The sequence below is a fragment of the Perissodus microlepis genome, chromosome 9 (assembly GCF_051167445.1).
Source record: "Perissodus microlepis isolate ML-2025 ecotype Zambia chromosome 9, ASM5116744v1, whole genome shotgun sequence".
Lineage (NCBI taxonomy): Eukaryota > Metazoa > Chordata > Actinopteri > Cichliformes > Cichlidae > Perissodus > Perissodus microlepis.
This window is the reverse complement of record NC_140469.1, coordinates 22,525,099-22,813,456: the sequence shown is the minus strand read 5'-3', so window position 1 is coordinate 22,813,456 and position 288,358 is coordinate 22,525,099. Positions and strand designations below refer to the sequence as shown.

General features: G+C 39.5%; 4 protein-coding genes across 6 annotated transcripts; 1 reads left to right on the top strand and 3 right to left on the bottom strand.

The window, feature by feature from the left end:
* Positions 1-27,775: 27,775 nt before the first annotated feature.
* LOC146380529 (uncharacterized) lies at positions 27,776-29,559 on the bottom strand. Its single transcript, XM_084939675.1, has one exon. It carries the CDS (start codon positions 29,336-29,338, stop codon positions 27,776-27,778), a length of 1,563 nt encoding a protein of 520 aa, XP_084795801.1. The 5' UTR covers positions 29,339-29,559.
* Positions 29,560-32,908: 3,349 nt separating this feature from the next.
* On the bottom strand, positions 32,909-39,638 carry LOC146380528 (carbonic anhydrase 1-like). The gene is made up of 7 exons (XM_084939672.1): positions 39,482-39,638; positions 38,967-39,164; positions 37,479-37,597; positions 36,653-36,745; positions 36,498-36,560; positions 36,245-36,400; positions 32,909-34,516 (listed from the first exon to the last, which is right to left on the bottom strand). Exons 1-7 carry the CDS (start codon positions 39,507-39,509, stop codon positions 34,397-34,399), a joined length of 777 nt encoding a protein of 258 aa, XP_084795798.1. The 5' UTR covers positions 39,510-39,638; the 3' UTR covers positions 32,909-34,396.
* Positions 38,747-44,856, top strand: rbis (ribosomal biogenesis factor). 2 transcript variants are annotated; one of them, XM_084939674.1, is made up of 5 exons: positions 38,747-38,875; positions 41,910-41,988; positions 43,929-44,044; positions 44,181-44,297; positions 44,392-44,856. In XM_084939674.1, exons 3-5 carry the CDS (start codon positions 43,934-43,936, stop codon positions 44,458-44,460), a joined length of 297 nt encoding a protein of 98 aa, XP_084795800.1. In that variant the 5' UTR covers positions 38,747-38,875; positions 41,910-41,988; positions 43,929-43,933; the 3' UTR covers positions 44,461-44,856. The 2 variants fall into 2 exon arrangements, with proteins under 2 accessions (XP_084795800.1, XP_084795799.1); XM_084939673.1 differs by lacking the exon at positions 38,747-38,875 and adding an exon at positions 39,912-40,002.
* A 38,098-nt stretch (positions 44,857-82,954) lies between these two features.
* On the bottom strand, positions 82,955-207,531 carry ralylb (RALY RNA binding protein like b). Of its 2 annotated transcripts, none has more exons than XM_084939669.1 (9): positions 206,390-207,531; positions 155,268-155,541; positions 108,845-108,920; positions 107,738-107,785; positions 105,830-106,011; positions 95,513-95,629; positions 92,937-93,106; positions 90,503-90,541; positions 82,955-87,759 (listed from the first exon to the last, which is right to left on the bottom strand). In XM_084939669.1, the coding sequence occupies exons 2-8, from the start codon at positions 155,521-155,523 to the stop codon at positions 90,509-90,511; spliced, it is 882 nt and encodes a 293-aa protein (XP_084795795.1). In that variant the 5' UTR covers positions 155,524-155,541; positions 206,390-207,531; the 3' UTR covers positions 82,955-87,759; positions 90,503-90,508. The 2 variants fall into 2 exon arrangements, with proteins under 2 accessions (XP_084795795.1, XP_084795796.1); XM_084939670.1 differs by having other exon boundaries at positions 207,162-207,531.
* Between the last annotated feature and the right edge of the window lie 80,827 nt (positions 207,532-288,358).

The following is a 288,358-nucleotide window of genomic DNA, read 5'->3' as shown; positions in this document are numbered from 1 at the left end:
AGTCACCTGAAGGATAAGACACATTTCTGAGGTCCTGTGTTGGGTCTTTGCTCAATTTTCTCTCAGGTAGATGACTTGCAGATATGGGCTGTGGTTAGTTTATTAGGTCGGCTACTTCATCTTTTTTTTCCTCCAATTGTCAAGTTTACTCAGATTTTTTAAAGAGTCTGCACACCATGCTGATATATGTCAAGTTTTCAGCTAAAATCTCTTTGGGAATTATACGGCCAAGGCAAAAACACTATTATATTCCTTTCTTTGGCATTTTTGTGGATTCACCTAAAGAAATGGGAACAAATGACATGCTTTTATTATTAGCAGCCTGTCACAAACTGCCATAGGATACAACTGAAACTGAAATGTCATGTAAATGTAAAGCACTGCGTTACAAGCTGAGATAAGAAGTAGCTGCAGAAGGATACAGTTTTTAGCTAACATTCAGGTTGGAGCTATAATTATACCAATTATACCTTTAATTAGCAATTTTTTTGCTTTGACTTAGAAGCTTATAAGACTAGTAAGTGTATTTCACGACACCACCGCTTTGCTATTACATGTACACGCTGACCAGGTTAAAAAATAAAGCTTGTTGTTCTAGTAAAATTATTTCTTTAAGTGACTACTTTGGTTTATCTTCTTACAGGCTATGTGAATTTTTGTTTGCTTACTAATCTGGCACATTTTAAAGACACTACAGTAAGTAAAACACACTAAGTAATCATAGCTAATAACAACTGCATCACATCACATATACAGTATAGCAATGGAAAGTACTTATTGTGCCTTTGGTTATTCTTTTTACAGAGGCAAGAAGGCTCACAAACACACACTTGGGCTTACGCCAGAACGTGATGAATGAGTGGGAGAAAGAAACATCTGAAGGGTAGAATAATAACAGTGCAGCTCCTTTCCACTAAAGCAAAAGAAAAAACCCCATTTGACCTCTTCTGTCCTCTTTGTGTGTCCAACAGGCTTGTCAAGCAGACTGGATCCAAAAATATACCAGGCGAGTCCAGATGACTCATTATGAGCAACTGGATTGAGGACACAGTTTTATGTAATTTCTGTGGGTTACTTTACAAGTGCACAAGATGACAAGGCACAGATCTGAGTTGCTCACTTGCTTTATTCTTTTGGGACATTTGAGACAAACCAATGAAATATAATTGCCAATGTTGGTTATTGATGATGTAAAGTTAAACAGTATGCAACGAATCGTTGGACTTCGATCAGCACTTCAAAAATTTCTAATGACGAATAATGTTGTGAATCACCAGTGTTTGGTTTTCTTTCTTGTATTCTGTTGTATATACTTCAGGAAACAATCTAGCAACTAGATATGTAGAAGATATACATCAAAGTATACAGCTGGTGAGCTGTGGCTGACAGCAGGTCAGGGTAAATAATGGTGGTGTTGCACAGATGTTACTTGAAACCCACTGTGAGACTCCCACTGTGGGTTAAGTAAAATTCCAATGTACTCTGCCAGGACATAGATTAGATTTTGTCTGTTTTCTTTTCAGGGATTACATTATGTAAGATCTCGCATAATCCAAATTTGAGTTTCAACTAGATTTCAGCACTGATCCCGTGGATTAAAAGAGCACACGGACACAGAGCCATAAACACAAATGAATTACTGAGTTACAGCACCCTAAATCAACTCTTTCTTCACAGGCAAGCGGACTCCTAAACACACAATAGCAAACACGTTTTTTCCTTCAATTTCCTCAACTTTTATGTCCATTCATTTTTTAAATAAAGGTTATGCTAAACACTGCACCACAATGCAAGTCATACAAGCAAATGATAATCATGCAAAGAGAGCAAAAAATCATCACACATAAATGTGTATAGAACATTTATGTATGTATGTATCGATTGTACTCCATCATGTGCCTCAGTGTTGCCATGCACAGCATGTATCCTCTGCACATTTTTGTCACTGTGAAAGGGAGAAGTGGTCCAGAGCAAAAGGAGGGAGGGGAGCTGTTTGGTAGTCACTGAACACATTCACAGAAAATGAGCTGCGGGGCCAGGGTGACACAAAAGTGGACTGAAAAGAAACTCAGTGGCCTGATATGCATCTGAATGAGAGTGTAACAAACAGGATTTCAGCAGGGATCCTTGGTGCTTCTTTTTTAATCCAGAGAGAGAAAAGGAGTGAAAAGTCTGACTAAAGGCCATTGATATTCCATTCATATCCCCAAGTCTGTGTCCTTGAAAACTACAGTATGGCTGCTATTTTTTCTTTGTCTTATAAAATCCTGCTCATACACATTTTGTCATAGAAATCCTGCATTTATTTGCTGTTGTACACAAATGTTATTACTGAAATTTCCAAAGCGCTTGTAAAAACACAAATATTTATTTTGGATCATGGCCAACTTTTTTGTGGCAATGTCAGATTCTCAGAAAAATCAAATGTTAAATAAATTCAATGCAGATAGAAAAACAAGGAAAATCCATGGAAGCACAGCAGAGGCTCTGTCATGGTTTTGGAGCACTGATTTTAATTACGAAAACAGAAAAGCACCATTAGATTTTTAACAACCATGCAATACCATGTCAAACGTGTGTGAATGGCAGCGCAATTTTCAGTATGAGAGGAATCCCAAACACACTGCCGATGCAGTAAAAGCATAACTGGAACAATATTAGTCATGGCCTCACCACGGCCGGACCTCAGCATTATTGAAGCAGATCAGAGCAAAAACTATATCCACAGAAGAACTTTGACTGTCCTTAAAGAAGCCTTGTGCGGATAGTTGAAATGCATTTATATGGTTCAGGATTTTTTGTTTTATTGCTGGTTTAGTCGACTCATATTTGGTGGCTAATGAACAGATGGAAGGTGATGATGAAGAGCTAAAAGGAAAAGGGGCTGAAATGATGAGGCCAGCTGACGACATGCACAGAGAAGGCTCTGGACTGCTATGTGCCATACTCATATCTTGTTATCAAACACAGCAAGCAGAGAGAAGCTGAGTGGACTGAGTGTCGCTGCAGGCGTCTTCTGTGCTTTCCTTTGCTAGGATGCACACAGTAGAGAGCTGGCCTTGTTTCTAAGCCTCACAGTTATATGCTGTACAGCACTGTTATTTGAGGGAAGACTTGGCATGTGCAATGTGTATGCTGAATCCCCCCAGAGAAGTTATTTCTGGCTTCCAGTTACACGTCTCTCCTCTTATGTGCTCCTTCAGCTGCAGCTCAGGTGGTAGAGTGGGTGGTCTACCAAGTGGAAGGTCAGTGGATTGGTCTCCTACAATACATTTGTACAAGTGTCAAGATGCTGAAACCTGAGTCGCCCTGAATTAGTGTGTGACTGCTAGCTAACAATTCTCAGGTTTAGGTAAAAAAGCACTGTATGAATGCTTGTGTGATTGGGTGAATGAGAAAGCATTGTAGTAAGCGTCTTGAGTGCTTAAACTGCGAAAGAGCACTATACCCACGATGCATTAATTTTTCAGGGACTGCTGATAAATGATAGTTTGAATAAATGAACAGAAAGGAAGAACATGGACCATCCCATTTTAGGATTTTCAGCTTATACAGTGATGGATTATCCCTTTGTTTGGATCCAGCTACTGTATTAAAATAGTCCCAATTTACATAATCAGCACAATGATCAGACTGCAATAATGATCTTATGATCATACAACTGCATCGTGGTTCATGATTTAAACCCTGAAATCATTCAAAAGCCATTAGAAAAAGCTTCACAGTCAGTGAAGTTTGGGTGGGATACGACTTTACCTGCAGACCAGTTTGTTTTGGCAATGACAAGAAAAGATAATGTAAAGCAAACCCAGATAAACATCCCATGCCTCTCAGGCTCTGCTTTTCCTAAGCATTAGTTTCCATGCTTACCATTTATTCTCTCTTTATTGCCTGCTTTCTCAGCCCTTACTGCTGCAGTGTTTTCATTTCCTGTCATAGACCAAAAACATTGCACCATATCTTATCTTCACTCGGCTTGGTTTTTACCTGCAACCAGCATCAGCATGATGTGGCAAAAGAGGCATTTTCCTGAATATAACCTGCTTGGTGAAACTATAATACATCAAACTGTTGCAAATACATAAGGTTGCTGCTGAACTTTGCATTGCTTTAATATGCTTATATATCCTTTTGATGTATTTAAAAACACTGCATTTAAGCTTCAACCTCATAGAGAGACCATGAGGCTGAAAGGGAGCAAATAAAATCCTGACATCGTATCCCAGCCACTGAAGTATAGACTATTGATTTAGCATTACTGTATTGCTAAATCAATACTGATTTAAATGACATTAAGGACTCATTATTGACAGTAACCCAAAAATGGAGGAAAAGTATCCTGGCAAATACATTACCTGCAACCCAAAATGTTTGTTGTTATTAGCCAGTAGCAGCTAATTTGGACTTCAGCTGCAAAACTTAAACAAACCTGAGAAGTGGCGTGTAAAGATCTGATATCTATTTGTCTCCACCTTGGGGTGGCTGTAGCTCAGGAGGTAGATCATGTCATCTACTAATCAGAAAGCTGGTGGTTCAACATGAACAGAAACAACAGAAACATAAACCAGTGGGAAAGAAATTTTTTTTTCAACTGGAAGAAACCTCCAGCAGAACCAGGCTCACGGTGGAGCGGCCATCTGCCATGAGCGGTTACGGATGAGGGGAGGAAGACAGGACAAAAGACACACTAATGAACAAGCAAAGATGAATACCAACTAATGATTAAATGCAAAGTGGTGTAAAAAAACACTGTGAGTGAAAAAGGTGAGTGAAGATGAAACACTCAGTGCATCATGGGAGGCGCCAGCAGGCTAGACCTATTAGAGCATAACTAAGGGAGGATTCAGGGTCACCTGATCCAACCCCAACTATATGATTTATCAAAAAGGAAAGTTTTAAGACTAATCTTAAAAGGAGATAGGGTGTCTGTGCCCTGAATCCTAACTGGAAGGTGGTTCCATAGAAAAGGTGCCTGAAAGCCTCTGCCTCTGTTTTTTTTTTACTTTTAAATACCCTAGCCTTCCTGTCACATTCTGGTCGACCACTGAACGACCCACTGAACTGAATTTGGTGGTGAAAAATGTTTGTTATGCTAATTTAAGAGCTGTTAAAACAGACCGGTCAATTTTGACTTGGAACGCTAAAGTAAGGGGTGGGAGGTGAACGTGAGAGCTAGGACCTACAAGTAAACCTGCAGTCTGAGAGTGAAGTTAGAATAACATGGTACTGTGAGGACATTAAGGTAAGATGGAACCTGATTATTGCAGACCTTGTATGTGAGGAGAAGGATTTTAAATTCAATTCTGGACTTAACAAGGAAACAATGAAAATCCAGTATGAAAGAAATATGATCTCTCCTTCTAGTTTCTGTCAGTATTCTTGCTGCAGCATTTTGGTTCATCTCAAAGCTTTTCAGGTAGTTTTTACAACATTCTGATAATAGCAAAATGCCTAGAAGTAATAAATGCATGAACTAGTTTTTCAGCATCATTCTGAGATGGGATGTTTCTAAATTTAGAGATGTTGTGCAAATACAGGAAGGCAGTACTTCAGATTTGTTTAATTTGCACATTGAAGGACATATCCTGGTCATAAACGACGCAGCATCACTGGAAGCCAAAGTAATGTCATCCAGAGTAAGCATTTGATTCAACATCGTGTTGTAGGTCAGAGTACAAAAAACTTAAACTTGTCTGAATTTAGAAGCAGGAAATTAAAGGTCAAATAGCCACACACTTACACATTCACACCTATGGCTTATTTAAAATAATCAGTTATAACCTCATTTGCATGTCTTTTGACTGTGGGAGGAAACCGGAGACCCAGAAAACCACACTGGCATGCAAAGCATGATTAAGTAATGTCTGTCCAGAGAGAGGCTTGATGAGAGAGGTCGTGGAAAACATAGTGTTCTGTCTGCAGACTCAAGCACATAGTAATAGGTGGAAAGTGAAATCTCATTAAACCAACCTGCACTGTTAAAAAAAACATCTTAAAAAAACGGTAATATTCCAGCAGCTGGGGCACCAAAATACTACCGTAAAATAACAGAAAATAACTTCTTCATAAAAATACGGTTATTTCCAGTAATGACAATACAGTTTGTTGCGCTAATTTTACATGGGATTCTGCCTTTTCCAAGTGCTTTTAGACATTAAATTAGGAACATTTTAACGTGATCAAACAATGAAATTACCTATAAACAAGGTCAATGAATGTGGCAATATCAATCATAATACGTAAATGTACAGAAATATACAGTTAACAGTTGGTTTAAATAATAATGGATTGCATGCCCTGGGACAGACTGACAGAGGTGAGGCTGCCATATCGCACCATCGGCTCCTCTGGCCATCACCAGTAGGTGAAGAGTCTTGACCACGGACACAATACCAAGAGCGTCCGAGCCGGGGATCGAACCGGCAACCTAGTGATCACAAGGCGAACTGCCAACTCTTGAGCCACGATCGCCCTAAATCGTAATGATAAGAATACTTATGTGATGTAACACAAGCTTATAGGAATCATGTTATATACTTTTCCATAGCATTACATTTGAATTCAACAGTTCGATCTTTCAAATAACGGACAGATATTTGTGAAATCATGATACATTTGTGAATGTATTTTAACAATCTAAATATGCATATGTACAGACAGATACATTTAATAATCATGACAATTATGTTTTATTACATTACAGTGATTTAACGTTAATTTACATTTGAAATATGAAATCAGTCTATTTACGTAACTTTAATGATATTCTAGAAGAACAGAACAAAACTGTAAAATATACAGTAAGATACTTTGACATTACTATTTTTTGGAACAGTGTGTGTCAGATGTTTATTGGTTAGTGAGTTGGCATCCTAATAATTACAATGTGTGTGTGTGTACTAGGGCTTTGGATTAACGTGGTTCTGCTCTATATTAAGATAACGAGATCTACATTCTGAGAATGGACATTTAAAATGACTTGAGGGTGGGATACTCACCATCACATCTTCTTATCACAGTTTATTTCATTGTTCCTTAACCTCCTAGGACCTGGCGTCCACATATGTGGACATCACATTTTGGGTTATTTAGACCAAAATACTCAATTTGGGTCTACAAGGGCCTGATATCCACTTACGAGGACATTATACTGCTACTGTTCTATCGAAATCTTAAACGAATATCCTCATATGTGGCTCTTATTTTTCTTAAAAACAAAAATCAGGTAAAAAAAAAATCTGGTAATTCTTTGTTTTTACATTCATCAGGTCCCAATCAGCCCAAATATCAAAGAGGAATTAAAAATGCATGCTGTGGAAGAGTTCGGGTCTTAGGAGGTTAAAGAAAGGAGTGCTGCAATGAATCAGAGCCATAACTAAGCCTCAGGTGTAAACCACCACTGAATTAACCCAATTTAAGCTGCCTTAATCATTGACAAATGCAAACCTTTGTTCGTTCATAATCGTCTTAAGAAAAATCCTGTTGTTTTCAGTGTAAGAATGTAATCACAGTAAACCCGAAACAAAGTTTTGTTTTGACTCAAAATATTAGCAGCTATTTAGCTTGTTAGGGGTAAAAACAAGTCCCTTATTTATTGCATGCGGATTATGTTTATGCATCTTTACTGACATGCTGAAGGAAATAAGAGTACAACAGTATATGTTGTTTGATATAAGATCATAAATTACAAGGCGCGGTTAAATGTAGAGAGAAAATATAATTTGCTATAATTAAATCTAAACACTGAATGGTTTTCAAGCTATTGAAAGGCTATTTGTAAATGTTTCTGCATCCCGTGAACTCTTATGTACAGACACACAGTTAGCCATCATCATTGAAAGCAGGCTTTTATTGATCTCTAATTTTAATTTACCATGTTTTTAATAAACCTGCTATTGCAAACCTGTTCATGCTTAAATTAATTCTGTGGGCAGATGTGTTTTAGAACAGAACGAGCTGAGATCAGGACTATCTGTAATTGACTGATTGATTGTAATGTACTGGGCTGCATGCCCATGTAGCAGACAGCCAATCTGTGAGAACCAGATTTCTGGCTGGGGATCAAATCCATATTACACTCAACGACATCCAAATCAATTTATAACTTTTATGTAACATGTTTTTGTTTTTTTAATTTTAGTTGATATTCTGTCTCTCCGTTCAAATAAACCTATGATAAAAATTAGAGACTGTTTACTTCTTCAGCCAGGGATCAAATAATTATTTTCCCCTCTGTATGTGGGTCAAAGAGAGATTATGATGACCCGATGACCTCTCTGATACTCATCCTGAAGCTCACTGTGGAAAAATTGGCCTACTCTGTCTGTTTTTATCACAACTATTAGTGTTTGCTTTGCCAACACAGAGACACAGTTAGCATCGGACTTTTGAGCTAGGTGATTTAGCCTGCTGCCGTAGCAGGTTTCAGAAATGTCACGCACAACTGCCCTCCAAACATATTACACAATGGCCAAGAGCAAATATGTAGTTAAGTAAGTTGCAACACTGCAGAAACAGAGCAGAGGTTTCTGGCAGTTCAGATGAATTTAATTCAACTCAGTTTGATTTTTTTGTTTTTAAATCTTGATCTTGAATTTTCTCGCTGTCTTAAGGTACTTTATATTGTAATGTAAAGACCCTTCACCTCAATTCTTCAGCTACAAAGGTGCACAGAGAAGAGGATATGATCTGGATTCTTTAAAACTTTTGGGATGTCTTCATCAGTAAATCTCAACCGGCTGTACCTGTTACAACACTGCTGCATGGCTGCAAAATAACCAGAGATTTTCTGCAACATTACAACCCTGAAGTTAATCTAAAGTTGGGGTAATGTTATTAGAATATAACTGCAGCATACTCTGAACAATATTTTGTAATATGTGGCCCTGATCTGATGCTTTTTTTTCACAATAGCATTATTTAATGACTGTTGCTCCATCCAAATTTATATCTATATGGCTTTACAAATACATCAAAAAGAAAACAACACCCCACCACCTGCCCCTAAAACCCTGTTTCCTGATGACTCTGTGTATTAATGTGGCAATTAGCTGCAATCAGCTTTATCTGTAAAGGCAACAAAGTATCAAAGCAGCAGGAGGGAAACACAGAGTTCCCCAGTTAGATAACTTTTGATGCCCCTAAAATCTTTTTTCTTTATGGCTAGAGAGAGTTTTCTGCACAGCCAATTTTGATTAAACGTGCCAAGCAATCATCATGCCGTAAAACATTACATTGCTTGTAAAAAACCCCTGAACAATGTTGAATATGAAGAATCAGAGAGCCTATAGTCTATGTAGCTGATGTATGTTTGACTCCTTAATATAGACGTGTATATAACGCTTAACACTAGCATGTTTTTACACCTAAACTTCAATGCAATCATACATAACTTTTTCTGTATAATTATGTGGTTTATTTAAAATCAGACAACGCTGCCTGTTCTGTCTTATAATAATCAAAGCCGAACTGTCAGTGTAATCACACAAATATATATATTTTTGCCATCTTGTCTGTGCCTTTTGATGCTGCATTGCTCTTGTCCACGTTCCTACATTTTGCTGACCTTTGAGTTTTTTATTACCATCATTGCATTTTATTTCATTAGAGATAAAATAGAACAGACTTTTCTATTTACTGATAAGATTTTGGCACTAAAATGCATAATATTGCATTTAAGACTGACAGCTTTGTATTGTATTTTCAACGTCTCTAATCGCTTCAATGCGTTACTCAACTGGGTCTCACCCCATTATGTGCTTCTCTCATTTGGGTCTGAATGCAAGTGTTGAGATGGCACACACTGTCACTGTTAACAGAAACTAACTATGGGACAAGACTGCATAATTCAAGGACACCATGAATGATCGGATAAAGAAAGATAGCAATTTGATAGTAGTATCTGTATCTTAAAATGAGCATTAGCATTTAGCAAACTGTTAAAAGCTCATTTGGAGACTGCACAACAGAGTTCAGCACTTGATGAATTTTCTAATAATATGTCAGGAATGAATCTAGAAATGTTATTAGCATCTCAGAGTAGAGGATTTACACGACACCCATTCAATGAGAGGCAGAGAGGTTATATCCATTTGGTGATAACAGCTGAATCTTATTGGAAGGATTCCATGAATACTTTGTGAGCAATCTTTGTTTACACATCTCTGCATCTCTGTTCACACTGTCATTCTCATTCACACACACACAAGCTAGCTAACATCAACATCCTGCGCAGTCGCAGCCCTGACCCCTGAGGTCTTCCCCGTGTTGTGCTATTTGTCAAATTTACAGTGATGCTGTCACTTCTTATAATCTTGTGCAGGGCCTGCAGGCCTGGGACTGTGGGAGACGACTCTTCAGCTGCGTTCAGTTTGTGCTGGACTGCACAGACATGCTGCAGTATCGCCACTAACACAGGGGAAATGTTTGGAGCATGATCGAGTGTGGATATTTGCTTCTCTTGTGAAGAATGTATTAAAATTGAGACATACTTGCAAAATCAGCAATAACGGTGATGGAATACGTATGCGTTCACTACAGCACTATTGAACGAGTGTAACACTACTTAATTACATTTAAATTGATCCATTATTTTGGAAGCTTTTGACTGTATCTCACAGTCTGGCCAGATGTGACAGAATTGCAGGTGTTAGAATTCCCATTAATTAAGACTCTCCTGCTTTAGCTTAAAATTTAAAGCACCAGAATTTCAATTAAATTCACTTTCATTTATGTGGCGCCAAATCACAACATCAATCGCCTCAAGGCGCTTTATATTGTAAGGTAGTCCCTACAATATTGCATACAGAAGATTTGCAAAAGGACTTTGTTCTCAGTGTATTTTGAAAAATGCTTCTTAGATTGTTTTAACCTCTTAAGCACCAACGCCCCTTGATACGGGGGCAAAAGGCAGGAGATCAGTTAGGCTTGCAGCTTAAGAGGTTAATTGTTTATGAGGTCCAAAGACCACAAGCCAGAGTAAAAGTCATGCAGCTCTGCTAATAGGACAATTTTCACGCCAATAAATAAAACAAAAAGTAAAGCAACTTGACCTTAAATATTTCATGTTTACATCCCTGTAGACATGGGCAGATATTTTTCCTGTTACAATCACCTCAAAATGAACAGAAAGTATGTTATTGGATTAACTGTATATTATCAGAGAATGGCCAATAAGGTGCCAGAAGTGTGGAATGAAAAAAGCAAACCACGCCTTCAGCTGTACCAGATACTGTGTGACGCAGCATGTACACAGCTTTGGAAGCAAACTGAAGGCTCTCTAGTTATAAATCTCAGTTTTTGATTAGAGGTCAAACTGTAGACGTTTTACATTTACTTATTAACTTTTTATCACTGTTATCAACACTGATAAGATGGTAAACCATTAACATGACTAAACAAAAGCATTAAGCAGGAAGTGATACATTGTATGCTCAGAACAGCAGTTGCATGCATGGATTTCTGAGCATATTCTGTCATATAGATTCGCTGTGAAGACATTAGGTAATAATAGTAGTGCAGCTACATTGGAGGCTTTCTGGTAGGTCTATTAGTGGGTGAAGATTTAGCAACTGGACAAGCTGTGGGAAAATGTCAGTGTAACTGTCAGTGTCATTGCATCTACAGCAAAATCTCTCTTTTGCACTTCTCAGAGTGAAACCTTCTGTGCCCACATGCCCACATGCCCACATGCCTGAGAAAACAAATGCTCAACTTCCTCATAGCTAGCGTCACTGAGCCACAAAGTGTCTGCCTGTAAGTTATTGCACTGGTACTGTGAATAAACAAAGATTTTGCAGTCCAGATAAATACATTCCGGCAGTGTTTTAGCAAAACAAAAAAACCCCAACCAAACAAAAAATCACCTATCAAAGATGACATTGATTACACGCTGTCTCTTACACTGATTTGATCTCAACCCCACACACTTCTGTGACAGTTTGTCTTGTTTGTCTCCTTTTATGTTAGCTTGCTTCTAGCAAATTGTATTTGAATTTGTTGTTAATTTTTAACCTTTTAATTGCTTTTAAGCAGGGAAATCTTATGTTAAACGGTGGTACAAACAGAATTACTGCGACCTTGCGCAGTTAACTTGTGATCTCATTGCTCTTGAAATGGCTGCTTTGAACATGGAAACCACGTCTTTGTTTTTGCTTTTTATGTACACAGTCACAGAACTTTAGAACTTCATTCATTATTTATTCAATCTTGTTTTTCTATTTGGTATGGATTTATTTGCAAGTTATGTATTCTGAAAATAGTACAACAAGTTGCTATTGTTACAATGACAAATGGCAACTTTTAGTGTTGCAGTTTCGCAGAAGTTCTTGAGCAGTGTCAATAATCGTGATAATGGCTAATACATAGCTAGCATTAACGCTTTGCCATCCCCAGCCCCATGAAAGCTGATGCAGGCCAGCGCTGCAGCTCTTAATCACTTCAGGACACATTTCCTTAGTAGAGTTATTTAGGATCCGTGGGGAGTGATCAGGACATTTCTGTTTACACTGGAGGAATTTCCTCTTATATATGTATGGCGCCAGAAGGCTGGTGGCAGATGGACTTTTTTAAATAACAAGCAATCTTCAGAAATATAAAGTTCTGTGAAAATGTTGTGTCACACTGGTAGTATGATTACAGATTTTCTATGCTGTTTGATTAGTGTTAATCTTGTTTGTACTTGATTATCTCTTTTTCGCCACCAAATTGTGAAACAACAGATCTACTTTAAAGTTGGTAAATCAATCAGTTTTTACTATTTTAATAATAAAATGCCACCAACATTTTTTCACCATCGTGTGCTGATTAGTCTCAAATAAAATTGTACTTTTAAGCAGATGATATTGGAATGAGGAATATGTTGAACAGAAATGTTAATTTACATCAAATTGTTTCAAATAAATATTTAAATTGTGATTGAAAAGAAATAAATTACTTTTGTGTCAATATTGTACATGGAGTCAAAGTATATCTCCGTTACAGGTCAGTAAATGCTTTACAAAGATAAAAGAATTGTTACTAAATTATGGACTGTAGTGATCTACTGATAGTTAGTGCAATTCACTCCTTAATGGCCTACATAATCTAACTACCACGCCTTTAATGTCCCAACCTGATGAATTTTATTACCATTTATTAGAAAAATCTGTCAATGGGACCTAGTGACAAGGAAGACTCAAACACAGGACTCCAAGTCGAAGACAGTACATCTATAGTGAAAAGGTTAAAAACAGCAGTAACAGCTCCTGTCTCCTCAAAGGCTTTCCACAGACTTCAAACTGTATCCAGTCCTCTCCCTTATTCCACTCAGCGTCAGCTCACCATTCCTTGTTAGGATGTTTTTCCCAGGCAAACCTGAGCTCAAAGAGTTCAAACTTGTTGGCAACGTTGGACATTTTGGACAGTTTCTTTCCACTTGTCAGAATGAGACAAGCTACACACTGAAAATGCCCTTAAACCTCAAAAACTGTCCAATACATGAAAAAAGATGGTTTTGCCAGGCTCTCTTGCCCTTAAAATAACTCTCATGGAAGAAAATACTTTCTCTTTTAATCTATGTATTGAAAAACTTTTCTTTACATGAGTACATAAACAACAGACCCACTGCTGCCCTTTTCTGCCATTACATGCTCAAGCAAACAGGTGGTAATATGATAGACTTGAGCTTTGGCAGTTGTACGAGAAACCTTATTCCCATGGGTAATACTAGCCAGCGAACCACCGACACAGAGTACAGAAGCATGGACAGAAATCCGGTCCATACCTAAATTAATTTGACTGTGGTCAGGAGTGATGCAGAGCAAAGTAGTGTAAAACATTGGTAAATAACAACAACATGGGGACAATATTTTTTTAAGCTGAGTGCTCTGGAAAGGAACAAAGAGGAGCACGAAAATAAGAAACTGAATGAATGGGGACTGTTGTTATCTGTTCAGGCAAAACTTCTCTCCACCTGAAGGAGTCAGCCTTCTTAAACATGTGAGAGATCGTAGCAGACAAAAAGTGAAAGAAAGCAAGTCAAATCATGAAGAAGAAAGGACAAAGAAATGGCTGGCTTTGGTACAGGTTTGGCACACTCACTAAGCAAATTTCCAGCCTGATAACTTCATTCATTCATTTATCAGCTTGGCCAGTCAAACAAGAGGAGGAGGTGGAGGCACTGAGGGAGGTTCGGAGTAGGTGGCCTAGATAAGGCCATTGCTGTGCTGTATGAGAGCAGTGGAGTGGACTACAAAGGTGATACACCCGTTAATATCAAACCTCCTTCTCACGGTTATCAGTGAATACTGACACGTAAATCCGGAGACATCAGCACGGAAACATAGGGCTAAAAACAGACCATAATCAATACTGCAGGTTACGTAAGGTGGCTTTTGCATGGTTTATTTCTGCTGCTATGTTATAATCCCACACTAAAATCCTGAATACGCAGCACAACAAGGACATTTGCATTCCCAGAACGTCACCATGTTTCACGCAAGTGACAACAGTTGCACTAGGGAGGCAACAACTAAACATCTTTTTCAGAAAACCTAATTAGTGCAACTGGGAGTGCCTGAGCACGCTCCCGGAGCATTTGACAGCTGACTCTCTTGGTTTTTCTCCATCCACCCAGCATCAGTTGACTTTGGCCTGCTTATTTTAGGTTTAGCTCCTTTGTGTGAGGAGAAACAAGAGGAACACTACCTCTAATATTTCATATGTGGCCAGTGTGTACACAGGATCATGAAGGCAATGATGTTCCTGACCGGTTGTCACGTTCTCGAGATCTGAGTCCAATAACCTCTGGGATGTTACACATAGGTGCTACACACTAATTCCTCCAGTTTTTTGGAGTTCACTATTAAGCTCCCAACCAGTGATTTCAATATTTTACTATGAGCTTTGGTGCGACTTTAAATCCACTCATAAAACATTTCATAGCTTTAGTTTCTACTGACTGCTGTTTCGTCATTTTGTTCTCATGAAATAACACATCTAGATCTGACGTGTCAATTAAGCGAGCAGTCTATATTTCACACCCTGCAGGGCACCACTCGTGGCATACTGAGCAAACAAGAAAAACCGTCAAAGCCAGTTGCATTCGATTTCAAGATAATCATTGCAAAATGTTCTTTGCAGTTTTCTTAGAATATTTACCAACTGCCAAAAAGAGGATTGACTCAAAAAGTGTAAAGTGCATGCACATGAGTGGCTTCCCTCGGCGCTTTGTATACTAGAGTGCACGGCTGTATGCTTATAACAATCATCGACCTATCTAGCGTCAATAATGAATTTACATTACGCTCAAAGAGAACATTTTTTTGTGGCATGCATTCATAAATTTAAAGACAGAAATTTTTTCTCAATCATTTTGTTTTATTTTGTTCAAACTGTAAAAACTGCATCTACAAACATTTGTCATTTCACTTCCCTGTTGCTAAAGGTATACCAAACTTTCAGGCCTCTTTTTCTCTGGCGTGAGCAATACAAATATTTTGTAACTTGTTCAGACAATGTGTCACTATTTACCCCGTAGCCGCCACTAGACATAAAATGTCATTTCAGAGAAGCTGATATTCTCAGAAAATGTCAGGCTAACTCTTCCCTTACAAGTTTGAACTAGATGCTTGTGTACCCGCATACTATATTATCCAAAGTTAAAAAACAAAACAAAAACAACAACCACAAAACAGTTGAATCACATATAGTACTAGGCAAAAGTCTAGATTGTTACTCAAAGGTTTATAGTACTTTTATGTTGTAGATTATTGCAGAAGGCACAAAACCTTTTAGAGTGCATGTATAATACTGTAATAGGGAAAAAAAAGAGGTGTTTCAAATTTTAGATTCCTTTTTTATGGCCTCAAAACCAAAATTATTTGGAGCTTTTAAATGGTTTTGAAGGAGATCCCACAAATTCTGTGCACCTATTGTTTGCCTTCACAAAGCCTCATTCATCTCCAGTGGGTTTCACATAAGGGACTATTGTCCATTCAGATAGTTCTTACTGGTCTCAGTAGCGGAGTTACAACTACAAAGGCCTGATTCACACAGTCTCCTCTTGAGCAGTTGATGCTGAGGTGTGTCTGCTACTTAAACAGAAAAGCATTGATTTTATTGCAAGGAACAAGTTTATATACCCAGGATATCATTTCCTTATCGGGCTTCACTTATCGTAACGCCACTCAAATATCCATTAAATTAATGTGCTGCTACATGTTTTCCACATAATGCCAAAAGTAAGAGTCAGGTGGTGGCGTGGGACATCTACCAATCACAGGCTTCTCCAGTCTACATGTCAAGGTATCCTTGGGAACTCTGGGATACCCACCAGGAGTTGCCCCCGATGCATCATCATTATTATTATTATTGCATTATTATTGCAAAGTGTATTTAAAAGTTATTGTCACATCAACCATCTGAATGTCCTCCTTCACGACATCCTCCTCCTCATGCAGCCCTGCTGCTGATGGACAGCTCAAGTTGAGGAGTTTGGAGACAAAGTCAGAGATGCAGGTCTTAGATGGTTTTGACATGTCAAGAGGAGGGACAGTGGACGAAATGGATAAAGGATTTTAAATATAGAGCTTCCAAGGAGCAGGAAGTGCAGAAAACCACATGGAAAGTTCATGTATGTGGTGAAAGATAACATGAAGGAGGTTGATGTGACAGTACAGGAAGCGGAGGGTGAGATTGAGGCAAATGATCTGCAGTGGTGACACCTAAAGGGAGCAGCTGAAAGAAGAATTATTTTATTTTCTCATTAATTTTTAAGTGTAATGGACATATTACAAAGATAGAGTAATTCTTAAAATATCTAAATTTTGGGTAGACAAATGTTTCTACAAACTAGCAACTCAGGTGAGATAATCCGTTTAAATCAAAATGAATAAGCATCCTGTGGATTACTGTTTCACCACAGACCCATTACAGATGCAGTGAGTACACACCAAGTGCACCATCATCGTTATTCAGCCTGACCATGACGGGAATAGTTAGCTAATGAAATGTAAACAGCTGTGTGTGAGTGGATGGTTTTAACGTCACAACAGTTTGTAATGAACTGCAGTGTAATCACTGGAGATAGTTTGGCTCAGCAGGAGCCTGACCCTGCATTTAACCAGCATTATCCCATGATCTCATTAAAGATAGAGCTGCTGTACGTGGACGTCTCACACACTATCAAACGTTTTCATAATTCCTCGATTACTGGGGGAGGCCCTAGTACAGCATGGAATTCCCAGGCTCCCCAATAAAAAACAATAACAATTGTTTTGACCATTTTTCAAGTTTTATTTAGCTTTTAACTTCAAAAAGCAGGATTTGGGTATTTCCAGTTAACTTCAGGGTTCATCTACATGCTAATGTGTGCTATTGACTTATTGTGATCTGGAGAAGGTTATGTATGAGATAAGAGATTGAAAGGTATGAAATCACCACCTAATAACCAATCACCAAATAGCATCATTGATCCTTGAATATCCCTCACGGATTTTCTAGTCTAAACTCCTTCTTCAGCCAGGGAAAGACTCCAATCAGGTGCACTGGAAGGTTTTGGAAAATGTGAAGGAGGGCATGAATTTTGGTCTTTTAACTGTGTTCTCATAAGTTTCATAACTTTTTTTTACTGATAACGACTTTCCCCGTGACTACTCATACTATGCCATATTGATTAAGTAATAGATTAATTAACTGAATTTTTTATTTATTTATTTTTTTACAATCAACTACTGAAATATCCGATTTTTTCACACGGGTCCACAGTAAAAAAGACAAAAGCTGTCTACGTCATAATTACACCCCGGTCTGAGTATTGAACTACCAGAGTCTTTTTTTTTTGTAATTTTCCACAATTATTTCTCACGATTTAAGCCCAAATAGTTGTGAAATAGCACTTCTTTTTCTTATTTTAAGACATCCATCAAATTAAATGTGTATTTAAACTTTCTTTAGACTGAGAGAAATGGGAGTTTCACTTGTCCTGTCCACTTGAGCTCAAAATGAGGTGTGTGTGACCCTCAGTGTAAAATGAATGTGACATCCCTGATCTGATCTTTGACGTTAATACAATATCAATTCTCCAATGTCTTAATTACACGTATTATAATGTAATACTGATAAAATTAAATTATTTTATCTTCCTGTGTAAGATCATCCGCTTTGCTCCCTGTAGACCTGCCATTGTGTGTGATTGGTCAGATTCCACCCTTTTCATATGACCACACTCATAGCTGCATTGACCCCTGGGTTGACTTATCAAGTTGATAACGACCTTCATGTGACAGCTTATCATGATTGCTAATCTTAGAGTAAGGTAAGGCAAATAACAGAATTATACCCTGGGGCACAGGACTGAATAAAAATTGTTGGTAAAAAAATTAAGTTTACATCACACAGAACTAGTTGGAGACAGGTTTGCTTGCTGGCTGGAGATGCAACAACAAACCCCTGCGGAAGCTGGTGGGAAGCATACCTTTAACTGCTTGTTTGGTGGTTGAAGTCAGTCAGGCCCACAGGAGAGACCATATGTTCAGCTTCATTTTAAGATTCAGTTTGTGTTTATTTGCTTTTCCTCATGAGAAACTAAAGACAGACGTTCCACTTCACAAATATTTGTATTTTCTCCCTTTTGTTTATTGGCAGTGAGCATGTTTTCTGGTCCCCATGGATTAACATGTGAAAACACTGCCGCTGATGTAGGAGGCAAATATCTTGTTGTCCCAGCTTGTTTTGGATGCAGCTCGAGCAGCAAATGTTCTATTTATAGGATCTATTTGTGATTATGTTATTAAATTTTCTTAATAATTCACAATATCAACAATACATGGCACTTTGTTTAAAAAAAGTTTCATTTCATATTAATGAATGAATTACACACTCACTCAGTGCATGGGGAGATTTCAGATCACACAAGGCATGTGTGTTTGCTAATAGTAACACCCTTTATTACTTAGTAATAAAGTAAACATATGTGCTTTACTCAGTGCTTAACTATTGAGATGTGATGTGACACATTTGTTTCAATTATAAATTGCGCTGCCTGACAATTTATAGCATTTTACTGGAAAATTATTTTCATTTAGGTTCAACTTACTGAGTAAATTTCACTCTCATGCTTTCTCCAATGACATTTCACGTCATTTGCAGGGTGAGTGTTTTCTAATAATTACACTTGGCATGTCTTAGAACTGAAGTAAACACGTGTGCTTTGCACAGTCGCTTAGGGACTGAGATGTGACGCATTTATTTATATTAGAAATTGCACTGCCCGGCTAAAGGTCGAAGTGCTGAAATATTTATTTCTGGTCAAACAATATGGCTTCTTGTCACCATGGAATCCAGATAAATTGATACAATCCTTTATTAAATTACATGATCTCAGTGAGATTGAGGGTTTTTTTTCTTAAGAAAGACGCACAACGATATATAAACTGAGACAGCCACATTTTAAAAGGCACTCTATCCATGATCACTAATTTAAAGAAAAACAAACAAAAAACATGTGCAAGGGTAGTCGCAGACTATTACACCATACAACGCTGCGCTTGCTGGGAGGACGGCCCTACTTTCTCATATAAGAGGCAACGTGAGCAAGAAAAGAATCACCATGTAATCTGGTAAATCGGTGCGCACTCTAATACACAGGATCCAGAAGCTTCAAGGTGGATGAAGAAACAGGCACATATCATCGATATCCCAAAAATCAAATGTAGACAAAACTGTGCACTGTACATTGATCTTACAACTTCTGAATGAGAAACAAGATTTTTTTTCTATATAATACTCCAGTCTTTGTCTCTTGATAGGTATTCTACATGGTTTTCAAAAGTGAGTCTAGCATCCAATAGTCCTAACTATTTACACACTATCCAAAAAGTAACTTGTTCCACGTTTTGTCATGTTATAACCTTACTCCACATGGATTCAAAATTCTACACAAAATACCCCATAATGATAACGCGAAAAAAAAGTTAGCTTGAAATTTAAACATTTATATTTTTAATAAATTTGCAGGGATGTCAAGATAACCTTTTTCACTTTGTCATTATGGGGTGGTGGGGTAAATAAAAAACAAAAATATGAAACATTATAAAATATGTCATGACCGTTCAGGTGCTTTGTGTTTCCAAAGATGATCTTGCAGATGTTTCTACAACTTGATTGGAGTCAGAGTGTGGTAAATTCAGTTTATTTGTCATGCTGAACAAATTATGTTTTTATTTTAATACATTTAATACATTTAGAAGAATTTCAAAATGTGGAACAAGTGAAGCACCGTGGATACTTTTCAGATGCACTGTACAGTTATAGATGCTAATTAGCCAAACTCAGATCCTTTAAACAGGAAAAAAAAATCCGGATATGTCAGAGAAGTGCATATCTTGAAAAGTGGCTGTTTATATAAAACAACACTGAAGACTGCAGGCAGGAAATTGCAGAGGAAATTAGCTGCTGGAATGTTTAGACTCCGTCATTGTTATTGACACTTTAAAAAAATGCTAAGCTAAGTGTATAGCTTCCTAAAGGCTGTCTGTGAACTGATGGCATCCAGATTCTCCACAGACACGTGAAGGCAATTCATTAAAATGTGTAAAATAGTTTAGTTTCGAGAACAACGCTACACTATGACTTCAATTTTTATACATCTAACAAACCTCTTAATCCTGATTTGAGGGAATCTTAGGATGTCAAACATGCATTTTCATGTGGCTTGCTGTGAAACTTGGTCTTGATTAAAATTGAAATAAATTGAATTGTGGTGTTCATAAAAATAAATAACGCACTTGAAAAACACTAAAACAACGAGTATTTCCTGAACTCATGACTTAATTGCTCAAAACACAAACAGCTTTCAACACTAACCATGTTGTAAGGACTTTCATTTTGAAACTTTCCTTTCTTCTCTCCCTTCTACACTTGCACTACAATAGAGAGCACACAATGAAAAAACTAACTATAACCTTTCCTTAAACCTAAACAAGTTATCTGACCTAATCCAATTTTCATTGTAGTGACAATACATCGCATTAATCTAGCTAAGTGTAAATAGCAGTAAATACTAAATATTGAATGTTGTTGTGCAGCACGCAGGACCGACAGCGCACAATGTGCTTTGAAGTCACAGCCAATAAAGGTGTAGTTTATGTCTATCAACAGTGAACACCCGTGTGCACACCTGTGTGGATCAGCACGCTTGTATTCAAAAGGTTTCCCCATGTAACGGTCTGCTAGAGGGTGTAGAGAGCCATAGCCATGTCCCCCAGGGCATGAAGCAGGCATGGAGGAGATCCGGGCTCCAGACATCCAGAGGCCCCAGAGTGCGAGAGCCCAAGGAGGACCACCGGAGGGGCATCCGTGCCACCCTCCTGGGAAGAGCTGGGGAGAGCCCCAGACGAGATATTGTCTCTGAACACTGAGGACTTCATAAAGGAAAACTATTCACCCATCACAACTTCAAGAGATAAAACTTGCTGCAGACACCTTAATATGAAGGAATTGCTAGAATTTTAAATAAATTCCTAAAGATGTGCCTTTATGCCAGGGATTTGAATGACTGTAACCTCAGGACTGTGCTCCCAAAGTTTCATCAGCTTTCCGACAAGGAATAACAACATCCTGGAACACATCTACAGCAATGTAAGGGGCGCATACAAGGCATTGCCCCACCCCCATTTTGGACAGTCTGACCACATTTCTGTGTTCCTCTATCCAGCATGCAGGCAGTTCGTCAAACATTCCTTCCCAGTTAGAAGAATTATTAAAGTTTCAAGTGAAGAAAATGATTCAGTGCTTCCTTTGATGCTACAAACTGGGGTGTGTTTTAGACTGCTGCCTTGAGAGATGACTGCTCTGTGGATTTAGAGGAATATGCATCAGTGGTTACCAGTTACATCAGCACCTGCATTGACAATATTGTCCCCACCAAGTCCAATAAAACATATCCAAATCAGAAACCATGGTTGAACTGTGAGGTACGTTCCATGCTGCATGCACGCTCCACTGCATTTGCCTCTGGTGATGCAGAGTACTACAAAAAGCAAGATTTGACCTACGTAGATCCATCAGGGAAGCCAAGAGGCAGCACAGATTGAAACTGGAAGGATACTACAACAACTCAGATTCTCAATGCATGTGGCAAGGCTTGCAACACATCACTGATTTCCAGCAGATTAGCAGCAGGGTAACAGTCAGCTGCAACGCGCTACCAGACGAGCTGAATGAGTTCTACGCTAGCTTTGACAACCTCAACACCAACCAACACAGAGGGATTCTACCAGCACAGGCAGCACGGAGTTCTTCACTCACTGTGACGTCAACTGAGGTATGCAAGGGTCTGAGGAGGACTAACCCCGAAAAGCAGCCGGCCCTGACAACATCCCCGGCCGTGCTTTGAGAGTCCGCTCTTCAGAGCTGGCTGAGTTGTTTACAGACAGACATTTTCAAGTTGTTAAATTTGGATTAACCTCCAAACTGCTCAGCATCTTTTACAGATGCACAGTGGAGAATATTCTGACAAACTCCATCAGAGTGTGGTAGGGGAAAAGCACCCCTCAGGATAGGAAGGCTATCCAGCGTGTCATTAAAACAGCACAATTCATCTGCGGAGTACCCTTCCCACCACTACAGGACATTTACAACACTCCTGCCATCTGGCAGATGCTATAGGACTGTGAAAGCAAGGACAACCAGATTAAATTAAACCAGAAATGGTTGGGTCTTGTTTACGACCCCTGACTGAATAAAATCAAGTGAAATTGAAATGACAATCACGCAGAAGTGCTACGTCGGATCTACTAACTTGACTGCAGTATTGTTCATTTAGAGATCTTTCTCCTTGGAAGCTCTTATCCTCTCTTCTCAGAGATTATGCATGACTATTTATATCCTGCGTACTTAATGTATGTCACCCGCCTGCTATACTTGATTATGCAACAACCTGCACCACTTGTCAGAAACCTGGAAGGGAAAAGAGTGACATGCTGACAGTGGCATGTGCCAAATCTACGGTATTCACTGACCATAAAGAATTAGCCTTAATTTGTTTTTCCCCACCTTACAAATTCAATAAAATCTATTTAAACCCCAGTACGCTATCATGGTCTCATCCATTTAACAGTGCTCAAGCCAGTGTAAGTAATGGAAATCTGTTATGACATTGGAGTTTCTGACCTTCACAGCCACTCATGTTGCACACTCAGTGATCAGGCCTTGTGTTCAAGTCTCATCAGTTTATGAAGGCATGCGTTGAAGGAGGCAAACAAATAAGTGTGGTAACATCTGTATTGCATGATGGCACACAGCAGGACTTTTCCTCTCGCCCAGCTGTCACAATACTAAGTGAGATGAAAAGAAGCAACACAAAAGAAGAGCTGGTGGAGGAACAAGGAAATAGCTGTAAAGAAAGAGAAACAGAGGATTGAGGTGATCGTGCAAATTATTTATATATAGCAAGACGGATGGAAATACTCTAGTTCTATTCATAGAATGGGTTCGGATATTTTGTGGGGTGTAGCTCAAAAGATAATTAAGCTTTGATAATATGGTTTTCGTAGTGATTTTAACAGGTTAAGCTTTCTAAAAGTGTGAGCCACATGAGTCTAAAGAAAGACACATTTTCTAGCATGTATGGCTTTCCTGCTAGTACAGGAGAGCCATACACATAGAGTTATCAGCTATATTAACCTTTACAGTTTGCTGGTCTGATGCATTCAGGTGTGTTTTAACACAATGGCACAATCTTCCCAGGAGAGGGGGTGTTTTAGCAAGTTTGCCCCCAAGGTCAAAAAATGCAAGGTTTTACATGCCTCAGTAAGCACGTTAAATGTTAAAGCTCATTACTGTACAATTAGAAGAAGACTGAACAAGTAGGTCTCATTTGGAAGGGTTGCCAGGAGAAAGGCTATTTTCTCTAAAATGAAAATGATACATGAGTTATGTCTTGATACATGCTCAATCATCCAAGTAAGGAAATCCCAAAAAGTTGATTGTGTTCATCTGGACGTAGCGTTTTCAGTGGGGGAAATGTTTTGTCACTTATCCAAGGGACTTCTTGAGTCTCAGCTGACTGCAGGTTTAAACAACCTTATAAACAGTGCATTTGCACAATGAGTGAAACTAGCACCACTGGCGAACAACGGGCTGTCAGGTCAGTTACTGAAGAAGTCAGCTGGATGAGTGATGAAAGGTTTCTCCCACTGAAAACACTACATCCAGATGAACAGAACCAAATCTGAACAAACCACAAGGCTTCTGGAACAATGTCTAGATAACCAAAGTATTCTGGAGTCAAATGTGAGTCCAGTCAAAGTTAATAGATTTTCATAGGGCTATAAGTACGGCTGTAAAACTTTCATTCTGACATGACTGTATTTGTTTTTAGGTTTATGGTTTGTGTTGGTGGTTGAAACCAGTGAAAACACACAGTTTGCAGCAGTTAACATTAGTTGAGTAAGAAAACAGCTAAGTGGAGAATTTGTAGTGTTTATCTGATCCTTTATGCAGTTTGTGTGTCTTTTTATTTATTTATTTATTTTTATTTTAAATTTATTTTTTAATATTAAAAATTTCCTGCTGCTAGCTAAACTAGCTAGCTAGCTATTGTTGGGAAAAACAACTGAAAAATGTAAAGAGAAATATATTATCAGCAAAATTACTAGTTAATTAATTTGTATTGTTGCTTTACCTATTTCTATTAGAAGAGGAATAGCTGTTTTAAAAATGACTTTGAATTACAACCTTTTGTTTGACAGGTTGTCTAATCATGGGAACACACGTCAGCAAACACCCAATTCCAGGAAAAAAAAATCACAATACAAGAGAATAAAAAGAACATGGCAGTACAAGTTAGCTTTGCAAAACTGCATCTGAACACACCACAAAACTTCTCAAACATTTTCTTTGGACAGAACAGACACCTCATGCCAGTTCATTCATTGTGTCAATCATGAACTCCTCTGTATAACAAACTCAAATGTGAAGCCATCTGACAGCTAAAGCTAAGTCATGCAACTCTAGGACAGTGATCAGAAGCACAGCCGCAAATCTACAACAGAATGGCTGAAAAACAAATCATCCCAAAAGCCCTGTCAATGTCCAGACCTCAGTGATGATGTGAGGGACTGTTAAAGTCATAAAGAAAACGTTTACTTTGATGTATTGCTGCTAAAGGTGGTTCTGCGAGTTACTGAATCATGGTGTGAACCTAGTTTTTCACAGGACTGTAAACATAATTGGTAACCAGAATTGTAATGATGCATTATCCAACCTTTTTTTAGAAAATGAATTGCTGTTTTAAATGACTTTACAACCATCACTTTTAAAAACCCTTCTTGACGGGTGCAATAACAATGGGAACAGAAGTAGACACCCAGTACCAGGAAAAAAAGCCAAAATCCAAGAGAACCTATGGCAGCTCCACATACCTCACAATCATGGCATAACAAAACAGACATGCTGTTCACTGCTTCAAGATAAAAACTTGAATCCGATTATCTCTGGATATCACTCACTGAACTAGAATATCACTCCTGCAGATGACAGCGTATAAAAGTTTTCACTCATGGTCCTAAAGATACTTTACAATTTAGGTTTGTGCCAAAGATTTGTTTTGTTATTCCATGATTTATCATTCAGTCTATGTGTGTATTAGTAAGACAGACGTTTCAGCAGTCAGTCTTTTAAATTGATTTTTATGGCAGACACATGCTACACTGGGGTCACAGAACATACTGTGGACTGCACGTATAATGTTTACAAGTCCAGCTCTATGCAAAACTCTGTGTGGTCAAGCTCATTTTTTTTCTGTACATGGTACACAGGCTTACTTTTTCCCGGAGCCTCAAGAAGAGCTGAGAAAGGCTTGGCAGAAGAGCTCGGCTCACAGTAGTCTGTCACATTTTCCTGCTGAGGGTTTGTAAGAGCTGTGAGGAGGTAGGAGTTTCTCACATTTCCACAGAGGGTGAAATTCCAGTACTGATTGAAACAGTGCACTGCAGCGTGGAAGCTGACCAACACTTATGGACAACAGACAGGCTACTGTCGTGGTTTTAAGATAAGATAAGATAAGATAAAACTTTATTAATCCCTCGGGTGGGTTCCTCTGGGAAATTCGGTTCCAAATAAGCACAGCACCGACAGAAGTTATAGAGTTACAGAATATTATATATATATATATATATATATATATATATATACACACACATATATAAATACAAAGACATATATAGATAAAAATATACAAAGGGGATAAATAGAATAAATAGGAATAAAATAAAAATAAAAATACAAGTGGATTGCACATTTCAAGTATGGAGTCTATTGCACCGTTGACTATTAACAAAAAGTATTGCACAAAGGTAATTGCACAGTGAGGTGCAGAGGCACTACAGCTTAGTTGTTCCCCCCTCCTTTGTCCTCCTGTTTCCCCTCCCTCTCCCCTCCAGAGAGGAGTTAAACAGTCTGATGGCGTGTGGGACAAAGGAGTTTTTAAGTCTGTTGGTTCTTGTCTTGGGGAGAAGCAACCTGTCACTGAACAGGCTCTTCTGGTTGTTTATGGCCGTGTGCAGAGGATGCCCAGCATTGTCCATAATGTCCAGCAGTTTCTTTAGTGTCCTTTTCTCTGCCACTGTCACCAGAGTGTCCAGCTTCATGCCGACCACAGAGCCAGCCTTCCTGATCAGTTTTTCCAGCCTGGATGAGTCCTTCTTTGCTGTGCTGCTCCCCCAGCACACCACAGCATAGAAAAGTACTCCAGCAACCACCGACTGGTAAAACATCCTCAGGAGCTTCCTGCAGATGTTAAAAGACCTCAGCCTCCTGAGGAAGTACAGTCGGCTTTGGGCTTTTTTATACAGGTGCTCTGTGTTGCATGACCAGTCCAGTTTGTTGTCCACCCACAGCCCGAGGTACTTGTACTTGTTGACCACCTCCACCTCCTCCCCCTCTATCTGAACCGGCAGTGGACCTGCTCTGGACCTCCCAAAGTCCACAACCAGTTCCTTAGTCTTTGAGGTGTTGAGTTGCAGGTGGTTTGTGTGACTCCATGCGACAAAGTTCCTCACCAGACTTCTATACTCCTCTTCCTGATCATCCCAGATACACCCCATGATGGCTGTGTCGTCTGCAAACTTCTGAATGTGGCATAATTCAGAGTTGTAGCAGAAGTCAGAGGTGTACAGGGTGAAGAGAAGTGGGGACAGCACAGTTCCCTGTGGTGCTCCTGTGCTGCTGACCACAGTGTCAGACGTGATGTCCTTCAGCCTGACGTACTGTGGCCTGTCGGTGAGGTAGTCGGAGATCCAAGCGACCAGGCAGGGGTCCACCTCCATCCTGTTCAGTTTTTCCTGAAGCAGACAGGGCCGGATGGTATTAAAGGCACTGGAAAAGTCAAGAAACAGGATCCTGACCGTGCCTTTTCCCCCATCCAGGTGTGAGTGGGCTCTATGCAGGAGGTACAGGATGGCATCCTCCACTCCGACACCCGCCTTGTAGGTGAACTGTAGTGGGTCCTGGGCATGTTGTACCTGTGGTCGGAGGAGGTTGAGGAAGAGCCGCTCTAGAGTCTTCATAAGATGTGACGTCAGTGCCACCGGTCGGAAGTCATTCAGCTCATTGGGCCGGTTCCTTTTGGGGACCGGGACGATGCAGGATGTCTTCCATAGGGCGGGCACTCTCCCCAGTCGCAGACTGAGATTGAAGACTCGTTGTAGTGGCTCCCCAAGTTCAGCAGCACACGCCTTTAGCATCCTCGGACACACCTTGTCTGGACCTGCTGCCTTTCTGGGGCGAAGCTTCCTCAGTTGTCTCCTGACCTGATCCACTGTGACACTGGGAGATGATTGGAAGGAGGGGGGGGAGATGTCTTGCTGTTGAGAGAGGGATTGGAGGAGGGGGGTGTCATCATAGTGTCAGGAAGGGGGGGGAGCGAGGGAGGAAGGAGAGTGGGGAGAGGGCTCTGTAGTAAAGGTGAGGGTGAGGGTGGGGGGGTTGTGGGCTGGTCAAACCTGTTGAAGAAGTTGTTGAGTTCGTTTGCCTTCTCCACAGTCCCCCCCACTGTGCTTTTCTTGGTGTTGTGGCCTGTGATGGTTTTCACACCATTCCAGACCTCCCTCATATTGTTCCTCTCCAACTTCTGCTCCACCTTCCTCCTGTAGGTGTCCTTTGCTTCCCTCAGGCAGCGTTTCACCTCCCGCTGTGCTGCTTTCATCTCCTCCTTCACTTTGCTCCTGAAAGCCTTCTTCTTCATGTTGAGGACAGCTTTGACTTCCTGTGTTACCCACGGTTTGTTATTAGGGTAACACCGTACCGTCTTAGCAGGGGCGACCGTGTCCACACAAAAGTTGAGGTAGTCTGTAAGACAGTGTGTCGCCCCCTCTATGTCCTCACCATGTGGGCTCAGAAGCACATCCCAGTCTGTGGTGTCATAGCAGTCTCTCAGAGCATCCTCCTTTTCTGGGGTCCATCTCCTGATGGAGCGTGTTGTGACAGGCTGCCTTTGGACGAGGGGTGTGTATTGTGGCTGTAGGTAAACCAGGTTGTGGTCTGACTTCCCTAGTGGGGGGAGGGGGGTGGCTCTGTATGCATCTCTCACATTGGCATACAGTAGGTCAATTGTCCTGTTGCTCCTTGTGGGACAATTCACAAACTGGTGAAAAGCAGCCAGAGTAGAATCCAGTGTGGCATGATTAAAGTCTCCAGATATAATGATGAAAGCCTCTGGGTTTTGTGTCTGAAGTCTTGCTGTAACTGTGTGTATTTGCTCACAGGCAGCTGTTGCGTCGGCCCTCGGAGGGATGTAAACACACACACAGATCGCGTGACTGAACTCCCGAGGTAGATAATATGGCCGCAAGCTAACAGCTAGCAGCTCCAGGTCCGGACGGCATACCGAAACTTTAACGGAGACGTGGCCGGGGTTGCAGTATCTGTTGTTAACGTAGACAATGAGTCCCCCACCCCTGCTTTTTCCGCTGGCCTGCGTGTCCCTATCGGCTCTCACAGATGTGAAACCGCATAGGTCTACGTTAGCCTGTGGCGTTAGCTCGGTTAGCCACGTCTCCGTGAAGATAAACAAACTGCACTCACGGTATAGTCGGTGGTTGTTCAGAGCACACAGTTCGTCCATTTTATTCGGTAGCGAGTTCACGTTGCCCATTATCACTGTCGGGATTGATGGTTTGAATCGCCTCCGGTGATCCGCTCTCCTCGCTCCAGCTTTGCATCCTCTGTAGCTCCTCTTTATCTCAGCCGGGATGTTGTGTCGCATGCCGGTCTGTCCCTTTGTTCTTAGTGCCAGCAGCTCCGCTCTCGAATAGATGAAGGAGCTGGTTCCAGAAGTTTTAAAAAGTGCATTATCCATCTTGTATTGCTATATCTAAGAGGTATAAGTACAGTAACTAGAGGAAGGTGAAATAAAGTTTGAAAGCCTAGTCTAAAAAAGTTAAAAGTTAAGAAAAAGTGCGGCGTTGCAGAGCTACTTGGAAAGGCTGCCGTCACTCCAGCGCCATCTTGGAAAGACAAGGATTAGGCAAGGATTCAAGCGACACCTTGTAGAGCACTCAAACTCCGACCTTTATTGTTTACTTCCTGTTTCAGAACCCCGTTTCACAATAAAACAGGTTATACTCAAACAGATTACACCACAGCTACTGGTTTTCTTTTCTTCAATCCGGTCGTTAAGTGCTGACGTGACGAATCCTACTTCCGGGCCTAAAGTAGTCTGCGTTTAAATTGGCTTTTGTGTTGTTAACATGTTTTGTATTTTCTTCTATTTAATCTCAAAAAGCTCCTAAAACAGTCAGTGATCACTGTTGACCTCCTTCGGCTTTTATTACCGCTAATCATTTATTTAAGCTCAGTTTTTAAAACCTTAGGATGTAACTACAGCCCAGCCCATGCAGCAGTATATGAATGACTAACCTCGTATTGTGGATGGATTATCTCAGTTGTTCTCCTGGCTGAAGTTTGGTCCTTTTACAGCATCCTGCCATGCGATTACATTTGTTCCTGACCACCGAGAACACTCACGTTAACTTTTATCGAGTGGAAAAAAAGTTAGCTTGTTTATATTATGCTAACATAGCTGTGTCGCTAGTGGTCACGTAGCACATCATTATATACCAGCTAGCCAAACTTCAGTAACCCTACAAACGTCACTGCTGTTTAGTTTTCTGTCTTCATTTATGTTGGAAGTGATAACAGAGCTGTACGTTTTAATTTGTTTCCAAAACCCCGCAGTCAGGACATGCTATATTGTATTTAGATAGAAGCTAGCGAGCTAACTTCCTGCTAACTTCTAACTCTGTTAAATGTCATAAATTCCGTTTTCATGGATGCCTGGATGTTAAACTCAATTGTTACACCTGGTAGAGCAGAACGCTGATCATTTTATTAAAGATGAAAGACTTTAGACAGTTTTTCAACTCTCAGTAATGCCATAGTGATCGTTTGATATATGGACCTGCAGCGGAGTTTAGGCCCAGACACGGCTAGTGACGTCAGACTTAACGACCGGATAGAGATTGAAAATGTGACGTCATTCAGGGGCAAAACCGCAAAGGATTCTGGGAACGAGTGGCAAATGGTACTAGCGTACGCAGGCTTTCACATGAAAACAGTCACACGGCGATAAAAAGAAACACAAAAAATGGCAAGAAGCTGTTGTATTATTAACTGCAGTAGCTGGTCGCATGACAGCCACAGGAAGCCTACGGATAAAGAGATCGGTTGTTATCGGATTACGTCGTGGAGGAGAAATCGTTTAAGCCATGTTTCCGAAGTAACAAAGAGCCGACGGATGGCCTGGATTGCAGCCATTCCAAGACCAAATATAACGTTCCAGAACACACCAGCTTACATGTTAGTCTGCTCCAAACATTTCCACAAAGTCTTCTTTTGTAGTTATTACGTAATTTATCATAACATAATTGTTGATGTAGGTTACAAATAAGTCTTATATTGATTTGAATTGAATTCGGTGTGCTATGCTGCTTTGTTCACTGTGGCTTTGTGAGCTAATGTTTGTTGTGTTTTGTAGGAAAACCAGCCTACAAAATGCTGGAATGCGATCCAGACTGGGCACTCTCTACCAACCTGGGTCATACCGAGTGTAAAGCTGCTACCACAGCGAGATTTGATCGGTTCTACTACACTAAGCCAGCAGTCCTGGCCTCTCTACCACACCCTCTCTGGTTCTCTTTGTAACATTAGCTCATAAGATATGGTTGGATAATGCAAGATAATGTTCCACTGCATAAATAAATTGTATACAAAGGTCTAAACTCTGAAGTGGCCAACCGATGTGTAAAACGAAACTCCATGAACCACTCTTTCACAGTCTGAGTGCAATGAATAACAGCATTGTCACCCTGGAACATACCCATGCTGACGAAAAAAGATCAGTAAATTCAGGTTGACTCTAGATTACAAAATGAGTTCTTCATACTCACGGTACTGTTCCATTATTTGGATTCACTCTGACATTGGCAAAGATAAATGCTCACACAAACCTGGTTATAAACTCGCGAAGTTAACGTGGGGTCTCCCCTCATGTGACCAACTACAAACACGGAGAGATCCTCTTCTAACAAAGCGACCGATTTTAGAAAAAAAGAGAAAATGTAATATTAGGAAAATACAAAGAAGTTAAACAGAATCCAGACGGCTGCGGACAAAGCAGCAACATGAATGCATGTGAAAGGAATAAGTGCTGTGCAGTAGTTTAGTATTAAAAGACTGACATTTTGTGGCTTTGGCCCAAAGTCTTGTGGTTTAAACAGATGCAACTTTGCAAACCTATGTTCCTTTTAGAAAGAAGAAGCGTTCTCCTGGAAGCCCTACCAAACAGGACATACTTGTTCAGCCTTTTTCTAACTGTAGGGTCATAACCCTAACATTTAATTTCTCTGAGCATTGCACGGGTTGGTGTGAATTTGCTGGGAGTCCACAGATGGGAAGGCTGACTGCAGTCTTGAATGCTTTTCACTTGTGAATAAACTTTTTCACTGTAGAATGATGGATTTCAGATGGATTTACAGGCAGCAGCAACTGCTTCTGTAAGATCATTGCAGACGTCTTTCCTCTTTCGCGTTGTGCTGACACAACTGACTGCTCCACACCAGCAAAATGACACAATGTCTGCTTTTATCGACAAGCTCACATTTGCTAACCATTTAATTAAGTTAATCAATGCTTTTGATTTGCAGCAGCTGACTTCTCTTTACTCTTTTAATTAAGAATTCTTATTTCTAGTGGAAGCAATTTGCATTTTGGCTTAATGTTCATTAAATTCACAGTGTCATACATCATATACTATAGCTCATCTGGTACAGGACCAATGACTTTTTATTATGTCATGATACATAAACCCTCAAAAGTAAAGAGGGTGTACCTTTGACTGACTACATATATATATATAATTTCTCATTATTTAGTATGATGTGGTTCTTTGTTGGGTTTTTAAGTCTTGATTTAAAAAAACAGGCAGTATCTGGTGTAAAAACAGAACAAAGGTAGGAAAATATAGCATATCAAATTTTAGCAGATCTGCAGGGAAGAATTTGTAGGTCTGAGAGTAAACAGTAGTTTGATGATTTTGTATTTCAAATGTCTTTCAAGAGTCTCCTGTTCATGAAAACCCCTGTTCTTTTTTTGGGGATCATAGTTTTGCTGCTGTTACTGAATAAATTTGGTGATTTTTCTTCAGGTAGGATTTTAGCCTGAAGCTTGATGTGTTAGATAGAATACTTAATTTAACACTTGCACACACACATTGCTTTCCATTTGTATAAACAGCAAAGTTCACTAAAGCTGCATGCTCACAATTATGATATTAGCTGTCATGTTGCTAGCCTATGCTGCATGAGTGAATAAGAAGAGACATTAACATTAATAATGATGAAATAAATAAACACACAAATCAAAAAGCACATTTAAGTTGTAAATATACATTTATTTCACTATTAAAATATCCACTTCCAAAATAGAATGGCAATAGCACAAACTTCCAGGAAGGCCCTACAAATTATTGGCATAAGGCTTGTTTTCCTACAGTAATTACAATCTTTCTGGCATCTCTTTTCTGGCTTAGTCAAACATCTGCAGTGCTTCAGAAATGTACACTGGTCTAAAGGAGGCTTTTGAGAATAAATACCCTATTGCTAGTTGTTCTCCTACACAGGGCTTGACCCCCAGGCTGACACTATAGTCTTGTCTGTTGGCAGGTTCTCCTCTTTCTTGGCTTTAGGATAATTTCTTCCTTGGCGTTGTGCGTTTGCCACTGTGACATCGCCCACAGGACGACCGAACATTACTGTGCGTTTTAAGCATTAGCACTCTACACAATGAGAATTGAAGGAATAAAATAAAATAAAAAAGAATGAAAAATACACACAAGGGGATTTCATTTCATTTTTAAAAGAAGCACTGTATTTGTCTACCGCTGTGTTATGAGGGCATCAAGAGGAAAGCGGCTTTTTGGTTATAAATATAACTTTAGGAATCAGTAAAGACTCATTTTGCATAAGCTTTCAGGCTCAAAAAACTCACACATCTTGGGATGACATAGACATGAAAGACTTGCAGAGCTGGATGTAAAAGCAGAGAAATAAATCACTGCTATGGTGTTCAATTTAGCCGACCCTAGCAGCTTTGTGCTGTCGTGCCCTTTGTTGTTGCATGCTGTTCTGCAATTCAGATTGATAAGCAGGTCAGAGTTATGGGCATCATGTCTGCAGAGACTGCGTCAGTGATGTGTGTGTATTTGTGCCAGAGGGGGATTTTTCTGAGTCAATAGGATGTGATGGAGGAGGCTGCATCGTCACACTAAGCTGCTGTGATGCAGAGGCTGGCAGTCTGTCAGAGATTACAGACAGACCAGGAGCAGCACGGTCCTGTGTGCCGGGGTGCAGGTCTTGTATGTGCACCTCATGCTCCTCACATTTCCTCCCTTTGCCATGCTGAAACTAGCTTGTTCTTTCTGCTTCCTGCTAGAGGAAGAGCACCATTTCGATAGTAATTCATCTTCATTTTTCACCCTTGTGGCTTTCTGAGGGTAAAATAAAAAGAGACCTGCACATTCTTGTGTAATGCTTCTAAAAAACAGCAAGAGCAAATGCAGAAGCCTTGTAAATATGTTGCAACCACTGTTAAATGTTTGTCCTTTAAAATCAATTATGCTTGCTTGTTATGCATATAGAAACAGAGATGCAAATCCTTCTAGTGCTCCATTTCACAGTTAGACTGTCGAGCACGGAAAGCCATGGGCCACAGAAATTTAACATCCTTCTGAAACTGGATGGAGAGAGATATGTGTGCTTCGTGGCTTACTACAAGAGAGGTAATCCTGGGTGTCAGGCTGAAGGGGAGGGGAAGGGAAAGGGCAAGAGGACAGAAAAGGTCACAAGAGGGGGAGGGGTTACTACTTGAAGGAAGCACGGACGGTGCGACCCTTGAGTGGCTGGGGTGGGCGGTAGTTGTCCACCATGCAGTCCTGAGCCGCCCCATCAGCGGAGAAGAGCAGGGTGCGGAATTTGGCCATCTGTGAAAAAGGAGACGACGGTCGTAGCGTTAATCATTCCTGCTGTGACTGTCACTCACACAACACTGGCTTCCCCCTGCTCAGTCACTGAGAGCTTTTCACTGGGGAATTGCGCTTAGCAGTTATGTTATTGTTGACAGTTCTTATATGCTTATTTACTTCCTTGCTCCTAGTTACATGACATGAGAAACTTTATAGCATTCCCATGTCTGAAAGTATAAATGTGATGCTACAGCCAGCTATTGTCAGCTTGGCTTAGCATAGAGCAGAAGCCTGAGGTAACACATACAACACAAATTCCCCATTTGAGCACATGAGATGCTTAAAAATTAAAATGTTTGGTGGGTTTTTCATAAAAGAGGGGTCAATGCTACAGCATCTTGTCTTTGTACTAAGCATATATTAGTTGCTACCTGGTCAAGTCAAGCCAGCAAAAACACATTGTAAAGAAAGAGCAGCATGTCAGTTTTCAGTAATGTCTTTCAAAATAAATATTGGCTACCAGAATAAAATATAAAGTAGGCATGAATATAAATACATCTTTTGCACCCCTTGGTAAAAAGAAGTGATTTTGGCTATTGTGTAAAAGGTTGAATGGTCAACTTGACTGGTGGAGCCTGGGCTTGCTTGTGCCATTTTCCCAAAGGGCCACATGAGAAACTGGGACAGTTGTGGACGGCTGCACAAATGAGCTTATAAAGTGATTAAACTAATACTGAGCAGAACTGAATTCAGCTTTTTGGTTCAACCCTTCACAACAGTCCCAGTTTCTCAAGTGGTCCCATGGAAAAATCGATTGCCAATACTTGGTCTAAGCTAAGGTAAAAGCTACAGGCATTAGCTTTCATGCAGTACATATGTGAGAGGGGCATAATCAATCTCAGCTCTTGGCTAAAATATTTTGTATGAACATGAAACTAAAAAAACAAAACAAGTGAGTGGCTACGTCATAGTAACATATGATTGCTTTTGATTTATTAACATAGGATAATGAACACAGTGTGTTTCTTCACTACTAAGACAAACCATTTCATCTGGTGGGTGTACCCTCTTATAATTAGCTGATAAATAATAAGTTGTGTTATTATCTGCAGAACCAGCTATATATAACCCTTCATATGAAGGTTATATCCACACAACTCATATGTTTACCCCTGAGATACATTCTCACCACCATGAAATAATCACGTGACCACGAAGACTTAACCTTCACATGGGCTCAAGGCTCCATTCACTGGGACAAACCAGCCGGGGAGCTGTTAGTTTAGAGGAATGGGTGGTTAAGAGGCAAATACTCATTTCAGTGATAGCATCAGCTGTAATTTTACAAATAAGCATAAATCTAGGTAAGATGTGTTTAGGTAGCTGAAATTACAAACACAACACAGTCACAGTGTTTCACCTACAAAATGTGCTGCATTTGCGGGATGAATATTTCCTGTTGACTGCCCACATGGTGACTGATAACGCTGTGGTAAAGCGCCCAGTATCTGTGTGAACTCTTGTTCTCACTCATTGCCCCAGTTGGCCAAGTGTCTGCTGTATTGCATTTCTGTCTGCTACAGAGGTTTCTTCTTCTTGTTTCACCCCACAGTTAATCTGAACAATTAAGCCCTTTATTTAGATTGTAGTACAAGAGAGGATTTGCAGACAGAGCTATTCTAGACCGTGGGCATAAAGCCAATCCTTCTGCTGTAGCTGAATGGGCTCTGTTTGCAGCAAACATACCTGTGCAGAGCTGGTGCTGATTGGTTCTTTGCAGACAATCCAGGTAACGCTCTCGTACAGAGGGGGTGTGGTCAGAGAGCCATCATAAGTCCAGTAGTCTAGGCAACCAGGGAGCAAAGTAGAGGGGTCGAAATTTTCAAAAGAGGTCTGCTTGCCCTTTAAAAAACACAGGGAGAGAAGAACATTGTAAGAAAACTATCAGGAAACAAATCTAAAAAAAAAAAAAACATCTCTTATTTTTACAGAAACACACTTTGGACTTGATGGTGTCAAAGGCATCAAGAAGCTTCTGGAGATTTGGATTTTCACCACCAATCTGAAAAAGAACAAATGATGCACCGCAGTTAAATGTTTATCATGTTTTGATGTAATACTGCATATAACGATACTTTAACCATTTCTGCTCACCTTCAGGAAAACTCCAACCACAGCGAGTCCATCGGGCTTGCTAGCAGCCTCGCTGAAACTTGTATATTTGGTGTTCCAATGCACCAGATGAAGCTAGAAATAAAATTATATTTACATTTTAAAAAATCCTTACAGGAAACTTTATGCCTAAACTGTAGATGAAACAATAGTATAATTATTTCTATTTTTGATAACGTAAAGCAGATGTTGGGAAAATTAAGGCAATAATACTCCAGATGAGGTCCAGTGACCCCAAGAGGTCTGCAAGGAAAGTAGTAAACTAATAATAATCTTGCGTTACATCATTAAAAAGTACATCTATACTATTTATTTCTTCGCCAACAAACACGGATACTTACAAAAAACATCACGTCACTCTGCCATAAAGGGATTCACTTTTCTCAACAGCCTCCTTCCGCTGCATAGCTTAGCCAGCTAACTAGTGTCCATGGATAGTATTTGACCAACGCAATTAAAGTTCTGTTTAGGGAGTGCTTCTCTGAGGTTAAGCAATGGCTGGGTGAGCAAACAGTAGATAAGGAAAAGGCAACTATTTGTGGCAAAACACATCAAATTGCAACCACACATGCTGCCAAGCATGATGGGAAAAGAGGCCAGCTCCCTAATTGCTCATATTTTCCTCCCAGGCGGCCTTTCTTCTTCGATCCATTATAATTCAACCAATGAGATTTCTGTTTTAGACAAGATTTGCCACTGACAAATTTTAATGGCCTCTAATTTGCCCCCCGCCCCAGTCTCTTTGTTGCTGTACATCAACATTAATCAGCCATCTCGGTATTATCATAATGATCCAGATATTCCCTACCTCAGCGGGATATTTGGTCCCAGCCACAGTATGTTCAGAGCCCTTGTTATCAGAAGCTCCCCAGTGGAAATGAAACTGCTTGAGTCTGTATAACCCTGAGATCGGTCCATCCGTTAAACCTGCAGAAAGAGAGAAAAATGGCAGAATGTGGATAAAAGTGCTTCACTGTTCAGCACTGACATAAAAAGATCTGACCTGCAAGAAAACACTTCAAAAGCGCTGTATTTGCGAACAAAAGGAAATGGAATAAGATGTGATACACACATGTAGACACTGTGACTGTGACACACTTCCATGGAAGCAGTCTCAGTTCCTGTTGTGTAAACCCAGCTAGAGATATGGCTACATTCAGTTCAAAGTAATGTCCAGGTATTGTAAACACCAGACCTCTTTCCACTGTTGTGTAATGTATCTATTTAAAGAATACAAAGTAGTTCAAACAGCAGCAATTAATCCTGTATATTGTTCTATTTCTGGTGCAACATCATATGGAGCCTCCCAAAACAGGATATTTATTTGGCAGCTGTTGGCCTTGAATGATAAAAAAGTAATCTGTGTCTACATGAAAAATGAAGAATTAGTGGAGTATAACATGAATGTGTTACACGGACACCTTTCTTAGAAGTGCCGGGCCTAAAACAGGTACAGTAAGATTCTAAGAAAACATAAGAAACCACTTTGTGTGAGCATTAGAGATTTTATCCCTGTGACTAAGTTGATTATGCAATCATAGTCTCGATTATCCCCTATCAGAGCTACTAAAGAAAAACAAAAGAAAACACTCATCACTCTGAAATCCTAAGGAATCCTAAACAAAAGTGGAGGACATGTCATTTTTTATGTTTTGTTTATCTTTTAAAAGTTTTAATATCACCAGAATGGAAACACACATAAAATAAATAAACAAATAAATAATATTTTACTGAAAGAGAACGATATTAGCATTAATTTCATAGTAACTGTTTCTGTGCACACATGGGGACATTAATAATTAACAAAGCTCGTGTATGAGTAACCTTCCCTTTTTTTGTGCTTTTGACCTCACTGTTAGCAGAGCTGGCGTGGGAAAGGTTTACCAAGGGTTAGATTACCAGTTCAATCGCGCTTTGTGCTTGCCTTTTCAACGAGACCTCTGCACCTTAAGCAAATGTATTCATTGTAAAAACGACACATTTCATTTTTCAAAAACAACATAAAATCTGTGCCATCGCTAATGGCGTGGTGTTAAGGAATCTGGGGCGCATCTATATTATAAGCACAGTATTAATGTCTTTCTAGTCTAAAGCTTGAGTCTGTGGCAGCTGTGGAGATGACTGCATTGTATAAATCATCCTCAGGAGCCTGATTTTTATTGTCCGCAAACCTGGATCCAAGAATCTTATAGCTTCTCGGTTACTGTGAGTAATATGAATGTAAGAGAATGTGTTTTCTCCGAGAAATCTGAATCAGTATCTGGACGGTTGTACATTTATGAGTATTAACACTCACGTGAGCTGTCGGTGTCGTCCGCGAAGGTCACTTGGACGGAATGCCCGTTGTTGAGAATATCGAGGCAGGTGGACGGGTCGTACTTCAGGGTGAGCGGCTTCAGCCCCGCGTCATATGATGCTTGGCCCGGTACGATGTCAATAGGAGACTGACGGACTCCATCGGCAATAGGGAAATTTTCAACCCATTTCTGAGGTCCTGGAAATTACATAATAATAATAACATTGTATTTAATATCAATCTATAAATATATTCTTTTAAAATTTTAATTATCTGCGCATTTGGGAGCTGAAGGTGTGAGTGCGTCTCCAAATATGCATAGTAGGCAAAATAAATCAATGTAAAAAAAAAAATAAAAAAATCTCCGCAGTGATCCGTGAATGCACTGTCCTTCGTTCATTTAGCAGCCCGCTTGCTGATAGGACTGGTAATATATATATATATATATATATATATATATATATATATATATATATATATATATATATATATATGTAGTGCAATCAGCGGCTCACCATTGTTTGGTTTGTATCCCCAAGACATGGTGACAGTTTGGATGTATGAGCGAGCAGGCAGAGCTGTAATCCCCTAAAGCTAAAGCGACACGTCCCCCAGTGCAGAGCAGCTAGTGTCCTCCACCTGACAGCTGCAGAGCTTATATAGGGTCCCAGTGTGCGGCGTGTCCGTCCGGCAGCCCGGGAGGAGTTTAGATGCACCGCAACGCTGCAACACGTCGGATCAATGGATCTCTCTCTCTCTCTCTCTCTCTCTCTCTCTGTCTTTCTCTCTCTCACTGAATCTGCGGTGGTTTAAACGTTTCATCTGCCAGCAGCGACGAAGCTTTAATATCTCTCGAGCGCGACGAGCGCGTGCTCACCTTTCATCTAACGGATTTTACGCGTCTGTCGTGTGAGGAAGTGAAGAAGACACGTAGCCCAGTGACACATTCAGACGGACAGTTAAACGGGCTACAGTCGTGACAGTGGAAATATTGCGGCAGTAACGCGCAAAACAATCACCAGATATCGATAGAGAGGTAGATGGATTTCGAATAATTACACAAAAAGTTGTCGCAAACACCAGTTAGTACAAATGTCTGCAAACGCACAAAGCAAGCGTGTGAAATATGGGTGGGGGGGTCTGGAATATGAACTTTAGAGCTTGTCTGATAAGATTTTCATAAAAAATAAAGTAAAAACTAATAGGCCAATTTGCTGCATGATTTGCATGATGGCTGTCAGTGATGCAATAAAACCTACACAATTGGCCAGTGTCACATGAGCCAGTGTTCACTGATAAAGACAAGGTGCAAATGACTGTCACAAATTTCATTAACACATTTTTTAAATTAAAAAAAGGAAATGGCCGCGAAGCAAAAAGCACGAGTGTACTTCGAATGTGTCAAGAGGACAAAATAGTAAAATGGTACGCTAGAAATAAATGTGATTTACTTGGGGTATTGGGGGCGGGCGGGTATTACGTCTTCCTCCAAATACGTCTTCCTTCATAATCTTCAATAAACGCTTGCTTTCCTGTTGCAACTCAGAGTACAATGACATAATAAGGTTTTTCAGAAAAAAACAACAAAAAAAAACAAAAAACACGCAGGTAACGATAAGCGCTGTGGTGGAATTATGATGCCACCTGCTGTTGCTTCTCAGGCAGCACAGCAACGTGTTGCCGGTACAGGGACCTGATCCGTGAAGCTTTAAAATGAACTGATGAGTTTGCTCAGTGGTTGGGGCGACTGGCTTAACCTCTGCTTCACTGATTATCTCGCTCCTTCTGCCTCAGGAGCAAGAAATGATAGGACATATATCTGATATGCGCAGTTCATCGAGGCACAAAACAGAAACTGAAGGCCAGTTTGTTCTATTATTATTTCAGACTATAATACATATAAATATTTAGCCTACAAATCAAAGTCAAATGAGGCAGTATTCACCGATAATGAACAGGTGCGTATGAATTGGTCCAAAGGAAAAAACGAAAACGCGACTGTGCAAGAGGACATAATAATAGACTGCACAAACCAAAATAAAAAATGGTCACTGCACAAGAGACGTGAAGAAGGGAGTGCAGGCGGGATGAAACGGTTGGAGACGAGGGTCATGGGTAATTTGTGACAGCAGTATAGCACCAAGAGTGAAGGGAAGATTTACAAGATGGTAGTGAGACCTGCTATGATGTATGGTTTGGAGATGGCGGGACTAACAAAAAGACAGGAGGCGGAAATTAAGATGTTAAAAGTTTCATTGGGAAAGACCAGAATGGGAAATGAGTACATCAGAGGGTAAAAAAAAGGCAAGGCTGGGATGTTTTTTTTTGTGTTTTTTAAAAAAAATCAGAATACGGATATATTGAATAAAAGATGTTGAAAATGGAGCTACCAGCAGGAGGAAAAGAGGAAGATCTTAGAGAAGACATGTAGAACATGGAGTGGGTTGGTGTGACGGGGCATGCTGTTTTCTGCTGTGGAGTTCCTAAAAGCGAGCAAAAAAGAAAAAATGCATCTCAGGCAAAAGCAAGTTATGGTGGTGTGAGATGATAGTATGCTGCCACCAGCTGTTCATTGAGACCACAACGCATTAGGTAAAAAACCCTGTCGTGATTTTTTTTTAGTCCCGACGTACAATAAGAGGGTAAACAGACTCACTCATCGAGAACTAAATGATTTTTAATTCAACTTTAATGTATTTTAAATTATCACGAGATTTGAAAAGGTGCCCCAAACCGTATTGTATCCCCAAAGAACTTTAAAACTGTTCTAACGATTTTAAAAATAGCCTAAATATATAAGTTTAGTTTCTGTGAATTAGTTATCTAATTCACAGTACAATACAAATAAATTAAATAATCGTTTATCTCATTTGTCCTAGAAAGAAAGTCAGCTACTCTCTCCAAACAGGTGACTGGGGCGTTAACGTTACGTTTCTGTCGCAGGCAAATGACGTCACTTAGAAGGCACGGTGGTGTTTTCAAGTAGCACGAGGATTTTAACGCCACTCTTCGAGGAAGTTCGGTAAGTGGCGTATAAACATCTTACAGCCGTACACTTACGAACTGTTATACCAACATAAATAACGTCAAATAAGTCGCTTAGTTTCATCGTCGTTATGTGTACTATAACACAGGCTAACATGTGAGGCACTCAGCTAACTAGCTGGTAACCGTACTGGATTTCAGTTTGCCTGAAATATTATTACATGTCGTTAAAGACCGTAATACATATTATTATTATTATTATTATTATTATTATTATATTTCTGATGGTGTTCTCCTTGGCTGTTTGTCTTAACTCTTTTCTATGCACTGCTGTATGTGTATCAGGTATTTACAATGTCTCCCTCTCACGTTGTCTATTTGCTGTCCTTCCGTGTAAATGCAACACACTGATGATAAATTTTAGTCTTTAAGCTTTACAGTTTCTTTGGAAATTCCTATAACGTTACCACAGGTCACAGACTAGTGCATTCCTAGTGCCAGTCCCGAGCCCAGCTAAATGGAAGCGTTTTTATGTTCCTGAGCAAGATCTTTGTTTTTTCCCTGGCTGGTCTCAGACGTGCTAGTTTGTGCCCATGTACACAAGATAAAGATTTTACATACTTACAGCATGAAAAGTTCCATATTTCCACCAGAGACCCAGATAATAGGTTGATTAAAGTGATTCCGGCATCTGACTTGGATACCTCCTGGATGCCTCCTAGGCGAGATGTTTTGGACATGGGGGAGACCCAGGACTCACTGGGGAGGCTGTAGCTGTCACCTGGCTTGGGAGGGACTAAGTGTCCCCCTAGAATGAGCTGGAAGAGGTGGCCGGGTGAGGGAAGCTTGGGCTGCCCCCGTGACTCAAACCCAGATAAGCTGTATATCCATCCATAAGTGCAGGCAATAAAAAGGATGAGGTTGGAGCGACTGGGTAATGTAGTGGTTAGCTCTGTAGCCTCACAGCATAAAGCTGGTTCCCCTCTCCTTAGCATGTGCCTGCAGGTTTACTTCAGGTATTCTGGCTGCCTCCCAGAGTCTGAATATATGAAGAGATGGTTTGAGCAGGTGATACAAATGCTGAAATGCTACTGTGGGGGCCCATGCTCAAGTCGATACCACCGCCCTACTCTACTGTCCTGTCAAAAATGAAGGCTAAATATGCTACCAGAAAAGAAAAACAAAAAAGAAAACAAATAAATAAAACACATATAATATCAGCATAGGCCTTTAGCTACAAATATGCTTGTTTTTTTTTTCACCCAGCTCTTCACCCACATTATGACTCCTTATCCACTTTGATTCCAGTTTTCACCAGACCATGAAATCTGCATGTACAGACTCACCAGTTAAATTGGGTGAAATCATTGTCCCCAAATAAGGTTAAAAAAAAAAATGTAAATGACAAAGCAATATATTTTCCCCCCTGGAGGTTATACTTTTGCTGTTGTCTTTACCTTTTGCAGATTTCAGTTGTGCCATGTTTATTGCTTATTATGCCTCTTGCAGAATCTGCAGTTGTGTGTGTCACCTTCACTGGGCAGGAAGAATTTGTGAATTTATGTAGTTTATAAATCAAACTCCAACATCAGCCCTCTGTGTACTGAGAGGGCTTTTTTTTGTTTTTTGAGCAGGTTGTGCAGGAAAATGTTAATATAAAAAGTTATAACACTATAAAACTTGACTGAATTAGTGCATTTTCATTTGACTTACAGCCTTTTCTGACATCATCTACACCTTTTTGACCACTGTTTTAAGGCCCATGGCCGTAACTGAGCTTTTTGGGGTAAAAAGAGGTGTTGATAATCAGGTGGCTTTCCAGGCACGTCTAGAATCAGGAGCAATCTATGAATCTGTGAGTGTGTGATCAGCACAGAGACTGCAGGCAAACACAGGGAATCACTGGAGGAAGAACATGGTAGAGAAAGTAAATAATTTCCACAAACGCATCCATGCTGATTGCCGTTCTTTCCACAGGTAAAATGGCAAAGAATAAACAAAAGGGGAAAAAACAGAAGAACGTCTTTCAAGTGGCAAACAAGCACTTGAAGAACAAGACCAAAGCGAAACCCGTCACAACAACACTCAAACATGTAAGATCTCTTTCATCTCTTACTCCCGGTTTTGTTTTCTTTGGCTTATTGGGTTTTGTCTTTGTACATGTATTATGTATCCTCCCTTGTTCGTGGTGTTTGTTGCATCTGCTCTAACATGATTGCGGTATCACAGATCAATACAGTGAAAAAGGAGAAAGTGGAGAGTCTAAATCAAATCTTCACAGAAGTCCAGAGGGATGTTAAGAGCATTTCAAAGTCAGTCGCTCCTGAACCAAAGAAACAAATACAGGTAAAGGAGGAAATCATGGACTTTTAACATTCTTTTAGCTGTGTTTTTAAAACAATTTTATTTCTTTCAACATATATACTTTTAAATTTCTTAGGTTGTCAGAGAGCCACCAAAGGAATCTGTAAATATCGACAATGCCGCTCAACTCTTCTCTCAGCTATAATGGTATAAAAATAAGTGATTACCACGAACAAAGATGATGGACTGAATATGCTCTCACAGCATTTTGTCATTTCTCTTCGAAGTGAGGACTACAGATGAGCTGCCAAGAACCTGCTGCATTAATATGGGAGTGAAATCTCAAGTGCAACTCAAGGTTTTTGCGTATTATGTGCACAAAGAAATCAAATCCAATTACAGACTTGAACACTGTAAATTGTAACGTTCTTTCAGATTATGCACCTTTGTGTATTTTATTAATATCTTTTAGACTTTGAATACACGTTATTGTCATTATTGATTCTCAGAAAATGCTTACGTTAGAGCAGATTCAAACTGTAATGTTATATATGGCACGAACAATAAGTTAAATGAAACAAAATAAAGTGTTGATATGTCAGATGACTCATCTTTTCATTAACCGATTCTCTTTAAAACTCTTTGTGTGCCTTGTAGTCATTTTTCAATAAACTTTTCAAAAGAATTCTCCCAACTACACGAATTTCATCCTACCCTCTTTGATTTTTGTTTTTCTTTGTAGTTCAAGGTTTCAACCCCCTTTGACATGTTTTGGTGTCTCTCATTTAGCACAAATGAAGACACAGAGGAGATCACTGTGACTTCTATTTGTGAAGATGGAAATGCTCGCCTCTGAGTTTCGGTACGAGTGGTTCTTATATAAAATGTGACCTGCCAAATTTAGTGCTCCAGTGTGAGTAAGGCCTATGTGTTTTTATTCGTTTAGAATGACCTAAAAATAAGAATATTTGTGCTTTTGCTGCCCTTGAAAAACATTTTTATATCTTATATCAAATTAGATGAAAAACTGAAAAATCCAATTCTAAAGTTTTATTGTTCACACATTCTCACGTTGGAAGGTGAGAGTGATATACATTATCAAAACTCGCATTCCCTATAGACCTTTAGTTTTAATTTTCAAACTTTTAAGAAATACAGTACTGTGGAAGACTCTGGAGACTTTTCTGATTATTTCTTTATGTTTTGGTTCTAGGCAGCCAGACTTTCTTGTAACTGTTTGTTAAATGGTCTTGAGCAGTACTCCAGGGATTCTGAACGTCTTTCAAAGTTTTTGCTTTGGAGCTTGGACCTCACCATCATTGAAGCAGTGTGGGATCATCTTGACAGAACAGAACAAAAGGCAGCCAACATTCAAAGAATCTTGGATTGTCCTTCAAAAATCCCAAAGAACTATTCCTGAAGATTACTTCAAGAAATTACAGAAAAGCTTGCCTTAAAAGAGTTCAGGCTTTGTTGGAGAATAAAGGTTACCAAACCAAATATCAACTTTTAAGTTTGTTTGAACTACAAACTCTATTTTTCCCTTATATACTGTATTCCCATGTGTGCTTGCAGGTATTTCAGTAACTTCCAACTCCTACCAGTACTTGATTAAATTTATATTAGCATGACAACTTGTTGACTTCTATTGATTTGACTTTCATATGGACCAAACTATACTTATAAAAATGAAATGGTAGCATTACGTATGCTTTTGATATATTAAAACGTCTTAGTGATTTCATGCGTGACCCTGAATGTGATCTCGGCTTCCAGCTGCCACTCTTCATAAGACTGAGTTTGACACCCCTGCTCTAGAGATGGCTTCTCATGTTTTGTTTGTTTTTTAATGTGTTGCTTGTGTGAAGCCAGTTATAGTGCCATTAGAATTTATAACCTAATGTTACTGAGTGGAAATTATTGCTCAACTTCTGGAAACCCATAGTGGTTCTGATGCTGTGTTGGCACCAGCACCAGATATTTTTAGGTGGAAAAACATGAAATTGATTCTAGATTAGGAACTGGCAGAACATCGGTGGTAAAGCGGTATTACTGGCAACCTAGGTACACACCTGGAGAGAATCAGTCAGCTGCAACTGCAATCTCATTGCTACATGCCACTAAGGCAAACACACCAGTCCATTACTTATTTTACAAACGTTCTGCAGTGAAAGAATACAGTGATATTTTTGTCAAGTCGTATCAAGATGGGTTTTGCTGTTTCTGTGGACTGCATTATGTTGTTTGGTGTCTGCGATTTCATCAGCTAATAATGTACAAACTCTATTTGTTGGCCTCACACCGTCATTTCTATCAGAAGGGCAGCTGAAAATGAATTATAGATTTTTTGCCTCCACCTGCAAGCAGAGAGCCGTTATCAGTATGCTGCTGCTGCATCCCGCTGTAGCAACTTGACATCAGAGGTCACGGGTGTACGAGCACCAAGCTGATTGCTTGTCTCGGTGGCAACCTCTGACTGAGTTAGTTGGTCAATAAATCTGGGGTGAGGTAAGAGCACAAGTGAGGCTGGTAAACAAATCTGCACTTGGCTGTGTTGACATAAATAACCTGGCAGATTAGATTTTCAAGGTGAAGATGACATGATAGAAATACTGGCCTGAGTGATGGCTTTCACTACCTATGATGAAGTTGGGTAGCTCCATAACCCTCAGCCTGTGGCAGGAGATGGCTGCCCCTCCACGAGCCTGGTTCTGCCAAAGGTTTCTTCCTATTAAAAAGGAGTTTTTTCTTCCCACTGTCACAAAGTCCTTGCCCAAAGAAGGTTGTGTGATTGTTGTTTTGTCATTGTAATATTGTAGGGGTTTTATAAAGTGCCTTGACTGCTTTTGTGATTTGATTTAAAAACCAAAATGAATAAAATAGAATTGAGTTGAACTGAATAGATAAGAGTGGAAGTATTTGGAAAAGGTTGCAATGAGATTTTTGGCCACATGGGGGCAACAGAAAGAAGCTGTAAATACTGACCTCGCTTCTTGAGTTGATATGGCAAGGTTTTGAACAACGACTTGTTCTTGTTTTCACATGGAAATGACAATAACATTACAATTCACTGGTTTTAATGCTTGGTTTGGTCTCTACTGGGTAAAATATGTCTTTTTAGCAACTTCAGTCTTCACTGTTTTCATAGCTAGTTGTTTGATATGATATAGGCCTCTGATCAATACAGCTACCTCCCTAAAAGCAAGACTGGTCACAGTGAACGAAATGATAAGAATTGGCACCATGATTGACCCCTTTCATATTATGCAAATTATTTTGATCCACTTTCTATCTAGAAGTATTGATCAAGGTCAGCTTTAAAGAATTATATTTGTAAAACTGAGTATAAGCAGGAAGTCTTCTCCCTTTTTTCTTCAACTGAAGTAAAGTGACAGCAAAATCTGGGGAAAAGCTTAACAAGTAGGACACATTTACTCTGAAATCCATTCACTTGATGCCTTTTGGGGGAAAACATTTATTCCTAATACAGAGGAAAAGGTTTTCAGGTGGAAATGATTGGCGAGGGGAGCATAGCAGATGCAGTGTTAAAGTGTTAGCCTGCGAGCAGGTGCTTCCCACTGTGATCCAGATGGCTGCACCAGAGCACAGGCAGTGGGGTTTGCGCCGCTACACACCCTGGGAACAGAGATCATGGGAGCGCACACATACGTACACTCATTGGATTTTTTTTTAATTTACATGCACTGGTGGGGGGTAGCTGGATCTGTGGGTGAGAGGACCAGAGCTCTGTTTGTCATGGCACAGTGTGTTGTTAGTCACGTTTAGTGCTGCTAGTCATGCAAAAAGTCCTGCAGAGTTCTGCTCTTGCTTGAAAACTTATTCCTTTGATGCAACTTTAAAACTTTAAAACCATCTATTTATGTAAGACCTCGTCTCAGTCTGTCTCGGTGAACCCTGTGAAAGACAGTGCTGATGATGGTATGTGTTAAAGTTAAAATTAAACAAGCTTTTGCTTTTCTTGAGGTACTCCTATTGTGCCATTAAAGAAAGAGCACCCGGAGACATTTGATTGAAGCTGATTAGTCAGTTGCTTAATTGAATGTAATCAAAAGGGACGTTTTAGACAACCACCAGAGTTGGAGATGTCCACAAGATGGTGCTCTGGATGGGCTTATCATTATGCACGGTGACAAGCGGGGAAGTGGATCTGTAGGTGTGTGTGTGAGAGAGAGAGGAGAGTCGGGGACACAGAGATCGAGAAAGAGAAAAAGAGAAGTGTTGGGCTCGCTGAATGCCAATAAGAAGCTGAAGGCCTATTTGCAGTATGTCATTCCCAGCACACAGCTGGGTTTTTCACTCTGACAGGACTAGCAGCAAAAGGTTACAGCACCTGGACTTCTCCCTGTGAGAGAAATACGAATCATCGTGTTTGTCTGTTCAAGAGAGAGACAGACTCGGTGTGTGTGTGTGTCTGTGTTCTCTGCTTGTGTTTGCCTATGCAGATTTGCTTTTCACAGCCATTTTCGGATCGCAGCGGTTGCCACAACCCAGGCATCAGTCTTCCAAAGCCATGATGGCGGATACACTTTGCTTTTAATTTCTTTCTAATTCCACTTTTAAAAAGAATAAATGCATCAAGGATGTGCTGCACATTGTAAGCTTTGATGGCCATATGAAATATGCTTTTAAAATAATTGGACTGATTTGGTCTCTTTAAAGAGAACACAGCGAGCTATTTAAAGCAAAGCAATCAACTCTGAAATATGAAACAGGAACAATTATGTTACTCGAAAGGTCAAAATGCCAGTCAAATTAAAACATTAGTCACGATGAAATTATAAAAATATATATCTGACACGTCTATTAGGCCAATGTAATGAGCCACACTTTTTCTAAAATGTATATTTACCCAAGAAATTTCCATTAATGAAGAGCAGTTTGTCATTGACTACCCTTCAGAAACTAATCCCTTTACTCGGTTGTTTGAATCTCCCTTTAATGTCTTTAGCGGCATTTTGCCAGCAAGTTCGACAGCCAAGATTCACATAATGATTAAAGTTTGCTATTCAGACCAGGGCAGAGCAATGTCTCTACTGTGTCCTCACAGTAACTAAATATTCCCATCATGCACTCGTGCTTGCAGACTTATCTCATATGAATCTGTATATTTTGCCTCGTTTTTCAGTGTTGAAGTCAGGGATTTGGGGCTGCTGCTGTGCCCTCAGTGTGATTTGCTGTTTGATCGAGAGTCTGTGCCTCCAAAGGAAAGATTAAACCTATGCCGCAGATACACCACTACCATCACTGACAGATATGATAAAGATAGAGCCGGTACTGTGATTTCATTCATGTTGGATCTTTCATTAATCAATAAAGAGAAGAAAAGGAAAGATACGTTTAATTAATGGACAAATGCCTTTGCCGTGTTTTAACTTGAGTATCCGACTAACGTTGTCTTGGGGATGCTGAATTTAGCTTGTATTCGATTTCTTCAAGGACCGAAGAAGGCTTTGCAAAAACTTCATGGAACAGTTGTGATTTAAATTCCTCGTGTTTTCTGTATTGCCTTGGGTATATTTGAAGTCTTTATTAAAAGGATTTCTCACTGTGTTAATCAAAGTATTTAAGTTTTAGCTGTGACTAAATTAATGGTCTTAATTTTCTTTTAGGAAAGTCCATTTAGCCTGCTGTTTTGTACCACCTCCTTAAAACTTAGACACACAGAAATAAATTGGCATTCTGCAGTTCCTTCTGTAGAAATATATATAAAGAACAAAGCCTTTGCATCAAGGTCAGGGAAGAAAGGGAATTTTTAACACTATACAGATCCAAGCCCACTTCCTGACAGGTCATTGCCTTTATAAAACAAGAGAAAAAGTTCATAGATGGAAGATGTACTGTTTTATGTATGCTGATGCTGATTTGGACTGGTTATATGTTAGCAATCTCTAGTTTTGATTGTTGTGCAGATTTGAAGAATCAATTTATGAAAATCATCCATCAATTTTCTTAGCTGCTTATTGATCCTAGGCTGTTAGGTTACCATGTACGGTTGATTTAGGATTAGCAATTAAGCTAATGAGCATGTATTTGGACTGTGGGGAAAAAGCTGGAACAACCCACGCATGCACTGGGAAAGGATGCAAACTCCATGTAGAGAGTCTGCAGCCACCGGATTAAAACCTTCTTGATGTTCCAGTTCTAACCCTTACATCATTGAGCTAACGTCATTAAATAATTCTCTTTAATTCCTGCCACACGGTTTAAACATTTAAACATTTTAAATTATTATTTCTGATAGCCAGTTCTGTCTGAATCTTTTCATTATATATGAAGCACATTGATGATTGTTGTACTACCTGGTCATTAACAGATAGAACAATAATCAATACAACAGAATCACTTTTGAAGACAGCCATATTTTGATTAAAATCGCCTTTAGAGATCTGAGATTTGTAAACATGGTATTTTTGTTTTCTATATAGGGTTGCATTGCCCTGCCAAAGGACTGTCAGTGGGATTGGTACTGGCGCCATCACTAAAAGAAATTGTGACGTTTGTCACAGGTGAAACTACTTTTGAACAAATTGTGCTGTCACTAAAGGGAAATAAATATTGGAATAACTTCTCATTTCTTTTAAGGCAAAGGAAATAGAGTTATTATGGTAAATCCTCTGTATACATCATTGTAATTGTATTTTATTATGTGTCCTGTTGTATATACTCTCAGTTGTGCTTTGTATAATTTTATGTTACCTGTTCGAATGGAAAAGAAATAGTAAAAACTTATAAAAGACTTGCATACGATGTGGCCTACTTCATATAGTGAATCATATAAGACTCATATGATTTACTCATGAAAGTGGCCACTTTCTCATTACATATATTGTTTTAGTAAGTATCCAAAACATACAAGTTTCATTTATATAATTTTTTTAAGGGATCTTATATCTGTTTTCACTCTTCTATGCTTTTCATACAATTTTCACACAAGACAGATACAAACTTTATAAGATTTATATATATCTTTTCCATATGGGTGACTTTTGTTAGAATCTGGCTATTTGCATCATATATTATAGTCTCATATCCATTAATATTGACTGGCCCTGATAAATAAACAAATAGGATTTTTTTTTTTTAAAAGATTAATTTTATGAGAAAAGTGATGTAGCAGTGGGAGAGCATTAATTGTAATTGTTAATTGTAGCAATGACAGGGAACAAACAAGTAGCCCACTTACATGAATCTGAACTTTGAGGCAAGCAGCTGAGGCAACAACCAGTTGGAGGAATTGGTAGATGTTGAGTTACTGCTGACTGAAACGTGATGGAGTGGGAAACCAGAACTTGGCGTGTTTACAGCAGCAGTTGCCGATTATTTTATCATCTATATGCGGACAGGGTCTCACTCTGCATCCCACATTCATGTACTGGTCAGATAGTCCCATTCCAGAAGCTGCGAAGTTATTCAGAATGTGAGAATAACAGATAGATCCATTGATGGTTTAATTGCAACCCAATACCAAACTGGAAATGAAGTGGGGGTTTTTAATAGGAAAATGCAGTACATGAATTTGCACTGTTAAGCAAAACTTCATTCAGATAAATGTTTACCTTCAGCTCTTGTTTTTTGTTTTGTGTGTGTCAAGAGTACTTTTGAACCAAAAGTTTCATTGACTTTCTGGGCAGTTTTGTTCAAATGACTTTTCCAAAATACAAACAAAGTGTGATTATCAAAGAGCATTTAAATACACAATAAAACCCAAAGCTGTCCAAAATTGGATCAGTACAGCTGAAAGACTCCAAGGCCAAAATATGCAACCTTTGATTCTCAGTTGTGAGCCATTTGGGAGAATTTGGAAATGCAGAAACAAAGTTTTGCCAGAGTAAGCTTTAAAATTTTTTAAAACTGCATAAATTACTCCTAAATTTATAAAATCTTTAAAAAAAAATACTGTTTAATATGGTCTTGTTTTGATTTTTTTAGTAAAACTCTTAAATTTGGTCTGTCCAAAGTTTGGGCGTGTCCACAAACAGCTTATAGGGTGCAAAGCCTTGGTTCTTAGCCAAGTCAACTCCATGCCACAAACTGTGTCTCGATCACAACCAAATGGCAAAAACAAACAAGCCCAGGCTTCTGCAGTTCTATTTTCCATCTGCAACAAACCACCAGAGCGTCAAGCGACTGCAAGCTGTTTGGCTCGTAGGGAATGAAATAGGCTTTACACTTGAGAGAACACAGCGCACTGAGTTGCTTTTTTTAATAGGATGCCAGGCACGTTGCTCAAGTCACCAGTGAGGTCCCACCTGCAGGTACTGTGGGCCAGTCTGTGTCTGAGGGACAGGAAAGGAAGGAGAGAGGAGTACGGCTCAGAGGAGATCTGGAAAAAGGAACGCAAGCTTTGCTTGTCAGGAGAGGGGAGAGAGCTTTCTGGTACACCTGTCAGACGCATGAGCAAAGTACATCTGTTCATCCCCTCCTCCTTCGTCAGATGTCACAGTCTAAAAACAGGGCTTTCTGAAAACACAGCACACTTATTTCTGCCAGCCTCTGTCACACTGTCTCTTTGTTTTTTCACACAAATATGAGCGCACACACATACATACACAGACAAAGAGCAAGAGATGCAAATGGGTTTAGAGCAGAAATGCCACAATGCAAACACAGCCTGTAAAATACAACACCAGCATTACAGATTTTAGCTATCGCTGTCCAAATCCCTCCCTCATCCCTCTCAGCTGCTGTTCTGAGGGATATATGTGTGTATATATATATATATATATATATATATATATATATATATGGTGTGCTAGTGAAATCAGAGGGTGTAGCTGCAGGAGTAGGAGTATAGAATGAGAAGCTGAATTTTCTGTTTAATATAGGTATTTAATCCACAGTTTCAGTTTTTAAATCTTTTATGATGAACATATGTTTGCATACAGATCATTGGATGAATACTTTTAGGTGACCTTGCAAATACCATGTACTTAATTGTATCAGAGTTTAAAACAAGCCAACAACAACACCAATGCATCAAGAACGGCAACGGATATAAAAAATCTGTTAGATCAAGCATGCGGCGCTACCTGCTGTGGCGACCCCTTGTGAATAAGTGAGCAGCCGAAAGTCTCTTTTATTCTGAAATGTAACTAAAGAACACTGAAATTTGCAATGGCCAGATCAATGGAACAGCCAATGGGATATAAAGTATTGTAATCTGCATAAAAATGCAAAGATGATATTTACTTTTATTGGGGAATTAAAAGAGGTCCAAGAATGGATCCCTGAGGAACACGTACTGATGGCAAAGAGACTTGACCTGAAAGCTTTGGAGAGTCCTGTCTAAATTCTATTTGCAACACTGTGCAAAGTGTAAAGTGATATTCAGAATTACTGAGGGCTTTTATAATATTAAAGACAAATTGCTGCTGATGTTGCGCTGATGCATGATCTAAATCCTGACTGCTCTGACTGTAAAATGTTATTTGACTCAAGACACAGTGTCAGTGGAACGTTTACTAGGCACTTTAAGGTTTTTGCAAGACAATTTTGAGATGGGATGGTAATTATTTAATTCACCTGGGTGACCAGCTTTATGCTGTGGGAGAACCTGCGCAGCCTTCCAGATTTTTGAAATTTTACCTGAAGCAAGTTATAAATTAAAAATATGAGTTGCAGAAGCAACGATTTGATCAGCACTCAGGAATAGGAGGGAGGAATCTAAATTGTCTTCACCCTCAGATTTGTTTGGGTTTAAAATGTCCAATTTACTGTTTACTGTAAACCTCCCTACAACTTGTTAGTGAAAAAAGAGAATTTGTTGTCAGAGTTTGAAATACAGTACTTGCTTGAGAATATAGAAGTTTAGGGTACATACAGAATTATATATCCAATTTATAGTCCCATTTACAACTGGTGAAAAACAGTGTTGTTTTGTGTAATTGGATCATTTTACCAGTTTTCCTCTTGATGTTCTTTGCAATGTGCTGAGTCGCAGTCCCCCAGTTTGTCCTTATGAGTGTGTGTGATAAATAGTACACATAATATGTAAATGTGGGTTATAGTATAAAAGCTGCTTTTGGAGGTCTATAAGACAAGAAAATCACTGGAAAAATACCAGTTCATTTTCTGTTTCACTATGTGAATACAGGCAGAGCCCTCATTTAATTAAAATGATTGCATTCATTATTGAATAAATATTGACGGATGAAATGAGGGAGGAGTCTCTGTGGACTGTGATATTTGCAGATAACACTGAACTGTGGTGAGAGTAGTAGTAGCAGGTCTAAGAGAGCCTGGAACGGTGGAGGTATGCACTATAGAGAAAACGAATGAAAGTCAGTGGAAGCAACACAGATTATGTGTTTGACTGAGTGGAAGACAGGTGGAAAAGTGAAGAGTAGGCGAGGAGTACAAGTAGTAAACCATTTAAAGCAATAGATAGAAAAGAGAGATAAAGAAGACATTGAAGGCAGGGTGGGGTGGGTGGACACAGGTGTGACAGAAGAATAGCAGCAAGAGTGAAAGGAAGGGTTTACAAGGTGGTACTGAGCTGTGCTGTGTAAGGTTTAGAAAGGGTGACACTGACAAAAAGATGTGTTCAGTGGGAGTGACCAGGATGGATAAGATTAGAAATGAATATATCAGATGCACAGCACAAGTTTAGTGGTTTGGAGTCAAAGTTAGAAAAGCAAGGCTGATGGTTTGAACATGTGCAGAGGAGAGATAGTGGCTATATTAGGCATAGGATGCTAAATATGGCATTGTCAGTCCAGAGGAACACCTTAGAGGAGGGTCATGGATTTAGTAAAGAAGGACATTCAGAGGGTTGGTGTAAAAGAAGAGGATGCTAGCGCAACCTGTAGCATCTTCTTTTGAGAGAAGAAGATGAACATTTAACTTAAAAGATCTTAAATTATACTGATTTATTAAAGCTCTACTTTTTGCCAACATGCTGAGGAGCATGGTTGTATATACATGTATCATTTATTAATATGTACAGAATAGTCCACAAGGACTTCAGTGACTAGTAATGTTTAATTAAAATTCGCCGTTAAGGTTTAGCTTTTAGCAGGTCACCATGTCTGAGCCTTGTGTAGCAATTAAGGACTCCCAGTAAGTGTTTATGTTCTCAGTTGTTAATACAACTGGTGTTCCTCCAACTGTGTTGTGTATGGGGCACAAAAACTGAGATCTCTGAGAACTCTTATCATATAACGTAACTGTTTTCTAAAAATGCTTAAACTGCTTTACCACACACTCAAAATAAAGAGGTTATTGTAACTTAAGTTGCACAATTTTTGCACCAATTCATCACATTTCATAGTTCAGTGTATTTTTACTTTGTAGTTTTTAAAAGCTTAACTTCATTTGTATGCGTCTAAAGGGTGCTACAAATGTACAAGCAGCTTTCACCTATAGTTTCGAGAGCAAAATGTTCATGGTCCTTCAGCATTGCTTTTGAAATTCTCAAAAAAAATAAAAATAAACAAAAAATCTCGTTTGGAGTTTGAAATTTTTCATTTAAGCGCCCTGAAAACACACAAGGTCACACAGTCTTCAACCAAAAAATACAATTTTTTTAGGATGTCTTTGCAGCTCTGTGCTTGTCCTTGCTTCGTGTCGCCTCAGTTGTGAACCAAATCTGGCTAAACCGCTGCCGCATCATCGGTTTTAATCAGCTAATAAAATGACCCCCCACCCCCGACTCCTCCCTTCCCCACCTGAAAACTTAAACTTTTAGTGAAATGTTTTGTTTTTTTTATCTAAAAAGATTTTCTGTTTGTTACTATTCATAAACAAGTCATAGTCAGTTTGCTCAGTTTTTGGAAGGGAGGAAATCAAACTGGCAAATGTCATGAAAGTTGGAGCTGGCAGATCTTTTCACTGGCAGTCAGCAGCTAGCACCCTGGGCAATATACAAATACAACATAAGCATGTGAATGTGAACATGCTGAAGACGAGTGTTCACACAAAAAGTCCTTCTGATTTTTAAAATTCTTTTTATCAGTTTCTGATACACTATTCAAAAACAATCACTCTCATACTATCTGCTATCTTTTTGCAGGGTATTTTGAAGCAGATATTTGAAGTCAGACTTGAAATTCCAAACAAAATTCCAAACAGGCCGGAGGTGCTTACAAACTCCTTAACTTCATATTTCAAGTTGCAGATAAAAGCACAATTAGTCAATTGTAGTTATAGGATGATTAAGAATTTATGATAAGAGCAATGATAAGCAACATCCTAATGATACATTTCTGTAACAGGGAAGAAACAAGATTCAGCCCAGCAGGCGAGGGTGACTGGAAGTCAGCAGCAGAGAAAAAGACAGATTTGAAGTTCTTGTTTATGAGAGGAGGTCTGAGTTCTAGGCAGGCGTTAAGGTGGGATTTAGCAGGTAGGGTCACACTAAGATCAACATGGGCAAAGTAATTACTTAGAAAGAAGTCACACAGTGATCTGCTTTGTGAGGTCCAGCTGATTTTTCTCCTTTGTACAAGCAGCGATGACCCGACCTTTGCTGCTTCTCCAGTATTCACTGCTCTTTGTGGGTTTAAGGCTCCAAATTAACTCAGCAAGATATAATGTCTCATAAGCTATACAGCTGATTTCCTCTGGACTGTATAAAGCTAACATAAAAGGTAGAATTAGGTGAGTGAATCTAATTAAAATCATTGCCTCAATTAATTGATGTAACCTAACAGTGACCATGAATAGCCTGCTCTGTACCAGCCCAGCATAATGAATCACTGTGAACTTCACCACAGCATTGTGATCTAACCAGTGTAGCCTGCACTGAACAGCCTGGTATGTTAACCTTAAAATAATACAAAATTAGTATAATTCAGTTTGTTTTGCAAACGTATTCAGCTACACATCATGTATAGCGCCAACATCTGATTTAAAACCTCTCAAACGAGGATGTTACATGTAAGATTTAAAATTCCAGTTTAGCCAATTTCACTTGCAGAGCACTCCTTGCCTTTGAAAATCATCTTTCATCTTCCTCTTCTGTCCTCTCTTACCTACATCTTTCTCATTTCTGATTTTGTCACATTCATTTTTTTCTCTCTCTCTGAGAAATAGACTAACTTTACATTGAGCTCACACACTCATTTTGTGCTAAACTGAGCAGATTCAATCAAAATGACCTGGCTCTGAAAAAAAACCCTTTACTCAGCTTACGCTTGCTCCTTTTATGTGACGCTAGCTAAATGCTGAAGTACTGCGAGCCATTTTATTTGCATCTGCACCATGAATGCATCACAGGGATGAGAAGAAAAAAAGGGTGTGAGTGGGCTGTAGGATGTTTTCATTAGTTTCTTGTTACTGAGCAAGTATCTCCATGCTGTCATTGGAAGTAACTGCCAGGCTGCAGCAGGCAAAAACGTAACTAATTTGACAGTAATATGCGTTAATCTGCTTATCATATTTAAATGCTCATTAAGAGAAGGTTCTGGATTGTTCTGGCCCACTTTAAACTCTGCTGGTAGGAGGGGACACCCTGCTGTCAGGATTGGGGTGAGCAGATCAGTGGATGGATCATACTGGATGGAAGGTGCAGGAGCTGAGGCTCTTTAGGATCCGTGGGGATGACAAGCAGCAACAAACCTGGGCTGTAGCCAGCAGGTGATGCGGTGCTGCTTTAAGCTTTTAAACTGTACTGATTTATTTTATGTTGCCTTTTTGCTCATATTCCAATATCCTGAACAATGAGGTGGAAATATGAAGATAAGGGAATATGGACTCACTGACATTTTTGCAGCATTTGCTGAATCATTCAGTTTCTAAGAGACATTTTTTTCAGGAAAGCATTCTTCTCTCCTTTTTTGAAAATGGCAGGTGCAGAAGCTAGATGTTTAAACTTTATGTAAATTCTAACTGGTAACAAACTTTATTGGCTTTTCTAAGTTTGTACTATTTTAAATATTTTCTTGGATCTTAGTGCAGAACAACGAATATGTTGTACTGCTTGAAAACAAAACAATAGAATATATATTAACCCTTTAAGACCTACCATAGAACCAAGTCCGCCAGAGCTTATCTTTATATTTTTACATGCTGTAGTCCCATTTTTGGGAGCATTTCAAGTTGCTATACATCAATACAACCATTATAGCCCAAATTTTAATAATATGTATGCATTAAGTGCATAGTAATTACATAAATTGCAAAAAAGTGCAATAAACTACAAAAAAGTTGAAAATCGTTTTTGTTTTTTTTAACATATATTTCTAGTTAGAGAAATTTAAGAGGCTTATCCCTCAAAACTGTAAATACAAAAAAGTTGCACAAAATAGTTTCCCATCACAGGAAATTTATTTTGAGCGTCTTCATAGTTTTATTTTGTAAATACACCAATTTTTATATACTGCAGGAAAAACGAAAATAAATATTATAATGCAAATTTGCAAAAAAACAGCATGTGCATCAAAAGAAACTATTTCCAGCAGTGCAATTTGACTTCTAAGCATCCCAGAAACGACACAAAAAGTCATAAAGTCAAACATAACCTTTAAAAACACCAGTATATGCTTGTATAGGCCCGGAAGGTAAAAAACTACATTTCCGCGAAATGACGTCACTTCCTGTTTTGGGCAGGTAATGGCGGACATGCGATAGATCGCGCTGACGTCTATTCCAACTAGGAAGTGTTAGGAACAGCTGAACGGATCGGCAAAGTGTGTTTCTGGAATATTGTGTTTTTGTTGCTGCAAGCGCTTTTTATGCAGTTTTTGCTATATGTGGAAGGAAACTGTGACCTAGGACAAGCTGATGGCATAAGCTGTAAGTACAACTCCTGTGGTTTCATATGCAAAAATAATTATTGCGCTAGCTTATGTGGTTGCAGTGCTACGGGATTTAAAAATAGTTACGCAAAACAGAGCGTGCCCGCTCTGACCGGCTCTAAAGGGTTAAAAAAAAGAAAGGCTACGAGTTAATCAAAATCTTTGTTGAATTAGCATACAGCTTCTTGGCATAACCATGTGTACTTGTGGTATTTCAGGAGTGTCTTTGAGAGCATTTTGTTCCAAGGCTGAACAGAGGTAATAGAAAATGAGGAAAGAGAGGTGAAATAATGTTCAACAAAATTCTCCAGTTGGCATCAAACCAAGAATGTCTTGCACACAGGTTGCTTTTCAACCGCCAGGCCACATAGGTTCCCCACAAGGAGATAAGATTGGATCACTGTAGTTGTCCTCAATTTCTTTTTTTTTTTTTTTTTTTTACCTTCAAATAAATTGGTAGCCACACTGAAAAAAAAATCAGAGGTTGTCCAGATCCAAACACATCATTAAAGTTCATCTGAAGCTCATATTTGTTAAACCTCTTACATCTGTTAGGTAACAAACTTTGGTGGCACAGTGCTCAAGTTTATTTAGTGCAGTGTTACTGAAATGAAGGCCAGCGCTTTGAACATAAAACAATGTCTGCAAGAAACTGCTGGTTTTAAAGGGAAGTTATTTCGCTAATTTTCAGCTCAGTGTTTTTATTCTTGGCCTCTACTAGAATAGTTTTGCATTATTCAATTCAATTTTATTTATATAGCACTAAATCCCAACAACAGTGGCCTCAAGGTGTTTTTATTATAAGGTAAAGATCCTGGCAATAATACAGTTTTATGATGATTCATAGTTGACTGTGAATGCCTTCTGATGGCTGCTCCTTGTACAGACGGTTTGAACAGCAAACAGAAGGAAGATTCCATGTTGACAGTCTAAGCTGTGTGCCTGTGATGACCATATACAGTCATTTTTCATATTTTTGCACATTACCAAATACACCTACCATTTCTACAGGAATGACAAGGGTCTCTCATTATACATTTTGAACCCTCAGAGAGTGCACTGCTAAAGGGAACAACAAAAAAACTATATCTCAGATTCTACAGGACTTAGGTCAAAAAACTTTAAATGTCAAAGTTCATGACAGTAAAATTAGAAATAGACTGAACTTGTATGGTTTGTGTGGAAGGGCTTCCAGGACAAAGGCTCTTCTTTCTAAAAAGAACATGGCAGCATGATTTAGGTTTGCAAAGTTGCATCTGAACAAACCACAAGACTTCTGGAACAATGTCCTTTGGACAAACAAGACCGGAGTCTTGTTTGTTTGGTCATAATGCCCAGCACCACATTTGAAGAAAGCCAAACACAGCATATCAGCACAAACACATCATACCAACTGTCAGCACGGTAGCAGAGGGGTGATGATTTTGGGTTGTTTTGCAGCCACAGGACATGGATTGCTTGCAGTCATTGAGCTAGACATTAACTCCTCTGTATACCAAAGTATTTTAAAATTAAATGTGAGGCAAATTGACCTCAAATGGGTTACATAACAGGGTAATGTTCCCAATATGGCTGAAAAAGAAAAGACTAAAAGTGTTGCAATTAAAATCCTGTGCTGGGTCCTTAGGAGAGCTGTACAAAATAGCAAATACCTCAGTGAACTGAAGCAACATTGTAAAGAATTGGCCACAATTACTCCACAATGATGTGAGACACTGATAAAGTCATACAGAGAACAGTTACTTCCACTTATTGTGACTGTAAAGGTTACGAGATCTCACTGACATCAAACAGTCAACACAACAATCTGTTGCTATGAACATCACACCACTCTCTTGGCAGTATTGCTGCTCATAGCAAGAATACATATGCTAGCATCAATATCTGAAACGTTGGCTTTGTTTAATACGAGAATCCACCATCACAGCAGTATAAACACGACAGAAAATAAGGAAAATAAAAATATCTTTATCTTTAATAAGCCACAGCAGTTTGTGAATTGCTTGATTGAAATTATTTAGCTGTAAAAAAAAAAAATCCTTGCTTTCCACAAGAATAACAATTTCCCCAAAAGATAAGTAACCAGCCAATGTGAAGAAACTGCATTACATGTATAACAAACCCCCAAACTTTAATTTTGCACTAAATGAAAAATGCCATTGTAAACTAATCTCATTTGGGAATAGTGCTAAACGTTGTTCTTGAAATAAAAATCTATCATATTTTTGATTAATAAATCTTTGGACAGAGCTTGTCTGCTAGAGGCACTACATGAAAGCCTTCATATTTACTGCTGGAGAGATCTTTTCTGTTTAAAAAGGAAAAAAAAAACACCCTCCTGGCTCACAGAAAGAATTTCTTTTTATGTTATCAGAGGCAGAAGCATTGTTTATATGGAATAAATGGAAGAGAAGCACGAGCAGTCATAGCAACCTAAAAAATCGTTGAGTGACAGACAAACTCAGGGAAGATTGCAAAGCATTGCACACACCATTTGACTGACAGGCAATACCTGAAAATGGATTACTTGGCTGCTTTGAGACCAAGTTGTCACCAAAATAAATGTTATAAATAGGAATCTCCTGTCTTAAAGGCTTTAGGCTTGTAACTGGCATGATTTTTAGCACATATGTTGCTACCACTGTTTTACAGGGCTGCCAGATGAAGGCAGACACTTGTACACCGAGTGGTAAATCTGTGTTGGATGAATGCCTCAATGAGTGCGATTTAAAATCCCATCTTTCTGCCTGGTGTTTAGGCCTCTTCAGACCCTGCCGATAAGAGAGGGAAGTTTTCAGCCGCATTACAAGTAGAGAGAGGATGATGACAGCAGGGCTCACCTCACCCCAGGGAGGTGAGTAGCCCAGAGGTGTTGTGAAGAAATGGATTTTAGGAACACGGCTGTGCACCGAGAGGACCAAAATGGAGGGAAGCGAAGGCACACAGTGGTAAACACTGCAAGACAAAATGGGAGGCACAGGTGGAGAAAGTCTAAAGATCAATACTGGTTGTCAGCAGAGAGAAGAAGAATAGAGGTATTGAACGATGAAAATAGGAGATAAACATTTAGGTTGAACATAGAATATAAAGCAATAAAGTGTCATATTTATACATAAAAATGCAACAACCCTGAGCGCACAGGTATTGTTGCATTCATCTTTATGATAATTCAAATATATGGAAATTAAATATTTAATTTCATCCTTTTAAACTATGTGTGCGCCTCAAAGTGTAGTGGTTTACACGTTTACTTGGCAAGCCAAAGGTAGCTGGTTTAGTTTCAGTAAGATTCACAAATCCCTCTTGGATGCAAGAGGCCATCTGATGTAAAACTGCCAAGTCAAATGTGCAGGACGCTCTGCTGCTGATGACTCCTCGGGACAAAGGAGCAGCTGAAAGTAGCTTCATCTATCCTTTTAAACTCTGTTCTTCTCCTCGACGAGCTCTTGAGAGCGATATCCATTATTTGGTGCTCAGCAGGTGCTGTGCAGAGTGTATTATTCAAGGTTATTTTGTTGGAAACAATTTCCTGCTGTGATCAAATAGTGTATGTATTGTAAATGGTTTCCACCATATAAGACTAGCTTGATAATTTCCACTGACCGTTACAGAGCTCCTACACAAAAGTACGATGTAAACTTTCAACTTCTTTTGAAAACTAACATGATTCCAGTTGTTTATTTACTGCTTACATACACAGTGGTAATATTTCCCCGAGGTTATCAATGATAATGTAAAACAACATTTACATAATTTTTACCATGTCTGAATTATTTGTATATATTTTTTCCTCCTCACTTCCAAGACTCTGAAGAATGTACGGAGTGTTGCACATAGGATGGGAATTAAGAACTGGTACTTATAGTTACCTGGTTTCCAGTTGTTCAGTTCCTGCCATCACAACTTTGGCTCTTCGAAAGCAGCTGCACAAACAGCATGCTAACTTTGCTACGGTGCATGCTAACATTAAGCTAGCTAAGAATCCAGAGTGATGTTAGAGCTGAGTGAATAGTAACAAACCGATGAAAAGTTAGGTTGGAGCCTCCATTTCTACCTGTTCATGTTTCTACAGTAAACTCACAGCGACGATCACTTTAAAGGTTTTCATCTTTGTCAGCATTGTGTTCTTACTTAAAAACTAAGAGAAAGCTCATATCTGTGTCTTCATTAGGATAGGGACTTGTGTTAGTGTGTGGGACTGTAATCTGTTTTTTTTATCCTTAGATGCTAATTATGAGACAATACATTTTCAGGTCATTTTACGGAGAAACGCGAAAGTAATGTAACGAGTAGTATAATAAATTACTTTTTTCTGGTCATAATTAAGTAAACAGCTACAATACTTTAAGGAAAGTGTTCTGTGTAATGTGTGTAATAATGACTTCTTTTAAGTATCGACCCCAACACTAATCACAACAAAGTTGGGAAACACGTCCAAATGGCACCACCATTTGGCCACACAGCGTACAATTTATTTCCACGAATGTAATGTCTTTGTTATGCTGCTTAGCGATGGTGGTGGCCAATTAACTCAATCAGAATCGATAAGAGAAATGATTGGGAATCAAATCGATGTGTGATATTAATCATTTACACTTTTAAGTATCAAGGAAATTGAACATCAGAACTGCCCCCACTCAAGCCAAACAAGATAATAAAATAGCATCTCAAATTAATGAGATGCATTACTGATTAGCTAAATGTACACCATACATCCAGCCATTAGCTTTAAATGGACAAAGAAAGCAAGCATGGTGGTGCACTGAGCTCTGCCGCTTCACAGCAAGACGGTTCTGGGCTTCAATCCACATGCTGACTGTGGCCTTTCAGTGTAAGGTTTGCATGTTCTCTTCATGTACTCTGTTTTCCTCTCACAGTCCAAAACATATATAGAATCTGTGGTTCTAAATCAGTGTTGGTATGAATGAAAAACCAAAAACCAAAACAACGACTTAAACAAAACCTTATTAATGGTCCTTTTGGAAGTAAGTCTTAGTTCTTGGCATCCCTTATGCAGCCATTCTGGGCTAAAAACACATTCCCCAGCCTAAGTAAATTGGGAGAAAGCCATAACCTACTCAGTGGTCACTGGGGCACAAGATAGCACACAGAGTTGATAAAAGCATTCATATAAAAGTTTGGTGACTTTGTCTCCAAATGCACTTTAATAAGACTTTTCCTCCAAAGTTAGGTTTGTACTCACCGAGCGCAGTTTTATGACATTATGGCTTTATTTATGACTCAAACCAGAGTGCCAGTCAAAGGAAGTATTCTACAGCAGTAAAGGCAGATAAATATTTATTTTGTAAAGTGCACTCACTCTTTGGTTGAAGGACAGTGCTTCATTTTACATCAGAAGACCCTTTTATCCATTTAACAAGCTCATAATGTAAACTAATGGTTTTGGCTGTAGGAGAACCAGAGAGACATTTTGCTATTGAAGGAAGTTCCTCACTGAGTGAAATGAGTAAATCTTTAAATGCTGAGGAAATACACTCTAGTGGGTTCCTTTTCATTCCTTTAGCAGATACGTTGGGCCATCCTTTAAGAAGGAAAAGGAGAAAATGTCATCCTATAACACGCTGGAGGCGCAACATTCAAAGTCGATGCACAGCTCAGCTAAGTGTAACTATTATTTACTGCAAACTTTATAGTCAGTGATTGATGAGTAGACTTGAGGTTGATCTTCCAGGTGAAGCATATAAACGGTAGAGATATTAAAACACAGAAAACAGCAGACCTGATATTGATGAGATACATCATCATAATCAGAGTAGAGGACTTCTCTAAGCGATGCTGTTTTATTTTCTTTGGACTCTGCTCTTTTCCTCCTGCCATGCAGCTCAGTGCTCAATATTGTTTGGCCAGTATATCCACTATCCCTCCTCTGCACATGCTCAAACCCCTCAAGCTGAGCTCTTCCCTCTGATATACTCATTTAAAGAGTGGTGCCACAAAATTGCTGGTGTAAAAGCTGAAACACTGATGTCATTGCCACAGCTTTTAATTGCAGATCACATGATTTATTTCCCCTTTGAAATTGAACCCACATTTAACTACTTTAAGTTAAATACGAAAACAACAACAACAAGCAACACATGTAGGCTGGTTCTCAACTGGCTGGACCAGGTGTATGACCGCAGACTCCAACCGGATGTTTTTTTTCTGATCCATTTATTCAAACAGCAGCTGGAGAATAACAGACTTCATTTACAAAGAACATGAATTGCAGTGTCATGTAATTTGTACATAAAATATTTGAATAAATAAAAAAAAAAAAAAAAGACAAGTAAAGCCAGGCTCAGTAGTACTCTTTACTTCAATTCAGGGTCAGAGCTGTAACGCGATGATTCCTGTGACTTACATTTTGATAAAAAGGAAACGTCTGGGAATAAAATGTGTGTGACGAGTGAAATAGAACTCAATTCAGTTTGCTGTTTAATGTCTTATGAATGGCAGCTTCTCACTCAGAAGAAATGTGAATCTTCTTAAAGCTGATGTTCAACAGTTCAGTTCTGAATGAGCAGTTCAGTTTTCAAAAACAAATGTGCTTAGTTAGTGTGTAAGTTGCACTCATATGTAAATGGACACTGATCATTAGGTAACAGAAGATAATTTGTTACATGCAGTATAAGTGTGAAAGCGTTAATGTGCTTGACTTTACCTTCTCCCTGCAAAGGATGATACAAAACTTAGATCCCCACTGAAGAGACTGAAGTGTCCACCTAATTTTCAACATTATCCAAGAAATTTAAACATGCTGTGATAAATTAATTTTCTTTTTATTCTGTAAAGGGAAGTTTGCACTAATTATAAAAATTGGTAGTTTTGTGAGAAGCTCTTGATACTAAAAGCTTTACTCTATGATATTTTCTGTATTTTAGACTATTTTCCGTTATGTGGCACTCTCTGTTCAGTATTGGTGTCATACCTGCATTTATCTTAACCTTTTTCTAGCAATTTCCTCTGCCACACCAACCCTCTGCATGTCCTCCTTCATTAAATCCATGAACGTTTTCAGCATCCTTTCCTGTCTCCTCAGATGTACTTAATTCTAATCATGGCCATTCTGGTCAGTACCAGTGAAAATCATCAGTATCTACAGCTCCTCTTATTCGCTACCTTTACTTCAATTCTTGCATCTTCAGTTTTGTCTCCCTGTGATTCGGACAGATGTATTCTGTGTTGCTTTTGCTAACTTTCATTCCTTTTCTCTCCAGACCATACCTCCACCTCTCCAGGCTCTCTTCCACCTGGCCACTACACTGACTACAAATTAGTGTTGTCTGCAAATATCATAGACCTCTGCCTGACTTCATCTCTTAACCTGTCCATCACCCCTGTGAGCTCAGAGCAGATCTTTTGGGGTCAACCCAACCCTGCAGTGTTGGAGCATGCTTGTGTACTCCTGGTTCTGGTCCCAGTACTAGATAAATGGGAGAGTTGCATCAGGAGGGGGTATGTGGGGCAAAATCCTTTCCAAATAAAACAAGCAGCTCAAGAATAATATGTTATGTAATATATTAATTATTTGTATTTTTCAAACTCTGAAATTCACAAATGCTGACGTTGAAATCATTGCATTACAATGCATACTGTAATGCGTTTTTGATTTTCGGTATAAATGCTATATACAGTAGTTACTGATCAACACTCCAAGGATCAGTGGGATATCTAATATAGAATCACAGCAAACATAACTCATTTCTTTAACCATGTAAATTAATCTATGAACATGCAACAATAAGAAAAAGAACCTCTACATTACACTGCCTCTCAACCCCATCTGTGGTCCTCAGAGCCACAGCAGAAGGTAGTTTCTTTCGGCCGTACAGTACAAGTTTCATCAATGCACGCAGACTGTATTTCCACAATTCTGCTCTCAGAAGGCAATCTAAGTAATGAACTGTGTGAAAACCCATCTGTATTCCATTTTCAATTTGGCGCATCTGCAGTGCTATTAATGATCTTGCAGACATGTTTGTATGCAATGTGATTTGCTTTGTTGCATCTTTCCGCAGCAGCACACACAACTTATCGATGTGTTGAATCACGAGATTGGATTTGGAATAAAGTTGAGTGCGGCGTAATATCTTCATAACAGGACATTTAGAAGCCATTTTTCACACACAATGAAAAGACTGAAAAACAATGAAATCATTAGTTCTTAAAGCAAAAATGTGTTTTAAATAGCTACATTTCCCAGCAGAAAAAAAAATGAGGTTTTCAAGACGATATCGTCAAAAAATAAAAGATCCAAGGCGTAAAATTATTTTCAGAAATGATGCCTTTTTGTAGGGGTGGCAAAACTGTTTTATTTGTTTGTTTTTTATAGCAGTGTGGTATTAGCAGCTATAGTTACAACCACAGCTTGTAAAGTAAACAGTGCTTCATAAAGAAACTCAATTCTAAAAGAAACTAAAACATGGCTGTGGGTATGTTAGTGAAGCACGCTAAATATGTTGAGGCTGCTGAAAATTATCCAGAGTCGACTGCTTGTTATTGATCTGTTTATCTTCAACTGGATCGAGTGAGGTGATACAGTTAAATTTGATCTTTAATGAAGGCAGATAATCAATTTTTCATGCAAAGAAGAAAAAACATAATTAAGATTTTGTGTATCTCAAACTAAGCGCCCAGAGCTGTTATAGGATAATTATTTTTGTTGAAGAAATGACAAAATAAATTTAAATTACTCAAAATATAATAGAAATATAATTGGCAAAAAGCAGTGTTTGTTTGTTTTTTAAACTGTGTATTGAGGCAGAAAAAACATAAACACTTATAAAATTGTCATGTTATTTTTTTTCTCTATTTTTTTTTTTTTCAAACATCTGACACAAACAAAAGAACATAACCATTTATTTGGTGTAGTGTTTTCTTCCACTCAATGAAGATAACTCCAGTTTTCAGTATTTGATTTTAGCATTTGATTTGAGAAAGCTCAAACTTCACTGTCTGCCATCTGTCTGGCAACATTTGGTGCTTTGCAGACAGTGAAATGTACATTTCACTCAGCTATTTGATAAACCAGAAACAGACTGATGCTTTAAATATGTGTTTAGCATGTTAGCATTGTCTACAAACCCCCACAAACAAACCAAACAAACAAACAAAAATGAGCTTTAAGATTCAAGAACACTACTGTATACAGAGACTGCAGATTTAGGTGATAACAGCTTTTAACTAGCTAACAAACATTTGGACAATGAATGACCATTGCTGTGACATTCATTCAAGCCATGTTTGAAAAAATATCTTGTGCCAATGTCCAAGATGTGGGAGAAATGTTTTGTCACTAGTCCAATTTAAGATTTCTATACCTGGATGATTGTGCATGCAGAAAGTTCTAGAGCTGTGCTTTCCTTAAATCCAGCATCACAATAGTGGCTTTCCATTTATTTGGCTAGATCACCATGGTAATTACTACTTAAGTTGAAAGATTCAGAGCTCATTTTTAGAATAAATTGTATCTAAATCGTGCTTTTCTACTTGATTTGACCACTTAAAGTGCTTTTCTAAGCCTCATTCACATACACATTCATACATGTATTCACACACTCACACCCCAATAGATGGATCAGGGCCAACTAGGGGTTCAGGGATACTTTGACAAGTAACATCTGTTATCTCTGACTGTCTTTAAGCCAGCTGATTCAAGGAACACCTGGATATATTGAACTTGCTTTGCAGTACACCTACATCAGGAAGGTAGTTTACCATTGAAGATAGGATAAGCTTTTGTTACAGCAATGACGATAATGATATACAGCAAGTAAAACTGAATATTTCGAAATCAACAAAGCAGAATTTTTCAAATTAAAGAGCTTATGAGGCTCTGCCAAGCGGCTCCATTGTGTTGCAAAGAATCACTGCATGTGTTATGAAAGCTTTCCTATATCTGTCCTTGTGCTAGCAGAGCTGAATCACTCTGTTATAGAAAGTGTTGCGTGGATATTGGAGAGAAAAATACAAAACTTGTAAATTTGAGTTATATCATAAGGTGGGATCACACTCAAAAAATCCTTTTCATAGCACTACATTTCATCCTACTGAACTAATCAGCCATCATGCTTAAAATTAATATTTTAAGTGAAAGGGACAATAGGACAGAGGACATAAAAGCTTACGCTAAAACTTTAAAAATTGTTTTACAAAACACAAAAGAAAAAAAGTAAATTGAATTATTATTTTTTGTTATTAAGATGGCAAATTATAGTTATTTACTATAACAGAAACTGAACAGAAAATATCGTTTACTGGTTGGAAACTATTCTTGATGAATTTCTGGCTTCTCAGAGAAGTTCGGTGTGTCAGCTCAAATTTGGGGATAAAAATGTTTAAAATTCAGTTTGTTATTTGCCTAATAAAAAGCAAAAATAATATTTATGGTTTCAAACAGACTTTTTACATTTTAGGATTGGTGGTCTATTAAATTTGTAAAGCACTGTCTCTGAATGTCGTAGCCATGTTTTGTTTTTGTGTTTTTTTTTTTTTGTGTTTTTTTTTTTTTAAATGTTCATTGTCTTTTTCTTACATAAAGCTGATATGTGATCTGTACTTTTTGGTTTGTACTTTTGGACCACTAATTGGAAAGCAAAACAGCATCCTCTCTGGCTGTCCTTCTTATAACCACAACAGCTTCAGCTGTTGTCACTATCACCTCAGTGTTGACTAGTTATGAGTGACTCCTTTTCCATTAGCAATACAGAATTTATCCATACCAATGTTTAGTGTTCAGTGTAGCTTTAAAGCAGCTGTCATATAATATATATATACAAAATAAGCCTAAGCCCACCTTCATTTTGGAGAAATCCATGATTTGTTTTTTAATGAGAGATCATCTCACTTTAGAACCAACCTCATCAATTGATTTTTTCCACTAGGTGTTTTGCAAACACGGCACCGCAGAGATGGAAGTTGAAAACAAACCTCATTATGCCCCGTGACACTGCAAAGCGACTGCAGGTGTGTTTGTTTTCGTGAGATGGGGAGGGTAATGTGAGGATTTGACCTGCAGTATTCAGTAATTCCAGCTACACAGTCTTAATCTCATCTCATTTAAAGCTCCTCTTTTCCATCAAAACAAAAGAAGCCATCTCACATGGAGCCCAAATTGATTATACCACATCCCCTAATTCAAAAAAGTTATTAAATCAGACCAGTATTCTAGTCATTCTCATAAAGCTGTAGGCCATCTCATGGATGCCTTCTCCTCCGCTGCTGGATTCTCCGGAGCTCACTCCATCACCTTCCCACAAAGTCCTCCACATTACCCTGAGAAGCTGTTTGGGAAAATCAAATTATGCACAGAGATATCATTTAAATTCAGCAGCCACCATCACTGTTACCCGTGATTTATTGATACCTAGGAGCAGGCATTAATATTGTAGTTGTGATTAAGACTCATCTGACTCGGTTTATGATCTGCACCCATTTTGATGTCTTTATTATATGCCCTTCAGTCTGCAGGGAGGTTAATCTTGTGTTGGAACCAAACTGTTTGTCAGACATTTGGGGGGTTGTACAGTAGGGCTTCCCTTGTTATGCCTAACCTTTCAAAAGGTTGCAGTGTTTCATTTGACATTTCAGAAACAGACCATTTGCCTTGACAGGCACGCCATCACCAAATGACAGAATTAATTTTCTCTGAACTACTGCTAAACCTAAAACCCCAAACATTATGTGGTTCGTTGGTTTTCCATGACAGTTAAGTCATTTAATGATATTTCATGACTAACGTTCTTTATAAATTAAATAAAATAGTGCAAGAATTTACTAGGAGGGTAGCCAGTCAATGAAGTAGTATTACTTGTTAGTAAGGCTACACCTATAATTTCTTAATAACATGTTTTCTTTTGAAAACACTTTTGGACAACCCAATAAAAAATGGAAAGTAAAGAATTAAACTAATTCTGTCTTCTAAATATGTAAGAATATGCAAAGGTATCCTTAATATGGTCAGGAAACCCAGTAGCAGCATATTAGAAGTTGGCTGTAAATGGGGGGTTTCTTAAAGGGGGAAGAGCAGAAATGGTTTAACCAAAGAGCTGCACTGAGTCCCAGTATAAGAAAAAGAAGGATTATTATTGAACAAATGAATCATGCAAAGCTACCACAGTGGTAGTAGTACAAACATATGGTGATTTAATTGAACATAATAGACCCACTTTAATTTCCATTTCACTCTCACCTGCATTGTTTCCAGCAGCAGAGACAAGCATGCTGCATACTATCTGCACACCACATGCATAGTTGTGGTGAGAAGTTTACATACACTCATCATGGCCATGAATGTCATGACAATTTTGGGCTTTTTTTTTTAAACTGTCAGTTGTAGTCAATCAAGATCACCATTTAAAATGCAACTCTGGTTTATCTCCTGGAAAGGAGAAGTCACACAAAACAATGTGCAAACAAAGTTATGAAATATGATTCAATAAACAAGTTTGTGGTTGAAATAGTAAAAAAATATAACTTTTTCTGCAAGGATTTTATGTTTTTTGGCTGATTTTAGATCAATTGCGTTAATACAGTATGTCAAAATGAAAACATAACTGTAAATTCAAACACGTGAGGTTGTGCTGAAAAGAATGATACCAAACAAGGCAAATAAATAGTTTTTAAAGGCGAAATGCAGAGGACAAATCAAAAGTAGTCAAAAATGGCTAATTATACCCTGGACCCCAGAGGGTTAAACATTTTTTTTTAAAGTAACGCAATAGTTACTTTTCAAGTAATTAATTACTTTTAGAATCTTGTAACTCAGCTAATATTTTATATTTATTATTATCAATTATGTTTCCTAATGCGATTTGTATCATTTGGGTTTAAAGTATCAGAACATAATACAAAAGCATATAGCCTTTAAATGTAAGATGAACAGTAACATGTGACATCACATTGTGTCATTATTTAACCAAAGATAAGTCAAAATGCAGAAGCAGAATGTAAACAACTAAGTACATCTTTAATGCTTAAAAAGAATTTAAATGGAAGGCACCTGCCAGGTGCCGCTAATAAAACCTCTATAAAAGCAGAAGTTTTGACAGTTTGTAGGTCTGGGGCATTCAGGTGTTTGTTAACGCAATGCTGATGAGGAAAGACTGCAGAAGTCTTCGACAAAGAACTCTTGGTGCTCATTGCTCTTCATAAGGTAATTTCCAAATCATTTCAAATCCATCATTTTAATCAAAAATGTAACATTTAAAGGCCCCACTTATCATGTCAAATGTTAATGTCAGTGAAGTGATTCATACCAACTGTCAAGCACAGTGGTGGGGGGGGGGTTATGATTTGGGTTTATTTTAGAGCCAGAGGACCTGGGCACCTTGTAGTCAATGAGTCAGTCATGAACTCCTCTGTATACCGAAGTTTTCTAGAGTCAGAAGTAATACGATCTGTCACAGCCAAAGCTTGTCTGAAACTGGGTTATTAAATAGGACAATGATCTCAAGCAAATATACAGCAGAATGGATAAGTGAGCCTTTTTCAAAGTCTAGACTTCAACCACGTTGAAAAGCTTTTGCAAAATCTTAAGAGAGCTGTGGGTAAATGAGTACATTCAAACCTCAATGACCTCAAGTCATTAAAGTCATTGAAATAAAGAAGACCAGACAAAAATTGCTCTAAAATGATGTAAGAGACTCGAGAAATAAAATAAAAAGCATGTCAGGATTTTACTTGAAACAATGTGTCTGGTTAGTCACATTCCCAAATAGATTTTCCATAACAGACTTAATAATCGAGTAATGTTGCATTAACCAAAAACATAAAACAAAAACCATATCACATTTTAAGTTAAATTGAGATCTGATGTTGTTATTCAACATCATTAGGCATATCGTAGAAACATGAGCTAATTTCATTTGATGGTTTTATATTTGAGAATTTAGTAAGTCATCAGTCGCATGAGATGAGATTATTTTTCTTCTCATTACTGCTTAGATTGAAGTAACTCAAAAAAATTGTTTAACTGCAGGGCAAAAACCTTATCTGGCTAAAATGTTTTAATCCCATTATATCTCTTGGCACACCCAGCTTCCTTGGTGGGCGTGCTTTGCAGTTACCGATCACCAAATCCAAAAAGCAGTGCGATACAAGGTCCTGGAAGACACCTGCATGTCAAAACTCAGATAAAAATGCAGGTCTTGTGTGAAATAGCTTTAAGTTCAGAGGGATTTTGAAATCAATCACCTCTTATTCAAACCAGTGAAAGCCACAAGGCACAGATGAAGAGTTTTCAAAGAAAAGAGCAATCATAGTGACTGTTGGTCTCTTACTGACTCACAGTGGGGGATTTTCTTTTCTTCTGCCTCCTTATACAATACCACAGCCTAAGTCCTTGCACTGCCTTAGTCACTGCGCCATCATTCCACTCTGGCACTATTGATTGCATCAAATCCCTCCAAAAGAATGAATGGAATAACCTTCCTCTCTGTATCCATTTCCTTTAAACTGATGGCAGAAACACAGAGGGTGTGGGGAACGCTGGGCCAAGGAAACTAGGCAAAAGGATTGGTCTGTGTGGATTCCCGCTCTACTGATCATGTGCATTGAGTGCCAGGCTGACAGTAACCGCAGACAATCATCCTCATCCCCTCTCCCATCAACCTCATCCCCTCTCCCATCAACCTTGGTTTGGCTCGGCCAGCCACAGCCTGCACAGAATCAATCAGCACTGACATATGGGCAGCCGTCACGGTGGTGACCAATTTTGGCATGCAAGGCTTTCCCTTAATCGACAAAGAGACGGAGATCAATAGCCAATTTGGCCTTGGAATGAGGCTGGACTGGATCAAGGAAAATTCATTTTCTTATCCCCTTTTTATTCTGGAGAAGTCGGGTAAAATATGACGAATATTCACGACCTGTACAGTAAAGAAGTGAATCATTCATCTGTTTGAGTACAGATAACCTTGAAAGCAAAGTCAAGACTGAATTTTTGATCTGAGGTTTTTGTATGTGGCATATATAATGTGCCAAGAAAATGACAAGGATTTTAATACATAGAGTATGTTTCTTCTGTTTTCTTTTGTTGCCTTCACTGAATCGAGATCTGCTCATTTTCACCAAAAGCAATGCAAAAGTTAAGCCTGGAAAGTAACTGAATACATTTACTCAAGTAGTGTATTTAATGTTATTTTTTGAGCTTACTTGAAAAAAATTCATTTTGCAATTTTATAAAATCACACTCTTTTTCCAGCTGAAACAAACCTTTGTGATCTCATTTTTTTTAGTTTACATTTATTATTTTCCATCTTCTTCAGGTTCATCTCTGGCATGGACTTCCAACTTTATATAGACCCTACAATATTAAAAGAAAACCCCAACAAGGAGAATGAAAAGAGAGCAAATGAGTTTCCATAGAAACATAAGGCACAGCTGGTGGTAGCGTATTGGCTTTAATGTGCCAGTAGAACACAAAACAAGAAGAGCACCCTTTACTTTTTTACTTAATATAATTAGCTATTATCATTCCAATGACAAGCTAAGCTAATAGGTGTATGCTAATCGATAACTCGGCATGGTGGCGTCCAGCAGGCCTATCAGCGTCTCATTGGTCAAATCAGTAGCTGGCTTCACGAGGGATATAGCCTCATCCAGCTTATCAATAGTATAATTTTTGTCCATGATCTTGTGCCATAATGTAAAACTGGTTGATACACACAGGGACAGCATGTAATGGTTGTTTCGAGGATCAGAAATTTTCAGCTCTCTCAAGCTATCAGGTTTCTCCTGAAGGACATAATTCAGGCAGAAATTGTAACAGTTGTCGTAAATGAATAAAGAGCTTGAGAGATGGGTGTAAATCTTGCATACAGCATTGCCTCCATACAGCTGGCCAAGCCGATAACAGCATGTTCAATTCTACGTTTTTTTCTTTCTCTCAGCCCAAAAGAGTTAAAAGTAGCCAATGTTTCATATAAAGAAACAGCAACTAATACAGATTCTTGTTCCCAGAACTCATTAATGCTCTCAGATGACTCGGGTTTCTCTTTTCCCCCCTTTCACTTCTAATACTTTACATACATTTTACTGGAAACAGTTGTGCTTTCTTCCCTAAGTAAGAATTTTAATGCAGTTCTTTAACACTGGTATTGATTTTCCCTTCTATATACAAACAAATAATTATGTGTTCAGTCCACATTTCTCGCTCTCTTTGGAAACACCATCACTGCCTGTCTCATCCTATTTTAAAGTTTTGTCACAATGTGAATTATAATTATAGCAGTTGGGACTAAAATGACAATAATTTGTGGTTGTGCATGAATGGACAGCAGCCTCTCGAGAATGTAATTGGAGCAGGAGCGGATTCAGTCACGAAACCTGAAGGGTTCCTTTTCTACCCATTCACTGCTCATAATTATAATGTGACAATTCTCTCTACTATGTTATAATTTTCCCATTGAGATGCATATTAACTTGTTTCCATTAGGAGCCTGTCTCCGTGGAGAGTTATCTGGGGGTGATATTGCTCATATACAGAGTTATCAGTGGTGAGAAAACCATGGCCTGCAGGCGTTTGAGGTGTTCACGTCTTCCTCCTCAGGCTGTCCTCGAGCCTCCTCGGCCTCGCCACAGAACAAAAGGATGGATTCAATTATGAAGTGACACCTTGAGGCATGTAACAAAAGCATGCTGCTTCGAGGGAGATCACTTAAAATGTATCCTCCCTCTTTATCTCCTGTCTGTCTTCCTGTCTCACCCCTGTCTCTCTCAAGTCAGTGATTCCTATAGAATAAAAAAAGGAGGAAAAAACACGTGTCTCATCTCTCAGACGCAAAGGGCTCCCAAGGTCATCGTACCCTGAATGTGACAGGGAACCTTTCCTTTGGATTAAACAGTTTTATTGATTCAGAGCAATTAGTGCAGAACCGAAGGGATAACTCAGCCCACACAGCTGCATAGGTAATGAGGATTACTCCCTTCTTGTTTCCAGCAGTCAGATATGTTCACTGCATTGAGAGATGTGTTTTAGCCTTTTTTCCACTCTCTACACTGGCTGGTTGCCATTTTTTCACTTTTTATCGCTTGTTTTACTTATTTAGTATTCTGCATTGAATTTACATACTGGCATCAACTACTTAAAACATAGAAACATAGAGTAACAAAATTAATGTTGCCATTCTTTGTTTAGATGTATAAATGGTATTTACACTGACTAAATGCATATAGCGATGTTTATAATGGCAAAGTCACATGGGGTAATACCTGAGCCTGCAGTTCCCCTTTTAGAGTCTTTCAGCTAATTCTGTTTGCTTTTAAAACCCATATTTTCACTGCTTTTTACACTCTTACTATACCTCAAGCAAAAGGTTATAAACGAAGAAGATATTTTTCTGTGTTGGCTGAGTGCATAAATAGATGCAAAAACACTAACTTTACACAGAGATGAGTGGGTACAAACAGTTGATGTGGGAACAGTGATGTTTTAAAAAACAAACAAAATATAGAGTAAAGTGTAACCTAACAGCAACAACTCCCATCAAGTGTTAGCGATAACTTGTAATGAGTCTTTTACGGCACAGTGGAGGAATTCTGGCCCCTTTGCAGAATTGTTGTAATTCAGCCACATTGGAGGGTTTTTGAGATGGAGATGCCCGAACCAGTTCACTGGCTCCTTTCGATGTGGAAGACCAACAGTGCTACTCTGAGCGTCTCTTTGATGGCTGAACTCTTCAGAAAAAGCTAGTTTCCACCGATTGCATCTGCAATGTCATTCTTTTTGTCACTACCCAGACCAGAAAAGGGTGGGGTGCCTACTCTGGGTTAGGGATGACCTCATGCCGCAAGAGTTTAACTATCTTGGGGTCTTTTTTATGAGTGAGAGGAGAAGGGAGCGGGAGATTGACAGACGGACTGGGGCTGTGGCTGCTTTGATGCGGGTGCTGCATTAGTCTGTTGTGTTAGAGAGAAAGAGAGAGCTGAAAATAACATGTGTGCCCAAAATTGCTGAAGGCTTTATTAGACTGAGCACAGTCATCACATTAAACACAACAGCAAGCAAACTCCTGCAACCAATTGTCAACCGGGGCAGAAATATATACATTTCCCTGGTGACTGGTGGAACCAAGGATCACTCAACAATCTCAGGGACTGCATGATTTCACTGACTTCACATTGACACATCATTGCTCTCATTTTTTCCTATTTTTCCCTAGCAATGGGTGGTTATCAGGCAGTTGCCAAATGCTCTTCTGTGGCTCTTCTGCTCTTCTGTGGCCAGTTGTGTAACAGGTGTCTTAGACAGAAAAAAATCATAACAACAAAACCAACCAACATAAATATGATAAGAAAGAAAAAGAAATGACAAAAGCCACAAAGATAGATGTGATTCATAACAGTACATACTCGAGTAGTTAGCAGTTTGAGAAAGTTTAATAGGGATGTTTTGTTAAAAGGGTCTCTCACACAGGTGCATTGTAGGCCAGACAGTCTCAGTGATATTGTGTGCAATTCACATCAGTTGCTAATTTTTTATGCCCTTCTGTTGGTCTACATTTAGCGGTGATAGCACCATCAACAGCAGAGAAAAAGAGGCCTGCCACTAAGTAAACAGAAACAGATACAATACAAACATCTTAAATATTAAAATAACTTGGCTTATAAATTTTAATGAGAAAATAAATGCATTTTAGCGAGGAACACAGAGCGTAAACACAACTTTTGTTTGTTTACAGGATAATACCTTGGGGCACCTTTTAAGCTCACAGGGTATAAACTTCAAGCCTGCAGCCTCAAAAATAGTAAAGGTGCACAATTAACATCAAATCAACATCAAAACTCTTCTCAACAATCTCCTTCGATATAACCCTTTTAGCGCATATCTACAAACTATGTGAATGCGTTCTGACTTATATTGACTTCTACCTCAAGTCTCCTGTTTTATATTCCTAAATAAATATTTCTCCTTTCTAGAATAAGGTTTTGCCAATAACTATTATAGTTATGTCCATTAATTATCTTCCATGTTTTTCATCGGCCTTGGCTCACTTTCTGTGAAGAACATGACAAAAACACATTTTCAATGAATGCACACTGTAGCCACCCACTCTCCTAAATATTTACATTACATGTGTGGTGTTTGGGTCCACTCGGGGTAATAAGTGTGGAAATTGTAGTACTGTTTACATTCACTCTACCCTGTTCTACCTTGGCCTGTTGTTAGTGTGTGTGTGTGTGTGTGTGTGTGTGTGTGTGTTGGTTTGCACATGTGTGCACGTGTTTTGTCTTTCTGCTCCTGCTATTCCTGCAGAAATCTGCAGCATTATTACATTTCAAGCACCTGCACCTGTCACATTACCACATGTTTTACCCTCTATCTTGCAAGAACCATTCCATAGTTTCCTCACACTCTATCTCAGCTGCATATTGCAGAGAAATACATATTGATGCCAGCAATGGTCTTCTTGCCAAGGAAGACAGTTCAAAGAAATAAACATCATTTATGGTGAAAAACTTTAATTTCTATTTGTTCAAGGTAAAAAAGATTTTCCATCCATGTCATATGATTTTAATGACAAAAAACAAATTGCAGTTTATTCATAAAATGTGATCTAACAGAAATAAAGTCCAAATATGAATGATATATGTTGTCTATATCACTGAAGTAAATCACAAATCTACAAAGCATTTTTACATAAATTGTTATGTCTGTGTTGATTCAAATGAGCTTTTTATTTCATCTTTGACTTCCTGTTCTCATGCAACAATTTTGTCTGCCGAAACTGCAACTCCAGCCTAGACATGAAGTGCATTCTCTAACACGGCTGTCTTACCCTGACCATTACAATTCAACTTGCTCTGCAATATTCTCTCACAATGCATCACCTTGTCATGTTTTCTGTCTTAAATTACTCCGTGATTGATTTCATCTAAAGAACTTGATGACTTTTCCGTTCAGGGCTGGGAGGAATGATTGGTGTTCTTTGTTATTGAATCAATGTAATTTCATCCAATAGGCTTAAAATTGCAATGGTAATAAAACAGTTTGGAAAGGTATAGTGTAGCCCTGAAATGCTTCTAATCTTGACAGCGGTGCTACATCTACATGTGGTAAATGTCTGTTCACACATAAGGGAAGTAGAATTGCTTGGCAACCATTAAAAAATGGTTGGCTTTGATGAATCAGCTAGGAGGAAAGGGCTAATTGTGTACACTGTCAAAATGGCAGACATTAATCCCCCGCTCAGGCTGGCCTGGTTATCTTTCTACCCTCTAACTGAACCTAATGACTTTGCAACACCTCATCTGTCACTGCTGTCATAACTTTTACTGATTTCATTAAAGCCCCTGCAGAGATTAAAACTGGGACTCTTCATTCTGCCTTTGCAGCCTGACACATTATTGGCAACGCATGCAGATTAATTTAAATGTTTTCTGAATCAAAAAGTGAAAATATGCTCATCATTCCCCCCTCTAAGCTAACATAATATAAATGTTAATTGAGATTTGTGCAGTGAGCTGAGAAAATGGATATTTGCAATAAAGCAAATGCTCTCCAACTTTTGAAATGCAATACAGTATTGGCTTCTTCTGTGCTGTACGTTTACAGTACACTAACTGAGAAAACACATTTAGACAAATGAAAATATATAGTTAGGATGGAGCGCGAGTTATCAGTGAAGTGCTGCTTCTAAAAAGGCCCTTCTTCCAATGCAGTAATCACTTTGGCGGCTGAGATAATTTAAAGATTGAATTTTATACTGAAGTGAGCTGGTCAGCTGCTTGTTTGAACAAGTGAAATTAATCTGTCGGCAGCTATGAATACACGTGAGCTGATGGTTAAACCGGACTCGGTAACAGATTTGTTTAAATGAAAAATATATATGCACGTACCACACACACACACACACACATTTCCAGAGCTGCCTAACAGGCAACTCTCCAGCAGCAGCAACACCACCACCACCATTAATTTTAATCTATTTTTTATTTCCCCAGCTGTGAAAATAAAAAATTCAATATTGCAGAAGCTTAACAGCTCCACTGGAATTAAAACTGTGTAGTCAGTTTTATCCGAAGGCTCACTATCATAGCTGAATATCGCCTTTCTCTCCACGGCAGACACTGCTGTCGTTTGTGTATAAATGAATAAACTCTAGTGCATTAAGCAGGGGTGAAAAGTTTTCCCATATATAGGTTAAACAGAAACAGCTGTGTGTATTCATGCCAACCGCTGGTGATGTAGACTTGGTACAGCGGGGTAATTGTGTGTGGCATTGAAGCTGGCCCTCATTAACCTTACTGCATTACCTTTTACTGTGGATAAATGGAGGGCTTTAAATCAGCCATCTGTTGCTGCCCAGCTACCTCGCCAGAGTGGAAGTGACATACCCGAACCTTTCAAGGACATTAGTGTTGTAGACTAACAAGGAAGGGAGCTTTAATCAGACACAACAACCCTGCAGAGCTCAAGCTGGTTGATTCTTAACATCTTTTATCTCACATTGCTCCCTCATGGAAGAATTTGCTTTTATTGCAGCAGATGTTGATTTTTTACTAATTGCAAGGCTTATTTTTAGAGAGACGCCCCTTGTGAGGTGATGAATGCAGCATGACTGTTGCTGGTTTGATTTGAGCAACACAAGGGATAGGAAAAAATGATTTGGGGGAGTAGGCACAATCAAAGAAGAAACTCCATATGGACTAAAAACCTTATTCAACTGTGAAAAGGTTGTCTTGCGGAACCTATAGATTTTAGTAGACGCTGCTGTTTCCTCCAAAGAAAAATAAGAAAAAATAAGAAAGTGTATTCCGGCTATGACTTTTCACAGTTGGAGGATGAGCAATGTGATAATGTCAGCCAGTTTTCTGTTTTGCCCTGCTGAGTTCTGCAGTCACACAGTGTTGACTCTTGTTAAAAACAAGGCCAAATCAGGGTCATAATCAGCCTTGGAATCACGTTGTATGTTCCCAAGTGAACCCCAAGAACTGGACTGTTTATTAATCTGAGTGAGGGCAAGTGTAATGAGTTTGGAGACTGCTGCTCGACCGCAGGACACAAGTTTAAGTCTCGTATGCCCAGCTGAAGTGTCCTTGAGATTGGATGGGATTTTTCAGCACCCCTAGAAACCCTTTTTTCTGTTTCCCTGAACTCTGAGCTAAAAACATTTTCCTAAACAAAGACATATATTCCCTATCTCATAAATTCATCCTTTACTTTACAGATCCTGAATACATCTCCATCATTTCCCAAATGTCAGATAACTTTTTAGTTCTTTTTTAAAAAAAAAACAAAAAAAACCTCCCCATTTTAGTTACCCATCCATGTCCAAGTATCAAAATCAGCAAGCATCAATATGTAACATATGTATGGTTTTTATTCAGCTATGAGTAGGTGTTTTTTTTTTCACACCCATATACAGTTATGTGGAAAAAAAGAGTTTCCTCAGGACCCTTTGGTAGCTCGCTGAACCACATTTAGCAGCAATAACGTGAAGTAATCATTTTCTGTTTTAGTCACTGAAAGAATTTTGCCCCACTCTCCTTTATAACATTGTTTCAGTTCACTGAGCTTGGCCAAGTTTGACTCGGCCATTACAACATCTTGTAATTCTTTTCATGTTTAGTCATTCTGTTGCAGATTTGCTTCTGTGCTCAAGATCATTGACCTGTTGCTTGGCCCAACTTGGGCCAAGCTTTTTCTGCCAGACAGAGAGCCTCAGATTTGACTCTAGAATATTTTTGGTATATGGGGGAGTTGATGGTTGTCTTGATGCTCTAGTCCTGTGGCTGCAAAACAAGCCAAAACCATCACTACTCCACTATTGTGCTTCAGAGTTGGCAATTGTGCTGATATATTTGATTTAGTTTTTACCTGATATTTTCTTCCACATTGTGTCAAAACATCTCAACTTTGGTCTCATCTGCCTTGTTCCATAAGTCATAAGTTCAGATGCAACTTTGCAAACTTAATGTAAGCTGTGCCGTTCTTTGTAGAGAAAAGATGTTTTCTCCTTGCAACCCTTCCAAACAAGCCATACTTGTTCAGTCTTTTTCTAATTGTGCCATTTAACGTGCTAACTGAGGCTTGTTTAGTAGAAGATGCAGTTTGTGGATTTTTTGTATTTTCTCTGTGCATTGCATGTCCAGACTTTGGGGTGAATTTGCTTGAATGCCAGTCTATGCAGGCTCAGGAAGACTGCGCCAGTAGGGCCACAGTCTTCCTGCAAAGAGTCCTATAAAAAAACACATTTTCGTTCACATGCCTGTAGTACATGCTTCATCACCATTCATTTTTACCAGTTCTATACTAATGCAACTGCATTTGGCATTTTGGAAACCTGCCTGTGAGACATCTCTAGAGTTAGGGAATGCAAAACATAGTTCAGTTTAAATGTGAATCAAGTTTATATTTAATTCTGAACTAAAATTTTAGATCGGAAATTAATTTGACACGGGTCTTACACCCTTATCGTCACCTGTTTTTAAACCCTCTGCGCCAGAATTCAAGGAACATGGAACATGGAGCCACAGTTAAATTGTATTTGTAAAAAGCTCCCAGTTGAAGGCACAGAGTAATTTCAACTGGCAGCCAGCAAGACCGGTGCCATTAGTGAAATACATGATGACAAACTGCCATAATAGTGTCCAGTTTTCTGTTGACTGACATTAATTTGACATGCATTCAAACAGTGTGCTGTATGACTTGTTAAAATGTCATTGTGGTGACAAGTGTGGCACATACGCTGCATAATCAACCACAAATCATGATTAAATGAGAAGTCTGAAATGGAGAAGGACACGGTAATGAACGCAGAGAAGGAGTATGAAAGAGACACATCTTAATGATGCACCAAATATTTACAGACATCTGTAAACCATCTGCAAGTAATTATCACATCTGTTTACAGTAAACGCAAAAGCTTTCTTTTTCCTTAAGTTCATATTTATTTGTAAAAGGAAACAGGTGCTCATTGAAACATTTGACTAGTTAAATGACACAAACAGTTTTTTTTATTGTTTGATAACACAAATTTTTTATCTACAATGACAATGAAGTTTCTATTCATACAACAGTTATAATATAACGTTTTATACATGAACTGAAAATACAAAGTTACAGTAAACATGCCTTTTGATAAAAATATTTTTACAAAAAAATGTACATTTCTATACAACAGTTATCAGTTACACATCTCTACAAGTCCCACGATTCTGGTTTAAACCTGCAATTACTCCAACAAACTGTCAGTGTATTATTTTTTTTATTATTTTTAACTTTTAAAATTCATCTAGCCTTTTTGAAATAAACATAAGGGCTATTTACAGCGGAAAGAAAAGCGAGTTGAGCCAAAAGTGTTCTAAAGTGACCCAGATAAATTACGACAGTTAAAAGCAATGAGGGTTTTTTTCTGTGTTTTTGCAGAATATTTGACACGTCACCATACTGTCCATCAAAAAACAGGCTACCAACAAAAAAAGAACCCAGACAAAAACCCCTCCCCCAAAACAAACAAACCAAAAAAGATAAACATGTTGCAAAGCCATTTCCTTTAAACATGTTCGGGATACAAAAATAGTGCTAAATATTACACATTATCATCATTCACCAGATGCTTATTTTGAATGAGCTTCAGGATAATCTTTTTTTGATTTTATGCATGTTTTTCCCCAAGTAGCCCTGCCAGGACTGAGTAGTGTATTTATAATATTGTGCAAAGTGACTTTCCATTTTCGAAATCTTCTGCTGAAGGGAGTTTATTCAACCAAATCACAAAGAAAAAATTGCTTACCTACTCTTGGTGGCATGGAATTTTGATAGCCTTGGTTTGGTACTTTCAAGCTACAATAATTTTTGTTTATGGTTTTCAAATCACTGAACAATTAGAACTGATTCGAATACAACCAACACATTAACTGGTATTCATAGTTTTTGAGAACAATTATTTTCTCCACAGTCAAAAAACAATTAAAAAAACACCACAGATGAGTGTATTTTTTAGATCAATTACAACACTGTTTTTCAAAAGAATGCTCAGTGATGAATTTATATTTTATCTTGGTTACACCAGGGTGGATCAAACCTTTAGCAATTCAAGGAACACCAACTTAAAAACAGGGTCTCAGCTTTATCAGGAAATTATTGAGAAAGTCTTTTGTATTATTAACAATATGAATTATGTAGAACCAGTTTCTAATTTGGTATTTTGAGTGAAACAACCTGTGAAACTTTTATCAAGACTGAATCACATAATTAAAAATGTCTTATATAGCCTTCTTATGTATCCAGGATGCACCTTTTTAGTAGCGTTACTCCAAACAATAATCCTTCTTCATTAAGGAACCTTTAAACTATGCTAATAGCTTTAAAAGAATACATACCAGCTGATTACTTTGTTGCATCAATCAGCTGATGGAGCTAGCTACATGGCATTGTTAGTTATTATAGTTCAACTACTAATAAGAACTTCAACAATCTCAAATAGGGCTGGGCTATATCATACCGTTCACGGTAATACCGGTGTAATTTTGGGCAATAGGAAAATGAAATATCGCGATAGAACATGGGTAAAACGCGCATGCGCAGTGCCTTTGTTTACATACGCACATGGCGGCGACGCAGAATGAGAAGAGCAAAAGGGGATCGTTAAATGAAACGGATGAACCAGAATTGGTTTGTAAAAATGCTGCAACTTCAGTGGTGTGGAACTGGTTTAGCTTTCGTCCGTCAGATACACAACACAGCACTATTTTTGGTAGAGCGTGCTAGCAGGCCGTCGTTATTACCGTGTTGTTTGGAAAATACGGCACACTTAAAATCAATCCTTTGATTTTTCTGAAAATCGACAGTGCCCCTTATAATCCCGTGTGCCTTATGTATGAATTCTGGTTGTGTTTACTGACCTCGAAACGATTTTATGTACACGGCGCTCGAAAATCTGTCAAATGTTTTAGTACGACTTTGCTAAGCTACGAAGCCGCACCGCTTGATGGATTGTCGGAGCATTACGGCTATTGTAGGCAGGAGCCTCGCGGAGTGATACGTACTGTGCTTCAACATAATATTACCGTATTGTGTGTGTATAACCTCTTTTTAAGTTTTGTGGATATTATACGTGGTTATGCTGAGGATATGTCGGCCAATTTCCACTGGAAATGCCTTTTGGTTAAACTGTCAGCAAGGAATTTACATTTGCACTGTTAATTTTTTATATAACTTTAATGCACTTAAAAAAGCTGCTTGTTTAAGTGAAAATACATTGTTTTTGTTTTTTTTGCACTAATAAAGTTCAGGAGTCTAGTGTCAATTATATCGTCAGTTATATCGTTATCGCAAATTTTCAAATGTATATCGTGATAAATATTTTTGGTCATATCGCCCTGCTCTGATCTCAAATATGTATATAACATACCATTTAATATAAATACAGGGGGCTGAAACTGGCCTGTTTCCTTCTTACTAACATTAACTATATCATAAACATATCTAAGAATGGGGAAGTTCTTATTAATACCTTAGATAATTCAGAGGTTCAGCACCAATCAGACGGTTTAATTCTGGGTTTTTAAACGTATTTTACATTGCGGGCCACAAACACCTGATTTGGGCTGGACCAGTGAAACCACATTATAAATGTATAAAATTACAGAAGAGGTTCTGGCAGTTCACTGCCCATGCTGTCCTGTAATTCTAAAAAAAACAAAGTTTTCATTAACTCACAAAAAATTGTCCTTTTAATTCAGGGACTCAACAAGGACTGTTAATTGTGTCTGCTAGCAAAAAGACTGCAAAATAAAAACTCCTGTGGGTCGGATATCCTCCCAGCATGCAAAATGTCCCACAAAGTTTTTATAAGATGAAAACTAAACCTTAATGAGAAAAAATAGGGACGCCAACAATACAACATGAGGAAGAAGAATGGAAAGATTGTGTTATCCCATCATTCTATTGTTTGTGTTGCGACGCGTAACAAGAACTTGTCGGTATCCAAATTCCAGTTTAAGGCTTTTATATTTTTATAATTTAAACTACAGTATTTTGAAACCTGGAGTCAGGGTGTGATTTATGAAACCAAACAGAGGTGTGGGAGTTGTTTTCTTTCCCCATGAAAATAATGAATGTATCACAGTGGTCCTATATACTCTGAGGCCAGTTAGAATATTTAGTACTGCTGTCAAGGTAATGTTCATAGAATAACGACAATCATCCATTTAAAACACGACATTTACGAGAATATTAATGGTAAAATTAATATGTGTAATATTCTCTGTCTCATGTTTTCCCCTTCAGACACAGGTAATCGACTCAAATGCAAGAACACAAATGGTGAAACTTTTCAGTCAAACACTAAAACACTGAAAATTTTTACTGTAACGAAGGCGTGAACAGAATTTTAGCCGATATGCATCTTCATCAATGCTACACAGCGATGAGCTGAGACACCTGGGTCCCAACAACAACCTCCTCTCAGCAGGCTTGGAACAGCATCAGCTTCTTATTGTTTGAATTAACACTGCGGTGGTTAAATTTGAATGGTGGAAAAATACCAGAGTAAATTTGATTTGAATAACGAACACGTTGAACGCGCTGACATCCATTCACTTGCGACGTAATTCAATTTGCAGCAATTTATGTATAATCAGGTAAATTATAATTGCGCAGCTAAAGCTGAAACTATATGTAGATTGTTATGCAATCCACATAAACAGTTGAAGAAATTCCAATGTTTTCTTTTTTACTGTTCGTAAGCTGCACCGAGTGAATGGTCAAATGATCTCAGTGCCTAGTGAAGTTGCTTTAATGGAGCACTACGCTTTATTTCAAGTTCGATTATTTCAGAAATTTCGGGGTTCTGAATCAAAGATCTCATCCTGAGATAGTATCAAAGCCTGCCAATGTTTAATTTAAAATCATAAGTTCCACCATTTCAAAAAACCTTACTTTGCTGGCTCGACTAGATAAAATGGAATCAATGCAGGATGCAGAAGGAGAGGGTGAAGGAGAAAGGCGCTGGCTCCTGAACAGCAGCAGTCCATGTTGGGATGCACAAGCTGAGCGGGGAGGAGTGCACTGAGACGTTAGGGCACTGCTCCCTGGCAGGAGGCCTGTGCCAGTGTTGGCTCTCTACCACAGGAAGCCCTTTCTGCTTCTGAAACTTGGCAGGAGTTGGAATATATGATGGAACAGCCCCACAGGGCATTTGTGTGATAAATGGATAAAGCTGGATAAAGTTATGCTCACAGCTATTGGCTTATGTATGAGTCAAATCCGAAGCAGGCGGCAGCGATGTTTCATTCTTTTGCTGAATTTCCTACCACGGTCACAGATTGTTCTGTCATTTATTCATTTGATATTTGAGCATAAACAAAAATTCTTTGAAAAACAGAAATTACAGCACAAGGACATTTCAGAAGAGCAGTAACAATAGATCAAAAAACATTTCCATCTTTGAACATAATTTCATTTAGAAATCCAAATAAATCCTTTTATTCCTTTGACTTCGGTTTGATTTTTTTCAGTTTCAGGATAAGAGTGCGAGTTCTTCCAATGAAATATAAGTTGCACATGAAGTAAACTCGGGCCACTGAATTAAAATGGGTCTTGAATATATTTTCTTTAGAGATCATCACATCACATTTTGTTTGAGCTGCACAGTCAGGCATCTAAATGTGATTCGGCATCTCTCATACACAACTTACAGTCCTGAATGGGTGTCTTGATCCCTTACAGATCATTTCCTGTCTCTTCAAGGTGATGATGAATTCTAATACCACCGACCAGGAGCGTCTGCTTCCTCACCCTGAAGAGATAAAGGAGAAAACTTATGAAAATACATTACAGAACTGCGTCTCCTCCTCAAATATGGTGAATGCTTATAATGCTGTAAATCTGATGAGGATTAAGCTGAATTTTAAGGCTTGTCCATTCTGAATGGCCTCAGAAATATCTCGGGAAGTGCAGAAATATTTCCTGGTAGCTGGAGCTGCCTCGCTAATCCTTCTGGACATGACTTATTGAGGTTCTGCTCACTGTGATTTTCAATCCTTGGTGGGCCTGCGAGCTACACATTCATATATTCTCTCGATCCTCGAGTGGGATTTTCAGGTTTTTAAATGTATGTGCTGTGAGGGGGTTCGGTGAATTGGCCACTGATGGAATTTCAAAAAGGCAGACATATGGAAAGAAAATGGAAAACTCAAGTGTAACATGGTTTCATAAGAGGTGGAGGGGGGAATAAGCTGTTGCCTAAACTGAACATTTTTGCCTGTACATTAAGAAACTGTAGCTACATAGCAACCACATAGCATATGCTCATTTTGTACAAAATCCCACTAGAAATCAAAAAAAAAAATGCAAAAGCACACAAATGATTAGCTTAATTGAGCATAAAGATGGGAGGGAAATAGCTAGTCTTGTCATAAATGGCAATGAGAGGAATCAAGGGGCCTTTATTGGCAAATAATATAAGCTCATGTAAACACAAAGTCCGGAAAGGTAAAAAGTAGTGCTCTCAGCATTAATCTTGTTAAAATGACGTTGACGCCATAACCGCTGCACGCCGTCAACGCGTTAGCGCGGTTAGCTCGTTAATGCATTAGCTCCGTGCAGCCACACGCACGGGGCGATCCGCACTAGCTCGCTAACGGAGATTTGCCGCGTTAATGCGGTTATGGCGTTAACGTCATCTTAACGAGATTAACGCTGACAGCACTAATAAAAAGTTAGAAAACCAGGAACACATGCAGCATAACAACAGGGAATATAAACAGGTATCTCATAGAGGAGGCGGGCTATGAATACAGTGGGAGCTAATTAAACAATGGCAGATATAAGTGAATAAGGTAAAAAGAGTCAATGGCAGGTGAAGACAACAAGCGAGAAGAAAAACACCGGTGAGACTAAAATAACAACAGAATCACAAACAGCAACCAGAGCACTGTGCTACACAGCAAGTCCAGCGTATGCGGCATGTCCCTCTGTTATCTGGTTTCATCTACCCTAACATCAGCAATCATGCTAAGCGGTCACACAAAAGTGGCTATCAGCTCAACCGGAGGTTTAACAATCTAGCTATGAGCTAGTTTACATGAAAGCTGAAGCTTTGGCAGCATGTGACCATCAGAAACATGGACAGGTCCTCTGTCAAAAACCTCAGCTATGTTAGAGTAACAGGGTATCAGTGCTCTGTCATTAAGACATGGACGAATCACACCATCTATTATTCCACTAAATTAATATTTAAATGTTCATAAGACCGTTGTAGTTTATATTCTTTAAGCTGCAGCCCTTGGTAGTGGTAGCTGGGATTACTCTAAAGATTAAATCGAAAAGCGGAATTCAAATGTAGGCTTATGCTACGTACAAAATGATATAATTTTACAACGAATAAATCAAAATTGGGTACAAAAATCAACAGAGCTCTGCAGCCTCTAATGAAGTGAGTTTGCCTTAAGTCATCCAACACCAACAGAAGACAAACAGAGTTTAACTCAGTGCTACGCAGTGTTGCCAACTCCTCAGTAAGGAAAATCGCTATTGGCTGTCCTAGAAGTCGCTAAATGACGTCATCGCCTAATTTGCATAATTGGTCATGCTAATCTAATTGTAACCTATGTTGTTGGAGAGAGAAATAACATCGTGGAAGAGACATAAAGTGAGTAAAAAACGTCCTAAATGCATTTAGAGTTTATTTAGAACTACAAATTAAATTTCTTTTAGCAATTATTGTTTTGTCACAATTCCAACCCTGCTCCTTTACCCGGGCTTGGACCGGCAAAAGTGACCCGAAATAGGCACTCTGGTGGAGTTACTTTGTGTGTGTGTGTGTGTTTATAAGTAGTTTTAAACCTTGTGATCCACAAAACAGCATAAGAGTAAAAGAGTAAAAGAAGAACTGACTGCGTTACAGCACCTGCTGCTTGTTGAGAGTAAAAGCGATACGCGCTTTCACGTCTTTTTTTAGCAACTTTTTTTTCTAAAAAAAGTCGCTAAGGGGTCTGAAAACTCGCTAAATATAGCGACAAAGTCGCTAAGTTGGCAACACTGGTGCTACGTCCTCACTGAGCTACTCGTAAACACTGCCGCGCACCCATGCTGTGAAGAGCTAGCTAGCACCAAGCCAACTGATGATGTGGCTGCATCATTACCCACACCCTGAGAGGCGAGAAGCAGGGAACTCTTTACCTTAGGCCTCACCATTCATATCCCCTTTCACAAAATTCAATTAGATGAATGTTGTTTATGGGCAGTTCTGGCCCATTGGAATGTCATTATTGCTCCGTCTGTCGAATTCGGTATTAGATGCCCTTCAGTGAAGCTGGTCTTCCAAATGTCACGGAGCTTATGACTTAGGAGATGATTAACGAATGTTTAGAGAAGCTCAGGACACAGTTCAGCAGCTACGGTTTCTAATGAGGACTGGATGTAAGGTCTTTAATGAGGGCAGGCTGCAAGACCCCCCCAGAACCTTTTGCAGTCTTTTATTACGACTTCACAGCCGCTATAATGGATGCTTAGATCAAATACAAATCTAAAGCTCTTACCTGATCTCAGTTGTCAATATCCGATACGTGGTTTTCTATCTGTAAAGGAGAGCACATAAAGGAGGTTAACGTCACAGACAAGATACAGCCTTTTTAACTGAACACAGAGGTTGTATTTAATCTTTTCTAAAGGTCACTGGTGATATACGCTCAACAAGAGCAGCCATGCCAACCCGCAGAACAGTCTTTGTAGCACATTATCACAAAGTGTGATCAATGTGACCTTCAGGAAACAAATAAATCTCTTCCACCATGCCTCTGAAAAATAATCTCTTCCATTAGTGAGGACACGGAGCTTTCATCTAGGATAGCATGGCCATGTTCACCTGCTGGGTAATGGCTAATAAATAAAGCAGAGTAAAGAAAACAAGGCCAGTGAAATACAGATAAAACCAGTATCAATTGTTTCCATGTCACTACTTGAACTTGACGATTGTGAAATGGAAAACATATTTAAAACGTTCAAGTATTGAGGATGTTTTGAATAGGTGAAGCCAACATGCATTTTGGATTTGTTCCCCGGGACCTTCACCATACATCAGTCTCTTTTACTTAACAGCAGTCTATTTTTCAGCTGAAATCACTGGCGTAATAAATGTGCGTCTAAGCCACAGCTGACTGAGATCAACTGGCTGAGTGAATACAATCAATATAAGCATTGTGGGAACTATCCCGTCAGCGGTAAGACTGATTAGTTTCAGTTTTAGATTTTCCTTGATTGGAAATAGTAATCTTTTTGAATTGTTGGTAGTTTGAAACGTAAACATATAAATGCCTTCCTTACTTTCCACCACCTTCCTCACTGGTTCTAGGGGTTTTGACCAGTTATGGTGTTTTTATGATATTTTAATGAAAAGACTGCTGTAACTACACAAAAGATGTACTGTATCGTTTCATTAAGTAATCCTTCTGTTAGGCTGATAACTAAATTACGCCGTCACTGGCTAATGTCAAGTATTTAAGCAGTGCATTAAAATGAAGGTGAAAATAATTTTGCTCAACAGACTACATATGTCTACGTCTAGGTTCGATTTGTTGTACATTCAGAGATGCTCTTCTTCATACCTTGGTTTTCAAAGTGGTTATCTGTTACTGTCGGCTTCCTATCAGCTTGAAGCAGTCTTGCATCAACAAGTTATTTTCACCAAGAGAACTGACGCTCTGCTGATATTTTCTATTTTTCAGATCATTCTCTGTAAACCCTAGTGATGGTTGTGTGGGAAAATCCCAGTAGATAAACAGTGTACAATACTCAAAAGTCTGGCAACAACAACCATATCACATTCAGACTCAGTAACATCACTTTTAGTGAACTGCCGATACCAACATCGATACTGACACTTTAAACTTATAAAGGCAGTTTATGTAGAGGAGAACAGTGTGCGATGACTTCTGAGATTAATCGTCATCAATCTGAAAATCACACATTTGAATGACCTCCAAATCACTGTGATTTTTGTTCTCTACAATAATTAATACACGGTACACTGTACATTAGAGAACATAGACAACAAAACACACCTTTCAGCTTTTCACCTATTTTGAAATGATTTTTTGAGACCTAAAATGTCTCTAATGGACTTTGGGACAGCTTCTGTTGTTTAAATGGGCTACATACTGAACTACGAGGATAGAAACAAAGGATTGATCCATTACTGATACCAATGCTGGTGTCAATACTATTGGTATTTGGACTGATCTGCCCACCTCTAATCACCTTTCTTTCCCAATTTTGACTTTCGGTCTTCACTTCAGCAGGTGGTCTTGACTATTTCTACATGCCTGAATGCACTGATTATTGGCTGTTTTACTGTGTTAACAAGCAGAAATCTATGTACATCTATATAGTATAACACATAGTGTAATATATAATTATACAAAACTGATAAAAGTAATAAGTTCTCTTTAGTCAAATAAATTCATGTTTTTATATGAACCCAGCTGAGAATTTGACATTTTCCACTAAATTATTATTATTTTTAAATAATCCTAATAATTGAATCTCTTTGAGGGATCATCTTTTGTTGGCCGCTTCTACTGACCTTGTGAAAGAAAACCTCTGAACTGAACCTTCACTTCACGGTTGGACCCACACCACTTCATGTCAAGTCTGTCTTAAAAGCTCTCCTATGTGTATTGAACCCACTGCTTTAATTATAGCCTGCAAGCATGTGTATGTGTGTGAGCCTGTGCCTGTGTGTGGGCCTGAGAAGAGGCTTACTTCCACTGTTTCAGCCAGGGTCGACAGGGAGAAACTGTCAGTCCGGACGCCCTCACCATTCACTCATGTGAAGCAACCACTCTCTTAGATCTGTGGCCATGAATAATTCTGGAAAATTAACTTTCAGAAGGCGAAGACTGTCTGCCCACTTGAGATGTCCCAAAGTGCCTTGCTTTCTTCCCCCCTGTCAGGCCTGTCAACCGCTTCTCTTACCAGATGGTGGCTACCCTCCTCGTCATAGTCATCCTCGCCTCCATCGGTCATCTCTCCTGCCTCTACGTCCAGCGCCCCCTCGCCGGCCTCCTCTCCAGAGTTTTCTGCGGTCTCGGACACAGACTCCTCATGCAGGGAGTCACAGTTGTCCTCATATTTTCTCTGAGCCTCTGAGAGAGAGAAATGAGGCCACAGTGAATGAAGTGAGAGTGTAAGCAGGGCCTGTATTTTTCTTTGATAATAATAGTAGTAGGCTGCTTTTTTGCTGTTTTCCCAGTTGTGCAGAAACAGGCCATGGTTCTCCTTACACTCAACTGGAGTGAAGTAGTTTGTCCTCAGCAAGCAACTGGGTGACTAACACTACTTTTTTTATTTGAAGTAGCAACTTACTTACTTATTTTTTTACAAGCATGACATGTTTCACTTTTTTCCCCCCAATTAACACACGTGTGTACAGTTCTTAGCAAATTTACGAGACCGCCTGTTACATAAAAAAAAAAGCAGGAATGCACGTATGTTTTGACAACAAATTTTTCAAAAACTGTTAAAAAATTATATCACTTTTATCATTTTTAACAGCAAATTGAATTCACATTTCTATTTTAACACTGGACTTCTCTGAGAAGTCAGAAATGAATCAAGAGTAACGTTAAACCACTCAAATTATATCTGCTCAGGAATGTAAATCATTTCAAAACTTAAAAAAAACAAAAACTTTACAAGTGCTTTTTTTTTTTTTTTACTAAATTGGAAAAATTAATGAATCTAAAAATAATAATATAATTTTAACATTAAAAAATATTATTTTGAGTAAAGATCTCACATATACACGTGGATTAATGATTACAGAGACAAATGAGTTTTGGTAATTACAGAAACTGTTAATTTAGAACAACTGTGAGATATCCCTTAAACTGGGTGATGTTACAATTAATCTGTTTAGTACTCTACATGCTGAAAGGCACTGCTGGTAACATGTTTTTATTGTGCAAGGGTTCAGACAAGGTGTTGGTACTCCATAAATAGCTTCTTAAAGAGATCATATTAAATTTAAGGGATGTAACTGCACTGAGACAGCACACCTGATTTGCATTTAGATGGAAAAGGATTTAGATTTAAATTTTGTATAGTTTGCGTTATTTAAAACAAGCTCAAATATACAAAATCCATTTTTGCTAGCTAGTTACCAACAGATGTGTCAACCCCTGGATTTGCATATAGCTTAGGCTTCCTACTATTTGCCTCCATTTTCATCTTTTCTTTATTTATGAAGCCAGTTCATTTAAAGCTCCGCTATATGTGCATATTTAGGTTACAGTGTCACATGTCTGCATTAAATTATCCAGGCCACTTAACATTAGGATTATTTATTACACAAATTGTATTTTTTTTTCAAGATGTATCTGTGAAAACACATTTTATATCTTATTTTGATTTATTTTTATGTTAAAACATCATAATGGCTCTTTAGTGTAGTGGTTAACACTTTTCCTGAACAAATCAGAGATCCCTGGTTTGATCCTGGGAGGAGACACAGATCACTTTGGGATTAAGTCAGGAAGCACATCCAGTGCAAAGAGTTTGCCAGATCCAACATGCAGAGCTGCCCGCTGTGAGTAAGCGGCCCTTTATGAATAAGGGATCAATCCGAAGTAGCTTTATTTATGTACGCTGCTTTATACTGAATAGCCAAAATGTCTGTGCAGCCTAGTTTAAAACGTTTTACACAAATGTTTTAAGACCACAGCCCCAATATTCTCCTCATATCACAGTTTATTATGCTTTATGACTTTTAATCTTGATGTTAACTGCAGAACTTTATTCCTGGAGAGCACAGAGAAATCAACATCCGTGTCTTGTCTCTGACTGCAGCCAGTTTTTTGTCACCTTAAGAAAAAGAACTTCAAAGATTAAACACCTGGCGAGCCGTGACTTCTTGATATCCGTTTTAAGACTGGCTACCTGTTGCTTTTTGAATTCATTATAAAATATTTTAAAACCTTAATTGAGGCAGTCTGAACTTCTATTCAAAAACAGAACAAGTGAGACAGACAAAAGATGATCTGTAATAAAAAATTAAGGACATTTTATAGGAAAAAAGATGGGTACATTTTGTAGTAAATTGCCTCCGGTTTTTCATTTATCCGCATTAATTTTTCATTCTCACTGCTAACAAGCTCCACAGCAGTTTGCCTAGAACACAGCCGGGAGCCGGGTTGATTTACTCGGTCTTCAAGTGCCGTGGAAGTATAAGAGAGAAGTTGAAAAAAAGCCACACATGGTGACAAATGTGCAACATGCACTTTATGGCATGTAATTTAAATGACCTTCACACTGGGCTGCACTCTGAGGCTGTCCTGTAGTGAAGGGCACTGGTGAAGACCTCTCATATAAACTGAGTCAGCATGGTGTTGACGCCTGTCTGCGGTTATGACAGAGAGCTCCGCTGCTCTTATCTCCCACAATGTCACTAAGACTTATGACCAGTCTATGCTCTTAATTTCCCTCCCTTAGTGGGTGGTGTCCTTTTTCCCTTTTGTTCCCGTCTAGCTCAGATTCTGCCGTCTGCTTCTCACCGGTTTCAGCTCTCTGCTGCTTCTCAATCTTCTCCAGGCGTCCCAGCAAAGAGTCAATCTTCATCTTGATCTGAGTGAGCTCTCGTTTAATGGTCTGAAGTTGGTCCGTTTTCACTACTGAGGCACAGAAATACAAAAATGATTTAATTTGCATAGTCATTGTAATGATACACAGATTGCCTGCCTCCATCATATTAATACTCTTAGTCTCGAGTTTTGGATGTCATAACATCATCTGACTCACACTTTCCTCTGGGAAGAACATCTCAATCTGGCCAACTGAAAGCTACCCTGCTAAGACTATGGACCTGCTGCTTTCAATTTGAAGATTAGTGCACGGCTTACGCCCACCATGCTGTGCAGTGCTGCTCGAGTATTACTCAGCAGTGCCAATATCTGAACAAACTGTGTGCGATCGCTCAGTAGATATTAGATCATGTTATTGAGCATGGAGATGGCGTGCACCTTAGGGTAGTACCTGCTTGGCTGAGTGCATATTGTACATTTGGTTAGTGATATTGAAAATGCATCATTTCCTGCTGTTTGAAATGGCTTAAGTGTTCACAGCATGAAGCAGCCAAATGGGCTGTATTTGTATCTATGCTGTTAGCATAGACTGTAAATGAAAGATGGACACTACCAGTACCAACCAGGCTGTTTTGCAGCCATGACAACTAGAAGTCTTGTCACAAAGAAATAGATCCATCCGTCCATCCATCCATCCAATTAGCATGTCTTTTGACTGTGGTAGTCATGGTATTTGGTCTTTGACCCAGTGTTTTATGTTCTGGGCTTGTGATTCCTGTTTGCTTATTATTATTTTGATCATGAATAGTGGGTTATGTTTCCTGCTTTAGTTTTCTTGTGCTTATGTGTTTCTGATTATGTTGTTTATCCCTGGTGATTCAGGTTTATTTTAAGTTGATGAGTTTCCTTCAGCTTTTCCTTCTCTATCTTGTCCTCAGTTTTTTGTCTGTACCCCCCTGTGTCGCTCCCCCTCTCTCCACGTCTCACTCTCTCTGTGTCCCTCTTTCTCTTTGTGTCTCTCTGTTTCTCTTAGTCATGTCTCTGTGTTTTGTCTCCCTCACCTGTTCCCATGTTCCTCTCTGTGTTTTATTCACATCTCCCCAATCCCCAAACCCGGTTCTTGTTGAGAACCAGTTCCCACTGTTTCAATTCCTTGGAATTGTTTGCCATTTTTGCAAACGATTCCCTTATCGATTCCAGTCGCCCCGAATGATGTCACCACGTTGCGGAGCGTCATTTACCTGGCAGGAAACACGGCGCCTAAGCGGCTCAAACGCTCAAAAGTTTGGTTATACTTTACGAGAACGGATGACAACAGGGCAACTTGCAATACTTGCAAAGTAGATATTTCATTTAAGGGAGGAAACACTACGAATATGTAAAAGCATTTGCTCACAAAACACACGATAACCTTAAATGAATGTCGTGTTTTTAATTCCGCTCCGGACTCAACCCAGCAGCAGCAGTAACGTTTGCACGTCCTCTCCCGTTAATGCAGCAGGTAAATAATCAACTAACAGTGCATATTATGTTAGCGCGATCTGCCTTATTACAAAACCTGCCATTACTGTGCATTTAGGTGACCATGATGAGAGAGACAGACAGAGTCTGGCTCAGATGCTGGCAGTTCTCGCTGCAGTCTACCAGTAGCGTCTCCTTTCAGGCCAGGATAGACGAATGTCACCGAGCAGTGACTAAGTTTGTGGTAAAAGGCTTGAACCCATTTGCCACAGCAGATGCCCCGATTTTCGGTAAGTGAATGTGTTTAATTGTAGGCAGGGATATTACTGGATATTCTTGTGTAATTGCTACAGAATAATTTGTGTTATACTTTGTTATTGCTACAGAAGAATATTTATTTTATTATTTTACATTTACAATTTTTTTTTCCTGGGGGCCCTGTGACACCCCATTGAAGAGCCGTAGGCTGTAGATCTCTTAAGATCTCACTGTTGGGTTTGTAAGGCCATGTTACTCCTAAATTTCTATCTTGTTCAAAGAGAAGATATAAAACAAAGTTCTAAGCGAATCGACCTTAGTGTTCTCCTTTTTTAAAAAAAATCGATAAAGAATCGAATCGTTAAACAGAATCGAAAATGGAATCGGAATCGTGAAAATCTTATCAATACCCATCCCTAGACATATTGATACCATAAACTCTTAAGGAAAATGATTACTGAGGATCAAGCGAAGTAATTTTCTCATACAAGGATTGGACCCCTCATGGCAATCAAAGACACATTTCCATTCTTGTACTTGAGGAGCTTTGGTGTTGATGACCTGGCTAGTGCTTTTGGCCACTGCTAAAGTTTTTGCTGTCACTGTGATTGGTTTGTGTTTGTTAGCCTGATGATGGCCTCCTTCACTTTGACTGACAACCCTTTGTACCTCATATTGAGAGCTCCAGTGAACAGCTACCAAAAGCAAATTCAGCACTTTGAATAAACTCTAGGTTGTTTATCAGCCTATTTTTATTGCTGAATGACAAGGGAACAGACCTCACCTGGCAATAAAGCCGCTTGTCAGTCTACTGTCAAATTACTTTTGAGCCTGAGAAAAAAGTTAATGTAATACTTTTATTAAACCCTTTGAATTGAAGCTAAAAGTTTGCATTTCTTGACTCTTTGAGTTTCATCCACTCTGGTGGTGTAACAGACGTGAAATCACAAAAATCAAGTAATTGCCCAAACATTTGGAGGAGCTGACTGCATGTCTATAACAGATAGACTAATTGCTTTTCAAAGAGTGAGAAAAATTCGGAGACAAAAAAGGAGCCATCAACGACCCCGATGAAGGCCACGAGCTGAGACGCATCGCACTGTTTCTACAACAACTCTTAGACATCCATTAGCAGCTAAGCGTGTCAAAAAGCCATCTCTAGACCCAGCAGTCTTAGCTAATTATAGGCCAATCTCCAACCTTCCTTTCATATCAAAAATCCTTGAAAGAGTAGTTGTCAAACAGCTAACAGATCATCTGCAGAGGAATGGTTTATTTGAAGAGTTTCAGTCAGGTTTCAGAGCTCATCACAGCACAGAAACAGCTTTAGTGAAGGTTACAAATGATCTTCTTATGGCCTCTGACAGTGGACTCATCTCTGTGCTTGTCCTGCTAGACCTCAGTGCAGCGTTCGATACTGTTGACCATAATATCCTATTAGAGCGATTAGAACATGCTGTAGGTATTACAGGTACTGCACTGCAGTGGTTTGTATCATATCTATCTAATAGACTCCAATTTGTGCATGTAAATGGAGAGTCCTCTTCACACACTGAGGTTAATTATGGAGTTCCACAGGGTTCAGTGCTAGGACCAATTCTGTTTACATTATACATGCTTCCCTTAGGCAGCATCATTAGAAGACATAGCATAAATTTTCACTGCTATGCAGATGACACCCAGCTCTATCTGTCCATGAAGCCAGATAACACACACCAATTAGTTAAACTGCAGGAATGTCTTAAAGACATAAAGACCTGGATGGCCGCTAACTTTCTGCTTCTTAATTCAGATAAAACTGAGGTTATTGTACTCGGCCCTGAAAATCTTAGAAATATGGTATCTAACCAGATTCATACTCTGGATGGCATTACCTTGGCCTCCAGTAACGCTGTGAGGAACCTTGGAGTCATTTTTGACCAGGACATGTCCTTCAACGCACATATTAAACAAATATGTAAGACTGCTTTCTTCCATTTGCGCAACATCTCTAAAATTAGAAATATCCTGTCTCAGAGTGACGCTGAAAAACTAGTTCATGCATTTATTACTTCCAGGCTGGACTACTGTAATTCATTATTATCAGGATGTCCAAAAAACTCACTGAAAAGCCTTCAGCTAATCCAAAATGCTGCAGCAAGAGTACTGACAGGGACTAGAAGGAGAGAGCATATTTCTCCTGTTTTGGCTTCCCTTCATTGGCTTCCTGTTAAGTCCAGAATTGAATTCAAAATCCTGCTCCTCACATACAAGGTCTTAAATAATCAGGCCCCATCTTATCTTAATGACCTTGTAGTACCATATCACCCTATTAGAGCACTTCGCTCTCGCTCTGCAGGCCTACTTGTTGTTCCTAGAGTATTTAAAAGTAGAATGGGAGGCAGAGCCTTCAGTTTTCAGGCCCGTCTTCTGTGGAACCAGCTTCCAGTTTGGATTCGGGAGACAGAAACTATCTCTACTTTTAAGATTAGGCTTAAAACTTTCCTTTTTGCTAAAGCATATAGTTAGGGCTGGACCAGGTGACCCTGAATCCTCCCTTAGTTATGCTGCAATAGACGTAGGCTGCCGGGGGATTCCCAAGATGCATTGAGTTTTTCCTTTCCAGTCACCTTTCTCACTCACTATGTATTAATAGACCTCTCTGCATTGAATCATATCTGTTATTAACCTCTGTCTCTCTTCCACAGCATGTCTTTTATCCTGTCTTCCTTCTCTCACCCCAACCGGTCGCAGCAGATGGCCGCCCCTCCCTGAGCCTGGTTCTGCCGGAGGTTTCTTCCTGTTAAAAGGGAGTTTTTCCTTCCCACTGTCGCCAAAGTGCTTGCTCATAGGGGGTCATATGATTGTTGGGTTTTTCTCTGTATCTATGAAGCGCCTTGAGGCGACTTTTGTTGTGATTTGGCGCTATATAAATAAAATTGAATTGAATTGAATTGAAGAATGCCAAGATTAAAGTTTCTAAATATTAATCACATTTAATTAAATTCTCTGTCGCTCTTTCCAGGAAAGTACTGAAAATCGACAGTTCTTATAAATTCAACAAATCTAACGCAACCCAATCAACTGAGACTTTGTACCTCATTCACATTAAGCATTAACAGCTTCCAACAGAGGAATAGAGAATACGTGAAAAGAAAAAGATTTTACCTTCCCAGTAAAAATGTAGCTTAGAGTTGTGTAAAATGATCTTGAATAATTTCATTCATGTATTTTATCTTACTACAGATTCATTAGTAAAACTGCAACTTATTCACAGTTGAATCCATACAAGTTTAGTTTATGCATGCGCACAACTTCACATTATTTCATAAACAGTCAGAGGCCTGTGTCATAACACGAAACTGTACTTTTGAATGATTAAGTAGGCTAAAATGAATACTTCTGCTCATAAGGTAAACAAACAAAAAAGCCTTCAAACGATATCAGTGTGTTTCAAAGCCACTTTTGCATTTCACACACTCACAGTTGCGTGATCGTTGCTTCACTTATAGAGGCGCATGAGAAACAGGCGGCACAATTTTCCCTCCCACAGCTTCTGTTTACTGCCTTATAAATAATTGCTCTCCCCTACCTGCTTCGCCCGGGGTCTAAGTGTTCGCTCCACAATACACAGCTGACGTTGGAGTAAATGAAGTGTAACTCTATCATGTCAAAGTTTGAGTCTCAACCTTGATATGTCATATGGAAATAACAACTGCCGAATAAAAATAAATAAATAAAAACTCAACGTCATAACCAATTCAATCTGGTCCGTCTCACGGCTGCTGAAATGAGGGTGTACTCCTCAGCAGCTTGAACTGAGCAGATTAAAGAATTTAGACCAAACAGTAATAAGATAATCTCATTCCTTACCCCTCTGAAGCTGAAATGTGTCATCTTTTGAGAGGAGGGGGGGGGAAAAAAACAGACACCAGAAGTTGAGAAGAAAACATAAAATTCTTTTTGACACCTATCAGATTCTGTCAGGGCTGGAAAGAGGACGGCTGAGCGCTCTGTAAACACACCCACGAATTCCTGTAAAGCTTCAGCTGGAAAAACCAGAGACAGGAGAGGCACGCTAAATCAAAAAGTAACTTGTCTGGTTATCATTGTCTGCATGTGGCTCTTTAAGTTGGCTCCTGTGATGTACATTTACGCCCACATGCCATCACAACGCGAAGCCCATCCAGTCTACGAGCTACTTTGAACGATCTGAACTAATGCATAAAACATAAACACCTACACTTAGAGAAGATGTCAGTGCGTGATAATAACAAAAAATACAAATCCTGACATATTACCTCGTGGTAAACTAGATTCCCCCCAAAAAAGACTTTTTAATCTGTCACCAGAATTCGTCCTGAAAAACAAACACTACAACTCTCCCTCCAGTAGGATCCAATTCACACTACACAATATTTGTCATTGTGTGCTTTCTTTGAATCGATTAATGTGTCCATGAAAAAGAGTGAGAGCCCATGGTGACACATTGGAGGCATTAAATAAGTAATGTGTCAGGAAATCCCAACACCTACTCTCATCTTGTTTTGTAAAGCAACCTAAAATCTGTGAAAGAGCAGAAAATTGATCTTTCTGAAGGTAAAAAAAAAGGGGGAACAGTAGATACGCAATCATATCTCTACAGGGCACAAACTGAGGTATCGCTATCTCCTTCTAGGCTTTACCCCCTTCCATTTGTGCAAACCAACATCGATGACTAGACACACATATGCCACCCACTTCCCTATTCCAACATTATCTGAGCTCACTCTGGGCAGCTTCCTCGTCGTCCTTTGATGATAAGAAAATGTGGAACAGTTTCTAATTTATCGCGGCCTCCAGGCCTTTTTTCCTTTTGTGCTATCAGGCGCATAAGCTGCAGAGAGAAAACATGCCCGTCCTAATCCAACATTGTATCATCAGCGCAGCATCTTTAGATAGCTGGAGTTAAAGGAAAAGGCTGGGGAAAAAAGCCATTGTTATTTAATAAGCATCAGGAAAGATTTAGGGAATGAGTAATGGGTCTAATTTTAGGACCTCATGATGAACGGCAGACGTTTTATCTTGGGGATAGTGAGACTCTCTTGAATCACTGGTCTATGAAGATTAAACTGGACAAAGAGTTTTAGGGCTGGTGATGCTGATGTCATTTACTGGGTTTTAGGACATAATCCGTTAGTTTTAATACTGGAAAACAGTGATTTTTCTGGAACACATGTACCTCTTTTTAACCACATATTTGTAAGTATTCAGTAAAACTGAAGTAAGCTCACTAGTGTACATTCCCACATGGACTTGGTGCTTGGTTTGTTTAATTATTTAGGATGGTATCCAGTTAAATCCTCACCTAAAGTGTTCAGTTTGAAAGTGTCACAATTTTGGCTGTGCTCGGCAGTGTAAGTTCCCACTGTCACTCTTAGACTAGCTGTTTTTTTAACCTTAGTTTTACATGCAAAATAGAACACAAAGAAGAATTAATTAAAAACCCTGATACTAGAAACCGCGGCGACATTCTGAAATGTCTTGCTCAGGCAGAACGACAGTCTAAAACCCAAAGATTTTTAGTGTGTTATTATAAAAGGGTAGGAAAACCTGAAATTATTCCCATTGGAGGAGCTGGATTCAGTGAAAGAAAGAGTGGCTTTAGAAGAGAGGGCTGAGAGTGGAAGATGAACACAGTACAGAATCCAAAAGCTTCATTCATTCAAGTTGTCGCCAGCACAGCCAATCAAGCCTTAATCCTTCAAATGTCTGTGCCTATTAAATATTATAAATATCTTCTTAACGCAGACAACACACACTACATGACAACATAAGGTTTATTTTAGTGATTACACGATTTCCTCCAGTGACAGCAGCTCCAGTTTCTTTCTAAAAATGAAACAGCAGGAATATAGTTTAAAATGTTAGATTATTTGGTTCATGTGTCTATGGGATGTTAGAAAAATCTGCAATGTGCTCTCGCAATGTAATGCAATGATAATGTGACTTGTAGTGAAAAGGAATGCTGAAGTTTTTGTATCGATTACATTGTTGCTGTACTGGCCTGCTTTGATCAGTACACTCCAAACACTTAACAACAAGGTTATTTTTGTAACATTTGGTTTTTGTATCATTGCTATTGAGTTTTTTTTATCTGTGGTGCATCTGAGTTTTGTTATCTAGATTTATTGTTCATGGTTTCTTGTCTGATCATGTTAATTTTGATTGTTTGTTTCCAGTCTGTATTCCTCATCAGGGTGTGTAATCTTTAGTTAGCATCATTTGTGTTTCCTTTCTGTCTCCTCAGTCAGTGTTTAATGTCTCCATGTTTATCTCCTGTCACTGTGTCAAGTCCCCATGTCTTAGTCCTGGTCTGAGTGTTTGTTACTTCCTGTTTTATTTTGATAGTCCTTCATCTCTTGTCTCTTGTGTTAAGTTTTGCTTCTCCTCGTCTCGTTAGTCTGATTCCATTCATCTGTGTTCCCCGGTGTTTCCCATCTCTCTAATTACCTGGTGCGTACACACTGTCGGAGTCTCCTTTTGTTCTTTGTTGTGTCGTCTCTTGTGGTTGTGTCCCTCACTGAAACAAATGTTTGATTTTCCTAGTTTTGGTATTCTTGTATTTCGTACTTTGTTTTAGTTTAATAAAACCACCTTTTAGTATACCCCGTCGAGTTTGGGTCGTACTTCTGCCAGCCACACAGCCTACTGTGTGACAGCTATAAGTGATTCTTTACATCCTTTAACTGTAAAATTGAAGAGCATATACACAGAATTTAATTCCAGATGCTTTAATATTTATCTCACCTCATGCCTTATCCTCTTATGCCTCAGTCATACAGGTCTATAGACCAGGTGAGTAGTTTCTGAAGGTTGCTGACTGTCAATAGGTAAAATTGTAAGATTGTTTTGGTCACTAGCAGATTCTCATGGTTATCTGTAGTTTGAAAGGTGTTGGTTGCAAACGAAAGACACAACTTTTACTGTGAAGTTGAACACTTTCCGTTTTAAATTTCACTTTGCTAACAGGGTAATTAGCTAGTGTTTGTAGAGAAGTTGGCATCTTCTGTGCAAACTACGGGCGACCGTGGAAATCTGTCAATCACAAAAGCAATCGCAAGGTTTTCAGGGCAGCGCCGTGCCTTTTGTGGTCATTTTCACTCATCCAACAGTCCAACACTGTTTTGCTGAACCTTGTGGCAGTGGTGAACATGGCTGTATACAAATAAAGGGCTTGATTTGAGCTTTCCCAGCTTCAAATCCAAAAAGTAGAAAAGTCAAAATCATGGTATTCACCACTCTCTTGATCTTTGGTATACTTGATTGAAATTTGAAGCTTACTATTTTTTTCAGTTACTATTTTAAAAGCTACCAGGCTGCTACATGTTTTTTATTATCAGGATTTGCAAATTTCATTTTGATTTATTTGCACAAACTAGGATTATTATTATTATACATAAATAAACTCTATACCACTACCCAGAAAAATAATCAATACCATTTTCAATACGAAAAATAACAAAAAAATTAAATGGATTAAATGTTTTTTAATAAATACTAGAAAAATATCAATAATTAAATGGTTACTAAAGTATGAAATACAAAATATTTTAAAGCTAAACTTTTCACTTGAGATTGCGATTTCTGTTATGGAATTAGTGAACCCAAAAGTGTGAAAAAAAAAAACTCCCTAAAACACATGTATCCTCATGATCCAGTCATCTGATGACTGTCTCCCACCCCAACCCACCCCGAGTAAATTACTGCTTGTGTAGCCCAAGTGGTTCAAGCTGCCCACACTAGCCCGCCCTTTTGCCTGGACAGCCTAACCTTATTTTTCTGTCCAATCTATCTGGGCCACAATCAATACAAACAGTGATTTTTCATGGTCCTGGCAGGGGCAAATTAGTCTCCCAAACATACAGCACCACTGCTTAGACAGAGAAGAGAATTCATTGACTCTGTCCAAAAAGAGGATGGGAGATGCTCTTTTTTTGCTCTTCTCTGTAATACCAACTGCAGCTGGGTCCTCCTGACAGGCCTTACCAAGCTGCTCTCGCTGATAACACTGGCTAGACAGGCAACAATGAAACAAACACTGTAACCAATTACACAGGCTGCGGATAGAGACAAACGTTTAGAGAAACACAGCTGACCACAGCTCCACAGAGATGGCCCCAATCTCACTTTAATTACATTTAGGACGTTATAGTGCATCACCAGTTAATCAGAGCACCAAACAGGATCCAGATGGATGCTGGGTGACAGGAATAGCACTGTTTGCTGAATGGGTACTGCTTGGAAAGCTGGGATTATATTTGCGTTTTGCTCTACATTGCAGCGTGGTTCGCTCTGAGCTGCTAGAGTGAAATTAAATAGCTGTTTATAGAGGCGCTTCGCAAGGAGCACAGCTGAATTATGCCACTGCTCTTTATTCTCTGAGCCGTGGTTTTGAGATGTGCATTAAGCCGTCAGATTCAGAAGGGACAGAATACCATTAGCGTAATTAGGCTGTGCTCTGTAAAAAAAAAAAAAAAAAAAAAATTAAAGTAAAATCTGTCGGGTCCAGTGCAAACACAAGACGAGCAATAAAGCACCTTTGTTACGTACATTTCACTCCGGCGGAGGAGGATGATGTGGGAGGTCTGGAGGATGAAGACGAGGAAGAGGAGGATGTTTTGATGGGGAAGGAGGTCTTCCCACGGCGGGAGGAGGGAGCGAGCACCCTGGAGCGTTTCAGCGGGATCACAGCTCTGGGTGGGGGGGCCACTCTGCCATGGTAGTCAAAAAGCCTCAAGAGAAGAAAAACCTATAATATTACACTTGACTTCTTACGCATTTTCCATAGGCCCTATAGCAGTCAGAAAATGTTCATCTAAAGGGTTATTTGATTTATTTCACCACTGCTTCTTTCCAAAGCCCTCTCGCTATTTCCAGTATTGAATCAGAAGGCAGATTTGCTATGGATTACTCGAGTTCCTTCTCTCAAACAGCACAGGTAAAACAAAAGACAGATGTTCCAGTTCAATTTTCCTGAGATCCCCATTTCTGTTCCACTAAAGGGTGTGTTGCATGCATGGAAATAATCCCTTCACATATATAAGAGGATGAAATTGAGAGGGGTGCTTAATGTCAAATAAAAGTGTCAGCTTTGACTGTTCCTGGTGACACCAGATTGTCACAGCTCTCAATGTGAAGTTTGACATTTAGAAAATAGAAACTGTCTCTGCAGATAAGCACTCTGATCATTGGTGGATAAATGTGAGACAAAACAAGTGTTTCTTCATCAGCATGTTGATCTGTTCAGTCTGCACGACAAGTCGACTATTTCAGTGTACCTGTATGGGAACGTGAATAGAATTTAATAGGCAGGACAAGTGTCTCAAAGTCTGTTTTACTACCCATTTGCTAAGACCGAGAAGAGATGTGAATAGTAATTATTATCACAGAAAAACAGCTCTGCAAAGCTTTGAATTCTACACATTTATATGGTCATAAACAATACCCAAGTAGGCTGTGGCATTTAAGTGATGCTCAGGCCTAAAGTATGATGAGAAAGGCAGGATGGACTCATGGGTTGAACATTGTTCATGCCAGATTCTAACCCTACCATTCAAATGTTGCAGCAGAAATCAAGACATCAGACCAGGCAACAACTTTCCAATCTTCTACAACCCAGTTTTTGCGGGTGTGTTAGAACCGTATCCTCAGTTTCCTGATCTTAGGAGCGGCACCCAGTGTGGTCTTCTGCTGCTGTAGTGCACCTGCATCTAGGTTCAATGTGCTGTACATTCAGAGATGCTCTTCTGCATATCTTGGTTGTAAATAGGGTTTATTTGAGTTAACGTTGCCTTCCAGTGAGCCTGAAGCTTTGTTGCTTTTTACAACAAAGCATTTTCAGAGAATTCCTGTTCACTGGATATTTTCTCTTTTTCTGGCCCTTCTCCGTAAACCCTAGGGTCGGTTGTTTGGGAAAATCCCAGGAGATCAGCATTTCTACAGGGATTACATGCACCAGCCCATCTGGCACCAACAACCATACAATTTTTTTAAGATTTAATTTTGGAAGTTTTAGCCTTTATTCGATAATACAGTATTTAGGGTGAAAGAAAAGCATAGCTTGAACCCAGGTCAGAAAGTTGCTTTAATAAGTAGTTAAACAGGTGTACCTAAAAGTGACCAATGAATGCATTTCAAACTGAAAATGTAAATACCTCTACAATGTAACAGAGCAATGCAGTTTTTGTGGTGTAGCCAACATGTGCAGAGCTAAGGACCAACATCAAAATAGTCACAGGACTGCTAGCTAGCTATAGTTGATTAAATAAGGTGGGGAATTTACAGTTTCAGAAGGTAATCCTGCTACTGTCACAGATTTTACTTTCTAACGTGAGAATGCAAAGCTTGACAGATGTTACAATTAAACTGAGTCTATAGAAATTATAATGTGATGTATAATGTTCTGAAATGTTATATCTGATCACATATTGGTAAAAAAAAAAAAAGAATGTTACCTACCTGCTGTAGAAATCATCCCTGTAGTACTCGTAATCAAATTCATAACCACTATTAGAAAGACAGAAGGGGAGGAAGGCACAGAGAAAGACAGAGAAAGAGAATGCGATGGATTATGATAAGAGGAGCCATTTCAAGCCTGTCAAAAGTAAGCAGATAAAACACAAACTGTTCCGACTCGAACGGACATGCTCTAGTTGACGCCTAAAGCCCATCACAGGTTAAGCAGTAAGCCTAAGCTACGCTGGTATGCAAAGACCACAGATCGAGAAAAGATCAACAAAAAGTTTGAGAGAGCCAATACAGTCAGTCAAAAAGAAAAAAAGTTTTTTAGACCCTAGAGCTGAAAATCGATGTGGCACGCTCAGGATGACAACCGATTTAGAATTCAGGGAGAGCAATAAAATAAAGAGAAGCGGCGATGAAAAGGAGTTGTTTTGAAATGCTGCGATTCTCGCAGGAATTTTAATGTATTAATGATTAATGCATTACTATTTCGATTTAGAACAGTGTAGTGTTGGTTTTTGCTTCTCCGGATCCTGCTCCATAATTACCATATTACACCCTGACTCATTTCAACTGCAGATATAAATTGCAAATGAGGTTCTATGATAAAATAATGCAAAGACTAATAAAATTAGTGTAATAATACTGTAAAAAAAAAAAAAAAACAACCCAAAAAACCAAACTAACCAACAATTCACAAAAGTGTAAGCTATAAGTTTTGCCAATGAAAGCGTCACAGTGACACTTTCCCAGAAAAAACATGCCTAAACCTCTATCACATTAGTCTGCAGTAAACAAGTGCAGCTTTGATCTGTTTGTGACCAGGAGATGTGTGCGGGGCAGAGAATCAGGGTCATGCTTAATGAAGCTTACACAACAGTTTCTCCTTCGAGATTTACAGACTTGTGCTGAAAAAACTTCAGTCGACGTTTTAAAACTCAATTAGAACGAGGGGAAAAAAAGCGAACATAATAGGGATCCTCATATTTTTAATATTACTGCACATTTACATCAGCTGGAGCAGCAGGATGTGAAAGATGATTAATATTAATGATAAGAAACTTTTTCAGAGGAGGAGCATGCTGGAAGAAGGGCAAATCTTACCTGTAGACAGCTGAGAGCGGCCGTTTGGAGCCCGCTTTGGGCCTGTATGGCTTGGGCTCCCCGGCCATGTTTATGTCTGTAAAAAGACAAAGCGAAAGTCTTCAGTCATCAGTCATATAGGGGTGTTTTTACTGTGGATTAAAATAACATACAGAACACCTATTGTAACTGTGTAATTTAAGTATTTTTATTTTATTTTTATTTTCTTTTTAAGTATTTTTCTTAAAAAACAAAAAAACAAAAAAAACTATCCATCTGTTTCTTTGTCTGATGATGTGTGGTCCAAATTTTCTTTGCAGGAATTTTAGGTCAGAACACGCTGTGTGTGGGCTGCCTTGTCCTCTTCCTCTGCAGCAGAGGATACACACAGCAAAACAACAGCAGAGACTCTCACACTGAGCTTAAATGAAACACGACCAAACAAATTAATTAACAACAGCAAATAAAAATGTTTTAAAGCTCTGTTATTTGGGGTTTTTGACCGATTGTACAGAACTTAACTATACACATTTCTTGCATGACATTGTGCACACACTGCAAATACTCAATCACTACAAACCGACTTGCAATAAAACTTGGAAAGTTAAAGCAAATCCAAGGACGTTTTTGCCAAATAGTTAGGAAATATGCACATTTTTCTCCTAGTGACTGATGGTTGCTAGGTGGTGGCTGGCTTCTCTCTATGGCCTGTATGGATGGTGCTTTTGCAACTGATTTCCCAGCAACTGCCATTAACCTCCAGCAACTACTCACCAACCGGTGGGGGAACAAACATTTAATTAATGGTTGACATAGTGTAATGAACCAGTGTCTAGGCCGAAATTGGTTAGCGAGCACATGTCCTGTAAACCTCAAAAGAATCTCATGATTTCATTTTTGCTATTGTGTTCACTCTGGTCTGTTGTAACATGTCATACTTTGAAAACAATGCGAACTGAAATACAGCTGCAAAAAAATACCTACAAACATTAGGTTTTATTGTATCAGGGGATTACTTTAGCACTACATGTCTAGTTAGCTATGTGCTAAAGTGAGCTTTGTGCTTTGTGCTATAGCTAAAGCAACAGCAAAAAATAACTGCGTGGCTCACAGCTTTCTGACTTTATCAAAATCACAATATGATACAGATAAGATGCTTTAGCCTAACTTACAACAATATAATGGCTTAAAACTCGCATTGGTGTATTTGACTTGACAATAGCTTGCAGCACAAGTAAGAATACTGACTGACAGGAGTCCACATTTTTCCCCCATATGCCAATCTCCAGAAAAGTTTGTTTGTGTGGTTTCAGCAGTTCATAAAAACTTAGTTCTGGATTGTTTACCCTCTTGGTAGTGCATTCCACTACACTGCAAATCTCAGGCACTTTTCAGTTTGTTGCTTGCAGACAGAAAAGATGAACAGGCACCTTCATACAACACAAAGTCAGTGAAATGCTGTGTATTGCTTCCCCTCAGGTGTGGACCAGACTTAATTGTAGTCTGTCTCTATGTGGCAAGCCCAGCTATGAAAACATACAGGACATAAGGCCAGATTACAGCACAAATGGTAGAAGTGTGATTTCTTTCTCTCCTAAGAAAGCAACTACTCCATTATGTCTGTATCTGTATTCGGTGGGATACTATCTTATATGAAAACCTTTAATTTTGTGCTTATACTTGCTGGCAACTTAATTATACTGTGTCAGATACTGTTTTGCTATCTGCTCATAACTGTTGAAAAGGAGGTTATCTTACTCTCTGTATGAATAAATCAATATTCGCTTCTGAATATTATCATGCAGTATACGGGATATCACAGAAATTCATTCAGTGTCTGTGTTTCCTACGCTGCGGTGTAACCTAATTTAAAAGCCAAAAACTGTGCCCATGAAAGTGAAATAACTTCCTTTCTTCAAACATCCTCACATCGAGCAACGGCTTGTGATGGTGGCACACAGTTCAAAGCCATGGCTGAGCACAAGGGAGCATAAAAGTACTTCATAATACAGAGATTTAAAAAATCAATTTAAGCTCTTTGGAAGCTTTGTGCTGTTTCTGCTGCAAAACTGAATTTTTCATGCGACATTTAAAAAAAGCTGCAGTAGCGTCGAGTAGACTCACTAAATTCGAGGTGCACTGCGAGAGCCAATTTTCTAAAGGCAAGACTGGAGACCTTGCTGCCGTGCACTGGAAAGATTACAAAACAAAATTGTCGTTGCAAGGCACAAGAAAATCCTTGAAAACATACAAACAATAAAAATGAGTAAACATTAAAAGAAGAACTAAAACAAAAGCAGAAAGTTAGGAGGGCTTTGATTTATAGCCAGCTGTTCGTGCTTTCCGTAAAAAAAATTTTTACTATCAGCCGTAGAGGTTTTGTGATCCAGCCAGTCAGTGATGCAGACATTTTCATATCACTATCTGTGCATTGCCAAGGGTGCTGCAAGGTCCTCATATTTTGTGAAGTCTGAGTGGCTTCTGGGAGACGAGCCAGTTGGTCAAAGTAAAACACCGGAAAGATGAGGAAAACAGTCCAGGAACTTTATGGATGCAGATATGAGGTGATATTTCTGAGGTGAGGGAGGCTACAACACCTTAAAGTAACACTTTCATGTGAGGTCTAGTGTAAAAAGTAGCTTTCCAGAATCTCATCCCACTCTGAGGTTATTATTCTTCTAAAAATGAATAAAAAAAAACATAAAGGAGGGTGAAGCAAATAGATCACTTGAGGCAAAAAGTGAAAAAAATTTCCATAGTCTAACCAAAGGCGGAACAAAAAATCCCATCAAGTGCTTTTTTTAATATCGTCCTTGATATCACACAACTGTTCATGAGCATCAGCATGCTCAGCAGTAGCAAGGCATTAGAAAGGCCATTTCCTAACTGGCAGGACACAACAAGTTTACGACTGAGAACAATGCACCAATCAGCAAACGCCCTTGAGAGGATAAACCCAAACCCCATTGTGAAGAGCCTTGGCTAAGTGCCTCGTAGGTACATAGATCACTTTAAAGGCACTTTCTGACAAATTGTTGTTTTTTGCATGTGGTCGTGTTCTCACTATCACTTTGTCCCCTCCAGCAACACACATTTGCCTAAATAATTTATGCATCTGCTCTGCCCCCCTTCTTCCCAACACCAAACAAGTGGAAGCACCCCAATCCCCAGGAGTGGAATTGCACTAGGGTGAAAATAAGCTGCTGGCAAACTCTTGCCTCCTTCTCCCAGAGGCTGCTCTCATGAGAAATAGGATTAAAGCCTGGTCTGTTTGTATGCTGCCTACTTAGACATGCTAAAACACAGACTTTTTACAGAAAGCTGCATGACCAAATGAGTGTGAGTGTGTGTGTGTGTGTGAGTGTGCATACTTGACAGAGTATGCAAGGATTGACCATCATGGTAACCTTTGGAGATAATTACACTTTTGCTCATCAACCTGAAAGGTTGACTTACAAAGAGATCAGGTCCAAACCTTTAATTAGCCCACAACAGCCCAACTAAATATAATTGGCATCTAAAACCTGATTAAAAAAAAAAAAAAATCTCTGACAGCTCTGTTTTTGTGAGCCATTATTTTTGATTCAGTATGCTTTATATGCAGTACAGTCAAATCCATGCTGTTCAGTCCCTGACAGGTATCGCCACTGCTAGAGGCTAAAAGAGCCTTAGCCTATTTCGACTGAAGCTGTCAGTACATGTGTGGTTCAAGCAGAGTCCAGTGGAGCAATCAAAACCACATTTTCAGTAGGGTAAAACTTCAGCTGTTAACTAACACAAAAACTGCACACTCTTTGATTCAACATTTTAAGGCTCTTTTCATGGATACATACCATTGTTATAATCAACCTTTTGGAATGTAATACATTTTTTAGTGAATTTAACATCTTTTTAATATGAACTGTTTGTGGAACCAAAACATGGCATTTGAAGACATGTTTGGGAATAGATATAAACACTTGTACATCTATTCAGGCGTTTCATTAACACAACAATCGGTTATTCTGACAATGACTCTCCCAGTATTACACCTACCTGTATCGGTGAGAGAACCATGTTCTTTAGGATCTCATCAAGTTCAGGACCTTCTTTCAAGAAAATAGCAACCAACTAAATCTTCATACATCCCATCTGTTCTTCGTCTTAGGGATATGTTATCGACTTACAGTAATGTCATTAATATTGAAGCATTTGTTCATATGTAGAGTTAACAGTTAATGGCTCAGAATTATTATATCAGTGTTAAACACTGCAATTCAACAAAGATCCATACACCTTCTTCTGCCAGCATTTATATGTTTCATTTTTTCAAATACTTGAAATGTTCACATTTGTTTTTTTGACAATAAACTCAACCTTGTACATTTCAGACAATTTCAGCTCCTTTTTCCTGGAAGGTTGTATTTTTCTACTATAAATACCTTAAACGTGTTTCATTGGGTTCAAGTAAAGCGACATTCTTGGTAGGTCATATTTCTTTTTTTCCCCTTTTTTTCCACACTTTTTTTCTTCATTGTGAACTCTGGTATAGTTTTGGCACTGTGTTTTTGGATGGTTATTATGCTAGAGCATTCGTCTTCTGCCAAGTCATTTTGTTAGCCAGAACGTTGGTACATCCACAGGCATTCATGGTGCAATGTGGAAATGCCATCTCAGAAACACCTTTTGTCCTCATGGTTCTCCATATGGTCGCACTCCCACCTCTGTGCCTATCAGGGTTATGAATTCACTGCAGTAGTCCTTGGCCAGATTTATGTCAAACATGTTCTGCCTCATCTGAGACTCAGAAATTCATCTTAGTCCGATCTGACTAAAGCAGGGATTCTGAATATTTATCAGGCTTCAATCTTTAATTGAAGTTTAATCTTATAGTTTTGTGCCAAACAGCAAGTCAGGGATTTTTTTTCTTGGATGCTGTCCAGTATGGTTGATGTTATGCAATGTCCTTTCTGCTTTTCAAACTGTCACAGTAACTCTGATTCTCACTGATAACCCTTGTGCCAAGTTTCCTCTTGCCTGTCTGTGTTTCACATCTAGATTCTAGGATGACGCCTGATTAGTAGTTCTATAGGTTATTTGTAGGCCCTTGTACTGCTGCAGCTGTGTTTTAATCGACTTTTAGTTATTTAGTTTAATCATCATGTGTTCTTTGTAATTTAACCTTTACGAATTAAAACAATTCTTCAATTTCTCTGCCAATTCCTTCATTCGTGAACAATTCACAGCTCATTTTATAACTGCGGTTATGCAGTTGGGCAAATAAAAAAAAAAATTACTGGTGCACTCAAATGCATTTCAGTGATCACAGGTTTTCTCACATGGATGTCTGTGATAACAATGGTATTTGGGTTTATTGCAATGAGTTTCCACTTTGGGGTTTTTATTTGCAGTATCAGTACTAGGTAAGTAAAGAGAAATTCTTTATGTGTAAACTGATAAATAATGCAATAATTTACAGGCTGAATTATAAATTATAGAACAAATCTGTGCACTGAAGGACAGAGAAAATCCCAACAATAATATGAACTTCTATGAGCAAGCACTTTGATAACAGTAGGAAGGAAAAACTCCCTTTTAACAAGAAGAAACCTCCAGCAGAACCAGGCTCAGGGAGGGGCAGACACTGTGACCAGTTAGGGTGAGGGGAGGAAGACATGGTAAAAATGCCAGACATTTTTATTAATGTATTTCCTAAAAATTTAAGCTTAGTGTGCACATTTCTGTAGTGATCTGGAAATCTGAGACATGACAAACCTTTGACGTTCCGTTTGTTTGACAACTTGCTTGTTAGCCACAGTTGCCCAGTTGCACTAATTTATCAAAGATATTGGTCAAAAGATATTGATTATTCAAATATAACAATGTGGTCTTGCTTTAAGGACAACATTTGTTTTGACATCTTGTAAGAATGCTGTAACACTGTTTCAAGCTTCGGTTGGGATCCTATAAGCAGGCAAAATGACATATTTTCATGTTTGCATCGTCACTTCTGTATGTGGGAAGTGGACTTGAAGGGAACTGATTGCAATCCATGAGCCAAGATCATCCACTTTTAGCAGAACACTTTGAGTTTGTGTAGGACTAAAAAGTCATTTTAGTAGGAATGAGATGCTCAGTGCTTTTTTCTGTTCTTCTCTTTTCCTTAGTTTCGGGTTGCTCACTTGCTCAGTCTGCAGCTTGGTCATCCATGGTTGGAGGTGGAGCTCTCCGTGGTGCTGAAAGACTTAAAAAGAAGGTCTGCTCAGCCTGGGCAACAATTTAAAAAAAAAGGGTCTGACCTTGCAGCTGTGCAAATGTACACATAATGCAATTTCAGTCTTTCAGTGCTGAAATTAATTGTAGATATATTTAAGCTAGCCTCCAATTCTCTATCTCTAAGAGACGGCGCGTGCCTGTCTGTAGATACTAAAACAAGCATAACCCAGGTATAACAATTTAATGCTACATTTTTACTGACTAAGGAATCGGGGGGAAAACAGGGCTCTGGATGTAAACTGCAATGGAAAGGCACGAAGCATAAGTAATCACCGAAGACAGACTTGTGTTCCTCTGTCAAGAAAACAAGGATCCGTGACTCCCTGAAGGAACATGCCCATGTGTTTTATTGGTCTCATTTGCTGCCTTACATCTCTGTCTCCCTCAGACTACTCTTGCTCATGCCTCCTGTTCCGCCCTCGGTCTCACCCTATCACTCAATGTGTCTCTTCGTCTGTTCCCATCCCCCTCGCTTTCCCTCCCTCTATCACCTTCCCTTTCCTTCCACACGAACTCGCACAAGATGATATCTAACCCACCTCGCCATCCGTCACTTTCTCTCACAGCCCATATTTCTTCCTGTGTCTCTGCGCACTGCGAGGAAGCTCATTATGAGACATTTCAGTGCTGAGCATCACCTGTGGGGCCCTTTCTATTTGACACCTGTGCCGCCAACGAAAGCTTCACAAGTCTTATTTCTTCCCCTCCTTTCATTAGCAAGGGATGAATAAGCGCAGAGCAATGGAAGTCAAGGCGCTGAATAAATCACAGCTATAAACTAAGCCATATGGCAGCATATTGTACAGGAATGACTGGGAATGAGAAAGCACTCCTGCGAAAAGTGACAAGACCCAAAAAACATAAGGAGAAGAATATGAATGTACTACTGGAACAGACGAAAATCTGCTCGTCCTGTTGAAGCCAGCAAATCAGACTTTAATCTCTCTGCCTCTCTAGCTTTCTGTTGCGTCGTAAAAAATGAGACAGTGTACCGTTTCTTCTCCTTTCTCGATCTTAGGGAGGAGAAAACCAGCTAATAGCCTCAGGCTTCAGGAAGAGGAGAGCTAACAGGCATGGGTAGCAGGGGTCAACACAAGGTCTGGGAGAGGCAGAGACAAGAGTGTGTCTTAGTGAGCCAAAGAACCTTTCTGTATTACTGTGGGAAGAGTGCTGGAAGATTGGCAGATTCCTGAAAATAACTGCCTTTTGCGATGTACTGCTCTCATCAGCCATCTCTGTGTGCTATCGGTATGGTGACGATTCAGCCCTCCAGCCTTCAACAGCTCATTTGATACAGGTTTTTCTTTAAAACATGGTGGCAAATACTATTGTCTAAATATATGATTAGTCACATCCATCAGTGTGATCAGTGCTAATTAAGATAAACATGCATTCCAGCTACTCATTAAGCTTACAGCCTTAATGAGAGCAGAAATATGGCACAAGCTCCTTTGACCAAAATGCACTTGAAGTGAGTCATGCCTTTTAAAGCGCGCACACACAAACACAGCAACAAAGTGGTAATTTGCATGTCAAACTACCTTGTGCTTGGGCAAAATGTCCTTTCAGCACTAAGAGAAAACCCAGCAACCAAAACACAGCTGATTTTGTCGGTTTCCGTAGCTGCAAATGACCTGTTTGGACGCCTGCTGTGGTGCGGCACAGAAGCTATAATTGAGAAAACAACAATTGATGAAGCAGTCATTACATGTGTGGGCTTCCATACAAAGACTGAAAATAAACAGGCAGAGATTCAGAGATTCGCAAACATCCTATTTAGTAGCTGTTCAAGTAAAGCTGCTTATTATTTTGTTTTTTTGCCAAGATATAATTTCAAGAGAGCATCTTGATAAAGAGCCCATATTTTTGGCCTAACAACTGGCGCCATTACCCATAAGAACCTTCAGATACTGTCACTACAGCTGTAAATCAGGCATTCAAAATTAAGTCGGCTTTCTGCATTAACGATGCTCCAAGGCTTCATTTGTCATTAAATTCTACCTGAGCAATGGCTGGTACAAGCAAAGTGTGAAGAGTGAAGAACAGAGGAAATCAAATGCATCTCCCAAGTAGCATTCTATTAAAAATGCCCAAAAAAGAGCTTTGCAAACAAAAGCAAAGAAAGAAAACTAAGAGATTATAGCAGTGCTGTTGCATTTTGGGATTAATGTTCGAGCTAAATGGTAATGCCAGGCTCACAATGACAATGATTACATGCTCAGTTACCATCTCAGTCACACTGCATGCTATCACTTCCCAATTAGCACCAAAAAGTAGATATGAGTCTGATGCAAATGTTCAGTCTTTGAAGATTTTTTAAAAAACACAATGTTCAAGTTCTGCAAATATTGTCTTAGAACTACATTTAATGGGTGTAAAAACTGGCTGCAATTTGCTCAAAGTCTTCATGTCTGATGCCAATTTGGTGACAACAGCACAACTAATACTTGCATTAAATTATAGTGAATAAGAGATTACCCTGTGTTCTGGGCAGTGTAGCATTTAGAGATGAAGACTATGGCAAACTAATGGAAGTAATGTGACTTCTCTAAGTTGAAGTAAACAGAAACCGAAGCCCACAACATAAATCTGTAGGATTATGCAGAAGCCACAAAATATAAATCATTGTGCTTTGTCACTATGCTCTGTTGCAAGGATCAAATCAGTTTTGCTAAAATTGTAGAGCTCTGTGACCCAGCATCCTGCTGCCATTGAGGGACAAAAAAGCCTTTATTCCTTCTCATTACCAAAAAAAACCTTTGCTGTCCCCTTTGAGTTACAGCGCAGATGTGTAACACAGGCTGAATACAATGTGCACATATCAGCAAGGACCTACAAGAAATGAGAAACGTGGACTTTCCCCAAAAAAAACTGATGATAAAATTCCCCGCATGCCATGGCTGATGGTTCTACATCACATCTGGCCTTTTTTTTCTCATTCGTGAGTTATTTTATTTCACTTTCCTCTTCTTGCAATGGCAACTGTCTATTTGATGAGATAAAAATTAAAGGCAGAGGTGAGAGAGAAAAAAAAAGAGAGCAGGACACGGAAGGAGCTGCCGATCATCTTCTCACGGATTAAGAAACTCTGGCGCCTATCTCCCCAATGACTCAATTAATTGAACAAAGTAACTAATCATGCAAATTGTGTCTCGGCAGGAGAGACAGAAACAAAGACAATGGCAAAAATGAGGGAAATGAATTTATCAGGTGATGGACGAGCAAAAGGAATAGGTGGGGATGTGGGAAATTCATGTTTCCAGCAGATTACATCTAGCTGTCTTTGGTCCAACTTCACTATTCAGTGAGTCCAACTCAAAAGAAAGGAAGGCAGGAGGGCTGAGATATAAAAATGCTGTACTAAGTACCAAATCTGTGTCTCCGTAACCAGTAGGTGAGGTCCTATCAGTTGCAGGCATAATAAATCTACAAATACTCCAAGGACGTTTTTCAGACGAGCAAAGACGAAAGAACTGACACAGGCCACATTACAGGTACAAGATTTCCAGAAAATTTCAGAGTGAATTACAGTCAAATTTGTCACTGCAGTTGATGAACAATGTGCCCTGACAGTCTTTGATTTTCACAAAGGTCTAGCAGCTCCTTTCAGACACAGACCTCATATATCTTTATCTTACTGTAGTTCTCACATATTAGCCGCGTTCTTATTTTTCTGTGCTGCCCGTGGATCCATCAATCAAGGTCACAAAAAGCTGCCGTCCCCTCAAACGGAAATAACCCTTTACCTTTTCCTTTTTTTCTAGGCAGGGAAGATTTTAAGAACTGCAAATTAAAAAAAAACAACAAAAAAACATGTTTACAGACACCTCTCAGCAGAAAGAAAGACGCAGCAGGCTTACATTGTAGTGTTGTCTAATTACATGGAAAAAAGAGTAGAGAGGAGACTGAGGGACAATCTGCATATCAAAGGTTCTGTTCTAGGAACCTTTGAAGATCAAACACTGAGCAGGGCTCTTCAGGAGAACCATGAAGCAAGGTTCAAGGTGAGGTGATGTGACTCTACATTTTTCTGTTTGAATTTGGCATTTGGCAAACTGTACTCTTATAAATTATCACATGTGTCATTTAAATATAGTAATTCACACATACCAAAAGAGGATTTAAGTTTCATTAGTTGCCCCCCTTCAAGCATGTGTTAAAACTTGCTGACTGGATCTCAATTTGCAATTTTTAAATGTATGGCAAGAATTGGAAAGTGCGAAGTTGAGTTTCCATTGCTCTATATGAAACTTGCTCCTTCACAACTTTGAATGTGACACTAGCTTCATCACAGGGGCAAAGTGATGAAATCCGTCTTTCTCCCAGTAGACAAATTTTATTCTGTAAAGAAGCTAAAATTCATACTGCATTAAAGTTTAAAATGGATTGCTTGCCTGATAAATGGCTTCATTGTACATATTTAGCCCCAGAGAGGTAACCAGAGCTTAATTTTGCTTTTGAATCTAAAATTCAGAAAATGTTACTTACTAAATTTTTTCCTTAGTGCCATCAGTACCTCTGACAGTGCATGCACCGAGGCTGCAGTTCGTCCAGAATTGATTGAGATGCACGTGCTCATCTATCCTTACATGCTTAAGAAGAATGCCTACAAGCTCAAGAAAAAACTATACATGGAAGATGGCGAATAGTGTCACTGCCGCGATAGCTGCGCCCCGACTCGTTGATAAGAACGGCAGAAAGAATTGGGTATGGAAGACTATTGCTATAGTCAAATCAAATCTGCACCATGGGCTAAAATGTTTGCAGTGAATAACTCTATAAATGCTTAAGCTAACATAATGTAACTTAATGTAATAATGTAATGTAAAAAATAAAAATGACTAACAAATTAAAATAAAATAACTATACCTCAGCCTTTTCTCCCTGTTTCGCTTCCTTAAGAATGGCTTCTTCACCTAATTTAATAATGTTATATCTAGTAGTAGCATTAGTGGGCTAAAACATTTCAGTTCATGTCCTAATTTTTTTCTCTCTTTATTTTTAATTGTAGCATCACATTAGGTATCAAGAATCTATTGCTATCAGTGCTGGTTATTAAATTTCTAGTGACGCCTCTGTTTAGCCACACTTAAGTAAGAAATTATTAAACTGTTAGAAATTCATTAGAAAAAATGTTGTGAAAATTTTGGCCAGGTTTCTACTTCATTTTATGACCCAGCAAGTCATAAAATCACTCCCTTATTTTGTTGCTAATAGGGTCAGATTACATTTCTTTGAATTTGTGAGTACAGATCCAAACAGGAATCATTCCATCCTCTACCTTTTATAATACATGCTGCCATTCACGAAACGCTCATTTGATCATGACTGGTTAGAGGATTTTTGTGGACATCCAATTACAAATGCAGGCGTCTGTTCTCTTGTAAACTCTCATGTGTGACTTTCAGCCTGCTTCACCACCTCGCCGCCTGTGTCTGCTGCTGCATGGACCAAAGTCCGAGGAGATCAGCTCATAATCCCCAGCCCCTTGAGGCACCCGCAGAACAGATAAAGGCATGGCATTGGTTTGAGATCACATCCCTCTGTGTGACCTGTAAACCTAGTGAGCTGTCTCATGCAAGTCAACAATGATACACTTCAAAAAGCGGACGATCCAGGCTGCTGGATACATGAACATGGCACAGCGAGGGAGCTTAGAGATGAAAAGCGAGGCATGAAAACAAACACCAAGCTGATATTCACAGCAGAACAAGTATTTCTTTTGAGAAACATTCACGACAGCTGTTAATAATCGGGACATTGCCACTGACTTTCCCTGCGACTAAAAATAGGGACTTTTAGCTCTTTAGTGTTAAATCTAGAACAGAAATCTTTGAGGTGCTGCTTTCAAATTCCCAGTAGGACATTCATATTTCATTTTTAACCAAGAAATAAAGTGAATTACTGATTTGGGGAAATTTGACAGGCTCATTGCTGGCCTACAGGCGTGAAAATATGATGTAATTTTCAAAACCCATGTTGCTCATCCCTGCATAGGTACTACAAGCGCTCCCTGCCGATGGATGACAGAGAGAGAGTCCTCTAATTACTTCAGAGCATTTGCAATGACACTTGACAGACATTAATTTCGCCATTCGTCACACTGGTACATACAGGCTGGAGTCATAGCTGTCACTGTACATTTGATCCAGTATTAAATGGGACCTACTGTGCACACTTTCTCCTCCATCATTTTTTTCTGGCTCTTTTATTCTTCTTCTTCTGCTTGCTGGGTTTCACTACAATACATCAGCCGAACAGCTCTTGTGCTAGCACGAGTGGGTGGATGAGAGGCAAAAGAATGTAAAGACCACTATAAACCTTTAAGGTAAAAAGGCACTTGCACATGCGTTGTGCAGGTAGCATGCAATAGACCTGAACAGGGAGACACTCATTTCTAGCTGCACATTATTCTCTGACATCTACTACTGTAGCTTTGCATGATTCAAAATCTTTTGTTATGCTGGACCTTGGTGCAGCCTTTCAGCTAATTGCTAGTTATTGTGATTGGTTGCCCTTGCAAAGACGTTTAAGAGGCTATTTTCATTTGGAGTTACCGGCACATTTACTGATCTCATTGATTGAAACTTTGCCCATGTTTTGAATAAACATCCACTATTGTAACAGTATATGTACAGCACTGTGCAAAAGTCTTTAGCCATCCCTCATTTGTTACAATTTTACAGGAAAATGAGATATAGAAAAAAAATGAGTAGTCTTTATGGATAGCTCTCAAAGCTTCTTGAGGGCTATAAAAAGCTTTTCTTTGGATATTTGCTGCCCTTTGTTCTGTTTTGTCTCAATGATAATCCCACACTGCTTCAACACTGTTGATGTTTTATTGTTTCTTTTATTTTTTTTCCATGTGCTGCATTAACAGTGTGTTTGGGAACATTGACATTCAGAAGAATGAAGCTGTTCTCCATGAGATGTTTTCCAGATTGTATTGCATGGTGGATCAAAAATCTAAAGGTACTTTTTTGCGTTCATAATTCCATTAATCTTGACAGGATTCCCAACATCACTTTGTGAAATGTAGCTCCAAACCATGACGAAGTCTCCACCATGGTTTACAGGTAGCTGTAGACACTCACCGTATGTCCTTCTTCATACATACAGATTTGGGGATTTAAACCAAATATTGCATATTGAGATTCATCACTCTCTAAGACCTGTTGCCACTGATTTTCGTATGCACTTTGGTGCACCTCACCCTTTTCTCCCTGTTTCCTTTTGTTAAGAGTGGCCTCTTGACAGCCAGCATTTCTGATGAGGCTTCAGTGAACAGTAAATGGATCAACTGAAGGATCAGATGGATGTCAGAGGTCCTGTGTCAGGTCTTTGCTGGATTTTTTTTCCTATTTCTTAAGAACATGACTTTTAGATGTTGTTCATCTGCCACTTCTTCCTTCATCCTTTACTTGTTTCCTCAAGTTTTTTTGAAGGACACACTTCACACTATGCCAGGTTTTCTACTAATAACTCTCAGGACTTAAATGTTGGTGCAATAATAATATTTTATGCCTTTCAAACTTTTATCTTTGCCATTTTTTGCAGTTTCAAGTAAAGAAGTGGAACCAAATCACGTGTTTTCTGCAACAGGCCTAAAGTTACACTTTAAAACTGCATCTTTGCTAATTTGGTGTTACTTGTGGACACGACACTGGTTCACCCCTTGAGCCAAGAGTCTTTTTCTTATGCCGGAATCCTTAATAGGTCAGTGTTAAGTGGCTTAACAAATAAAGAAAAAACATTCATCTGAAAAAGGTCAGGTGCAAGGATGGGACTAAACTCTGGAAGACCTTGAGAAAGCCTGAAGAATTACTGTTAAACACCACTTTTAAAAAGTTACAAACAGTCCCCTCGCAGGCAAAATATAAAGAAATGAGGGGTGGCTTAAATTTTTTTGCAGTGCTTTATAACACAAAGTAATGAAAACAAACAGTGCCCCTTCATTAAACACCATTCATCAAAGTGTGTTTTTCTAAGTCGTTTTCTTCACACTAAGAAAAATAGAGGCATTTGGCAGCATCCCCCCCCCTCCAGAGCCTATTAGGAATAGACAATAATTAGTAGGATTTTCTTGTGAATGTTGGTGTTTTCTCTGTACATCAGCACTCTTGCAAATGTCTCGTGCTTGTCTTTGTGTGACACTGATTGGTGCTTTTCCTGGCAACAGTCCGAACAGCCTTTCCTCCACTAAACAGGCGTGGTGCTGCTGGTGAGAGAGACGAGGGCTCGGGGGTGGGGGTGGGGGGTTGGGGGATGTGTGTTTGTGTGTGTGTGTGGTGGGGGGGGGACATCTTTTGACATCTCTGTCACATTATTTCATCAGCCACAGAGGAGACTCATTAGGTCCTTTCTGACAGATAAAATCACATCTCCAGCACAGTGCCGTGTGATGCGGTTCCTATATATAAAGAAAGGTGTGGAGGCACAGCTGGTGAATTTTTAAACTTGCATCCAAGGCAGCAAATAAAGTATCTGGAACGGATTATATTCTGTAATTGCTTGTGATTTATTCAAGAGAAGCAGAGCAGCGGACGCTTAACAGCCCCACCAAGGATTGTGTTGTGCATGATTTGTATTCCTTCCCATGGACACGCAAACTGAAATTCTGGGTAAAATGGAGATAAACTGAAAAGAAGTCTAGTCTGGAAGGCAGGAAAAAAAAAGACTCTCTAACACACAAACTCTCGACACGCACAAGTAGAAAAAAAAACTGCTATCCTTGACACATGGTTTGAGATACATGGAGGACATCTGACAGAAGATGTAACAGCCTGCCCCCCCCTCCCTCCTCCTCCCCAGCATCAGCAGCACGGCACACGCATAAAGGAACAGAGTAACATCTGGAGCGCATGAAAACACATTTCTTGGTCGTACGCTTCAGCCTTGAGTCATGTTCAAGTCCAGACAAATAAAAAAAAGGAGAAGAGGAAAGTCTAAAAGAAGTTTGCTTTTGTATTTATCAATATTCATTTCCATGTATCACACATCAAAGTTTCCCACTACCTTTATGGAACGTGTAGTACAAAAATAAATGTTTAATACATACAAGCGCACAGAAAACAAATCCCCGAGGTTTAGAGAGCTCGAACCCCATTTGATCTCCAAAGATTCCTGGCCTGCAAGACCTTAAATATTTATGGACTCCAACTCAAATACTCCTGCTGTTGCCCACACTCACCAAAAAGTGCCTGAGATGCTTTCTTTTCGTAATCAAATTAATCACACAATAGGCAACACCGCAGACACAGAGATCCCTTTTTGATAAAGAAAGGGACGATGTCTTTTTAATAAAATGATCAATACACAAATCCCTGTTTTTAAAGCTTTTATATTTTCAAAATTAAAGCTGCTGACGCCAATAAATAAATGATAAACTGCTATAATTTCAAGCTAACACATTCCAAAATCTGCACAACTTCTTCACAGCTATGTGCCAGTCGCTCTTGCATTGTTGCTGAATCTGTGGTATATGTTGCTTTTTAGAAGAAAAAATTATAACAAAAATGCACAACATCCTCTTTACAGTCACATCTGCATCAATAAGTTAAAGCAGCCCTCCAGTATATTTTTTTGATCATCTCTCTCAGCCACTAGTGCTTGCAAGTGATCACGGCTCAGCACACTGAGCGTGTGAATTTGCAGTTTTTGGAGTTCCCATTTCTGCAGAAAGGTCTGATAAGGCTGCAGGTACTGAACAAAAAAAGGAAGGATATTGGACTACCTTTCCCTGAGAAAACTCATTTTTCTCATATAAGAACATCTTTTTCTTCTGTCTGACTTTTCCAAAGACTAAACTCAAATATAGCAGCACAAAAAAAAAATCCATCCTGTAAGTCCACAGCCGCTGGCAGTCTCTCACGGACTCCCTGGCCTAATAGCTGGCAGATACAGTCCGGAGCCCTTAAACAAGCTCTTCAACAATATGAGCCCACGTATAGACTCGCTGTCTTTTTTTTCTTAACTGTCTCCTGCTCTTTGTGCACCTGGATTTCTTTGCGTGTTCTGTCTCTTGACACTTACGCCTTTGTGCTCTGTGTCCAAATTTGGCTTCCCTCCCACACTGTCTACATGCAAGCTGCAAATCTAGAAAGTTATACAGCGAGATCTATTTCCAGCCACTGCACAATATACATTTCCATTTTCTCTGTTGAAGAGGAAAAAAAAAAAAAAAGAGCATAACGTGGTCTTTCTATACAGTGCACACCAGCCACAAAGCAGCACTTTAAAACCTTTATCGCACTCCACAGATGTCTAGGAGACAAGGAAGGGGGGGGGGAGATCACGGTATAACTGACTGTGTGCACTTGTGTCAAGAAGTGCCAACTGGTAATTAGTGAACCACTGGTTTGCCACGTTGTACTTAATTACTTGTTAAGTCATCTTTCCAGTTTCTTGACTGAGGCAGCGTTGCTCTGTGGCAGAGTATGAGTGCGCACACAGCTCTGAGAGCCTCGCTTCAGGATATATAATACCAACTCTATTATTCTGTTACAGCATAATAACAGCCACTAATTATTATTTAATCTGCTGATTATTTCCTCAGATAACCATTCAGTCTAATCCTCTAATCAGGATGTTTCTTTTCCCCTGACCCACAGAGACCCACGGATATTCACTCTACTGTCACATGAGATACAGAAAAGCAGCAAATTGAGGTAATTAAAAAACTCACACTGGATAATGAGTGACATTTTTGCTTGAAATAAAAAAAAGACTAAGAGAAGAGAAGACAAACCCCTAATTACCCAGATAGTTTTCCATTTGTAAATTGTTTGCCCATAAGTAGAGCTTGATTCCGAAGCAAAATTACTCAGTGAGTTTAGACATCATACTGTGAATGAGCTCAAATATTTTCTTTTCTCACCTCACGGATGCAGAAACGAACGGAGATCATACTGCGTGCGCACAACAGAAATCTGCGTGTTAATATGCAAAACACCAGCAAGACAAAATTCACATGAATTTGTGCACTCTGGAACACAAATGGTGTTTGTTGCAACTGCAATAACTCACTGGTATATAATTATAACTGTAAGTGAAATGAACCGCCGAAGCTCATATCCTTGATAACACATTTCTTGGCAGTGTGAGCAAACTTCAGCAGAATTAATAGGCTGTATTTCAACAGACAGAGCAGCAGAGCAGGTGCAAAGATGGTTTTGAAAGAAGCAGCCAGGGCTCAGCAGGTGACTTGATTTAACACTTCATCATCACAGGATCAACAATAGAATGCAATATGACAGAGCCGATAATTGCTTGCTGACAAATCTGAAATTTTCTATGTACGATTACATTTCACGCATATTTCAACTACTTAAAAAAAGGCCCTGCGCTCGCTTTAAAGCCATCGGGTTGCATCTTGGCATGCGCGAGTCACGGCTTAGTATTTGCAACTTGTAATTTTATGCCAAGCACAGAGCGACATCAGCGTAAAGAAAATGTCCTCGGTGTATCACGAAGCCCGAACGATCTGTGTAAACTTACATCGATGATTGCGACGCTTCCCCTTGTACATGGTCATTATGTACCGGTCCAGCTTTGCGCTCTTTCAGATACTTGAGAGGCCGAGGGCGTAAGACTTCAGCGTGCTGCGATACTTTCTGACTGGAAATAAATTAGCCCTTCAGACGGAGAATTGGAGGCACTTCTAGAGCGAGGACCATACCATGCTTAGAGACGGGAGGGGGGAGCGGGCTACAGTGCACTCTCCCCCATACAGACATCAAAGCCGGTCAAACAAAGTAAATTAGGAGAAAACAGCCGGGAAGACAGATTCTGATAAACTCCTTTAGTTTATATGGCTGTAGAATAAAATGCAACCTTTAGATTCACTAAATACGCAAGTAAATCTTCCAGTTGTGCCGAGTCTTCGGTATTTTGACTAGATTTTTGAGTCACAAAAATAAAATCGTTTATTGTTTAGTCATTTAAAATTCAAATTTGGCATCATACATAATACATACATATACGTAATACAAGCTGTATTTTTCGTTGCTCTGTTTAGCCAATAAGATAACATTAAAACACTAACAAGTGGGGAAAACACTGCGTATCTCCTTAAAATGCAATGTTCTGCTGATTTCGTGTGAACGATATTCTGGGACGTGCCAGATCACCAAGACAACAGCAGCAACCTCACCAGCAAGACAAGGCATCCCACTAAAACTGATAACAATCTCAGTGGGTGGTAACCCCCCCCCCCAAACAAGTCCCATGTCCATTGCTCATTGGAGCAGAGCTGCTTTAGGAGATCCCACAGTACAAAATATTGGGTACCCAGTTTAAATATTGTGACAAAAGGCATATAAAATTAAAAGCATTATTAATTATCCCTTAATAATGAAAGTGTCCTCCTTAGGGGGAACATTTTTAACATTTTTGGTAAGTTTTCCAAAAGTTTCCAAGATAAGACTGAACGTAGAAGACCTGATTTAATAAGATAGGTTTCCAGGTGGGCTTTCAGATTAACTGTTCTACAGAGATACCACACTAATATATAAATTCTTTGTGAAGATGTGAACATAATTTGTTGCCAGTATATTAAGCTTTTGTTTCTAATGTTTTTTTTTTTTGTTTGTTTCTTCCAAGCTATCTATGTATTACTGAAAGATTTGGAGATGGGAATATTTCAGATATTGTGTCAAACTAGCCTTTTTATTGTCACTATAGAGGAGGATTCATCAAAACTGTCATGTTAGCAAAACTGTAGGGGTGAAGCTACTTGGGCACTGTGGCCATGTGGTAAATTATATTTTAGCAGTGGCTGTATGCTTAACACTTCCGTTTTGGATTTGACATTGTGATGGTACTACTGTAGGTCCTGGACATTTGACAGATGTCCAGACAATTTTCCTATTGGCACTATGCAGGGAAAATCTGCTGATTAGGAACTGATATTGTGCTGGACCATAAGTGCCTGTACAAATGTTCATAGCAATCCACTGCAGTCAGGACCAAAAGCGGACCTAAAGACTGTGTATGTACGTAGCTACCAGGACGTCTCCCTGTTAGTTAAATGCTGCTATGAAGACTTTGTTCACCACTGCTATCCTGATGTTTTGAAACCAAAACATACCAAAGGTATACTCATCTGTACCCTTTTTCACTTTAACTGAGACCATCATTTACAAAAGTAGTATAATGTTGTACTAAAAAAGTCAGTGAAGCCATAAACTAATCAGCAAAGGGCTTATTTAGGTTTTAGATAGAGGGAGCCAAGAAGTAATGTTTCCATGGACCTTTAACCACACTGAAGTACTGTGATCTGCTACTATTTATACCATTATTGGTCAAACTTTTTGGGGCGTCCTTGTGACCTTGTCCCTTTGCCAGTTTGCTGAATACCAGCTTGTCTGTTCTGCCACAATCCATCCAGCAGATGTAGCTTAGCAAGTGTAACCACTTTGTCCTAACTGTATTCGAACACTTGGAAAGCTTCAGGTCGTCAGATTCGAGTTTGTTATGTGTTGCCAATACTTGAAGTTCAAAAGGCAGTGCAGCAAGCATCAGGGGAATGGCTCCAGGATTTGAAGATGCCTAGTTAGGGAAGACCATGTCTTTTTTCTGTACAGAAGAATACTAAAGTAACACGGCTGCCATGTAAACAGTTAGCTTTGTGTAGATGGATAGGTCTAGCATTTGTGTTGAGAGAATCGAGGATATTTGCAGCTTTGCTTATTCATTTTTCTTAATTCATGGGGTTAGACCGCCGTCATATGTTATTTATCTGCTGAGATAGGTAAATTTATGTGCCTTCTTGAGCTCATCAGCTTATGGAGGTAACCCGGCTAAGTAACAGACTCACATTGATGTCCACATTGCTGGCATTACTCAAACTTATGAGCCTTTAAAATGCTTCAGGTTTGTCCGTATGCTGGAAATAACTGGATTGTCATTCATTCAAAGGGCACAATGTTGCCATGGTTCATCCTTTTTGATTTAGCACAAGTAATATTCACTCTGATAGTTATCTTACACATGTGCATTTACTGACACTGGCATAAAAAATAATAATACACTCCCTCCACAGCCTCTGGGCAAGCTTGAAAACGGTGCATCTCATCTTACTTGCAAAGGGGATTGTGTTGCTAAGGAGACAAGGGGAAGGAAGCAGGATGGATGTTGATTTTGTGTGATTTATTCCAATATATTACTTTATTGTTGTGTGGGGTAAAAAAGCACTACGTGCCCCCTCGTTTTTGGCTGAATTGCTCAGTGAGAGAGAGAAAAAAAGAAAACACTCTGAAAACTAAGGTCATGGAAGAAACAGAAATTCAATCAATATTGCTCCACTCTGAAACTGCTGCTGCCCTAACGTGCCCCCGGTGACAAATGGTCTTCTTTATATTTTCACTTTGAAACCTAGAAATGATGAAGACCCTCAAAGTAGATCTTGTGAAAATGGGCAAATCAAATAAATCAATACAGGCTGTGATTAGTGGTTCACACTGAGCTGTAGGTCAAAGTCATTTGTTGGGAAACCTTCAGCCCTGTGAACCTTTTTTATGGTAAAATGTTTAAAAAAAAATAAGATTATAAACCATTTCCATTCAACTGCAACTAGTGATGAGAGAACCAGATAGGGCAGCGGGGACATCTGCTGTCCATGATGGATTAATACAACAAGAGTACAACCTGAAAACTCAGCTAATCAAACGGGTAATAAAATGAGATTTTTTTAAATACACAAGGCAAGCACTAGAAATGCACTCCTACTTGACTCAAGGTCTTTTCATCGAGCTTTAGGAAGGATAAATATCTGGGCAAGGCTAAATTCCACATTTAATGCTTTTCTTTAGATTTTTTATTTTACAAAATACCTTATTTTTTTAAATTAAATGCGTCTTTGTCAAGCACACTTCAGCAACCTTGTGAGTGGTGAAAACAGCAGCATTCCCCTTTTTAGAGCAGTCATGAACATTCACATTTGATGTTTGAAGTTTTATGTCGAATACGTCAAAACTGCAGCACTCTGAACCTGTTTAGTAACTAAAGTCTGAATAGCAAGCTCAACAAGTTGAAGACCTTAGAAGGTTTAAACAAAATGCCTAAGATTTCTATAAAGTTCGCAAAGCCGCCGATCTATAATGTATTAACATAGGAACTAATGTATTTCTGAAAGGAGTTCAGATAAAATCTTCTGCTTCTGTCCTCCTTTCTGTTGCCTTTTATATTTTTTCATTGTCTTTCTAACTGTTTCAGTTTTTCAGCCACCAAGTTGAATTTAATTGTAGGGTCATTTTTAACTGGATATAGCTGAGCATTAACTGGCTGAATGAGATATTTATTTCAGGGTCAACTGAAAAGGACTAGGAGAGTGAATATTGCCCCAGCTTTTTAAAAACGATGTTCACCTTGCAGCCTATTTGCTGCATGTTTAAATAAGCCAAAAAAGAAGAAGAAAGAAAACACCATTCAAGGCAACTGGATTACACTTTTTATCTGAAAAAGGACACAACTTTATTATATACACATCTGTACACAGGACCAGAGAGCTGCCTAACCCTTCATAGGGACTATCTGTCTTTTTAAATATTAAGCTGCAGCGCTGTTAGCAATATTGCACCTTAGTGCAGTTTAAATCCAGTTAAACTAATTTAATAACATTTCTGTATATAAGGGAAAGATAAATGCAATTACCAGCAACTGAAATTGGGTGATTTCCTAAAGAAGACGAATATACCCCGTTTGCAGGAAACTCATAAAGTCTTCATAGCACTTAGCACATCATTACCCTTTTTAAGACACAAAGAGCTCAGTAGAATATGTACATGCATCAACCTAATCTAAAGTGCTCTGGATTCTGAGACAATCTCCGCTGGCATTTGAAGCACACCGCCTGTTAACAAATGACCCTCATTTATGGCTGAGATGGAGGATGCCCAGGGGGGAGATTTTCTACATGATGGATACAAATCTGCTCAAGCCATCACATCTCATTGGCCTGTGACTTACAACCTCTCTTAGCTCATTAGACAGCTACTGCTTTTGGCACTACTGAGTAATTGCAAACGTATCTAGTGTGTCAACTGCTGCAACTGCCTAGCAGTCTGTGACGAGAAATTATCTCTTTGTGCTAACAGTGTGTTTACATGGCTTGAACACCTCACTTGTTTGGATTCAGTCCAGATCGACAAACCCTTCAGACAAAACCCCCCCCAAAAAAGCAGGAGAGATGAAAATGAAAATTTACAATTAAAAAAAGGACTGCTATCTTTCTGCATTGTTAGCAGTGCTTTTATATACATTTCAACACATCCGAACTTTCCTTCTCCAAGTTTAGGCATGCAGATTAACCTCCTTTTACTCAAAGGGCCAGCATACTCAAAGGGGATTTATACTGGGAGGATTAATGGAGGATTATTTGCAGTGAGATATACTTTAAAACTCACTGTATAAGGAAACAGGATCCTATACTACATATTGTGTTATATCTTTAGAAGCAGAAACAAGAACAAAATGTCTCAACTAAACGAGAGCATCCCTCCAGTTCAAGTGCTGATTGTAGCCCAAACCTGAGAAGGAAAATTGCACACTCTAGTGGAGAATACACAGCATAACAGCGATGGCTGCTTCTCACAAAGAGATTTGAAGGAAAAACAGATTTCCATGTTAAAAATAGAAATGACATATATGTTTCTGTACTGTGTGTGGATTTTTGTGGAAATTCTTTAGCTGAGTATCAGACCAGTGTTATCAAAAGGCAGCTTTTATCTGGTAATGAAAGTAATGATCACACAATCGTGATGATTTTGTAAATATGAGTGTGTATCATTTTTGGTTATGGTACATGCAAAATAAACCTGCCTTCAGTAACATGTCCTTAGGCGCTCAGTGTTAATGGGCACACACCATGGCCAAATTCTGCATTCCTATAATTTCAGTCTAAGTAAACAGAAATCTATATTTGTACAATATTACTGACCCAAATCATTTGAACAGTAAGATATAATTTATTCTTTATTAGGGGAAAGACAAGACTGCAAAAGTCAAGAGCCACCCTTCATTTCTTTATATTTTTCTTTCAAGGAGCCAAATCAATTTTCCAGGCTTTCTGAAGGACTTTCAAAGTTTGTCTTTGGGCGTTGGCTGCTTTATACCTAATATTTTAAAAAACAATGTTTTCTATTTTAATTTTTTTATGCTCATTAAGTCACTTAACATTTACCTATGAATCACTCAAGCATAAAAGAGAAACCTAACTCAAGGCATGAACCTGCGTTGTGTCTACACATAGCAGACAACGTCACCAAGAAGCAATTTTAAATGGTATCTTTAGGACCTATGCTACTAGCAGCCTGTCAGAAAAACACATTATTTTGTTTTTCTCAGTTGGATCTATAAAAACAGTGTGACAGGCATAAAATAGTGTTTTTTGCTCCAACAAAGTGATTTCCCAGGAGCTATGTAGACAAAAACGTGGCATACCTCTGCATGGTGTACAGTGTGTTTGAGGAATCTGTGAAGGACAAGTGTTAGACCAAAACATTAAAGTATGTACAGAAAGGTGAACAGTATCTCAAAGTTGTGTCATAAGAGGTAAAAATTAGGCAAAGATCTGACAAAGGACCTGAGTAATGCATCTGGCCCTTCAGCTGATCCATCAACGACGGTTAAAGTTAATCTGAATTGTTTTAAGTTAATTTGGCATCACATACCCACTCCAACAGCTCAGTTATTCATGCATTTCATGATATTTTCTCATTTTTCATATTGTATGACACGTTGGACTCAAGCAGCACCATCTACAATTCAGCATGTGATATCCTTATATAATCAGTCTTTGAAAATAATGGATAAAAAATCCGTTCGACTGCATCATTGTCACATTTTAAAGAAATATAATTTACTTAGTTTCAAGAGTATTAATCATTTGTGTTTTCTTAAATGAGTCTTCAAGTGTATTAATAGGCTGGTCCCAGAGTGTCCTAATAGATACATCCAAAGACAAGATAGTAATCGCATTACTAGGAGTATGGTGAACGGCAACTAGAGATGGACCGATCCGATATTACGTATCGGTATCGGTCCGATACTGACCCAAATTACTGGATCGGATATCGGCGAGAAATAAAAAATGTAATCCGATCCATTAAATATCAAAAAAGCACCCCACAAAACTTGCTACACGGCGTAACTCGGCTCATAACCGTAGCACGTTGCAGCAGTATGCATCACGTGATAGAGCGGCTGTGTGTATTTGTAGCCTTGCTAGCAATCCAGCATTTCATCTCTGAGGAAGTTTTCCCAGAGAGAAGTAAAGCAAGTGTATAAGTTCATCTCTGAATGTTTGTAAAGCATTCCCACGTTAAGCTTAACAACTGATATATGGAGCGACTGCCCCCCTCTCTCTCTCTCTCTCTCTCCCCTACTGCTACTTCAATCGTGAAACTGCTTAATGATCAGCTGATCGGCTTTTCTGTCGTGAGTCCGTCTCTCTTCTTAGTTTTTGACCCACTTCTCACCAGAAAGAGGAAACCAGCGGCTGAACAACAGCAGCACTATTAAGCTTGATAAGCTGTTGTTAGAATTTATTTAAGATTACTTTCTACACCAGGATCTTTTTCTACATAGCTGACGGCTGGTAACTGTGCAGGGGCGGATCTAGCAAATTTTAGCCAGGGGGGCCGATAGGGCATTAACAGGGGGGGCACAAAGACATACTTTTCTTTCTTATTCTCATTTAAAATGTCTAGCTTTTAATAAATAATTATCTGACTCTTACACCCAAAGTTTTAATCTGATGTAAAATATATAGAAGTCCATTACTGTATATAGTAACTGTTAAGTCTAATATACCCTAGTAAGCTATAGTACTTTTTCCTTTGGGAAAGTACCATCTGTGAATTCTGCAATTCTGTTGAAGAAAGATGTTGAATCTATTTAATTATTCTTGAAAAATAATTTATTTCTGTGCACTTTTCCACACTGCATCAAATTAAATTTGATTACATCGATTAAGCATCATGAGGTGGAGGGTGGGGGGTGGTTCCCTATTTTTTTTTGCTGGGAGCTTGCAACCCTATTAGTTAGGTTGCTTAATATTTCTGCTAAGTACTCTTTAAAATACCAGAATAGGGAGGATGGAGTAGGTTTAAGTTTATTAGATTGATCAGTGTTGCTGAACTATGAAATATTTTGGGCGCAGTGTATTTTTTACATACAGGTATAACAGAATAGCTTTAGTGTTGTTATTTATTTAAACTTGAGTATAAACTTATACAAAATGCAGCAAGATATTAAAAAAAAGTTTTATTGATTAAAAAACACACTATATCGGACTCATATCGGTATCGGCAGATATCCAAATTTATGATATCGGTATCGGTATCGGACATAAAAAAGTGGTATCGTGCCATCTCTAGTCTATAGCCATCTGTAAAGCATAGAGGCGGCGCTGTCATGGTTTTGGCTGCATTTCAGCCAGTGGTTTTGGAGAAAATTGAAGCTTAAAACTTTTGCACTGTACTGTAGCTTTCAGTAGTACAATTTATTCATTTATGTGCTCACTTTTGATTTTTTCTTAATCTGGGTAAGAGCAGGCTGGGTGCTGGACACTATCCCAGCATGCCTTGGACCAAATTTTCACCTGATATTTTGCTCTTTCAGTTTACTAGTGATAATAGTCTTTGTTTGCACATAATGACATTTGAAAATCCATTCTGAGCTAAATATTATGACATTGCTAAAACAATGAACAAATATGAGTCATCCATTCTTTTATTTCCTATTGTATTAAGGATTATGCAGAGTTTGGATTTTATCCCAGGAAACCACAAGCCAAAGTTAATACAAACACTGTATGGCAGAATAATACAATCAATTCAAGAAAATTCAAGTAATGTAAGACGAGAAAATATTCAAGCCAAAACCAACAACAAAGATCCAAGAAATCTTGCATTTGGTGACAGTAACTAATAACTAAAAATAATAAAGAAGAAACCAAACAGTTTTTGTACAACAAACATTTTTCTTAATTTCATTTGCAAAGAATTTGATTCTAATACTTGATTAAGTGTGAGTAAATCTTTTAAGTCAGCGGTCCCCAACCTTTTTTGCGCCACGGACCGGTTTATGCCCGACAATATTTTCACGGACCGGCCTTTAAGGTGTCGCGGATAAATACAACAAAATAAAACTAGTACCGGTACCGAAAAAAAGAAGAAGATTTATTCATAACACACGTGAAAAGATGCAGGAAAACCGAGTTAACAATAAAACCGATAACAAAATAATGCTGAAAACCGATAAAAACCCTGAAAACCATACATTTCACACCTGAGCCTCAACTCTCGCGGCCCGGTACCGAACGACTCACGGACCGGTACCGGTCCAAGGCCCGGGGGTTGGGGACCGCTGTTTTAAGTCATCAACAGAAGCACATTTAAACACCCTGTTTTATTAAATTATTTGCTAAGTTGAGGCTTTTATAGAGCAAAACTGTTCCACCCATGCTCTCATGCACCTTCATTTAATCATACATAGATTAATCTATTCACGTGATTTACATCTATCTAGCCTACATCTTCTCAAGTAAGACCTCATTTGGCTTTTATTTAGGCTCTAATCTGCATGATCCCTTCGCTTTTATTCTCACTCCCTCGCTCACCCGCTCGGTTAAGTCTCTTTTTTCCTGCTTCCTGCTCTCTCTCTCTCCATCTGTCAGTGTCAGCAGAGTGCAAAGAATCACATTAAGAAGTATTCAAATGTTGAACTAGTTGCAATTGGTATTCATACAAGCATTAAAGACTGCCAAATCTAATTCGGCTCTGACGCTATCAGCGCCACAGATATTCACCCAGTCAGTGGAGATAATGCAAACCCCACAGGGTGGAAGGGGTTAGAAAAATCCAATACAAAGACAATAATGTCTCCTGGATGTAATGGAGCCAAAACTGTCTGAACCATTGCCTACAGAATTATTTTGGGCAAAGCGGGTAGAAGGGGGTGAATTTCACTTCATTTCTTATTCTACCTACTGCAGCTGAGATTAACAAGGCTGTAAATTCTTTGACATGAGTTGGAAAGTGGCGCTCGTAAAGAATAGAGTGATTAATGTCCCAAGGATGATAAATGGCAGATTGTCAGGTTTGGTTTTTAGTAAAAGACCTTCACAAGTACACTTCAGAAGAGCTCTAGGACTTGTAGACTCAAACTGAAACTGAAAGTATGAAGGTGTGCTACGTCTGGAACGTAACTTTTCAGAAGACTAACTGTAAGTGCTCTTGTTAACACATCCATTGTCACTGCTAATAAAATACTGTCACAGATCTGTTATTGGAAAAAATTACCCAGACAGCACTTGTCAAAACATTTTTACTGTACAAGCAGATGAACTGTTACCACGACACAACAACAAAAACCAGACTGGCCAGGTGCTGCTATTCAAATGCAGTGGATTAACCAATCATCAGCAAGTGTGAGCACATCTATAAAACCAGAAGTTTTGGCAGTTTGCTGGTCTGAGGCATTCCGGTGTGTGTAAACACAATGCTACAATTTCCTCAGGAGTGGGCTTTCCAACAAATTCAACCTAAGAACAAACCATGCAACGCTCAGAGAAACTGCAAACTGAAGCATGTTAAAAGTTAAAGTTTACGACAGTAGAAGAAGAAAAAGCCTGAACAAGCCTGGTTTGTTTGGAACAGTTGTTTCTCGCTAAAGCTTAGGTTTGCATCTGAACAAACCACAAAACTTCTGGAACAATGTCCTTTGGACAAACAAGACCAGAGTGGAGATGTTTGGTCACAATGCACAGTGTCACATTTGGAGAAAACCAAACACAGCATATCAGCACAAATACCTCAAACCAACTGAATACAGTAGAATAGATTAGAATAGAGTAGAATAGCTTGTTATTGTCATTGTACAGGGGTGTTGATTTGGGCTTGCTTTGCAGCCATTGAGCTGACCATCAACTCCTTTGTATACTCAAGTATTCTAGAGTCAAATAGGAAGCCATCTGTCCAACTGCTCGTTTGGCCTAAACTGGGTCATGCGGTGAAAAGGGATCCAAAGCAAAGCAGCAAATCTACAGTGCCACAGTCAGAATTGATTTCTTTATTGAAATGCTGTATATAAACAAATGCCCGCCAGCCTTGATGAACTGAAGCAACAATGTAAAGAACAGATGACCAAAATTCCTCCAGAATAATACAAGACACAAAGTCATAGAAAGTCATAGAGGAAACATTTACTTCAGTTATTGCTGCTAAAGGTGATTCTACAAGCTACTGAAACATGGGGTGAATCACAGGATTTTTCACATGACTGCATATTCACAAACTTCCGCGGGTGTTAATAAATAAATGAAGAAATACATTAAAAAAATGGAATCAAAGTGATAACATTGAATACAGTGAAAATAAAAATATATCCAATGACATAAAACAGTAATTTATGAGAGCATCTCAGTAGTTTAATGCCCTGATAGAACTGTAGAACATCTCAAATACACAATGTCAGTCATATGTATGTATATATATATATATATATATATATATATATATATATACACACAGTGGCTTGCAAAAGTATTCGGCCCCCTTGACCTTTTCCACATTTTGTCACATTAGAGCCACAAACATGAATCAATTTTATTGGAATTCCACGTGAAAGACCAATACAAAGTGGTGTACACGTGAGAAGTGGAACGAAAATTCTTCTTTGCAAAACAGCTCCAGCTCAGTCAGATTAGATGGACAGCGTTTGTGAACAGCAGTTTTCAGATCTTGCCACAGATTCTCGATTGGATTTAGATCTGGACTTTGATTGGGCCATTCTAACACATGGATACGTTTTGTTTTAAACCATTCCATTGTTGCCCTGGCTTTATGTTTAGGGTCGTTGTCCTGCTGGAAGGTGAACATCCGCCCCAGTCTCAAGTCTTTTGCAGACTCCAAGAGGTTTTCTTCCATGATTGCCCTGTGTTTGGCTCCATCCATCTTCCCATCAACTCTGACCAGCTTCCCTGTCCCTGCTGAAGAGAAGCACCCCCAGAGCATGATGCTGCCACCACCATATTTGACAGTGGGGATGGTGTGTTCAGAGTGATGTGCAGTGTTAGTTTTCTGCTGCACATAGCGTTTTGCATTTTGGTCTCATCTGACCAGAGCACCTTCTTCCACATGTTTGCTGTGTCCCCCACATGGCTTGTGGCAAACTGCAAACGGGACTTCTTATGGTTTTCTGTTAACAATGGCTTTCTTCTTGCCTCTCTTCGATAAAGGCCAACTTTGTGCAGTGCACGACTAATAGTTGTCCTATGGACAGATTCCCCCACCTGAGCTGTAGATCTCTGCAACTTGTCCAGCTCGGCCTGTGAGTTTAGGTGGATGACCTTATCTTGGTAGGTGTACAGCTGTGTCATACTCCTTCCATTTCTGAATGATCACTTGAACAGTGCTCCATGGGATGTTCAAGGCTTGGGAAATCTTTTTGTAGCCTAAGCCTGCTTTAAATTTCTCAATAACTTTATCCCTGACCTGTCTGGTGTGTTCTTTGGACTTCATGGTGTTGTTGCTCCCAATATTATCTTAGACAACCTCTGAGGCTGTCACAGAGCAGCTGTATTTGTACTGACATTAGATTACACACAGGTGCACTCTATTTAGTCATTTTTACTCTTACGCTTGTTTAAATGAGACTTAAACTGTGAGAACAATGAACTGTACTCACAGGGGCTGTGACTTGGTTTGTTTCTGTGTCTAACTGTGACAACAACAGCAATTGTGACCTGAAGTTAAGACTGCCTGGCATGATTACCTTTTTTTTTTTTTTACCCATTAATTCAAATTTTCATTTCTGAGGCAAATAAAATGGTTTCTTTGTTGTTTCTGTTTTATTTTCCCCAGTGGGCTACCAAAAACAAAATCTTAAGTCTGAATTATGCAAAGAAAGGCAGCAAAAATCTAATTTCTCAAAAATGCTCACTAAGAAAAACTGATTATAAGTACAAGAAAAGCTACACATACAAAGTAGTCATTACTGCAGCCCTTGTAAAAACTATAAAGTACGCTAAAAATGCAATTCATAACTATAATAATGAACCTGAAATTATCTTGGTAATTGAAATAACAAAGTAAGCATTTCAAATGATAACAAATCTGTGAGCAGATATGCATTATTAATCTTTATGACTACAACTCGTTCAATACAGTGCAACAATAGTTTTAGCCTAAATATTAATAGCTGCTAATAAATACCAAAAAGGTGGTTTATTGTATAAATTATGTAGCCTACATACAGCATGGAGTAAAAGAGGCTACATATATGGTTTAGGTTTTTTGTCATTAACACAGACACATACAACAAAAACATGCCTCGGTATTTGTATACTTACAATGACTATCCACACTGAAACATCAGAACTATTTTGCAGGTCTCGCTGGTGCCACCAACTCAGTTCTGACCTTTTGGTAATGGACATGGTCCCTATGGGGCTGTCCTGTGGCATTTGGCACAGGACACTGGCAGCAAATTCTGTGGGTTGGGATGTCAGGCCTTTGTGGATTCAATCTGATTGGATCTGGGAAGTTTTAAGGTCAACACCTTTCCCACTTTGGGCTCTGAAGCCTGTCCTTTGCCGAGTGTGTCATTCTGCTGGAGGAGACTGCTGCTCTTTGGGGACAGCCCTTGCCATGTGGGAGTTTACAAAGGCCTGTACTACAATGTGGAATTGTAGAAACTCCAGGTTTAACCCTGGGTTTGTAGTATTATAAATGTGGTTCATGGTAACTCAAGCTGAAGACCCAACCTGCTCCAGAGCAAATTATGTTCTCTATTAGAGATCAACAGGTACAAAATCAACACCCACTGACCAGTGACTCAAATGCCATTCCTAGAAGATCTCTTGGACCCCTGTACATAGATATTAGGAAGTTTAAAAAATGTTTCTTTGTCTTTCCCTGATGAATGTTAGGAAATAATATTTATGCTTAGATTTAGATTTTATGATTCTACATTTAAAGGGAACCTATTTGTATTTGTTGACCCTATTTTTAAATTGCAAGTAGGTTAAGCCTCTGTTTTTATTCAGTTTTTATTTTTATTCTACACCTTTCTGAGACCTCTAAACACCACTGGAGGTGCGGCTGAAAGAATAAAAGCTATACAGTCTTAAACACATCTAAACATTAATTTTATATAATATCTTAGTTACTTAGTTGACTTAGTTAGCATTCAAGCACACTAAATTTATTACTATCTTTTACAGTCCTATTGACCAAAGTGCTTAAAAAGCACACATATTCACAGTGCTTTTAATGCGTATCTCCTCCTATGTGATTACTTTCTTGTTGTTGTTTTAAAAAATATTTTAGTTTTACCTTTCTTACTCTTCTACCAGTGGACCTATCCACTGCCTTCGTGTGACGGCTTAGCCCGATTTCCAGCGGTAGGATACGAGAGGCCACATAATGGAAAGACATCCTGGGTACAGTGAAGTTGCTTCACAGTACAGGATCCTGATCTGTAGCAGTGTTTCAGCATGTGGTACTAGTTAAAGTAACATCGGCATTAAATTAGTCCCCAAAGTCTCCCAGCAGATGATGACATTCTCACAAGATTCTCAGTGTTTTTCACTTCACCTGTCTCCTGTCAGTTCTTTTAATGTTGTGGCTTATCACTATATACGCTTGACTCAGTGTCAGGCTGATCTGACAACGCCACAGGAGTGCAGTGAAATTTTAAAGACCCATTTAAACAATCCTCTGATTATAATGACATTTTATCAGAACCCCCCCCCCCCCACAAGCTAACAGTGCGCGTTTGAATTGATTGAATTGACTGAATTGACTGAAATAAAACCTCAAACATACAGAAAAGTTGACACTGTAGATCAATGCGTGAGACAAGATTGCATCTTTATAAATAAGGATGCTAGTCCCAAACGGTAATAACTGCCGAGTTCCACAGTGTGGTGCTCAGTGACCATAGACTGACAACATGCCTTTTTAGACAGATACTCCCGATTCCATGTTCTTCATGTACTCGACATACGAGGAGATGAGGCTGACGCTGTCCTGACCCATCATTTCAAACCAAATTAACACTTGATGAATTTCCCCTTTTTCTTATAACAAGCGCTCATCTTGGCCAGCGCTCAAATTTCATTTGACAGGATGGCTCCCACAACTCAAAGTAATGAAAGCAGCCCATCTTCCCCTGTTAGATGAGGTGCATAAATACAGACACAGCTCATTAATAATTCTGTCACACAGGTAGGCTACAGAGGAAACAGTGACACACTTTACAGCTCAAGTCCAAAACCCATCTGTGACAAGGCCCACTTAAATATGTTTGCATACTTGAATGGGAAAACAAAGACACTTAAGTCCTTGGTACTGATTTTACATGAAGTTTGCACATGAGAGCTGCTGCTTCTTAGTCATTCTTATGCTCTGATCATGCATTACATATGAATTCTAACCTGCTTATATGAACATTCACCGCATAATCATATCCTTTCAGTTTTAAAAACTGTCCCTGCTTTCATGCAGTCATTAGCTTTGTAATTTCACCACTTCTTGCATTTCCACCAAGGCTACAGGCTAATAAGGATGTGTAAACAAGCTACAAGGAGTAGTCAAGGTCAGGATTGCTCTTCAAACCAGCTGCTATCTATTGAAAACAGCCCTGCCCCCCCATCGTGTGTATAAAGCGTTTGTCAATTTTTCCTTGGAGACACAGCGCAAACATCTCGGTGTTATGCTTCCGCCCCCTCAACAGATGGAAGAGACGTTTGGTCATCCTGTAAGCTCAGAGCAGTGTGCAACTATTAATGAGCATGTCTTTGGTTCCAGGAGCTGAACCCCTTATCCGAAATGAGTTTCAGTGAGCGAGGAAGCCGTTCAGCGTCTTAATCCAATCTACAGTGATTATGCAAAATATTCAGGACACTTTTAACAAAGAGGTCAGTTCAGGTAGAAGTCATTATCCCGTACTGATTTCCTTAATTAAATCCATACCAGTCACAAAGGAGGAAGCACCGATAAAGGAAAAGAAGCTGAGCTGGAGAAAAGACGTTAAAGCTTAAAGATAAGTAAGGCTGTGCACAAAAAAGAGGGGGGGGTCAAAAATACCAGACGAAAGTACCAGATGTTTTGGTTAATCACTGTATATTGAATTAGACAAATGTTTGTGAATGAATCTTTTGTTGGGAACAAATCTGAGCTCTCTCAGTTGCACAATAATCCTTCGAGCTGTGCCCCTTAAAATAGCACAGGGTTCAGGTCTGAGAAGGCCAAGTGGCCGATTTTGTTATGCACCACTGCTCTGAACAATGGCTCCGAGTACCTTGGGTGGTTGCGGTCTGACTGTAAACTGTGGCTGGATGGTGTCAGAGGTTACTCCTGGCTGCAGCCGATGCGACGCTTTGAGTGCTGTAAACTTGACGGAGTAACCGCCATCATGCTCGGTGTGACCTTTACTGGACAGTGGAGCCCAAGGCTGGGTCCCGTCCTCCAGCTGTGAGCAAGAATTCCACGCTAACAACTGGATGCCATGAGTCACGGACCCTCAGCTTTGCAGTGTAATTAGGATGAAGGAATAAGGAAGGGCGAGAGAGCGAGGAGATGGAGGGAGAATGAATGCTAAGTCAAATAAGGAAATGTGAGAGGAGAAGTAAACAAATGAGAGAGCAAGATATTGCTCGGGGTGAGGTTCTGGGCTGTTTTTTAATGTTATTTTGTTTATACTGTCCATCTTCATTCAGGGGGCGAAGTCCCCAGCAAGTCTGTCAGTGTGATTTTTAATTCATGCACTAAGCAGGGGGCGTCAGCGGGGTCATGCTGCAGAGTCCTGTGAGCACAGGACCACAGAAACCCTCCAGGGTCGCAGTAATTATCACTGCATGCATAATCACAAGTCGTGAACCATTACTCACACAATACGTCACCTTTTTGTCGCCTGGATTACTCTTTTGTCATTCCGCCCGAGGTGCACATTGACAATTAAGGCATGAATTAAGAAACAGACATGACTGACTGGATCAATTATTATGAAGTGTTAAAGGGCAGATTTTCCATTCCTGGGGTCTGTGTCACATCTGTTATGGGAAGCTGTCTGTTTAGCTGATGCTCTGTGGAAAGGTTGCACTCCAGTGGTCTCTGTCAGCAAGACCTACTGCAAGGACGCACTTGCCTTATTGAGGTATTATCTCTCAGCTTTCGCAAAAAGAGCATCTGTAAGAACACTAATCCCACACACAACACAGCTTTTATTGCACATGGCTAAAACTCCTGTAGCTATCTGGGTAAAGTCAAGACTCTTTACATTAGCACGTTTCTTCTAAACATGTCATCTAATCCTATAAAATTGCATTTTATTACGTTATGTTCTTACGTGAAATTCCAGCACTCAGTTTCAACCAATGATTCGTTCATTCATGACCATCCTGTCTGCATCGGCATGCCCTAAATGTGAACCCAAATTCAACAGCACACAGGCATTTTTGATTATGCATAGGAAACAATTACCCGACAGTCCTTTTTTTCTTCTTCGGTCCAAAGCTACTCCCCCTTGCTGTCTTCCCTCTCTTGTTCTCTGCAGATGGATGCAATATTAATGAAAGCATCCAGGATGCTTGTTAGGCTTGAAGTTAATCCTGTTCCTCACTCTTCTGTGGAGTAAGGAACAGAATTAACTCACAGAGGTTTATTTACTAACTGCTATCAGCTATTTTTTTTTTAAAGTACACATGCTTAAAAGAACCCCAGGCAGCAGAAGGATGATATAGAGAGTCACAATCTAAGGTGGCTGGTTGGTCAGCTGGAAGATATTAAGATAGAAATGTACACTGACGTGCCTTCTACTGACTCATGTCAACATCGGGGGTATACTTCAGAGCCTCTCGTGACCAGTGGTCACTGGAGTGTTTCTCCAACGCTTGTGTTTTGTTGACACTTGCTCTCTTATTGTCAGTCTTCTTCTTAAGTGGTAGACTTTCTCTAACAACAAAGCTGAATTAATATGATGCATGATTGTTCATATGTCTTATTTTGTTTGTAATCACCATAAAAATGCTTAATATATAAAAAATAAATACAGAATACCAATATTCTGTTAAATTTAACCCTTAATAAACATGAAGCTGTAATTTTGAGTGAAATGCAATGTAAATATATAAAATCAAAGGTTTAGCTTTTCCAATAATTATTCATTAAGGAAAATATGCTTGATATAAACTGAATGTATACCAATCATTAAATTTCATTTCAGTTTCAATTCAATTTTATTTATACAGCGCCAAATCATAACAACAGTCGCCTCTAGTTGCTTCATATTGTGAGGTAGACCCTACAATAATACATACAGAGAAAAACCCAACAATCATATGACTCCCTATGACCAAGCACTTTGGTGACAGTGGGGAGGAAAAACTCCCTTTTAACAGGAAGAAACCTCCGGCAGAATCAGGCTCAGGGAGGGGCGGCCATCTGCCGCGACCCTTTGGGGTGAGATTATTTGGCCATAATCCATCAACTTTAACATTGTACGTTATACTTATCTAACAAAATTGGATGGAAAATTTACATGTATTTAAATTAGTCAGCATTTTGGACAGAATTCTTCATGCTTTTGCACAGTGCTTTTGGTCCATATTGAAGTAGGACCACACTACAACCAGTGTGGTCTTCTGTTACTGTAGCCTAAGCCAAAGCTTTTGCTTCAAGATTCGATGTGCTGTGCTTTCAGAGATGCTCTTCTGCATACTTTGGTTGTAATGAGTGGTTAATTGTGTTACTGCTCCCTTCCTATCAGCTCAAAACAGTCCAGCCTTTATCCCTTTACCTCTGGCATCAACAAGGTATTTTCACCCAGAGAACTGCCGCTCACTGGATATTTTCTCTTTTTTGGACCCTTCTCTGTAAACCCCAGAGGTGGTTGTGCTAGAAAACCCCAGTGGATCAGCAGTTTCTTTAATGTCATTTCTAATTTTTCTTTAATCTTCTTTTTTAAAAATAGGATTTTTGTTATATTTGCCAGTTTTGCAATTAGCTAATAGCTGAGCACATACTGTATTTTTCATTGTGGGCATTCTACTTGTGCTGAGGTAGCAGTTCTCTTTGTTTTGCTCAAGAGCACTTTAACAAATGGGGTGTAGAATGAAAACCCAAACCCCAAACTTGTCAGCACACCACCACCCACCAGGATTGTAATTTTTAGAGAATATCTCTCTCTCTCTCTCTCATATATATATATATATATATATATATATATATATCCGAGCTGGTTCGCTGATCTCTGGTGAAGAAAAATGAAACTTCAAAAGTAAAAATGAATAATTTTGCCCATATTAATGATTAAATTAATACGACCACAATAGTCAAAGCAGAAGTGTTAAAACTAGCCTGGTTTCTAACCTGTACATATGTCAATAAGTGCCTGGACCACACACACATTTTCCCACACACAAATTCTCACTCACAGCTTGCTGAAGCCCACTGAGCCCCATTCTCTCACTCTGATTCACAGCTCAGTGTTTCTCTGCCTTCTGAACCCAGATTTCTAATCAGAGAATTAGCTGCAGTTTCCTCTGCCAAAATCCACACAGTAATCCATCTCACTTTGTCCACACTGTGGCTCATGCCCCACTAAAGCATTTGTCAGTCTGTACGAACGAGGGAAAGGGATGGAGAAGGGGGACAAACAAATAGATAGAAAGAGATCCTGGCAGCTGGGGGAAATGCGATTTCCTCGTTTCTTGGGTGGCTTTATTAGAAGCCTATTAGGTGCACGATTACAAACTTTAAATTTCTTATACTTTGACTGCATTCCAGCTTGGATAAACCCCGAGCCTGGCCAGGCTGTTGATTTCACATGAATGTATGAATGTGAGCCCGTACGCTTTGTACCTGGTATTTTGTCAAGCGTTGGGTCAGCCTAACTGCGCATTCAATGTCCGGTCCAGTCTCTCAGTGCGTGATTAATGAGAGAGGAGACAGATGACGGCGGTGCATTCTAATCACATACAAGGACAAGGAAAAATATCAAAAAGAAAGGCAGAGAGGAGCTACAAGAGGGGCTACGAGACGAAAGAGATAGAAATGGATTTTACATTGATATTGCAATGTCTGTTAAATGGGTATATTCAAATTAAAACATTTTACTGAAAGAAGCACAAATGGATGGCTTCTATCTGCAAGCACATACATAACTCACATATTAACACATGCACATGAACTGAATATTCTTACAGCCTCAGAAGCAAACATAAGGAGATGAAGGATACAGGAAATGCCTTATGGGGTTTGATTTGGCAAGACTCAGTCCAGTGGATCAGGAGAAATTGGCCCATCTCGTTGCATACTGCAATACCCAAAGGGCCTCTCACTCATGACTGTTCATGCTTCTAAACCTGGCTGTCAAAATAAAGTTAGTGAACTGTGCAGTTATTGTAGACATAGCTGGAATTATCTATGCAAATTTCAAAGCAAGACTGAGCCTCCTGAATGCTAATAGTGAATGATGGAAAGAATTACAGCAGCCAGGTGGGTAACATACAGGGGGATTGGTTTGGACAGACATTAAAGGAAAAAGAAATCCCTCCTGGATTTTCACTTACAGTGGTAAGCCTGTAATATGCAGCGCAATGAAGGGGTCACATGCATTTTGTGTAAAAGTGTTGAAATGTTTTCAATTCATCAGTTTTATTTTTGTGTGTTAGTTAAATTTCCCTTTTTTCCATTTTTGTTTTATAGTATGCCAGCTTTGAATCTCTCTGTTAGACAATGAGTGAAGAGAAAAGCTATTTCAATGCTGGAGGACAGACACCAAATACTGAATAGGCTGCCTACAGATGAGCAATAATCTAACAAATTCAATTTAGGTGAACTGCATGAGATTAGTGTAGACTGTATTAAATCAGTTTTAAAGCATGCGCTCTGTGATAAGTGAGTGCTAAAGTGTAAATAAAAAAAGCAACGTTAACCATGCTAGCTCTTGCATGGATGGCCTTAAATGCTAACATGCTAATGTTTACAATTGCTAATTGTTTTTGGGGGGTTAGCGTTTAAGCATGTTTATTTGTTTATTAACACAACACACAGTAGAGTTTGCTAATTAACATTAAACACAACATACAAATAAGGCTAAGAAAAAGTGAGCCAAATTCATGCTAGTTCACGGTTCTAGATTAATTTAATCGTGGCTGCACCAGTAACATCAATGCAAAAGAGCTCTAAAAGTAAATAAATAAAATGGATATGAAGTTAAATCCTTCTGCTGTCTGTTAGGGCTTTGCCATTTCAAAGCATCACATCATGCTACAGCAAGTATGCAGGACAATGAGACAAACCCCGAGATATGTGAGCAACAGATGCATGTCAGTCTCCAATGACGATTTAGTACCTATAAAGGGATAAAGGGAGGTACTCACAGCACAGTACTCTCCAAAATATACAAGGAAACTACTCCTGCTAAAGGTGGAAACAACAAACTTGTTTCACCACTTGAAGCAAAAATATATCATTGAGTGCAACAAGGCCACGAAGGGCTCGCAAAGAGGAGATACGAGCAGTTGCTGATGTGCAACCCCAAAATAAACAAATGACTCACCTGAGTATGGCTGGAGCAATCGCTAGTTGCATTCCATGTTACAGGAAATCACTAATGTGCTTAGATGGTAGAAATGCTTTAAGCGACTGGTTAAAAAACTCAGCCCTACAGTAGATACAATATCCCAGGTAAAAAAAAAAATGTTTATCATCAAGTATTATCATGTGGAGGCCTCCTTGGCTTTTAGCTTGAAGCGAGTTTAGTTATGTTTTACTTTTCACTTACAGCTTCCAGGGAAAACACTACCTAGGCTACTTATGTTCTTACATTTAAGGCTGTGTCCCTGTAAATAATGCAGTCTCACTACAGTTGCATTATAATGCAAAATTCAATGGCAGTGTGTTTGAATTTAGCCTGGTATATTCTTAATTCAATTCAATCTCATGTTTCCATAGTTTTTATTCTGTGGAATGTAACACTACTAAAACTACTAAAACCGCTGCACTCTGTCAAGCATAATGAAGGAGGGCATTGTAAAATTGATTGTGATTGTGAAAAACATAGTATTTGATATAATGCCAATAAATGTTGCTGTTATGCTCTTCTGCCTCATGTTGGATTTTAATTGGTCTGTTTCTGCATGTGTCTCCTAGCTACACTCACATAACAGATTCTAACTTAAAGGCAGTTTTGATGCTTTTTATCATTAATGTCAGGAGCTTTCAACTGGCCACCAGTGTCCTGTTCTGACCTCACAGCAGTCTCGCCCCTTGATTAAAATAATACATTGTAAAATGCCTTTAAAAGAAGTCCCCTGTAGGCGAACTCCTAATAATCAAAAATAAAATAACGTCACCTGTATTTGTCTATTAATCTCTAAGTATCAAAATTAACCCAGAAAAAAGCAACGTGCAGCTCCAGTAAGTGTATCTGTAGCCACTGTAAGCAATACTCCCTGCATGTTCTCCTTCTACCTGTCCCTCCTCACTCTTCTCCCCGCTGTAGTTTACTCTCTGTGTCCGGTGCTGCTTGCTATGCATCATGTTGGCCCAAAATGACGATTGATTGCAGTGCCACTGCTTTTGTAATCCGCTTAGGATGGATTTTGCATCTAAATCACTTTATTATTTATGTGCCTAACTCTTGCCAATGCCATTTGGAGGCGGTATGATTGGTGATCCATCAAACATTATCCTTCACTTTGGTCATTAATATTGTAATGGGATGGACCTTCAACATAAAACTTCCAGGTGGAATGCGAATCTCTTCAGGGAGGGTCAAGCTACTTAAAACAGGAGTCAACAGAAGAAAGATTATCAGGTGTACTCGCTACCAGGCAGGCTCTCCAGAGATGTTGTTAGCCTGCCCTCTCTCCGCTATCTACCTCTCTCTCCTCCACTCCCAGCTCACACAGCAGCTTGTATCTTCATACATGGCCTTGCTTAGAAAAATATAGGATGTTATTCTTTCATTGCCCTTTTCCCATCAGGGCTTCAATCACCACCTGCCAATCACACACGTCTGCTGCTTCCAGGCACACACTTAAGCTCACCGTGCCACGTCAGGACACGGTTGAAACAACCACCTCTGTAGATGAGAAAAACAAGAATTGATAGATATTCATCTTACCACATAAAGGGCAAGTGTGATATGCATCGCAAACATTTGATGCGAATACTTCAAAGGAGTTTTATATAATCAGCTTTTTTATGAAATCTCTGAAAAGTTTCAAAGACCCAAGTTTGATGTTAACTCCTTGCGAGTCCTTCCACTTAATGTTAAGGTAGCGTAAGGGTTATTTTCAACTCGGCACCGCAACGATGTGGAGGCTCCGGGGATGCTGAAACGGCTGAGGGCAAAAAATCTGTTGTTCGTCGTCTCCATGGCAGCCCCCTGAGCCCAGAGAAGAGTGAGGCCATACAGATAGAGCTGATACCTCTCAATGTGTGAGGAAGGCAACTGCTCAGATGCATTTGAGGTTCATGGATGCCAGCAATCATCACGTCACTGAGCCACAAGAAATTCTTCCAGTCAGCTTTTAGCCAGAGGGCAGGGAAGGCACCAGAAGTGAAAGGAAGAGACATTTGTACTTTACAGTACATGTAGAGCAGCTGACCTCAGATAACTCTAAATACTTGAGCGATTGTCCTACGAGGGATTTTATTGTCATCGTGGAGAACAATTTGCATCTTTCAGAAAAATGAGCGAAAAAGTGTTCCGCGTTCATACAATTCAGCATTTCTGTTATGCATTCAACAGATGAAATGTGTTTTTGTAAAAGGAGCTGCTAATACTGACAAGTTTCCCGCAGTTGTTTTGAGTGCTACTGAGTCTTTGATAACAAATTTATTGCTTTGTTTAGTCTCTTCATTCTCATTCGCATTCAGTTAAAGTTCCAGCACACTACCATTGCCAGCGCCAGGAAGAAGAAAGGCACAGCTAGCAACTGGCTTGGTAAAAACTGCGAGGTTTAATTGTTTCAGCTCCATGGAGAGAGACACACAAAGCAAAACAAATCAAGGATACTGTGATATATATAAATTGAAAAACAATGTCTTTCTTTTCTTTTTTCTTTTTTGCATATTTTTCATTTATCACTCTTTAATGTTTCAGCTGATCAAACACATTTTAGACAGATTTTAGACAAAAGATCAACCGAGTAAATACAAAACTGTATTTTTAAATGGTGATTTCATTTATTGTTCTATTATCATTCAAACCTACCTGTGTGAAAAAGTGATTGCCTCCTAAACATAATAACTGCTTGCGCCACCCTTGGCAATAAGAACCGCAATCAACCATTTGTGATAATTGGCAATAAATCTTTCACCTCAGTGTGGAGGGATTTTTAATTCAGCCACACTGGAGAGTTTTTCAGCACGTACGGCCTGTTTAAGGTCATGCCAAAGCATCTCAATCAGATTTAAGTCCTGATTATGAACAGACCCCGCCAACACTGTTTTTAAAAAAAAAACAAAAAACTGTTGAACCAGGACACGTTCACCCCCGTTTCAAGTTTTTTCCTTGTGTGGATAATGGCTCTCACTGTGGTTCACCGGAGTCCCAAAGTGTCTTTGCAACCTTTTCCAAACCGATAGATCTCATTGACTTTCTTTCTCAGCTGTTTCTTTAGATTGTGGCATGATGTGTTGCTTTTTGTGATATTAAAGCCTGCTTTACTTTGTCAGACAGGTTCTGTTTAAGTGGCCTCTTGATTTAACAAGTCTGGCAGTAATCAGGGCTGGGTGTGGAAAATCATGATTTGGGGGTGGTCATTTACTTTCACATAGGGTAAATGGTAAATATGTCAAAGAATAGGAAATCAGGAAGGAAACGCACACTTTTTCACAGCACTGTATATTTTCTACTTTTGATTTTGGCATTAGAGCTCCACCGTTGCACTTTTGATATCCACAAATCAAGAATCCTTTGCTTTAAATACTGCCAACACTGTGGCAAGGGAGGTTTCTTTACTTTCTAGTATGTACTGGGGCTTTTTTTTTCAATGTTTCACCAACAGAGGAACAGAGGAAAGCGTCTTCGTGTCTGATGTGATGCTATATTAAACATCTGCGCTTGTGCGAAACGAGAAATTTCTTCAAGCTTGTATCTGCGAATTGCACAGAGATGCAGCGCTCCACTCAAAATAGCATCACACGTACTATTATTTGGTAATGATTGCTGTGCTCAGAATCCTAGCTACGATCTCACGAACTCCTACTCATATTTGATAGAGTAATGGAGCATCCATTTTTCATTCTGCAGGCGAGGGGAGGACGGTGCAGCCAGCTTTGCAATTTTAGAATTTTTGCATTTGCTCATCTGCGGTTTTTTAGCTACACATACACACACACACACACACACACACACACACACACACACACACACACAAACATATAGCACATATACAGTGACAGTCTCATCTGCAGTGGTGGCAGCAGGCGATGACCTCTGACACTTGTGTATCAGCGAGCGCACAGATTAGTCATCACCCTGGGTCTGCACAACTGAAGTGGAGCTGTGCAGTCGAAGTATGATGTGATTATTCCACTGACCTCTTTTCCCACTTCAAAACTGTGCTTTTTCAAACATTCCTCTCCCTCCACACAAAGATTTGTTGATTCGTCTTGCGCAGGCAGTCAATGATAACAACAGACATTGTCAACAGTGGCTCAAACAGCAACACACATGAATGCCGGTCCTTTAGTAACAGGGCAACTTTAGCGTACCTGTGAAGCTGACGTGCAATCAACTTGCAGGTAATAACCTCTTAATGAAATGTTTTTGCACAGGAAGCCGGATGCTTTGGGGAGGTCATCCTTCATCACAAAATCATTACGGGGCTGATTCATTTCTCTGCCATGTTAATATAAAAAGCATCAGCTTAGCAGGATGAGAAGAAGGGTGGTCTAAATTGTCAATTAAAGATCTATCTTCCAGTCTTACTTACGCCACATGACTTGCAGACTGAGTGATAGCAGTGAAGGCTGGATTGTCTTGCTTCGTGTGAAATGAACTCTGTAGTAATGAAAATACTTTTAGTTATAATTGTTTTCTCAACCAAAAACAAGCAATCACACATGAAAAAGAGTCACCTGTCTAGCATTAAAGTCACAAATGAATCAGTTTAACTCTTATTAGGCCTTCGGTGGATTGCTCACATATGGTTTTGGCTCTGTCGGCTGATCAACCTTCTCGTGAATGGTTTTAATAACAGATTTTTTCCCCTGCTAATTCACTGATTGTAACATCCATAACAATAAATATCAAACTATTGCACATCCTCAAGAGCAAAAACACATTAGCTCACATTAACCAGTCAACGAGAGATCATCAGTGCTTGATACTGATGTTTTATCTTGATAGAGAAATAGTATAATTCAAAAAAAAAAAATCTTCTTCTTATTATTACTATTTGTTTTAGAACGCTCCAATCACACAATCAGTTTTCAGGAGGAACATTTCATTTGTTAAGCGTGCAGGGGAAATATCCAATAATTGGCAAAGAGGAAACACTTTCATGAGCAGCTCAACATCTTAACAAGAGAAAAGCAGCTGAAAGAACCACATGAGTAGACTTTTATAGGAGGGTGTGAGAGTCAAGTCAGACTACCGGTGTCAGACTATTGGTGTTTTGGTAGATATAAGCTGTGTCGAAAGGAGGCAGATCAATAACTTGTCTGGTTGATGCAGAAGAGACAACTTTTAAATGAGCTCTGCATTTTCTTTCATTAAATGTTCCCTTTTCAAAAAGATTAGAAAGACCACTTTCAAGTCCAAGCTGACAATCAAGCTGTGTCATTCTTTACTCCATAGTCACAGAAAAATCATGGTGGAACCAAAAGTTTTGTGTCTTTATGATACAACATCATAAAGACACAAAACTGCAAGGTAACCAAAGTGATCATGTACGTCTACCTTATTGTCCACTATTATGTCCATGTCTTGGCTTTGTATCTATGTTCTTTTATGGGTTCAGTTATTATCATACCTCTTCAATGTTTCCGTAGGAAGCCTCGTGTTTCTTTGCAATGAAATAAGAGCCTAAATGACAAATATCTCATTTTATAGAGAAGAGGCTTTCTCCTGGAAACCCTTCCAGCCACGCCATACCTGTCCAGTCATTTTTAGTTCGTTGTTATTAGCTGTACAATGCACTGAGTCTGAGTGAAGGAGAGAGATCATTGTCCTGTTAATTTGTCCCAATTTTGTACAAACTTTGACTGTTGGTTAGATGGCCTCACATTTGACTCCAGATTACTTTGGTATATAAAACAAGCCAAATCATCACCTCTCCATTACTGTGCTTAACACTTAGTATGATGTGTTTGTGCTGAAATGCAGTATTTGGTGTTTGGCCATAATGGACAGCATCATGTTTGGCAAACACCACTTTGTCCAAAAGATATTCATCAAGAAAGTTGATTCAGCTGCAACTTTTCAAACCTAAGCCATGCTGCTAATTTCTTTCTAGACACAAGAGTAGAACAGGCTTTCTCCTGGCAGCCCTTTGAAATGAGCTATACTTTCTCCATCTTTTGCTAATTGTGCTGTCATAAACTTCAGCATTTAACATGCTAAGTGAGGCCTGTAGAGATGTAGCTCATTGAGCAGTCTGAGGACTGCACAGTCTGACCTTGGGGTGGTACATTCACTGGAAGATTGGTAATTGGTATGTTTTCCACATGTGAGTATTCTTTCTCACTGCAGAATGAAGCATTTCTAATTGTTTGCAAATTGTCCTGCAACACTTCCCTTACCAGACTGGCACCAACGATTCTTTCTTTAAGATCGTTTCTGGTGTCTTTCCTCCTTGGTAATGTTTTAACCCACACTGGAATGCTCCAGACCTGCAAACCACTAAAACGTCTGCATTTATAAGGTGCTCACACTTCCTGATGTAATTATCAAGTGCATTGATTAGCAGCACCTGACTGCTACTTAGTCTCTTAAAGTCTCTTACGGAAGCTGTAAGAATGTATTTTGCTTTCTGCAAACTGCTTCTGCATTTGGTTTGACTTTTGTTATATAAATAATGACACAGTGTAATATACCATGTTTTGGAATTCATCTGAGATTGCATTTAGTTAATTTTAAGATGTGCTAAGGACCAAATGGTTTATTTGGTCCTTAGAACTGAAAGAAGGTTTAATTTCTTTTTACTGTTATTGCATTATGACTAACACTCAGTAAAACTTGCACATTGCACTCACTGAAGAGCCGAGGCTCCCTAGTTGAAACACTAAACTTGCTGCAGAGAATTTAATCAAAAGGTCTCTTGCTTGCCTGCCTGCATGCACAGCATTATCTGGTCATGATCATTTTAAAATTATGTTTGATAGCAGTAGTGTCTAGGAATGTGCTCCGCTGTATCTTTGCAATTCATCCCTAGGCTTCGCAAAGATGTTTTAACAAGATAAGGCCCCAGACAATGCCCTTCAGAGACAAAACTTAATTCAACACTGAAACTTAAATTGTAGCGTTGTTTGCTTCTGGAGTGAAGACACACAAAACCGTATAACAATGATTCTTCGGTAGTTTTCTAATTTGTTTCCATTTGTCTAAAACGTTAACTTTTGACTCACGTCTTTTGATTGCTTAAACATTTTGCCTGCCAGCCAGGAACAAAACAATTCCAAATATGAAAAGTTTTCCCACTCACAAACAACAACAACAACAACATAAAACACAAAAAGTGCACGCACAGTAGAGTAGCAGTGCTTGCACAGCATATTGGAGGTGCATCCCATGCCACATAATAAATTCCATTCCACTCTAAATAGTATGTCACAAGAACTTTGACACACTTTCTGCAAGTTGATGTTTAGTAAATGTTAAAATCAAACTGTGCTTACATCCACTAGTGGATCAGTTAAATGATTCAGCAGGGATTTTCTCAAAAACAGCATGACAACAAACACAGACATTTCAGCATTTAGGAGCCAAGAGAGGCTCTAAACTAAAAGTCTGAAAGATGCCTAAGGCAGTTTTTGTTCCCGAGAGAGACAATCCATTCCTCCAGCAAAGATCAAGCCTCTGTATTTCAAGAGGAAAGTGTTCGTGAAATACAGTATAGGCTATATTTCACTGGGCTTTCATACTAATAAAATCTGCATAGCAAATGATAGATACCTGAGAGCAAAGAGGAAAAGAACAAAACAAAAACAAAGCAAAGACTCACCAAGAGGCTGTCCAGCAATGATACGGGCGTTTTCCCCCGCCACCGCTGCTCGGGCGTTCCTTTCGTTCATGTATTGTACAAAGGCGTAACCCTTGTGCACAGAGCAACCCACTATCTTGCCATACTTGGCGAAGATGACCTCTATGTCGGTCTTCTTGACGATGGCTGTGTTGAGGTTGCCAATAAAGACTCTGGAGTTGAGGGAACGAGGGTCATTCTTGTTGGTCACGTTGCTGGTCTGAGTTTTACCAGTCATTCTCCTCCAGTTGCCCTCCTGGGACACAGACAGAGGGGGAGGGGAGGGGGAAAGCTTTAGAGGACGGGCAGGCCAACTCCAGCTAATTCTGCTCCAAAGGAAGTGTTTAATATTAATTTTTTAAATATAACATAATGACACAGATAGTCAAATAAATAAGCACAATTATAGATGGAACCGTTGTCGAAGAACTTCAGGAACTAATTCAGAATCAGTAAAATATCTAATAATACTCTTAAAGAAGTCATTTCATGATTGCAGAGTTGTCACCAGTAACCTAACTGCTGCTTAGAGAAATCAAAAACACTGCAAGTTTAAAAAAAAGGAAAGAAAAAAGATAACGGTTTAACAACTGACCTTTCTTTACAGATCTAAAGCTTGAGCTGCTTAGTTGGAAAACAAGTGATAGCACAGTTGGCCAGTTATTCTTTTAGGACTCGCAACAACACTAAATTTAACCAATTCTGAATGATGATCATTGCTTCTTCATCACATACATGTGCTTCTTACTTACTTACCCAGCCAGCTCGGTGTGCTGGTTTGTGACCTTGGCTAACATGGCATCATGGTTTTTTAAAGCTGTTTCTCAGTCAGACAACTACTTTAAAGAGTAAAACATACACACAGAGTCTCTCTGTGGTTCCTCCAGCAACTGACAGCATTGCTGTGAATGGATGTTTTACTGACCCAGCTGGGGGCATGTGATTGGCTGGTGACAAATCCACTGTCATGAAATGTGACATGAAATATAACTAGATAGAAAAAAAGATGAAGTAAAAGTCAGACTTCTGGAAAGGAGATTTTGAAACATACACTTAACATTACTTCAATTTAACTTGAATCATTTGACATTTATTTACTCGTATTACACACTGGAGCGCCATGAAACGCAGGATAATTCCTTTTTTCCAGTAATACTTTATACTAACTGTAGTTATTGAATGGAAAATTCATTTTTAATAAAAATAAAGCTTTTACTGTTAATGAAATTGCACCATTATTTAATGCTTACACATCTTTTAATAATAATTGGTCTGTAACTGATGAATGACGGCCTCTGTTAATATTTACAGTTAAGTGACTATAAGTACTTCACGTTTAAGGGCAACTTTCCAATTCTTTCATAAATGTGAAGTAAAGGCAACCATGTCAACTTTTACAGAACTATCTACATGTTGTTTAATTAGATTTTAGATCTTTCAGTGTAATTTTGGAAGGATGAGCAATTTTGAATGAGGAACACAGGTTGTGTTGGACAAAATAAGCCACTCTGAGTGGATCAGGGCAGAGAGCGCTGGGAGATGACAGGATAGGAATTGGAGCTGGGCCTGAATCAGTCTGAATGCATGATCTTTACCCATTCCACATTCATTCTGACAGGTGGAGCTGGATTGATGTTTCTAAGCTCTGTAAATGGTTAATAAATACTATATAGATCATCTATAAACAAAAATTGTGGTTTAGGTTAAATGACACCAAGAAGGGAGTGAGATTGGCCTTACTGTTGTTGTGGCACAGGTGCAGTGCTGTGTGTTATTATATGTACCAATGTTATCATATTAAATTCAAATTATAGCTAGTTTTTAGTAAATGATAAACCTAAATGACTTGTTTGATAGCAACATATCATTTTCTTAAAGCTTACTAAACTTTTAAACTTTTACCCTTTTTCCTAGTTGGGTTCTACTTTTTTAATGCACCTTTTTGTTGAAAAGGCTGTTGTTGTTGTTGTTGAAGGTTTCCTTCTCTGTATGTAAAGTACAATGTCACTGGCCAGTCAACTGCTTACCTAAGCCACATTTTGCATGGTTGAAATGCTACCACTGGATGATTGTGAGGAGCATAAGAAGAAGCAACAATATGTGAATGTCACAGCAGTTCTCTCCGCTTTGTGAAAAACCAAATACAGTAGCTGTCAGTGAAAAAGCTTTGCTATCTCAATACCCATATTGTTGCATCCCTAATGCTTTGTGTGCCATTTCACTGATCACATAAAGCGTGGGCTGTAATTCGTGTTACAGTTTTATTCAGACTTTTCTGTGCTGTCAAGTTATCAACGTACATTAGCCTCAGCTTTTGTAGGCCTCCTCTGCAATTATTCCTAAATGACCTTTTCATGGCTTGAATGTTAGTTTTCATGAAAGATGATTGGTCGCAGCATCGGGGCAATTATGCCTACCCAATGAAAGGATGCACTATTGAGCGATCATTGTTTTATGTTTAATTACGGTTATCAAACGGCAGATAGGTAAATTGATCCCCCCAAAATTTTCCACCAGTTTTTCCTTTGATTTTCTTTTCACTGCAAGCATGTCGTTTTGTTTTTTTATAGCTGGAAAAATCCCGGTTTTCATTACAGTTTATGTTCCAAAATGGATTACAGTTAGTCCATTAAATACTGTGAAATATTGTGAAGAAAACACTGAATATTTAATATTTGCCTGCTCTGAGTCTCTGTCCCTGACACACTGTGATAACAACTATTCAGCTTTGAGACGAAGAACCTGAATAATGGATCCAATCCTCGGTAAATAGGATTAGTAACCAAGGTAACGCTGATGTTCTTGGAATATCGTGCACGAACACACAAGCGCACACATGTACACATTTCTGACTGGCAGTCTCTTTCCCTTTACCAAACATAATTTCCAATGCAAACGGCTGTAGACTCCTACGGCGCGGCAGCTTTGATTGCCCACTGCGTAGCGTCAATCTCTGCACAATTACACAGTGTAGTTTTATTGTGATGTGCTGTCCCATAATAACTTTGTTCGGCAATTGGCTGTATGTGGCAGGAGAATAATTCTGAAAAGGATGCAATTCACACACTGAACCCACAGTAGATAAAGAAGAAAGCTGCCCAGTCAACCAGGAAAGTGGAACAGCCGTGCGATTTACAGAGGAAATATTCTGTGTCATGCATCCATTACACCTGAGTCTGGGATCAGGCAACACACACTACCGCTACTCTTTCACTTGGCAACACATGTTTTATGTGTTATATCACCTAACGTCGGATGTTATTTCTTTGACTATTTGCACCTACTGTGGTTGCACAGCAGCTCGGGTTTACAGTGTTGCATGGATGTGCTGTTTCTGCACGTTGCCACATGTGGGAATAAACTCCTGCTCACCAGCCCTCAAGTGGCCTTGTCATTTATCAGTGGCAGACACTGAAAATTGATGTGGTGCAGATATGCATGTCTTAACTCAAACGAGCACCACAGTGACCACCTAATGCTAGTTCAAAACCCCAGTCTGACACTCCTGCCATATGGATGTTCATGGACAGGTCACAGGGAACATGACACATCAGTGGAGAAGGGTTAGGTTGCCTCTCTAGTTTAATAAATCAGGAGTGGATACTGGCCTTCGGACCACTTTACCCCTTCTTACTGTTATATTTCATGTTGTCTTCTCTGTTGTTTTCTTTAGAACGGGACACTAATTTATTCCATCAGTGGTTTTCCTGCTGACCTTGCCTTTTAGTATATTTACAACCTCCATTAAGCTTCTTGTCCTCTGAGGTGATAGCGTCACAGGGAGAAACATGGGAAAACAGCGCAGGAAGTGATATTCAACCAGGAATGTAATTGGAAAAAGAATTGTCTTAGAGGACCTGATATTTGTTATCAAAAAAACACAGAAACGTGCTCTGCAAACTGCTTTTAGAGGAAAAGTAATGACCTGGTGTTCAAAGCCCACTCTTTAAAAACGATTACAGCTTCAACTGTACTGCCTTTTGACAGTTAAGAGGTGAAGACAGATAAGTCTTCATTTTCACTTTCATGCCGGCGTGGTCGTGTCAGAATAAGTGCCACATTTTTCAAAAGGTGGACGTCTCCTTTGGGGAAAAAAACACTTTGATGTTCTGGCATTACAGAAAAGCGCAGCATGCTTTGCCTCTAATATGTTTTGTAAGAGAAGCCCAATATCATGGCAATGATAAAGACATACAAATAAGGTCAGTAGAAAAAGCATCAAGGTTATGTAGTTGACAGCACTGCTGTGTTGGGTTAGCGGTTGAGTGAAAAAAGAAAGGGTTTCGTGCAGAAGTAGCCATATTACTGAGCTCTCTCTTGCTCTGTAATGCATTGTGCCTCGGTAGACAGGCTCTTAAAAGGTTGTTGTTTGGCTCTGGCCACCTGCCTGATTTATAGACATTTTTTTTTCATGGAGGGAACTCATTGAATTGATTCCTTTTGTAATTTCCTACCACTCCACCACTGTACATTTCTCTTCACGATGCCTCAGCCTCTCTGCTCTGATTGTTGCCTAGGCAGCTCGACGGGCTGAGGAAAGGCCGAAGAAGCTGCTCGCTGAAACAGAACAGAGAAAGGTAACCCGATACACCTTTTCCAAAAGCGTTGTCACCGTGTACCGCAAAGTTAGAATAATTGCTTTACCCATATCACTCATGGGAAGGGTCGCCGCTATAAAAATGATGATCTTGCCAAAAATAAACTATTTATTTTCAATGATCCCAAATAAGCCATCACAAGATTGGTTCAGATCTCTGGACTCGTACATTTCTAAATTCCTTTGGAAAGATAAACCCCCACGTATCAGCTTAAAAACACTACAAAGGACCAAGGATAAAGGAGGATTAGATCTGCCTAACTTTAATCACTATTTTTTAGCCAACAGGCTTCAGTTCATCTCTAGATGGTTTAAACACACCTTCTTAGATGAACCTTGGATAGATGTAGAACAGGCACTATGTAATAACCTAGAAATTTCAGACCTACCATTTATCAGCTCAAACATCAAACGACATGAATGCTTTAAAAGCATCAATATTAGCTCTTCTCTGACAGCATGGTGGGAGTTTCTAAAAATGACAGAGTCTTCATTAATCCCATGCAAACGTACACCTATCTGGAACAACCCGGACATATTACAAAACAATAATATGATAAACTTTTCAGATTGGAGTTGCAAAGGAATTAAATACTTGGAACATATATTGGAAGGAACAGACTTTATTTCATTTGACAGACTAGTTATACAATATGGGATCAACAAGAAACGATTTTTGGAATATCAACAAATTAAATCCATAGTAAAAAAGAAATTTAATCCCAGTGAAGCTGAATTACAAACACCACCAAGTGTGGTACAATTTCTTAGTCTAAAACCCCCCAAATTATTGTCTAAAATATACAGAACACTTTCTAAAATAGATGAATCAATATCCCTTCCTATTGCAAAATGGGAAGCAGATTTATCAATCAACTTAGACCCAAACCTTTGGTCTCAGATATGCTTAAAAACCTTTCAATGGATCAGAAATCCCAGTTTGCAATTAATACAATACAAAATATTACACAGAGTGCACTATACTGGTCATAGGATGTTCAAGATGGGCTATACGCCTTCCAACAACTGCTCACACTGCACAGCAAATACACCGGATAATTACATCCACGCTCTTTGGTTCTGTCCACCAGTTCAGAAATTTTGGCGTGAGATATGTGAAGACTTATCAAAGTGTCTGAAATGTAACATTCCAGCCTCCCCTTTAGTATGCTTGCTGGGCAACTTGGATGAGGTCACTGCAGAAATAAACACAGCCCACGTTGTTTTTACGGCCCTATGCATTGCCAAGAAAATGGTCCTCATTAACTGGAAAAATAAAAATAATCTTAATTCTAACCAATATAAAAACCATCTAATAGATCACATTAGTCTTGATACAACCTCTGCCATCACATTTGATCAATCCCTTTGGGCTCCTTTGATCGGCTTCATCACCTAGTGGGGGTGGGGGGGTCATGGTTTGGTCCTGCCTTCGCTATTGTGGTTGATGTGGGGGTAGGGACGGCCTTAGGGCGTCTGGGGAGTCCCTAGGGACGTTTCCCTGGAGGGCCTAACCTGGGGGCTGTGGCCATGACCTGGTTAGAAGCTCTGGGGCTCTTGGATGGTGTTTTCCTTGTGGCTGCGTACAGCGGAGATGGGGGAGGGTCTGTGCTGGCGGACGTTGGTTACTGGCCTGGTAGCCTGGCTGCCCCTGGGAGGGTCCGGGACGGGCGTGGAGGCTTGGGGGTCTGGGGGTGCTCCGCCCCCCGGTCTGGGGTGCTGGCCGGGCCTTGGGGGCTTGGGTCCTGGCTGTTGTGTCGCCGGAGTAGTGGGCGGGTGGGTGCAGGGGGGCTCAGCCCCAGTGCAGGGGACCTCTGGTGCATCGGCCCAACTAGGGGGCTCTCTAACTGGTGGGGAGGTTGTTACATCTTTGCAGGTGGTCTCCTCACTACAGGAGCTCACTCTGCAGGTGGGGGGAGAGATATAGGAGAGGGGGAGAATGAACTCAACCTGGGTGTCTATTGTCTTGTGTAGTTTGGGAGATGATTGGATGATGGGGTGGGTGCAGTTTTCTCTGGGGTGGAGTCGGGTGGGCTGCCCCGGACTCTGTGGGGCTGGGCAGTGCTGCTGCTGCGGGCCCCGGTCCGGATGGGCCTGGGCCTCCTTGCCCTGGTGGGTTCCAGAGCGTGGGGGTGCCTACTGGGGTCAGCGGGGGAGCTGGCCCCAGGGAGGGGCCGCTTGCCCCTCCCTTTCTTCCCTCCCCATCCTCAGCTGCCTTCCTATTCCCGCTCTACCACACCCACCCACACACGCAGGGCTTGGGGTGCAGGTATGTCACCAGGGTGCAGGGGAGGCACTCCCCCTCTGTCCCCTTCTGGCCGCCTGTGCCTCAATTTTATTCTGCAACCTAGACATCCACATTACTCACACTCTCACATAACACATACATATAGGGCCTTGGGGGTGGGCACGTTTTACAGCATCCAGAGGATGGTCGTTGTACTCCAACCCACCTCTGGCGCTGGTGCCCTACCCTCAATTTTAAATGCATTTAGACACTGAGGGTTTTCGGGAGGAGCCGTGCTGCTCTCTGAGAGGAAGCTAGTACCATGCTCTCCTGAGTTTTAAATGCACTTTAGAACAGCACACAACAACATTACATATGAGCGGGCGTAGGGAGGTTTGAGGTCTTCACTCACCCCGGTTCTGTTAGCCGTCAGGGCTGGGGGGCTGGGAGGAGGTGCTGGCCGTCAGACTGGGGTCTGGGATGCGGGCCCTCCCTGCTACTGCAGATAAGGAGGTGGTCCGCTTGCCTCCACCCCAGAGAGAAGGGTTACATCTCCTGGGTCTAGGTGCGGCTTGCCCCTCTGGGGGCGGGGGTACCTGGACCTGGGATATAGAGTATGTTTGGGGAGTGCGACTGTCTGTGCAGTGTCTATTTGTGTCTGTCTACACGTTGGGTGAGTGCCGAGTATTTGGTTGTGCATATGGGGGTGGGAATGCACGTCTGTGTCCGCGTGTGCCTGTTTGTCTGTGTCTATATGTCAGGTTGGGTCTTAGACTCAACCTCTCTGGGTACATCTCAGGCCCTCTAAAGTACGGAGGCCTATCTCCCCTCACCACACTCCCTGCCGGTGGCTGATGCCCTTAGACGTTGGTGTGTTGGTGGTCCTTGTCATCTGGGGCTGGGCGCTCATGCATGTACCGGCTCACTCCTGGTGGCCGATTGGCGGGGCCGGGCGCCTGTGGCCCGGCTGGGCTCCTTCCGGGGGGTGGGATGCCCTCAGGCCTCTGGCCTCTGGGCCTGAAGCTCGGTCCTCTCTGGCACAGCTGGCTGCCGGCGGAGCCCGCGGGCACGCCACTGCAACCCCCTCTGGCCTCTGCTCCGTAGCTGCGGGGTGACCTCCCCTTTGGGGCTCTACTCAGCTCTTCCCAGGAGGGTGGCACGGTTCCCCCCCCCTTTTGGTGGTCCTCCTCGGGTCCTTGTACTCTGGGGCCTCTGGATATCTGGGGCCTGGATCTCCTCCATACCTGCTTCATACCCTGGTGGACGGGGCTATGGCTCCCCACACTCCCTAGCAGATCGTTACATGGAGAAACCTTTGGAATACAAGCATGCTGATCCACACAGGTATGCACACAGGTGTACACACGGGTGTTCACAGACGCGGACTACACCTTTCTTGGCTGCTGCCTCAAAGCACATTGTGCGCTGTCTATCTTGCATGCTGCACAATATCGTTTATTATTTAGTATCTACTGTTATCTACTGCTAGCTAGTTTATTGTGATGGTGCTGTTTTTATTATGTTGCTCTTTGTTGTTTGCTTTCTCTTCTGTTTTTTTTTTCTCCATACAGGTGATCCAGGCGTTTTGTTTGTTTGTTTGTTTGTTTTTTCCTTTCTTCCCCCCCTTCTCACCGTCTCTTCTCCCCTTTGATTTTCTTTCTCTCCCTCTCTTTCTTTCATTCTTTCTCCCTGTCCTATCCCCCAGTCACGTCTGTCCCGTTTGTAGCAACCGAAAATAAAATAAATACATAATTATAATAAAGGTCAATCAAATGGACCAATATGGCAAGGCCATGATGATCCACTTGGTAAAATAAATCCGCTTGGCATCTTTCTTGGCCTTAAGACAAGAATTCTGATGGCTAAAGATCCAAACGGGACACAAAAAAAAAAAAAAAGAAAAAAAAAAAAGAATAATTGCTTCAAAGATTTCTTCCATTTATATCTTGACTTAAAATGTGTCTTTCTGCCCGTGAAAGCAACAGCAACAACTGTGAAAAAAATCCTATTTGTAAATCAACAGCTCTATTTGTATTATAGGTCGCAGAGTATCTCAGTCGTGCAGCCAGCCATAAATATGTGCACTTTTGTGAAGTGTGGTCAGAGGCTGAAACGATTGTGATCCAAAGAGAAACAGCACTCCCAACATTTCGCCTGATTTAAAGGTGAAGGAACAGTTACGGAAATTAAATTTAATATGAACAGAATAAAGGCCGTAAACACATTTAATGCTATACAGCACTTTCCACTATTCTATTTGCATCTTAAATAAAGGACTCCAGTCTCCAAGATAGGAAGCCATAAAACTAATTCTCTCCACATTTTCAATCAGCTGCTGCCCTTTGGCTTTATGAGTCAAGGTACACAGTGCCGGCCTCAGCTTCAACTCTGCTACACCACTGCAAAGAGGACCTATAAAAAGGAGGAGGAGGAGGAGCCATTCTAATTTTGCTGGCAAAGGGTGTTTGAAGTGCTATAAATGTGAGATAAATTTTGTTCAATGGGACATTTACACAACCTCACTGTTTATGACTATCTCAAGTCATTGTTTTTTTGTTCTCTGAGCAGTTAATTGCATGGGGTAAGAGAGCAACATCTCTTAAGGTAAGAGATGTTTTTGACTGCTAACCTAAACCATGAATGGGATTTATGGTTTTAAATATTTAATTACTGTTTTCAGAGGCTGCTAAATCATTATAATCATTATAATCTCATCTTCAAAGCTGCCCTTAGCTTTTTAACTAAACACACTAAACACTAAACACTACTGTAGCCTTGTCTTAACCCCATCAACCAGATTTTCCCCTCAATGTCATGTCAATTTCAGACACAAAAGATGAACCTCTTTCAGGTGATGCAGTTGGGGAAGAGGGTCAGAAACACAGTATGACACTAACAAAATATGACCAGCAAGACACAAATAACAAACTATAGACACAAAGAGGAGCTAGGTTTCCAGTGACAGAGAGCTGAAGGCTAGGGATCCCAGAAGACTAAACTGGGAGCATAAAGATAAAGCAACCAGGAAATGTAATATTGTTGCATTGAGTTGCAGAATTCAAAAGAAACTGAAAATCCCTGAAGGTACAGAAAAGCAGGACTCAAAATTAAGCTTGAACTAATAACAAGAAAGAATAAACAATTTCCTGAATCTAAATAATAAAGAATATTAAGCTTAAAACGTAGAGACAAAACCTGTTTGTCATGACACTGAGAAGGTGGTGGAGACCAAAGCAGAGCCAAAAGGATCGTTGTTGTTTTACTCACGTTCACCACCTCCTAATACGTTAAATAGGCGTTATAGTCCCAAGACACGGCCTAAAAATCACAGCTCTTAATTGAACCCCATTCTAATGGATGAAGTGCATCCATTAGCTCTCTGCTCATGGACAAAATTTAGTCAATAATGACGTCTGTTATGCAACCCGTGTTTAATAAATTACTTAACTTTTCCTCTAGTGTGCTTTTACTTGTGAAATGAGTTTTAAGTACAAGCAATGACAGTAATGATACAATACTCCTGTGTGTAATTTATGTGGCACAGCATGCTATTTAAAAAAAAAAAAAAGCAGACTGTGCTTACTAATTTTTATTACTTTTTTGTTCAGTTTATGCTTCAGCATTTCTTTCTTACTTGGGTGGTTATAGCCTTGGAAGAAAGACTATGTACCTCATACATCTTGTCTAACTTCAATACCACAGCCCTTCACATCGGGCCCCTTTTCCTCTTACCTGCAGCAAACCTCATTTCACTACAAATAGTGGCTATATGCGTCGCAGCGCCAACCATTTTTATTCCCCTGAACTCTGTTCTCAGAAAATTCATTGACTATTAGAAAGCCTGAAGGAACGATACAATTAGCTAACATGCAAATGGAGTCATTTCTCAGTTGGCTCTCATTCACCTGCACGAGAGTGATGGGTAAAATGTGATGGGAAAAACTCCCGTGTGCCGGGGCATAGCAAACATTGGATGATATACAAGTGGAATTTCTTATTATCCAGGGGGAGTCTGCTGTTTGTGACTGACAGGGGAACACCTCAATTGCACTGACATGATTTCATTTCTTTCCATGGTAGTATACAGCTGCACAGAGTTAAAACTAATCTGGTCAAACACAGTGAGCTCTCGAGCGCAGCATAGATCAATCTCTGTCTGCTCTTAATCCAATCTGATTGGTAAGAATAGCATCGGGGTGATATAAAACCCACTCTGCATGATTGTTTTGAAAGCTTCCTCTCCACTATGGAACATAGCTCCACGGGATATCTAAAAGCTTTCTATCCACAGTGCAGTTGGATGTTTCCACCTCCTCAAAATGGGCAAGCAGAAAAATAACATCAAAAATCAAGACGTTTCAGAAGGGGTGGGAAAGAGCCGAAATCATTCACTTTAGTACAAGAAGCAAAATAACAAAAGAAATCAATCACAGGTGGAACTAACTACTTGCATATACATACATACATTATTGTTTACAAACCAGAGGAATTCATCAAGTCTGATGTGCTTGTGAATGGAAATTTCTATCTGTTAGGTGCAGTGGAATGTTAAGCTTTACATAACAGAAATAGAAAGACAGCAGTGCAGTACGTAAGTACACTTAAGTACGTTAAGCAGGGAGCACACATTAAAATAAGCTTAAATAAACGTTCTGCTCTGAGTGATTTTAATAAAGTGGCATTCAAACTCAGGAAATATTTGCACTAGTTGTATTTAGTGATTAAAAAAATGAGGATATTAGCAATGCCACACTTTACTTAATGTGGGCTGGATCGCTATATCCTCTGGGCATCATCATTTAGGGTACCACTGTGTGATGCAACGACCAATATTCATGCCATGTGGAACTATAGCAGTTATTATCATTACAATAAATTCACCTACTCAAAAAAAAAATAGAGAAGACAGTTTCATATATCAAACCACACTCAGCACAGTGAACACCAGAACTCGGTTTAATTCATTTAAACTTTCTAGAACTGTTCTCTGACTTTTGTCCACTTTTGGACAAACATGGAAATGAGCTGAATTAAATTTATTATCAACTTTAAGAAATTCAGACAAACAGTTGTCCGTACACACAGCTTTGGGGAAAAATGGGTACAATATGTATTGTCCTTTTACATTTCCTACTTTTTCCTTTACCAAATGAAATATGGGGCTCTTTGTTGTCTCAAACTTTGCATGTTTGCTGTTGATATGAACAGGTATTGTACAGTAGATTTTTCAAATGAGAACGCTGTCTCCTATGAGAGATGTGAAAGTGAACCAAAATAATAAAGCTGTGGCTCATAAAACCTGCAACTGGAGGATGACATAAAAATCAGCAGAGCTGCGGGAAACTGCAGGCTCTGGAGATGCTCCTCTGTGAATTCACCACTACAGGCAGCCACGATATTATCCAATGTTAATTTAAGAAAGACGATTGTTTCTGGTTTACACTAACGGGTACTGAAAGGGCTGACAGAGAAACCGTGGAATCTGCTCAAATCTGCATTTCACTTTAGCACTTCCTTTGGAATTACTATAGAGAAGACACATTGGCACTTAACGACTATTGTGTTGGTTGTGCTTTGCTAATTATCTTTTTATGTGCAACTGCATTTTAACTATTGCTATACTGCATTAAAATTCATAAGGGTAAGCTAATAAAATTCCGACTGACATTAACCCATAGAGTGTAAAAATGCTCAAATATTGTAAAGCTACTCTTTGATTTGGTGGATCTAACCTATTTGGCCTGATGACCGTTCTGTTTCCCTCATTAAATCTGGATGTGTCATCATTAGCTCTCCAGGTTGTAGCTGCAGCTGGGACAAATTTTTAATGGGGCAAATTAGCATTTGTTAACATCTACTCTGCAGGAGAAGTAAAACAAAGTCCCAACTCTTCATTAGCAGAATTAATCTTAAGTTTTTAAAGGTGTTTGGTTTGACTGTAATGAAAATACAAAGTGCAGCCTGGGTTTTAGTACTGCAGTCATGTAGCCATAAAGCAGTATGTTTTGTCTGAAAGAGAGTAGTTCATTGAATCTTGTTCTCGACTTGCTACAATTAACAGTTTGCAGAAGGATATTTCTTATTTATAGGCGTCCCTATGCACTGCACTAGCTCAATAGTCGGTATTGTAAGAGGATGACAGGCAATTTCTGAGCTTCAAAGGCTTGGCAACAGCTCAGTAGAATTTAAATGACCTTAAAATTCACGGGTTTCATTTACAGAATTACTATGCAGAAAGGAAGGGATATTATCTGTATAATGTCATCAGAATAAGCAAATATTTCACCTTTTATGCACTTTGCTCTCATTGTTGGCCTTGCATTTGAATATACAGTGTCCTCTGTTCTTGAGCCAAACTCCAAAGGGTGATAAGGAAGATATATTTGGCATCGCCTCTTCTCCGGTGGTGCTACAGAGCTGCTGGTCAGCCATCTGCAATCTAGCTATGACCTATGTGTCAGGTCCTTTCTGGTATCATCTGCCTTTCCCTATAGCACCGCCTGGTGCTGAAACTGTTGCATAAAGAAGATGCTTGGCTGTTGCCCTGCCTTGGATTTGTTTACATATTTCTGCTGGCGGTAAACAGAGTGTGATGGTTTGGAGGCACTGAGAGGCAAAGTCCTGTTCTCCATCGGTTGTGAAGTGCAGCTGGCTCAACCGTACGTTCACACCACAAGCAACACAATCAATCAAATCACCAGAAATTCATTAGTTTCGTATTGAGGTAAGCAGCCAGAGACATTCAGCCTAGACGTGGGGACTGGGCCAAGAAAATTTGGCCATGTTTTTCCTTTATGTGTTCATCAAGCTTCAACGGGCAGGTTTTATGTCTTCACTGTTTCCAATGTTAATTTCATTTTTATTCATAATCTCTCTGCCTGCCAAGTGCAGAATGGATGCAAAGTTTATTCTAGTCACTTATCACTGTACGCTTGACAAGAATAAATATTTCAAAACTATTGGTACAACCAAAGTTTGCTAAACTAGTTGTTTGTTAAATCGGACCCTTTAACATGCATGAAATGAGAACATGAGTAAATACAGCCTGAGCAAGTTGTCACATTGTTCCATTTCCTGTGGTCTCCCAAAGAAGGAGATACTAATCATTGAGAATAAGCCTGACAGTTCAGCGTGAAGGGACCTGTAGGATATGTACACTGAAGACAGTTTGAAACACTCCTCAGATGGACTTTGATGATACAAATCTTCATAGTTGTCATGTTTATGCCTGCGCCGGCACCATCCTCTCATTGCCAGGCTAAATGTTCAAAGGTAGCAGAAACTTTGTGTAACTCATTGACAAGGTAAAGCGAGAAAGTAAGAAAAAAAAAAAACTTGTATTGCAAACTTCAAAGAACCCCCCAACACTTCAAAAGCTTCTTCACGGTTCGGTGACTAATCTTCAAAGTCATGCCAAGGATTGAACTGATAGTGCCGCTGTGTATAGCAGGTACAAACATCCTTGTCAGTGCCACTGAGGTGTGAGGTGTAGAGAAAGGGAGAGGAGATAATGCCGGAAGCTAATTGAGACAAAGTCTGTCCCTCGCCTGTGTGAAATACAAAGCTTCTGGCTGCAGACATTTGGTAATTACAGCTGCTTGAGATCAGTCAAACGTAGACATTTAGCTAAAATAGGGAATTATTAGTAATTCCAGAAGTTCATCACAGTCATTGGAGAGCTTACAGTAGATCTATGTTATCTTTTTACTACCCTGCGCATCAGAGAAATCTCAAGAAATAGTTGGGATGAAAATCTTGTTGAATGACACATCTTTAGGGAAATGTTCATTAGGGACTTCTACAGTCTCTCTACCTGCACCTGTTAAATCAATATTTCCCTACTAATTAACACCGCATGTGTCAACTGCATCATTCTCACACAGGCTTCCTATTTCGTCTTTGTGCGGCAGAATCGTGAAAATAATGAAATATTCCCAGTAACAGTATGGAAGAATGGAGAGAAAACCTGGGTGTAAGAGTAGAATATTTCATTACTGCATCCTTGCAGGCTTCTTTCAAATGACGAGACAAAATCACTCATGTGTCTAATTGGTGCATATAAAAAGACTGTAAATATGAGAAAAATGGTTTAATGCCATAAAGTCCTGATGACTCATCCCACCTTAAAACAAACTGTTCATATGAGTTGCTCATATGAGAGGCCACTGTTTTGTGCAGTTTGTGACAAAATATGTCTTTAGTCGGTGTCACATCCGTGCCTACTTTTCTGTAAGCCCCCCGTGATCATTGCATAATAATATTAGTCAGTATAAAAGCTAGTGAACTGAGAGGTAGTTCTTTCACTAATACTGTAGATTGTAAAGCTCTTTAAGGGTTTGTGATTTGTAACATTACATTAAAAATGTGTTTTTGTCAGACTGCTTATTAAAAACAGAGGTAGCCACAAAAATGTCACACAATGGTTTGTGAAGCCCCATTGCATAGCACATAGGTCACCAACATGTTGAAGTGGGAGTGTTAACATTTGGGTCATTTAATATCAAATCAGTGTGGTCCTTCTGCTCAGTCATCTTTGATTTCCTTAAAAATGTCATGGTCCAAAATTTGGAAATATATAATGACTGCTGTGAAAATTTACCCTCATATATCAAACACTGTTCAAGATATATATTGGAAAATGAAGCATCGACCCACTTTCAGCATGCTTTTTTCACACTTTGAAATTGGAGGCCATGTTTGAACATGAATATCAGAAAGACTATTAAGGATGAGTTTAGACTTCTAAAGTTGTCTGTACCACATAGCACACCAGATTTTTTATCAAATAATTCTATAAAAGAAATGCTTCAAAAGCTCACACAAGTTACACAACAAGTTGCAATGCTGCCAAAGTTAAAAAAAGACGAGTTATATATAAAACCAGCTCCTGTGCAGGTTTTCTGAAGGGAGTAAATTAGCTAGTTTTGTAGCTGGCTGTGAACACACACATTTTTTCTGTGGTAAATTTAGTCATTTTAACACGGGAGTCTGCTGGGACTGACTTGTTTTTGGAGAACGTCTGAAGTGGCCACTTAAGGCTTGGAGGTTGCCACTTGGGTTTCATACATGGAAATTGAAGCTCACTGTGCAGTGAGTTCTGATGAAATTGCTCTCCATCAGAGCAATATGCACTCTGCAACATTAACGCTGTTTTCCTATACAATGCTTTATTACAGTTATCATCAATCATCCTTTCAAACAAAGTTATGCAAAGATCGTCACACAGAAACAGAGGACATATTCACAATGAGTTTAGAAAATCACATGTTTGTATATTCACCATTAGGTTTCCATAAACCAAGCATAAACCCCCCCACCCCCAATCAAAGGACACTTAGTAGATCCTGAATGTAAATCTGAACCTAGATAATCCAGGAGTCCCCAAAAGGCCACATTTCTACTACAACTGACATGATGCATTTCATAGACTCACTAATGCCTGTAATGAATTTAAATGCAATGCAAAGGAGTGTTTGGCAGAAGAAAATAAAAAAGAGAACACTCGTGTAAACACAGACAAAAGCAAAAACAAGCAAACATAAACAAAAACAGAAAGCAAATGATATGTATTGGGAAAACTGAATCTTCAACATCTATATTTAATTGGCTGGCTGCATGTGGTGTCGCCACTGAAATTGGCTCCCACCCTCTCCATCTGTAATTAGACACTTCATCACACCCCCACAAGCCTGTACTGCATTTGTACCATAACAGTAAAGCACAATTAAAACCGTCTCAGTGTTTGCTGACAGCTATAGTCTTTAAGAGTTCACTGGCTATCTAAACAATTGAGAATAAAGAAGAGCTGCAAAGACAATAAGATAAAGGCAGTGATACCTTACTTAGAGATTAATGTCTCTTACAAATGGGCAATGCAAACACAGTTTCAGCAGGTAGTAATTTGCTTTTATTTCTTTCTACTCTGAAACAGACAGCTCAATTACCCCAGCCAGTACTGAAGCCACAGATGCAGATTTTTAAAACATTTGTTACTTGGAGCCCAAGGGAACCCTTAAGGGCCTCCCCGGGCAATGAAGCCGTCATCATGCTTCATGAGGTGTAGCAGTTTCTTTTCTCGTCTTGCTCCGGCATATTTCCATTTATCACGTCTACTGATGCGCAGTGTAAGAGCCACACACTTCAGCAAAATGGATCAGAGTGTAAGGGCTTTCAAAGAGAGGGAGACATATTGAATATGCACACACAATCATGCATGCTTTCTCAAATGTGTGTACCCCCAAATAGTACGCAAACACGAGGACATGGGCATACACAGACTCACGTGCATAAAGTCAGTCACACACTTGTACGCAAACGCCGCAGACATAAAAGCAACGGAGAGCCTCACACAGCAAGACGATCACAGGCCTCGAAGTATAAGTTTCGACAGTTTGACAGCATATTCTGTCTTTTGTGTAGCAGAGGAGGCTTATGGAGTCTGGCTGCTGCCCTCAACACTTCTTCTCCTCTTGCATTAATGAAATAAAATGCACCATATGCCTTTATGCACAACGCCGACGAGCGTGAGAAACTTCACTTGCATCAGACAAAATAAACAATACACAAAAATAGACATAAAAAAAACTACCATCTTAGTAGCTCGCTTCAAAAAGCAGCAATGCCATATGTATTTGAAGGGTTTCTTTTCAAAGTAAGACATCAGTCATGCATGGGGTAAAATGACACCTATACTCGCTCAGAGTGACTGCTGTCACAAAAAAGGCTCAGATGTTACTAAAAGGTTTAAAAACTCCCGTCTAAGGATTTATTTATATCTAAGCAAAGTATCACTCCCGTTAGAAATAATTACATGTAAAACAGCCTTTGAAGCACTTGTAGTGACTGAAAGACTTCAGATCCTTTTAGCAGCACACTGGATGACATGTAAGCCTTAAAGCACTGTGCAAAAGCCTGGCCACATAATGACATTCTAGCTGTGGATGAACGCTCACATCCTCTTAGCAGCAATACATGAACTGAGACGCTGAAATGGCAAAAGTTCTTATGAGGGGAACGTTGCTTTGAGGGAGATGGGCCACCTTTAAATGGAAACACCACTGGGGCTGTTTTTCATCTACTAACAACTGTCATCGGACCATGGGACAAATATTTCCTACTGTCAAAATGAAATTCATCGCCATATTCAGACAGAGCAAAGGTTACTTACATGACTTCTGCAAATATATATATATATATATATATATATATATATATATATATATATATATTAGTGGATTAAAAAACAAAAGCAGAAATCAGTGCACACTGAGAAAAATGTTGATGCATGGAATCTTACCCAAGAAAATTTGACACTTTATACTTAGAAAACGCTTGCATAAGTTAAGGTGAATTAAACTGCTAAACCTTTGATATTGTGCTCTCTGTCATCTTCTCATGCTTTATCACGTCATCCCTTTCGTCACTTGTTTGTTGCCGTGAGAGACAACTCGTACGCCCTAAACAATGTCTGTCACATTGCATTATTACTGCCGATAGAGTGCCGGATGAATCGTCATACGAATAAAATGCTGTGCTACAAAAGGGCGGAAGAGGTCACAAAATGATCAAAGAATTGAGGGGAAATGGATGACAGATGGGGTCTTTTTTTGCCTCGCAACACCAAGCCCGGAGCGCTTAAACCACATAGATAAACAGCTTTTTCATGGAAGAGTGACTCCTGTTAATTTGTGGTGGTGGGAGAGTAATAACAAGTATTACACAATAATAGGTTTCCCAATGTGCTTTCATTTTTTGCCACCTGAAGTGTTTTTTACAATCCTGTAATCAGGATAAAGTGAATCACCCTAAAAATCAAACTCCTACTTACCACATGCTGTTATTATTTCCCTGGTTGCAAAGTTCTTGATATACTTTAGAAAAACTATAAACACTGTCATGTGATAATCACCGTGCGATAATTCCCTACTTTGCCTTGCAGAGCTGAAGGGGATTAGGCCTGGGTTTCCTTAGCTAACCTAATAACATGTATGACAGAGCTGCAGGCGGCTTAGTGTTTACTGCCTCACATTTCTCCGAGGAGTGCCAAGTACAGCATTGACAGACCTGATGTTTTTCTCTCAATCACCTTTGCTCCTTCTCTAGTTAAATCCCTGATACCTACTGCACTGCACCCCTCCTTCATTCTCTGCCTCTCTTTCTGACTGCACCACCGACTGACTGGTGTGCTTCATAAAATGTAGCATGTGGCAAACATGCTACATGCTTTAGCTTAGATACAGTTTGGTTTCCATAACAGTCACTGTTAGAAAACTTGCCTGTGGGCAAGAATTTTTAATAATCTCAAAATAATCTGCTGACCATATGAGATTTATCATTCAGCCCAGGCTGAATGATGGTCTAACTCTTCAACTGATTTGTCCGGAAAGCTTTATTAAGGACTGAACACATGTGAGTGCAGCTCAGTAAACTCCATATCTGTAATGGACTTAATGTAAGGGAAAAAAAGAATAAACTCAGTAGCACTTCTTTAACAATAAGATAAAATCTTGGAATCTTTAGTGTCTGTATAATCTCTATGTAAAGATATCTGCATATAAGCATGCAGAATGTGTAGGCAAAAGACTATATTTTTAACAACAAAAGCTGGTTTAGGTTTGTATAGTTATAATCCAAGTAGTTTTAACCAGTTATATTTGAGAAGTGTTTTTATTGTATGAAGTGTTTCCTAAAATGCAACCTTGCAATCATAGACTAAATTGTTTCTTGAATATTTCAGGGTTTAAAACTTATACAGTGATATGTACTCACTGGTTGAACCCTGTTTGCCTTCAGAACTGGCAGAGATTCAAAAAGGTGCTAAAAAGCATTGCTCTGAGATTTTGATCCATATTAACATGACAGCATCATACAGTTGTAGTAGGTTTGTCAGCAAGCTATTTATGATGTGAATGTGCAATTCCACACATCCCAGAAGTGCTCTATTGCATTGAGATCTGGTGGTTATAGAGGTCTTTTGAGTGACCTCATTGACATGTTCAAGAAATCAGGGGAAAAGGCATGATCAGCAAAAAACCTCAGGTAGTCTGTGGATTTTAAATGATGCTCACCAAGACAGCCAACTTCAAACATTGATATGAAGCAAGATGGATACACGCTTTCATGTTGTGTGCATCAAACTTGCCCTTTGGAATTCTAGCCTTCAGTTACCTATTCTGACAGGAGCGGCATCTAGCATTTTTTTCTGCTGCAGTTACTGCTGCTTAAAGCAGCCATTTTCCTCTTACCTCTGACATCAACAGGGAATTTTTATTTAGAGTACTGCCACTCACTGTTTTGGGATCAGTTATTGGTAAATCCTATCAGTAGTTTCAGAAATCCACAGACCAGCTTTTTTGGTACCAACATTCATGTCATATTCCGATTCACTAAAATAATTTCTCTTTCCCATTCTGATGCTAAATTTGAAGTTCAGCAGGTCCTCTTGACCATGTTTGCATGCTTAAATGCACTGAGCTAGCGCCATGTGACTGGCTGATTAAATATTTGCATTAATGTGCAGTTGAGTAGGTTTACCTACAATGCTTGATGACTGTTGTTGTGAAGTTGCACTATATAAATACAGTATATAAAGGTTGTATTCCATGGTAGTTTTTGTCTGAAAGCAAAGATGAGAAGTTGCTGCATCTTTTGACCATGTTTGTTGACACATTTATTAGCCACATGTATTAGTCACAACACATAATGTTAGTGGCTAATGGAAAAAAAAAATCAGCTGATCTTAACTTGCTAGTGTTAATTTGAGTTATCATGAAAACTGTTACTGTACCTCCCTTACACTAGCTAAAAGTTGTATGGTAGTTTCTATCATTGCCATTAAAATGCCAAAGTTGTTATCACTGTGGGTAAAAAGTAAGCCACGCCACACTGGGGCATGTAGTGCAATGCATGTGGCCATACTTGTCATTGTGAACTCACTTAGACCTCAGTCACAAGCCGAGTGACTTCCTGGCAAACTTTTACTTTCAATGTGAACAGTTTCTGTTTCTGGTTTGCGTTGAACTTCCATTTCCATTTCACTTGGGAAGTAGTGTGCAAGTGTTTGCAGACAAGTTAGCATCTTCCACACCAACTGCTGGTGGCTGTGGCAACTTGCTAAACCCCAACATCTTTGCAACCACTTTCATGCTAGCAGAACTATTCACCAATGGGTCAGGAAATACAACTGTAAAAAAGTTCGTCCAAGATTTGAGACATAGTATGAATCATCAAACGATAGTCGATAGATTCCCAAATCAGTGACATCAAAAAATAAAATCAGTATTTACACTCAATGGGTGCTATGTATAAAGAAACAGCTCGTTGTCAACAATCTCAACTAATAAGTCACTGAAAATTATAATATACAATTTAAATATGAAATTCAATAAATAGAAGTTAAAAATCTGCATTGCAATTTTTTAAGGAAGGAATCATTTTAGCAAGCTCATTGAATGAGGATGAAACACTGTTTAAAAGTGTACTTGAACATATTTTTAGCCAAAGATGGAATTACTTTTTTGAACCTATTAGCAAGGCTTAAAACCTCATCAGAGATGGTCCACCATTTGTATGCATTAGGAGACATGTTTGCAGCCTTTTATCCCTGTTTTATCCTCATCCAAGTGCTGAGTGACATTTCTGTCCTTTTTGCTGCTAAATGCCCTTGTGCTCGCTGGATAACCACTAGTTGTGTCTGTCTGCTGTTCTCTCCTGGGCACGTGGCTTTCAGAGAGTTCTTCAGTTAATTTTTGGTGAGAAAATTATTGAATCACAAAGAAGAGAAAAGCTACTTTGAAGTGAGATGAATGGGTATGATATTATGAAAGCAAATATTAGAACTGCTTTTCTTGGTTTTACAAGTAAGATATATAAAATCTCTGCTGATTATTTATGCACCCCTTAATTTTAAAATACAACTGGCCTGAGATATGTTTTATTCTCTGTCTTCCAAGTTAGTTACATGTCACATATGTTCAAGTCTACCACTCACAACAGCAACTTTCCTGTAACAAAATGTAATAATTGTAATCATTTCTAATGACTCTTAGGGAATGAATAAAAAAAAGGTACTTTGCTTTATCTAAATTTGTTATATTGTGAAAATTAATTTTGGTTCTAGCCTTCCTCACAAACTGGTACTTTGTCTGCAATCCAACAAGAGAAAAGAATGATTTAGAATGATTAAAGCTTGGAAACACAAAAACAATATTGTTGAAGTTATAAAAACAGCTGTGCATTGCTGTAAATATGGCTATGCTGCTTTTGACACCACTGTCAGTTCAGATTACCACCTAAAAGATGTCGACTGTCGTCCAAAACAAAGTGTGAGCACCAATTCTGCTATCCTGCCTGGTTGTCAGCAGTCTTCACTGATAGTAATAATTTGGGTTATGAAGCAATAACTGTAAGTGTTTTTTCCCCTCAACACACTTGGCAATGGTAAATCTTGGTTATGAGCATTATAATAACAAAGGCGACATTTATATGCAGAAGGCATGTAATAACTTTCTCCTACTAATGACTCACCCAGAAGCGCATTGATGAAAGAGCATTCAGGTGTAATAGACAAGCAATGAAAGAGAATATGATGAAAAATACTTAAATGTCACTTTTATTTGCACAAGATTACAAACATAACAAAAATGTTTCCCTTCCTCTATGATTGGTTTCGTTTGCCTGCTTTTATTTCAGTTGCTGGCACGTTTTCTCACAGTGCAGTAAAAAACCTATGCTGCTAAATTAGCAATTACTACAGAGTTATGAATAGTCACTGGTAAACAGAATTTACCTGATGACACTTGGGTCACACTGCAGCTTTCTGCTGGCTTAATACAGTCATAATTAATAGCTTAAAGCTCCAGTAGTAACAGTAGTAGGCACAAACACACACATAAAATCACAAGAACTTGAAAACAACCCTCCTCCTGCAGCTTTACTTTATCTATTATCTGTTCTAAGACCTTCCTACCACCAGACAACTGCACAGCTTTTTTATTATTAATATTAAACATCACATTTGTCACATCCTTTATTCGAGCTTCTATTTTGCTTCTTCATTTGCAGTATTTATTCTGTGCTTGTTGTGAATTAATATACAAGACAAAAAATGTTTGCATGTGTAACAAATGTGCCCAGTGTGTTAACTGCACACCACTGTACACCAAAACTACCACTACTCAAATTACCTAACAAATATAAATGGTTGCAGTAAAATGAAAAACAGAGTTTTTTAGGCTTATTTGTAGGCAAGCTACTCAATCAAACACCAACTTTTTCATGTTGACAGGTCCACAGGTTTGGCTAAGGTAGAATGGAGTCAGGCATCAATGAAAAAAGGATGTAAAACAAATAGAAACAATCCCCTAGACGTCCTTATGTAGGACAGTTCCATCTAAATGGCTTAGTTTGTTGTCATGTGGGAAAATCTCTAAAGAGGTTGAAGTTGTAAAGAGGTCATATTTCCAACTTAAGAAGGAGTGAACGAGACTTGCTCACTCTCTAGAAGAGATGCCTCTTTCCAGGTCATAGCCTGGTCTCTCAAAACAGGGCAGTGAGCATATTAGAAAAGGTAAGCAAGTTATAAGTGTTAGATTTCATCAGAAACCTTGACGGTGTGTTGGACTTTGCTTCCTTTTATAAAAATCATTTGAAGTTTAAAGATTTGCTGTGGCATCATATCAGATGGGAAATTAGTCAGTGCATGGAGGATAGACAAGCAAAATAAATGTTAAAAATAATCTCATGTCAGGTGGGAAGTTCCCTAAAGAGGCCACAACTCCTGCTTGTTCAAGATGCAGTGAAGGACACTTGCTCATTTTCTGCATGTGGGGTCCCATTTCCAAGTCTTACCCTATTCCCTCAAACTAGGGCAGCATACGTGTTGGCCAAATGCCAGGGTATTGATTTTATGGCAGGTGTGAGAGTTGTAACAGATTTGTAAGCAGCAGACTACAGTTGCAGCTCCCATTCACCCTCAGGCTTGACATACAGTATGGACTCTTAAGCATTTTTCTAAATTGTTTTCATTATAATGTGCTTTTTTTTTTTTTTTTACTCTTCCAATGGTTCCACAGAGTCCCATTCTAATAGATTTAACTTCTCTCTGGGACAAATTGCTTGCACAATATTAAGTACAAAAGCAGCGCTGCCTGGCTGTTGATAAATTATGCAGCCTTTATTGTTATACCTTGTTGCTTGGTTCGAGAACTCTTCAAATCCCCTTACTTAGCTTTATATGTTTCAAAACACACCAGCCAATTAGGGGAAAGAAATAAAGGAAGGGTGGCTTCAGATGTGTTATCCAGTTGTATTTTGGATATGTTTTTTTCCCTGTTGACCTTGTTTGTAGCCCAGATATTTTAAACTTTTATGTGCTTCTGTTTTTCATTTTAGCTATTGAGTTTGCCCATAAAGGCCTCTTGTAATGGAAGGTTTGCATAAAAAAGGACCAGAAGTTAAAACACGCAAACGTGTTAACACCTCAGTATCAAGACTCGCTTTTTTCAGATGTAAAATGGTGTTCATGTCAGCGTCTTTGTATTGTAAATAAAAGTGGGCAAATAAGCATAATGGCTATTCATTTCACTGAAAAGATTTTTATGGATTCAGAAAAGTGTGTTACTCCAGCATAATGTTGCCTTTAACACTTATGTAATGTAAGATCAATACAAGGTAAATTCTTACAATAACCAGATTTTTTAAATGGTATAGCCATGTATGCCAATACTCATTCTATATGAATTTTAAAAAAGATAGTCACTGACAATATGTATGAGTAGTCAAGGTGAAGTCACGGCAGTGCCCCCTCTGTCAAATCTAAGGTTTTATATATTACAACATACTAAAAATGTTCTTATCAAGTCTTAAAATTAAGTAAATACCACGTCAGATGAACAACAACACATGCCATATTAAACTCTGTTGTCATGTTTTTTAACAAAAACTAAGCCAAAATGCAGAAGCAATGTCTGAAATAATGCATATATTTGATAACTATTGGAGCCACTTATCAGCAGTGATAACATAAAAGAACTTGGATGAATTTTGTTTTGTTTTTCATTGGTATAACATGTTTGTGGTAATATGCTGTGTTTAGTTTTCTCCAAATGTTGTGCTGTGCATTACGGCCAAACATTTCCACTTTGCTCTAAACTCTCCAAAGGACGTGGTTCCAGTAATGTGGTTTGTTCACATCCAGCTTTATAAAGCTAAGTCAAACTGCCATGTTCTTCTAAAGGAGAAGAGGGCTCTGCCTGTTCAGTCTTCAGTGTACTGTTACAAACTTTAACATATAACTCAGGGGTCTCAAACTTAAATGAGCTGTGGACCACTGCTAGCACCGTTGTCTCGTTGGAGGGCCACTTATGGTTTAAATAGTACAAAAAACCAAACAAATAAACAAGAAAACACCCACAAATATTAGCAAAAATGTGTTTTTTCTTTGTTTTTTTTGTTTTTTAAATTTCAAGTACTGTATAAGGAGACACTTCTCACTTTACATCAGACATGCTAACTGAAGCCTTTGGTCAAACACATGGCATGACTTGTTCTATAATTTTGCTCATATTCAACAAAATAAAAATGCAGACATAAGTATACACATTAGTTTTTGACTGCTAGTGAACATTGTTTTCCCTCAACACATTTGTACTCTCTGCTCATATTGCCTTGATAAATAATTTTTTTTCCTTTTAAACAACTTATTTTAACATTGCACTCAACAACAAAAAGATCTCCCTAACTAAAAAAGTAACATCATGGCCAAACTGCATTATAGCAATAGCTCTTTCTCTAAGATAACTGCACATCTTTCCTCTTTTGCATTGTATTAAAACACACGCTCAATGCCCCAGACCAACAAACTCCCCAAACAACTGCTTTTGTAGAGGTGCTCACACTTGCTGATGATGAGTCAGTGCATTTTGATTATCAGCGCCTTGCTGCTAACTCCTCTAGAAGCAGGGAGGGTGTTTCACATACTGCTTTTATATTTTGGCTTAATTTTTATTAAATAAATAGCGACACAATAAATTATATGATATTTGGTCATTCATCTGAGGTTGTATTTACCTAATTTGAAGTCCTGCAGAGGAATAGATTATTTTTTGTTATGTTCTCTTACATAAAACATTAGAATTTAAAAGAGGTGTACTTTCTTTTTCACCATGACTTTACACACGTCTGCAGGAGTCTGACTGTGAAACAGATGTTTTGGACTATCACACTTAAATCAAACACATAGTTAATGACATAATTGTTTTTTGTGTCAAAAAAAATGCCAAAGTGGGTTATTTATATAAAATGGATTAAAATGAAATCTTTTCTTCGCGGGGATGTTTTGAAACACTTCATTTGTTCTGTGTAGGGAATCACAAAGGAGATTATTGAAATTCGGCTGAATTTACTTGCTTGTGTCCAAAGGGGATATATTCATCAACACCCAACTGTGTCTCCAGATGCCGCAATCTTTACACTTATGCTGGTAATCAATATGAGTGTTGAAGTGTGCTGGTTTGTGCTGCTGGGTCATGTTTACCATGCAGTGTATGGCAGACACAGATCTCTATTTCCTGGCGTAAAGAATTCTCTCAAAATAACACGAAGCAGACAGAAACTGCTGCTGGTACGCAGCTTTGTGTTTCTGTAAGTACCACATCTGTCCTGTGCTCAGAGGAAACGCATGCAGTTGAATGACATGATAATGTCATATAATCAGATTATATAACACTTGATGACTATGAAATTACATGTGGACATTTCCACTGATAGCACTTATATAATTAAGTGTATATCTTTAAAACCCCATAGGTTTATTTGCATTATTATACACTCATGCTACTTGTTTAATTTACAAGTACATGCTCATCCTGTAGTATTGTTTGCTCTGCTTGTTGCTTTGTTGGCAAAATGATATACTTAATCACATTACCAAGAGTGAAAAAACAGAAAATATAGGCGTTGTAAATGTTTATATGAATAAAGATAAATAAGGGACTCATTGTGCGGTTGTGCAGGAAAATGTATTTAGCTCTATGTATGATTAAGGGAATATGTGAGCCATCTGTTGTACAAAATAAGTATACTGCTACACTCATCATTCAGACACTTACCACCCCGGTTAAGTGTATAAGAAAAAAAATGCACAGAATGTGCACCCTCAGAGTAAAAGAGGATCTCAGAATGTAACTTTAATTATGGCTGTTATAGTTTATGTATACATGTCAGTAACATGCATCTCAACAAAATGGATATAATGGCATCCTGGAAAAAAGGTGATTTCTTTAGGGTGGACTCATTCACATGACGCAACACCCCATTGCTTTTATATTAAAGTTTTCCTGAATTCTCTGAATACAGTAAACCTGACTTTGTGAGTTAATGTGTGAAATTATGTAAATAAATATTCATATTCATAGTAAATATCACAATCTGGAAATATCAAAAAATCGGTATCACAAATGAATATATTACATATATATTAAATTATACTACGCCTTTATAAGTTGGTACTGTTGTCTAAATGCAAGGTTATTGCAGCACCATTGGTAGGTGGCCGCTGGGCAACATGTTGACATCATAATATCCCATATATATAAGAAAATTCAGGGTCCTAAGATGTAACTATGCATACACAATAGCTTTATGTAATAAACAAGATTGGGACAAATACATTTTTGTGTATTAAGCTAAAGTTGCTTTCATATTTTTTCTTCTTATTTTTTTTTTGCTAATTAATTTTTACTAAAAGATTACAAACAAGAGAAAACAGCAAGGATGCCTTTGTCCAAATCTGCTAGCAACTCTAAAGCTTATAATGAGCTCATTTATCTAATCTGTATTCAGACCAAAGTATAAAACTGACAGGTTGGGGTCTTGCAGAGAATGTTGGTGCTATAAAGGTTGTCTTTGATTTTCCTTAAGTCTTGCCAAGCAACGAAGCGTGTTCCAGGAAGTAAGTGCACCATGCTGTTGATAATAGCAATAAATACAGCATGTGGTTCTGTTGATACAACTAATCATTTCTAATCAAACATCTTTGTTTTGTACTGAAAAACCAGCATGATTAGCTAGCCATGCTTCATTAGCTTTGTGCTGTTTTTAAACCTTTATGCAAAGATTCACTTCAACTTTAGCTTTTTATGAGAAATATGCAATGCATGATCTCCCACACACTGTGAAGATTGAACTTGACATAATATCAACTGTATGTGCAGTAATGAAAATTTAGTAACATTTAGACAATTTTCAAAGATGGGTAAGTGTCAGGACAGAAAGCTACAAAAATCAGCACCGAGAGAATTCATTAGTGTTGTATAATAAGTTAGTAACACCCTTTTGAATCACTATTGTAGTCATTTTTTGCTATAGGATAGTGGAAATCTTCTAGTCTTTCGAAATCCAAGACAGGAGCTCATGAAATATTTATGGATCCGAGCAAACAACAGGATATGTAATTATCATCAAACACAAGAGTACACAATGGCTGCAATCAAGCCACTTCTGTCTCTCTGTCAGTCAACCCAAGGGAAAGGTTAAGTTTCCCTCCTACTCCACTAATTTCTGCTGACCTTTCCAAAGTGATGTCTCTAACCCAGTAAAGTTTCTTCAAATTTCTCGATACTTATTAAATCAGTCACAATACAATCAGCGTGAGGACTGTCTAAAAATAAGCAGGCTCCTGATGGTTTGTGCCACACTCCAGCAGCCCCACAGAAAAAAAGGAGCCCTTAACATATTCTGTTGAAAAGTGTTGCCTGGATGAGACGATGACACATCCTGCCACGTTACTATGACACTGGCAACGATCCAAAGCGGCAGACGAGACTTGAAAGCACAACAAGGCCATGAAAAACCATCTTGAGAGTTTACATGGAGATTTTCTGTTGCTTTTAATGTTGATTTACCATATAAGAGAGCATGATTCAGCACTGCTTCAAAACCTTTTGGACTTTTTTTTTTCTGGCTAAGCAGACAGTTTGAAATGAAATGAAGTATACTACTGAAGGTGGATTTTAAAATTGCAAGTTGTTATCCGAAAGGTAAAAAAAATGCATCAGTAAACATAAAAGGACCACATATTTTGTCTATATTGACGTGCCATTGGATACTGCATATGTAAAAGCTCTATAAGAGAGTTTTTATGTGGTGCATTTGCAGGATTTTAGATTGACTGGGCAGTTGCACACAGATGTTAAGTGGGAAAAGTTTTACAAATATATTTCTATCAGTAATCAGTCAGATATTGAAGTCTTAATTCCTAATTACATTATTGTAATTGTCATGAATAGTGTTGTCACCGGGAGAGAATACTGATCCAAAGACTCACATTTTTACATTTTCCTTTCCTAATGACAGTTTTTATAATTCGATAAATAATGACATACAGCAACTTCCTGTATCAAATGTTGTCTTTGTTAATTGGCATAGTTATTGTCATGAATCAGTTAATTGCTGACACAATCTCTCAATTTAATCTGCAAGGAAAAAAATGTGCAAAAGCCTGTATATTATAAGTTTTTCTGTAGTTTAAAGCTAAATGCAGTGCATGCTGTAATTTAAAAATTTAAGTCAATACCGAACAGGTCTGATAGAAACAGCAGATAATTTCATTGACTTGACAAACCAGAACTGGGTGCAAGAGAAACAAACATAATAAATAATAAACATAATAAAACAATGTAGTTGCACCAGGCATCAAATAAGAAATGAGCCGAGGTAAAATCATTAGATTTTATAAGAATGAGGTGATTAAGATAAACAAAATGAATTTTATAGGCTCATTACCAGGCTTGCCAAGACATAAATGGAAACCAATACTTTCACAGTCCAGACTGTCTGATTTAGACCAAACCCCCCCCCAGAAAAATCATTAAATATATTGACACTTTTTATTTTAAAATGTGTTCTTCTCTGCTAATTTACTGGCTTAAAAGCTGAGAAAACATGATTTTGCAGAGAGGTCAGAATACCTATCTAATTTAATATTTGGAGCCACAGAGGTTCAGCCGTGGATATCTAGAAGGAAAGGCCAATCCCAGTAACCCCTCTGGCACATGTTAGACCTGCTCTTGGCTATATTTCACTCCTCTGGGTTGTAGCGCACCACTCAAAAACTATAATGACCCTCCATGTTGAAGTGAAGTATTCCTTGAGTCTTCAACTTTCAAAGCTCTTCATTTAAGGGCTTTCAAGCTGATTTTTATTGTCACATCTTAATAAAACTGGTCAAAAAAGTTCATCTTGACGAAGCTGCCTCTTTTAACCTTTACCCCTTATTGTCTCATTTGCAGTACTGTTTTTTACACTTCAGTGCATTACTGTCATAGCAAGACAAAACTCTGTAATATGTCAGGGTTTCTCACTGGAACTAATATATCGTAGGTGTTGTAACAGACCTTATCATCTCTGAATATTTTTATTCACTATTAACCACATAGGGCTTACCTAGTATAGCATAGACACAGCAAAATGAGCTATGCTGTCACATAATAACTATACAGAGCTATGCTGTCTCTGTAATGACAAAATATAGCAACAAGCACCTTTAGCTCATAATTAGCCCTCTGAGAATATGTAACTTTTTAAAAAAATACTTCTCACAAGTCTTGCCAAACAGTGAAAGTAATCATCCTGGCACACATCAATGACTTTTCACATTTTTCTTTTCCAAAATATCAAATTAGAGTACTAATATGATAGTTTAGAATTCAAAGGGTTGTTAAATAACTTCCTGTTATTTTTTATTTGCAAAATAAAACATGGTTTTATGGGAATGCACTATTCTAAGTCTTTTGCTAGGAAAACGGGAAATAGCTACAGTGAAATCTGAAAACATACATGGAAATACAGTGTATAAGAAAAAAAAACTGAGTCTATACATTTTCAGTGAGCTCGAAAGTCAATATTTGGTATGACCACACAGTCTGAACCCTTGTAAACAAGTTTTCCTGTACTTTAAGTAGTGTTCACGAATAGTCCTCCAGGCTTCTTAAAGGACATCCAAGTCTTCTTTGGCTGTCTTTTGTTCCATTCTCTGTCAAGATGATTCCACACTGCTCCTATAATGTGGTGGACAGGGCTCTGGTGAGGCCAGTCCATGACTCATAGTGTTCCACTGTTTTGTTGTAGTTGTTGTTGTTGTTGTTGTTTTTTAACTATCCAGGAATGTTTTTGCTACATTTATAGTCATGCTGAAATCCGAAGCAGTTGCCAGACAGATGCTTTCCATGGTACTTATAGTACTTTCCTACTTTTCATAATTCCATCAGTTTCAAGAAGATTTCCAACACCACTGGCTGAAACGCAGCCCCAAACCATGACAGAGCCACCTCTATGATTTAGACATGGCCTCTTCCCTGTCCTCCTCCAGACATCCTCCCATCCTTAAAAATGGCTTTGTAGCCACACTGAGATCGTTTCCAATGAGGCTTTGGTCACTTCCCTCTTTTTTCACCAAGTGTCCAATTTCCTCATTTTTTTAATGGACAGAATTAAAATGGAATGGAATTGATTTTGACATCTTTTTATGCTTGAATCATTCATAGGTCAGTGTTAAGCGACTCAAAAAAAAGCCTTCCTCTGAAAATGGTCAGGTGCAAGAAAAAAACAGCCAGTGTGCAAAGAACATAGTTTGAAATTGCAAGGGAGTCTGGCTTCTTGGAAGCAAAAAATAAATAAATGGTGGAGGGGAGCTCAAGACTTCTGCACAGTCAGAAGTCAGAGCAGCTCATTCAAAACTTAATCACCTAAATATAGTGTTTTTCAAATAATAAACAAGTACTTTCAGCATCTAAGCATAAACTGTGAGTCAAAACAAAGTATACAGTAAAGTGGAAAACACAACATTGCAAAATGGTACATGAACCACGGTCTCCCTCTCATACTAATGACTCATGATACCCCTGTTAATGCACAGTGTCTTGCTCTTAAAACGTTCAACAATAAAGGTGAAACAAGGAAAAGTTGCGTGCCAAAGGTAACCAAAAGAATGGCAGCATTTATGTCCCTTTTGTGAGAATGACACATCGCATAAGTCTAACTAAGTCCTTCTTTGGTTTATGCTAAGTTATAACATCTGGTTGTTACAGAGTTAAACGGTACAAACATGACAAACATATATCGGTCTTATCAAACATTCAGCAAGAAAGTTAATATATTTTTCCTCAAGTTATTTTTTTCTTCAAAAACCTCTAAGAAGTAGACAAAAGTGTAACACTGATAATAGATCCAATCTCCAGCTCTTATTCACTAATTGAAGCAGTACATTCATCTGAATGACAAATGAATGATCTAAAAACCTACACAATTGGACATTCATCACAGATCTATCGAGTCTCCCCTTAAATGAAGTCTAAAAGAAGAGCTACACTTTTGCTTTGAGTGAAAAAAGCAAAGGCAGAATATTATCCATTACACATTGTAAGAACCGTTGTATTGTACTGCAGTTTGCACCACTGTAGTCTTCATGGTCACACTTTCTGCACCTAAAAAATTAAAACCATAATCAACAGCTTTCCATCAGCTGACAGCTTGGAGGTGTCCCACAGTGCCTCTGAACTGGAATTGATTAAAACAACTTTGTTGGATTTGGAGTGTTTTCTCTTTGTGTGTGTGTGTGTGTGTGTGTGTGTGTGTGTTTTTGCTAGTAAGAATCTGTAGTCAGTAAGGTGTGGAAGCATGCATCACCAATCATGAAATGCACCAGCAGTGTAATTTATAAATCTATGCAGGCACAGCTAAGTGTGGCTAGAACGTTTCTAAACCTGTTGCTTTGCTCGGAATGATACAAAAAACTGAAAAACATCCGGTGCGATGGTCAGCGGTGACTGGCCATACTGGTTGGAGCTGACAGGAAGGTAAGAAGTACCACAGATACCAGTTATTACAACTGTGTCTCTCAGAATGAACAACACCTCCAGCTTTGAGGAAGATGGGCTTTAAGATCATACTGGGCTTCACATCTGTCAGACGAGAAATGTGAGATGTGGTGGTGCTCTGGTACACCTGGTACACCAATCTGGACAGCTAAAGCCCGCACAGGTTAGAAGCCAAATGCCTTGTTTCAGTAGTCTAGGATGGTGGTGTTTTAATGGTGTGTGGGATGTTTCTTGGCAGACTTTGGGCTCTTGCTGTAGAATTCTGCTTTATTTTAACCTTGCTTATGACTCTGGGTGTCATATAAATTTTGCACTCTTGACCTCCACTCAGGGAATTTAGGGAAATGACTAATCTGGGGGAACTTGTAAGCTGATCCGATCACTGCAACATTCAGCTGCACACTGGAGTGAATTTTAAAATGGACTTCTCCTTTTTACACTGATCCATTATCATTTGTATGTCACTCTGTGAAAGCATTATTATTCACTGTAAGCGTCGCTTTATGGCCACAAATTATCCATCTTCTTATGGTGACTGGTTTCATGAACATGACAAGAGAAAAGAGGACTTCAACGGCCTCCTCGGTATTCAGATTTGAATTTAATCACCACCTTTGGCATGCTGTCAAACAGAGGATTTGGGGAATGAATTATTATGTGATGCAATTATTTCAGCATGGATCAGATGAATGTTTACAGTGTCTCGTGGATTGTGTGACACTGATAGTTCAGGTGGTTTTGAGAGCAAATAGATGCCCCACTTAGACGAGTGTTGCTACAACTGGGCTAAATTTTCATCTCTGGCCAGCTTTTCTATCCTTGTATTAGTGCAGAAGCAAAGAACAATGCAATTTAATGCCCAAGCCTTCTGATGTAGTGCAGCTGTTTTATAGTTATTGCTTGGGCAATTGGGTGTTTAATGCCCATGCGTTCTTTGATAGAATATGCAAAAAAGATTTTAGAAGCACAAAAGACTCACTAATTGCACCATGTGCTCTTTAAACATTGATCTGGACAATTTGAGACTCGCAGCACCATTACCTTCAACTTTTTTTTTTTTGCCCTGCCATTAACTCTTGTTATGGCTTTAATAGCATCTTTCAACCTCACTGCTCCTCTTTGCTCTTTGTGTCACTGCTTGTTAATAGACTTATAGTGGACGAATAGTTCGGAGCCTTTGCTTAAGTAAACTAATGAACGCTGTATCACACTGTAAAAACATTCTCTTTCACCTAAAAAGCCCTGCATTTTCAAATAAGACTCCAGTAAAAATTTAATCAGAATCAGGAAAATATTCTGAATATATTTAAGGTATAGAATGAAATGGATTATATTAATTTTTAATTATGTTTTTATATTTTAGAGCACTTCAACTAATAACGATTGCTGTATGGAGAAATCTACTTATGATTGCTGCTGAATCTAAAAATTCCAATGGTAATTGTTAACCATGATTAAAATGACCAGTGTAAATTTAGGAGCACATCCTGGCGTGTGTTTCTACACACATCAGCTGCATACACTTCATCTCAAGGATCTAAGCCACACACCCATCTATAGGGTTTGCAGAGAGTGGTCTAAAAAAGACAAAACATCCAGTGTCCATTCTCTGGATGAAAATGCCTTGCTGATTTTAAAGGACAAATTGCTTCAAGCTTCCAGGAAACAACAGTAGCTCAAATAACTGCTTGTTTTAATCAAGGTACAGTATGCAGAAGAGCAGCTCTTATCCAGATACCACTCCTATCAGCTAACAGCAGGAAACTAAGGCTAAATTTCCCACAAGCTCAACAAAATTAGAGAGTAGAAGACTGGAAAAAAACATTCTTTGGTCTGTTGAGTCTCAATCTCTGCTGTGATGGTTGGGCCAAATGATCCCTGCTATCCAACATGAAAGCATCAACTCATCTTGCATCAACAGTTCAGGCTGTAGTTGGTGGTGTAAAGGTGTAAGAGATACTTTCTTGACTCACTTTACGTCCTTTATACTAACTAAGCACCATTTAAGTGCCAAAGGCTACTTGAGTATGTCCATCGCTTTTTGACCACAATATACTCATCGCCTGGCTGCTTCCTGTAGGATAGTGTGTGTGTGTGTGTGACAAAGCTCGGGTTTCTTGAATATCTTATACGGTGACCAGATCTCAATCCAATAGAGCATTTTGTGATGTGGTTGAAGGGGGACATTGGCATGACAAGCAACTGTGTGATTCTCCCATGTCAATACTGACCAAAATCTCTGAGGAATGTTTTCAGCACCTTTTATTGATTTAATGCCACAAAGAATTAACAAGGTTTTGAGGGCAAAAGGTTCTAACACACCATTAGGAAGGTGTACCTAATAAAGTGGCTGGTGAGAGTTTGTGCCTTTGGGATTGAAAAAAGAAAATATTTGTATCATGAACTTGTCAGCCTACTTCTTAGTTTTTCTCACGAATTGGCAAGGACAATGGGAAGCTCATCTATTGTTTTTGCTTACATATAAAATTAAAGTAAAAGTATTGCAAATACTCATTTAATCATAAGCACGTACAGTTTATATTATCCCATCACAGTTTTTTAGTTGATGCTGGTAAAAATCTGTATGTCAAAATGAGAGCGATAAAGCTAGATCCCTTCAGAAAAAAAGAAGCTTAGAGGAGAGAGCGAGTGAGACAGTCAGTGACAGAGACAGATTGTTTCTTGTGTGCTTGCATAGAAATGGATGGAGTTAAATTGGTTGCTACCTTGCCCATCTGCCATAACAGCTGGTGATGCTCTAATATAAAAGGGAGCAAGAAAAAAACATAGGCGAGCCCAAAGGCAGTCGTTCTCATTTCTCTGAGAACTAATTTGCTGTTTACATTCGTATCGCAGTTTAAGCTGATTCATTGGTTAGATTCACCAAAAGCGTCTCCCATACTGTATGTTACTGTCTAGATTTGTTACATTTTGTTTTGTTGCATGTTCATTACATTCATTCCCCCTTCATGAATGGGACCTAAAATAAACCTAAAATCTGGCAGGCTAATCATTTTGAACTCTTCTCATTGTTTAACACAGTCAGGGTGAGCCTTATCTGCGGATGCTGTCCTGGGGTCCTGAATCGGAGCTTACATGGGAGAAGTGGCTTGGCAGTAGATGAGACAGACAGCTAAATAATCAGCCTGCAAGACCTGGCAGTGGAATGTAATTACTGAATGAATGGACAAAGCATCTGTCTTTCTGGAGGCTTCTGGTGAGATCTCTGAGGATGGGAAGGGAGGCAGCATTGTGGGGAGGAGCAAAGTAAGATTGAGGATAATGTGATGGGAAAGGTGAGGAAACGAAGGGCAAAAGAGGTGCAGGGGACCTCCGAGGGCATGTCCTATCACATGCTGTAGTCTCATCATCTGTCTTGTTTTAGGTGTACAAGAACAAGCTGCACACAGTTTGGGCGGCACTCATAAAAAGCTAAGTTATGTAGCTTATAATTTCAGAAAATAGCAAAAAGTCATACGTCAATATTTTTATCTTGAAGAAAAAAAGAGAAAAAAATTTGCTCGCTATTGATTTGCAAGCCAGCCTTTTCAATTTAGCATCGCACCAGGTAATGGTGAAAGATTTGTCACTCAAAAATATTTTATATTTTATTTCTTGAAACAATGGTTATTCAATTTCACACAAACGCAAACAAGCCAGCTTTTCATCTCTTCAACTGTTGTCATGTTTGCTGGCTAAAATGAATGTAACTAGTTAGAGGTATCTTGATCTTTAGCTCCAGGAGCGTAAATTATTAAAGTTTCCAGGTGATTTGTTTCAAAAAATGATCTTAAAAAGTCAAATATTCATATTATATCATTATACAACCCTTAAAGAGACAGGCTGCATGCCATATGCAAACATGTCTTAAGCAAAAGGTTAGCATCCTCATCTGCTGATGCTACAAATGGAAAACATTTTTGTACCACAGCTTAGAAAATCACGTGGCGATGTGCTTTTTGACACTATTGCTACCCTTACAAGGCAAAAGACTCACTAATGATGACTAATGAGGGGATTTCAAAATAAAACTCCATACAATGTAGCAAATGTAGTTTGGGATTTAAATAGTATAACCTTGTGGTTTCTGCCCAGTCTTGTACAGAATGTAAATAATACCTGAAAACTTTTAAAGCTCTAGAAGAAACACTGGGTTACTACAGCTCCATTATGGCATACTAACACTTGCAGCATTTCCTTTATACAACACTTTTTTAGTATCTTAATGAAGGTTAAGCAATAATGAACATACCCTCTCTGAGTAAAAGAAGTAAAACGTACTCCCTTTGTAGAGCCTCATTTATGCTGCTTAAATATGGCAACACCGACTGAATCCTGTATCCAAGTAGAGGAGTTGTAAAAGATGTCACTGGGTGGAATTATTAAGGGGGAAACTATTAATAATATATATATTTTTAAATCAGGTTGTAAATGTTTTTTATTCTTTTAATTGGGAGATTTTAACCTCAATTATCCACTAAAGAAATCACAGCTTATGCACCTTTTGTGTTGTCTTCATTGTTCTGAGGCTTGGACAAAAACATTCCACGCTTCTTAATCTTTGAATTTGGGTTTTTTTCAGTTTCATTGGCACAGTTGTATAAAATTAAGGACATGATCTGTGACATGGTGACTGTGAAAGAATTCCCAACAAGTCAGCTGAAAAAATGTCTTCCCTTCTAGACATCCCACCGTAAACTGTAAGTAATACTCTTGCAAAATGGAAGTGTTTAGTAACCACAGCAAGTCAGCCGCAAAGCGTTAGACCCTGTAAAGTTACACAGTGGAGTCGCCGAGTGCTGAGGCACGTGGTGCGTAACACTGGCCAATCTCTCCTGACTCAATAACTGCTGAGCTCCGAAACTCGTCTGGCATTAACATCAAAACAAAAGCTGTGCACTGGGAGATCACCCTGTTGGGTCTCCATGGCTGGCCAGCTGCTGTAGGTGTAATGTGTAGGTGGACCAATATTTTTGTCCACCGCGTCATGCACTCCCTGTTTGTAGGAGCAGATTGGAGAACAATTCCCTGCAATCCTCGTGTTTATGGCTGCCATGAATGCTGTTTCACTCAGGACTATAAAAAACAATTAGAATAGAGTGCAATTATATTGTTGCTTCTGAATTAAATAAAAGTGCCATAACAAAACAAATAAGACTGCCGAATGGAACTGTTCAGACCAGGGTGGATATTTGTTTTGTGTGTTTCTGAAAAAGCCACGCACTCTGCAGCCGGTTATGAACTCTCCAAAGTGGTTTGCTTTGTACTAGAAAGGTGAATGAGTGTTCCACTTTCATCTAACGCTATTCAGCTCTACAGCGCTGAATAGTCTTCCTGAGATACTTCCAAAATCCATACAGACAAGTCATCTCGGCAAATACACATTCAGACCCATAAACCATGAAAAATAATAACAGTTTAGGCTCAAGATGCACAGTGAAATTTCTCAGTCTGTCGGCCTGTTTCTATAAGTCTGGTCTCATGATGATGATTTTTTGAAGGGTTATTTCTATCCTTGCTATTGCTCCACAGATTTCCATATTGCTTTCAATCTCTGAGCCTATAATTAATTGGAAAGTGAAATTGCTTTTCGAAATGTTTCAACTTGCATTGACTGACCTAATTAGTTCAATGATTACACTCACCAGGAAGAGATCCCTGCCTAAATGATGGGGCTAATTTGAATGAATATTTTAAGCCCATTTCTGCAATTAATGTAATTTACATATGTAATGTGTCTGTTTGATTACTTAATTATGTTTGTATTCCCTGACGATGTCACTGACAGGTGTCTTTAGAGTATAGCAAAAATAATGCAAAATCCAGATGTCCCACTTCATTCAACTAGTTTGTCTTGCAGGAGCTGCAACTACCTGCATTACAGAGCTGTCGAGTTCCTGTGGCTTGCAACAACTTTACATCTACCCCCGACAAATTTATTCACTGTCATCTGCAGACTCGCTGGAGAATGACAGAAATTGATTTTCCTTGCAGTTAGCTCCCCATGGGTCTAAAAAGATGGGGGGGGGAAAGGATAAAATAATACACAGAACGTCTTTCTTCTAGTTTAGCCATCTGGTCACAAAAATTTTGAAAAGCCGCTGTGTCAGTTTTGGAGTAAAACTGAAGGATAGTGCAGAAGGCATTTTAGTCTTCAGCTAATATTGTGACTTCTTAATAATCATGTCATGTAACATCCAGTAAGAAAATATCTGACTTGCCGGTTCACTGGATTTTTTTTGGGAGAAAGGTTTGACTTGAAATGATCTGAAAGATTTTAGTTGAATTACAAGCAGGCTATGTTCAACACCACTTTGCAAGAAGCAATCCCGCTTCCACGGGGACTCTAAAATTAAGAGTTATCTCTGTGGGGTAACAACATTTGCTTCTTATTTTTCTTTTTGCATTAAATAGAAAAAGGATTGATGCCGCTGATGTTTGCCTGTCACATACACTTCGCTTAGCTTAGCACAAAATCACAACACCCAGGGGATAAAGTGGAATTTGGCTACTTGAGTGCGCTGAGATTGGGTGCAGTGCAGGGAAATGACTCTCTTAGAAATAAGTCACAAAATAAATTGATGTCCCATTTTCTTTATGGACAGGCTTTGACCAGATGCTGCTGCTCTAGAGGTTTACTGCTCTTCAGTCAGATTGTTGTATGTTATATGAACTATTACTACTATAAAGGTAGAATTTGGTAAGTCATACTAAAGAGCATCATCAGTTTAGATCCAAATTGATGACTGGCAAACTCCTCCTAGAAGCAAGACCTGCCTTAGAGCAAGTCTTCTTAAATGTCTCCAGGTATTTATTTAGACAGTTATTTTTAAATAACAATTACCTTTAACGGCAATGGTAAACAGGACATAAAGAAGGTAAAGAAAAAAAATCTAAAATCATCAGGAAATATGTGTAAAAAAAATGCTACTTTGCCCCCTAAAAAAGTATTTTAGCAAATCTTTTGGTCATACGTTTACTAGCATCTGTACAGGTTGCAGAATTATCAAACAGTCAGCATGGACACCACAGAGCTATCATACTACGTTTCACGAGTGCAACACAATGCAGCACTGTAGATTGTACCATAATACTGCTACTCAGCTCAGCATGAATTTGCATACTAGTACAATATTCCAACAAAAAATATAATTCAATTTGTTGTGAAAGACACAATTCACAAATAACCAAATAACTTCAGCAAATTATTACATGCAGATCCAGAATCTGATATTTTAATAATAAAGTAATATTTATTTGGACATGTAAGTTTTTCCCCTCTAGCTAATGTCACTTGCCGAGTAGTCATTATCTTTGAAAATAATCTCTCATTTTCCTTTAATGTTCTGTCTATTTTAGATCGTTCACACATTTTTTCCCCCTCTTAGGAAATACAGTGACTGGACACTTAGCTAGCAGACAGACTATAGTCCAAACTGCACAGATGCAGTTTTGTGTGTCGAGTTTGAAATTATCTGCCATTCACAGAAATGGTAACTTTGTTTATGCTTACTGTAGCGGTAGGTAGTGAAGTACAACATGGCAACTTTTCTGACGTCTGCACATGTGGAAAGGGCCAAGGGTGATATTCATTTCTCTGTGGCCTAACCTGGAAGCAAAGCCAGGCTGCTTGATAAAATTATGTATTAAAATTTGGATTAGGTTTAATTACTGAGCAACTGAAAGGTTCTGGAACTCCCACTCATTTTAACCCCTGAATAAACATAGGTTAGCCCAGCTAAAAACACCCAGTAAACCCCTAGTTCTCAAACGATATAATTAGTTAGTGCTTTAGAGTGACTCTTATCACCTATTTTTAGTATTTATGCTAACTATGCTAAAGAATGCTAACTGGCAGCTAGCTGGGAACCATGGTCCTATATTTGATGGAGAAATGAGCCGGCATTCTGCTGAACTTCTAATCTTAATCTAAAATAGCAAAGTCTGCATCCCATACTTCAAGAGTATTTCAGAAGATGATAAGCTATCCATTTAAATGATCAGTATTCCCACAGTACAACCATGCTAAAAAATAGGGCTGCATTACAAACTAAGAAAAGCAGCCTGCTGTTTGAGGGCCCGAGACCCTAACCCATTTTTCAACAGCAAGCATCTGCATTGCTCGCTGCTTCTGTTGTGGCAGCGAGCCACTTGTCACGCACACGCTGTTTTCTTTTTTCTATAATTCTACATTCAATTTGTTACTAGCTTAGAACAGCCAGTATACGGTCAAACAGTTTACCTATTTGCAATTTGTGATAGGCGGAGAGAGAAAAGAAAGACAGAGGAGTAAGGACAGGACATAATATTATTCTGGCTTGTTTTTACTCTCTGTTATCACCTTTTACCTGTGCTCGACTGGCCATCTGGCATACTGGAACTCCCCCAGTGGGCCTAACGTGACTTTTCGGGCCAGCACAGCTGTCAACAAAAACGTCAGAGTGCCAAAATGGATAAGACTAGGGAGGTGCTGGCAGTGGTGCTGTACACAGTTAGAAGGACAGAGAAACGGAGAACTTAGAGGGGGTTAAGTAAAGCAGAAGGTAATGGGCTGTCTGCCTGGATCAACAACACTGTATGTCAGGAGAGATGAGATTAGGATGATTAGCAGGGTGATACTTGTCTGGAGTGTCTGAAAATTTAAGCTTAAACTCTATTGGTGAACGAAGTGGCTGGTTTTTGCAAAGTTGTGTTAATTACATAACAGTACAACCAAATATGCACTCTCTCCACAACTTCAATTTGGCTAGCTTGCCACTTTTGCAAATACATAGTTTTCTGGTCATAATGTGTTTGTGTGGATGTCAGAGTATGCTAGCTAACACACTGTGCAAAGTGGCTAAGACAATTAGTAAGCACTTGCTAGTGTAAAAAGGATGCCACAATTTTGTTAACCACCATTTATCAGCATTAGCAGTGGGCCAGCTGGCAGCTTGCTGTTCCCAGTGATGTTTTGGGATATGAAAAAAACCTCTTAGGACGCAAGATTTTGTGTGGCAGTGATGGACATTATATGGGAGTAAAATTGAGACATTCTTGTCTTTATTTATTCCCTAAACAACTATTTGTGCATTGTCTTTACATACATTGTCATGTCAGTGTGACTGTTTTGCGCCTCTCTGACATGATCGCACCACTTTTTTATGGATTTATCAAACAAGTCCCCCGCATTTTTATTTTACTTTTATGTTGACAGTTTATTCACTTTATTTTTTTTCCTGCTTTTTAAGGACTTACCCAAGCAGGAAATGCTATGAGTTAGTGAAACATACTGTACTTCAACCTGAAAAGAACAATTATCTGATCAATTGTTTATTACAGACAGATCATTACTTCTTTTAAAATTCTCTCAGTACTGTACAGGTATTAGCAGAGTCTCTTTCAAAAAACGTTTCCTTTATCTAAATCTTAGTCTTCTCTTATTCAATACACACCTTTAGTGCTTTTAAAGGGTGGCCTGGACGGCATGCATATTTAGGGGAGCACAAACATGGGTGGCATGTTATCGATTGTGGTGGGCTGGTACAGGGCAAAATGCCAGGGGCGATGGGGTCTGTCAGACAAGCCCTGACAGACCCGTTGTTATACAGAATTTAAATGTTGTACAGGCCCTCACAAGTGGGGTTTTCTGGCTGTGCTTATGAACAAAAAAGGAAACTTTTCTGTAGTTTATGACAGTTATTCTGAATTTAGTGCTGGTAGCCCTGCATCCAGGGCACCAAACCAAGAAAATACACTTGCCCAACAAAAAATTTAAAATAAATAGATCTTAAAATTCCTCTGATTTCTTTATTATCTGTTATTCAGACAACATCAACATCAACTTTGATTAAAACAATTTTTGAATGACTTAAACCTTGTCCACTAGAGACTGCTAGAGTCCGCTCAGGTCACAGCAATGTAAATTTAATAGTAGTCCACATACCTGCCTGTCTTTTTTGACTGCATGGACCAGTCTGCAAAGAATTTATATCACAATGCACCAACTACACATGCGGCCCAGGTAGCAGACTTCAAAAAACTATAACAAGAATGACTATTCTGTTATCCTGTCTTCAGTTGTCCATGTCTGTATTCACAACAGAGTATAATCAAGGCATTATTTTTAAAGCATCTTGCTGATTAGGGATGGATGATGTGTCACAAGTAGACTTTGCTTTAAAAGTTGAGAAGCACTGGCTTGCAGGACATGCAAATGCACTTTAAAGTCTCTTGATGGGGCTTTAAATGTTCTCTTTTGGTTTTTCCACATTACTATATGCTATCGTTTCCTGTGCAGTAAAACACTAACTGGGCAGCAAATGGGACGTAAATATAATCCAGAGAATCGTGTTACTCTTACGAAACAGCGGAATTTGTAAGTAAGCACATTTATATCCACTAATAATGCGAGAGCAGGCTATTCGACTGAAGATTTCATTTACCTTTCCATCAAGACAAATATCCAAACCACATCTTTGCACACTGATGGGTGTAGGCGCAGGGTGTATATTAGAGAAAATGGATGGAAAAGGAAGTAATGGCTATAATAACTGCTGTTATTGCAGAGAACATACAGCAATGTGCTTCTTGATTTCCTCTGATGTCAAAACCTGGGGGGAAAATCAATATGAAGAATGAAGCCTTATTTACACACGCCACCTGATAGACTGTGGCTCGCTGCAAGATGTCAACGGGCCATTAATGTTTCAGGAGATGATTGCTTTTTTTGTTTTTGTGGCTAAGTGGGGAATTAAATGACAGCAGTTCTATTTTTAATCATAAACCCATCAGTGAATAGGACAACATTTTAGGAAGACAGATGTGTTTGTGGTTTTTTTTTGTTTTTTTAGTTAACCTCAATCCGAAGAGGATGCAGTTGTGTTCAGGATGCATATTTGCAGGGACATGTGCGCGCACGGAGCCGGTCACAGAGCTGGGATTATCACTCATGGGCGGGGCTCACGATGACAGCTATTCTTTGCAATGAAACCAAGCTGATTTCTGCATTTTTTCCCTTTTGCTTCTCCTAGTTAGTAAAAGTTCTGCATAACTTAACATCATTTAAATAACAATGTGAGTGCTTACGTGTAAAAAGCCCCAAGTCTGTCCATGTGTTGTTGTCAGTTAAGAATTATCTGTCAGCCTGAATCAGACTTTGAATGTGGAGCAATCATACATTTTCACCATCACCAGCAGTCCCCCCTGATACCTCTGACTGAACCGTTTGTTGAGAGAAACATAAAAGGTTTGCTCGGTGGACATGTTTTTGCCCTCAGGGGTACACAAACTCAATAGCTAGCTAGCTAGCTAGCCATCTCTTCTTGAGTGCACCTGTGCTTTCCTAGTGGCACCACTGAAAATTGAGGTCATGATCCCCACGACTATGTGAGTCAAGATGCCTCTATGTTGGAATATCTCTCTTTCTTTTCTCTTTTTCAGTTTATATCTCCTTGAAAATATCTATCTGGAATTTCCATGTACATTCTTTCTCTTATAGAGGGCATACACACATTTGTGCATACATACATTTGAAGGGTAAACTGTACATGAGCATTTGCAACCCATTTTTCAAAACTGACTTTCATCTCTTGTGTAGATCTGCATTATTGCCTCACTTAAAAATTATCTAGCCTTAAATTTATATTTCTAAATTGAAAATCTTGAACTACATATGATGGTTGTAGAGTCTATTAGCAACTTATGTAAACTACAGATTCCTTTTTTTTTTTTTTCAAACACATGCATTGTTCATTATTGTCTGCAAAAAACACAAATGAGTATATTAGAATATATAAGCCAATAATTTGATGAACATTAAAAAAATTAAATGGTTTGAGTGAATGAGCTGTGCTACGCCCTATGCAAGAGTTTTGAATGTATCTGACCAAATTTAAAAAACAAGCTGCAAAAACAAAGATGAAGATTTGTTGTCAGAGCAACAAATCACAGAAAAAGTATAATCACTTTATGATCATTTTATTTTTCTCTACCCTTTAGTGCCTGTTGTATAAAGTGATCACAGTTTTTCGCTGTCTATTCTATATTTGGATATAAACTTCAAAGATTTGAAACCTCTGACTCCTGTTTGGAACTCCCTCCCTCCCTTGTCAATGTGCCCTGAGGCATGCGAAAAGGCCCCCAGTGCCTCGAAACATAAGATGAAGACATCCAAAATGAAAGAAATGCAGAATGCTTTGAGTTATTTGTGGTTGTTTTTTTCCTGTTAATTTGTCTGTCTTTGTAGTGGTTTTGCGTCTCCGTGGTCAGTTTGTGTCTTTTTGTTATAATTCTGTTCCTCTTTGGTTGTTTTGTGTCTCTTTGAGGTTGGTTTGCATTTTCTGTCTGTCTTTTTGGATTATTTATGGTTGATTTATGCCTCTTTGCAGTTATTTGCGATTATTTTTTGTCCATTTTCAGTCTCTTTAAAGTTATTTGATTGACATCCCAAGAAACATTCCTTCAAACCAACACTTTAGCCCCAGGAGAGCTCTGACCGCTTGCCCCTAGGGATTGTGCTCTGAAGGCCTGTTCACCAATTTATCCATGCATACGTTATATTTTTTTGTTGTCTCTCTATGCTCTTCTTTTCTCTCTTCACTTTCTGCTTACCCCAATTGGTCCCTGAGATCCCCCCTCCTGGAGATTTCTTCTTTGTAAGAGGGAGATTTTTCACCCTCCTATTTCCAGCTATTCTACTATTATTGCACTGTTATGGTAAAATCTTTCCCTTACAATTGAAAGTTCCCAGAGATGACAACAGTGAATTGATTAATTCAATTAGATCAATTAAAAAAAAAAGAAAAAGTTTCATGCAGACCTTATCAAAATAATATTCAGTGCAAATAAGCCTGTCGTGACAGTGTAGGTACGGCACAGTGTAACGTATCATGTATGTCGACACTGTTGTGTTTAGACTGCCAATACATCCGCGACTGGTCACAAGCAGGTGAGAGACAGCTGAGGCTAGCAGGACAACAGCGAGAACAGCTGATCCCTGCAGAACCAGCTCGGAGCTGACCCAGATGAGGGCTCTCCACTGTAATCGGAGTCCCTGAGGTAATCTAGGCAAGACATTATCTGCATCGTTGCTTCTCTGCAGCATCTGGAGGGCTCTGCCACCTGCTTTGGAAGGGTTCATACCACTCCTCTGCCTCTTTTTTTGTTGCTTTTCATTTGTTTATTTTTCTGTCACGCACTCAGCATCAAAGAGCACACAGACACTTAGACATGCCAGAACTCATGGATCAAGTTGTCAACTTTATAACCTCGTCTCTTAACTGAAACAGCTTTTCCAAGATTCACTCTTACCAGTAAACTATGCAGTTCTTTGAATTCATTGCCGTGGGCAATGCTCCACTGCTTATACAGTAGGAAAAAAAAGTTCTTCCCAATTAGATGTTTCCCATGCATAATGATCCTACGCTTAATATTTTCCATGCCCAGGTCATCTTTAGATTGCAAGAAAGCGCTTGCTTTTGCATCCTAATGATAAATCAATTAGTTGAGCCTTAGATGTTGCCTATGGCAACTCAAGTCTTTGAATTTCACTATGCATTTTGATTTTAACCTCTATAAATTGACCTGGGAGCCCTTAGTCTCTGGTATTTCTGTGTTTATCTTTTTAATGCTGCTTTTAATATTTTATAGTGGCATTTCGGGAGAGTCTTATGTTTATTTAATCTGCAGTGTTTTCTGCTTTTTTTTAATGTTTCAGAGAGGTAACGAAAATACTTCATCTTCGTAGGACAGAGAAACGTTGAGCGCTTTTCTAAATATTTGATCAGCTTGTCTTTTCCTGTGCCACTGTTCTAGTTTGCTACTACTCAACTTAATGTGGATTGGCTAGCCCAATCAGGGGAAGCAGGTTATCAGGAGGGCTGAAGAGAAGAATTTCTGCATAATGAAAGTATAATAAATGCACACGAGCGAGAAATAAAAGCTAAAATCTTGCTCCTCTTAAACTGCCTGCTCTTAAAAGGACCAAAAAATAGGTAAAACTTTATGCATCAGTTTCCTTCTCCTGCTCTTTCTTTACAAATGTATGTCTAAATTTGTGTATGTGCAGATTGAGGTCATGTGTATTGTTCTTTTTTTTGCGTGTCCTGCCAAAATATTCCAGCCACATTTCCATAATTCTATATGTATCCAAACTGAGACCTTCCGTTATTTCCAGAAAAGACGTGCAAAGCACAGACTAATCATCTTTGGCTCGGTCATCCTTCTGCCTGAGGGTTAAATTTTAATGATGATGTTTGGCACACTGATGTGAAAAACATGTATTAAAATGCCAAAAAGTTAAGTGTGATGAAACACGCTTATGTATCTACAATGAGACCAACAATTTTCTGAAATTACAGTTTAATTAGGAGGGGGTGGGGGAGAAGATGCTGCTGCAGGAAGCTCTGTGACATTTTCGTCTAAAGACATAATACTTATGTATATTAGAAGCAGCAATGCTTCATCCATATCTAATTTAAAGCCTAATTTTGAATGTTTTGCTCCTATGTGACGCTCCTGCCGAATGGAATTTAACACATACTAATTAGAAAATTGTACTGAATTTTTAAGCTTGACCTCATGTGACCTGGAAGCTATCATGTAGGCTGGATCAATAACTGGACAGCACTGGGAAAGCAGTATAAACTGTACTTTCCTCATGAGCGGATCTTCCAAACACTGACCTTTACACCATCTTAGCTCCATGTCCTTTTGTGAGGTTTGTCCTAATCCCACAGCTCTAAACTTATTTCCTCCCTAAAAATAGAAAAAGCAATTCAATTCGCTTTACAAATCCGAAACACATCCCAAGTCTCAGTCTATGTCTAGTTTCGTGTGTTTAATCAAAGGAAGAAAATATCACTGTTTTGCGACCGATCCCATTGTCTTCATAAGCATCAAGTTAAAAGAGCGCACACCCTCAAGACCGAATGTCAGTTACATGTAACTAAAACAAAACTTTGCTTCCATGCGAAATTTTAAAGTTACAATCAGGTCTCAGCATTTCGGTGCAGAAGTCTGATTTCAGTGATGCACAGTAACTCAGATGGTTCCCATAATAGACACTGGAAAGTCATTCAGCCTGACCCTATTCTTCAGATATGGGTTTAATTGCCCAGAATATGAAGTGCAAGATCCCCTCACTTATCAAATTAACAGCTCAGAAAAGGACAGTAAAGTACTTAACAGTAGTCTCAGTAGAATGAGTCATGGCAAAGGTAAGCTGTTTATCTGTTAAAAGGAGGGGAGAAGGAAGCGAATGCCTCATTGAGAGAAACAAAACACATCGTAAAACACTCCTTTTACTTTGGTACTTCATGTTATGTTGATATGGTTGACTAGCTGCCAAAATGCAGATGAAAGACGCTTTGAGTTGATAATAATATGGATGCACTTCTGCGAGTTGCCTTTACAACTATGCGATTACTAAACGAAAATCAAACCTGTGACTTGCAACAAGTTTGCCTTGCAGACCTTTTTTCTTTCAGGTAACATAAAAACTGGCCTTTCTTCTTTGTGGTAATGCCTAAGAAGAATTAAGGTATTGCTCACACTTAATCACGCTGTCAAAATAACATTACACTAATGCGGTAAGGAGTGGTGCTCTTTGCCGTATGCTTATTAGTCAAGAAGGAGAAACGGGATTTTTTGTATCTACTTGAATGGAGCAAATCATTATTTATTGTTATAGTACAATAATTATCAGAAAGACAATAACCATTTCTGTCAGGCTCATTTTCTAGATTGATTTATAAAGATGGGAAACAGCAACCAAACTCTTTCCTATGTGAGTAATGACATGTGGAAATCCAATTAAAACAATGCAGAGATTAATTGAGAGCTTCACTGACTGGCAAAAAAAAATGTTAAGATGAGAGCAAAATTCAGACCAGCTTTGCAGCTGCCATATTTTCAGACAGTGGCAAGTCATACTATATGAGTGCCTTTATGGTTAAAAAACACAATTTAAGTAAAGAGCTACTGCTGCTTCTTGAAAATGATAAAACTTGTTTCACGGTCCCTTTTCAACACTTTAAAGGGCAAAACATAAAACGTCCTCCTTTAATGTTGCTTATTATTTCTTCTATTGAAAGATGATACTAAAGCAACATATATCTGCACACACACACACACACACACACAACACCACCACCAAACCTGCATTCACTTTCATGCATCCCCTAGTTAAGCACATGCTTAGTGCACATAGCTGACTCTTGCGTGATGTTTTATTCATGGTAGCAGAGATATAACCACACATGAGCTATCATACTTCTCTGTGAGACTCCTGTGCGGTTCTGGCTTGGCCCAGATAACAGAAAACCTGCCTGGAGCGCAGACACAACACTGCAGGACGTAATAGAAACTATCATAATGCTTAGCAGGAGAGTTGTCTGTGGAGCTCACACTGTGGCGGTGTGGCAGAAACAACTCTCAACTCAGGGCGTGAAGACATGTTGATGTCTTGTGATGTTGTGGTTTGAGGTTTGAAAGCCAACAGATGGATTGATTTTGAGGGAGTGGGCTGATTAAAACCTTTGTGCACCGAAGATAATGAAGACAATTTCTTTGGAACGTTTACAAAAGATAGCTATTTTATGCAGCTAAAAATGGACTTGTGTGAATGGCTGTGTGTAATTCTGCATAGATAAACTGGAGGACAGTGTGACACCTTGAAGAAGTTACTGAAAATATTATCTAGACACATGTGAAATGTCCTGGCTTCAGGCTAAAATACAGGCCTTGAAAATTAAAGTCATTCTTTCACCTAATTACTCGGTGTAAGAGTTTAATGTGTTCATGGCTTAAATGAGTTCAGTGACTTTTAGAAATTTTTGAAGGAAAATGTAATTAAATCGTGGCTGTAGTGCACTGATTACTTGTATCTGAATCTAATTGTTGGATTCAATTGTAATTCTTCTTTTTCAGTCACTGACAGACTCTGTGGCAAATCCACACCTACTCCAACACCATAGCCTATAATATATTTACTATGTGTCTACAAGCAAACACTTACTCTCTTCCTAGACTCTTAAAGCCGTTTCTAAATTGGCTCGCAAATTGGACCCCATTAAAATCTCCTCATGCTCTTTATCTACATCTCCTTTATGGTCTGCGTAGATCTAACTGAAGGCAGAGAAATCAATACTTAATAACAGCCTTTCAGTTCTCTGCAACATGTTTCATCTTAATTGCTCTAGTCAGTTTGCCTTATTAACAATCCTAGTTTACCAACTGCGTTTTTCATCCAGTAGTTATTAATGTTTCATTTCACCACATTAAATTATTTGGATTCTGATCAACTATGCAAGCCTGTTTAATGACACCGGGACTTAACAGTCTACACTCAGACTTAATGGTCCACTCCCCTGTGTTTTATTGGCCTGCAGTATTATGCCGACGAAACCGCTGTTCTGTTAAACTGAACACATATGAGTTAAATGGAGCAAACTGATGAGATCTGATGCACAAGCTTGACTCCTTTCTTTAAAAATGGAAACTCCAAAGGCAGAAATGATTTAGATCAGCCCGGGAAAAAGTGAAGAGTAAGTCAAGTAGAGATGGTGGATTTCTGCTGAGTACCATGACTTTTTGGCTATGAACCCACACACACACAAACACACACACACACACAGAGCAAATAATTCGAGTAACTGATTGCAAGCCTTGCTCTTTTCTAAGACTCCATGATATCTGTTTTCGCTTTTATTTTTGCATTTCCTGCAGCACTAATAATCTGAGGTTAAAGTGCCTCTTGAAAGGATTATTTCACTCTAAGTCCTCTTTTAGTTCATTTCCTGCAAAATCAGATTAGAAAAAAAAGTATTTATGCATCCAGGCCCACAAAAAGCGGATTTGAGTTTGTGAAGGACTAAGAGGGGCACTTAAGTGTGGGAAGATATTTGCCCATGACATACTGCAATGGAAAATGTAACCTAATTATTTCCCTCAAGTTGGTAGCCAGCTGCAGTTTAAAGAAGCGTCTGCTGCAGTAAAGGAATTTTGTTATTTCCGCTCCTCCAAATCGATATATGGATAGACTTTCGATACTTGCATTTATTGCAGTGTATCCGTCCTTGGCTGTATCTACTTACATTTAGTCTTCAGCTTGAACGGCGTGAAGATTGTTGAACTCACGACAAAGAAAACACTGTTCGAACGAACTGCGTGTGATTTCCAATCCGTGTTCTTGAATTATTGACCACGACATTAGATTTTTTTTTTTTGTATTTTATTTTATGAAGCATTAGGCACAGATCGATCACAGCAGGTAACCTTCAGGTAACATTGATGAAGAATGCCTTTTCTAATCAAAAATTTGAGCAGCCCTTACAAAATAACACGTCAGCCACAGGTGCATATTTCTGTCACCTCATTCTTTATTGTAAATACAGAAGCGTGTCACTCATCCGCTCACGTTATATACCTGCAAGAGGGAAAATGTCTGTTCATCCTCGTTGAAAACAAGAACGCATTGAACTCCCCCAAGAATCAAAACTCCCCTCGTCCACCCAGCATCATCTAGTCAAAAAAAATAACATCCAAAAAATACTTGACACTGCCACCAGCAAAAGTATAATGAAATCGGAAAAAGAGAGGAACACAAAAAACCAAAAACAAAAACCACAAACCTGTGAGCTCAGCTGCAAGAAAAGTAGCACGTTAAAATGTCATCGGGCTTTAAAAATGATCCCCCCTCTTTTTTTCCATAAAGAAAAGAGGAGCAAAGTAAAAGCAAGGATCGGATCGGTGGTGATTTCACCGAGACATCAAAATCACAAAACTCGAAGGCAACAAACAACACTGCAAAATGCAAACCAAAGCATAGCAACAGCAAAAGTCGACAGAAACAAAAAAGAAAAAAAAAGAGAAAAAAATTAAAAATGTTTCAAAACCACCAATAAATGTTCGAAAAATCTCAATACTGACAAAACCTGCTTGGTTTCGACCCTCGAAACAAAACTGCAAGCAAGTAAAGGCTTTCTCAATCCCGATAACGCACCCGTTTACCCTCTTGGCACTCTCGATCAGAATAACTGCATGCTAAAAACTTGAAGCCTGGATGTGGAAAAACGCTCAAAACCACCATGTCAATGCTCAATTCAACCATCAGCAAAAGGAGGAAAAATAACAAAAAAAGGGGGGGCAATTAAAAAGACAAAAAATGCTTACAAAAAAGCCATTGGAAATGTACTCACCGAGCGGGAGTAAAATGTTGCAATAAAAATGTGATATGGCTCAAAATACAGTATGGCGGTGCTAGCCGAAATGCTGTGCCTTTTCTCTAGATCTCTGCCTCCAGTTCTGTCATGTGACTGATTCAGCCCCGACTTCCAGCAATGAGAGACCAGTGTTGAACAGCTGATGCTGAATGCTCTCCTAACGGCTCGACTCTCTCCAAAAGTAAAAAGAGGTAGTCCTTATCATCCCACAGTTATGACTGAGCAGCTTGTCTGTTTTTCTTTCGGTTTCTTTTTTTCTGCTTTTTGTCCTTCTGTTTTAAAGATGCAGAGCTCACGCGGTGTCAGCGCCACGTCACGATCCAGGCATGCTTTCATTTCATTCAGTGCAAGCACTGGCTGGGATAAAGAGCACGGTTTTTCTTACTGGGGGAGAATGAACAGGGGTGTGTGTTATTACAACGAGGGGGGTGGGGGTCAACGTAAAGCTGCATCGCAATAGCATGCAGCCCTGTTCTCAGTGCTTAAACTGTGAAAGTGCAGCACACCGAACAACACACCGTTAACGGGAAACCAGCGCTGACCATGGTGCTGAAATTGGCGACTGTAGAGCAGATGTGTCCCTGGTGCTCAGCACGATGTAATACACCCGGGACCGGCAAACAAAAATAATGCATTATACTTGACTTGAACTGTAATATCACCAAGACCTGTCCACGGTGCTGGAACTTTGAGTGTTGTAGATATTAAGCCAATTTAAAGCATTTATTATCTTCAGCTGTGCACTACTATAGATAAATAGATGTTTCTACGTTTTGGAGAATTGGGGTAAAACACGTGTGAACAAGATTTTCTTTTTCTTTATTATAGCAAGTATAATTTATCATGCATGCAACTAAAGTATAGTATGGCACAGAGCCTTAACTGTGCATTCAGTATTGCACACCCCTGGTTGTGTGATTGAAAATAAGAAAGGGAACACTTCTTGGACAAAGAAATGATAGAAGAGCCTTTTTCCAAGCCGTGTGTGTGTGTGTGTGTGTGTGTGTGTGTGTGTGTTTGTGTGTGTTGCTGAAACTGAAGCACAAAATAAATACTGACGCAAAACAATGGTGTTTGTACTCGTTCCAATGATTTTGTCATCTTATACATTATGTAGCCTAAAGCCTGGTTTAGACTGCCTATGCTCGTGAACTTTGACTAAGACAACTGTCAAACACATACACAACACCATCACCAACCATATTAAAAAAATAAAGCAGGTCTTTGTTACAGAGTATGGATTGTATACTGCTTTTTTAGCTAAGCACAGCAGTTTTACCACACTCCCTATATAGAGTAAGAAATTCTTAGATAGACACAGTGTATGATGGAAAGTCTTCTAAACAGAGTACATGATTTGTGGCTGTGGTCTCAATAATACGCAGCCATGTTGCTGGTGCTGAAAGCAAGTACATATTGAGGGAAAAAAAAAATGTCTGCTGCACCGAAACGGAAACTGAAATTCATTGTTGGTTTTTAATTTTAAATTAAACACAGAATTTGAACAAATCAAATCCATTATCTCGCATCATTTTTGAAAATGTATATATTTTCTTGGATAGTCAACTGGAGAGTGAAGCATTGCACATGTAGAATAATATAACTGATGTTTGGAGAAAAAAAACAAAAAAAAAAGTGTATATATTATAGTAAACAGCAAATGGTATTACTTCCCCTACCACAGATCATTTCGGACACAAATGATGGCTTCTGAGTGACTACAGGGTATATATAGACTGAGTGAATGAATGAGTGATATTAGATTCAGCAGTGTCCTTAATATAATTCATCTCTGTCTATGGTCCTAAAGCGGTACATTAAGATGAATGGGTTTTGAAATTATACTCTTTTAATGTCTCTAAACCCTGTCCATGGTCCTGAAACTGACTGAGTATAGCATATTTGGGGCAAACAGCTGTATAAAGACAGTACATGGAGCCGAAACTGGGTTGCCTTCATCGTGTAGTTGATGTCTGTAGTACTTCCTGTTTAAGTATGATATTGAGAGAGACACTGCATGGATTAATTCTATATTTTTAGCCGTTTACTCGTGTTTTTTAAGATCAAGAAGCCAAGTAGACAAACAGGTGACTCTTAAGATTGGTTTTCATGCTATTTGGATTTATCGTACCTACATGACATCCTGCAGACACCCACTCTCTCTCTCTTTCTCTCATTTGTTGAATAAATACACCTGAGAAATGTAGGTTATTGCTGATTGTGCCAGACAGGAAAGTAATAATGTGTTATTGATGCATTAGTGTCTGACTGCAGTTGTCAGACGAAATTCAGTACAAGTTCATGCAACACACAGGGCTGGAGACAACTGTCACCATTCATTCATCACAACTGTGGTTGGTGCACTGTTTCCACCTTAAGCACTGTCTAATGTAATTCACTTTTCAGATAACATCCAAGCCTTTAGGAGGCACAGTGTAAAATCCTTTACAGTGTCTAAAGGATATATTGGATGTCCAAGAACGGTGATCAAACTTTCCTTAGAGCAAATTCTAGCACCTTTATCGCAGAGTGTTTTCACCTCTTCTTCCATTTGGCCATCAGAGCCTCTTAAGTCGTTTTGGAAGAATACTGTAAAACACTGTGTTTTTCCCCTTTTTTCTTTTTTTTTCTTCATTTGGTGTGATATGTCAACAGTGTCATAGCATATTGGTTGTTGGGCCTTTAAAGTAAAAGTGACGGTCAGCGTGTTGCTGTGCAGGGCATGTCACACCATAATTATCAATGCCCGGGGGTGCTCATGACCTAATTCACTGTAAACTAGGTGATTCACTAAGATGCACAGGTCGGATTTAAGAATTAGGCAGTAAATAGATCCAGATAGCTTCCAACATGTGGGCAGAGCACGGGTGACGAGAAAATGGACCAATTAAACCACAGCCAGTCTAATTCCTTCTAATCCAATACCACACTCTATAATAAACTATGACTAATGCATGACATTGCTATTGACATGAGGTTATTACCAGTCATTTGGCTCAAAATCACCCCTTTTCTCCCACTTTAATAGTGCACAACTTTTAATGCCTGCTGTGGAAAATATACGGCTCGTGCCTCACTCCACATGATTTACGCATATGTGACCATAAACAGTGGAGATACTGTCATGTTTACTATAATGCACTCGCAGGTTTCTGGATCGTGATATTATCCACCATGCTGTCACATCTCAAAGACACTTGCGAGGCACGACCTTCATGAATATCTGGAACAAGAACTATCAATCATACCAACCTTTTGACATGAGAGGTGTCTATTTTGGCCAGAGACTCAACAAAAACACGCATTTTCAAGTTTGATTCCATGGTAGCCTGGATTCATTTACATGCTGATGCATTTGCAGTTGGTAGATTTGCAAATTAAATAAGAAATGAAGCTAAGCAGAATCATAATTCATTGCCCAGAATGAAATCCCCATTAGTAAAGTACAGTGCAAGGACCACACATCGCCTCAGGCCATAAACATTCAGTCAGAGGCAGAGCTCAAAACATCGGGGCTTTTGGGCCTTGTGGTTCTTCTTGAGGTACATTAATCAATATTTGTTAGTACATTATTTATAGGATGTGTGCAACATGCAGCAACATTGAAAAGGAGGCTTTGATTTTTTCTCTCTCTCTCTCTTTTTTTTTTGTTGGATCCAGTTTCACAGCCACCTCTTGTGTTAGGAAATATTTATTGCCCAAAATCCACATCCCCTCTATGTAATAAATTACAAAAATGCCCTATGTGACTGGATGTACAGTATATTTCAAGACGAAAACAAAACACAGCTTTTTCAGTTCCCTGCCCTATTTTTGTGTTAAATGGAATGAACTTTCTATAATATAGTCATAGGATACCTATCCCTGCCTCACGCAGCTGAGGTCCACTCCAATACGTGGTGGTAGCTCGTATGTGTATTCCTGTGGCAATACACAAAAACTATAGACTGAATTAATTTCCTTTATAAAAGGAATTGTATTCTTTAATTACCATTTTGTCAAGAAGTAGGCAGAAATTATGTGGGATATTTTAATCAAAAATAAATGGAGTATGCACACATAACTGTAAGGGGATTTAATGCTCATTACCATAAATGGGTTACATTTACAAATCTACAGCTTGAGGTGGAAGGATTATATCAAATAAGTCAAAATGAATAATATTCTTGAAAGCCTTTTCACATTGCCTGTGTTTGCCAATAACAGCCTTAGAATATGGGTTTAGTAAAATCACTACAGGAAATGCTTTTTTTCCACCATTGTGCATGTTTTAAAGGCTGAAAATGTACGTGTGTGGGCTGGGTCACTCAGTGAAATGCCAACCAATGCATTAATTGTATCAACCTAAACTGAATGCATCTCTCCTGTGTTGCCTTCCTGCATGTCAATGGCTTCATTCTCTCCAAGATGACTGATCCACATCACCTTGTTGAGACAGAAGGCAGGCTTACTGACATGTTATAGTAGTCACTCTGCAGAGCATCCTTATTTTTGACACTTCTACAGCTACACTGAGACCCATCACCCTTCAGCACCATCTAAGTCTTACCATTTAGATTTTACGATCTACAGCAGAAGGTTAACTGGCATTTTGTATGAAACCTTACCCAAATTACCACTTTTTCTGCTAAAAATTCAGTGACCTATGGTAGTTTTTATAGTTTCTGGTGGGGTTGGGATTTTTGCAGAGGACTTAAAAAACCTTCACATATTCAGATTAGCAGGGAACAAGGGAAGCCTGCAAGCTAGAGATCGCACTCCTACAATCACATGAGAGGTGTATTAGAAGACTTTCTAATGCAAGCTTGACCAACATTTCCAACTGTGCATACTTTACATTACAAGATAGATTTTATTAAGAAGGTGTAAGAGAAAATAGCAGTTATTTGCCCATCAAAAAAATAGAATAATAAAAAAAAACAAACATGCAGATTTGTTGAATCTATGTTTAAAACTTAAAAGGGACAAAAAGTCAGTAAATTGTTAAGTGGAGAGTAACACATAGACTTCCATCTCCTCAGTCACCATTTTTTTTAAAAACAACAACTTACACCACACTGCACTCTAAACAGAGTAACCATCTATTATGACACAAGGTATTAAAGAGACAGTACACCCCCCTGAATCTAATTTACACATTTCCGTCTGGTCTGTAGTGATGTTCATCCATCCAGATTATTTTTAAATTGTATTTTGTGTGAATTGACCAGTTTTGGAGATGCTGGTTATAGTGATGCTTCCCTTCTCTTCAGTATAACACAAGGTAATTGGCAGCTGTTGTGCTAAAAAGTAATAAAGAAATAATAAAGAATAAAATATCCCCCTATTCTCTATCCCCTTACCACCAACTAATCACAGCAGATGGCTGCCCCTCACTGAGCTTTGTTCTACCAGAGGTTGGCCTCTTCCTACTAAAAGTAGTTCTTTCTTCCCACTGTCGCCAGGTCCTTCTCATGAGGGAAAATCTGATTGGTGGGGCTTTCTCTCTAATGTCGTAGGCTCTTTACCTTGTGATACAAAGTGGCTTCAGTTACCTGTTGTTGTGAAATGGTGCTATATAAATTAAAGTGGCTGGATAGTGGCGTCTGCTTTGACTGCGCTGTTTTCAAGCTAGCTGACTGTCTTTGAGTTTATGGGTGTGTTTCAGTAGAGTTGAAACATTTCCCTTTAGGTTAACATATGAAAAGTATTTGCTAAATTAACTTTAACAGATTCAGATTTTTTTAAGGAACAACTAAGTCAGGCAACAAGCCTGACTGGCACATTTCCCCCATATGGTGTGCTGCATTTTATAGTTCTACCATGAGGTTCAATTACAATTCAACACAAATCAGAAAGAGAACACTAATTAACAAGTCAAGTTTTTCTCCCTTTCAGACCTAGCACACAAAGAAATGTGCTCTCTCTGAGCAATATAATTTTTAATGGGATTGTCATTTGTATGCAGATACTACAAATGACTATCAGAGAGAGGAGCAAAGTGAAATTTGAGAGCTGCACTATTCTTTACGGGACAGCATGTTCCGCTATCTTTGTTCTTCTAACATTCAGCACTGGCTTATGAGATCCAGTGCTTATAGTCTTGTGATAAAAGCAACTCATTATAACAAGAGGATGTTCTTCTTATAACGAGACACAGTTATAGAACAGTGGGATGCTTATTTTATTCTTATGTGGTAGAGCTTTAGAGAGCGTGTCTATACTGTGTAACTGTACTCATACACTGAACAGGGAAGTTTAAAAAATGCAGCTGATATTAGAATCAGTACAAATTTCAAACTCTTTTTTTGCAGCATTTGGTCACATCTTTTTTCCCTTTATTTTTAGCAAATTGTTTCTTTACTCATTATCAGTCCAATCTTTGTACCTGACCATTTTCTTTTTTTTTAAGCCATGAATCTCGAATCATTTAACTCAAAGTTCGGTGCTTACACAGACAACTTAGCAAATAACTAATTTGTAACTGTATTTTTAGGTGCTTTGTTATCAGCAACCTGTTATAAAAATACAATATATTTAAAAATGAAATAAAATAATAACAATAATTATGTGATCTTAAAAAATATGAGGAAACTGGTCATAGTGGGGGGACAAAGGCAAAAGTGGCAAGCCTAAAAAGCCTAATCTACTGCAGATGAACAGTATCTGAAAGTCATGACCTTAAGAAATGAACGACAGGACTGACGAGATGCATCTGGCCCCTCAGTTGATCCATCTACTGTTCACTGAAGCCCCAGAAATGGTCTGCAGCTGGCTATCATCCCAGTTTGATCACAAACAAACACACACTATCAGTCATGAATTGGTGTCCCCCGGCCATCAACATTAATGAAGCAGTGTGTCATCTTGACAGAAAACAGAAGAAAAGGCAGGGAACATCCAAGATAGATCTTCAGTTGCACTGCTTCTGTAACTTCTGTCTGAGGCTAGCTTGGGCAGGCATGGTCCCACATTTGGGTGGAGATGCTACCTGAACTGGTTCATTCTCATTGGAAACCTTCAGTAGAACACCTTCTGCCTCCCGCACCTGCCTGCCCTCCCTCCTGTGACCTCCAAGCAAACACACAAGCAAACTAGTGCCCCCTTCCAGAAATGTTTCACCCACTAACACAAGTAAGACAGTTCATGTATTCGCTGTACCACTTAAACATTATTCAGATCATTTCCCCATCTTTTCGTGGGGCTAACTGCATTCTGCTCTTTGTCAGTATCCTGAGTGAGCCTTAAGCCCAGCATCACTCCTCAAAACTCCTCTGTTTGAGACCCTTGCTCATTGTGTTCAATAAAAGCTTGAGACACGTTAACTTATTTTTTATTGGGCCTTTCTTTAGAGTCTCTAGGCATACACACTGACACTGAGTTACCTTCAAGAAGTCTGGAGAAGTATAACTGAAGGCTACTTAGAGAAAGAACAAGAACACTAGTCTAAGAAAGTTTTGTCTGTGTTGAAGAATAAAGATAGTCATGCCAAATATATGGGTATATATTCTCGGTTATTATTACTTATATACTGAATTTCAATTGTTATTTTTATGTTTTAATAAATGTCTGTACCTATTTCACATAATATATTTCACAAGTATAGAATGAGGGGTGGCTGAAGCCCTTTGCACAGTAATGTCTTTTAGAGTTAAAATATTTTTGTCCTATTCACTTCAGGGGTTTACTTTTACTATTTTGCAATAGATCTGTGTAATGAATATGTTTTCTCTTTATCATCTGTTCTCGGGTTTTTCCTTCAAAATGCACAGTTTTCATTGTCAGTTTACAGTTTATGGAGTGAACTACTGCATATGTGGGAACAAGCTATATGATGTCTTTCCTGGATTGCTTGAAACCGAGTTAGGTGGTGCTAGACACTACTCTGTAATGAACACATTTCTCCCTTTGTGGTCTTTGTACAGACAAAAAGATAAGTGTATTTGGAAGCCACAAACACCTGTATAATTTTCTAACCTGCACAACAGAGGTGGTATGTGAAAACTTATCATTATCCTTTATCTAGCACAGCCACAATCATAGCAATTATGATGATAATACAAAGATTAAAAATAATAATAATAATTTAAGTTGTATAATTTCTCCCGGAATTAATCTTTAGTTTTGAGGACTTGCCATTGCTTTAACTAGAGTCAAATGATAGTTTCCCCAATCATCCCAAACTCTGTTTGATATTCTATAAGAGAAACCAAGATGCTTTACTAATGCCCCTGTGGACTGACTGTGCTGGGCTGTTTGTCTCCTTGCTCATTTGTTCTCTCTTCCTATGTGCACTAGACTTGAATCGTCAAAGTCATTCTCATCAAAATAAAAGGCAACAGTTGTTTTAATTCTGATGCAAAACAAAGCACTCCTCTGTGTTGTCTGGCGTTGAAATAATATAATATTTTTATTCACACTGTTTTTCGCCTTCTAAGTAAGACTCAATCTGATGTCTTGTCAAGGGAGGTAAACAAAAGTATGAACTGGCAGGTCAAAGGTTTGGACGCTCACAGACAGTCAAATAGCTGTCCCGACAGACACGCAAAGACACTCATGGACACTTTAGCACTAAACTGGAGTTTGCCAATTTTCTGACAGTGTGCTGCCATCTTAAAAAGCATTTATGCTTCCAATTAAGTTTAGTGAAAGAGACATCTTGAGAGAATGTTGCGACAAGGAGCTGGAAAAAATAACTCACGTCGTTGCTTTCTGATGAACAAAATAATTGACTTTGAAAAGGTAGGTGAGCAGTGTCGCAGCTGCAGACCAGCAAATCCTCTGAAGGTAGAAGTGGAAGAAGAAAGAAGATGAAGACGAGAGGTCCTTCTGAAAGAATGCACACACATATGATGTATTAACCTTGTTAACAGCTGTCAGATTAATTGTCACATCGCGCAGGGACATTTCCTTTTCAGTGTGACTGCACCCAGAGAGACTGAGACAGGATGACCTTTACACTATGAAGTGGAAGGACTCCCCAGGCCACTACACGGCCAGGAGCACCGTGGGGCAGGTTTATTGTGCTGTGTGTTGTGGGTACCCTTTCGGTAGTTAATTAACATAAGTACATGACAGTTAATTTATTTTCATGCAGCGTTACTGTTCGTCTGTGCAACCTTTCTCCATGACGTTCGTGAATTGCTCATTGGAGCTTATGGTGGAGATATGATACAGGTGGGGACAGGCTTGTTTTGGATTTGTAATTATGGTCATCTCACTGGAGGTTTTGTTGCACATGTTAAACCATTTCACAACTTTGTTCAATCACAGGAGCATGAAATTAGCCTAACTGTGACTGTGGGGACTAAATTGCGTGTGGCTAAAGTGGTATGACTTAACTGGATTTTAATGTGGTTATTTGTGCAGAGCTGGTCACCAGATTTCTCAAAATGACAACTTTTTTTTTCTTAAAGTTACCACGTAGCAAATTTCTTTGCAAAGAAAAAAAGGCTTACTTAAATGCATTACTATTTATCAAAATTAAATTTTGTATACTTAAGGTTTTAACACACATGATTAATGTACTTTCTTATTAAAATACACCTGCAAAGCCAATTTTCCCAGTAAGCAGTTTTACGAGTGAGCAGTTGCCTCTGTTTTTGCACACGTAGTGCTCTTTTTTGGCACATAAGCACTACCTAAAAATAAAGCACCATAATGATAAACTGGAATAATGTGACACCAGGTGCAACCAGTGGTCTAAAACTTAACTGGGTGCCCTTTTAAATCCCCGAAGCTTTGTTTTCTTCCTTGCCTTCTTATGTCTCAGTTATTTTGCTACCATGATGTTTTTTTCCAGTATTCCAATAAATCCATTTCCTACAATGATCGGGACTTGGTGGCAACAAGCAAATCAGGGTATTCCAGACTTCCTTTTTCTTATGTCCCAGGTCAGATGAGATATATAATCTTTCCAGCAAGTCCTGGATCAGCCCCAGGACTCTAAAATATGCATGGGCCATTTTTTTTTTCATTTCCAAAGAGCAACTTTTAGATGAGAACACATGATAAACATATACTGATGGAAAAAGCGCTGCTACGTGCAACTGAACACATGGCACAAAGTGAGATTATGTAATGGCCACCATCAATATCTGTCGGCATTGGATGTGGAAAAAAATTGTCAATTTGTCTCCAACATTTTTTAGGTAATTTTGTGAAATGGACAGAGAATGAATTGATATTCATTCTCAGCGTGTTTCCCATTTCTATGTTGCTTTTATGTAAGGAAAAAAACCCATCTTGGATGTCTTTGAATTAGATATATTAAAGACGTCTGTATAAGTCTTTCTTAGTGCTGATGCCTCTCTATTAGCCAAAAAAGGACAAATTAACTCAGCTGGCAACAGGAGTTGGAGATTGTGCCCTGACAGTAAGACAGAATAAACTCAGCTCCCAGCTTGCATTCAGAAGACAGACACCATTTCTAGTTTTAAGATTAGAGTCTAAACTTTGCTTTATGATAGTTAAGGCAGGATCAAGTGATCCTGAACCGTGACTTTGTTAGGCTGCTGTAGGCTCAGACTGCCGGAGGACTTCATGTGATGCACTGAGCAAGTCTTCTCCTGTCATGGCGAGTGGGATGAGCCGTGTGGGGAAAAATAAAGAAGGATCCAAATGCAGACACTCGCTGAGATGTGAAGGAGGTTTATTGAAAATAAAGCACAAAGTGAAAAACGGCAAAACCGAACAAAAGCTAAACTATACTGGGACAAACTAAACTACTGAACAGCAAACCTGAGCACAAAGGATAAATGGAGGCATAGGAAGACGGACAGCACTGAAAACACACGATGGATTCACAGGAGATTAACAGACAGACCAGCAACTACAACATAAGAAGACACGACTTAAATACACACAGAAGAACACAGGGAGATTACACACAGGTGGGAAACACAGCTGGAAGTAATTAACAAGACAAGACAAGACAAGGGAGGTAAACTGAATACACTCACATGAGACACAGACCTTCACAATAAAACAGGAAACAAGAACCACTACACAAAGATGCAGACTAGACACAGAACTGAACCTACACTAAACATGATACACAAAACCTAAGAACTAATCCCTGAACACGAATAAACAGAAACATAGAATTCTAATAATAATCAACAAAGCACAAGAGCATCAGAAAATAAACCAAAACATAAAAAACTCAAAATGCTCTGTCAAATGACCCACTCACCTCTTTTCAACCCCGAACTGTTTATACACCATTGCATCATGTCATTAAAATTTAAATTCTCTCTTAATTAGTCTATTTTTTTGCCCTGTCTCCCTATGCTCTCTCTTTTTTTTCTCCTTTTCTCTTTCCCCTCATCACCCAAACAGCCGTAACAGATGCCTGTCCTTCCCTGATCCCAGTTCTGAAGGAGGTTTCTTCCTCTTAAATGAGAGTTTTTCTTCCTGCCATTGCAAAATGTCAGCTCATCGGGTCATCTGATTTTTGGGGTTTTCTCCAGAATACTGCAGGGTCTTTACCTTGGAGCATCAAGTGCCTTGAGGCGCTTTATACTACAAGGCTGCTGTGACTGGCGCTATATAAACAGTCGCTAGTAGTTTCTCTGGATATATTTTTTCTCAGATTAATTTTATTTTTTGTAAATGGCAGGTAAAACATAACACCCCAAGAAGTAATTAAAAAGCTTTCAAAGGCTATTCTCATCTGTTCTGGTAAATTGTGTTATGTTGAAAGTTTAGTTTCTTTGGGTAGAACTGATGTTGATGAAGGGAGTCATCGTGGTAAACATGTTGTAGCCATAATCTAAATTTGGAAACAAAACTCCTTCATTAGAGTGCTTACTCTTAATTTCACAGCTGAGTGGAGTTACAAACAAGTCTGTTATTGTTTTTCTTTTTAAGAATCCATTTAAACTCATAGTGCATCTGACTTCCTCTATATCTAAATGTTGTACAGTATCACTATAGAATTGGGTGGCCTGGACTAAATGTCTTGTTTTAGCTTAGCAACATTTATATTTGCTTTATGTTTGTGTAGCAAACCATCTAAAACCTTAAGTTGTGTTTTTTTTTACACTTCTACAGTGAAAAATTAAATGGACTGTCAACTGCAGGAAGTCTCTAAAATCATCTGAGAACACTGGAAGTTGTTTAAAATAAACTTAACATAACTTTTCAATTTTCTTGCTTATTGTTCACAAATGCCTAAAGTCTGTTTTGATTATAGTTTATTAACAACAGTTACTCTGAAAAATCCTTATTTTCAAAAGAAAAAACACATTTGTTCTACTTATTGTAACATTAAATAGATAAAATACGCAAAGGACAATTTTTTATTTCATTAAAATTTTAATGTAAAATCTATGTAGGTGAAGAGAGGATTCTTAACAACTACCACATCTCTATTCCAACAGCTAAATGTCTTACGTAATGCTACCTAATGCAAGTTTATTATGGCCAAAGGCTTCGATGTATTTTCGCCTTCATTACCAAAAACAGTAATTGAATCTGGGATTCAGGGACCTGTGTGGAATCTGTTTTTAGACACTAGAAACTCAAATCTAGAGTCATGGTAAAAATAAAATAATATTCAAATAAAATAAACTGAAGTCTAGCCTAGGTTTTACAGCTCATGACATGATTGAAAAAGATGTAGTCCTTACCAGGTCCAACTTCAGATGAACATCAAATAGCATTTTATACTTTGCAAAAAAGAAGAAGTAGTGTGTAAAAAAAAAAGTAGAGCCCACGATTCAGTAGCTTGTAGAAGCACCTTTAGCAGCAATAACTTGGAGTGACCATTTTCTGTATGACTTTCAATTTCTCATGTCACTGTGGAAAAAAGATTGGCTCACACTTCTTTACATTGTTGCTTCGTTTCAGGGACGTTTGCTGGCATTTATTCATGCACAGCTCTTTCAAGGTCCTGTCACAGCATTTCAGTCAGGTTTAGGTCTGGACTTTGGCTGGGACACTGCAAAACGATGAGTCCTTTCCGTTTCAGTTATTTTGTTGTATTTGCTGCTGTGCTTGGACGAATTTGCTGGGATAGCCATTCCTGTGATGATTGCCAACTGTCTTCAATATTTTCTATCTGCGAATAGTCTTTTTCATTGTAGAATGATGGACTTCACCTTGCCATTATAATGCTAATATAGATAATGTGTAATAGTTTGGTTATATGTGGTCAGCACTGTCACCTGACAGAAAGAACATCCACCTCTCTGTGTGGGGTTACTATGTTCTCTCTTCAGGTACCCCTGCTTCCTCCCACAGTTCAAAGATATGCTTGTTAGGTAAATGCAAATTCTAAATTGGCTCTAGGTGTAAATGTGTGTGTGAATGTCTTTCTGTGTCTCTGTGTTAACCGTACAATATACTGGTCACCTGTCCAGCGTTTACCCTGCCTCTTCCCCTATGACACCCATGAAAAAGGCTCTAGTCCAGACTGCAACCCTGAATCGGATAAACAGACGAAGATGAATGGATGGATAATGATTTCACATCAGAAGAGCTATGATACAGTGCAGATATCCCAAAACATTCAGTCATATTACTATTAAATTATCGGTGCTTACAGAGCATTCACACATTTAACATTTTGTTTTACCATTTCTATATACACAGTTTTTCCTGATTTTAAAGTATGCTTTACTTGGGTGCAGAAATGGAAAGAGAAAAAGGTGAACCAGCAAAAAAATGGGGAAATGTGAGCTGGATATGCTGCACTTGTTTGTGTGCTCAAATACCTATTTCCAGGTTACATACTGTCTTCCTTCATGAAAACCAGAGGGTCTGTGGTTTAGGCGTACAGGTGTATCCAGGGGAATGACTCCTGGTCACAGCAGAAGAAATGTAAATCCTTCTTAATCAGATTCTGCAAAAGCTGATAGTGATGGAAAAAAAGCTTTCCAATGGCCAGTAATACTCTGGCAGTCATGCAGGCTGGCCTTATACAAATCTTGCACAAAGCAGAGGGCAAGAGAGTCTGTTTGCCCACTATTGTTTCTTCCCGTGGAACCTCTCAGTGGTAGTGAATGGCTTTCTGATGTCTTTGGCATGTGATGCTTGCAGCTAGTTGAGCAGCTTCCAGCCCCAGCTTTCTGCCTCAAACCTTTTGGCTTTAAAATGCACAGCCCATAATGCTGCAGTTTTGCTGCAAGGCCATGCAGACCTGGAGGATCAGACTGCACTAACAGGATTTTTAATTTCTTAAACTGCACTATCTAAAGGAATAAATCTATATAAATAAGAATAGTATTAATGCAGTTTGTGTTTCAGTTAGATAATTTATAAAGACTTCAAATAGTGATGGTAAAAAATAATGTTTTTGTCTTTATTTTGTTTATTTTGTTTGTTTATGGATGGATGATTTATTTGAAAACCTTGTGACTTGGATACAGTTCACTTGGTCTTGTAGCACTGCATGAAGTTAGTACTTCTAGCTCTGGAAAGGGAAAATCTTATCAGTTTTCAAAACCACAGTTGAATCCTATTGGGGGAGTAGTTTTTCTCATTAGTGCGCAGAGTGTGTAATGACATTCATCAAAATATGGCACCCACTGCCTCCAATTCTATCAATCTACATATTACATTTTTGGAGGGGTCAAAGCAGCTATTCCTTAAATTTAGAGTTAATTTCATGATAAAAAATAATGAAAGTATATATAATAACAAATGCAAAATAATATGTAAACAGATTGTGGGAACTCGATGGGAGCGCTCGTTTTTTTTTTTTCTTCTTTTTTTTCAGTGCTCAGGTTAAGTTCAGGTCACCCATTTGAATCCTTACAAAATTCTGAAGCATTTTTTTAAATTTGTGGTTTATGGGAGCAATTTCTCCAAAGCAATTTAAAAAGTCAACTATGAATTATTCATGCAATTAATAATCATAAATGTGATGATTATACCGGTGCTACCTCAGGCTCTTCATTAACACAGTTATAAACCACGGGGAAAACGTCTAAACAAATCAAATTACATTTTTAACTAAATATCATTAATAATGGTTCTCAACAAGGTTCAGTTTATTATTGGCCATGATTGACAAACAAATCTGTGAGCACACAATCACTTACAGAATACCATATATATATGTATACTCACAAATTAATAAAGTATGCTGTCTGATTCTGATTCTTCCAGAGACAGTTTCGTCTTGACTTCCTCTCACAAGGTTAACATATCATCCAATCAAATGGCAGACATGCTAACGTGGTCAATTTGACCTGCATCAGAGTGGGGAAGGAATGTGGCTTCAGATGCTTTGACCTGGGCATGTTTGTTGGTGCCAGATGGGCTGGTGTGAGTATCGGAAACTGGTGATCTACAAGGACTTTCCCAAAAAGCTTCTCTAGGGTTCACAGAGAATGACCCAAAAAAGAGAAATTATCCAGAGAGCAGCAGTTCTCTGGGTGAAAATGTCTAGTTGAGGTTAGATGAGAATGTGTTAACTGCTTTGAGCTGATAGGAAGGGACCAGTAACTCAAATAACTATGTGTTAGGTTACAGCAGATGACCACAGTGGGTGCATGTCAACTCAGAACAGGAAACTGAAGCTACAATTCACACAACGTCACCAAAGTCGAACACCAAAAGGCTGCCCAGAAAAACATTGCCTGGTCCAAAGAGTCTTGATTTGTGCTGCAACATTTGGATGGTAGGATCAGAATTTGGCATAAACAACATGAAAGCTTTACTTTCATGTCCAGCTGGTGGTATAATGGTGGTGAGAATTATTTTTAAACCTTAGTTCATTTTACCTAGTATATTTATACACCACAGCCTACCTGAGAATTGTTGTTGACCACCTTTATCCTTTTATCCCATAGTGTACCCATCTACTGATGCCTGCATCCAGTAGCTAGGATAGCGTAATATGTCACAACGCTCAGATCATCTCACACTGGTTTCTCAAACATGATTATGCATTCGCTGTACTCAAATGACCTCCGCGGTTACCAGATCTCAATCTAGCAAAGAACCTTTGGAATTTGGTAGAATGAAACAGTTGCATGTGCAGCTGAAGGATCTGCAGCAACTATGTGAGGTTGTCATGTCAATATGGAACACTTTGTGCTTTGCTGACTAAAAATCCTCCATGGCAGGAATTTGATAAAAAATAAATAAATAAATAAAAAATAATAATAATTACACATGTATGTATGTATATATATATATATATATATATATATATATATATATATATATATATGTGTGTGTGTGTGTGTGTGTGTGTGTTTTTGGGTGATTGGGGGTTCCAGCTGATATAGCAGTCAAGAACTTTGACCCACCGTGCCAGAAACTGGTTTGTTGCCTCAGGGCAACAATTTGTTTTCTGTAATTTTAGACAGAACCACAGCACTGAAACCGCTCTGACCAAAGTGTTTAATGACATGTGTCTGAATACAGACAGTGGAAAAATGTCAGTCTTAGTTTTACTGGATCTCAGTGCAGCATTTGATACAGTTGACCACAACATATTACTCAAACGACTGGAGAACTGGGCAGGTCTTTCAGGAACTGTACTAAACTGGTTCAAAACATACTTAGAAAACGGGAAATACTTTGTATCAATAGGTAACTTCACATCTGAGCAGACAAGTATCACATGTGGAGTTCCCCAAGGTTCCATCTTGGGACCCCTTCTGTTTAACATTTACATGCTCCCACTGGCACAGATTATAAAGAACAACAAAATAAGCTATCATAGCTATGCAGATGACACACAAGTATATATCACAATGTTACCAGGAGACCGAGGCCCTGTACAGGCTCTTGGTAAATGTATTGAGGAAATTAATGACTGGTTGTGCCACAATTTTCTCTAGGAAAACATAAACAAAACTGAAGTAATAGTCTTTGGTGCCAAAGAAAAACGATTACAGGTCACCAGAGAACTTCAATCTATACACCTAAAAACCACAAACCAGGCGAGAAATTTGGGTATAGTGATGGATGCAGACCTAAACTTAGAAAAACACATTAAGACAATAACAAAATCAGCTTACTATCACCTCAAGAATATTTCAAGGATAAAAGATCTGATGTCTCAACAGGACCTGGAAAAACTAGTCCATGCATTCAACTTTAGCAGGCTTGATTACTGTAACAGCATCTTTACAGGTCTACCTAAAAAATCAGTCAGACATCTACAGCTCATTCAGAACTCTGCTGCTCGAGTCCTCACTAAGACCAAAAAAGTGGACCACATCAGTCCAGCTCTGAGGTCTTTCCACTGGCTGCCTGTCCGTCAGAGGATAGACTTTAAAGTTCTGATGCTGGTCTATAAAGCTCTGAATGGTTTAGGACCAAAATACATCAGTGACCTCCTGACCCAGTATGAACCTTCCAGATCTCTCAGGTCATCTGGATCCAGTTTTTTATCAGTTCCCAGAGTCAGAACCAGACACGGAGAAGCTGCATTCAGCTTTTATGCTCCATATATCTGGAACAAACTCCCAGAAAGCCTCAGATCAGCTGAAACACTCAGTTTATTTAAATCCAGGTTGAAGACTCACCTATTCTCAGCTGCATTTGAATAAAACACCAAATCCACACTTTCAAGCTTAAATTTCAAAACTTAAATTTTAACTACTGATTTTATCTACTGTTCTGATTTTATCAGTTTTTTTTAATCAATTTTAAATCATGCTTTTTATTTGTTTTTGTGTTTAATGTCTCTGTAAAGCACTTTGAATCACCTTGTTGTTGAATTGTGCTATATAAATAAACTTGCCTTGCCTTGCGTAAATACTCCTGTAGTAGTAAAAATGTATTTCACGTTTTAATTTTATTTTAACAAACATCAAGTTCAACAAGCAAATAACTGCATGTGGGTGTATGTATATGTGTGTGTTCGCACATGCATGAGTTAGTTTCTGTTTCTGTGTCTGACATTTACTATTCTGTGTGGAACTTCATGAAATAGAGGAGAATATTACATTTGAGTCATTTGACTTTTAGAATACTGTTGTATCCTGGTACCTTACATCCAGAAATTAAAATCAGTCTAAATGACCAAATCATTTTTACATTTTTACACATTCATGCACTTTTATTTTGCTAATATATTTATGTCAGTTTATGTTTAGCAGTTGTTGGCCCTGTGGCCTGTGTAGTTTTGGTTACTGAAACAATTACTGAACTCCAAGGTCAAAGGTCAGACCCTCTTCTACTTCTTATTTTCTTGAATCCCAAATGTGTCATATGAAATTTAAAAAGTAAATAAACAAAAAAATGCATAAATAAAAATTTTAAGGGGCAATAAAAAAGGCACATTTCGAATTCTTGCCTGAGGGAAATATGACATAGAGCATTAAGCAAAATGTCAGAGCAAAGATCAACGCAACACAACCATGAAAGAAGAACACATTTAAAAACTTTTTAAGGTCGACATCCTTTAGCCAGTAACAGCATGTCTCTGTTGCTGTGGTTTTATTTTTATCAATTCATTTATTTTATCTGTGCCTATGTCAACATGTTAATTATTCACCTAAAAGTAAAAAGATACGCTATAAATGCTCTAATGCTCTTCATCCAGTTATTTACCTTGATTTCTTCTGGAGTGTCATTCACTGATCTCTCTGGGCAACAGTTTCTCTATTTTTAATCAACCTCCTGACATCGACATGGCAGATGAGTTATTAGCTCACAGAACCTTTGTCACTGTAGACTAACACCTATTCCACTGCTTTACATTTTACTCTGAAGCTATTTTACTCATAATACCCTGTAAGACAATGACAGAGAAGAACTGAAATAACTATTGGACAAGAAGGTATAATATCAAATCATCTCGTACCAAAAAGGTACGTATGAAAACAAAATCCTAATTAATAATTAAAAAATATATATTGTGTTAAAACTTTCATAAAATATTCAAAATATAAATCTTATCTTGTGACTACATTGACTTGTTTGTGGAAAAAATACTTTAGGCTCTAATGCACCAACTATGCATGCCTGCCAAGTGGTGAACTTCAAGTGGACATCAAAGAAGTCAAAAAGTATAAACGAATGACTACTCAGCCATCAGGTCTCCAGCTGTCTGTGTCTATGTTAACAACAGAGTGTAATCAAGAGACCAAAGACATGTATTATGAGTGATTTGAATGAATGAATGTTTTCTCTCTCTGTTTGCCTTGTACTCAAGACCAGGAAACTGCTTTTATAGAGGTTGTCACACTTACTGATGATCAATTATTCATGTTTGTTTGATTAGCAGAAGATGCCTGCCATTTGCCTTCTTAATTACCATGGAAGCAATAAGAGTGTACTTAGTTTAAAGACTGAGTGTACTTTTTTCACATAGCCTTATATGTAGGCCACTGTATATTGACCTAATTACATAAGTGCTGATTATGCGGTAATTATTGAGTGTCTCACATCAGTTTTTGATGCAAATGTAACTCTATGGATGCATCTCAAAACTGCATCATGTAACACAGTAAGGGGAATTGCTGAAAAGAATATATATAAATCGGCCAATAGGTTCGACTATAGGAGCACAGGGGTGTGTTTAAATGAGACACAGAGACAAGAATGTACCTCAAAAGAACCAGCCGACTTTAGAGAAATAAACCTTAAGGTTGACAAGCACAGGTTAAGGCACTTTAAAACTGTGGAAAAGGAAACTTACAAAAAATGAAAGAAAAGTAAAACATATAAACTACTAAGATAATGACTTGGCCAAGTGTTACTTTTGGTTTTCAATGTTGGGTTTCAAAGTTGGGTTTCATTGCTGGGTGCACCCTAGTAACCTGACTCCTTAACTTTTATAGAAACAGATTACACAAATCCAATATACATTCAAATGAAAATCTCACATTCCTTTCACATGTGGAGAATGTTCTACATAACAGCTTATTATTCAAAGTCCCAAATAAAACGTCCAAGGGGTAAAGTCCAAAGTGTTCCATATATACACCACAAGGTGCAGCAGATCATCAAGTGGAAAAGAAGCGAATCTCAGTTTCTCTAAGTCCAGGTGGGAAGGCTCGCCATCTAATTCACTGGAGGAATCCACCTCAGGAACAATTCAGCATACAAAAAAAACCTGACCGATCTCAGTGCATCACAGCCGAAGACAATGGTATGGTGTCTCTCGGTCGGAAAATGCAGGGCTCTTACTTCTGGAAGCAGATTGAGATGAACTTTCAGGCAGTTGATAACAACTAGAGCTAATGAAGGCTAACAGTTTAGCTCCACGTGGTACTTTCTAAAGTCGCCAGAAAACTGCAGCATTCGCCTGTTTACTCACTTTGGCTACTTTTAACATGAAAGGTATACACACACACACACACACACACACACACACACACACACACACACACACATATATATATATATATATATATATATATATATATATTCATCTTTATTGCACATGCTCATTCACTAAGGGACATCCAAGAAGTAGAGCAATCCTGTCACCATTAATATACATGTTCATACTTCAAAGCATGAAAGTCCCTTGAGATGTGCTTTCATGTGTAAAATGTATCAATACTGCAGTTTATCATTTCATCCTAAATGTTTAACCTATTATCACCCAGGTGGGTAATTGTGATATCATTGTTTCCAGTTTGTTTTAGCATGTTTTAGCAATATTTACAATACAAAACTACCCATTGGTATCACTGACAACTCACATGCACAGTTCTCCAGGCGGGGATGAGGACAGGGATAAAGACAGCAATATCATCATTTTTCTTCCAATTAGCGAACTTTTTTGTAAACTGTTGCAAGAAATGCTTCCAAGCAAAACTAATTAACAAATGTGAAGATTTTGCCTGGTCCCACAGCATAGCAATAATATGACATACGAGACTAATTAATTAGCAGCTTATTGGAATATGATCTGAAATGTACAAATTCATCAGATGCCCGTAACTCCTTTGCATTTGTGTGGGTTTTTGTGTCATAGTAGAGAAAGTGATTGAAGTTAGTTGAAATATAATTATGTAAGTGTAAACTCTTTGTGTAAATGTGAGGTATTTTAGTTTAACATGCTTTGGATGTCAGTATACTCCAGGGATATGATCGATTGAATCATAGGGGAAAGAAAACAACATGACTAAAAAAAATCAACAGCAAAAAACTTTATAAAGTTTGTTGTGCAGTTGTGGCAGTCAAAAGTATCAAAACTGAGAAAAAACTACAATCATGTGAAAAAGATGTTGTGAAAAACTACAAACACCCTTATTGGTTCCATAGGAATTAAGAGAGTAAGATTCAGTAAACTGCTAATATTCAAATGGACTTGATTAACTGATCATCGGCAAACGTTATCACGTATTTAAAAGCAAAGGTTTTGGCAGTTTGCAGGTCTGGAGCATTCAGTTGTTTTTTAACACAATGCCACAGTCTTCCCAGGAGTGGATGTCCCAGCAGATTTACCCCATGATCTGACACTGCAATGCTCAGAGAAATTGCAAACCAATCCAAGAACTACATCTCAGACTCTACAGGCCTCAGTTACCATTTAAATGTTAAAGTTTATAACTGCACAGTTAGAAAAGGATTGAACAGACATGGCTTGTTTGGAAGAGTTGCCAGAAGAAAGTCTCTTATCTCTACAAAGAACACTGACCATAATGCACAGCACCAGTTTGGTGAAAACCAAACACAGCATATCAGCACAAATACTTTATACCAGCTGTTACACAGGGTGGTGAAGGGGTGATAATTTGGCCTTGCTTTGCAGCCACAGGGCTTGGGCGCCTTGCAGTCATTGGCTTGATCACAAACTCCTCTGTATACCAAAATATTCTGGAGTTAAATGTGAGGACATCTTTGCAACAGCTAAAGTGTGGCCAAAACTGGATCATGCAAAAGGACAATGATCCCAAGCACACAGAATAGTGGAAAAAGAAAAGAATCAATGTGTTTCAGTCGTCGAAAGTCGTCAAAATCCCTACCTTAACCTGACTGAAATGTTGGGGTGGGAATTTAAGAGAGCTGTGCATGAATGAATTTGAGCAGACTACATAGTCCAGTGAGAGGAAGTACTGGTCACACTGAATAATATCAAACCAGCCCATCCATAAAACACTGCAATAACCTATTTCTTTCTAACAAGTTGAGTCAAAATAACTGGTAGTGTTGTATTTCATAGCAATTGAATCACATAGAAAGAACAGATAATGTAATAAATAATAAAATCACAAAGTATGTTTTATTTTTAACAATTAGTGTTCATGATTGTTCAGTCTATCAGCCTATGGATTATTAATAATGTTCTCTCTCATTGCATGTTTAGCAATCTGTCATCACAACAGTTGACCTATCTCGGCGTAACTGAAGTAGATTTCCTTCTACCTCTTTCCTTTCACAAATCTTTGCTCCGAGCCTGCTTTGTATTCCTCTGTGCACTTCTTCCCGACATACCCCCTGTTGTGCCTCAGTTATTTGTCAAGTCACGATGATGAGGTGCATGCTGAACTTTGTGTAAACTCTCTGTCATTTCCGTTGAATTTTGTTCTTGGAAAACCAAGGCTTTCCTTAAATGTCCTATGCTCATTATAGAGTGTCTGGTAGGACAGTGAAAATACCACATAAACACCTCAACTTTTTTATGGATTATTTACAGTCTATTGTTGTTTTTAATTGATCTAAATTCAGTTTAATTAAAAAAAAAAAAAAAAACTTGTTTAATTTTGCTTTCTTTTAGCTTTGTTTTGTAATTACTGTCCACTGAACCTGCAGTTTCAATGGAAATGGCAAATTCATATGACAAGACATTATTATCTATCCTAAAACATATTCAGGCTCAATTCAGGTAATTATGTTTACTTGGGCAGTATTTAAACTTGAACAGAGTAGCTTTGTCTTTTATCAGACATGACACCAACCAAAAATGGTGCAGCATTTAACACACTTTTAAATTGTCCAGCTTCTGGCCGCACATAATTAAGTCTTCAACATTAAAAACAAAAACTGAACCTGCATCCACCAATACCTAATTAAAAATATGCTGCTATTAGTTAACAAGTTATAACATAACAAATATGGCTGCTGATACAATCCCTTTTCTGTGTCTCCATTTCCACTGTTTAGCCTACCCAAAATATATTGGGCAGTGTGTACGTACTAATCCAATTAAAACAGAAAAACTATAACAGCCGATATAAAACTGCACGTCATTAAATCAGATTTTCTCAGTTTAATTACAAGCATTTGTTTTAGTGTAAAATTTATTTTTATGCCTTAGATAATAAAAGTAAATCAGGTAATGTAACTCCAGTGTATAGTGGTTTACATACATTCATCTTACATGAAGAAGTTCCCCAATTTGAGAAAGTGGGAGACACAAACAAAGTCTCAAGGTATCACAAGCTAGTGTACATGCTCCCAGTGGTGGTCTTGAGCCTGGATAAATGCATCAGAAAGGGCATTCAGTGTAAAATATGCACCAAATCAAATATGTGGGTACATCTCCTGTGTCTCTGTCTGTGTGTACCATAGTCATGACCAATAATGGTAAAAGGCACTCTAGCAAGACAGAGATCACAGTGTTCAGTTTTTTTTAAAAAAAAGTTTATTTTACTGGAATTTAAGTCAGCAGGGGGAGAATCAGGAGCAGGGAGAATCTCAGGTGAGTGGCTATTCACTGAGCAGGAATGGTCTTGCCAGAGAGGAGAAATAAATTAGTTTTGACCAGAGTTGCACCAAGGGATATTGTGCTGTGATTTTGATTTGACTTCTTACTTGAGTCTTTTTGCAAAGCAGGTGGAGTGAGGGGGAGAAGCATGCTAGAGGTTTTTTCCAGGAAGTAAGGAAGCCATAAGTGGAAACACAATTCTTCATTCCACAGTAACAGATCAGCTTTGGATTCCAGGGCACTATTGCTTCAGGGAAAGAGCTTCAGCCGACTTAGAGAATCACTGAGAGGCAAAGAGAGAAACAATGTTAGGAGCAACGTCACACTAGAAATTGAGACAAACATTGAAGCACCTGATTACTCAAACCAGTACAATATCAATATGGAGAGGAGCTGGGAAATCTGCAGCCTCCAGAATTGGTGTGTGGTTCACATCAGAACCACATTCAGCAATGATTGGAATTAAGATGGAATTCTCTGGTGGTGGTAGAGATGCTTGGGTGGGGCTCTGAGAGATCAGGGAGACGAGAAGATGGGGATGAGGAAGATTGTATCAACATGAATCGTAGCGGCAGAATGACAGCATATAAAAGTCAACTGAACAGAGGTTGATTGGCTCATAGAAGACCGGTTGAACTACAGTAATGATGGCAGTCCTCAGTTTGACAGCGTGGAAAAGTGGAAGTGACGCAAAGGGTACACTAGCAGCCTTAACATGCATGACAGGAAATGTACAAATACAGATCTTCTTATGTTTTAAAGCCTCACCTTTGCTCCTCCACATATATTTCTTTTTTTCTTTGCTTCCTCTGACCATAACACTTTTGCAAATTTCAGCTGAGCATGGTTTCAACTTTAATAATTTTCAGTGGTCTAATTCAATAAAACTCAATAAAACTCATAGATTTCCTTGTTAAGAAGATGCATAATTAAATTAAATTACTTCAATTTGATGGCATATCAGATATCCCCGTGGCATTCTGAGGCTTTATTATTTTGCCATTAATGACAACTTGCGATCAATCACAAAGAGTTTCTCTGAGCTGCTTGATTACGGACTGCTCGTTGTCCCATGTGCAACAGTGAATAATTGCCTGGGATCAGCTTGGGGAGTTTATGGCAAATGAAGGTTAGTAAATGAGAGCTTTAAAATATCTTGACTAAACACATTTATTAATGTGTTGATATTCATGTCAAAGGTCTGCATTAAACAGACCTTGGACACTGGAAAATAGGGTGTTTAGGTATTGCAAGAGTACAGATGTGTTCAAGTCAGTGGTTCTCAAACTTTTTTGGCATTCACCACTTTAGAAGAAGAAAAACATTTTCCTCCTTGTCACCCATGCCCTGCCTGCAGTGGCTCTGAGCCCTATAGCGGGGCTCACCCTGCAGTTTGAGAACCGCCGGTTTAAGTGATTATCATCAGAATTCCAGAGATGCAAGCTAAAAGAAGATGGAACGAGTAGAAGCGGCAAGTGAAGAGAGATTTTTCTACAAAGGCCTAGAAGGACTGAAGGGAAGCCCTGATAAGGCTTATAAACGTATAAGTCTTTGCCAGGACTTGTACTGTGGTGAAAATTGAATCAAAACAGACAAGAAAAGATAAGCTACAAAAATAATCATGCTTTTATTCCTGCAGCAACAACAAAATGGGACTATCAGTCTCACCAGTGCAGCTATTAAGACTTAAAACACCAAACAAATTGCAGTCTTAGGAAATGTAGAACATGAAAGTAATTGGATTGGAGATAGAGTTTGAATAATTATTAAAAAAAGGTTTTCAGTCACAAATAATTTTTATACACTTTTCCTTCAGACTACTGTGCTCACCAGTGGGATGCTTTAGACGAGTGATCATGCTAATTGACAGACTTATCAATGCTTTCAGTCAGAGTCAGTGTGGTAAGTGAAATATGTCAGAAATGGAGACTTCAAAGACTGTTGTTGTATGGTTTATTTCCAGAATATTGTTTTATTCATGACCACAAATGATAGGACAGAATTTTAGATGGATGACACTTTCAAAACACGATGAAACATTTAAATAATATATATCAACACACTCTATGCCTGTATGTTGTATATGTATATAAAGCTATTGAATTATAAACATGCAATTCAACATCTATCCATCCATCCATCTTCTTACGCATATCCAGTTCAGGGTCATGAGTGGAGGTTTTGTTTATCCCAGCTGTCATAAGACAGTGTACATCCTACACAGGTCAAAACAGTCGTTCGCAAAGCTTGCATTGCACTTCAAATGAATATGATTCATAGTAGACAGGTTTAGTCTATACTCAACCTCCATTTGCATAACATTTAAAAGTGATGGCAGTGTATGACTAAAAAAAAAAAATAAGACAAGCAAATCTTTGCTTTTCATTATATATAATATTTTTAAATAATGGGAGACTGGCCGACTGACAGAATAGGTATGTGTGTAAAAGCAATAGATTTCTATGGGTAGCAGTTTGAGGTTCATACATCATGTGCCCAACTTGAGTGTCTTCTTTCATTTGTGGCTTTACTGGTTGAATGATTGTACTCTCTTCTATAGGAGGGCCAGAGAAAAATGTCAGACAGTGTGATGATACTAAGCAGAAAGAAAGCAGTGGAAGGAACTGTGAAGTATCAGTCTAGCTTTCAGCACAGAGCTGGTGACTCAGCACTGGCCAGCAATGGATTTCAATAAATCAAAACGCTAACTGGACTCACTGGGTGGCCATGGCTGAGTGTTTCTCATTACTGTAGGAAAAGTCAACAAAGGGTTGAGTGACAGCTTGGAGATGGGTCAAGGAATAATCTACACATTTGAGGTAGCAAGCAACTTTGCTTGTTTTGCGTATTTTCCACAATGTGTCAACACTAACATAAGATTTGTCCCAACAGTGAAATCTGACTCAGATTTAATGTCCAAAATAGGTTTGGACTAACAGCAGTGGGGATTTAGTGATTCAGCTAAACCTGCTGTGCTTTGGCAACCAGTCTCCAAACAATCATGGTCCAACTCTGATTAACAGCAGTCACTCCCAGATTGGCAAAGGTCTGCAAATAATTCACATTTAATTTATAAACTCAGATTGCCAACATATTGCAATCGATCTGTGTCAGTTTGCGCCAATGAGCAAAACTTGTTTGTGATGTGTTGTGGGAATAAAAGAAAATATATTATTGCTAAACATGGCTTGCATTACTGGCATTTTATTAAAACTTTTATTAAAGGTGTAGTTGTAGTTATTTTATATACACATTGCAAATTGTGCCCATGGAGAGCTGATGCTCAGTCCATTTAAGGTCTTAAGCTTCGTCCGGCGTGACGGTCCCGACGATATATTGTGTAAGTGACTTCGAGCAGTAGAAGGTTAATGCATACATGCTTACAAACACAAATAATTATAGAAGACAGTCTAGGCCAAAGGCCAGGAATACATTTTGCTTAAAACTGCATTTGTGCCTGCATAGCAACAGTTGACGAAAAGGTGTTAAAAAATAGGTATGAACTGGACAAGTCAACAGGAAACATCTAGACGGTTGAAACAAACAACCATGTATGGTAAAATGTTGCTGATAACGGAAATTTGTCTAACTGTCATTAACTGTAACTTATGCATGTTATACTCTTTGCTGACGCGAGAAGGGGCTGAACCCTGACATATTAAAACCATTTTGAAGTGTGCTTTTTAGCGGAGATCTACGCTGATGTGTTACAGTATACATCTTCCCACACGTGTGTTCAATACAATCATCGTTTGACTGAACTCTTCTGGGACAGTGTTGGTTTGTTCTTATCCTCAATATCCAAGAATCAGGTGACAGTGTCTCTTTGCAATAGGGGACTCAACTCAACAGGTTGACAACTGGATGTACTAATTCTGAAACTCTAAAACTCTTTATTGCCATTGCAGAATAATACTTCTATACAATGGAAAAAACTAAATTGGAGTACTGTCCCACATCAGTGCTAGAAAACAATTGCCTTACAATCACAATGAATTAAATATACAAAATAAAATGTTCTCATATGAAAGCAATGTATCCAAGTGCCTAGGTCATTATGCAGTCAAGTTGCCATCCTGCAGCAATTATGTCAATATCTGGGGAGAATATCTGAATTTCTGCTTTAAATTTAGGAAATTCAGATTCATGAAATAGGAGCATTTAATGTGAATTCCTGTTCAGTGTGAGTTTCTGTGTATGCAGATGGTAAGCATTTTGCAATTTTCACCAGTTTATCACAATTAATAACATATTTTCATAAGGAGATTACAACTAATTGCCAGCTTGCAAAATGATAGCAGACTGACTTAATCTTATTGCTGTTTTATTGCCTTTTGACACACCAAATTCACTTTAAGGATGGCAACTAACTGTGAGTGGTTGCAGATCTGGTCTAGACCTTTGAAGCAAGAAATCGCAAGCTTGTTATGCACATTTGCAATAATTTTGACTGTGCCACTAACCATTGTTTTTGTACTGCAACTCCAGCGTACTGCAAACTTTAACCATAGATAGAGTTAAATATCCTGGACAAGACCCCATTTGTCAGAAACTGTTAACTATTTTTGTGACAAGGAAAAGGGCCATACAGGAAATAACACATTTATCTATAATTTATTAAACCTAAAGAAACAAAATGACAAACACCAAAGAACACTTAAATCAGGTGGATGGAGGAGAGCAGGTACTTCCTTTTATATCCTGAAGGGCAAACATAGTGAAATGCTTAAACAAAAATGGCTTTATGTGGAGCACCTTGATGTAGTGTTACGCCAAAGGTTGTGTGCTCAATGGTTGTGTGCACTGCCGTTTTGCAAATGTACTTCAAAGTCTGCTGCCTGCTGCACACTACTGTAGTTTGTTTCAAATACGTCATTCAAACCAGTAACCACAACGAAGCATTGCACAGTGTTTTCAGGTTCAAATATTGCTCCAGGTGTGCTAAACAAGCTGATGACCTTTGCTTATCAACCAGCTGTTCCCCAGTGCAGATTATGATTGCCTCTAAGACAGTGTGTGTAGCATCACATTTTTGTGTGAGCTGGTTAATAATTTGCTAGTAAAATCATCTCTGTCTTTCATGTTAATCGAGCTAGAGTAACCTTACCTATAACGCAATAAATAGTTATAACTAATTATGATTTGGAACTGTTGCCTTGATGTTCGATGGTTGGAGTTTAAAAACTGAATGTGCACCATCCACGGCAGCAAATAAGTCTGACTTTCAACACTAAATGCTACAGTTGTTTGTGGTTCCCTTAGGCCAACATGTTACTAGCTTATAGAGTTGATATGGGCAACACTTTAGCAAGCAGCTGCAGAATGGAGGAGTTTTGGAGGACATTTTTGCTATAGGAATTTCTGGCCAGGGCAGCACAGTAGTGCAGAGGTTAGCACTGTCATTTCACAGCAAGAGGGCTGTGGTTGAACCCACTGGCTGAGTGGGGGCAGATTACATGTTCTCCCTGTGTCTGTGTGGGTTCACTATGGCTACTTCCTACAGTTCAAAGACATGCTTGTTGAAAAATGATATATGCCATAGGTCTAAATTGGCCATAGGTCTGAATGTGAGCATGATGGTATTCTCTTTCAGTATTATTACTTCTGTAATAGATTGGTAACCTTTCCAGGGTGTGCCCCTCATCTTGCCTTGTGATAGCCCCCCAACCGTGAATTGGATGAATTGAAAAAAATGGGTGCTTGAATGCTTCTGGCCATGTCAGGTAAATTTTCACTTCCCATTAGGGTGTGTTTTAATCTCCAAAACACTTTCAAATAACTGTCCTTTGAAATGTCCTTATTAGCTAGTTGCTAATTTTGCTGCTCTGCTGTTTTTTGATGGCCTGGTATGTATACATGTTAGCGTGTGTTGCCATGTTTCTTTTTTTCCCTATACAACAGAAACAAAACCCCAAAACAAAAACATTATATTAGTAATAGAACATAGATGCCTACAAAATAGGCAGTGAACACTATACGGCATCACCATGTTGGATTTTTTTTTTCTGGTAATGGCTATAACTGGGACAAGCTTAGTGTTAAAGGCGGTCCCTCATTCCCTTGTGAGTGTCAAGTCTTCTCAGTCTCCTTGAGGAAGACACTAAACCCTTAATTGCTCTGTGCTCCTGTGCTTCCAGGCCATTCTCTGGTGACATTTATAAATATGTATTCATAATACGTCCCTAAGGCATATGTTCACAAGTTTTGCAGTTTACCTGTTTTAAATACTGCATGATAATCGTTGGTGAAGCCCGGTTTAACACAGGTCAACGAACCACAATTTCAAAAGATAGCAAAATAAGCAGCTGTCATGGTAAAAAGTATACCCTCTTTTCATTATAGGGCTTTATGTACAAATAATCTGGTGCTTATGGGCTCTTATATATAGGTAATGCAACTACAAATGTACTAGTTCTGGAATATGTCCTTATGAGACATATGAGACCAAAGTGTTTAAAAAAGCTCTTGAATCACACAGTGTCCCTTTTTTTTTCACACACTAATTTTGCCTTTGGTTTAGTCTTTTTTCCATCAATACAATAACATCATGTAATCTGTCGTGTTGCTGTTCATACATGTTTGCATTTTAAATAAGTTTACATTTAGTAAGGCCCAGATGAAATTGTCCAGAAACATAAAACCTTGGAATTGACTGGGAGTGTACTTTCTTTTCACAGTGACTGTGTATCATTACAAAGACATTAGACCCAGCCTTGGCTAGAAGCTTGATACTGACCTACATAACTTTTGGTAAAAGGACCTAGAGCAATACTGTCTTGCTTTTCAGCACTGACAAATTTTTCTACTTAAGTGAATGCAAACGATGCTGCGAATGCCACTGCAGGAAGCAAACAAAATTAACATGCACAGAATTTGATAGTGCACCTGTTATAGTCCTAAAGCACCTCCTGCCTGAGGAGTAAATCTGCTGAAGATGTGTGCCTTGTCTATAATGATGCTGCCATTCTAAATTTGTAAAATTGTTTCACTCTCTCAGTTTTAGTGTAAAATACAAGCAATTTCCTGCAAATCTTTCCAAACAGACTGCAGTGACAAAGCCCAATCTCATGCTTTTAGCTCCTTTCTTTCTTTTTTCTTTTCAATGCTCCAGTGAATCTTGTTCTCGCTGCTCATGGACCTGCATTCTGAGCGACTACTGTGTTTGTGTGCACATTCGTGAAGCTGCCTATGTATCTGCGTGCATGTGTGCCCAACACTTGACTATAATGAGCTTGGGAAATCTTCTACACTGCTCTAATAGCTGCATTCTAAGCCATACCCCTGGGCTAAAGGGTCTTGTTGCGTCGATGGGAGCTGAGGCGAGCACCAGCGCCTGGCAGCCTGCAGCCAAGCCATCTATCAGCACAGCTTAGGCCATTGCTACTGCTCAGCACCATGGCAGAGGCGCGGGCTGACACACACTGCTCTGGCTGGAAATACAGAGACAAATTGCACTTATATACTACATGTTGAGTTTCATTATCTAAGAGCAGCATTCAGAAGGCGAGAATAGAGGCAGAGCGGGAACGATGCACAGACACAGCCAGATGCATTATATCCTGACATTTCAATATGCTCCAAAAATAGCTGCAATTACTTATCTCCCCTTAGATTAATAGATGTTTTCATTGCTGGTTACTCAATCCATTAGCAGTTTGCAAATCCAGTAGAGAGGTCTAAATTTATAGTTGCCACTGATTCAAAATGTGGATAAGATCTGTATTTTCCAATATTTTACTTACAGTAGAAACGAGTCTCTCAGTCTTACAGTATGGTACTACAAGCCGTGTGAAAATGCCAAGCTCATTATCATCGACGGGTCCAGCTTGATGAAAACTAAGCTGCGATTTCAGAAGAAGCTGATATGAGAGAGGATTAACAGCCTGTCAGGATACTGGAGGGGGATTCAGACAAAGTCGTGCCTATGTTGCTGTCTGCAACATCAAAGTTCATCTTTATTATAGAATCTAATGAGAAGATTTGGAAATACAACATCCAATAAATCAGACATGATCGCTGTGGCAGACACAGACTTGTTTTCTTTTATCATTTAACAAAGAAATATGCGGATTTTAGTCACAGCCCTAAACTAGAAAAACGATGGACTTTCTAAAGTCCATTTTTTTTTAAATTCAGAGGAATTCAAACTTTCATTGATCACAATCACTTGCCCATAAATAGCCCAACTCCTGGTGATTATTACAAAGCTACATGTATCTAAAGTTTTTAGTGATGCTGAGCAGTCAGATCTTTTGTTTCTGAGCTCTGTCACCAACTGTAAAAGACCGAATCATTAAAAAGTAGATAAGCTAAACAGACAAACGTAGCATTTAATGCACACTTTTGTAAAAGAAAGGTTCCTTTTATGAAGCTGAAACAATCCTGAATGAAAATACAGTGGAGACATTTTAACTTCTACTGTCATTCAGCATTTTTGTGTATGTCGTGTTACTATGTGGCCGAGTCATTGCATAACAAAGAAAATGTAACGGAAGTAACACACCGCAGGGATGGACTGCTGCCTGCAGGTATAAAAATGCTTAATCCCTCAGAAATAATCAGATAAGTCTTCACACAAAACAATTTCTCTTGTTGTACCGTGCCTGAATAATCCTTCAGCGTGACAGCAGGAAGACGAGAGCAACGGCCATTGATCATAGCTGTGATTGTAAGGAGCCACTGGATTGAGTCAAACAATCATCCACAATTACATTGATTGGATGAATCTCCAATGGAGCACCGTGGCTAAACAAAGAGGAAGCAGTTGGAGACTAGGGAGGACAGAGTGAGGTGATGAATGATTCACTGTGTATTCTGCACCTGTAATTTAGTTTGACAAGCTGATGAGACAGCACTGTGTGCTACACTGAATGCTAATATGCTTCATGCCCACTTTAGTCCCGGCCACACATTAGAACCAATCTTACCACATAAATTGCTGAAAAAAGTTGGAAATAAAGCATCGGAAGAGAAGAGTACATGATGAAAACAGGAGCCCTGTGAGAGTCTAATTAAACATCAAGAAGTCTTCCCATGTGCCATGAAAGAAATAACGCTGACAGCTTACATCTAAAAGAAAATGACCTATTCTTATTCATAAGCAAAACATTTCCATTTCTTTGTCCTGTCTTCCCTACACCTGTTCATCACTTGCATTTGTGCCAGCAGGCTCTCCATCCAGAAATCCTATCCTATCAGCCGTCTCCAACACTGACATAAATGTCTTCCCCATATTTTGTTTCATTTTCTTCCCATATGTTTAAATCCTTCCATCTGGATAAGGGACGTGTACGGTGGTTTATTCCATTGTGCAAACATATGTCCTGCATCTTAAGACCGTGTGAGCTTTTTTATGTTTTAAAGCGCGTGAATTGGCTAGCCTTTTCAAAAATCTTAATCCCCTTGAAAGCACTTTCATTTGAAGCACATGTATATTTAGATTTAACCGATATGGATATATGTTTTTGTCATAACCCAAGATATACACGAATACCAAAGTATAAAAAAACCCCCGTTGTAACAGGGTACATAATAGTAGAGGTGTTTTTAGTTTTTTAAATTATTGTCACGGCTGAGAATCAAAGCAATTTTACCTCCACCACCGGCTCTGCCAGCTGATGTGAACTCTTGTTGTTGTTCTAAATTGAACACACACCACCCATTACTTCTCTTCAGCAGGACGGAAGGGCTAAAATTGAATAAGCTGATAATTACCTAATAGTAGGTCTAGGTGACCACCTGCTGCACCTGCCTGCATGTATGTTACTCTGCATTGTGCTGGTACCATCCAAAAGTGGTATTGAGATATTACTTTACAATGTAGTGTTAGCTGATCTTGCTATAGTTACAACATTGCCACACAGAAGATAAAGTGCAACAGCCAAACATTAATCTCTAAATGTCTAGTTTTTTACCTATTATCTGTCACGGACCCAGCTCTGGGGACTCGGGGTCCGTGAGCAGTGTGGACTATTATTATTATTATTGTTATTTGATGTGTGTGTCGTCTGCACTGCTACTGTTCTGTCCACATTTGTATGTAGGCAGGTGTGTGTGTGCATGTGTGTGTAGCTGTTTTCTGTGGCCAAGTTACAGACACCTTCAGGCCTGGTGGGTGTGGCCCTGCTTGAGGACTGGCCGCACCTGAAGTCCTTGCCACACACCTGCTGCTGATCTGGGCTCGTCGGGGGAGCTATTTAGGAGAGCGATGGAGCTTCCACCGACGCGGGATTGTTGTGTTAGACTTCACGTCAGTGTTCTAGTTTAGTTTAAAAGTCAGTGAGTGTATGCCTGCTGGGATTAAGTGCTTTAACGGTTGCCTCTATTGTTTTCCTCAGAATGAGTGTGGGACGAGAGAGAGCAGTGAGCACGGGGAGTGCAGAGACACAGGAGCAGAGAGCACTAAACATGGACTTTTTGGGAAGAAGACACGACACGGGAGTAAAGGGAGAGCACGGGGATTTATTGTCATTTTCGCACTGTAAATAAACACACCGCTTGCAGTGAAGAGTACAGCGTTCTGGGTCCTCCTTTCCCCCACATCCCCACGGCTTGCCCTGGCAAACCGTGACATTATCTGCAGTTCTACTTGGTTTTGAATTTATGCAGATTTGTCTTACCAGTAAGGTCTCAGTTTCATACATGCCCAACTTGCACACAGTGGCATAGTCAAATAGTTCGACACACAATTACAGCCACATGATATCATGTAGTTAGTGACAGTGCTCACAAACGTTCATAACAACAAATCTAATCAGAATCCAATAATTAAATTAATTCTTTTAAAAAATTCAAATTCTTAATAAAAAGCTAACAAACATATGAGTCTTAGTAAGAGCAGTCAAAGTTTTGAGGCATTCACAAGGAAAATTATGGAGATGAGTAAAAAGAGAAACAAAGTCCGTGTCCTGTTATCTGCTAAAATTGTGTATATATAGAAAATAATCCAAGTACCTGACATTTATGTTGTTATATGTTTTTGTTTTAAAGGTAAAATATTTCAAATAAAGGTGGATGTACAGCTGCTCCTTTCCATTGAATTATGTGTACTTAGTAGAGATGGACCGATCTGATATTATGTATCGGTATCGGTCCGATACTGACCTAAATTACTGGATCTGATATCGGAGAGAAATAAAAAATCTAATCCGATCCATTAAATATCAAAAAAGCACCTCACAAAACTTGCGACATGGCGTAACTCGGCTCATAACTGTAGCACTTCGGAGCAGTGTGGTCATGTGATAGAGCAGCTGTGTGTATTTGTACCAATCCGGCATTTCATCTCCGAGGAAGTGATCCCACAGAGAAGTAAACCAAGTGTGTAAGTTCATCTCTGAATGTTTGTAAAGCATTCCCACGTTAAGCTTAACAACCGATACATGGAGCGACTGCCTCTTCTCTCTCCCTCCCTCTCCTGCTGCTACTTCAATCGTGAAACTGATCAATGATCAGCTGATCGGCTTTTCTGTTGCGAGTCCGTCTCTCTTGTTTGTTTTTGGCCCACTTTGCGCCAGAAAGAGGAAACCAGCGGTTGAACAACAGCAGCACGTTTAAGCTTGATAAGCTGTTGTTAGAATTTATTTAATATTACTTTCTACACCAGGATCCTTTTCTAGGTAGCTGACGGCTGGTAACTGTGCAGGGGTGGATCTAGCAACGTTTAGCCAGGGGGTCCGATAGGGCATTAACAGGGAAAAGGGGGCACAAAGACATACTTTTCTTTCTTATTCTCAATTAAAATGTCTAGCTTTTAATAAAAAATATCCGAATCTTACACCCAAAGTTTTAATCTGATGTAAAATGTATAGAAGTCCATTACTGTATATAGTAACTATTAATGAATAACTATGAATCTATTTAATTATTCTTGAAAAATAATTGATTTCTGTGCATTTTTTTTCCACACTGCATCAAATTAAAGTTGATTACGTCGATTAAACATCATGAGGTGGAGGGTGGTTTCCTATTTTTTTTTTTTTTTGCTGGGAGTTTGCAACCCTATTAGTTAGGTTGCTTACTCTTTAAAATACCAGAATAGGGAGGATGGAGCAGGTTTAAGTTTATTAGATTGATCAGTATTGCTGAACTATGAAATATTTTGGGTGCAGTGTATTTTTTGCATACAGGTATAACAATAGCTTTAGTGGGGTTTTGTTTTTTGTTTTTTTGTTTTTTTAACTTGAGTATTAACTTATGCAAAAAGCAGCAAGATATTAAAAAAAACAGTTTTATTGATTAAAAAAACACTGATATCGGATTCATATCGGTATCGGCAGATATCCAAATTTATAATATCGGTATCGGTATCGGACATAAAAAAGTGGTATCATGCCATCTCTAGTACTTAGCAGGGTGTTTCATTTTCAGCTGTCTGTATGAACAAAGATCCTGTAACTTACTGCAGTCTGGGAGAAACTGTAACCTTTAAAATGCATTTATTTATTTTAATATGAAAATAATGTTTTGCATTGAAGAAATTACTTTTTTATGCTTCAACACACCATGAGTTCTTAGAAAGATAATTGAAGTTGTCAAGAAAACGGCATTAGTATGGTCACAAAAAAAAAAAGAAAAGAAAAGAAAGAAATTGGGAATGACCAAGAAAAATCCAGACAACACATCTCTAGTTTTCAGTTTTCCAATTTCTTCTAGTGTCTGCCAACAAACTCCAGTAACCATTCATCAACTGGTGGAGGAATGCATATTTTTACCTAGCAACCCTGGATGCCAGCTTGTTTAGGGTTGGTCCTTGAACCTATGTGAGTAACGTGTTGAAAGGAGAAATGTATGAAGCAGACAGAGTTACAAGAGAAAAATTGAAAAATCTCATGCTTGTTGTGTGAGCAACAGCTTTACAGAAAATGTTTAATGCATATTCTAATCAGTCACACCATCAAAAAGCACTTGTAGATATGTGAATAGCATTAATTATCTCACCACCTTTTATTATCTTGCTAAAAATATATATACAGATCTTGAGACAGCCAACACCAGCATGGTATCATGGTATCATGGTATCTGTTTTAGAAGTTTACTAGATTACTAAAGACTAGATTCTAATGACTCATGCATAAAATAGTCACCTAAGAAAGAAGCAGAATCCCTGAGAATATTTCATTGTTCATGAACTGAATTATGAACTAAACTGTGAATCTGATTTAATACTGTTATGTTCACTGATTCAGCATTTCAGATAAAATTAGGAATTCAACAGCTGGGGAGCCACTGTGCGCCTCACAATGTGAAAATAGCTGGAGAAAAAAAACTATTATGAATCACAATACCTGACTGAACAACACTTTCATTTTAAGTGCTTTTCCATGTCCCAAGATTCTGAAATAACATGCAAAAAAAGCTTAACCTTGCAATTTTACATTGCATTAAGAACAAAGTACTGAGTATTAATGCAGTCTGCTAGAAATCCTAGATATATATTAAAAAAAAATCTGTTGAGATTGCTAGTTTCTTTATAAATGTCTAATTAGATTTGAAGTGGTGATGCACATAAAGTAGATTAGCAGCCCTTGATTAAACTGACACATTTCATTGTGTAACTTATATTGAATATAACAGGAAGAAACCTCAATGGGAACAATTTAGTTAGAGCGATACATCAACTGTTACAAAAAGGTAATCAATTAAACTTCTTGATAAGTGGCATTAAAATGAACAATGGTCAGTTATTCAGTGCCCATTATCATTTTCAGCATGGATTACATTCAATTTATTTTGATTATATTTAGATACTTTGGCAGTTTACATTGTGGTAACTATAAGCTTTAACAAAAAGTTAAATGTAACCCTAATTTTAAAAGTGGAGACGGTTGTGGTCTGCTCCCTGATTCCAAACTGGGTGCTGGCTCTACAGGAGAGGGGCCTGATGGCTGATAGATGACACTTATGCCTCTTTTCCATTTGCACACACTTGGACCAACTTGACTTAAATCAAATCGGTTTTTGGTAGTCTTCCATTTCAATTGAACACCACCCCAGTGTGTATGGGGTTGTTATAGCATGTGACTGAAAGCCACATGACATCATTTGTATGTATGCAACACAAACACAACATAGCAGTGGAGGATGCCAAGGTAATAGCAGATTTGTTCCTTGGTCTATAGCTCAAAGTTGATTTTTTGCCACCATTTTCAAAAATGGCATTTTTGATGTTTGTGAAGGATTCTCTTAAGACTCTCAAGACTCATTGAGTCTTTAGAGCTCCAAATTGCTTGATGTTCTAGTTATCAGCAAGTGTATCATCTCTATAAAAGCATCTGAGGTTCTACAGGCCTCAGCATGTTAAATGTTAAAGTTCTTGACAGTACAATTAGAAAGAGACTGAACAAGTATGGCTTATTTGGAAGGGTTGCCAGGAGAAACCCTCTTCTCTCTAAAAAGAACATGGCAGCACACTGCTAGCTTTGCAAAGTTGCATCTGAACAAACCCAGAGACTTGTGGAACAATGTCCTCTGGGCAGACAATATTAAAGTGGAGATGTCTGGCCATAATGCACAGCACCACATTTAGTAAAAACTAAACCCAGCATATCAGCTCAACAAATCATACCAATTGTCAAGGAAGGTGATGGTGATGATTTGGACTGGTTTTGCAGCCACTGGACCTGAGCGCCTTGCAGTCGAACATATACTTCTCTGTGTATCAAAGTATTCCAGCATCAAATGTGAGGCCATTTGTGTATTCTAGTCTCTGTGGTAAAATGTTGTAATGAGTGGTACTCAGTGTTTCACTGGTGTCTGAACAGAACTAAGCAAAGAACCAAATCCATTACCAGAAGCCATAAGATCATTAGTATCTTTTACTAATGCTGTTTCAGAATCAGAATACTTTATTAATCCCTAAGGAAAATATGTAAATGATATGATATGATGATATGATGACCACTAAATCCTGACTACATTTCTTCAAATAAACAACTTCTCATCAGATGATAAATTAACTGATTTATTACAATTGTTATGGTTTTTTTTAAACGTAAAAGGCAGTTTGGAAATTGGTCTATAATTAGCTACGGTGCAATTATGTTTAATTACAGCCACCTCAAAAGCCTGGGGTACTTAAACCTATTAAGAAAGCTAAATTGATCATATTTAAAAGTGTTAATTAGTGGTAAAAGTAATTTTATTGTCTGGATAGATCCCTAATGGTGACAAAAACAAGATACAAAAAGCATGCTTTGGTAAACATACAAAACTTTATTGCCAATTATAACCCACATATCAAAGAAATTCACCAATCTACATGTCTTATCACCACTTATTTTACATTTTTCAGATGAATATACTGAATCCATACATAGACTGTACTGAATGATCGGGGCCTGGACAGCTCTGAATAACATCTGCTGGTCACTGAGAAGCAGTCACAGCTCTCATAGCAAAAAAATAAAAAATTAAAAAATCCACCTGCAGGTGTCTTGGTCAGTTTCCATGCAGCATCTCGGTGTTGCTCTGCAGAAGAGACGTACTGCACAAGCTCAGTCAGAAGACCTGCGTATGTTCCTGCCTTGAATGACTAAATAAGAGCATTTAAAGAAAATCATTGGAGTGATTAAGCGGTTGCCTCATCTCATTCTGTTTGTCTCTTTGTATGAACTCCAACGCAGTGATTCTTTACAGAACTAATAAATCTCCTGATTTATTTGGTATAATAAAAAAAAAAAACATCTATATGAAACAGTCTCATGAGTCTTCATTTGGCACCTGCTAGGTGTTCCATCTCTGTGAAAACCTTTCTTGGCTCACTGCTTGTGTTTGCAGTGGAGAACAAAAGGCAAACGAAAGGGATGGGTAAACAGAAACCCAGGTAAACTGTAAAACTAATGTAGCTTTTACTCATGTACATCACAAATGGAAATTATAGGTGAGTTTATTGCCCTCACAGTATGAGAATAGCTTATCAGTTTCCAAGAAAATATCAGGCTGTTGAAAAACAAAAGCAGATTAATTCAATTTAGTTGAATATTATTTTTATATTTCCAAATCACAACTGCAGTCACCTGAAGGCGCTTTAGATTGCAAGGTAAGGACCCTACAAAGACACACTGTGGAACAGAGGTAGACATTAATAATAACTAATGATTAAACGTAGAGTGTTGTATAGACACATACTGTTTATACACTGAGCATTTCCTGTATAAACAGGAGCGTTTCCTGTTTATACAGGAAACGCTCAGTTCATCATGGGAAGCCCCCAGCAGCCTAGACCTATTGCAGGATAACTAAGGGAGGATTTAGTGTTGCCTGTTCCAGCCTTAACTATACACTTTATCAAAAATGAAAGTTTTAAGCCTAATCTTAACCAAAATGTCTCCCAAATCCAAACCAGGAGCAGGTTCCACAGAACAGCGACTTAGAAGCTGAAGACTCTGTCTCCCATTCTACTTTTAAATACTCTAACTAAGGAGCCACAAGTAAACCTAATATGAGAACGAAGTGATCTATTGGGATGATAAGGTACTGAGGAATTTAAGATAAGATGGGGACTGATTATTCAAGACTTTATAAGAGATGAGAAGGATTTTTACATTTGATTCTGGATTCAACAGGGAGCCAATGAAGAGAAACCAACATGCTCTTCCTAGTCCCTGTCAGTACTGTTCCTGCAGTATTTTGGGTCAACTGAAGGTTTTTCAGGGAGTTTTTAAGACATCCTGATAAAGCAGATAGAAAAGTCTTTTATAGAACAGCGGTTTCTAAGATAAATAAATAGTTGAATATACGTCTTACATGTGCAAAGAGCAACAAAAGAGTATTACTTTAGATCAGCCTAGGAGAAGGCTTTGAAAGTTTAAAATGCCAATGGTTGTCACATGTTTGTAAAATAACAAATGTGCATTTTCCCAAGAATTCCTTTGTTCAACTTCAAAACTAGAAACTTTAAAGTCTGGAATTACAGTGGATTTTATCGATGGTATCAACATAGAATTTTTCATGGAGCAGCAGAGAGCAGTGCATTTATGGATGGTATCTGAGATCTCAAAGTGTCTCACAAAAAGCCAACTGCCTGCCAAGGTTCCTGGAAAAAGTGTTCACCAGTTGTTTTGATCCCCTTCTGACATACAGCCACAATAAATATGGACAGAAAAATCACCTTTTTTATGAAGCATGCACCCTTCCTGAAAAAGTGAAAAACAGTTCAGCTGGTTATTTTTGCAGAAAATAGAATCATGACTGAGAGGGCAAAAACTTTGTGCCACGGGGCTTTAAATGGATAATTTGCCATTAATGAGAGCAATTTTACAGGGTAATCTTCTTGTCAAGTTCAGTGAGAAAATCGCCACAGGCAATCAGTGACTAAACACCCATTATTATTGCAATGGTAGGTGCATATCTAGTTATACCTTGTGAGCCAATTGTTTTGTGCTTTAATATAATGAAGTTTAATTTCAGTAATAGATTATATATAGCGAGCACTGTCCCCCAAGAATGAGTTTGCTCATACAATTAAACCATAACCTCTGGTATTTTTGATGAGAAACTGATTGTATCTCCAGATCACTGCTGTTTGTGACATTTGTCAGTATCTCTTTGCCATTTATGTTCTTGCTTTCCTGCTTTCACCACTTTTTCTGTATTCAATCACATATCAAACAGGGCATTACTGAGCACCCTGCAACCCTATAAAAAAAGCAAAAAGGCGGCCATGATGACGGTCTCCTTTAGATCAGTCAGTGATCTTTTCCTAAACTTAATCAGGTAGATTTGGTGTCTAAACCCAGCCAAGCAGCAAGAGAAAAATAAACTTAAAAGAAAATGAACGTTTAATGTGAAATACAACAAAGCTAAGTGAGAAAATGGTTGAACCCTGATCTCCTTAATGAAAGTTTGAGGAATTATGTCTTCTCCTTAACTGCATTACACTTAAAAAGCAATCAGGTTATCAGAAAATCAGGTCAGATGTATTTAAACACCATTTATGGGGAAAAAAATAAAATAGTCTGATGCTGACCACTATTTAACTCACCAACAGAGTAATGTCAGTTGCAGGCCTTGTAAAAAATAACACATGTTCAGTAAATGCACAAAACACTATTAACGAGGTTTGTTTACTATTTTGTTTTCTTTGGAAAAAAATAACTTTTTAAAAATCAAAATGTTCCTCACTTCTTCCTCCTACTTTGGTCCATCATTTCCTGAAAAAAATATCTGTGCCTCATTAGTTTTTCTTCCCACACTCGATGCTGCTTTTGGCTCTTTACATTGTCTTGGCAACTATCAGCGTGGTTGCTCATGGGCTAGAGCTTCACATGTTAAGAGCCACTGATACACAGCCATATGGACTGGCAAACAAAAAAGATGAGAACTGTGAAGTGGCATACATCATGTTGCTGATTCTCAGCAGGATTAACAGCAAGCATTTTACAGTCACACATGGAAAAACAGCAGTTGGTGACCGTGGCATGACCAAAATTATTTTGATTTTGTGCAACGAGCTTGCAGTGTTGTTGCCTTTGAAATAGTTACGTCAAGGCTAGAGATCAAGTCTACAACTACTAGCAGTCAGCTGATGTACTTGAAATGGCTTTGGTGTATCGAAGGTGATAGAACGACAGTCAGACAGTCAATTTGCTCTCAGTTGCAATTGAACGGGTTCCAGTTGCATGTAAATCACAATCACAAACCTGTTGCTGTCTGTATGCACACAAATTCACATATAACAGAATTTTACATGAAGCACTTAGTATTAGAATCCACCCAAAACTTCACATATTTGAAACAAATTTCTCCACAATTAGTGACGCAGTTGCTGCAGGACAACAATTTAACAGCAAAAAGACACCTGCGCTCACCAGCCTTGGTGAACCAACTTAACCAGTTAAGTTGAGTCCCGTACTTTAAAGAGACTCTTCACAAAAAAGTTGCACTCATCAGTGCAGGCTGACATTGACTGCACTGTGTTAGCAATCTGTCTGTGTTTATATCGCTGCAATTATTTAACAACCTTTGCAAATCTGGCAGTGATTGCAGACAGTCCAAGTCCTCATTTGCTTGGAAACAGGTTGCAACCCACCAGGCGACCTGCGCAATGGCCTTCTGATTGAAATGTGTCCACCTAGTGTTGCATGCTTGACCTCTGGGCAACCACAGCTACCTGCAGTCAACTGTCAAATACATAAAAATTCATTACAGTTACCAGGTAACCACAGATTTTTCTTGCTTGCAAGGAAGTTGGCCTCCTATTTTACTCTATCCTTACTGATTATTCGTTTTTTTTTTGTTAGAATAATAGATTCCAATTAAATTCTGGAAAAATATAAGTGGTCTTTGTTGCTTAAAACCTGGTGTGACACCTTTTGTATCCACCTAGATTAGCTCTTTTTTCTTTTTTTGCACTGTCTACAGTGTAGGCCACATTTTCTTTTCATACAGAATGAACTGAGTGGATGTGGGAACATCTTATGAATACAGTTTATTCAGCAATAAAAATAAAAATCTGAATTGCAAATTATCTTTGTATTTGCCCCTCCAATGAACCTGTGTTTTCAATTTTATGATTTTCCTGATTTAATATCCACACTATAAATATTTCAACCCCAAATTTGTTTAAGTGTGTCCATGTGGGCGTGTTGTCAAAAGCAATGGCACAACAGATATGTAATGTGAATATGACTCAGTATGAATAAAGGAGCAGCAAAGGCTCCAGTGCAGTCTGCATATTCCAGTAGTCCCAGAAGCTGCTCTGAGTTGAATGAGGTAAAGATCTGCAAATCAATTAGTCAGAGTCTGCCTTAATAATTGCAATATAGACAGATAATTTTCAGGCCAGAGAGTTCTCCTTGCTCTTTCTCCATCTTTCTCTTTGGCTCTGTTGTACCTACGGGTATTTCAAAATGCTCTCAAAGGGAGAGGGAGAGAGTGGGTGAGACTGAGGCAGACGTGTCGCTGGTGCTGGAACATCAGGGCCAGTCTGTTAGGGCTGTCTCTCTCTGTCACAGTCTCAGCCACGTCTCTGTTATCTGTACTGAACACATGTCCACCCGTGCTATTACACACTGACTGCTAATGGAGCATAAGACTGAGGTGGACCTCCCATTCACTGTTGGTTCCACCGCTGCATCTCTGACTCATTCTTTGCCGCAGAGACAAAAACATCCATGCAAACAACTTCTTGAAAATCACACATTTTCTATGAATTAGAAATGTATTTCATTTTTTATTTTTTACAAAGCTTTGACAAAGCATACTTTTTAATGGTAAAAAAAAAAAAAAAAAAAAAGATTATTTCCACAGAGACGGACGATGGACTGCTTTGCTGGAGGCAAAATAGCTGTAATAGAAATGGTAATGTCCTCCCTCTATCTGATCACGTTCGTTTTGAGATGCATTCTCTGGGTGGCAATTTGAGTTATAGTGCTTTCCTATTTCCTTCCTCTCTGTCTTTCTGACTGCTTCTAATAACACAGTGGGATGCTGAGAGAAGACTGTTTAGAGCCTGACAGAAAAGCAACTCAATGAATTTGATGTCACTCTCTGATCTTTCAGACCCTACTCACATCCTCATACAGGCGCGTGCGGGAGAGCACATTTATTTCCTCTAATCCTTTTTTCACGGTGCTGTAGGGCTGGAGGCTGTCCCAGTATGTAATGGGCGAAGTCAGGGAAATACTCTGGACAGGTTGTGAATACATAAGAGTACACAAGGCTATAAGAGATAAACAGGCATATTCTTGGGGGGAAAGTCTTCAGCCTCATTCTTTTTTTAGTTATTAACTCATTACCACAGACTTTTTCATTTTTATTTTCCCTCAACTCCTCTAAAAATGGTTAAATTCACAGTGTTAGCTTGACCCAATTGTTCATTAAATGAGGATTTATGAAAACACATGCATGCATGACAATTAGATTCAAATCAAGTTCTGTTCATTTCTTATAAAAATCTATCTATTTAGATTTATTTTTTCACCAATATCCAGTTCACATCCCAGGGCATCAATTACTGCAGCTCTGTCAGATGATGTTGGCATCATACACATAGACACAGGGTGTCCTATGGCACTGGTACCTTTATGCACCTGTTGTAGCAATACTGGAATCTGAGAGATAATACTCTTTTAAAGAGTAACACAGTTCACATTTGTGACCTGGATTAAGCCACTTTGTCAGCCAGGAGACTAGTTTGTTGGGACTTTTTGCACTTTGTTTTTGAATGCTGGAAAGTTTTATCTGTTTTTACATATATTTATGCTGTTGCTGAATCTGCTTATATCAGCTTAGGCTATTTGTCTCTAGGAAAAATCAAGGAAAAATAGCAACTTCCTCCTCCGCTAGAACTAAAACTACTGAAACTACAAGTGTAAAAATTTACATAATAAACATGTGCATATATTTTGCTTTCACTTGCTGGTTAGTTTTAGCCACCAACGATTGGTTGAATTATAAATCATCACTAAAATAAATGCACATTTTGAAAAATGGCACTTAGTCTGTACGTTTGAATCCAAGACCATCTCACTATTGCTATACCGTGTATAACCGTGTGACACACCAGTGGTAAATGGACTGGTTTGTATATAGCGCTACTCTACTGAACTTGCCTCATTCACACAAGTACATTTTGCTACACCTACTGTAAGTGCTTTCTAGCTAACATTTCATACTTCATACTCCAGTGAACGCATCAGAAAGCAACTTGGTTTCAGTATCTTGCCCAAAACTGGGCAGTACTGGAGACTGAAGCGGGCAAGGCTCAAACCACCAGGCTTCTGATTATTAAATGGCCTCATGAGGGAGCTAAGCTAAGCTAGAAGCTCAGGAAAATCACTCCACATAGCTTCCCTCCCACAGTTGTGCATCATGTAGAAGAAAGCAAAGATGTATTTAAACATCATACTCCAGCCAAAAAACCTTAGCAGCTCCAAATGTCACTACAATTTATATACTTTAAAGCTGTTGTATACTTACATAATACTCAGCAGAAATGTCTCAGTAGCCTTTTTTCACACATGCACTAGAGCCCTGAACTTCTGTACTGTTGGATTGGACATTAGCCAGGCTGTCTGATGTCTGATACAGCGTGTTGCATGTGCTTTTTATTTATAACATTCAGTCAGGGCAGGAAAGGTGTAAGTTGGCATTTTAACATTTTAACATTTTGATTTTTTGTTTTTGTAATAATTTAACCAAGACCAAAACTTTTCTTTAGATTTTAAAGTGCTCCAAATAACAAATCTAGTGAACTGACAGATGTAGTTGCTGTTTATAATATGTTAGACAGCACCACTAAGAAAAAAATAACCTTCCCAGTAATTTATTCAGCAAATTATCAACAGATGTAAGATGTAAAAGTATGTAGATCCTAGGCCTCATATATAAAAGAATGCAAGAAGGCTTTCTTGGATGTGCTGCCGGTGTTAAACCCTCTCACAACATTTCAGAAATCAAGCATTTGACAGGGCCTTCCCACAGCTTTCATTTGTGGGATCATTTTCCAGTTCAACTTTAGACAGATGGCCTCACATTTTCTCCATTCGCTCATTTGCTGAAGAAGAATTCATTGTTGGATCGGTGACTGCAAACTTCCCTTTCCCTGAGGCAGCAATGCAAGACCAAAACATTACATTCCCCTATTATGCCTTACAGATGCTATGAGATTGTTCTCCTAAAAACACTCTTTGATCTGCTCCAAAGAGATTTGACAACTCACCAGCTTCCCCCATCTTCAAGATGTTTGAACACGTGGATTATGCAAGGCCTCCATAGTGATGCACGCATTGTCCTGTCAAAGTTTTAGGTTCCAAATTTTGCATGGGGAGGGATCTTTCCCACTTGCTTTTTGTATATGTAACATTTTGAAATGAAGCTTCTGGCATTTTTCTATATGTTCACAATCAAAAACTAGTTTTGCTGCAAGTAATACAGGTCAAATTTATGCTCTCTTTACAGCTGTGTAGTAGAGATCTGCCTTTTTACAGCTGCCTTTCCACAACTTCCAGCTAGGTAACAAGTGGACTAACATCTCTGTCATCCAACCACTTTTCCTGTCCAGCATTTTTTCTCTTTTGATAAGATACACATAGAACACGAATAGATCTTATTTCAATCCTGGGAAGTTGCTTTGTATCTTTGTCTGAATGGAGCCTTTAAATTCCCATGAATGTCTCCTAATCAAAGGAAATTAAAAAAAAACAGCCTTACTGAAGATCATGTGGCATCACATTCATCACAGCATTTCAGAATCATTCTGTCTGCCAGACAGATCCCTGGGGCCAAATGCACTAAACAAAAGGCAGTAAAGAAAAAGAAGACTTAGTGGATGACAGTGACCAATGAGCACCACAGTACCCTCAGGCTGAACCCTGAGCCCATTTAATCTGGTGTTCCTCACTTTCTCATCACTCCACAGGATAGGCTCTGCTTGCTCTTAGATCTACTAAAGCACATCAAAGTCCATGTTAAAAAAAAGTTTTTAATAGATGTTAGACTTTATAATTCTGGTAGAGGCCTGTTTAAAAAAAAAGTGGATATTTATATATTTATCAACAATCTGCTCTACGGAGAGGTAATCCAAAATATGAGGCGCTTGGATACTGCTGTGACTGGAAAATAAGCAGAATTAAAGTTAAAAATATGCAGTCTATTAGAGTAAATAATTTTAGCTGTCATGACCTCTAATTAAAAGACTCTGCCGAGGGATTTTGAGAAGAAATGCTGTTTGGTAGGTCAAGGAAAGGCCTCAATCCTTCAGAACAATGAATGTGCTGCAGAAAATTAGCTGCTACTGTATGAAGGTTCTCAACATGACTATTAGCCAATATACAGATTTTCTCCAAACTAAAAACCAAAACACATGCAATATTAATACTGATATGCATACTACAATATTTTGGAGGTGAGAGTTGAGCTTCAGGCTTCTTTTTCTTCTGCGTCTGAGCAGCTCTTGGATACTGCTGCAGAACAAACTACAGCTTGCTCAGATGATTTGAACATTTCAGGTGTCTAGTAGCAGTCTAGTAGTAGAATTCCAATCAGGCCCTGAATGAAGGGGAAAAAGCTTCATAGAAAAGGGTCACAAATTAATACGGTGGTGTCAGATCTCTGAATTGTCATCCACATCTAAAATGATTTCATCGATTTAAAAAAATAGAAAAATTCCAATGGGCTCATTGTGGGCTGATTCTGCAGCTGGAAAAGCAGCTGAGCCCATCAGAGTTTTGTTGGCAGGATTATGGAGAAGTCATGTGCCAGAAAAACAGAAATATAAATGTAACCAGTGTGGACAAGCTTGGATGAGACTGATGCAGCTATACAGATGCTATAAGCAAGACCCCACAAGCAGCTACAAAAAGAAAGTTATAGTTTGCCTTCAAGACTTTGAAAAGGACAAAATTATTGACCGCCTTACATATCACCGCCTTTACCCAGGGGATGCCATACCCTGCATCTACGGACTTCCTAAAATCCACAAGGAAGCTGTCCCACTCAGACCCATAGTCAGTAGCATAAACTCAGCCACTTATAACATTGCTAAACACCTTGCTACCATCCTTGCTCCTCTTGTGGGGAACACCCCACACCACATCAAGAACTCCACCGACTTCACCGACAAGGTCCAGAAACTTACCCTGGATCCAGATGAAACCATGGTGTCCTTTGATGTAGTCTCTCTCTTCACTTGCATACCCACCACGGAGGCCGTGGAGACTGTCAGAAAACGACTACAAGAAGACAGCTCCTTGGAGGACAGGACCAACTTCACACCCGATCAGATTTGCACACTGTTAGACCTCTGCCTCACCACTACATATTTCAAATACAACGAAGGCTTTTACAGACAAAAACATGGCTGTGCCATGGGCTCCCCCGTGTCACCTATTGTAGCCAACCTTTACATGGAGGAAGTGGAAAGGAAGGCTCTTGGCTCTTTCAAAGGAAGAGTACCCAGCCACTGGTACAGATATGTGGACGACACCTGGGTCAAAATCAAGACACAAGAAGTGGAATCCTTCACTGCGCACATTAACGCTGTGGATAAAAACATCAAGTTCACCAGGGAAGACACAAAGGACAACTGTTTGCCTTTCCTGGACTGCGCTGTGCACATTGAAGAGAACGGCAAACTCAACATCGAAGTTTACCGGAAGCCCACACACACGGACCAGTACCTCCTCTTTGACTCCCATCACCCTTTGGAACACAAACTTGGAGTAATTAGGACCCTACACCACCGGGCAGAACATGTTCCCTCTAAGCCTGAAGGAAAAAAGAAGGAACACACACATGTAAAGGAAGCACTCAAAACGTGCGGCTATCCTAAATGGGCGTTCTTAAAGTCAGCAAAGAGGCACAGAAAAGAAGACCAGACACCAGCGAGGGAGGATAAGAAGGACAGACGCAACAACATTGTCATCCCCTATGTAGCCGGTGTATCAGAAAAACTTAGGAGAGTTTTCTCCAAGCATGACATCCCGGTGCATTTCAGACCCAGCAACACGCTCAGACAAAAACTGGTTCACCCGAAAGACAAAACGCCAAAACACAGACTTAACAATGTGGTGTATGCTGTACAGTGCAGCGAGGAATGCCCAGACCTCTACATTGGAGAGACCAAACAGCCACTTCACAAGCGCATGGCACAACACAGAAGAGCCACCTCCACAGGACAAGACTCAGCAGTCCATCTGCATCTTAAGGATAAAGGACACTCTTTCGAGGATGCCAATGTTCACATTTTGGACAGAGAGGACAGATGGTTTGAAAGAGGAGTGAAAGAAGCCATCTATGTCCACTGTGAGCGACCATCTTTGAACAGAGGCGGGGGTTTACGACACCAACTCTCTGCCATCTATAATCCAGTTTTGAGATCCCTTCCCAGACGCCTTAACGCCCACTCACATCCTGGGCCATCTGACCTCAGGAATTCGCATGATAAGGTGGGGCCGGGTTTCACAATGAACACACCCGAAACTCTGGCTGATTGGGACCCACACCCAGTTTCACACCTTGGCTCAGGCGATTAGAGGATCATCAGGGGGTCCTTTTGTCCCTCTGTGGGGGGATACTCCCACTAGGTTTATATCTGGGACTCTCCACCATTTGACCTTAGAACTGAAGAAGCTTCTCGGATGAGAGGTGAAACGTCTTCAAGTAAACTTAAAGAAGTCCAGACGCTTTTCTTTGCAAGCTCCTTTGACTACGATGACCTGGATGACTGAGAACCTTCACAGACAGATATAAGCAATATTGAAATAGTTTGTTATATGCTCTTTCTGTGTTTCACAAGAAATGATACACCTTAGTACTGAAGTTGTTATAACTTGTAACGTCTGTATAAGTGTGTTGTTACTATGTAAAAAGCTTGATAGTAACACATTCAGGTAAATTTCAAATTAAGGCGGCCAGCTGGTGTGAATACAGCTGTGGCATCACAGCAAGAAGGTTCCTTTAAATCCAAATCTCCTGGTTATCAGGGGGTGTTTATGTGTGACGTTTGCACGTTATCCTCGTGTTATGTGTTATGTTAGGTCAACTGGTGACTCTGTATTGGCCATAGCTTTCTATGCAAGATAGACAGGCTATAGTGCATGAAATGAAGTAATTTATGAATATGCGTGAAAAGGGTAATGCAGCTTGTTACACTTGTTACACATAGTAATAAGAATAGAATAGACCAAAGCAACCACAAGCAGCTTTTTGGTCCAACATTTTCATCTAGTGACAACCAGCAACCTTCAGCAGTCACTATCCAGTCTGCAAATACCATTAAAATATCATTTTCTATTCTTTTTATCAAAGACTGATGAGGCACTCATGTGGAATGTGTAAAGGTACTGCTAACTGTATTATTACTGGCTGATCAACTGACCTTTCTTCCCATTTTTTCTTCATAAAACATGAAAATCTCAATGAACTATGACCTCACATTATTAAAGCCGGATTAGTTTCTGCAACAAACATTTTAGATATAAAATTGTCATGTTTTCTCTTTCAAAAATAACAGCAAATGATGCATTCTGTCCTTTGACGATTCTCCATGCTACAGCTTCAGTAAAACTACTTCAGCAGCCGTCTGTGACTCAGATAAATTCTCCAGAGACGTGCAAAGTATAATTACCCCTTCTGTTCCAGGGTGAACAGCAAAGCGGCCATTCAGGAATCCTCAAGTGCCTCACCAGTACTGAGCCCCAACATACTCCAACTCTAAATGTGATCCACTTGTGATATAAAAACACTGCATGCTTAGACTTCAGTAAATTTGGGATTGAATGAATTTCCTTTCTTTTTTCCTTTCTGAAATTAATCAGTCGATTTAAAATTTTATACTAATATGTAGCAAAGAGAAAGAAGTAAAGATTGTTGTCCATTAAAAACGACCATTTTAATGGGAACATGCACACATGGCACTTATCTAACGAATAAAGACACTACAAATCTTCTTCGCATACAGATCAGTTACAATTAAATTATTATGTCAACACTTTTGTACAGGCCTGTTTCAATGAATAGAACATTTTCATCACTTTGATTAGGTTTTACATTGATGGATATTCATTCTAAGGCCATTCCATGATTATCACCAGACAGTTGTCCTGTTTGAATAAGATCAAAGTCGCGTCCCTGGCAATAGAAACTGCACATGCATTAGCCATGCTCCCATTTTCTCCTTAGGGAGGGGAAGTACCCATTAGTCGAGAAAATGATTTGATCGCTTCTGTCAATGACAGCACTGTGAACAAGCTCATTGCATCACTGAGCACCATCAGGAGCATTAGCCTCAATCACATTCCCTTTCTTGAGAGCTTTCAAGTTTACTTTGTTTTCCAAGATAGAAGCTCTTGTAGCAATGCTTTACTGGCTTATATTTGAGTCTTATACCTTCTGATTTTGTCTCTGTAATATTCTGAATCACTTGGAGTCAAGTCCCAAGTAGCAGCTTCTATTTCATTTAAACCTTGGTTTTAATGCTGTCCTGTTTGGTTTATTCTTCTGTATTATTTTCAGATTTCTTGTTTCTAAAATCCATTTGAAAATCACGACTTTATGTGCAGCACCAAATACAAAAAGACTCACAGAGCTGGATAGTTTCTGTGGGTGTAAAATGTTATTTTTATAGCTGGCTAGATATGATGTGGCTTCATCACATAGTCAAAGTTAATATCTGATATCCTTAATATCAGCCTCACTAGCAATTTTTGGGCGGTGTTATTTGTTTTAGAGTTTGATTTTATTTTGCGTGCTTTTTTTGGACTGTTTTTAATGCTTGAATACTTAACCAAATCAAAGAGCAACACATTCTAAGCCAAACTTTTAAAGGCGGTGAAAAAAAACAGGCTTAGACGACAAAAGCAAAGAGAGCTGTGGAGAAGCATTTTATTTGAGCAAGCGTCAGAGTTGAACGCACAGTGGCAGTAATTCCAGCGTGGGTCAAGTGGACCGTGAGGAAATATCCAGCGGGAATGGGTTGTGGCATGTAGAGCCATGGGTCTACATGGCTGTCAGTGGCCTGCATTTGAAGGAGTTGCTCCAACTGTGAACACTCCTGTCAATGACAAGGGGACCGGCCAGTTTTGTTTTACTTGCTAAAAAAGGCTGAACATTTTACTACTGTACTGAAAGCAAAAGATCCATGGCACTTTCAAGTCAATTTCAAGGGTTTATTCTCTTTCATTAATAAGGCTTTTAGGAGTTTCATATTTTATTGTTGTTAACCAGACTGTGGCTAGAAAACTTTGTTACCTTTGATTCGATTGTGCTCCCTGTTTTTTCATGATGTGAATCTCTCTCTTTATGTATATGTGTGTCTGTATCGCTTTTGCTTTACTTGATCTGCCTGATCGTTCAAAAAGAACCCACGAAAATGAAGTACTGCCTTTGAAGTAGTTTCAACTTCAAAGTAACCAATGTGAACAGCCCTCTTACTGGCTAAAAGTTGCTCAAGCTTAAGCTTTTGCAACAGTCAAGGCCAACAGCTTTATAGAAAAAAAGAGTCCCAACTGGGACCCCATGGGCTCACAAACTTTACCCTATAGCAGTGCCTCAAAGTGGCAATCACAGGCAACCCCCTTCCCTTTAAGAAAGAAAAAACAGTGGATTATTCCTTAAAGACACCTTCTAGAGCATTTTCAGTGGACTGTGAGCTTCGAACTACATTCTGTTTAAAGGCCAGCACGAGGCAACTCTTCTGGTAACAGCTGACTTCCAGTTGTATCGTAGTTAGCTATTTAAAACAGCAAGATTGTGTTTAACATCAGCTCCGGGCTTCATAACAGGACTTCACGACACAGTGGGTGACATCACAGCGGCAAAGTCCATCCTTTATAGACAACAGGGGTGTTGTAAACAGGTACTGCCATTGTTAACATCAATTGCTGTCAGTCACATGCTGCATCCCTGCTCACGATAGTGAGGATGACCTTTTCATCAGGCCAAGTGCACTGTGAAGGATAAGAAATTGGTGTGCCATTAACACGGCCCAGGCTCAGCGGGCACCAAATCAATGGCGGAATATGCTTTTATAATAGAGCCCCAGATGATTTACTCTTCCTATAAATGTGCTTTCAGTGATATTGCAGAGCTCAGAGAAATTTAGAGCAGCACACATTTCAAATGAATTGTTTATCAAAAAGATCATTCAACCGGGTGAAAGCCGAAACTGTGATAAAGATCAGGCTGATAGGTGGAAGTGGCTTGTTGCCATATTAAAACCACAGATCTTCAGTGGTTATTTCAATTTTATTCTACCCATGAAATGTATTAAGAATGAAAACCTTATACATAGTCAGTTTTTTGCTTTTAAAGCAGAAACAATATTTGAAATAATAAACACAGTATAAAATAAAATTTAAAAAGGCTACATTCCATTTAAAAGTGCTATTAAGATATTTTCCAGCTCTTTTTTTTTCATTTCTGTACTCTATTAGCATAGCTTTGCTTGATTCACAGTTCTAAATAATCTGTCTTTTTAAAACTCTGCCTTGTGCAGTCGCACAGTTCAGCCACTGTATGAAACATTTTTTATTTTATCTTCTCTCTTTTTTAGCTTCTCTCCCTTGAAGCGTTACACAGTGTTCATATTTCATTTTTTCAAAGAGTGGTTTGGGTCAGTTTTGACCTGGGCCAAGAATCTCTATAATATAATAATATAATAATTTTATTAAGTAACCAGGTACAATATTACAATTATTAAACACTGTCTCCATTTCTTTAACTTAAAACAACCCTATATAATTATAAATATTAATTCAAATACAAAAAACGTTATTGTGAACTAGTCTATCCTGTTATGGTTCTGGGTCATTTGTACCAGCATTTTGAGTTCATGGTGTTTTGTGATTTCTTTGAGTTTTAATGTTTTAGTTTTCTATTATTTAGTATTGAGTTTAGTCCTGGTTTTGCTTCAATGTTTATTTGTTAGTCTGTTTCCATTTTTTCTTGTCGATGTGTCTCATCTCCTCTTTCAGTTAACATGTTCCCCTCTTTGTGTCTCATTCCATGTCTCCCCTGTCTGTCATGTGCATTCATGTATGTTCTCCCCAGCCTGTCATATCTCCCTCCCTTTCTGTCCATGTCCCTTGCCTTCCCTCTCTCTCTTTCGCTCCCTCTCTTCCCTCTGTGTCTCTTATTCCCTTCTTCTTTGCTTCCAGTCATGTCATTGTTTTCGTCTCCCACTTTAGCTTCCATGTTCCTGTGTCCTTTTCTCCGCCGGTCTCAGTGTCAAGTCCGTGTGTCTTAGTCTGCGTGTTTCCTGTTTTATTTTGGTAGTTTGCATCCTGTGTTCAGTGCGTTCAGTTTTGTTTCCTCCTGTGTCATTATGTTTATTCGCCCCCAGCCATGTTCCCCGTGCGTTTCCTTTTTCCTTGTCACCCTCTTGCACATTTATGGTGTGAGTTGTCATTCATTCTTTGTTAGGTTGTCTGTTCTCCATGCTTTATGTTTTGATATTCAGGTTTCAGGTTTTCTCCATGTCCAGCTAACATGTTCTGTGTTCTTTGTGTTTAGTTCAGTTTTCCCCAGTTTAGTTATAGTTTATCTCCCTTCAGCCTTTTCGTTACGCTGTTCATTGAATAACTAAATAAAACGGCTCCTCTCTTGGTTATTCACGCTTCACACCTCGTTTTGTCTGCGTTTGGGTCCACACCACACACCGGCCATCCGGCCGTGACACTCTGCATTCCAAACAGTGGTAGGGAACCTTGCATGTGTGGGATTAACATGTGTTTCCCACACTCCCTAAAATGACACCCCAGGTGCCTTTAAAGTCATATCACCCCACCAAGCCCTCTCATGTTCTATGTTTTGATCTCAGTTATCTCTCACTTAGTTCAATCTCAGGTAGCTTAGAATAACTGGATTCTAATTTGTTTCATTTTATATTATGTTGTTACATTCATGATGCTTTTAGGGGCAAGCGTAATGGATTCACATTTATATAACACTCAAACAACATTTAACTTCAAGAATCATCTTGAATCATACATTCATATGGCACTTTTTCTATACACTTCAAGCACTGCATCTTTCTCACATCCGTGGCCAGTGTAACCAACATCTATGGTCTTGAACTGTGGCAGTAGACCGCAATACAATGAAGTAAGCCCAAGTAGGGACAGGGCGAATATATAAACTCCCCACAGAAAGGCCCCAGCTGGCATGTGAACCAGGAACCTTCTTGCTGTGCACCATGGGTTATCAGTCCTACGTTGTTGTACTATTTCACTGTTTACCCTTCAAAGACCAGCAGGTGCCTTTCTCTGCAGGAAACTGGGCAAATGTGGTGGGAACACAGACAGTTCTCCTGACAGTGTCAAGGTCCCCCTTTAACTCTAACACATACAGACATGACATGTACAGCTTCACAGTTTCAAGATTCCCTAAAACCACAAATTCCCTTGATTTGACCCACTCTGGTGGTTCTGAAATCCACCTGAACACATACGGGTCAGATAACCACAAACAACCTCAGTGTACAACAATCTGTAGCACCTGTACAAAAATATAAATAGCATAAAAATATGTTGTACAACTAATTAAATGTAATGACAAAAAAAAAGCATAAACAGGTGAAGACAACCTTCTTATGATTGGCTGCCTCTCGCAACTGGAAGGTTTGGGTAACAGGTGGAAGCTGAAGCATGATTTTTTGACTTACATGAACACACACTGACCTTGTTATTTGTAACTTTGGTTATATTGTCTGCATTAAATAATGGAGCTTTTTTCCCTTCTACATAAATGTAACAGAAAAAGCAAATAAAAGGCAGAAAGGTGTTCAAGGAAGAAACTAGAGACTATAATAGCTGATGATGTATTCCATTAAATGTGAGAATTCAGATGAACTATTTACACCTTTTGCCACTAAACTTTATTGTCTAATTCTCATACTCCCTCCGGCTCCGTGGCTCCAAAAGTTTATGAAGTGTGCTGCGGTCTGACCCTCTCTGAACTCGTGGCAGTTGGCCATCAAAGCATCGCTCTCCACTCTTCTCCTCTTTCATCTCACCTATCTTTCCTGCAGCCTGGTCAGAGATTATCACCACATGCGCAGGGCACTGGAACATAAACTAGCACAGCAGGACAGCGAGGCTGAATACAATCTGTGCAGGAGTGGATGCTGGTAATATACTGCTACCTCCCTCATTTATATTAATGTTTCATATGCATTAAAACCCTATGATATTAAAAGTCTGTCTGGCTCCTCGAGTTGAGAGCCTGTTCTCGCCTTCCTCCTCACTTTTTTTCGTGTACAGCTTGGGATGTAACCAGCTTCCAGCAGCCTCCGCAGGACCCGCACACAGGGACGAAAGGAGATTTGGGGCATCGTGGGCCAGCATTTTTTCTTTCAATGAGAACATGACTAAGAATAATAGTGTTCAGTGATGCACTGCAGCTGTCTGCACTGTTGTGCACAACAACATTGATTAGATTACTTCCCTGACTAATGGCCACTTCCCCTCCCTTAGAGAAGAAAGTGAATCTCTATCTGATAGCCAGTCTTCCATTCAGGCCTGGCTCTATCCACCACTTCTTTATCTACAGCACATCCATCTTAGCTGACACAGAAAAGGAGAAATCATTAAAACTTTATTTGATATCCTCATTTTTTTTGTCACAAATTCAGCAAGATGAACATTAAAGAAGCAGTGTCTCTGCTCCTGTACCTGAAAAAAGTGAGTCAGCAGCAATATTACATCTATGCAGGTAAAGACAAAACTAAAGTGCCATTTGCCCTTTTCATAATGGTTTTTAAATGCTCGCGTGCAATCAGAATTCCCGTTGGACTCTTAAGAGTTTCAATCCCCTTGCACTCTAACCTTTATTTTTTATTTCTGAGTTTTTCTTTCCTGCACCAAAGCCCTGGCTATTCCCTGGGGCACTTTTCAGCACTTCTAGTTAGCACTCCAATTACAATTCTTTACCTTACTCAAATACCCCAGACGGGGAATTTTTTAACGTCATCAATAAACAAACCTTGAGAACACAAAGTGTTGTGTTGGCATGCTAGTTATGGCTGAAAACAAATTACATCTGAGGCTCATTTGAATGACCACTGGGTACATTTTAAAATAGCTGACATTTTTCATTTGTAATCGTAATAGTAAAACCAACAATCTGGCTTTTTAAAGGGGAAATATCATAGTTGGGTATTAGACATCACTATGAGACTTCCCAAGCTGACTACTTGAATTAAGAAGATAATTTCAGTGTTACAAATCCTTTGAAACTCTATGTTATAAAACAATGTGGTAAAAAAAGAAAACATATAATTGAATACACTCTTGTATCAGTTTGTCAAAATATCTACACCTGAATTTGGATTTGGGACTTTTACTCGAATTACTTTGAAAGAAGACATGTTTTGGAATTAAAATAGCCCCAAAATCTCAAGGCTGCATTACTAAAAAGTATCTGTTTTTAATATTTTCCCTCAAATGTACTCAAACATCGGCAGTTATTGAGTTTTATTGGAAGGTTTTTGTTAAAAAAAATCACTGTAATCCATCGAGTGGTGGATTCTTGAGGCCTGTCTTCTTATCAGTTCCCACAAGATCACTAGCTAGTGCGCCAGGTGAGCATCAACTAATCACCTGCCTGCAGTATTTAAGTATTTTCTTCCACCTGTCACTCTGCTCTTTCCCAGATTATTCTGATAGTCGTAGTGACGTTTTCCTTGAGGCTCAACTCCAGAGTTATTTATGCTCACCTGCAGAGGTGGGACAGAGCTGTTTAGGGAGCGGTGTTGGGGCAGCTTGATCGACAAAGCTGCTGCAAATCCACTGGGCCATTTATTAGTCTGTGTTTATGTTGTTTATATGGTATGTAAGCACAAATATGAAAATTGGTTTGCATTAAGTCTACTTCAGTGCTTGTGCTGGGTAACCTTACAGGTAGTGGAATCACTGTCACATTAGTTTCTAGTTTTCTATTTATCCTTTCCAGTGTACTAACCTTCTTGTACTCCACATACCTCCTCATGTGCAATCCAGCCTGTCCACCTGCAACTTGGCCTAAAGTCTGCCTTGCCTCTCTGCCTTCTTGCTCCCCGGTCAAGGACTGACTCTCCTCTTATGCTTTGGAAGTCCCATTTGGATGTTCCTAGCATTATTTAAAAAAAGGAAAAAAGAAAGAAAGAAAGAAAGAAAGAAAGAAAGAAAGAAAGAAAGAAAGAAAGAAAGAAAGAACTTTGACTATCATAGCCCACAAATTAGTGTCATAGCCTTTGGTTTTGGAGCCTGGCTTTTGTGTTTTGGACTTTCAGTTCTTGTTTATTTGGCGTTCTGTTTGATTATAGTCTGTCAGGTCATTCATTTTTATCAGTCTAGCTTCCTTGGTATCTTAATTTTTCTTCTTCTTAAGTCTAGATTTGTGTTAGTTTGTTTCTTGTGAAGTTACAGTACTTCATTCTTCATTTTGTTGTTCAACATCTACTGTTTTTGCATTTTTTGTACTTCCTTTGTGTTGTTCTTAATTAGTATCACCTGTGCCTATGTCTCATTGAGGTCCACCAGTTGCCTGCTGCCTGCAGTCAGCAAGCATTATCCTCTGCTTATCATTTAAATAAAAAAAATAAAACACTAATTTAAAAATGATTAAAAATAATAGAAAGAGAAAAAGTAGGGTGAGTATTCCCATATGGAAAAGAAATAGTAAACACTTATATGATTTACTCATGAAAGTGGCCACTTTCATGAGTAAATCATATAAGGCTTACATGATTTACTCATGAAAGTGGCCACTTTCTCATTACTTTCATACATTGTTTTAGTAAGTATCCAAAACATACAAGTTTCATTATATAATTTTTCAAGGGATCTTGTATCTGTTTTCACTCTTGTATGCTTTTCATACAAGTTTCACACAAGACAGATACAAACTTTATAAGATTTATATATATCTTTTCCATATGGGTTTCTTCATTTCCTGAGTCCTCCTTAAGTGCTTGTTACAAATAGGTTTAAAAATTATGCTAGGTTTTAAAAATCCAGTGCTAAATAAAATAACAGGGTTGTGTATGACAACAGGATGGTTGCAGTGTTTATGTCATAAATTTCACCCACTCTTGTTTGCTATTAGTCTGTTAGGGAGAAATGAGTTGAACTATTTTCAGCTGAAAGCACTGTGAGTACAACAGGGGGAAAAGCTGTATGCTGAGGGCACTTTGTTCTGCAGACTTTCTGTGTTGTTGCTGCAGAACATCATAGAATTTGCACAGAAAATAGACCCTGCCAGCACCAAAACACTGCCTATGAAAACAGACCATAATGCAGCTAAAAAGTTATGGACTGTAGAAACTTATGCAGTGTGGGTAATATCAACCCCTCTCATCAGCACACATTTCAAATCGTCTGGAACGGCTTTGAAGCCATGTACTGTCTGGGAGTCAACAACAGTTGGTAATTACGAGGGGATATGAATCCTAATTGTTACTCACATAAAGCATACGGAGTCAGGACATTTAGCCCTCGGGGCAGGACTTTGTTCCCCACTTGACAGATTACTTCCTATTATTTGTGTTTTCTCGTCAGTAATCCCAGTCGTTGCTCTCTCTCACAGCTCTCAGGGACAAATAAGCATTGCGGTGTTTACACAAACAAAACTTAGTCCAAACACACATGGCTCCACTCAGCATAACAGATGGATGCTTCCCCTCTCCAAAGTGATGCCGTTTTAAACAGAAAACAAGCTGATATGAGTTTTGCTGGCACAATGCCTCTAAAATATGTTAATAGATCATCAATATTTGATGAGATATTGGCAGTTCTTTGGCATGTTTAAGGCCTAGTATGGATTTAAGACACTCACCCTTAGCATCATTTCCTGTAACAGCTTCCTAGGGTTATAATTTTCGCTCCATCATGAATGAGATGGTTGTTGAGAGACATCTATCTCAGATCCAATGCATTATCACCAACAGCCTGTTGCTAGAGTGGACAGACAGCATTGGCTTGGCAGGAAATACACAGGAAAATGAACCCACATATTGTATGTGAGTCTATCTGACCACCATCTGCCATAGCGCAGAGAAGCTACGTTTGTGTGTGTATGTGTGTGTATCTCTGTGTAAATGTTTGGTGTCTCCATCTGATGTTTGCTCCGTTAATCAATAGCGGTGATGTTGTTCTCAGATGACATATAGTCCAGGCATCCCTATCTCCTCACTCTAATCAGATTAACACTGAATACCATCTATGTACACACACCTCCTGGTCAGGATTTGGAGTTCTAAGATGCTGCCAGCATCGCCACAGAAGGAGAGCAAGAAGGCTGTCTTTAAATTGCTAGTCTGTTGGGAACTTTGTCAAAATAACACCAGATTTCATTGATAAGAAAGCAATTACAGCAGCTTTTAGTGTTCAATTTGTGTTTTCTGTAAGCCAAAAAAACAACCATGGTCCAGATTTCAAGTATCCAGAATGCAGGTACATTTTATCTAAAAAGAACTTAAACTTGATTCCAACAAATGCATAAATGAGCAGCGGGGAATATTTTCAAACTGGCAAACAGCTGAATGCAAACATTAGCTGCAATCATGAAAGCCATTTCTTGGATGATTCCTATCAGCGAGAGCCAATTCTGCTCAGTGGCATCAGCATGGAGCATTATTTTCATTGGGTAAGAGAAAACACTTGTGCTCCTCTACATTCGGAATTGTTTCATATTTCTATCTCTGCCTCCTCATCCATGTAATACCATTCTCTTATAACCAGTGAGGATTTAATTTCACAGAAAGGATTCGAAACAAATGGCTCCAGCAGCCGATTGCCATTCACCATATTCATCCATCTCCTTCTTATTGAAAATCATTCTGCAGGGCCTCCCTGTTTTCTGTAAATCCATCTAGATTACTCAGCTGGTTCTAGTTTTTTTTTATTATATATATATTTTACCTTCTCTGACATTCCTGTAAACAAGAGTTCATTTTGGGTGAAACAATATCAAATCAAACTTCTGCTGGTTTAAGTCTCTTCACCTCTGTGTAATTTTTGCTGTTGTTGTCTTCCTGATTAGTTGGGATTCAGCTCAGCTGTCTGTGAAGGAAACAAATCCTGCCAACAAGAGGACAAAAATAAATTGGGGCAACTCTTGACACAAATGAAAAGAAATGTAAAACAGGAGGGTTTGAATGGCCGCACACATCATTGGAAGCTCTGCCCCCTGACTGTATCTATATGATTTTTCTGCTCTTTGCCACACCAACGTATAGTTTATGTGTTGTCCTTCCTTAAATTTAATTACTGCATTTAACTTATATTTTCATTTTACCACCTTGAGTTTTCTGTAGTTTTTGCATTTGTATGTGTAACGTGCATATACTGTATATAAAAGATGGACAAAATTCACCAGTGGGTCTGGTTTGAACATCAGGAACTGAGCAACTGGCACACAGGTACATCCTTGGTCTCTGAAGATGTGGAAATCAATAAGATATTATGACATCATGTTGCCTCGTGACCAGCTAGCAAAAAGCTAAAATGACCCATTTTTTAGGATTTATGCACCTACAATAATTTATAAAAACATCTTTTTTGCATATTTATAACCACCCAAATTGATTTATGCATGATATATAATGATCATCATACTGCCCATCAATAACCTAGCAACAGGTCTAGAAACCAGTTTTTAGCCTTTTTGCACCGACAGCACCTTATGAAAGAATCCTACTGCTTCAGTGTCATGAAGGCAACTTTTAACTATGTTCATAAACGCTGAAAGTTTGGCAAATACATTAGCAATGGACTAAAAACGACCAATTTTTAGTATACAAATAAAAACTACCTACCTACTTATTGAAATCTATTATACCCAACAGCATGAAAAGACCAAACGATACTGTAACATGGCCATGTACTAATACAGTATAAAATGCATAAAAGCCAAAATGTAATGTTCCTGTATGAGGAGAAAGGGTCTCAGGAAGTAAGAATTATATTTTATGGTGTCATTTATGGGATTTAACATACAGAAGAAGACTCTTCATGCTCTTACACAGAATCGGGAACCTTTTTTTTTTTTTGCATTTTACACAGTCTTGCATTCAAAATTTCAAAACTGAGACATGTTTTCTCAAAAAGTTCATTTTCCACAGATAAGGTTTCTCTTTCCAGTTTTAGTCACATATCAAGAGTTTTCTCGCTCTTCCTCATTAACTATGGATTCTCTGGTAATTTTCATTAATTACTGAAACGCTTGCAGTTAGTCATCATTATTCTCATTGGGTTATTTTCTGTATTTAAAGGTCGGGGAACTTGTGAATATTGATAAGAAATCGAAGAATAGCTGCGATCGCTTCTCCACCACTGTGGGCTTGAATAGAAAAGCGATTTTGGAGAGGAAAATGGAAAAATAAAGTGTGCCCTGTGGCAATTTAGAGGACTATTAAATTGACCTCTGTGCCCTAATGTCTGCGTGTAAATATGTGTTACAGAGCTGATTCATTATCATGTTTGCAAATGTTTCTTTCAGAGGACATTCTTGGATGAGCAAAACGTATTTTGCACAAAATGTCCTTTATTCATTTTTGTGTGTATTTATTTGATACAATGCACGAGGAGGGAGATTTGCTCTTGGGGCAGTATTAATGGTGACATGGGTTTTGCATTTCTTTTTGCACATTGGTCACATAAAATGAAAAAAATAACAGAGAAAATAGCCACATTTATGTGTGCAACAGACGAATAAAATCAACAGAGGCTTGAAAATATTCACAGTCTGACAACTACACAACAAGCATACATAAACAACACAAATAAGGTCAGAGAGCGAACTAAAGACTCATCACAAATAATGTGATATTAATTTTTTAAAATCTCCAAAGAGAAAAGGAATGTGGCTTAAAGACATTTACAGCTCGGGCTGTTTAAATGGTAAAATCTGAAACCACTTCTGTCAATATGTGACTAAGTGATTAAGGATCTACTCACACTAGGCGAGCCATACTATGCCTGAGCACGTTTGACCCCCAAAAGTCCATTTCCTTTGACTGTGCTGTGATTGCTGTGTACCATGCCCAGTGTACCTTGCTCTGGTCGACTTGCAGAGGGTGTCCCAGGCACAGTTCACTTGGGCTCGGTGTGATCGTTAACTCCAATGTTTTCTCAAAGCTGCCTCTGTGAAAATCGTTGTGTTAAGTAATTAAGAAATCTATAATCAATGTGAGAGGACAGTGTCGCCAAGACGGCCCCAATTAAGCCACAAAATACATAAAGTTGTGAACCTTATTGTCCTCTGCAAAAATGCTCTTCAAAAGCGTGTGCACGTACTTGGGGCTGGATCGTTAAACACAGTGCAGGCCACCGGGGAGTGGAGAAGGGGGACATGGCACAAAAGAATTGGAAGACCGGCTTGTATCAAACATCATGTTATCCATCAATCCATCCAGCTATCTATTATTTTCTGCTTAATCGTTGTGAAAGGAAACTAAGTAGAGTATTCGAAATGTCCTTCTTTCCAGTAATATTTCTGAGATAGATATATAATAACTACAGGGGGTTCTGCATCTATCTAGACATATCCTCCTAGTTGGAGACTGCGTGGAGACACCAAAGACCTATACTTACCAGATACTCAAAATGCCTTAAAAGCTCTTTTTGACATTACATACTGTGAGATTTCTTTACGGTTCTCAAATTTCCCTTTTAATACACACCAATTTACTTTCACTGTGCAACAAATGTAACAAATTTCCTATGCAGACATGAAAAACTGAGGTATCTCTGCAACTTCTACATGTACACATGCTGATCTTTCTGACCTCATGAAACCTGGGTCATGTCAAGTAGGAGAATCCATAGTAACATAGTAACAGTACAGTCATCAAAAATGAAATGAATATTATTGGCACTTTAGTAACGTTTAAATAATCAGACAAATACATCAGTTTTTGTTTAACTACAGCTTTATTTCAAGAGGTTTGAAAATAATTGAATCTGCACATTATCCGTTGAGCCATCTAGGAATGTCAATGAAAGATTTATGCATTAACATCAAAACATAAACGATCCCTATTGTGAAGCAAATATTTGCTTGTCTTTGACAATACCTCTGTTTTTCTCCCATACAAGGTCAAGTCACACATGAATAAAATTTATTCTTCAGCAACATATTTGCTCTATTCTACTCAAAATAGTATTTCCTACAGCTTTCAACATGTTGAATCCCTATGGACATTTCCTTAGAGCATTTCCCAGTTAAAATGTTTTTACTCTTTGGGGACCAGTTTGGACTGATTTCCTCCTCATGTCATTAAAGGAAACAGCAACTCATGCAGATGCAAACATTTGCAGAAAGAACAGAATGGCTTGTTTCAGTAAGTGTCAACCAAACACTAGTAAACTCTGGCATCCTCAGCCAGCACTAATTCTGCAGCACTAATCCAGGGCTCGTGTATTGCTGCAGATTCATCCACTTTTCTTATAATTAGCATATTTGATTATGTAAAGGAATTCTCTTGACTTTGCCGGGCTTCCTGAGAGCCTCTATTCATTTCCACCGATGAAGAATAGTCAGATCACAATTAAATGATAACTGGTTAAGTGTTGCATATGGAAATCAGTCCGTCTTGTTTAGATGCAAGTCTTTTTGTCTGTAATGAAGAGCTGCGGATTAGCATGAAAGGTCACAACCACACCGGGTCGAGAATTTGGCACTCCACACTGCATGGTGATTGCTGCTTTCCATAAATCATGTAGTCCTTCAAACTGTGTTGAGACAAAACAATATTCTCGTCTAACTGATTTCCTCTGTAAACAAAGTTTTCCTCGCAATCTGAGGATCTGCATTCCAAGGATTCGTTTGTCAGTCTCTTGATGTATCCGTCTGACACAGTAATGCTAATTAGTCCTAAAAAAAAAAAAAGGACAAACATTTATTCTGCCAAAGAAGCTGTGTTGTGTTTTCAGGAATCATAAGGGTAAGAGTTGAGTACAGATGCAGGACAGGGGTATTTTTCTTTCTTTTTTTTTGTTGCCAAGTTGACATAAGACCGGCTCAAAAAAAATCACATAATGAAGTCTTTCTATTAAAGCGTCCTCTGCTGTCAATTAATGAGACTATTTTACTTTAACTCAGAAGAAAACTACCTTACATTATGTATAAAAGGGGCATAAATTCCAAATTACCCACAAAAATCACTTAATTGACTTTAATATATTGAAAATATTTTTTAAAACACTTATCAAAACAATATAAACCGCTCTTTACAGTTTTCCAAGCTTAACTTGGATTTACAAGAAATTAAAAGTCCATAATTACACATATCACATGTAAGGGAAAACATAGAGATTTTGGTTGCACATAATTCCTCAAGCTCATTTGTTTGTGTGTGGTTCAGCCAGGTTGCAGTAATCCCCCAGCAGGCTCCAGACTCTGATCTTCCATTACACATTGTATTGAGCAGACTGCAGGGAGGAAATACAGTGGCTTGTTCTTTACCCTCCAGACAGCCTTTTGTGCTTTCTGAGTGTCTTTGTGGTTATTGGGAAAGAGCACAATGAAGAACTATCTCACACTGTGTAAGAAATGTTCTCCATTGTTTCATTAATCGTCAGCCTGTAATCTGTAGTTCTTACTCACGACTGGCGAGTTACAAATGATGGCAGCTGAAGGCAATACCAAAAGAAAAACAAGATGCAAAGATAGGAGCCTACAGGTAAAACAAAAACCAGAAGAAATACTCCATACGTGACGTTTGAACCCTCGTCCTGCATCCTACTTTTTCATTCAATTTCCTAATGGTCTCACATCATTGTTTTCTATTTCTACTTTAATAAGTGTTTTTAAAAATACAAATGTTTTTTCATCATAGGGGACCCCTGTTAAAAGCACCCAGTTTGACCTGTGCAGTTTTCATTAATGGAACTTTTTATTCAGTCATGTTTATCATGGGTATCTAAATTCGGGTATCATACAGCATCAAAGGGAGTAGGGCCACTGTCAGTCACCTTTAAGAAAAAAGGCTCTATTTGTCATGTCGATAGGAAGCTTCCCAGCTTGGAAGTTATCCAAACTTTGGAGACTTCACTAGATCTACCTGAGACCTCTGGGGTTATGCTACACATGAAAGAGAGAACTTATACTACAGTGAAAGCCCCAAACTGAGCAGCAATGAGACTTCCAAGAGTGAGGAAAACTTCACCGGCTGATGTGACTGTCCAACACCTACTTAAAAAAGGTGTTACCTTTGCTATGGGAACTAAGACAGGAAGGTAGCAACTGTTTGCCCCTCCTGTCATATGCCAACATGCCTCAAGCGAAGCACGAGTCAAATTTGTATGTTGTATGTAGATTGTGAACACAAGCACTAGAAATTTGTTTTCCTGAAAAAGTATCTGTTCTCCCTTAAACCGCGCTGCCAGTTAAACCGCGCAGACAGCACGGTGTGACGGGTGTGACGGACAGTGTGACGGGTGTGACAGAAGGGTGTTTCTAATCTGTATGACCGATGTGACGTCATGCAACCTTCGCAGACAGCAGCACCTTGTTACGTCACGCTGAGTGGTATGACGGGTGTGACCGGTGTGACAGCAGTGCGGTGTGACCGGTGCGAAGTCACGCAGCCTTCACAGACGGCAGTGCGGTGTTACGTCAGGGGTGTACCATCTCACCCTCAATGTCACAAAAACAGAAGAGATGATAGTGGACTTCTAGAGGTGTAGTAAAGCACAACCCCGAACACCATCAACGACACTGCTGTGGAAAGATTGAACAGCTCCCGTTTCCTAGCTGTACATCTGGCGGAGGATCTCACATGGTCAGTTCACACGAACAACATACCCCTTCATAGACAGCGCAGTTTGACGGGTGTGACAAACCGCGCTACCCATGACACTGTGGTACCCGTGAAACCATGCTGCCCATGAAACCGCGCTGCCCATGAAACCGCGCTGCCCGTGAAACCGTGCTGCCCATGAAACCGCGCTGCCCGTGAAAACGCGCTACCCATGAAAACGCGCTACCCGTAAAACCGCGCTGCCTATGAAAACACACTACCCGTGAAACTGTGATACCCGTTAAACCGCGCTGCCAGTTAAAACGTGCAGGCAGCACGGTGTGACAGGTGTGACGGGCAGTGTGACGGCAGCGCGTTTCTAATTTGTGTGACTGATGTGACGTCATACAACCTTCGCAGACAGCAGCAAGGTGCGACTGGTGTGATGACAGCGCGTTTCTAATCTGTGTGACTGATGTGACGTCATACAACCTTCGCAGACAGCAGCAAGGTGCAACTGGTGTGACGGGTATGACGGCAGCGCAGTGTGAACTGGGCGTATACTGAACTATCTCCTGTCCTCACTCTACACCTACGCCTGCACGGCCACTAGAATCTACAATTTCATTCTCAAGTTTGCGGATGACACAACAATGGTGCGTGACAGTTTACAAGGAGGATGTCAGTGCCTTTTTACTCCAGTGCTAAGACTACCACTCACCCTCAATATTACAAAACCAGAAGAAATGATAGTGGACTTCTGGAGTTGTAGAAGAGCACATACCCCGATCACCATCAACGGCACTGCTGTGTAAAGAGGGAACAGCTTCCGTTTCCTAGCTGTACATCTGGCGGAGGATCTCACATGGTCAGTTCACACGAACAACATACCCCTTCATAGACAGTGCAGTTTCACGGGTGTGACAAACCGCGCTACCTGTGACACTGCGGTAACCGCGAAACCATGCTGCCCACAAAACTGAGCTGCCTGTGAAACCGCGCTGCCCGTAAAACCATGCTGCCCATGAAACCGTGCTCATACATTATACAGCATGAAAGAGAGTAGGGCCACTGTCAGTCATCTTTAAGAAAAAAGACTATTTGTCATGTCGATAGGAAGCTTCCCAGCTTGGAAGTTATCCAAACTTTGGAGACTTCACTAGATCTACCTGAGACCTCTGGGGTTATGCTACACATGAAAGAGAGAGCTTATACTACAGTGAAAGCCCCAAACTGAGCAGCAATGAGACTTCCAAGAGTGAGGAAAACCCCACCGGCTGATGTGACTGTCCAACACCTACTTGAAAAAGGTGTTACCTTTGCTATGGGAACTAAGACAGGAAGGTAGCAACTGTTTGCCCCTCCTGTCATATGCCAACATGCCTCAAGCAAAGCACGAGTCAAATTTGTATGTTGTATGTAGATTGTGAACACAAGCACTAGAAATTTGTTTTCCTCAAAAAGCGTCTGTTCTCCCTTAAACCGCGCTGCCAGTTAAAACGTGCAGGCAGCACAGTGTGATGGGTGTGACGGACAGTGTGACGGGTGTGACGGCAGGGTGTTTCTAATCTGTATGACCGATGTGACATCATGCAACCTTCGCAGACAGCAGCACCTTGTTACGTCATGCTGAGTGGTATGACGGGTGTGACTGGTGTGATGGCAGTGCGGTGTGACCGGTGCGAAGTCATGCAGCCATCACAGAAGGTGGCGCGGTGTTAAGTCATTAAGCCTTAGCAGACGGCAGTGTGGTGTTACGTCAGGGGTGTACCATCTCACCCTCAATGTCACAAAAACAGAAGAGATGATAGTGGACTTCTAGAGGTGTAGTAAAGCATAACCCCGATCACCATCAACGGCGCTGTTATGGAAAGATTGAACAGCTTCCGTTTCCTAGCTGTACATCTGGCGGAGGATCTCATATGGTCAGTTCACACGAACAACATACCCCTTCATAGACAGCGCAGTTTGACGGGTGTGACAAACCGCGCTACCCATGACACTGTGGTACCCGTGAAACCATGCTGCCCATGAAACCGTGCTGCCCGTGAAACCGCGCTACCCGTGAAACCGTGCTGCCCATGAAACCGCGCTGCCCGTTAAATCGCGCTAGCCGTGAAACCGCGCTGCCCGTGAAAATGCGCTACCCATGAAAACGTGCTACCCGTGAAAGCGCGCTGCTTATGAAAACACACTACCCGTGAAACGGTGATACCCGTTAAACCGAGCTGCCAGTTAAAACGCGCAGGCAGCACGGTGTGACTGGTGTGATGACAGCGCGTTTCTAATCTGTGTGACTAATGTGACGTCATACAACCTTCGCAGACAGCAGCAAGGAGCAAATGGTGTGACGGCAGTGCAGTGTGAACTGGGTGACCGGTGTGAATGCTGTGTTGCGGTGTAACATCAAGCAGCCTTCGCAGACGGCAGAGTGGTGTTACGTCAAAGGTGTATACTGAACTTGTATACGTCCCGCAACGCGGTGTGACGGGTGCGAAGTCATGCAGCTTTAGCAGAGGGCAGCGCGGTGTTACATGAGGGGTGTATACTGAGCTCTCTCCTGTCCTGACTCTACACCTACGACTGCATGGCCAGTAGTATCTCTTATTTCATTGTGAAGGAGGATCCCAGTGCCTTTAAACTTTATTGCTAAGAGAACCATCTCACCCTCAATGTTACAAAAACAGAAGAGATGATAGTGGACTTCTAGAGGTGTAGTAAAGCACATACCCCGATCACCATCAATGACGCTGCTGTGGAAAGAGTGAACAGCTTCCGTTTCCTAGCTGTACATCTGGCAGAGGATCTGACATGGTCAGTTCACACGAACAACATACCCCTTCATAGACAGCACAGTTTGACGGGAGTGACAAACTGCGCTTCCCGTGACACTGTGGTACCCGTTAAACCATGCTGCCAGCTAAACTGCGCAGGCAGCATTGCGTAACAGGCAGTGTGACGGGTGTAACGGCAGCGCGGTGTGAACTGGGTCACTGGTGTGAACGGTGTGAACACATGGTCAGTTCAGACAAACAGCATACGCCTTCATAGACAGCACAGTGTTATGTCACGGAGCGCAGTGTGACTGGTGTGACAGCAGCGCGGTTTGACTGGTGTAACGTCATGCACCCTTCGCAGACGGTAGCTTGGTGTTACGTCAGGGGTGGATACTGAACTCTCATGTACTCACTCTACACCTACGACTGCACGGCCACTAATATCTCCTAATTCATTGTGAAGTTTGCGGATGACACAACAGTGGTTGGTGACGGTTACAAGGAGGATCTCAGTGCCTTTAAACTTTATTGCTAATAGAACCAGCTCACCCTCAATATCAGAAAAACAGAAGAGATGATAGTGGACTTCTAGAGGTGTTGTAAAGCACATACCCCGATGTGCTGTGGAAAGAGTGAACAGCTTCCGTTTCCTAGCTGTACATCTGGCAGAGGATCTGACATGGTCAGTTCACACGAACAACATACCCCTTCATAGACAGTGCAGTTTCACGGGAGTGACAAACCGAGCTACCTGTGACACTGCGGTAACCGCAAAACCATGCTGCCCACGAAACTGTGCTGCCCGTGAAACCGCGCTGCCCGTGAAACCATGCTGCCCATGAAACCATGCTGCCCATGAAACCGCGCTACCCGTGAAAACGCGCTCATACATCATACAGCATGAAAGGGAGTAGGGCCACTGTCAGTCACCTTTAAGAATAAAGACTCTATTTGTCATGTCGATGGGAAGCTTCCCAGCTTGGAAGTTATCCAAACTTTGGAGACTTCACTAGATCTACCTGAGACCTCTGGGGTTATGCTACACATGAAAGAGAGAGCTTATACTACAGTGAAAGCCCCAAACTGAGCAGCAATGAGACTTCCAAGAGTGAGGAAAACCCCACCGGCTGATGTGACTGTCCAACACCTACTTAAAAAAGGTGTTACCTTTGCTATGGGAACTAAGACAGGAAGGTAGCAACTGTTTGCCCCTCCTGTCATATGCCAACATGCCTCGAGCGAAGCACGAGTCAAATTTGTATGTTGTATGTAGATTGTGAACACAAGCACTAGAAATTTGTTTTCCTCAAAAAGCGTCTGTTCTCCCTTAAACCGCGCTGCCAGTTAAAACGCGCAGGCAGCACCGTGTGATGGGTGTGACGGGTGTGACGGCAGGGTGTTTCTAATCTGTATGACCGATGTGACGTCATGCAACCTTCGCAGACAGCAGCACCTTGTTACGTCAGGCTGAGTGGTATGACGGGTGTGACGGGTGTGACGGCAGCGCATTTCTAATTTGTGTGACTGATGTGACGTCATACAACCTTTGCAGACAGCAGCAAGGTGCAACTGGTGTGACGGGTATGACGGCAGCGCAGTGTGAACTGGGTGACCGGTGTGAATGCTGTGTTGCCGTGTAACATCATGCTGCCTTCGCAGACGGCAGAGTGGTGTTACGTCAAAGGTGTATACTGAACTTGTATGCGTCCCGCAGCGCGGTGTGACGGGTGCGAAGTCATGCAGCTTTAGCAGAGGGCAGCGCGGTGTTACGTCAGGGGCGAATACTGAACTCTCTCCTGTCCTGACTCTACACCTATGCCTGCACGGCCACTAGAATCTACAATTTCATTCTCAAGTTTGCGGATGACACAACAATGGTGCATGACAGTTTACAAGGAGGATGTCAGTGCCTTTTTACTCCAGTGCTAAGACTACCACTCACCCTCAATATTACAAAACCAGAAGAAATGATAGTGGACTTCTGGAGTTGTAGAAGAGCACATACCCCAATCACCAGAAGAAATGGCGCTGCTGTGGAAAGAATGAACAGCTTCCGTTTCCTAGCTGTACATCTGGCGGAGGATCTCATATGGTCAGTTCACACAAACAGCATACACCTTCATAGACAGCACAGCGTTACGTCACGCAGTGCAGCGTGACGGGCATGACCGCAGCGTGGTGTGACCGGTGTGACGTCATGCAGCCTTCTCAGGCAGCGCGTTGTTATGTCATACAGCCATCGCACACGGCAGTGCGGTGTTACGTCAGGGGTGTACCATCTCACCCTCAATGTCACAAAAACAGAAGAGATGATAGTGGACTTCTAGAGGTGTAGTAAAGCACAACCCCGAACACCATCAACGACGCTGCTGTGGAAAGATTGAACAGCTCCCGTTTCCTAGCTGTACATCTGGCGGAGGATCTCACATGGTCAGTTCACACGAACAACATACCCCTTCATAGACAGCGCAGTTTGACGGGTGTGACAAACCGCGCTACCCATGACACTGTGGTACCCGTGAAACCATGCTGCCCATGAAACCGCGCTGCCCATGAAACCGCGCTGCCCGTGAAACCGTGCTGCCCATGAAACCGCGCTGCCCGTGAAAACGCGCTACCCATGAAAACGCGCTACCCGTAAAACCGCGCTGCCTATGAAAACACACTACCCGTGAAACTGTGATACCCGTTAAACCGCGCTGCCAGTTAAAACGTGCAGGCAGCACGGTGTGACAGGTGTGACGGGCAGTGTGACGGCAGCGCGTTTCTAATTTGTGTGACTGATGTGGCGTCATACAACCTTCGCAGACAGCAGCAAGGTGCGACTGGTGTGATGACAGCGCGTTTCTAATCTGTGTGACTGATGTGACGTCATACAACCTTCGCAGACAGCAGCAAGGTGCAACTGGTGTGACGGGTATGACGGCAGCGCAGTGTGAACTGGGCGTATACTGAACTATCTCCTGTCCTCACTCTACACCTACGCCTGCACGGCCACTAGAATCTACAATTTCATTCTCAAGTTTGCGGATGACACAACAATGGTGCGTGACAGTTTACAAGGAGGATGTCAGTGCCTTTTTACTCCAGTGCTAAGACTACCACTCACCCTCAATATTACAAAACCAGAAGAAATGATAGTGGACTTCTGGAGTTGTAGAAGAGCACATACCCCGATCACCATCAACGGCACTGCTGTGTAAAGAGGGAACAGCTTCCGTTTCCTAGCTGTACATCTGGCGGAGGATCTCACATGGTCAGTTCACACGAACAACATACCCCTTCATAGACAGTGCAGTTTCACGGGTGTGACAAACCGCGCTACCTGTGACACTGCGGTAACCGCGAAACCATGCTGCCCACAAAACTGAGCTGCCTGTGAAACCGCGCTGCCCGTAAAACCATGCTGCCCATGAAACCGTGCTCATACATCATACAGCATGAAAGAGAGTAGGGCCACTGTCAGTCATCTTTAAGAAAAAAGACTATTTGTCATGTCGATAGGAAGCTTCCCAGCTTGGAAGTTATCCAAACTTTGGAGACTTCACTAGATCTACCTGAGACCTCTGGGGTTATGCTACACATGAAAGAGAGAGCTTATACTACAGTGAAAGCCCCAAACTGAGCAGCAATGAGACTTCCAAGAGTGAGGAAAACCCCACCGGCTGATGTGACTGTCCAACACCTACTTGAAAAAGGTGTTACCTTTGCTATGGGAACTAAGACAGCAAGGTGCGACTGGTGTGATGACAGCGCGTTTCTAATTTGTGTGACTGATGTGACGTCATACAACCTTTGCAGACAGCAGCAAGGTGCAACTGGTGTGACGGGTATGACGGCAGTGCAGTGTGAACTGGGTGACCGGTGTGAATGCTGTGTTGCCGTGTAACATCATGCTGCCTTCGCAGACGGCAGAGTGGTGTTACGTCAAAGGTGTATACTGAACTTGTATGCGTCCCGCAGCGCGGTGTGACGGGTGCGAAGTCATGCAGCTTTAGCAGAGGGCAGCGCGGTGTTACGTCAGGGGCGAATACTGAACTCTCTCCTGTCCTCATTCTACACCTATGCCTGCACGGCCACTAGAATCTACAATTTCATTCTCAAGTTTGCGGATGACACAACAATGGTGCGTGACAGTTTACAAGGAGGATGTCAGTGCCTTTTTACTCCAGTGCTAAGACTACCACTCACCCTCAATATTACAAAACCAGAAGAAATGATAGTGGACTTCTGGAGTTGTAGAAGAGCACATACCCCAATCACCAGAAGAAATGGCGCTGCTGTGGAAAGAATGAACAGCTTCCGTTTCCTAGCTGTACATCTGGCGGAGGATCTCATATGGTCAGTTCACACAAACAGCATACGCCTTCATAGACAGCACAGTGTTATGTCACGGAGCGCAGTGTGACTGGTGTGACAGCAGCGCGGTTTGACTGGTGTAACGTCATGCACCCTTCGCAGACGGTAGCTTGGTGTTACGTCAGGGGTGGATACTGAACTCTCATGTACTCACTCTACACCTACGACTGCACGGCCACTAATATCTCCTAATTCATTGTGAAGTTTGCGGATGACACAACAGTGGTTGGTGACGGTTACAAGGAGGATCTCAGTGCCTTTAAACTTTATTGCTAATAGAACAAGCTCACCCTCAATATCAGAAAAACAGAAGAGATGATAGTGGACTTCTAGAGGTGTTGTAAAGCACATACCCCGATGTGCTGTGGAAAGAGTGAACAGCTTCCGTTTCCTAGCTGTACATCTGGCAGAGGATCTGACATGGTCAGTTCACACGAACAACATACCCCTTCATAGACAGTGCAGTTTCACGGGAGTGACAAACCGAGCTACCTGTGACACTGCGGTAACCGCAAAACCATGCTGCCCACGAAACTGTGCTGCCCGTGAAACCGCGCTGCCCGTGAAACCATGCTGCCCATGAAACCATGCTGCCCATGAAACCGCGCTACCCGTGAAAACGCGCTCATACATCATACAGCATGAAAGGGAGTAGGGCCACTGTCAGTCACCTTTAAGAATAAAGACTCTATTTGTCATGTCGATGGGAAGCTTCCCAGCTTGGAAGTTATCCAAACTTTGGAGACTTCACTAGATCTACCTGAGACCTCTGGGGTTATGCTACACATGAAAGAGAGAGCTTATACTACAGTGAAAGCCCCAAACTGAGCAGCAATGAGACTTCCAAGAGTGAGGAAAACCCCACCGGCTGATGTGACTGTCCAACACCTACTTAAAAAAGGTGTTACCTTTGCTATGGGAACTAAGACAGGAAGGTAGCAACTGTTTGCCCCTCCTGTCATATGCCAACATGCCTCGAGCGAAGCACGAGTCAAATTTGTATGTTGTATGTAGATTGTGAACACAAGCACTAGAAATTTGTTTTCCTCAAAAAGCGTCTGTTCTCCCTTAAACCGCGCTGCCAGTTAAAACGCGCAGGCAGCACCGTGTGATGGGTGTGACGGGTGTGACGGCAGGGTGTTTCTAATCTGTATGACCGATGTGACGTCATGCAACCTTCGCAGACAGCAGCACCTTGTTACGTCAGGCTGAGTGGTATGACGGGTGTGACGGGTGTGACGGCAGCGCATTTCTAATTTGTGTGACTGATGTGACGTCATACAACCTTTGCAGACAGCAGCAAGGTGCAACTGGTGTGACGGGTATGACGGCAGCGCAGTGTGAACTGGGTGACCGGTGTGAATGCTGTGTTGCCGTGTAACATCATGCTGCCTTCGCAGACGGCAGAGTGGTGTTACGTCAAAGGTGTATACTGAACTTGTATGCGTCCCGCAGCGCGGTGTGACGGGTGCGAAGTCATGCAGCTTTAGCAGAGGGCAGCGCGGTGTTACGTCAGGGGCGAATACTGAACTCTCTCCTGTCCTGACTCTACACCTATGCCTGCACGGCCACTAGAATCTACAATTTCATTCTCAAGTTTGCGGATGACACAACAATGGTGCATGACAGTTTACAAGGAGGATGTCAGTGCCTTTTTACTCCAGTGCTAAGACTACCACTCACCCTCAATATTACAAAACCAGAAGAAATGATAGTGGACTTCTGGAGTTGTAGAAGAGCACATACCCCAATCACCAGAAGAAATGGCGCTGCTGTGGAAAGAATGAACAGCTTCCGTTTCCTAGCTGTACATCTGGCGGAGGATCTCATATGGTCAGTTCACACAAACAGCATACACCTTCATAGACAGCACAGCGTTACGTCACGCAGTGCAGCGTGACGGGCATGACCGCAGCGTGGTGTGACCGGTGTGACGTCATGCAGCCTTCTCAGGCAGCGCGTTGTTATGTCATACAGCCATCGCACACGGCAGTGCGGTGTTACGTCAGGGGTGTACCATCTCACCCTCAATGTCACAAAAACAGAAGAGATGATAGTGGACTTCTAGAGGTGTAGTAAAGCACAACCCCGAACACCATCAACGACGCTGCTGTGGAAAGATTGAACAGCTCCCGTTTCCTAGCTGTACATCTGGCGGAGGATCTCACATGGTCAGTTCACACGAACAACATACCCCTTCATAGACAGCGCAGTTTGACGGGTGTGACAAACCGCGCTACCCATGACACTGTGGTACCCGTGAAACCATGCTGCCCATGAAACCGCGCTGCCCATGAAACCGCGCTGCCCGTGAAACCGTGCTGCCCATGAAACCGCGCTGCCCGTGAAAACGCGCTACCCATGAAAACGCGCTACCCGTAAAACCGCGCTGCCTATGAAAACACACTACCCGTGAAACTGTGATACCCGTTAAACCGCGCTGCCAGTTAAAACGTGCAGGCAGCACGGTGTGACAGGTGTGACGGGCAGTGTGACGGCAGCGCGTTTCTAATTTGTGTGACTGATGTGGCGTCATACAACCTTCGCAGACAGCAGCAAGGTGCGACTGGTGTGATGACAGCGCGTTTCTAATCTGTGTGACTGATGTGACGTCATACAACCTTCGCAGACAGCAGCAAGGTGCAACTGGTGTGACGGGTATGACGGCAGCGCAGTGTGAACTGGGCGTATACTGAACTATCTCCTGTCCTCACTCTACACCTACGCCTGCACGGCCACTAGAATCTACAATTTCATTCTCAAGTTTGCGGATGACACAACAATGGTGCGTGACAGTTTACAAGGAGGATGTCAGTGCCTTTTTACTCCAGTGCTAAGACTACCACTCACCCTCAATATTACAAAACCAGAAGAAATGATAGTGGACTTCTGGAGTTGTAGAAGAGCACATACCCCGATCACCATCAACGGCACTGCTGTGTAAAGAGGGAACAGCTTCCGTTTCCTAGCTGTACATCTGGCGGAGGATCTCACATGGTCAGTTCACACGAACAACATACCCCTTCATAGACAGTGCAGTTTCACGGGTGTGACAAACCGCGCTACCTGTGACACTGCGGTAACCGCGAAACCATGCTGCCCACAAAACTGAGCTGCCTGTGAAACCGCGCTGCCCGTAAAACCATGCTGCCCATGAAACCGTGCTCATACATCATACAGCATGAAAGAGAGTAGGGCCACTGTCAGTCATCTTTAAGAAAAAAGACTATTTGTCATGTCGATAGGAAGCTTCCCAGCTTGGAAGTTATCCAAACTTTGGAGACTTCACTAGATCTACCTGAGACCTCTGGGGTTATGCTACACATGAAAGAGAGAGCTTATACTACAGTGAAAGCCCCAAACTGAGCAGCAATGAGACTTCCAAGAGTGAGGAAAACCCCACCGGCTGATGTGACTGTCCAACACCTACTTGAAAAAGGTGTTACCTTTGCTATGGGAACTAAGACAGCAAGGTGCGACTGGTGTGATGACAGCGCGTTTCTAATTTGTGTGACTGATGTGACGTCATACAACCTTTGCAGACAGCAGCAAGGTGCAACTGGTGTGACGGGTATGACGGCAGTGCAGTGTGAACTGGGTGACCGGTGTGAATGCTGTGTTGCCGTGTAACATCATGCTGCCTTCGCAGACGGCAGAGTGGTGTTACGTCAAAGGTGTATACTGAACTTGTATGCGTCCCGCAGCGCGGTGTGACGGGTGCGAAGTCATGCAGCTTTAGCAGAGGGCAGCGCGGTGTTACGTCAGGGGCGAATACTGAACTCTCTCCTGTCCTCATTCTACACCTATGCCTGCACGGCCACTAGAATCTACAATTTCATTCTCAAGTTTGCGGATGACACAACAATGGTGCGTGACAGTTTACAAGGAGGATGTCAGTGCCTTTTTACTCCAGTGCTAAGACTACCACTCACCCTCAATATTACAAAACCAGAAGAAATGATAGTGGACTTCTGGAGTTGTAGAAGAGCACATACCCCAATCACCAGAAGAAATGGCGCTGCTGTGGAAAGAATGAACAGCTTCCGTTTCCTAGCTGTACATCTGGCGGAGGATCTCATATGGTCAGTTCAGACAAACAGCATACGCCTTCATAGACAGCACAGTGTTATGTCACGGAGCGCAGTGTGACTGGTGTGACAGCAGCGCGGTTTGACTGGTGTAACGTCATGCACCCTTCGCAGACGGTAGCTTGGTGTTACGTCAGGGGTGGATACTGAACTCTCATGTACTCACTCTACACCTACGACTGCACGGCCACTAATATCTCCTAATTCATTGTGAAGTTTGCGGATGACACAACAGTGGTTGGTGACGGTTACAAGGAGGATCTCAGTGCCTTTAAACTTTATTGCTAATAGAACCAGCTCACCCTCAATATCAGAAAAACAGAAGAGATGATAGTGGACTTCTAGAGGTGTTGTAAAGCACATACCCCGATGTGCTGTGGAAAGAGTGAACAGCTTCCGTTTCCTAGCTGTACATCTGGCAGAGGATCTGACATGGTCAGTTCACACGAACAACATACCCCTTCATAGACAGTGCAGTTTCACGGGAGTGACAAACCGAGCTACCTGTGACACTGCGGTAACCGCAAAACCATGCTGCCCACGAAACTGTGCTGCCCGTGAAACCGCGCTGCCCGTGAAACCATGCTGCCCATGAAACCGCGCTACCCGTGAAAACGCGCTCATACATCATACAGCATGAAAGGGAGTAGGGCCACTGTCAGTCACCTTTAAGAATAAAGACTCTATTTGTCATGTCGATGGGAAGCTTCCCAGCTTGGAAGTTATCCAAACTTTGGAGACTTCACTAGATCTACCTGAGACCTCTGGGGTTATGCTACACATGAAAGAGAGAGCTTATACTACAGTGAAAGCCCCAAACTGAGCAGCAATGAGACTTCCAAGAGTGAGGAAAACCCCACCGGCTGATGTGACTGTCCAACACCTACTTAAAAAAGGTGTTACCTTTGCTATGGGAACTAAGACAGGAAGGTAGCAACTGTTTGCCCCTCCTGTCATATGCCAACATGCCTCGAGCGAAGCACGAGTCAAATTTGTATGTTGTATGTAGATTGTGAACACAAGCACTAGAAATTTGTTTTCCTCAAAAAGCGTCTGTTCTCCCTTAAACCGTGCTGCCAGTTAAAACGCGCAGGCAGCACCGTGTGATGGGTGTGACGGGTGTGACGGCAGGGTGTTTCTAATCTGTATGACCGATGTGACGTCATGCAACCTTCGCAGACAGCAGCACCTTGTTACGTCAGGCTGAGTGGTATGACGGGTGTGACGGGTGTGACGGGTGTGACGGCAGCGCATTTCTAATTTGTGTGACTGATGTGACGTCATACAACCTTTGCAGACAGCAGCAAGGTGCAACTGGTGTGACGGGTATGACGGCAGCGCAGTGTGAACTGGGTGACCGGTGTGAATGCTGTGTTGCCGTGTAACATCATGCTGCCTTCGCAGACGGCAGAGTGGTGTTACGTCAAAGGTGTATACTGAACTTGTATGCGTCCCGCAGCGCGGTGTGACGGGTGCGAAGTCATGCAGCTTTAGCAGAGGGCAGCGCGGTGTTACGTCAGGGGCGAATACTGAACTCTCTCCTGTCCTGACTCTACACCTATGCCTGCACGGCCACTAGAATCTACAATTTCATTCTCAAGTTTGCGGATGACACAACAATGGTGCGTGACAGTTTACAAGGAGGATGTCAGTGCCTTTTTACTCCAGTGCTAAGACTACCACTCACCCTCAATATTACAAAACCAGAAGAAATGATAGTGGACTTCTGGAGTTGTAGAAGAGCACATACCCCAATCACCAGAAGAAATGGCGCTGCTGTGGAAAGAATGAACAGCTTCCGTTTCCTAGCTGTACATCTGGCGGAGGATCTCATATGGTCAGTTCACACAAACAGCATACACCTTCATAGACAGCACAGCGTTACGTCACGCAGTGCAGCGTGACGGGCATGACCGCAGCGTGGTGTGACCGGTGTGACGTCATGCAGCCTTCTCAGGCAGCGCGTTGTTATGTCATACAGCCATCGCACACGGCAGTGCGGTGTTACGTCAGGGGTGTACCATCTCACCCTCAATGTCACAAAAACAGAAGAGATGATAGTGGACTTCTAGAGGTGTAGTAAAGCACAACCCCGAACACCATCAACGACGCTGCTGTGGAAAGATTGAACAGCTCCCGTTTCCTAGCTGTACATCTGGCGGAGGATCTCACATGGTCAGTTCACACGAACAACATACCCCTTCATAGACAGCGCAGTTTGACGGGTGTGACAAACCGCGCTACCCATGACACTGTGGTACCCGTGAAACCATGCTGCCCATGAAACCGCGCTGCCCATGAAACCGCGCTGCCCGTGAAACCGTGCTGCCCATGAAACCGCGCTGCCCGTGAAAACGCGCTACCCATGAAAACGCGCTACCCGTAAAACCGCGCTGCCTATGAAAACACACTACCCGTGAAACTGTGATACCCGTTAAACCGCGCTGCCAGTTAAAACGTGCAGGCAGCACGGTGTGACAGGTGTGACGGGCAGTGTGACGGCAGCGCGTTTCTAATTTGTGTGACTGATGTGGCGTCATACAACCTTCGCAGACAGCAGCAAGGTGCGACTGGTGTGATGACAGCGCGTTTCTAATCTGTGTGACTGATGTGACGTCATACAACCTTCGCAGACAGCAGCAAGGTGCAACTGGTGTGACGGGTATGACGGCAGCGCAGTGTGAACTGGGCGTATACTGAACTATCTCCTGTCCTCACTCTACACCTACGCCTGCACGGCCACTAGAATCTACAATTTCATTCTCAAGTTTGCGGATGACACAACAATGGTGCGTGACAGTTTACAAGGAGGATGTCAGTGCCTTTTTACTCCAGTGCTAAGACTACCACTCACCCTCAATATTACAAAACCAGAAGAAATGATAGTGGACTTCTGGAGTTGTAGAAGAGCACATACCCCGATCACCATCAACGGCACTGCTGTGTAAAGAGGGAACAGCTTCCGTTTCCTAGCTGTACATCTGGCGGAGGATCTCACATGGTCAGTTCACACGAACAACATACCCCTTCATAGACAGTGCAGTTTCACGGGTGTGACAAACCGCGCTACCTGTGACACTGCGGTAACCGCGAAACCATGCTGCCCACAAAACTGAGCTGCCTGTGAAACCGCGCTGCCCGTAAAACCATGCTGCCCATGAAACCGTGCTCATACATCATACAGCATGAAAGAGAGTAGGGCCACTGTCAGTCATCTTTAAGAAAAAAGACTATTT

Excerpts from the sequence above, each read along its gene's own strand:
- ralylb (XM_084939669.1), bottom strand. The coding sequence starts at position 155,523 with ATGACTGGTAAAACTCAGACCAGCAACGTGACCAACAAGAATGACCCT. Across the intron at positions 107,786-108,844 it reads CCGCTCTCAGCTGTCTACAG|TGGTTATGAATTTGATTACG; the intron begins GTAAGATTTGCC and ends TCTTTCTAATAG. Across the intron at positions 95,630-105,829 it reads CTCCTCCGCCGGAGTGAAAT|TAGTGAAAACGGACCAACTT; the intron begins GTACGTAACAAA and ends TCTGTGCCTCAG.
- LOC146380529 (XM_084939675.1), bottom strand. The coding sequence starts at position 29,338 with ATGGATAATGCACTTTTTAAAACTTCTGGAACCAGCTCCTTCATCTAT.
- rbis (XM_084939674.1), top strand. The coding sequence starts at position 43,934 with ATGGCAAAGAATAAACAAAAGGGGAAAAAACAGAAGAACGTCTTTCAA. Across the intron at positions 44,045-44,180 it reads TCACAACAACACTCAAACAT|ATCAATACAGTGAAAAAGGA; the intron begins GTAAGATCTCTT and ends GCGGTATCACAG. Across the intron at positions 44,298-44,391 it reads AACCAAAGAAACAAATACAG|GTTGTCAGAGAGCCACCAAA; the intron begins GTAAAGGAGGAA and ends TAAATTTCTTAG.
- LOC146380528 (XM_084939672.1), bottom strand. The coding sequence starts at position 39,509 with ATGTCTTGGGGATACAAACCAAACAATG. Across the intron at positions 36,561-36,652 it reads TGGTTGGAGTTTTCCTGAAG|ATTGGTGGTGAAAATCCAAA; the intron begins GTGAGCAGAAAT and ends GTTCTTTTTCAG. Across the intron at positions 34,517-36,244 it reads TCAGCACCAGCTCTGCACAG|ATGGCCAAATTCCGCACCCT; the intron begins GTATGTTTGCTG and ends CCTTTTTCACAG.